Here is a 288358-nt window from a genome sequence, read left to right as displayed (position 1 = left end):
CTCAACCAGGACATTACTGACGTTTTAGGTAGGATCTTTTGTTGTTGTGGGGGTCTGCCCCATGCACTGTAGAATGGTTAGCAGCACCGGGGCTTCTACCCACCAGATGCACCTCCTCCCTCTTCGTGGCAATCAGAAAATGTCCAGACATTGTCACATGTCCTGTTGGTGGGGCAAACTCACCCCTGTTTGAGAACTATTGTGTTAACAAGGGGAAATAATAGGAGATGGAAGAAGGAGAGGAGGAGAAGCGGTCTGTGTCTGTCTACTTAAAGCTGCCCCAGCCCTTACCAGGTAATGGCTTTGCCAGTAGCTTTATTCTTCTGTTTGTAACTTTCGACTCATGTCCCTCTTGAAGGATGTTTCTCTCTGTGCTCTCATAACAAAAACAGCATTCCTTCTCCTTGCCACATCAGGCCTAGAGGTGGTAATGACTTCTTACTGTGGGGAGTCCTTGGGTGATTCACCAGCCCTGGATAGTTTTTTAAACCCTCACACTCTAATAAACTCTCTTCAGCCCATTTCCTCTTGAGTTCTTGACTAACAAAATATACCTTTTTGGAAGGTGATTTATGTGTCCAGTAAGCACAGTGTTTTTGCTTATCACTAATTTCAGATCTTTTGCATCTTCTCTCTGTCTCTGTCTGTTTCTTCCTTTATCTCTTGATGCACATTCAATATTCAAAATACAACATTACAACATTGACATCATTTGGGCTGTACAACGATCTGTATTAAGACTTCTTTTCAGAAAATACCCATCTTTTCATTGCTTGTATGTATGCTACAGTCCCTGTCCCTTGATTAGATACTCTCCCCACTCTTTATAAAGCTTATAGTTAATTCCACATTCACAGAAAGCTTTTCTATCCCCTCTTGTCTACACTGACCTCTTATTTACCCGACCCTCTGATTAGGGTACCACTATGGACTGAATGTTTGTGTCCAGACCAAAAATCATATATTGAAACCCTAATCCCTAATGCAATGAGATTTGGAGATGGGGCCTTTGAGTGGTGATTATGTCACGAGGATGGAGCCTCATGATGAAGTCAGTGCCCTTATAAGAAGAGACACAAAAGAGCTTGCTTCCTTTTTCTCTCTCAGCCTTATGAGTTCTATATATTGTGTATCAAACAAAATTTGTTTAATCCATGAACACAAATTTGTTGAATATATATTGGAGCCATGAATAGTATTCAATATATTTTTTAAAAATCATAAGTCATTTCTTTTGAAGAATGTACAACTTAGGGAAAAGTTTAAATACATTAAGTAATATAAATCATTGCATGTTACCTGATAGGTTTGATATGGTGGGTAAGGTGTGATAGTTAGTGTCTATACCAAGGTAGCAAACCGATCAGTTGGAACACAAGGTCAGTTGAGCTTTGGTGGAAAGAAGATAGAGGTAGACTGAAGATCAGAGCTTTAAATAGAAGAAATCTCTGATTGTAAAAAATATCTGTTCATATGGGCCTGACTTACACAATGGAAGTTAAGTAGAAATGTATTGCTCAGCTGGCTCAGAGTAGCTTAAGAGCAAATTTTGATTTCATGGTATATCTAGATAAGGCCACAAGGTTTATTCTAGGCCTTACCACTAGTAAAGATGGAGTTTCTAATATACTTCCAAGGATGATCTGGATTGGCCCACAAGCTTTGACAGGAGTGAATCCATAGATAGAATTACCTGAAGTTTAACCTGAAGACAAAAAGAAAAGATTAAATCAATTTCATTTATTCACATATTTGATTTATATGAATTAGTAATTTACTAGACATCATTCCATACTCTGAGGATTTGCTAGTAAATGACATAAACACCTTTTTCATGATCTCATAATGCTTACATACTAATGAACATGGACTGACCTAATTCTTACACTCATTTGCACAATGATTTTCCTGTAAGAAAGAAATAGTTAAAGACTTTAGCTAAAACTGTTGTACTGAAGTTCTTGATTTTGTCCTAATTTGCTCTTAAATAACCTGTGATTTCAGTTTACCTTTTATTATTCTTTGGAGTCTTTGGGACCACATAGGATTGATCATGGAAAACTTCAAAATAAGGAAAACTTGGTTTTGGCATTGTTTGTTACATTTTGGTGCTTTTTGGCATTTTCCAGTGGGAAGCCAGGAAAAAAAAATAGAATGTTGTAGTTTGGAAATTAGGGCCTACTGGGTTTGAATCTGGAGTGTGCCTCTTGCTACTTGACTGTCTAGAAACCTCAGTTTTCATGTCTGTAAACAGAGTTGGGAGCTGAGACTGTTACTGAGGAGAGATCAGCAAGAAAGTATCCCTGTTCTGCCTCTCCCAATTCTTTGTGGCTGCTGCACTCCCTCACATGCTCAAGAAGCTAAGAAAAATGGTAGAATTTGGGGTTCCAAGATAGATATGAATTTTTATTGATACATTTCTTTTGATAGCTAAACTTCTTTCTTTAACACTGTGTTAAGAGTTTGAAAAAAAAAACCCATTAAGGTGCATGTGGTTTTCTAGATTTTCTAGGAAATATTATATGCTTCTTCTCTTTTTCACCCACTATACAACTGAGCTCTGAGCACTACTTAGCAGATACCTCAGGAAAAGATTATATTAACAAAAAGCGAAAATATCCTTCTGAAGGTGAAGTTTTCCAGGCCAGCTCATTTATTTTGTGGCAAAGATTACCATCACACATCCAGTGCTTTATTTGCCTGGAGTCAATTCCTGTGGTTCCCATAGTTGGAAGGCAGTCAGAAGAAGTGGGAAAGACAGATGCTGGTCAAGCCTCACCATTAGTCAGCAGCAGCAGCTTCACATGTTTGAAATCATGTTGTGGTTTTGTTTTTGTTTTTTTTTTTTGTTTTGTTTTGTTTTCAGTTTGATTTTTATTGTCTGTTTGGCCTAACCACTTGCTACTCTTATTAATGAAGCTGAGTATCATAAAGACCAGTGTTCCTTAGTATCACATTGCTTTAATACCTCATTGTTATAACCAATGCCATCCAGAAATCTTTCCAGAGAAGGAACATGTTGTAATTTTGTACTTAGGAAAAACTTACACCTCAAGGATCCATTGCTGATTTCAAAGAATACCGCTCTTAGAATTTCACTTGCTTTAGAGGAAGGTAAAGCTTACCCTTCTGAAGAATTTAAAGGTAATTCTTAAGGTCCATGCCACTGAAAAATTGATAAATCCCATGTGAAAGTGATACCTAGAAAACCCCCTGCCCCTCAATTCTTTTTACCTAGAGGTTTCTCTTCTCAAAAGCACTAATTCAAATAACATATCTGTTCTTGAATTTGGAGTAATATAGTTAGTTAATATCCAGGTTTTCTTTCTATTACCTGTGTGGCCTTGAGCATGTCTCCATTCCTCTCTAAGCCTCATTTTCTGATTTGTAATTGGTGATTGCCAAGAACTGTGAAGGGGCTGATATTTTTCTCTAATTGCAGGCTAACATATTAGCATGCCTCATTTTCATGTATTCTGGCAGAAAACACAGACACAACTACTGGGCCAGAGAAAAGGGACAGTTTATTACAGCAAAAGAGTAGCCAGATCATCATTTTCCTGTGCTCTTTTCCTGAGGCTCAATTCCCACAGGGCAATGCAATGAGGGCTTTTGAGAATCCAGAGGTGGAAGGGACTTTTATATTGACATTTAAACATTTAATCATCCAGTATTGTCTTTAAAATTTTTTTTTTCAACGTTTTTTATTTATTTTTTGGGACAGAGAGAGACAGAGCATGAACGGGGGAGGGGCAGAGAGAGAGGGAGACACAGAATCAGAAACAGGCTCCAGGCTCTGAGCCATCAGCCCAGAGCCTGACGCGGGGCTCGAACTCACGGACCGCGAGATCACGACCTGGCTGAAGTCGGACGCTTAACCGACTGCGCCACCCAGGCACCCCCAGTGTTGTCTTTTAAAGAACAGTACTATATGCCTACTCTTAGGTTCTGTTTTTATCTCTGAATACAGAGAATGTCTAATTAAATCTTTCCATAAATATATATATATATGGAATAAATACCATATATATGGTATGTAAATATCCCGTATGTATATATGTATATATGTGTGTACATAAATATATGGTATTTATTCCATATATATATATATATATATATTCTCTCTTTCTCTACATATGTGTGTGTGTGTGTGTGTGTGTGTGTGTGTGTGTGTACACACACATATACACTCCATTCTTCAAGTGGAGTAAATTTCAGGGGGTCTAAATATTTTTTATAGACTCCAAACTGGTCAACATCCCTTCTCCAGAGGTATCAGTGTCTCTGAGCCCCAAGCTTTAGTTGTTGACTTCTTCCTTGCACACCTCAGCTTTATTTTTCCCCATTTTTCTAAATCAGTCACCATTTCCCATTCATTTTCTGGTTTCTAGAAGTTTGTTTATTGATGTAACATGTTTGTTGTTATGTCTACTCCCTTTTTCTTTGTCCGTGTATATTTATGCTTATTTTGTTTCATTAATCTCATTTAAATCAATTTTCAAGGGGAGTCTGGGTGGCTCAGTCAGTTAAGCGTTCGACTTCAGCTCAGGTCATGATCTCATGGTTCATGGATTCAAACCCTGCATCAGGCTCTGTCCTGACAGCTCAGAGCCTGAAGCCTGCTTCAGATTCTGTGTCTCTGTCTTTCTCTGCCCCTCCCCCACTCATGCTCTCTCTCTGTCTCTCTCTCAAAAATAAATAAACATTAAAAACATTTAAAAAATAGGTCAATTTTCAAGAGGAAGCACAGTTTAATATAAAACTCATACAGGCAGTTTTTTAGAAGTCTATGTTCTGAAATATCATAAGTGTTTTTATACCTTTTGAGTCCTAAGATTATTAGTTTACATATACAAACTTTAGGTAGTTGGTTCTATGGCATTTAATTATTTTTCCTTATATTTTTATTCCCCTAGAGGTAAAAAAATATATATATATTTATTTTGCTATAGAAATCTTGTGACACAAACACAATTTTTCTGAATCCTTAAAAGTATCACAATGATTTAATCTTCACAGCAAAATCAATGTCATGTGATTTTATGTAAAATTCTTGTCCTGACTCTTCCATTAATTGGCTGCATTGTCAGGCTTCATTTCCCTTATGTGTAAAGAAATCTTGGTGCTTTTGTAAAAATCCATGTGACTTTACATGCATTAAAATGATTTGAGAAGCATCTAGGTGGCTCATTCAGTTGACTGTCTGACTCTTGATTTTGGCTTAGATCATGATCCTAGGGTCATGGGACTGAGCCCTGCATCAGGAGCTCACTTAAGATTCTCTCTCTCTCTCTCTCTCTCTGCTCCTCTTCCTCACTCACACACTCTCTAAATAAATGAATAAATAAAATTAGTTGTATAAGTAAATTATTATATAAATATAAAATTATTTAAAGGAAAATATTCTCCATAATTGAAAAGTTTAAAAATGTTATTTTTTCTTAATCATCAATTTGGCTGATTTCTTTGTATATTCTCCAATTCCTTAATATTCTTCTTAAAGTACGAAGTTCCACTCAGATGTAGTATCTTAGAAACTTACCTATGCCAAAAGAAACTTACCTATGCCAAATACACTGCTCTCTGTTTTCATTCATTCCATTAACATGTTGCATTCCAGTATTTTGTCAGCTTTTGAAGTGTGTGTGCAATTCCGTTTTAACAAATGCCATTGCAATGTCCCATTCTCCAAAAGAGAATATATCTCAGTTCCAAAACTCATGAAAAGAGAGTATGACAGTTCAAATACCATATTACTGACTTGGATACAGCAATCTGTATTAAATGAAAACTTCTCTTCATACAATGTATTCAGAAATCCTTGTCTGCCTAGTGATATTTTAAATGTAGGTTGTGTCCTTTAACTATTAGGTATAGCAGTTAACTGAAGATAATAAATTGTTATATAATATTCTGTATTTTGAATTATTACTTTAGATTAAAATATATGCTTGAATGCACCTGTAAGACTATTGGCTGCGATTTTGCTAAGAGGGTAATTGAGAGGGTCAAAGAGCATTGGCAATTCAAAGGACATGAATCTGGAATTTAGAATGGATAGAACTGAATCACTGAGTAAATAAAAATCTAGATTCTAAAAGTGTTCTGAGATGTTTCACAATAGCTTTGTGTTACAAACGCACCACATCCCAAAAGGGGTGAGGATGGCCTCTCAATGTTGCTCTTCATGTCTGTGGCAGTTTTAAAACATGTTCACATAATCTTTGACACTTATTCCATCATGCTGTAGGACCTATGTCACTTCTCCTTGAATCTGGGCAAGCTAGTGACAGCTTCAACCAGTAGATTACGGTACAAATGATGGTATGTGACTCTAACACTAGCTCATAAAAGGCCATACAGTTTCATCTTGTCATCTGAAACACTCTCTGAGATCCTTGGGTCATAACGTAAGATGACCTGCTGGCTTGAGGTTGCCATGCCATGAGGAAGTCCATGTTCACAAAAAGCCACATAAAGACATTCTGGTTGACAGTTCCAGCTAAGCCCAACCTTGAGTCATCCCAGCATTGGCACAAGACAAATGAGTGAAAACACATCTAGATGATTCTAGTTCCCAGCTAGTTGAGTTATAACCAACTATTTCAATTTCCTCATCTGAGACCCTGGACGTTATGGAAGAGAGACAAGCCATTCAAGCTGTGTCCAATCTGAATTTCTGATTCACAAACCTGTAAGTATAATAAAATGATTATTGTTTTATGCCACTAAATTTTGGAATGATCTATTTTGCAGCAATAGATATCCAACTAAGCTTAAATTAGCAATGACCTTGAAAGAGTTTCATTCTTTGCTATATAAAATTCAAAAATAGCATTGAACAATTTTTGGATCAATCACTTTGCAAAAGCCAAGAGAAGTATAACAAAAATATCTTTTGAAATCAGAGGATTCATGCTAATACTGTAATATTTAGTAATAAATATATTGGACATGAATTTTTTTGCTTTATGAAAGCACACTTCACACTTTTAAAAAAAATTAGGCTTTTAGAAATATATACACTTTTCTGATGTCTGAAACAAATTATACTCATAGATAATAGAATGCAAATGTATCATAACTTGTAACATAGATAATCATGTATCACTTACAAAGTAGATTTCAAAAAGTACACAAAGTTAAGGTTAGAGATGGCAAGTTTGTGTTGAAAGATGTTCCCAAGAATGTATCTTAACTAGTGGCATTATTTGGTCTTTCATGTGCAATTTTTAATTTATAGAGTACTACTTGCCCAAAGTCTTTTCCCTTTTATTTTTTCCTCATATCTAATTCATAATTTTTTGTGAATACTCAAAAGGCACAATATTCTTTATACCCAGAATGCTTTGTTCAAATTATGCATATCTTTTTCTTTGACATGTTTTTAAAAAATGAATATCTTTGTCAAATTGATTTTTTAAAAACTAGATCCATTCTATATATTTTGCAGTGGCCAATGGCAATTAAAGATGTACAAAGTTTATTTATTTGAAAGAGAGAGAAAGACAGCACAAGTGAAGAAGGTCAGAGAGAGAGGGGGAGAGAAAGAATCCCAAGCAGGCTCTGTGCTATCACCACAGAGGCTGACATGGGACTTGATCTCAGGAACCATGAGATCATGACATGAGCTGAAATCAAGAGTCAGATGCTTAACCAACTGAGCCACCCAGGTGCCCCTATATTCTTTTTAGAAAGTTTTTATTTAAATTCCAGTTGACATACAGTGCAATATTAGTTTCAGGTGTACAATTTAGTGATTCAACACTTAAATAAGACAGCTGGTGCTCATCTAAGCAAGTGTACTCCTTAATCCCCATCACCTATTCTGAACCTGCAGTCTTAGACCTTATGCTCTAAAAATACTAATAACTATACCAATTTATACCGGGTAAACCTTTCCCAAAAAGCATGAGCGTATACTCAATTGTTCACCAACCTTAAAATTAGATAGATGTGATAGATAATTTGCTAAGATCAATATAGCATCTTTATCATTTTTCACAATAAAGAGCTTTAAAGTCTTTTTTCCTTGGCATTCTACTAGCTAAACACTACTGGGGAAGGAAATTGATCCCAGACTCATTGACTTCATGTTCTAAATCTCTGCTCTACGGTACCATGAAGTTAATCCAGTCATTAAATGACCTGTTCCCCAACTTAAGAGCCATAAAGTGGTAGCAGGGAGATCTTGATTCTGAGTCCTCTGGATTTAAACCCCCTCCTTTTAAAATATTTTTAAAACCACATCACAAAATCTCTTTTGTTTATCCTTCTACCTACCTCTTTCCATGTATTTTTTCACATGTCTCCAAAGTTAACAGATGAATTTGGTTTGGGATATGCTCCTTACTTGTCTTAAATTTCATACATAAAATCCTCATTCCCCATCAAGTACTGAAAGCAAGATATTTTGGGAAATACATATTCCCACAAAGATTCACCCTATAAGGGTTAATTATATGTGTGAATCTTCTGTCAACAGCTTTACTAATTATGAATACAAAATAAGTTAGAGTGTCAATTTTGCCTTCAAAACATCTCTTGAGTCCATATTGAGCCTAGACATTGTCACCACCACTCATATTCAAGCTCACATTATGTCTGACATGGATACTTCAATTGTTCCTTCAATGGTCTCCAAATATCCACTTTGGCACACCTCCAGTCTGTTCTTTACTGCACATTCAGGGCAAAATTTTTCAAATGCAAATATGATAATTTTTATATCCTGTATAATTTTTTTAATTTTAATGTTTATTTATTTTTAAAATGTTTTTAATGTTTATTTATTTTTGAGACAGAGAGAGACAGAGCATGAATGGGGGAGGGTCAGAGAGAGAGAGGGAGACATAGAATCTGAAACAGGCTCCAGGCTCTGAGCAGTCAGCACAGAGCCTGACGCGGGTCTCGAACTCACGGACCGCGAGATCATGACCTGAGCCGAAGTTGGACGCTTGACCGACTGAGCCACCCAGGGGCCCCTAATGTTTATTTATTTTTGAGAGAGAGAGAGAGAGAGAGATGAGGGCAGAGAGAAAGGGAGACACAGAATCCGAAGCAGGCTCCAGGCTCTGAGCTGTCAGCACAGAGCCCGATGCAGTGCTCAAACTCACAGACCACAGATCATGATGATCTGAGCTGAAGTCAGACACTCAACTGACTGAGCCACCCAGGTGCCCCTACCCTGTCTAAAATCTTTTATTGGTTTTCCATTGTTCTTAAAATAACTTGACCAAGAGGCTTTCATTTAGGTCAGCTCCAAGAAATCAACAAAGCCATGTTGCCCCCACATTCCTTCTTTTCCTTTTTCTTTTTTTTAAAATGTCTATTTATTTTTGAGAGAGAGAGAGAGAGAGAGAGAGAGAGAGAGAGAGAGCATGAACAGTGTAAGGACAGAGAGAGAGGGAAACACAGACTCCAAAGTAGGCTCCAGGCTCTGAATTGTCAGTACAGAGCCCAATGGGAGGCTCAAACACACGAACTGTGAGATCGAAGCCTGAGATGAAGTCGGAAGTTCAACTAACTGAGCCACCCAGGTACCCCTCTTTTTTTTAAGTTCATTTATTTATTTTGAGAGAGAGAAAGAGAGAGAGCATGAGTGGGAGAAGGGCAGAGAGACAGGGAGAGAGAAAGAATCCCATGCAGGCTCTGTACTGTCAGTGCAGGCTTGAACTCACAAACTGTGAGATCACGGACGTGAGCCGAGATCAAGAGTCAGACACTTAACCTGCTGAACCACCCAGGCGCCCCATCCTTCTTTTTATTTTCACTCAAGATATACCAATCTGCTTTTGGTCCTTTATACCCTCTTTACTCCCTCCATCCACTTAATTATCTTTCATGTTTATTTTGCCTAGGTAATTCCTACTCAGATAGATTTCATTTCAAATACCTACCTTGGCCCGTTTAAATGTCTCTTTTCAGCTGTTATCATAACAGCTGCATCCCTTGCGTATCACAATATATGAATAAGTTCACATTTATTGTGTGGTATTTTTAGTAGGATCTCTCTTCTCTGACAGACTGTAAGCTCCATGAGGGCATTGACAGTGTCTCTTCTGCACATTGTTGGACACCTAAAGCCTGGCTGAGTGTACATCTCAGAGTAGGAACTGTTTGCTGACATTCATATTCCTCATTGGGTACACAGATTCCAACCTCATGGAAGTGACATTTGTCAGTTAGCTATTGCTTAAATGTCCCCTCTAATTCTACATGTTACATGTTTTTGATTTTTGACATTTAGCAAATTATTTCTGAAATCTTTGGAGTTACAGAAAAAAAAAGCAAGGTAGAGAGTTGCTTCAAGAATTAGCTCCTTTCAGAGGCCTTAACTCCTACTCTCAGAGCTATTTATTGTACTGGACAGTAGTCTAAGAATACAATTCGAACATCTAATGTACTCAGAGCATGGAAAGCCTAAAGTTCATTCCAAGTTATGTCACACCAAGCCCAGACCAGTTATGTTGAGGTAATCCTTCACTTTGAGGAGAGTAGAAGTTGAAGTTGCCTATCCTAAGTATTAAATCTATTATCCATCCCCCTTCTGTGATCGCATGCTTGAATAAATAACAGGTACCAATAACATCAATAATTTTTAAAATAATAAGCTTAAGATGCTGGAAAAATGTTAATCAGGATTTGTGGAAATTAAATGAAGCAGATTTCTCCACTTGTGCAGGTCATAATTTTCAAGAAATAATGTACCCAATGTGCACTTATATGAGATATATGGTACTTCAGCACTTTCAGAACTTCTAGTAAATATGTATTTGCCTTATGTTTGCTTAATATGAAATGGTAACAGAATTCATTTTCCCATGCCCAGTCTTAAAAAGGCATTAATTCTCAAGGTCATGTATTTTCATTACCCTAAGAGTAAGTGCATTATTAAATTTTGCACTCTGGATACTTCAGTGGCCTCACCATAGCCCTGAGCCTGCCTGAAAGGCATTGTTCAGTGCTAGCTTGGGAAACTTATAAAAGCTATCTAAAGGAATGAGTACAAATAGAAATATTTCAATTTGATATAGATTTGAAATGATTCTTGAAAATAGGACTTTATTTTGTTTGATAATGAATATCAATATGAACAAGCCTCTTAAAGATAATATTAAAAAAAATAGAGCGATTTCCACATCCAACCAAAATAGTGTAACCAGGATCCTATTTACTCTCCTACCCGAAGTAATTAAAAACTGGAAAAATATATGAAGCAGAAGTTTATAAGACTTAGGACAACAGACAACAAAGGATAGCAATCCCCAAAAGATGGGAAACAAATGAGGAGTGGGTTATGATTGCCCTTATAATTGCTTGGAGAGTGTTTGTAAGCAGCGTAATAGAAGAGAAAAGCCAGAACAAAGAGGACCCACAATGTGGGTCAGAAAAAGCCAGGAGTCCAAAGAGAACACAACACTAGAGTTTACAGGACATTCAGAGAGAAAGTACTGGTTTCCACTAGCCAGAATGGAAAGCCTATAGGCTTAGGATATATCCATGGAGCATTGGATAGATTGCTCAAGAATGTCTTATCTCAGTAGTAATACAAAGACCAACCATACTGGATTGTGAACAGGAGGTTCTATTAAGTCGTTACAGTGAATATTTGAGAAATAATCCCTGGTGTCCCTGGTAGGAGGAGGGGAAAAGTAAGCATTGGTAAACACATCCACTGCTTTCTCCAAAACAAAGGCCTATTTTTAAAGGGAAAAGACTTCAGCAGAACACAATTGTAAAACTTTATATTAACTGAAAGAAGGGAACTCGTCCTCACTTCAGTTCCCTCCAATCTTCCAGTCTTTCCTAAATTAAGAAAATAGACAAACAGAGGATCTGAAGCAGGCTCTGTGCCAACAACAGAGAGCCACATGCGGGGCTCAAATTCACAACTGTGAGATCATGACCTGAGCTGAAGTCAGACATTTAACCAACTGAGCCACCCAGGTGTCGCAAATATGGTACATATTAATTCAACTATATACCAACACTTAATTGTGAATGCTTTAAACATACTAATTACATATTGTCAACATGGTTTAAAAAAAACTACAGCTATAGGTTTTCTACAAGAAATCACTTTAATATAAAGACTTTGATAGGTTAAAAGTAAAGGTATGGAGAGATACATACCATGCAAACTCGAATTAGCAACAGCTAGAGTAGCTATATTAATTTCAGAGAAATCAGACTTCAGAACAAGGAAAAACATCAGGGTTAAAGAGGGGCATTAAGTTAACTCTCCAAGAAATATAGTAATCCTAAATTTGTATATACCAAACAACAAAAAGTAAAAACATATGGAAAAAAACTGATATAGCTGAAACAATTGTTACAAATGGGGACTTCAATCCTCCTCTGTCAGTCAAGCAGGTAGAAAATCAGTAAGAATTACTTTCACAGCACTAATTAGATCAATATGATATAATTGATATGTATATACTCCATTCAACAACAGAACACATATTCTTCTCAAGTTTACATGGAATATTCATCAAGATAGACCAAGATTTATGTTAAAAGAACATGAATCACATAAAATATGTTCTCAGACTATACTGGAATTAAGTTAGGAAATCAGTAAATAAAGATACCTGAGAAGATCCTTCAATTTATATGGAAAGTAAACAACAATAATACAAGTATCAAAAAAGAAGTTCCAAGAGAAATTTTGAATTAAACGAAATTATATTGAATTAAATGAAAATAAAAATACAATTTGTCAAAGCTTGTGGAGTATAGCAGAATACCAGAGTCATTAGGGATGTGGTGCTTAGATGGAAATTAATAGCAGTAAATGTATATATGAAAAATAAATATAGCTAAAATTAATAATCTGAGATATTACCTTAGAAAAATAAAGAAGAGAAAATTAAATAAAAAGCTAGCAAGAGAAAAGAAATGAAAGAACAGAAATCAATGGAATTCAAAAAAAGAAAAATAGAGAAAACCAATAGAACTAAAAGCTTTTTTTTTTTAATTTTAGAGACACAGAGTATGCGAGTGTGAAAGAGGGGCAGAGGGAGAGAGAGAGAGAGAGAGATAACTTTAAACAGGCTTCATGTTCAGCACAGACTCCAGTGTGTGACCCTGGGATCATGACCTGAGCCAAAATCAAGATTTGGATGCTCAACCAATTGAGCCACCCAGACGCCCCTACAAGTTTTTTTTTCAAGATCAATAAAATTGATAAACTTCTACTGAGGCTAACCAAGAAAAATGAAAGAACACATAAAAAACTAATATCAAAAATTAAAAGGAGTCATATTTACTGATCTTCTGGCATTAAAAAATAATAGAATACTTTAAAAACTCTATGCCCAAGTATTTGATAACTTGGATGAAATAGAACAATTTTTTAAAGTCTAAATATTCACTCAAGTAGAAATAGGTAAGATGAATAGCTATATGTCCATGAAAGAAGTAATAATTGAGTAATAATTGAGTTAATAATTTAAAACCTAAGAAAGAAAGAAAGAAAGAAAGAAAGAAAGAAAGAAAGAAAGAAAGAAAAAGGAAGAAAGATAGATTAGGAGATTGGAGGAAGATGGCAGCGTAGGAGGACGCTGGGCTCACCGCGTCCTGCTTATCACTTAGATTCCACCTGCACCTGCCTAAATAACGCAGAAAACCACCAGAAGACTAGCGGAACAGATTCTCCGGAGCCAAGCATAGACGAGAAATCCACAGAGGAGGGTAGGAAGGGTGGAGAGGCGGTGCGTGCTACACTGACTGGCAGGAGGGAGCCAGAGCAGAGGGGCAGCACGCTGGCAAAGCAGAGCCCTCAAGTCTGGCTTGCAAAAGCAGAGGGGCCGGACGTAGTGTGTTCTGACAGCGAGCAGGACTTAACATCTGGAAGGTTATAAGCTAACAGCTCTGCACAGAGAATGGGAGGTCTGGGGGGCAACAGGAAAGAGACTTGTTGAGCCCCGGACGACAGAGCTCAGCTTGGTGGGGAACAAAGGCACTCACCAGTGCCATCTCCCTCACCCATCCCCCAGCCAAAATCCCAAAGGGAACTGGTTCCTGCCAGGGAACTTGCTTGCACCTGGCTAACACCCAACCCTGTGCTCTGTGGATCCATCCCTCCAGCGGGTCTGACTTGACTCCCTCCAGGTGCCACAGGGCCCCTCCCAAAGCAGATCTTCGAAGGAAAAGCGAGTTGAGCCTGCCCCTCCTGCCCCATGCACCTGGCCGATCCACCCCAGCTAATACTCCAGATCCCCAGCACCACAAGCCTGGCAGTGTGCAAGTAGCCCAGATGGGCCACACCACCCCACAGTGAATCACGCCTCTAGGAGAGGGGAAGAGAAGGCACACACCAGTCTAATTGTGGCCCCAGCGGTGGGCTGGGGGCAGACATCAGGTCTGACAGCGGCTCTGCCCACCAATGCAAGTTAGTCAAGGCAGCACAGGGGAAGGGCCCTGCAGTTCCGCACCACTCCGGGGACTATCCAAAATGACAAAACAGAAGAAATCCCCTCAAAAAAACCTCCAGGAAATAATGAGAGCTAATGAACTGATCAAAAACGATTTAAACAATATGACAGAAAGTGAATTTAAAATAATAGTCATAAAATTAATCGCTGGGCTTGAAAACAGTATAAAGGACGGCAGAGAATCTATTGCTACAGAGATCAAGGGACTAAGGAACAGCCAGGAGGAGCTAAAAAATGCTATAAATGAGCTGCAAAATAAAATGGAGACTACCACGGCGGGATTGAAGAGGCAGAGGAGAGAATAGGTGAACTAGAAGATAAAATTATGGAAAAAGAAGAAGCTGAGAAAAAGAGAGATAAAAAAAATCCAGGAGTATGAGGGGAAAATTAGAGAACTAAGTGATGAACTAAAGAAAAACAATCCATGCATAATTGGTATTCCAGAGGAGGAAGAGAGAGGGAAAAGTGCTGAAGTTGTACTTGAGGAAATAATAGCTGAGAACTTCCCTGATCTGGGGAAGGAAAAAGGCATTGAAATCCAAGAGGCACAGAGAACTCCCTTCAGACATAACTCGAATTGATCTTCTGCATGGCGTATCATAGTGACCCTGGCAAAATACATATAAAGACAAAATACAAATTACATATAAGACTCGTGACCGATCTCTCTACTGAAACTTGGTAGGCCAGAAAGGAATGGCAGGAAATCTTCCATGTGATGAATAGAAAAAATATGCATCCGAGAATCCTTTATCCAGCAAGTCTGTCATTTAGAATAGAAGGAGAGATAAAGGTCTTCGCAAACAAACAAAAACTGGTTTAGTCACCGCTAAACCAGCCCTACAAGAGATCCTAACGGGGATCCTGTGAGACAAACTACCAGAGAGATCACTACAAGCATGAAACCTACAGACATCACAATGACTCTAAACCCATATTTTTCTATAATAACGCTGAATGTAAATGGACTAAATGCACCAACCAAAAGACATAGGGTATCATAATGGATAAAAAAACAAGACCCATCTATTTTTAGTCTACAAGAGACTCATTTTAGACCTGAGGACACTTTCAGATTGAGAGTGAGAGGATGGAGAATTATTTATCATGCCACTGGAAGTCAAAAGAAAGCTGGAGTAGCCATACTTATATCAGACAAACTAGGCTTTAAATTAAAGGCTGTAACAAGAGATGAAGAAGCACATTATATAATAATTACAAGGTCTATCCATCAGGAAGAGCTAACAATTATAAATGTCTATGCGGCAAATACGGGAGCCCCCAAATATATAAAACAATTACTCACAAACATAAGCAACCTTATTGATAAGAATGTGGTAATTGCAGGGGACTTTAACAGTCCACTTAAACAATGGATAGATCATCTAGACACACGGTCAATAAAGAAACAAGGGCCCTGAATGAGACATTGGATGAGATGGACTTGACAGATATATTTAGAACTCTGCATCCCAAAGCAACAGAATATACTTTCTTCTTGAGTGCACATGGAACATTCTCCAAGATAGATCACATACTGGGTTACAAAACAGCCCTTCATAAGTATACAAGAATTGAAATCATACCATGCATACTTTCAGACCACAATGCGATGAAGCTTGAAATCAACCACAGGAAAACGTCTGGAAAACCTCCAAAAACATGGAGGTTAAGGAACACCCTACTAAAGAATGAGTGGGTCAACCATGCAATTAGAGAAGAAATTAAAAAATATATGGAAACAAACGAAAATGAAAATACAACAATCCAAACGTTATGGGATGCAGAAAAGGCAGTCCTGAGAGGAAAATACATTGCAATCCAGGCCTATCTCAAGAAACAAGAAAAACCCCAAATACAAAATCTAACAGCACACCTAAAGGAAATAGAAGCAGAGCAGCAAAGACACCCCAAACCCAGCAGAAGAAGAGAAATAATAAAGATCAGAACAGAAATAAACAACATAGAATCTAAAAAAACTGTAGAGCAGATCAATGAAACCAAGAGTTGCTTTTTTGAAAAAATAAACAAATTGATAAACCTCTAGCCAGGCTTCTCAAAAAGAAAAGGGAGATGACCCAAATAGATAAAATCATGAATGAAAATGGAATTATTACAACCAATCACTCAGAGATACAAACAATTATCAGGGAATACTATGAAAAATTATATGCCAACAAACTGGACAACCTGGAAGAAATGGACAAATTCCTAAACACCCACACACTTCCAGAACTCAATCAGGAGGAAATAGAAAGCTTGAACAGACCCATAACCAGCGAAGAAATTGAATCGGTTATCAAAAATCTCCCAACAAATAAGAGTCCAGGACCAGATGGCCTCCCAGGGGAGTTCTACTAGACATTTAAAGCAGAGATACCTATCCTTCTCAAGCAATTCCAAAAAATAGAAAGGGAAGGAAAACTTCCAGACTCATTCTGTGAAGCCAGTATTACTTTGATTCCTAAACCAGACAGAGAAATCCAGTAAAAAAAGAGAACTACAGGCCAATATCCCTGATGAATATGGATGCAAAAACTCTCAATAAGGTACTAGCAAATCGAATTCAACAGCATATAAAAAGAATTATTCACCATGATCAAGTGGGATTCATTCCTGGGATGCAGGGCTGGTTCAACATTCGCAAATCAATCAATGTGATACATCACATTAATAAAAGAAAAGATAAGAACCATATGATCCTGTCAATCGATGCAGAAAAGGCATTTGACAAAATTCAGCAACGTTTCTTAATAAAAACCCTCGAGAACATCGGGATAGAAGGAACATACTTAAAGATCATAAAAGCCATTTATGAAAAGCCCACAGCTAACATCATCCTCAATGGGGAAAAACTGAGAGCTTTTTCCCTGAGATCAGGAACACGACAGGGATGTCCACTCTCACCGCTGTTGTTTAACATAGTGTTGGAAGTTCTAGCATCAGCAATCAGACAACAAAAGGAAATCAAAGGCATCAAAATTGGCAAAGATGAAGTCAAGCTTTCACTTGTTGCAGATGACATGATATTATACATGGAAAATCCGATAGACTCCACCAAAAGTCTGCTAGAACTGATACAGGAATTCAGCAAAGTTGCAGGATACAAAATCAATGTACAGAAATCAGTTGCATTCTTATACACTAACAATGAAGCAACAGAAAGACAAATAAAGAAACTGATCCCATTCACAATTGCACCAAGAAGCATAAAATACCTAGGAATAAACCTAACCAAAGATGTAAAAGATCTGTATGCTGAAAACTATAGAAAGCTTATGAAGGAAATTGAAGAAGATATAAAGAAATGGAAAAACATTCCCTGCTCATGGATTGGAAGAATAAATATTGTCAAAATGTCAATACTTCCCAAAGCTATCTACACATTCAAAGCAATCCCAATCAAAATTGCACCAGCATTCTTCTCGAAACTAGAACAAGCAATCCTAAAATCATATGGAACCACAAAAGGCCCCGAATAGCCAAAGGAATTTTGAAGAAGAAGACCAAAGCAGGAGGCATCACAATCCCAGACTTTAGCCTCTACTACAAAGCTGTCATCATCAAGACAGCATGGTATTGGCACAAAAACAGACACATAGACCAATGGAATAGAATAGAAACCCCAGAACTAGACCCACAAAAGTATGGCCAGCTAATCTTTGACAAAGCAGGTAAGAACATCCAGTGGAAAAAAGACAGTCTCTTTAACAAATGGTGCTGGGAGAACTGGACAGTAACATGCAGAAGATTGAAACTAGACCGCTTTCTCACACCATTCACAAAAATAAACTCAAAATGGATAAGGACCTGAATATGAGACAGGAAACCATCAAAACCCTAGAGGAGAAAGCAGGAAAAGACCCCTCTCACTTCAGCCATAACAATTTCTTAATTGACACATCCCCAAAGGCAAGGGAGTTAAAAGCAAAAGTGAATTACTGGGACCTTATGAAAATAAAAAGCTTCTGCACAGTAAAGGAAACAACCAACAAAACTAAAAAGCAACCAACGGAATGGGAAAAGATATTTGCAAATGATATATCAGACAAAGGGCTAGTATCCAAAATCTATAAAGAGCTCACCAAACTCCACACCCGAAAAACAAATAACCCAGTGAAGAAATGGGAAGAAAACATGAACAGACACCTCTCTAAAGAAGACATCCGGATGGCCAACAGACACATGAAAAGATGTTCAACGTCGCTCCTCATCAGGGAAATACAAATCAAAACCACACTCAGGTATCACCTCAGGCCAGTCAGAGTGGCCAAAATGAACAAATCAGGAGACTATAGATGCTGGAGAGGATGTGGAGAAACAGGAACCCTCTTGCACTGTTGGTGGGAATGCAAATTGGTGCAGCCACCCTGGAAAACAGTGTGGAGGTTCCTCAAAAAATTAAAAATAGACCTACCCTATGACCCAGCAATAGCATTGCTAGGAATTTACCCAAGGGATACAGGAGTACTGATGCATAGGGGCACTTGTACCCCAGTGTTTATAGCAGCACTCTCAACAATAGCCAAATTATGGAAAAAGCCTAAATGTCCATCAACAGATGAATGGATAAAGAAATTGTGGTTTATATACACAATGGAGTACTATGTGGAAATGAGAAAGAATGAAATATGTCCCTTTGTAGCAACGTGGATGGAACTGGATAGTGTGATGCTAAGTGAAATAAGCCATACAGAGAAAGAGAGATAACCATATGCTTTCACTCTTATGTGGATCCTGAGAAACTTAACCGAAACCCATGGGGGAGGGGAAGGAAAAAAAAAAAGAGGTTAGAGTGGGAGAGAGCCAAAGCATAAGAGACTCTTAAAAACTGAGAAGAAACTGAGGGTTGATGGGGGGTGGGAGGGAGGGGAGGGTGGGTGATGGGTATTGAGGAGGGCTTCTTTTGGGATGAGCACTGGGTGTTATATGGAAACCAATTTGACGATAAATTTCATATATTAAAAAAAAAAAGGGGCGCCTGGGTGGCTCAGTTGGCTAAGCGTCCGACTTCGGCTCAGGTCACGATCTCACAGCACGTGAGTTCGAGCCCCGCATCAGGCTCTGGGCTGATGGCTCAGAGCCTGGAGCCTGCTTCTGATTCTGTGTCTCCCTCTCTCTCTGCCCTTCCCCCATTCATGCTCTGTCTCTCTGTGTCTCAAAAATAAATAAACGTTAAAAAAAAAAAAAAAAAAAAAAAAGGTCATGCACAGTCAGTTCAGAGCCCGTACCAGGGCTCAAACTCACGAATCACCTAGGTTCTCCCTTCCTTGTTTTAGATATACTTTCTCAATAAGGCTTTCCTTTATCATGCCATCTGAAATTTCACAAACATATCCCATTTCACAACCCCCTTTCCAGTTTTATTTTACCTTTGCAGCTCTTTCATCTTTTAACATACAGGACTACCCTGGAGATATTGTAAATTATTTCAGACCACTGCAATAAAGCAAATGTCACAATAAAGTCAATCAAAATAATTTTTCGGTGTCCTACTACATATAAAAATGATGTTTATACTACACTATAATCTGTTAAGTGTGCAATAGTATTATATAAAAAAAATTGTACATACCTTAATTTTATAGTGCTTTATTACTAAAAAATGCTTTAACCCTCATCTGCGCTTTCAGTGAGTTCTGATCTTTTTGTTGGTGGAGGGTCTTGCCTCGATGTTGATGGCTGCCGACTGATCAAGATGGTGGTTGCTGAAGGCTGGAGTGACTGTGGTAATTTATTAAATAAGACAATGAAGTTTTCCATATTGACTGACTCTTTTTCCACAGATTATTTCTCTGTAGCATGCAATGCTATTTGGTAGCATTTTATTCAGAGTACAACTTCTTCCAAAATTGGAGTCAATCCTTTCAACCCTTATCGCTGCTTTGTCAACTAAGTTATAAAATGTTTTAAATCCTTTGTTATCATTTAAACAGTCTTCACAGCATCTTCACCAGTAGATTCCATCTCAATAACATACTTTTTTTTGCTCATCCATGAGGAGCAACTCCTCAGCCATTTAAGTTTTATCATAAGATTGCAGCAATTCAAATATAATAATAATGAAAAAGTTTGAAATTTTTTGAGAATTACCAAAATGTGACACAGAGATACAGAGTGAGCAGATGCTGTTGGAAAAAAATGGTGCCGATAGACTTGCTCAATGAAGGACTGACACAAACCTTCAATTTGTAAAAAATGCAATATATCTGTGGAGTGCAATAAAGTGAGGTGTGGTGAAATGAGGTATGCCTTTATATACATATCTTATTTATTTTGTTAATTTTTAGTCTTCTGCCCTGTAAAGAAAAATCCAGATAGGAAGTGGCTTTTGTCTGTTTTGTTTTGATACTACATCACCAGTGCCTAAGTCTTAGTTCTTAGTAGATAATGAAATTTAGAGAACATTTGATAGAATACATAAGAGTGTTTTGTTAAATATAGACACCTTTGGCCATTTTTATCTTTTGAAGAATTATACCCAGAAATTCCAATTCAATGTAAGAAAAAAATAAAAAAGGGAACACATCGGGGAAATTCTAGAGCTTGGGCTATAGAGATAGATATTTAGCATGAAATAGGCCACTAAAAATTAAAGTTATAGACTTTAATTTCCTCAGGTAAAGGGCTTGGAAGTTCACCCTAACAAAGATGTAAAAAGATGAAAAATCAACAACTCTTCTTAGATCCATTAAATAAGTAAGGTCACAGAGCAAACTGCTGCCCCCCAAATTAGAGACGCAGACAAGCGGATACAGAGAATCACAACTTACTGTAGTAGAAACCCATGTGCAGAAACCCCTGTAGGAAGTAGTATCGGGATAGGAAAATCCAAACTGTAATTGATGAATTCCCAGAGGCTCAATGTGAAGAATTCTGAGGCAAAAACTTCAGGGGAAATCAGTCAAAAAACTCATACTTTTATAATTTTTAGCTCCAGTAGCTCTACCAGATCCTCACAGTGAATACTGGAGAAAAATCCACTTATGCTTCTGATGGGGAGAGAGGAAAAGGAACCATGCTAAAATACACAACAACATTCTGTTACTCTTAGTAAGGTCTGCTCCTATGAGAAAAAAGCAGTGAAACCAGAAGGTTGTTCTTTGGAAAGATCAACAAAATAGACAAACCTTAGCTAGAATGACAGAGGGGAAAAAAGACACAAATAACTAAAATTAGTAATGAAAGCAGGGGTGTTAGTACTGGTCTGGAACTCATGAACTGCAAGATCATGACCTGAGCTGAAGTCAAATGTTTAACCGACTGAGCCACCCAGGCGCCCCTCTTATTATTTTCAAAGTAGTAATGTTCCCAAAGTGATCTATAGATACGTGAAATTCTTATCAATGGCAATGGTCTCTTTTGCTGAAATGGAAAAGTTGATTCTCAGATTCATACAAAATTGCAAGGGGGCCCTAAATAACCAAAAATAATATTGAAAAAGCAAAGTTGGAAGACTCATACTTCTCAATTTCAAAACTTACTACAAAGCTACAGTAAACAAAGCAATGTACTGGCCAAAGCATAGACATATTGACCAGTGGAATAAAATTGAAATCCAGAAATAAACCCATATATCTATGGCAAATTGATTTTGACCAAGATGCCATGACCCTTCATGGGGAAAGAATAGTCTCTTCAACAAATGATGCTGAAACAACTGGATATTCACCAGCAAAAAATAAAGTTGGACTGTTACCCCATACCATATACAAACATTAATTCAAAATAGATTGACTAAATATGAGAGGTAAAATAAGGTTTTAGAGAAAAAACATAGGGATAAGTCTATATGATTTTGCAAATGGATTCTTAGATGTTACACCAAAGGCATCAACAAAGGAAAAAATAGGTAAATTAGATTTCATGAGAGGAAAAAAAACATCAGTGCTTCAAAAGACATTATAAAGAAAGTAAAAAACAACATACAGAATAAAATAATATCTGCAAATCATATGTTGACAAGAGTCTCATATAATATGTAAAGAACTTTTACAACAAAGACTTTTACAACTTAAACAACAAAGGCAGACACCCATTTAAAAATTGGCAAATGACTTAGGTAAGCATTCTTTCTAAGAATATGTACAAATTGCCAACAGGCACATGAAAAATGCTTAACATCATCAGTCATTAGGGAAATGCAAATCAAAACTACAATGAGATATCACTTCGTAATTACTAGAATGGATATAATACAAAATGAAAACTAGTGTTAGTAATAAGGTGGAATAATTAGAACCAACCCTCATACTTTGATAGTGGGAATGTTAACTTTTAGCTGCCATGGAAAATGGCTTTGTAATTCTCAGAAAGCAAAACACAGAATTCCCATAAAACCCCCACAATTCCATGCCTAAATAAATACCCAAAAGAATTGAAACAGGCAGTACAACAGATAGACATACACATATATTCATAGCAGCACTATTTACAATAGCCAAAAAGTGTAAATAACCCAAATGTCTATCAACAGATGAATGGATAAACAAATTGTGATGTATACATAAAATGTGATATATACATATATAGCCATAAAAAGGAATGAAATACTGCTACATACTGCAGTGTGAGTGAACCTTAAAAATTGTATGCTAAGTAAAAGAAACTAGACATAAAAGTTCTTATATAATTTATTTATATGAAATATCAAGAACAGTTAAATCCAGAGAGAGAAAGCATGTTTTTGTTTGCCATGAGCTGGCGAGATAGGAGGGTAGGGAATAACTGCTTAATGAGCATGGGATATCCTTTTGGGGTGAGGAAAATAGTTTGGAGCTGTATATAAGCAGTGGTTGCACAACATTATGGTCATGCTAAATGCCACTGAATTGTTCAGTTTTAAATAGTTAATTCTGTGTTATATAAAGTCCACCTCAATTTAAAATAACTTCAAACCACTTGATAAATTTTTTCCTTTCTTCTTGCTGTAGTAAGATGGCTCAAATTATACTAGCAAAACAATACGTCTCAAAAACTATAATGTATTTACTTAACAGAAAGTACTTTAGACGAAACAGAAAATAGTGCCAAAAATTTGGAGAAAGAGAAATTCAAACAAATTGCACAGCATCAGAGGGGTTCTGTTGAAGGAAAGTACAGATGTTTCAAACATTTCTCAAGTTATGATTATGGTAAAATCTGCCTCAATAATAAAACTAAAAAGGCTATTTTTTTGTGTGTGGTCAGTAAAAGTAAGATGTACTGGAGATGATTTTAAAAAATCCTTAATAAAAATAGTATTTCTTGGAAAAAGGATGTAAGTATAACATTTTAGTGTGCCTGCTTTGAAAGCAATAAAGAAAAAATAATTTTGAAGTTATGTTAAACAGTATTACTACATGAAATATTCATTTCCAAAATTACTCATAGACCACTGCAGTAAAGCACTTGTAGCAGAAAAGGCACAAAGATTTCATCAATGCAGATAATTTCAGTTAAAAAAGAAGACTTTGAAAATAATTGTGAAATATACCATCTCTTTCTCTCTTTTGCTTACAATGTATGCAAAACAAATACTTTGATTCATCTAAGCATGGAAGGATAAGAAAATAACCACTCACTTTATATTAAATAAATAGATAGATAGATAAATAGATAGATAGATAGATAGATAGATAGATAAAGTTTTATTGTAATAGTTCACATGTGATGGGGAATGATCATAAAAAATATCTGGTGGCAAAGTATTTAAGAGAGTTGTGAAAATTATTAAATTACACGTTTTCTGTTAACCCCCCTAAAATTTAGATTTACCAAATTTTTAAAGATTATAAAGTAGCTGCCAGTATTGCCCAACCCAATAGTCATTTTTTGCAGGCCTCACTTCAAGGTAAAGATGACATTTTAACAATAACTAAACAAGCAATGGCTTTTGAATAGAAAATTATGCTATGGAAAAAGTGTTTTGAAACATATATATGGAAATGTTTCTGTCATGCAATCTGTGCTGAAACCCACTGGTGTTACCTACAAAACTTTCATATCTGCATTCATAAAAAATGGAACATGTTTTTTTAGCTACCTAAAAATCTTTCAAAGAGGGGCACCTGGGTGGCGCAGTCGGTTAAGCATCCGACTTCAGCCAGGTCACGATCTCGCGGTCCGTGAGTTCGAGCCCAGCGTCGGGCTCTGAGCTGATGGCTCAGAGCCTGGAGCCTGTTTCCGATTCTGTGTCTCCCTCTCTCTCTGCCCCTCCCCCGTTCATGCTCTGTCTCTCTCTGTCCCAAAAATAAATAAACGTTGAAAAAAAAATTAAAATAAAAAAAAAATCTTTCAAAGATTTTCAGTGAATTTGAAGTCATTTTTTAAAATATATAGATGTGTACCACTTTTTGAATTTGCGAGAATATTGGTGAGTTCAAGAAAACATTCACCTAAGTCATAGGTAGAGTGGAAGAGTAAATATCATCATTACTTAGAGTAGACTCTTTCCAATTACAGCAATTAAAAGAAAGTATCAAGATCCATTAAATTAGAACAATATATTTTATATTTTATGCAGCAACTTGTAAAGTCAAGATTTAAAAATAATGAATTCATTTCTATCATATGCCTTTCACTGACAATATTATTAGTATCTTATACTTTAAAGAGACCAAATATTAATATAATGGTAATGAGGTGACATTAGCAAGATGGCAGAACAAGAAGCCTGAGCCCTCATTCCTCCACAGAAACACTGATATGACAATTATATTTAAATCAAACTAGCTTTATGTGAAATCCAGAATATGGTTAAGTTTCAGCACCTCCAGAACATAAGGCTATGAAAAGTCACACCAAAGTGTATATGAAGGGAAAATTGGTTTTGCCAAAATTATCTCTTCTCTCAAACCAGTTAGCGCTGTGCCAAGAAGATCTCCTTGGCCCATGGCCTCTCCCTCAAGGATAAAGTGAGAGCGAGATTTTTTCTGATTTTCTGGCCTCCTGGCTTTATGGTGTGTTCCTCTGAAGCACTGGTTTCTATTTCCCCTCATGCTGAGTATTGAAAGATCAGCAGAGCCTAGATGCCCGGGACAGCTTGGAATAAAGAGAAAGAGATGGATTATCCCACACAGCAACCACTGCTTGTAAGACTAGGTAAAGCTGCAGAGCAGAAACCTTCCCTCTCAAAGGAAGGAAGAAAGCAAAGTGATTCTGGTCCCAGCCTTTTAGTGTGCTCCATCAGGGGCTGGGTTTGGCCTCACCTCACAGCACGTGCTGAAGGACTGGCAGAATGTGAGCACCTGGGACAACTAGCAACAAAAGAAAAGAGCTGGTGTCCTCCTACTGCTGGCACTGCTCTATGAGTCTGGGAATAGGTGCTATTCCTTCAAATGAGCAGATGCCAATGCAACTCTATGAGGAACATGAAGAATCAGAAAAACATGCCACAAAGGGAAAAAATTAATCTTCTACAACTTCTCCAAAATAAATAAAGCTTTATGAATTACCTGATAAATAATTCAAGTTGATGGTCTAAAAGTAGTTGAGTGAATTATAAGAAAACACTGATAGGCCATTAAATAAAATCAGGAAATTGATAGGTGAACAAAATGAGAATATCAGCAAAGAGACATAAACTCTACTAAAAAAAATAGAAATATTGGAGTGAAAAAACATAATAATTGAACTAAAAAATTCACTAGAGGATTTCAACAGACTCATACAAGCTGAAGAAACAAAATCAACAAGTGGAAAGCAAGGAATCTAAAATTATCTAGTCAGAGGAACAAAAACAAAAAAGAATGAAAAGGAGTGAAGAAAACTTAGGAGGTTTACAGGATCAATAGGTAAAGTAATATATACATTATAGGATTCCCAAAGGGAAACAAGAGAAAAAGAAAAGGGAAAAAAAGTCTATTTAAATAAATAATATATGGAAACTCCCCAAATCTGAGAAGGCAAATAGACATCCAGATGTATGAAGCTCTGATAGACTGAACTTAAAAGGTCTACACCAAAACATATTAAATCAAATTTTCAAATCAAAGAAATAATTTTCAAAACAGCAAAAGGGATTCATTGTATACAAAGAAGTCCCCGTAAACCTATTGGTGGCTTTCTTGGGAGCTTTTTTACAGAGAGCAAGGATGGCTATGCTTATATCAAGCAAACTAGATTTTAAGTAAAAAACTATCACAAGAGATAAAGAAGACCATTACTTAGTGGTAAAAGAGTCAATTTATTAGAAAGATATCAAACTTATAAATATATATGCACTCAACTTCAGAACACCTAATATATGAAGCAAATAGTAACAGAACTGAAGGGAGAAATAAACAGGAATACAATAATAGTATTATTTTTATTATTTACAATAACATTATTATTTTTGTATTATATTGTATTATAATAAAATTATTTTTAAGAAATTATTAAGGATATGTCAATATCCCACACTCAACAATGGGTAGATTAACCAGACAGAAAAATTAATAAGGGACCATAGAGTTGAACAGCATTATAGACCAAATAAACATAACAGACATATTCAGATGCATTCAACAGCATCATAATACACATTCTCATTCAGTGCACATATAACATTATCAAGGGTAGATCACAGGTTAGTCCACAAAACAAGTTTTAAAACAAAACAAGTCTTAATAAGTTTAAGAAAATTGAAGTCATATCAAGTATCTTTTCTAACCATAATGACATAAAACTAGAAATTGGTAGCAGGAGAAAAATTGGGAAATTCACAAATATGTGGAAATTAAATAATACATTTCTGAAGAACCAACTGGTCAAAGAAAAAATTAAAAAGGAAATAAATATTGTGAGATAAATTAAAATGAAAAACAGCATAGTAAAACTTACATGATGCAGCGAAAGCAGTATTAAGAGAGAAGTTTGTAATGATAAATGCCTACATTAAGAAAGAAAAAAGATGTCACATAAACCATCTATATATCAAGGAACAAGGAAAAGAAGAACAAACTAAACCCAAAGCTAGTAGAAGGAAGGGAATAATAAAAGAGCAGAAATAAGTGAAAAACAGACTAGAAAGACAATAGAAAAAAAATCAATGAAACTAGGGAAAAAAGAAAGAAGACTAGAATAAAATTGTAAATGAAACAGGGCATTACAACTGATACTACAAAAATGCATGAGAGAATATTATGGACAATTATATGCCAACAAACTGGATAACTTAGAAGGAGTGGATAAATTCCTAGAAACATAAACCTACTATGAATGAACCATAAAGAAATACAAAGTATTTATGTGAACAGACTAGTAACAAGTAAAGAGATTAAATCAATAATCAAAACTCTCCCAACAAAGTAAAGCTCAGTGTCAGATAGCTACACTGGGGTTTTCTACCAAGTATGTGTATATATGTATACATATCTTTCTATATGTAGCCAATATTTCTATATATAGCCAATCTTTCTATAAAATTGAAGAGGGGGGAACACTTCCAAACTCATTCACAAAACTGGCATTATCCTGACACTAAATAGAATCAGACACTGATACTACAAGAAAAGAAAATTATAGGCCAATATCCTTGGCGAATATAGATGCAAAAATTCTCAGCAAAATTCTAGCCACCAAACTCAACAGCACAGTAAAAAGATCATATACCATGAACAGATAGAATTTATATCTGGGATGAAATGATGGTTCAGCATATGCAAATGAATAAATGTAATATACCACAGTAATAGAATGAAAGATATAAATCATATGATCATGTCAAAAGATATGAGAAAAGCATTTGACAAATTCAACATCCATCCATGATAAGAATTCTCAACATACCGAGGATAGAGGGAAAATACCTCCACATAGTAGAGACCATACATGACAAGTTCACAGTTGACACCATAGTCAATACTGAGAAGCTGATATATTTTCCTCTAAGATCAAGAACAAGACAATGATGCTCATTATTATTCTATTCATCACAGTACTAAGAGTCATGGTCAGGGAAATTTTGCAAGAGAAAAAAAAATGGGGGGTGGGCATCCAAATAGAAAGGAGGAAGTAAAAATGTCTGTTTGTAGACAACACGATTTCATAAATAGAGAACCCTAAAAACTCCATTAAAAGCTTGTCAGAACTAATGAACTAATTTAGTAATGTTGCCTGATAAAAAATCAACAAACAAAAATCAGCTGTATTTCTATATACTAACAATGAACTATCCAAAAAGAAATTAAGAAAACAATCCCTTTTATAATAGCATCAAAAGCAATTAAATACTTAGGAATAAACTTAACCCAAGTGATTAAATATTTTTAAGCTGAAAATTAAAATACATTGATGAAAGAAATTAACGAAAACACAAATAATGGAAAGACATCCATATTCATTTATTGTTAAAATGCCATACTACCTAAAGCAACCTATAGATTTAGTGTGATTCCCATTAAAATTCCAATGGCATGTTTACTGAAATAGAAAAAAAAAGTTAGATTTCATATGGAAATATATAAAATCCAAATAGCCAAAGTGATCTTGAAATGGAAGAACAAAGCTGGAAGTATTACACTTCCTGATTTTGAAATATATTACAAAGCTCAGTAATTAATGTGGTATGATACTAGCACAAAAATAGACATATAGACCAATGGAACAGAATAGAGAGTGCAGAAACAAACCTATGGATATATGGACAACTGTTTTTCCACAGAGTGCAAAGAATACACCGTGGGGAAATTGAGCATCTCTTCAACAAATGTTGTAGGAAAACTAAATAGACACATGCAAAAGGATGAAAATGGACCTCTATCTTTCACCATATATACACATCAACTCAAAATAGATTAAAGGTTTCAATATAAGACCTGAATTTATAAACACTTAGAAGAAAATAAAGAGTGGGGGAGCTTCATGACATTGATCTTGGCCATGATTTCATGGATATGACACCTAAAGCATAGACATCAAAAGCAAATTAGACATGTGAGACTACATTAAAGTAAAAAAAAAAATCTCTACAGCAAAGGAAATGAGAGTTGTGGCATTCCCTGACAGTTGGATTCTCTCTTTTTTGTAATGCAAGTGTCTGATTTAAACTTTGATTGCAGAGATATCACTTCAATAATGGTTGTCTTGAATAAACACTTTGCCAGCCACATGACTAGATAAAGAGCCAGGCTGCACCCCACCCTCATTTTAGGATGCGTATTTCTCTGAGTCATTTGACACATTCTTCCATTGTCTTCTATTGTCTTCCACAGAAGATCTAGTGTTTCTATGTCATTTTGTATGGATCATAGCTTTTGGTATGAATCTAGGCTCTATTCTAGCACCACTTCCTTGAATTCTTGCCAAGGTTAAATGTTGTAATACAGGAGACTGCTCCTAAATGGGTAAACTTTCACTTTCTCAACTTTATATTCTGCCTCTTTCATCAAGCAAACTCTAGTCTCGTGCATACTCTTCCAGGTTCTGATCTTACAAGTTCTTGCAGCCACTTCAAAGAGGGTATCATCTCTTTCCTCTGTTAGCAAGGCCAGCACTTTTTGACTGGGTTATAATGGAATATAAAAATTATGTTGTGGTGTCCAGGAAAGGAGGAGAGCAGTGTATGTGTTTTCCTGCCAGAAGAAAACCTCTGCTTCATCTTTAAGAAAAGAAGTACACTAGAGCAGAACATAATAGAGTAAGATAATATTACATGTCTAAAGGGTTCAGAGGAATCTTATTTGATTCAAGATTTTCTAGAACATTGAGTCAGATGTATCCATTCAATGTCTTAACCCTTTACATTTCTCCAATCAGGCATCTTGCTGGTCCAGACTTTCCCCGATTGAGTATTCAATCTCTTCTGGAACTCTGTTATAACTATATGCTGGGTCTGATGCTGGTTTTTGTTTTCTGCCAATCACTCACACACAAAAAATAAAGGTTACTTCATTAACTGCCAAGGTGGTATTCTGGCTTTTATGCATAGTCTTAGTTGGTGGTTAATCATCTCATATTTAGAACTTCTATCCAGTTTCATAGCTCTGACTTCTGAACTTCTGATATGCCTGAGATACTGCACCTGCCAGTGTATTTGCTTTCATCAAAATCCCATTCTAGTTTATCACAGATGAACATTTTAACAACTGCACATTTACATGATGCCAGGGGTTAATGATGTTTTATCTACTACCAGTAAAAGGTCCTCATTGCCAGATGACCAACTGATGATTCAACTCCAAAATACCATTATTGTTCTTGCTTCCTTAAATTACTTCTGACATCAACCCTCTTAGGTAAAGTTTCCAGGAAATAGATTTAAACAGAGATTTGCTTGTAGAATATTTATTGGAGACTGCCTTCAAGATAAACACCTGTGGAAGAGTGAAGGAAGTAAGAATGGGCTGACAGAGTTGTTCAACTGCAATTCAGGAAGCCCTGGAGCTCGGAGGGAGCTTGAGAATTGCTTGGGATTGAGAGTGTGGCATTTACACTTCTGCTGTATCATTGGATGTAGGTTGCCCATGAGAAGAAGGAAATATTTTCCTGGTGTTAGATCACAAGAGTGGCAACCCTCAGAAATTGGTAGAAATCTTTAAAAGAACATGTGACTTTCATAGGGTATGCCTTAAGGCTGAATTCTGTATCCTAGGGTCTTGGAAATTCCAAATTATATATAAGTTACATCTTCCTTCTGATGTTTTTGATTTTTCAGGTACACCTGAAAAGGAGATTTATCACTGTGATTATTATTATATCCCTATTATTATCATTCTTTCAGAAATTTCAAAAACTAAAATGTCAAAATCATGTCTCCTATGATGTTGACTCTGCATTCCTTATAACATGTTGTTGACATTTATTTATCCAACTCCCATCAAGACATTAGCCTATTATAGTTTCCCCAAATGTATATATCATGGTTCTTTTTTTAGAAAACCTTCAAATCATTATTGATAACTCAGATGCAAATTCAGATTTGGGATATGTAAAACTAGTTTTTTAATTTTTATTTGAGAGAGAGAGAATGAGCAACGAAGAGGGGCAGAGAGAGGATCTATTATTATTATTATTGTTATTATTATTATTTTGAGAGAAAGAGAGAGACAGTGAGCACATGTGGGGCAGGGACAGAGAGAGGAGAGAGAGAAAACTCCAAACAGGTTCTGTGCTGGCAGCACAGGGCTCAAACTCATGAAGTCAGATGTTTAAATGACTGAACCACCCAGGAGGCCCTATGCAAAAATATTTCATACTGATAAATGCTACAAGCTTTGAAATCTTTTCCCATGTTACTTTTTTCTACATATAAGAAAATGAAAGCTTCAGTGAGCTTCAAGGTGGTAGGCAGAGAAACTTGGTGTAAAGGTTCATAATGAAACCCGGACTTCTTATTTCCTGCCTACAAGTTCCAATAACCGAATTTCTTTAGTTTCCACTATGTCCTTTTAATTTTTTTTATGTTTATTTATTTTTGAGAGAGAGAGAGAAAGCGTGAGTGGGGGAGGAATAGAGAGAGAGGGAGACACAGAATCTGAAGCAGGCTCCAGGCTCTGAGCTGTCAGCACAGAGCCTGACGTGGGGCTTGAACCCACGAACTGTGAGATCATGACCTGAGCTGAAGTTGGACGCTTAAATGACTGAGCTACCCAAGTACCCCACCACTATGTCCTTTTAAGCATTAAATTCAATTTAAAAAATTACTCCAAGATAAACACCTTCAATCATTCTAACAATATTTTAAGTTAAGAGTTAATATTCTATAAGTCTACTCTTTAATGTTATTTTAAATAGAATGGGTTTAAATGTGTCAATGAATAAAATCATATGGCTCCCATTGAGTTTTGGCTTGTTAATAAGAATAAATTGTATATAAAGTGTGATTATTAGACATTTTTATTTCTTTTTGGCTACATTTTGTGTTCATGTCTATCCATCTTTAGTGGAGTTTCAGGCATTATCAACAGCTTATCAACATTCATTGAATGCTTATTATGTTTCTGACATTGTTGTATGTACTTGAGACTATCATAAGTCATTTTCTTAACACTTAAATAAGGTAGATACTATAGTATCCCCATTTTCCAGATGAAGAACAGGAAAGAGAGATTAAAGGACTTGCCTGAGGCCACACAGCTAGTTGAACTAGGAAGGTTGTTCCCTCATCTGTGCAAGAGCTGGCTGAATCTCATTTGAAGTTTCTGATCAAATGTCACTTCCTCAAAAGGACATTTCCTGGGCTGTTTAGGTGGCTCAGTTGGTTAAGCATCCAAGTCTTGATTTTGGCTCAGGTTATAATCTCATGGTTCTGTGGGTTCGAGCCCCTTGTCCAGCTCTGAGCTGGCAGTGCTGAGCCTGCTTGGGATTCTCTCTCTCTTTCCTTCCCTCTGTCCATTCTCCCATCCCTCTCTCTCTCAAAACAAATAAATAAGAACTTAAAAAAAAGGGACATTTTCTGGTCATTCCATCTATTATTTAGTCCCACAATCAACTTCATAGAAATTACCACGATCTATAATTATATTTTTCACTTATGTGTTTACTTGTCTATTTTCTTTTTTTTTTAATGTTTATTTATTTCTGAGACAGAGAGAGACAGAGCATGAGTGGGGGAGGGGCAGAGAGAGAGGGGGACACAGAATCTGAACCAGGCTCCAGGCTCTGAGCTTTCAGCACAGAGCCTGACTCGAGGCTCGAGCTCACAGACCGCGAGATCATGACCTGAGCCGAAGCCAGATGCTCAACCGGCTGAGCCACCCAGGTGCCCCTTTACTTGTCTATTTTCTAAAGCATTTTTTTTTCAACGTTTATTTATTTTTGGGACAGAGAGAGACAGAGCATGAATGGGGGAGGGGCAGAGAGAGAGGGAGACACAGAATCGGAAACAGGCTCCAGGCTCTGAGCCATCAGCCCAGAGCCCGACGCGGGGCTCGAACCCGCCGACCGCGAGATCGTGACCCGGCTGAAGCCGGACGCTCAACCGACTGCGCCACTCAGGCGCCCCTACTTGTCTATTTTCTATCTTGTCAAACAGATTCCCTGTTTGCCGCTGTGTCACAAATGCCTACAACATTATTGTAAGAGGTTCATTAAGTGTTTACAAATGAATGAATGAATACTCCATTATAATAACAGATTAAGTCTCCATCATACTTCTTTAATTAAAATAAATATATCTGATATTTTTACTCTTTCATTTTTCCAAATAAACTTCAATATCATTTTGTTCAAGTTTCATTGCAATTGTGGTAAATCTTTAATTCAGTATGAATAGTTTTCTTCTGCAAAATTCAGATTTTTTAAATATCTGAATGTAATATGTCTTTAGTGCAAGTTTTAGTTTTCCTTTCTGGTGTTTTGTTTTCTTCATGGAGCCTTTTCCCACTTATCAGTATGTCCACCCCTTAGTATTTATTATTGCCATGGCCTAACAGTAGAAATGGTGCCAGTGGTAGCCCTCTTGGTGGCCGGTTAAGAGAACAAGAAGCAGGAGCGGGACAGGAATGCATCCTCTTCATTGGAATTAATGCTGGAGCAGCAGTAGGAATTGTTGCCATGTGAATGGGATTTCTTGTCACTTCTATTTTTTAATTAGTATTGGTTAACAAAGTCATTAACCTTTTTCAGTTAAAAAAAAAAGTGCTTTATGAGTCCTAATGATTTCTCAGCTAATATCTTAGGTTTGCCGATGATGTAACATCGTTTCATCCTTTTCAAAGCTATAATCCGTTCTGTTTAAGGCTGGTTCTGGCTTGCTTGCCCTCAGATCCATTCTGTTGACTCTTCTTTGTTTCCAAGGACAAACAACCCCTGCAGAAGGCATTCCCCAGGTTGCTGTATCAGCTGGCTTCTGGTGTGTATGGGCAATGGAAGGTATTAGCCAAACTTGGAGGATACAATACAGGGAACAGCCGGGAATTTTTCCTTCCCTCTCTGCTTATATCCCTGACATTAGCAATTTCTCCTCTGTGGTTCTAGCTCCTTTAACTGGGTGATGAGTTCATGCCACTTTTCCTTTATGTTCTTCCACCTTAGGGACTGTCCCCTGATTGGCTGCCAATCTCAGGGACAACTATTTAGCTTCATAGATCTTCCATCCTTCTTGTAATCATTTCCTGAATTCAATTATCTCAGTTTTAAATGTTTAAAATGGTTCTGTCTTGTTGGTTGGATCCTGATAGAGGGTTTGGTATATTATTACCTTGGTTAGAAATGTTTAAACATTTAAAAAACTGTACTGATTTCAATGTCAATGTCTATATTGACAAATATAATCCTACCCATGCTAAGTTTACAGAAAATTTAAGGGAAATATGAAAATATTTAGAAATTCATTGGGTTTCCCAATCCTTTTTAGAAATAAGAAAGATATAAATTAAAACATTTCTTTTTTTTTAAAGTGTGAATCAAAATACTTCTTTAAAAGGCTTGAAGTGGTACCTGTCAAACATCACAAAATGTGTTAAATTTTACTTAAAACTAAATAATTTAAATCATGCCTTAAGTGGCTGAGAAATTATAAATAAATGATTTTAAAAAATAAAGTTGAGGATTTCTAATCAAATTTCATGCATATGTGACTAAAATCTTTCCATAAGTAGAGAGTATATGTAACTAAAATCTTTCCATATGTAGAGCAAAAGAGCTATTGATGAAATCCACAACTTATTCTTATTTGAAAGATAAAATCACCAGCAAGGTTAGGCATCTTTCATACAGGAACTTCACATAATCCAAACAATATAAAATTATTAAGTGCCATGTACCATAGAAGTGGTCATTAACTCTGTAGATATGGTAATAATTCTTCACAGTTGTAAAGCAGACCCTCTGCTAATGTGATTTTCAGATAACTATTTAAAAGTAGCTGTATTTGAGGCTTTATATAGTGTTTTATTAGTTATTTATTTTTACTCCTTAACCACTCACTTTTTCCCCAAAGTTTTATTCATTCATTCATTTCTTCTTCAAATAGAAAGTAGCAAGCACTTTTCCAGGAACTTGAGATACATCAGTGAACAAAATAAATAGAAGGTTCTAGTCCTCAGGAATTTCCATTCTAACTTTAAAACAGCAACAACAATAACAAAAACATAGTACAATATCTCTTAGTGTTTAACTCTTAACAATGTTGATAGCCTATACTGTATAATTTCTAATTTTTCACCCAGGTGAATATTCTGTAAACAGATAAGAGTAGTTAAGTGATAAGTATTTAGTCCATACTAAATAGGGAAAAAGAATGTTAACAGAAACCTACTAATCTAATCTACTCAGTAAAATTCAACCTTCTAAAGGATTAAGTGGTTTTTGGAGCATTTTATCGATGTTGGTGAGCAGTTATTATTCTCCATTTTCACAAACTATAAGACAAAACAAGAGATTTAAATTTAGAGGGAATCTGTGAAACAATAGAATACATTAAAATATATGAAATCTTTGCTGAGGATCATAAACATTGGTTTAACAAATGTATTTCTGAAATGATATGGCCATAGTATAGAAAGAATGCAAAATGATAGGTTCTCAATGGCTCTTTTAATGTACCTAAGTTAGGATTTCAGTTACTTTTAGTGTTTATTTTCTTTTAATTTGCCATTAAAAATTTAACTAAACCATTCAATTAATCATATTTGTAATCTACTAAGGAAAGTTTTGGGTGATAAGTTTACAGTTTTATTTATTTACTTTTTAAATAAAGTTGTCTCCTTTTGTAAGGAAGAAACAATAAAGATCACATTTAGTTTTGGAAGTCAAAGCCCTCTGGACCTAATTCAGGTAAAAGAAAGTCAGAGAGTTAATTTAATCTCTTTAATACATCCACAGAATTAGATAGTGGGTCTTCCTTGGTTAGCTGTTGGGTTCAGAATTGGGGCTAGAGTTGACATCTGAAAGAAGGAAGTATGGAAGCCTCAGTGACATAATAGCAGGGAGGGAGTGGTTCAGGAACTTTAAAAAGACTACAATATTTAACATTCAACTTTCATTTGAAAACTCAGTATTCCATAGAAAATTGCTGATTATAGTAGGTAATAGGAGTATCTAGTGTGCAAAAATAGCTGGATAGGAAGAAAAAGTCACAGGACCTAGAGGACTGATAAGAATACAAGAAGCTTTGGAAAAGCAGTTGACTGGCCAGACTAGATAAATGAAATGTCCCACCCACCCTCCACCCCTGTCCATACAAAGATACTGGAGAGTACCCCACCTCTCCACTGTATGTGCAAGCAAGATGGCAATCCTTGTTTTTGAATATTTAAATATAATGTCATTACTGAAACACTTGAGGACTTTGGATTACCTAAAGTCATCTTGATTATGCTAAGCTTCAAGTATAATAAAATAAGATCATAATGTATCTCCAAAGGTCTATCATCTAAACTAACAAAGTTCAAAATGATTCATGACAACTTTTATTAACTACTTGAGGGAGAGCATACTAGTTGCAAGTTAAATGAGGAGCTAACAATGGGAGTACACAAGAAAGGATTCTGACACTTCCGGAAAAACCAATAGTGCCAAACACCCTTTAAAATACTACCAGTAAAGTTGAGACACATAGACAATTATATGTTAAATAAATAAAAAATTTCAGCTGAAAACTTATTTTTTTAAATTAATACTTGGAAGTATTAAATCCCATCTAATCTTTCAGAGCAGAAGCGGAATGAAATTATGTTTACAGGATATTCAAAAAATTCATTCGAACTCAAGTCTTTCCCTGTGGTTTCAGGCTAAGAAACATATAGTTACTTGGATAATCCTAGAAAATTTGGGGAATCTTAATCTTTTTTTTTTCCAGAAAAGTACTACTACTCTTTCACATGAATATATTTTAAAACGTTTACAGTATTCTTATGGTGTAAGTTGAGGTTATCTTTTTCCTTTTGGTTAGAATACATCTCCAGGTTAATAACTGATGTTAGTGCTTCCTAATTACATTTAAGAAAAATCTGGACTTAGCCTGCATATAATAGCATTATGGATTCCTCCCATCCTTTTGCTAATATTTAATGGAAAAAACAAGTTGTAAACTGTGGTGGAGAGATATAGTGTGCTCATGCATGTACAAAACATTTATAGCTGGGGTTACCAATATCATAGTTACCTTGTAATGATATTAAAAAATAAAGGTGCCCTCTCTCTAATATTTGCCTTGGCAAGTTCATAGATATATCTTGGATTGAAATGATTGAGAAACAGTGATTTATATACATGGAGAAAATATTATTTAGCTAAAAGTAATTATATTCCCTTAAAGTTTTTGTTCTCATACAGTCAATAGGAAAATATAATTTAAATAAAATAAATATATTTATTTTCTTATAAATGTGTGTGTGTTTGTGTGTGTGTGTGTCTGAGATAATTTTATATTTACTTTGGTGGATAATATGAAAGGGCAGGATATTTCCCACAGGAAAAGGTACACTAATATGGTTTCAAAGAGATTTGGATACTAAAGCAAGTTCACCAACATATGTTGCTATATAAATGAATTCAGGCAACACCATTAACTAATCTATTCTCAGTTCCTCATTTAAAAAATAAGTTGATTGAATTTTTAAAATCTTCATATTTGTTTTATGTCTGATAGTCTTTGAAACAACATGTAATGAAGGGCATTTATAAACATTACTGCCTTCTTCAACACCAAAATGAATTTTGTTGATATGTTGATTTTTTTATTGAAATTTAATGTTCTGTGAAAATTTAAATTCTTTTGTTTCCAATAGCAACCAGCATAGTGATGGCCAAATGCTACATTCTCAGAAACGTGTATTTTTTAAAAACTATAGAAAAATTTTATATTCACTATTCATACATGCATTCAGCAAATTTTCATTGCAGACTTAGTATATGCATTGAATTACCTCCTGGAGATAAAAATTTCAGGAATACAAAGTGTTTTCCATTAATGAGTTCACAATTTCTTGATATCCTGCTTGGCAAGTTAGTTTTACTATTTTCAGAAAATCCTTGTCAAAACAAGTCACAGAAGAAAATATTATAAAATTATAAATTGCAACGGAAAAAGTATTTGATCTGAAAATTAAGTGTAGCCTTATGAATAAGACAAAATTAGCAATGTAAAAGTTGTTACCAAAAACTATAGAATCTAAGCAGGTAAAGCGATATGGAAAATTCCACCCTGAGAGAAGTGAGTCTAGAAATCCAGTTCCATTGCTTCAAAGATCAGTTATTATGGGACACCCTAAATATGGGGGGAAAAGTCTGATCATGAAACCAAACTGACTCCTTTCTTTGTGACTAATACTCTATTTCTGGAAATATGCATTTCAAAGCACCATGAAGAGCTGAAATTATGAAAGAGGAATTCAAAGGTTTGAACACTCAGCTGGTCTGAGGTGAGGAAAAGAATGTAGGGTTTGAAACACCCGAGTAAATTACTCTATGAGTGAACCTTAGGAAATCAAGGACCATTCCCTAGAACGACCCTTTCCAGGGTCAGGATTTACTGAATATTACTCTTCACGATTGTTAAACTTAAATTTCATACTCTTTTTTTAATCAAAATCTATCTCATTTATACTGAATCTTTTTTGGATGAAAATATTTCATTTGAAATGACTTCATTAATTTTCAAGAAATGAATTCATTACAATTTGCTCTTAACAAAACTCTTGACCCTTAATTTAGTATTAGCATAAGCATACTTACAGGAACATGATACACATTTTAAGAATAAAAGCAGCCATATGCAATGAAGAACATTTCAAACTATCATTGTCTTTTTGAACACCAAAATAAATTTTGTTGGTGTGGGGTTTTTTGTTGAAATTTAAAAATACATATTTAATCACTTGCTTTTCACCCAAGTATTAAAAATGTGATAAACATATGATCATAAAGAACCTTATTTTGAACATGTAGGCCTTGAGGAAGACAAATATTTTCAATTAGTATTCCAGGAGTCAAATCTCTTGTCTGATTTAAATCAGCGTCATTAAAGCTATCATCTCTGTCAGAAAAAAATTAGAGTTAGCACATCTGCAAGGCAATGTAGCTCGCCAAGTCCCACTGTCTGCAGGCAGGCTGCCCAAACAAACAAAAAGTAAATAAATAAAATAACGAATGTCACTTTTAGTCATTTGTGCTGAAGCACAGTGCTACTCTTTGCTTGAATGGTGCTAGTGGAGGGAGTTCAAAAACAGGAAATGAAAGGGGAAAAAGAGGCTCTTTCACGAATTACTGAATCTCTAGACACCAAACTGCTTTTACCTCTGAATTCTCTGCTTGTAAAAATGCTAATTTACTTTTGCTCTGGAAAAAATTAAAAAAAAATGATACAAATTAATAGCCCGATATGGCTTAAAATGTAAAAGTTATTTTCATCTTTTTGATCATCTTTCCTTGTCAAAGTTTGCCTGCCCAAAGGAGCTGAAGAAAGCAGGCTGAAAGATGCTATTTCTCAGAGATGAAAAATAGTCTAATTTCATGCACAGATGAAATGTGTCTACACTTATTTGTTTAAGGGCTCCAGTATGAAAAAAAATAGAAGAAAACTACTAAAATAGTAAAAAGAGACATTTTGGGTTTCTAATTTTCATAAAATTTCTTAAATTACTTAAAAAAAATTCAAGGTCCTTAAATGGAAGGAAAAATGCATTTTTAGTGCATGGGCTGTTTTTAATTTTTTCCACCCTACTTCAGTTGACTACAGCATGAAAAGAAACCAAAAAACTATTTCACACTAAATGTACTGTAGGAAGGGAGTGGTACTAGTGGTTAAAGAGTGGGACTTTGTAGCTCAATTTTTTGAGTTCTGTTTCTGGCTTAATCCCTGGCAAATTCTGTGGTTTTGTGATAGTTGCTTAAATGGTCATATATGGGTTTGCCTATCTGACAGCTGAGTGTTGGGAATAGTCTGCACTCCTAAGAAGCAAAGTGAAATAGAGACTTGCGTTCAATTCCCTACACAATTTGAACTCAGCTTGTATTGTCTATTATTTTATTATTATTTTTTAATGTTTATTTGTTTTTGAGAGAGAGAGAGAGAGCATGTGCACACAGGCACACACAAGCCAGGAAGGGTGGAGAGAGAGAGGAGGACAGAGGATCTGAAGTGGGCTCTATGCTGATAGCAGTGAGCCCCATGCAAGGTTTGAACTCATGAACAGTGAGATCATGACCTGAGCCTAAGTCCCACATCAACCAGCTGAGCCACCCAGGCATCCCTAAGCTTGTATTTTAAACTTGTCACCTGATCCCACCTCTTGTGATATAATCCTTAAAACGTTTTATTTCAGGTTTGTCCTCATAAATTCCCTGGTACCTGCCATGTCTAATGTCTACTAGATATTGAAGTTGTGCCCATCCCTCCATATCCAACCTGACTATAATTGTGTCCTAATTATTAAAGTTCATTTGGTTGTGTGAAAATAGGAATCTCCTCTGGTTAGGTTAGGCCACAAAGTAAATTTTTCTTCCCCTTATGAAGGGGTTAATATATCACAGCTTTATAATTGAAATAATTTGGGGCACCTGGGTGATTCAGTCAGTTAAGTGCCAGACTCTTGGTTTTGGCTCAGGTCATGATCTCACAGTTTTGTGATCTCACAGTTTTGTGATCCCCTACCTTGGTCTCTGTGCTGATAGGGCAGAGCCTGCTTGGGATTCTCCCTCTCTACCTCTCTCTCTGCCCCTCCCACACTCATGCTGTCTCTGTTGCTCTCAAAAATAAATACATAAACTTAAAAAAAATAAAAATAAAAAAATATACAATTGAAATAACTTAAGCTTGTCATTAGTGTGGGTCACCATTCAGAGCAGTAAATACAGATTTCAATTGGTTTGCTTGATATATATCCTACAGGATATTTTACCTAAGAACCAAAATATGGCTAGTTCACTTGCCTATCTGATACATGCAATGAACGACATTTGCTGTAGACTGAATGTTGTGTCCCCTCTCTAAATTCATAGATTAAAATCTCATCCCTGATGTGATGGGAGGTATTTGGAGGTAGGGCCTTTGTGAATGAGGTAATTAGGTCACAAGAGTGGAGCATTCATCAATGAGATTAGTGCTCTTAGAGGTTTCAGAGAGCTACCTTGCCTCTCTGTCATGTAAAGTTATAGTCAAAAAGACAGTCATGTATGAACAGGAAGTAGGTCCTCATTGCACACTAAATCTGATGGCACCTTGATTTTATACTTCCCAGGCACCAGAACAATGAGAAATAAATTTTGTTTATAAGTCACCCAATTTCTTAAAAAAAAAAATAATAAGGAGAAAGGAGTGTGTAAGAAAATGCATCATGGAGTAACACTTCTTAAGGCATTTTCTTTTTTTTCCATTTTTTTTTTTTAATTTGAGAGAGGGGAGAGAGAGAGAGAGAGAGAGAGAGAGAGAGAGAGAGAGCATGAGCAGGGGAGGAACAGAGACGGAAATAGAATACGTATGAAGCAGGTTCCAGGCTCTGAGCTGTAAGCACAGAGCCCCACATGGGGCTTGAACCCACGAGCCCCATGAGATCATGACCTGAGCCGAAGTCAGATGCTTAACCAGCTGAGTCACCCAGGCGCCCCTTCTTAAAACATTTTCTGAGACAACTCTCCCTTTTTTCAACACTTCTCACTTATAATGATTGCTAAATGTCTATTTTTTCCTGTTTCCATTATGTTTTCTCCTCATCTCTTTTCTTCTAGTACCCTGGAATCCTCCATCAAGATACTTAATTTTCTCAAATGCTGATTGCTTTTCTTGCAAAAATACTCAACCTTTTATCCCTGTCCTAGGCCCTGAAATTCTGAGGAATAAATTTCTCTGGAACTACAAGATTCAGGAAAATATCTTAGTAATAGATTTGGAATATAAATGGACTCAAAGATGTCCACAGGCTATGGGAATAATAGGCCAGATAGGCATTCTTTGTGAATAGTCCCCAGGAATATTGCTAAAGACAAGAGTGGTGAAGACTGAGCCAGGTTTTCAATAAACAGTAAGTAGTATCTTTCTTTGTCTATAGTCAGAGACTAAATAAGCCAGTGCATATTTGTTCAGAACACTATAATATCAATCACAAAATCTCTGGATAATGTTTATATTTCATTAAGTGATTTATTTGAGCTACCAAGGTGTGCGTGTGTGTGTGTGTGTATTTAAAACATTTCTGATCATTACATAATTTTTATGTAAATGATAATCTCAAATAGAGATCCATTTAAAACAGTACTAAAGAATGTAGATTTTGAAAAAAAAATCACTTTGTCTTAAGTAACAGTTTGTTCCCAAAGTAAGATGCCTGATTTCCTAATTAATTGACTCATTAACAGATTTTTCTTTCTTTACCCTAATGTAAAGTTCTAGGATTTAGGCCACTATTCCATTCAAATACTTGTGAAATCATTATCCATATTTTTGGGAATAACTTATGACACTATTTTTGCTGGTCTGTATTTGCATTACAATATAAGTATGTTTACATATGAGTTAAAAAATTTATTTGTCAGCAATGATTTAAAATTGCTTATATGAATTTGTTGACATTTTCCTTCTTTCATTCTTACCCATTTTTCAAAATTTAATTAAATGTCCTGCTTCAGAATTATTGGGTAGAAACAACAAGAGAATACAATGGTGACTACAGGAAGCAGTGCTGGTTGGTTGTTGACATCAAAGTTCATGGGAGCTTAGACACAAACCCTACAGGATCCTTATTATCATGAAATGGTAGAAATGAAGAGATCTAAGCTTGATGGGACCTATATCAGCAGAATGGATCTTGTGAAGTTTCAACATTAATTTAGTAAAATATTCCAGTAAACTGTGCCTCAAGGAATATGTCATACTTTGTTTTGATTGTCCACACCTCAAAAATCTTGTTTCATCAATGGCACTGGTGTTTGCCCTTCCTTCCAGTTTGGTTAGAGCTCCATGGTATTGCCAGTATGTTCCTGGGGGTCCAACCCAGCTTGGGTCTCAGGAATAATAGTGACTCATATCTAAAGTTCCAATGCTTTAAAATAATGGACAAAAATCACTTAAACAGGATCTTTTGTGTTTTAAACAGAATTAAAGCACATGATTAAGGTAAGCATCAATAAAAGCATACAGAGTTCAATGAGAAGAGGAAACCAAGATGTTCAAGATACAACGTAGAATGAATGTGTAGTCTAGAAGTTAGTGTGTAGTCTAGAAGGAAATATTTATCTAAGGCTTGAAATATCTTCTGCCTGAAATTTTTAAAATTTTGGGCTAGAAGTTCTTAACTAATACTTAAAACTTTCAAGATGTTCCATGCATATACAAAATATTGATGTAATTATGATATTTCTTCTTTTTAACATACTGAATGCTTTTATCTTTTCTCTTCTTGGAAAGTATAAAATGACAAGGTTAACGTCAGTAGTGTTTCCTGTCTACAGAAGCATATACAGTTACAGAATGATTTTAAAATCCCAAAAGAGAGTGAAACTTGAAAGTTGGCATTGGGATAAACAGAACTTATCTTCATTTATCTTTAAGAACAGGTGTTTTATTTCTTAGAAATGTAGTCAAAGATATGTCTTTAATTAGATTTATAGATTTTTTAAGGCTATAAATAAGGTCAGTAACATTAACTTTCATTGTTTTAAGATTTGTAGTACTGGGAATTTTATTCATTTTAATGGTTAATCTATAAGAAAAATAATGTGCCTGCTACCAAATACAAAAATATGTGTATTATAGAAATGCATTATTTATAAAGAAAGAAGTAATAATGAGAGCAGAAGTTTGAAATAAAATGTTTTCACACATTCTGTTTCTGTGTTCCTAGTTTGAACTTTGAGTATGCCTAGCCTCATCCTTAAAATGAAGTTATTAAAATTGCCACATTCCTACCTCATGAAGATTTTATGAAGACCAACAACAACAAAGTAAGAACTTTAAATAAAAAAGTTATTATAGTGACAAAGGTGTTTTGCTCTTAAAAGCATAACTTCATATAAAATACTGCTTTTTTTTGCAACCATTTAAATCCATGTGTGATTTTCCCGTCTTTACAGATTACACTGTGAAAACTTTTGAAATAGGATCTATTGTTTGTCCAGCATCTGAATGTGCAATAATTTGACCATACCAGTACTGGCAGAAAATGTAATATTGGGAGGGTTATTAAACACTAAGAATCTGCAAAACAAATTAAGTTGGAGTTATTCATCACAGATGTTTTAAAAATCAGATCTATTTTGATATTTAACCATATTCACCAGCCTTAAATTTTGTATTTGGCATTTGCTGTTGCATGAAGAGAATGTATAAGACTGTCATATAAAAATAAGAGAAATATTGTATATAATTCAGAAATCTGTTTTATGCGAGTCTTCATTTTCCAAAGCACATGCATTTGGTTCCAAAATGAAATTAATTGGTACAAATGGTGGAGGCACAAAACAGATTACATATGGCTGTCTGGAAACAATAATCATTTTAAGTCAAAAATACTGACAAATGCCAGTGGGTAGATCACTCTGTGAAGACAGGGTAGAGGTGGAAGAAAGTAGTCTACTTATTTTAGAAAGCGCAATGATATATTTGGTCATCTTTGTTCCTTTTATTATTTATACTATGAAATGATAAGTGTTAAAAAAAACTATTTGTATAAGTAAATTCTTAAGAGGAAATAAACTCTTTTTTAAGAGAAATGTTTATTTATTTTGAGAGACAGGGAGAGAGAGAGAGAATCCCAAGCAGGCTCCATGCTGTCAGTGAGAAGCCCAGGGTGTAGCTCGATCCCAGGAACAGAACAGTGAGATCATGACCTGAGCCGAAATCTAGAGATGAAGGCTCAACCTACTGAGCCACCTAGGTGCCCCAGGAAATAATCCCTTTAAAGAAGTTAAAACTCTTACCTTCAGCAACCTTATTTTATTAGGAACAGCTAGTGTGAATCAAGATGATTACTACTCAAATGATAGTTGGGATGCCATATACATTGAAACGTCATCGGCATATATTATTGTTGTGATACTTACTTTGGCCATGACGCATGGTTCATGAAAATGTTTAAACCCCATCTTCTCCTTCTACTGATGGAGATGTTGATGCTGTCCTGTACCACTTTGTAAAAAGTCATGTTATATTTTTGCTGACACACAGGAGCTTAGCAAATGCCAAATCTATTCTATAAAGAAGAAAAAAGATACAGAGAGTAAAAATATCTTGACAAAGGTCCAAAATATCCAAGTTTTTATCCTGAATCATTCATTTCTCATTCCTTTTCTATACTTTGGACAATTATGAAAAAGAACTATGATAACAAGTATAGCTAACCAAAAGATATTTTTAAGGGAGAAGCACATGAATGTATGAGTTCATATTCTTTGCTTGTGGGCTCATTACATTTTGTTTCTTTCGGTTATTTTATTTTATTTTATTTTATTTTTCAACGTTTATTTATTTTTGGGACAGAGAGAGACAGAGCATGAACGGGGGAGGGGCAGAGGGAGAGGGAGACACAGAATGGGAAACAGGCTCCAGGCTCTGAGCCATCAGCCCAGAGCCCGACGCGGGGCTCGGGCTCGAACTCCGGGACTGCGAGATCGTGACCTGGCTGAAGTCGGACGCTTAACCGACTGCGCCACCCAGGCGCCCCTAGGTTATTTTAAACAGGATGGGTCTGTCATTTCTGAGCTGGCTCCTTCACCACTCCAACAGACCAAACTTTTCATCTGAAGATTCTGTTTTATCATGGAAATTGGGCTAAATTTGGATTTCTCTGAAGTTCTGTAAGTTGTTTCACAGGAAAGGTGCCAAAAAACACCCAGTCATCACTATGGGGTACTTGTGAGCTAGGATGGACTATGGAAATGAACTTTCCTGTCCTCTCCCCACCCCCACTTTCTGCAGTACAATGGCTCATCTGTGAGGTAAGAGGGACTAACACCATTTTTAAACAGAGCCTAATTTTTAACCACTCATGTATTAGAAAAACTGTAAAATAAATGTCAAACTGCTTAGTCATTTCTTTCTTAAAATAATTGACCTAAGTTCAAAAAAGGGCAAGAAAGACAAACCATTAGGCACAGTAAGAGAGGGATTATATTCAACAGCAATTTTCTTTTAAACATTTTAAGTATTTCTGATGTGTGCAAGAGTTTCCCACCCCCGTAATAATTTCTCATTCAATAAGTAAAATTTGATGCAATAGTTTTAGTTATAGTAAAATGTTTGGAGAAAATGTATATACATATACTAGGCATATATATATGCATATTTTATATATAATATTTATTACATACATCCATATCTGTGTTGTATGTAACAAAAATAGAATAAAACATAAGTATGAGAAAAGAGGAATGAATGCCAAATGATTTAAAAGATGATGCACATTTTCTGAAATCTTGCTATTTCATCTATTTCTTCTTTCCCCTAATTGTACCTGTAATGATTTAGGTCTTATTATATAGAGTCCTCTCTACCTCCAATACTTTATTACTATTTGTATTACCGGCATCCAGGTCTGGACAAGGTTTCTTCAGTCCAATTTGGTTACTGAGGTCTCCATAATTAAAACATTGGCTCTCAATCTGTATTTCTGGATTCCTAGATATTTGTGAAGATATTAAGGGAGATCTATGAACTTGTCGCATTGTTTACTAAAGCTCTATGAACACTGAAGTTTGTTTAGAAATTTTAAATTCCCCTAATCTGACTTCTCAGTTATCAAATTATTATCCTAGTTTCTCTGAGAAGCCACCATGGCAAGTCAACCTAAAATACTGCTACAAAAGAAGTGACTAATTTTTTTAAAGTTTATTTATTTATTTTGAGAGAGAGAGTGAGAGAGTGTGTGCATATGCAAGTGGGGGAGGGACAGAGAGAGAGGGGGAGAGAGAATCCTGAGCAGGCTCCATGCTGTAAGCAGAGCCTGACAAGGGGCTTGATCTCAACGATTTCAACTTTGTGAGATCATGATGACCTGAGCTGAAACCGAGAGTCAGATGCTTAATGGACTGAGCCAACCAACTGCCCCAGGAAGTGACTTTTTTTTTCTCTAAACTGTTTCCATCTTGTTGTTGAAGGCTTACAATCAGAACAAATTCTACAAAGCTGAACAAACATCTCCAAACATTGTTTTCTAATGTGGCAAGATAAGAAATGTCATATAGCTAACTGTGCTCCAAATTAAAGACCTAGGTCAGGAAAACTGTTGTATTCTGTTACATTCTGAATCTACGGATAAACAGCAAGGACCAGCTGAAAGGTGACCTAGGAAATGATGCCCCAGGAAGTTATCTGTTGAGAAGTTGAAGGTGGTAAGATATGTGTCTCCCAGCTTCCTTCTGTTCCCTTTGTTGCTTAGTGTTGTTCTTCCTTTTGCTGAATTTATCGCCTGTAAATCTATGAGCTGGCTCTTGGGAGGCTCTAGGTCTGGCAGCTGTCTACAGACTAGAGGAGTTAGACATAATTACCTACTCGTTACCATGAATATACTGTATTTCCTTCCAGAGGCATTAATTCAGACCCAGGTTATGCCTAGCTGGGCCTTGGCCAGAGGAATTTAGACCACAGAGTACAGAAAGCATAAAGTAGTAATAACTCTATTTACCCAAGACACTTTGCCTGAAAGGACCCTTTCACCCCAGTGAGAAGGCCTGAGATGTGACCAGAAGGTGGGGCTTACTAGACTGACTGCATCATTTCTCACCTTCTAGAACAGTATCAGCCCATGGAATTCTCAGTAAATCAGGGGAGCTATTAAGAAACAATTTGGAATACCATTCATACATGTTGCTGCAAGCACTGTAACTATCTATCTCTGGATATTGAGTTTATTTAGGATTCTGGCAGCCTCACAAATACGTGTTTCTAAACTTTGTATTAATTTTTCTCTTTCACATCTAGGAGAAAGCCTATAAAATAAGTTCATAAATATACAAAGTATTGAACAGAAAAATCATGTTTCAGAAAGTTTGGAAACTGAAAATGCAAACACATTTTTAATTTTCAGAAAATGAAGGATAATTAAGGTGGTAAATTTACCTATATTTCCATCATAAGGTTCTTAATTAGTAATTGTACTTTCCACATTTAAACACAATATGATATTCAATCATTTTATGAAATTGTATTAATAACTTGAGGTTGGATTCTGAAAAGCTAGTTGGTGATATTTCTCTGCAGCTCATATAAGTCATCCCAAACATTCTGCCAACAGCATTACTAATATAAAGTGGGGTTTTTATTTTTACCTGTTACCTAAGAGGTTAACTTCTTGATGTGGGAATGAATCTTTGTCACAGAAGGTGACAGTCACATTGAAGGTACTTTTTAGTTGCCTCATTTTGTATGCCTCATGTATGTTGTTAATTCCATCTTGGGCCTCCACTAGTCTCTGAAGACCTTCCTTCCAACTTTTAAACCACATAAATGGATTGTCTGATTAATATGATGGATCAAGAGCTATATTTTGAAAACTAACAGAAAACTAGTCTCCTAGAGATGGGTGGACATATGCACCTCATAAACTTAACTGAGAATTTAAGCACTGAAATGTCTTAAATACTCAGCATAGGTCTTGGTCAAAGCTCCCAGTCTTGGTCAACAAACAGGAAAATGTATCCATTCACTCAGCCCATCTCTACTGAGGGCCTAATGTATGCTGGCTACCTTGTTGGGCTCTGTTCCAGACAATTTTTGAAAGGGACATCTCAGGAAATATTAAGGAACAAAAAGGAGCCAACAGGAGGGAATAATTTAAACTTGGAAAAAATGACCAGGGAATCTATATTCCAGATTTAAGTGGGTTACTTTGGGGAAGGGTGAGTGGAAGGAATTTAGAAACCTGCCTCTTATTATTTTCACTGTGGGGTGACCATGTTGTCAGCTTCTGAGGCCCTTTACAGGCGCTGTGGGCCTAAATGCTTGGAGATCTCTTGTTAGATGCTTTCCTGGTCTTTTCTCCTCTGCCTTGCCCCCTCATCCGGGATCATGTCAGAATCAGCTGGAAAATGAAATTACTCACCCCCTCAATGTCAGCTCCCATACATCTTTCTCCTCCTGTTTCAGGGTACAGTTCAGCTCTTTAAGAGACGAGACTGAATGAAGCTAGTGCAGAATTTAAACATTTTAAGAGAGAAACTTGTCAGTTTCAGATCTCCAAGGACAGCTTCCCTATAAGATCAAGTGTTTTGACCTTCCAGGTCCCTCCATCTCACCTTCATCCCTTCTAACTCTCAGTTTAAAGACACAAAAAATAAAATAAAATAAAAATAAAAATACTTTTCGGAGCGGGCAGAGCAATGTATCCTCCGGTTCCACGTCTGCTATAAGAAGCAGATTTTTGCACAAGGATAAGGTTACGGCTGCCAGCCCAGAACTCCAGCGGTGTGGCAAATCAGACGCTGGGCTCCTCCCCTCCCCCGCCGACGAACGAGAGGCTAACAGACGGGTGCAAGTAGACAAGTAGCTGTTTTTATTGAATACAGAAGCTCCTTGAAAACTCTGTGGGCTCCGGGGCTCTCCTGCAATTCCTTTCATTCCCAAAGTGCTGGAGCCAAGCACGCGTCCCGCGTAACTCCCTCCCATTTCTTCTCTGGGATTTGGGTAGGAGAGGAGGGAGGAGAGGCGACGGGAGATGGGGGGTGGTTGGTGGGCTGGGCTTGCCAGGAGTCCTGATTCTTGGGCTGGAGGAGAGGGGGGCGGGCTCGGGGCCGCCCGAGAGGCGTGTGATTGGGTCTGACCCTCAACCAGCTTGTCAGTTTCGCTCGGGGTAAGGGGGGCGCGGGAGGGGAGTGGGCGGAGGAGGGGGCTGCCCGGAGCCTCTCGTCCGGCCCACTGACGGCATGAAGCCTTTAGGGGCACGCAGTCCTCTCAGATTTTCGGTTGAAGCCCCTTATCTGCCTTCAGTCTGAAGGCAGGGCCCCGCGGAGGACGGATCGGAGGGTCCCGGCCGGCGGGGCCAACCGAGAGGGAGAGGAGGGGGCGAGACACAGGAAGGAGGCCAACCATCGAATTTTAAAGAAAAAGCCCTTTGACTTTTCCCCCCTCTCCCTCCTCAATGGCTGTGTAGCAAACATCCCCGACGATACCTGGGAAGGGACGAAGTTGGTCTGCAATCGCAATTTCGAGGGCTGAGTTCACGGTTGAGTGCGGGGCTCGGAGATGGAGCGGTGGTCCTCTAGGTGGAAAACGAAACGGTGGCTCTGGAATTTCACCATAACAACCCTCGCACTGACTTTCCTCTTCCAGGCTAGTGAGGTCAGAGGAGGTAAGAAAAAAAGTGGTTTTGGGGAGGTGGGAGATTGCCGTCGGTCTTTGTCATTCTGTGCCCCTCCCCCTCTTCACCCTTCCTCCCCCGCCATTCCTCCCCCCACCCTCCCCCCCCAAAAAACAATTCTCCTAAATAAAATCCAGATTGTAGCTGCCACCAGGTTGAAGTGAAGGCTGGAGAGAGAGATGGATGTAGGCGGGACAGTAATGGGAGAAGAGGTAGCAGGAAAAAAGATCTGTCAGCACAGAGCCTGCTGAAATGCCCTTCACCACTTTCCAGCGTCTTTGAAAAGAGGGAAAATATTACCTTGAACACAAGGGCAGTTGTGCAGAGCTTTTGTTTGAGGACTAGTCCCTAGATTGCCCTTGGAACACATCTTCTGGTTTCTTCAGATTCTAACTAATGGAAGTATCTCTTTAAGGGTGAGCTGGAATATAGAGAAAGGGTATAAAATGAACCTTGATAAAGTTCTTTGTGTGGAACAAAGTGAGAAACAGGCTCTTTTACTTTTAGGGATGTAAGAGAAAGCAGAGGTGATGAATCTAGAAGACTGAGAACACCGTGTGTGTGTGTGGGTGGGTGGGTGGGTGGGTGTGGGTGTGTGTGTGTGTGTGGGTGTGGGTGGCGTTTTGGAGAGATTTTAAGTGGGAAAAAATTGGCAGGTTGTAAAGAACGGGTTGAAGATGGGGGGAACACTTATCCCTGAATCTCAGTCCACTCCTCTCCACTTTGACCCCCACCTCGCACCCCCCCCCCACTTCTTCTTGCAGGTTGGACTCGCAGTTCTCTTGGAGAATGATGAAACTCGCCAAGCAAATGGGGTGGGAGAGGAGGAACAGGGATTGGGAGGGAAGAGGAGGGGGCCTGGGATGGGGTGGGAGGGGAGAGGTAAGGAAAAGTTCCTACGTGGCACCACCAAATATTCAATGACCAGACCTGCTCGGAAGACTGCAGCCCTGTCAGTACCCAAGGAGGGAGAGCGACTTCACTCCTCCCCTCCGCCTCCTCCCTCCCCTTCCCCCGCCCTTTCCCGCAAAGGCATCTGGCTGGAGCGGTCCGTTAGGTGCTGTAGACACGACTGGCGGGCAAACGCCTTTGGAGTTAACAGAGCCGAACAGCTTAGAGTAGAAAAGCAAGCTTTGTCAGGAGTGCACAGAGAAGTGGGGGGTAGGAAGAAGGGTGGCGAGGATTGGCCAAGGGAGAAAGAAGTTGTCAACCCCAAATGCGCAGGCTTTAGCAGAAACCTGAGTCTGGCCCTGGTAGATGCCAAGATCTGAGCTCTCGCTAATGGGAATTAGCGCTCCCGGAGGCCGAACTCTGGCACACCAGGTCTGTGTTCCTTCCCCAAGCTTAGTGGTGTTCACCTTCCTGAGTGGCAGGCTGTGGTTGATTATTCTTCTGCTTGACTTTAACTGGTAAATACAGCCAGAGCCTCCTTAGGACTGTGCTTAAATTTTGATACGAGTTATGCTAATCATTCTGATGCATTCATTTAAACATTTTTAAGGATAAATAGAGTCTTTGAGAGTGGAATCCATCAAAAGTTTGCTTTTTACCTTTGGTACCTGGTCACCAGCTGGGTTGGTCATTTCTGTTCGCTGTTCTGCCCTCTGCTGGTTTTATTTGGAATTTATTTGGAATTTAAGCATCTGCCTCAGCACATAGGCCTCTTAAAATCCTTCTGACTACAGTGATGCTGGAAAAGGACACTCGATTAAGAAAGAACAGATATACTCCTTCTTTTTCAACTTGTTACACACGCATATGGACAAATGTACCATAATGGCAGCTCTGAATTTAAAAATATAGAAACCAAGAGTTTCTTCAATGAAGACAGATGAAATATAAACTCAGGAGACACCATTGTAGGCATTCAAGGATTATTTCACTGAAGATATTTCTGTCTTATTTTCCACATTTGGCCTTCCTTAAAGCTCTAAGGATATTAGAAAGATCAAATTTCTACACTTGTGTTGCATAAATTGGCTCTTTTCAATCTAGCTTCAGATGTGAAACACTTTTAAATAAACATTTCAGTTCCATGTCAAGTAAATGGTGGAAAAAGAACCTTTACTATTATTATAAGACCAAGTAATGTGAGAAATAGCAAAGTTTAAGGATCATGTGTTGTTTTTATTTGTCATTTCTGATGAAATGTCTCAAAAGTTACAAGAGTGTATAGTCATACTGTAAGATTTGGTATTTGTGTCATCAAGTTGCTAGGTGCTTACTACCTAGTGGGAAGCTACATATTTACAAATGTACTCTTGAAGGCATTTTGCCACTTAATAAACTTCATAAAGGAAGTAATAGTATCCTAATGTTTAAAAAGGAAACATTGGTCTGAATCATCACACAAGGGAAATATAAACCCAGTGTCCAGTTCTTATACTAGCCATCAGATTTGCAATTGAAGTAACAATGAATATTATTTCATTCCAGTTTCTAAATAAAGGTATTATATGCTATAGTTTATTGATGTCACTAAGATGCAATGGTGCAATTTGGTTGCTAAATCAAAAGGTAATTTAAAACAGCCTATTTTCATCTAAAATTTGCATTTCTTGGATTTAAAACATTAAAGCCTTAAAAATTTCTGGGTTGCCAATAAATTAGACTCTAAAGAAAGTATAGTTAGGATCCTAAAGCATCTACCTTACAAAGAATAGTTTTTGGAGTGAATGGATTAAAAGAAAATTTATAATCTCATACAGAATCATATTATTTTACTTTGCAAATCCAAACTGTAATTTGGTCATCTTTCACATGCTTATTAAAGATTTTTAGTATTTATTATGATTTAATATAAGAGTGTTATTTTTATAATATATTCACTTGCATCAACTTCAATTTTATGTCTCATATATTTTCCTGTGGTTGACATAAATGTTTTATCTCAGAAATTTATGGATTTCTTTATCAATTAAGCCATTGTTTATCATAGATAAGACCTGAGATTTACCTGGAATTTATAGTGACTATGCTGTGAGTGTTAAGAGTGATGGTTTTAAGGGTTTAAAAAAGGGTTAAGCTATAATTGAATACTGAGAAAATAGTATGTAATTGAATCATTTTTCACTAATTAAAATGGTATTCAAACTTTGGTGGTTAAGCCAATACTGTGCCTTGAAAAAAGTTGATTAATTTTATAAAGGACTTTCAGAGCTAGTTAACAATTGGTAGTGAGCTTTCCTGGAGTGTTTTGAGTGCCCAGGATCAGCAGGTGAAATGGTGCTGGCTTCCAGGGTATGTGCTAATCCAACTTTGTAAAGAGATCAAGTTTGCCACTGTGGCTACTTAATCAGAAATCAGTTAAAAGATCAGATATACTTCTGACAACACATGCAGTGCCTGCTAGGATTATTTATATTGTCTTTCCTCTTGTTTTTTAAATAAAAATTGACAAAGTCTATAATAGAGAAACAATAAAGAAAATCAGGTGTCTTATGAGAAGCATCTTCCTGCTTGTTTTACACAGATTAAGGGGCACATATATATTCAATTAAACATGGACACCATCACAAAATTGTCTATTAGTTTTGAAATTAAGTTTGTTAATCTCTTCAGTGACAATTTACTTCATAATAAACACCTGAGTCTCTACTTTATAAAAATTACTCTGTAAGAGGTATTTTCATATTTGTTAACACAATTGTGAAGTGCAAATGAGAAATATATACACCTAGGTAGTATGATTGCTTACAATTTATTTAATTAAATTTTTGGGTTCTATGTTCACTTCAGGGTGAGTAACATAGAAGGAGCATATTATTCAAGTTAAGTTATCCCTAAAATATAGCAAGTCAAACAGGAATCTCTTTTCAGATTTTTGGGAAGGATTTCTGACCAAAAGAAACCCCCAAAAACAAACAAAAAACCTCCCTAAACTAAGTAGTCACCTTTCTTTTCTAGAAATTTTCTTTTTTTCTGAAAAAACTCTCTTCACTCTGCTTAATTTATTGAAGCATTGTGTATTTACTGATAATGAATGAACTCAAATCAAGCTTGGTTGAGAGTGTGTCATAAAAAGATGAATTTTTCAAGGGAAGAAAAGGTGTTTAGATAAGATTTTTTAAAAGAGAATGCTAGAGATAGACATTACTGTAGAGATTGTTTCTCTTTACTCCCTTCTTGCTTTACTAATGAGGAAACTAAATCATAGAAAAGTTATTAGCTGAATGCTCTTTCTCATAAAAAATTAAAAAAAACATTTTTATAATATTCAGTGTTTTTCTAAGTAAGTAGAGTGAAGGTCAGCAATAGTGACAAAAATATCTCAAAATAATAGTGATCTGAGACTTTATGGAATGACCAAATATTGCTTAAATGAACGTATTGGAGTTTAGATTTAGTGAGAAGATGGATTCAATTAAAGAAATTGAAGAAAATCAGCCAGGAAATTGAGTTATAGAATGCATTTAAAAATTTCTCAGTTTCTTAAGTTTGGAGGAAGGTAATTTTTGATAATTTGTATTGTTAATATACCTGATTATGTGATTCTGTAAGATTATTGGTATCAGAGTAGAAAGCATAATAGTTTGTAAAATATCTTTCGTGTACGTTCGTTGCTGGATTAAGAATGTGATATTTTTATCCACTCTAAAGTTGTTAATGGAGGGCCAGGCATTTCAAATAATATATTTCATAATATATTTCTATATTTATTGCAAATACTGTCAAATTTCTGTGTCTTTCAAGTTTCTTTTAGATTGGCTGTATTATATATTATGTATATATATATTATATATATTATGTATATTATGTATATATATTATATATATATATTATGTATATTATATATATATATAGGGTTTTATTACTAAATCAGATAATGAATTGATTATTACTTGCTATGACTTGCTTGTATAATAATCTTTTTCCGAACAAGTGGCAAACATTGGGGAAAAATAGGAGAGCACTTAGTAGTGCAAATTGTAATTAATTTTCCTTTTGGATTGTTAAACCATCTGAGACTATGTAAACAACTTATGCCTCATGAATAAATGGACAGTTAATCTACAGAGAAGTAGACACTCTTAAGAGATTGCCACAATATTTGTTGTGCTGGCAACAATAATGGTAGGGCTGGTATTTCCATCAAATGAAGAGTTTTCCTATCTTTAGGGAAAAAGCAGTACATGTCCCTAGCGTCCTGAAGAAGATACTGTGGAAGCTAAATATTTATATTCATGATCAACTCTAACAATTTGTATGAATATAGGGTTCTTATAAGTACTGAGCTCTCCCCATCACTTTATATCATTTTTAATGATTACACTTAGGTATTCAAAAGCCAGAATTCTATTGTATCCTAAACATACTTTTCTTTTCCTCCTACCTTTGGAGAAATAGTTAGGGGCAGTTGGTGTAATCATTAGGAATTCAAGGCAACTGCACAGTGGGGGCTGAGAGCTGATCTGCATTTCTGCTTTTTCTCCTCCACTTCCCTCATTTGATACTGGGGAAATGTGACCTGAGTTGGGAGTGGTGAGAGGAAACCAAACTTTGTTTTAGACCATTGAAGTTTTGTCCCTTAGCAAAGAAGAAAGAGAGGTATACACAGATGGTATAAAAAAGTTGCAGTGTTCCCTAAATTCTCTCACTTTAAATGTAGGTTTCAGTGTAGCTTTTGGTATACTATAATGACTTTCCAAAATTTGGACTTTGTTCTTCCAACGTCTCTTGCAGTTTAATTCAGAACATAAAGTTTTAGTTTTTTTTCATAAAGTTTAGTTTTAGCCTTCTTTGTTATAATGCGTCTGACATATGTATTTCTTTTTCTTGCAAAACCCTAATGTGATTTTATTTTTATAGGCTTTTCTCCCCTATTTTCCGTAGTCTCCAAACTCAACCTGAATAATACTAGCCGGTAAAGATGAAAGTTGATTTTAAAGTGATTTAGCGAGTAGTATCTATCGGTTGCAGTCTTTGGCCTACTACTGACTTGGCTAGTGGTTCTTTAGACATTGGCTGATCACCAGACCTACTGTTATCTGGTAAAATAAACTCTTTGCTTGCTGCGCATGGAATTAGAGACAGTGCTATTAATTTAGGAGAAAGAACTCAGAGAAAAGAAAGGTTATCATATTTCAGAGTAAGAGACCAGCTTAAATACGACTTGACAATTGAGAACTAAAACAAACCTGTGTAAAAGTGCTTTAGCACAATCAACTTTTACAATCCCTTCAAACCTTCTTTTTTTCCTTAAAAAGCATTTCTTTCTTATTTTAAACAAATTTAATTGCTCTTGAATGGCCCTGTACTGTACAGGCAAATGAAGGTCCCTATTCATAGAACTTGAGCGCATAGAGTGTCAGTGGAAGCTTCCTTCCTCTGTCTGACTGGTAAACTGGCATCCGGGCTTACAGGCGTGAACCTTCCACCGTGTGAGGTGGTTGGCTTTCCTTCCTCACTCAGCTGTTCACAAACAACTTCCCAAAGGATGACTGCCAGAAAGAGCAGTGGTTGCAATTCCTGACAAAGCTAATAAGAAACTCTAAGGCACTTTTGCACTTTGTGCTCTTGGCTCTGAAGAGAAAGAAGAGCCGTGTGTATTCAAGTGGTATTTTCTCTGACCTCTCTCTTTGAGTCTGACAGTGGCGCACAACCTATGAGCTGTCACTCTTCTTTTTGAATGCTGATGAGTCTTCAAAATATTTCACTGGTTTTGAAGATAAATGTGTTGTCCAAATGGTTTGGCATGATATAGAGCGCCCTTCACGATGGGACCCCTCTGTACATTCGGGCTCATGAACAGCCATTTCCCACCTGCCACAAACCTGCCCCCATTTACCCTGCACTTCAGCCATCTTAAATCTCTTGCCTTTATTCTCCTCTGGCTTAGAACGTGCTATTCTCCTTCCCTGAATATCTGTTCTTTTCTCCTCCACCTAGCAAATGTCTTCTACTTCAAGATTTAGATCAGATTTCATATCTCCACGTAACACTAAATGCATGCTTATTACATAGCAGGTCCTGTTGTCAGCACATTTCATATAGAATCTCATTTCTTTTTGATAATTGCCCTGGAAGTAAGCTAATATTAAAATATCCATCTTATCCATGAAGGAACTGAAAAACAGAGAAGTTAATTATCGTGCCCGATGTCACACAGCTCCTATGTGATAGACCCAGGATGTGAACCTAGACAGTCTTGCTCCAGAGCCCGTGCTTTTGATCATTTGTCCATGCTTACTTCATGGTGTGTTGTAATGTTTGCACACAGCATCCCTGACTTATGGTTATAGTGCCCAGGGGCCTAATATTAATGCACAAAATCATGCAACTGCACGACAGTATGCGTCATGGCAATTGTGTGCATAATTTGAATGCCACCAAGGAGGAATATAGAGAGGATTTGGCATAAAGTGATGTTATAATTCAGGTAGCTCTTCAGACTGCATTAAAGTTCAGTGGTGGAGGCCATACCACTCTTTCAAGAATAAACCTAAGCCCTAATGATGGTGGAGAACAAAAAGGGTTGTTGCTGGAAACCAGCAAATGTTACTTTGCTTCCTTTGACTTATTTAAGGAGAAGTTGACAGCTGTGTCTGTTAGCATTCAAGTTCAGATTGTGGTTGGCTTGGTTTCATTAAGTAATAAGGACACTTACAAATTGCTTCCTGTTCCAATCAGTATCCATCACAAGGAACAACAGGTCTTATTCCACATATATGGTAGTATACGTGGAGACATGTATATGGTAGTATGCTTATTACCTTCACTATAAAAGTGTCAGATCTGATTATCTAAAAGCTGTTTGGAGTGTAATCGACTGGAAGAATGTAACTAAAAGATACATAATCTGCAAAAGAAGGTCATTATTTTAAAAATTACTCATTTATATGTTAGCCTTCTGTAAGGAGTTGCTGAGGGGTAATGACTATGATTTAGTTTTATTTCTGTCCCCAGTGTCTGCCAAGATGCCAGAATGCACAGTATGTAATATTGTCACTATTTAGATTATTAATTATCCTTCTTACATTGCCCAGTGGACTGGAACAAGGTTAAATCTAGTTAAATTACAGTGGTGTGAAGTGACTTCCTCATGTCGTGTCAGCAGTAATTAGATCTTCTCTTTCTTTACTTCTCTGTAAGTCAAAGACTTGGGATGTCTCTCTAGCTTTCCTTATTTGAAGAACACTTTTGCACATTCTCTCCAAGGTTGCTTCTACATATTTGAAGTTACTGATTCACTAGAATACCTCTAAAATTGTAGTTTCCTTTCTGATAGAGAGAAACACCATATGAAGTGGTACTGTTGCTTTGACATCAATGTAAATCATCATTTCACTGTTTGCTGGTGAACAAAACAGTTTAATCCAAGGGTGGTATCAATCTGTTAAAGTAATAATTGGGAAAATTCCTGTCATATGTTTATTTTGAAACTTTTATCTCGGTTTTGTATGCTATTAGGAATTTCTGATTTTGCTTAGTAACTATTATAAAGAATAGCCTATCTATATTTATTGCTTCATGATTATTTTAGTTCACTCATTCTTCAGGTTAGAAAGTAATTTGCATATTATGCATGTATTATAATTATTATATTATGTGTATCATCTTTAAGCAAGGAGTATATAAAGTTTCAAGTGCCTAGTAAGATTAATAGTGGTTACATCTATTTGGATACAATAGATTTTGGATAATTTGGAAGAATATTATATATTTTTTGTATTCTGTTCTTATCCATTCCATAGTCCTAAAATCATTAGGATAGGTATGTTTGTCTATTTTATTTAGTGTGTCCCAAGCACACAGAACAGAGCCTGTCACAATTAGCATCTGATAAATCTTTGTTGAATGAAGTGAAAGTGTTGGTCAGGCTCTATTGAATTGCTCTTCAATAGCCTAACTAACAACCTGAGATAGATATATATATAAGGTTATATATATTAATTATTGCCAGTGTCTACAAAAGTATATTGAACAGATTAGTGCTGATATTGTTGTGGTTTCCTGAAAATGTCAGTCTCTGTTTTGCCTCCAAGCAAGCTATGATTTCCACCTTACATACTCTCCCAAACTGCTTACCATTGCTTTTTGCTTAGGATTTAGAAATTATCTCTTAAAGAAATAACTCTCCTCCACCATGCAGACTGAGGTAGTTGGCCTTGCAAAGCATCCTAAAGCATGCTACACCATTACAGTTACTCCAAAGTTGAATGATAATCACAGAATATTTTTGATGATAAAATGAAAACAGGGAATGAATCTTTTTCATCTATGTAAGAAACTCTGGCTTCTAGCATTAAACCTGGAGCATAATAGATGGCCAATAAATGTTTATCATATGAATTAATGGCCTCACAAGCAAGGGATTTTACTAAAGTCAAGAAGACAGGGCTTGATAATCACAATCACTTGTAGTCCCATCCCTGTGGATTTTGATTTATTTTGTATGGATTCCAAACATAGGTGTTTTATAAAGCTCCACAGATAATTTTGATGCACATCCAAGGGCTTATGGATCTTCTGTAACAAGAAATTAAATACACACAAAAATGGGAATGTGTCTGGCTTGTATAACAGGGTACTGGAAGTCAAGTAAAAGGTTATTTATCTGCTATGTACAGATCATTTGATAAATATTCAATTACCCAACAGTAATGACTCTGCAAAAACTGATTTGATAGATCAGCTGATTGTAATATAGAAAATGCTTTTTTCTAATCCTCCTCTCCATAGCATGTAATAAACTAAATACTAGCAAATATTGCTTTTCTCAACATTAAAGTCAAATGCTTGTATTGAAACTGTAATTTTAGTTTTATAATAAACATTTTAATCGGTTTGCCCACTGTAAATCAGAAATGCCAAACTTTTTAAGTATCACCCTCTCAGCTGGCATTTCTTCTTTCCTTTGCCATCCTCAGAGTTGTGATATTATTTCTGCTTTCAATTTTCATAGAAGCTTTTTATGATACAAGAAAGTTCAGGGTTAAGATGTTCAATAACCGTGAAAATTAAATGACTCACTTCTATGTGCAATCAGTGTTAAGTGCCCTGACTACAAGGATAGCATGCCAGTGTCTATTCTCATGGGGCGTGTGTGTTATCAGGAGAGTGCTGTGGTTAGGACAATGGACTAGGGCCACATAACAGAAGACCGTATGGATAGATTTTTCTGCATAGCACAGAATCATGTGACTAATTAAAAAAAATACAAGAAGGTGGCTAAGTTGGCAAAGCCAGTATATACTTTGATATTTATCAATATTAGCTGGTTCCACTTGGCTGCAACCATTGGGTCTTCTGACAACCTGAGAACTGGGGCCTTGATGCTATTTCTGGAATAGCCAGCTCACTGTAAAGTCACCTGAAGTTCTCCAAGATAATTAGTACAGTCACACTTGATACAGAGTTATGGTCATTATGAACTTGAAAGATATATGAATGAATTATCTTCCTATTTTATAAGGGGATACATTAAACAAAATGTGTGTACATATTTAGAAAATTTGTTAAAAGACAAAGATGAGCCTGACATTTTTAAACCTTAAATGTGATCATTCTTGTTAGTATCCAAATTATAGCATGTTTTAGGACATAAATTATAAGTAGTTTTTTGTTGTTGTTGGTGGTGTTGTCTTTGAGGATTCATATATTGGACCAAGATCTCTATTTAGATTAATTGAGAGGATAAGATATTTATTATAAGCATTTAAAACAATTTTTAATGTTTATTTATTTTTGAGAGACAGAAAGAGTTACAGCATGAGTGGGGGAGGAGCAGAGAGAGAGGGGGACACAGAATCTGAAGCAGGCTCCAGGCTCTGAACTGTCAGCACAGAGCCCGACATGGGGCTCGAACTCATGGACTGCAAGATCATGACCTGAGCTGAAGTTGGATGCTTAACCAACTGAGCCACCCAAGTGCCCCTATTATAAGCATTTTTTAAGTCATAATGATTTCTTTCACAGAAAGTTATATCAAATAGAGTTTTAAAATAAGTGTCATTAATTAATTACAGTTTAAATAAAGTTAATAGGCTGTCACCCCCAAAGTTTTATTTCTACCCCAGGTATTTTCCCTGAATTCTAGACTCATACCCAACTGCCTATTTAGCCATTTCCAGTGGAATGTATTAAGTCATCTCAAAATTAGCATGCCCCAAACTGAATTGCAGAACTCCTGAAACCCATTCCTCTCACCATCTTTCCCACGTCAGCTAATGGCAAAACAATCAGTCATGATGTTCAAACTAAAATGCTTGAGTAGCTTTGACTCTTGTTCTCTCCTACTCCAGTATCCAACCCATCAGCAACCCTGTCTGCTATGTTTTCCGAGTATATCCAGCATCTGACCCAGTATTTCATCTCTCAGTCCAAAACAGCAAAATTGACAAAATTTTACACCTCGAGAGTGGCAAGTTGCTTCCTGTCTGCTCTCTATACAGTCTGTTCCACTGTAGTGCCCTCTGTAGTCGGTTCTCAACACAACAGCCACAGTGGTCTGGAAAATGAACTCATTCAGGTTATTCCTCTCTTCCCCTTAACTTCCAGTAGGTTTCCATCTTAACTTGGAATAAAATCTAAACTCCATGAACATCCCAGGACCGATACAACCTGCCTCCAACCTGCTTCACCCTTACTTCTCTGACCGCTTTTATTTTCTTTGCTGAAGACATAATTGTCTCCTTGCATTTCCTCCAACTCCTCCCATTTGGGGCAACTCCTACATCAGGTTCTTTGTACTTGTTATTCCTTTTGCTTAGAATGCTCTTCTGTCAAAATATCAGGACAGAGGAGCCTCTTCGGCCTTGCTAGACTTTGCTCAGACATCATCTAATTTGAGGCCTTTCTACCTTTCTTACTTGATATTAACATCCATGCCTCCTCAACCTTCATTTACCGATTTATTTTTCTCCTATGAATCTATTTGTCATTTATAAAAAGTAATGACTTATTTAAATTAAAGGTAGAGATTTTATTTTAAGACCCTATACAAAATGTAGAATTAGTTATTTTTGGAGTACAAGGAGTACAAATGTTGTCTTAAACTATTTGGATAGCATCTAAGCCATTCTTATCCAAATAATTTCCATAGTTTTTAATTTTATTTTACATATTTTCAGACATAGTCAATGTGACACTTCAATTCCACTTGGTAGGGGCTCCTGGGTGGCTCAGTCAGTTGAGTGGCTGACTCTTGATTTCTGCTTAGGTCATGATCCCAGGATCATGGGATCAAGCATGTTGTTGGGTTCTGTGCTGAGGGTGGCGGCTGCTTAGGATTCTCTCTCTCTCTCTCTCTCTCTCTCTCTCTCTCTCTCTCTCTCCCTCTCCACTCCTCTCCCCTGCTCATGCACACACTATCTCTCTCAAATAAAAGAAAAAATTAAAATAAAAAAAATCTGCTTGGTAAATCATTTTACTTATTTGATGGACACCATGCACATTGATCCAGTTGTTTTAAGAGACTATAATTGCATCAAACGGTAATGGGAGTTTGTATTTTGTTTCCCTGGTTTAACAGAGCAATAATGTGGGACTTGTGGTTACTTAGAAAGTAGATGGGTGATATTTGCAGGTGAAGACCTAAAAGACACTACATATAAATATGTTAAATGTTGTTAAGGAAATGAACATACATTCTGTTATTCAAAGCAAATTTATTTGTTATTTCGAATCAGTGCTAAATCGAGGCTAGGATCCTGCGATTTATGCATTTCTTTCAGCCACCGAGTAGGTCAGAATTAGAATGAACAGTCCATAGTGGGATGTGAGTACAATGGATTGTGGTGGGAGTCACACTTTTTCCATTACTTCTTCTTCAGAATATTTCACTATGTATTTCTTTTACCCTGGCCTATCCAATTTTGAATTTCACTGTGTAACTGATTTTTTAAGCTGGTATTTTCGTAAGAATGTAAAGAAGTACATTTACATTTGATTGTTGGGTTTCTGTTTTCTGAAATGGTATTACCATTAGTCTTTTTAGGTGCCTGGTTTTGATGAAATTAACTTCAAAATTCCTAAAACTACAGGCTACTCTTTTATATGTGTCTTTGTTCATGTCATTATCAATTTAATGCTATTCTTTGTTTGAATAGCAATGATACAGTTTTTCCAAGAAGCCCAACAAAAACTTGAGCCTTGAGATACTTATATTAATTTTATTCATTTTTTTTTCTGTAGGGACATATACTCTCTCTAAATATAGGTTTAAAAGGACAAAACATTTAAGTTTATTATAGAATCTCTTGGGGATAAAAGGAACTCTAAACACTTCCCATACCCAGGCGTATTTAGGTGTAAGCTCTACAACCAAAATCTTAGAAGCTTGCAATTTATTAATGTATTCAGTTACTTATCCCATTTTATAGTACAAATATTATATTATAGAATACAGAAAAAAAATCTGATCATTTCAGGTACAAAGACATATGTTGGGACATAGGAAATTTATGTAATTTCTGTTGACATTATTTGTGCCACAGAGTCACTTAAAGATGAACTTCCAAACCTATGTTTTTTAATATGGGAAAATTTAGGTCAATATGTTTTATTTTCTAATACTTCATGTTTGTTTGCAATACAAGGTTGGTATGTAGCATATATGTGTTGATATAAATGTAGAAATAGTATCAGAAGACAGACATTAAAATATTAGTTTTTGAAACTTTTTTTAAACTTGTGTAATTATTTAATTTATTTTTTAATTTAAATTTTAGTTAACAAACCTTTTACTAAATAACTCACATCACAGTTGCTGTATTTAACTTACAGTTCTGCAATACAAAAAGAAATTATTGAAAGGGGAAAATGCCAATGATAGTGTATTAATGTCTGTTTATGCTATAGAGCAATAATGGAAATGTGAACATGAAAATACAGATTCAAACTCATTTGATTGCATAAGCTGTCAGGGAACTTCCTGGATGATATCTGATGGACCTTTAGAGATGGAAACCTGTTCAGTCTTCTATTCTTTTGTAAGGAGATTTCCCAAAGTGGTCAGGAGAAATGGATAGCAGGAATCAAGAGAATTCTAACTCTGGGGAAATATGGGTGGTGCTCACATGAACTATAAAAGATGTTGAAAAAAGTTGAATATTTAAGGACATAGTGCTTTTAGATATTATTTTTTATTTTTATTATTTATTTATTTTATATTTTTAAATAATTTTTAAAAATTTTTTACTAGTTTATTTATTTATTTATTTATTTTTAAATTTACATCCAAATTAGTTAGCATATGGTGCAACAATGATTTCAGGGTAGATTCCTTAGTGCCCCTCACCCATTTAGCTCATCCACCCTCCCACAGCTCCTCCAGCAACCCTCAGTTTGTTCTCCATATTTATGAGTTTCTTCTGTTTTGTCCCCCTCCCTGTTTTTATATTATTTTTGTTTCCCTTTCCTTATCTTCATCTGTTTTGTCTCTTAAACTCCTCATATGATTGAAGTCATATGATTTTTGTCTTTCTCTGACTAATTTCACTTAACATAATACCCTTCAGTTCAATCCACGTAGTTGCAAATGGCAAGATTTCATTCTTTCTGACTGCTGAGTAATACTCCATTGTATATATATATACCACATCTTCTTTATCCATTCATCCATTTGATGGACATTTGGACTCTTTCCACACTTTGGCTATTGTTGATAGTGCTGCTATAAACATGGGGGTGCATGTGTCCCTTCGAAACAGCATACATGTATCCCTTGGATAAATACCTACTAGTGCAATTGTTGGGTCGTAGGGTAGTTCTATTTTTAATTTTTTGAGGAAGCTTCATACTCTTTTCCAGAGTGGCTGCACCAGCTTGCATTCCCACCAGCAATGCAAAAGATATCCTCTTTCTCTGAATCCTTTCCAACATCTGTTTTTGCCTTAGCTGTTAATGTTAGTCATTCTGACAGGTGTAAGGTGGTATCTCATTGTGGTTTTGATTTGCATTTGCCTGATGATGAGTGATGTTGAGCATTATTTCATGTGTCAGTTGGCCATCTGGATGTCTTCTTTGGAGAAGTGTCTATTCATGTCTTTTGCCCATTTCTTCACTGGATTTTTTGTTTTTTGGATGTCGAGTTTGATAGGTTTTTTATAGATTTTGGATACTAAACCTTTATCTGATATGTCATTTGCAAATATCTTCTCCCATTCTGTGGGTTACCTTTTAGTTTTGCTGATTGTTTCTTTCGCTGTGCAGAAGCTTTTTATTTTGATGAGGTCCCAATAGTTCATTTTTGCTTTTGTTTCCCTTGTCCCCGGAGATATGTTGAGTAAGAAGTTTCTGTGGCCAAGATCAAACAAGTTTTTGCCTGCTTTCTCCTCAAGGATTTTGATGGCTTCCTGTCTTACATTTAGGTCTTTCATCCATTTTTAGTTTTTGTGCAAGGTTCAAGAAAGTGGTCCAGGTTCATTCTTCTGCATGTTGCTGTCCAGTTTTCCCAGCACCACTTGCTGAAGAGACTGTCTTTATTCCACTGGATATTCTTTCCTGCTTTGTCAGAGATTAGCTGCCCATACATTTGTGGGTCAATTTCTGGGTTCTCTACTCTGTTCCATTGATCTGAATGTTCATGTGCCAGTACCATACTGTTTTGATTACAGCTTTCTAGTACAGCTTGAAGTCTGGGATTGTGATGCCTTCTGCTTTGGTTTTCTTTTTCAAGATTGCTGTGGCTATTCGGGATCTTTTCTGGTTCCACACATTTTTAGGATTATTTGTTCTAGCTCAGTGAAGAATGCTGGTGTTATTTTGATAGAGATTGCATTGAATATGTAGATTGATTTGGGTAGTATCAACATTTTAACAGTATTGTTCTTCCTATCCAGGAGCATGGAATCTTTTTCCATTTTTTGGTGTCTTCAATTTCTTTCATAAGCTGTCTATAGTTTCAGCGTATAGATTTTCCACCTCTTTGGTTAGATTTATTCCTAGGTATTTTATGGTTATTTTGTGCAACTGTGAATGGGTTCAGTTACTTGCTTTCCCTTTCTGTCAATTCATTGTTGGTGTATAGGAATGCAACCGATTTCTGTGCATTGATTTTATATCCTGCAACATTGCTGAATTCATGATTTCAATTCTAGCAGTTTTTTGTGGAATCTTTTGGGTTTTCCATATAGAGTATCATGTCATCTGCGAAGAGTGAAAGTTTGACCTCCTCGTGGCCAATTTGGATGCCTTTTATTTCTTTGTGTTGTCTGATTGCAGAGGCTAAGACTTCCAATACTAAGTTGAATAACAGTGGGAGAGTGGGCATCCCTGCCTTGTTCCTGACCTTAGGGGGAAAGCTGTCAGTTTTTCCCCATTGAGGATGAGATTCATGTTGGGTCCTTCATATATGGCTCATGATCTTGAGGTATGCTCCTTCTATCCCTACTTTCTTGAGGGTTTTTATCAAGAAAGGATGTTGTATTTTGTCAAATGCTTTCTCTGCATCTATTGAGAGGATCCTATGGTTCTTGTCCTTTCTTTTATTGATGTGATGAATCATGTTAATTGTTTTGCAGATATTGAACCAGTCCTGCATCCCAGGTATAAATCCAACTTGGTCGTGGTGAATGATTTTTTTAAATGTATTGTTGGAGTTGGTTGGATAATATCTTGTTGAGGACTTTTGCATCCATGTTCATCAGGGAAATTGGTCTATAGTTCTCCTTTTCAGTGGGGTCTCTGTCTGGTTTTGGATCCAAGGTAATGCTGGCATCACAGAAAGAGTTTGGAAGTTTTCCTTCCATTTCTATTTTTTGGAACAGCTTCAAGAGAATAGGTGTTAACTCATCCTTAATTGTTTGGTAGAATTCCCCTGGAAAGCCATCTGGCCGTGGACTCTTGTGTTTTGGCAGATTTTTGATTACTAATTTGATTTCCTTACTGGTTATGGGTCTGTTCAAATTTTCCATTTCTTCTTGTTTCAGTTTTGGTAGTGTATATGTTTCTAGGAATTTGTCCATTTCTTCCAGATGGCCCATTTTATTGGCATATATATAATTGCTCATAATAGTCTCTTATTATTGTTTGTATTTCTGCTGTGTTCGTTATTATCTCTCCTCTCTCATTCTTGATTTTATTTATTTGGATCCTTTTCTTTTCCTTTTTGATCAAACTGGCTAGTGGTTTATCAATTTTGTTACTTCTTTCAAAGAACCAGCTTCTGGTTTCATTAACCTGTTCTACTGTTCTACTGTTTTGGTTTTTTTTTTTTGTTTGTTTGTTTGTTTGGTTTTGATAGCATTAATTTCTGCTCTAATCTTTATTATTTCCTGTCTTCTGCTGGTTTTGGATTTTATTTGCTGTTCTTTTTCCAGCTCCTTAAGGCATAAGGTTAGGTTGTGTATCCGAGATCTTTCTTCTTTCTTTAGGAAGGCCTGGATTGCTATATATTTTCCTCTTATGACCGCCTTTGCTGCATCCCAGAGGTTTTGGGTTGTGGTGTTATCATTTTCATTGACTTCCATATACCTTTTAAATTCCTCTTTAACTGCTTGGTTAACCCATTCATTCTTTACTAGGATGTTCTTCAGTCTCCAAGTATTTGTTACCTTTCCAAATTTTTTTCTTGTGGTTGATTTTGAGTTTCATAGCATTGTGGTCTGAAAATATGCATGGTATTATCTCGTTCTTCTTGTACTTGTTGAGGGCTGATTTGTGTCCCAGTATATGGTCTATTCTGGAGAACATTCCATGTGCACTGGAGAAGAATGTATATTCTGCTGCTTTAGGATGAAATGTTCTGAATATATCTGTTAAGTCCATCTGATCCAGTGTGTCATTCAAAGCCATTGTTTGCCTGTTGATTTTTTGATTAGGTGATCTGTCCCTTGCTGTGAGTGGGGTGTTGAAGTCTCCTGCTATTATGGTATTACTGTCTATGAGTTTCTTTGTTTGTGATTAATTGTTTTATATATTTGGGTGCCTCCACATTTGGCCCATAAATATTTACAATTGTTAGGTCTTCTTGGTGGACAGACCCCTTGATTATGATATAGTGCCCTTCTGCATCTCTTGATACAGTCTTTATTTTAAAGTCTACAGACTTTATTTTACAGTCTACAGTCTACAGACTTTATTTTAAAGTCTAGATTGTCTGATATAAGTACGGTTACTCCAGCTTTCTTTTGTTGACCATTAGCATGATAGATCGTTCTCCATCTATATATATGAATATTCAGAGAGTCTCCCTTAACATTTCTTGTAAGGCTGGTTTAGTGGTCACAAACTCCTTTAATTTTTGTGTGCCTGGGAAATTTTTTATCTCTCCTTCTATTTTGAATGACAACCTTGCTGGATAAAGAATTCTTGGCTGCATATTTTTATGATTTAGCGCATGGAATATATCCTGCCACTCCTCTGGCCTGCCAAGTTTCTGTGGATAAGTCTGCTGCAAACCTGATCTGTCTTATCTTGTATGTTAGGGACTTTTTTCCCTTGCTGCTTCCATGATTCTCACCTTGCCTGAGTATTTTGTGAATTGGACTATGCCTTGTTGATGGTCAGTTTTTGTTGAATCTAATGGGGGTCCTCTGTGCTTCCTGGACTTTGATGTCTGTGTCTTTCCCCAGGTTGGGAAACTTTTCTGTCATGATTTGCTCACATAACCCTTCTACCCTTGTTTCTCTCTCTTTGTCTTCTGGGACCCCTATGATTCTGATGTTGTTCCTTTTTAATGAGTCACTGATTTCTCTAATTCTTAATTTGTGCTCTTTTTTCTTCATCTCCCTCTTGTTTTCTGCTTCATTATTCTCTATAAGTTTGTCCTCTATATCACTGATTCTCTGTTCTGCCTCATCCATCCCTGCTGCCGCTGCATCCATCCGTGATTGCAGTTCAGTTATAGCATTTTTAATTTCATTCTGGCTATTTTTTACTGCTTTTAATCCTGCAGAAAGGGATTCTAATCTATTTTTGACTCCAGCTAGTATTCTTACTATCGTGATTCTAAATTCTGGTTCAGACATCTTGCTTGTATCTGTGGTGGTTAAATCCCTGGCTGTTGTTTCTTTGTGCTCTTTCTTTTGGGGTGAATTCCTTCATTTCATCATTTTGAAAGGAGAAAAGGAATTAATGAAGTAGAAAAAATTAAAATTAAGAAATTAAAATTAAAAAAATAATAAAATTAAAAAAATTAAATACACACACACACAAATCTAATAAATGATGCTAGATCCTAGGTGTGTTTTTGTCTGGGTGTTGACAGTTGTTTGACATATTAGAGAAAAAAAAGGGGGAAAAAAAAGGAAATTGGTTGAGAATTCGAAAAATGAATACACTGAAGGGGATTAAAATGAGATGATTGAAGTAAAAGAGAATTTGAAAAAATTTACACAAAAGTAAAGAATATAGTAGGAAAAATAAAGGAAAATATTTTAATATAAATTAAAAATAAAAATGAGTATTTTCTTGTTCTATTTTCAAGGAAAAGAATAGAAAAGAAAAAGAAAAAAGAGAAAAAATGGAAATCGTTTGAAAATTTGAAAGAGTGAATAAACTGTAGTAGACTACGATAAAGTGATAGAAGTAAAATAGAATTTGAAAAAGTTACATAAAAGCAAAAAAAATTAAGAAAAAATAAAGAAAAAGTTTTTAATAGAAATTGAATATAAAAATTAATTTTTTCTCTTTCTGTATTGAAGGAAAAAAGTAGTGTAAAAGTGAAAAAGAAAGAAAATTGAATAGATGTACCTGCTAACAGATTGAAATAGGACTGAAATTACTTCATTTTCCCCTAAAAGGCCAACTGTGTAGCTCTTTATAGTCCATAAACTAAGTAGGTGGTGAGACTTGTGTTCTTGAAGAGCAAGGTTGGCCCAGTTGGGTGGGGCTCATTGTAATGGCTCCATTCTCCACTAGATGGCGCTGCTAGCCTACTGCGGTGGATTGTTGTGGGGCTCATAGGTGTATATGCACATGCGCGGAAGTGGTGAAAATGGTGCCAGCCAGCTACCCAGTCTGTTCTCCTGGATCAGCAATCATGCACCAGTCCTCTGTCTTCAGCTTTCGTCCAGTCCCTGCTTCTTCACTGTCTGTGACAAAGCCCCAGGCAGTACCTCTCTCTCTAGTTTTGTCTCAGATGCGGCTGTTTTCCCTGGCCCCTTAATTCTGAAGGACTGCGGCTCTGACCCGTTCCGCCCCTCTGTGGGTCTCACCAAGCAATGGCTGAATGTCGGCTGCACCCAGGAACGCTTGTGGGACCCTGCTGCTGCCAGTGCCCCGAGACTGTGGCCAGGTGCCAGCCCTCCCCAGAAAAAGTTCACGAGATAGTGTAGCAGCAGCGTTTCAGGGACTATAGAAAATCACAACATACATCTGGCACCAGGCTTCACCCTTAAAGACCTTGTTTCCAGCACCAGCAAATGTGGCCATTTTCTGGGGTCTGCTGGAACCAGGTGGCTTCAACAGTCTCTACCAAAAGTCCTTCCAACAGTGGAACCTCTTTTCCCCATGTGGCCCAAGAACCTCCCGGACCCCAATCTGTTCCTGGGGATTCACCCTTCCCACCAGAGCACCACCAGGTATGGAGCTGTGGAGTTGCAGAGTTTCCACTCCCCTCGTTTACTGTCTTAATGGAATTTAAACCGTCTTCTTTCTCCTTTCTCCCTTTGTAGTTTAGTCCCTGCGGCTGTTTCCAATTTTCTACTTTCTCTCCAGCTCCTTTTGGGAAGGGGTGCTTTTCTCGTATTCTGTTCCTCCCCCCACCAGTCTCCGTCTTCTCTCCGCCTGCAAAAGTGGCTCCCTGCCCTCTGCCGGCTTCTTTTTCCCCAAGTTCACCTCTCCATGCCACGTACCTGCTGAATTCTGTGGTTCAGGTTGTGCAGATTGTTGTGTTAATCCTCCAATCATTTCTCTGTGTAGGATATTTTAGTGTTGGTCTGGCTGTATTTCATGGATGCGAGACACAAAAATCTTCCATGCTGTTCTGCCATCTTGGCTCTTCCTCAGATACTATTTTTATTTAGGACTTACTATGTGTTAGACCTTATCATCAGAGATTAAAATGCTTTATCCTATTTAATTCTCAAAATGAGGCTAAATTAGAGAAATTAAGTCTTAGAGGCATAAGTATGTTACCCAAAGTCACAGGGATAATAAATTCTTGGACCAGACATCGAACTAGATGTTGGAAAAACTTGGATTAGAAGTTGGGCAGTTCCAGCCTTAGAAGCTAAGTTATTAACTGTTGCCTATTCACCCGTCATATCCTACCTTTTAGACTCTTTATTAAGAGCTCTTGTGATTCTGATGTAGAGAAGTGTATTGGTGTTAAATTATAATACTAGTCACTTGACTCTGACTTTTCTTTTGTCAACCCTGCATTCCACCACCACATAAACAGTAGCACTTCTGGTGTTTTGATATTTATCTAAAGCAGCAAAGCATTCCATGACTGGATGGGAGATAGTTTATAACTCTTTCTGTGTTTTGTTTTATTTTTATTTATCCTATAATATGTCTGATATGTGGCCTGTGATGTGAGGTACAAGGTAAGGTAAGTGATTCCCTAGAAGTGGGAAAGCACCTACTTTACAAAGGCCACTTGAGAACTGTGTTCTTGCCACACTTGAATAAAATGGAAACAATCTGATTTGGAAAGCACTTCAAGGTGCTGTTTGTAAAGGCCATTTCCAACCCTCTTCATGTTCCTTCTCAGACTGGTGGGAAAGAAACTTTAGCTCTAAGGCAGGATGTAGCTGCTCAGTCATTCATTTATTCATTCATTCATTAAATGTACTTTTATTGATTACTTACTATGTGTCAGCTGCTATGTTATTTATGAATACTATAGTGAACATCTATAGTGCTGATGTTTGCTGTCAGAGGGTTTAGGGGAAGCAGACATCAAACAATAAATTATAAGTTTAGCAGAGAGAGAGAGGGAAATTAGGTGGTATGAGTTTGTAACAGGGAGTTTAGACATACCCTGTGCCTGAGTGAAAATGAGATAATTAAGCAAGCAAACAAAATAGAGTGTGGAGTTATCCAAGGGGAGTATAGGGTACTTGAGATCATGTGAGTGGGTCATATAACCAAGCCTGGGAGAGATAAGTAATGATTTCCTGAAGGAAGTAGTGATTAGGTGGAGATCAAAAGGTTGATTAGGTCTCAGTCCACCTGGCTTTAATCCTGGCTACCCATTAGATTAATCTGGGAAACTTTTAAAACATTAATGCCTGCCCTCCCTGCCTCCTGCTTCACCTAGTCATTCTAGTTATAAGTTCTTATGTAGTACCTAGGCATTCTTATGTTTTAAAAGTTCTCTAGGAAATTCTAATCACAGCTAGGGTTGAAAAACAATTATCCTTAGCCAATTTAGGAAGGATTGAAAAAATAAATCCCCAGAAAGGGAGCACAATATATTCTAGAAGCTAAGAGAAGTTTATTTCAGCTGGATCATAACATTTGGGGTAGGAGAAGTAGATAGGAGTTAGTGTGGATGTTTCCTTTGGAGATTGTAGCTCTTAATATCCATGGTGGATATCTGATTTTTCTCAAGAGGTCCTCAGCAGCCATGATACACCCAGGGAAAATTTGGACATTTAAATTTATTCAGTGCTGATGTCTTGTCAGGCAACTATGAGTAGTTTCATTTCCTTGTACTCTATGCTGTCTTGTATCTGTGTTGCATATCTGATATTTCTGTCACCCTCCTCTTGGCTTATAAACTTTTACCCATCCTTTAGGACTCAGCTTAAAAGGACCACATGGTAGAGGGGCACCTGGGTGGCGCAGTCGGTTAAGCGTCCGACTTCAGCCAGGTCACGATCTCGCGGTTTGTGAGTTCGAGCCCCGCGTCGGGCTCTGGGCTGATGGCTGGGAGCCTGGAGCCTATTTCCGATTCTGTGTCTCCCTCTCTCTCTGCCCCTCCCCCTTTCATGCTCTGTCTCTCTCTGTCCCAAAAATAAATAAACGTTGAAAAAAAAATTAAAAAAAAAAGGACCACATGGTAGATATTTCAGCTACTGTTAGCTATACAGTCTCTATCACAGCTATACAACTCTTGTAGGGCAAAAGCAGCTATGGACAGCATATAAGTGATTGGGTGTAGCTATAGTATTATAAAATTCTTATTTGTAGATGCTGCAATTTAAATTTCGTATAATTCCCCTGTGCCACAAAATTATGCTTCTTTTAATTTTTTTAGCCATGTAAAAAAAACATTCTTATGTCATGTACCTTTGCAAAAATAGTCAGAAAGGTCTTATCCCACAGGCATAATTTTTCCTGCTGCTGTGCTAAGACATTGTCACAAATGCCAGCTCACAAACTTAGGTAAATATTTTTATTATTTTCATTTTACGGATATAGAAACTGAGGACAAAGCAGTTAAATACTGAGTCCAAATCACACATATGCTAAGTGCCAGGGGTGGGATTCAGAGCAATCCCAGTTCTTCAACACTATGTATTGCTGTCATCTACTCCTTACTGGTCATGGGAGTGTGTGAAGTTTAGAGGAGGAATTAATTAGAGATGAAACAACCAAAGCATTGTGAGCCTTTACATCAGTAATCCATGTGGACACTGAAGGCAACAGAGGGAAAGGATTAAAGACTTGGGACAGACTAATCAATGAATGAGTCGGGATGTTAAAAGACATCGTAGGCCCTCAAATTTTTTGTTTCAAGACAAGAGAGCCCTGTGGACTTCAGAGAAAGTTGCTTCTATGTATTTTCACATTATCGTGTTTCATACTCAGCCAGTATTTTATAGAGCTCATGTACGTGTGTGTATGTGTGTGTATACATATCTGTTCTTTTCTAGTTTTAGTAAAAAAAAAAAAAAAATTAAGTATAGGCAAAAATTAAAACCAAGGGTGAAAAGTGCTGTAATAGAGGTAAGCATATATCTAAATGAGTTTTGGGAGATAGGAAATGCTTTCTGGAGCAGATTACACATCACTTATATCCTAGGTATTCCTCAGGTGAAGCTAAGTGTTTCAGACAGGGGAAATGGGGTTCAAGGGCCCAGAGGTAGGAGAAAGAAGATGAGGGGTTCTGGCCAGTCTGAGTTCAGTATAGCTACAGTGCTGAATGAGGAAGGAGTTAGGGGAAATGACAATGAAAAAAACCAAAAAAACAAATGATGGAGGTGCATACCACACTAGGGGTGGTACAGGCAGGACAAATGGATGTGTTCAGATCTTCAGGATTTTATATGCAAGTTCTGTGCATACCATCCAGAAGTTACTGGGTTCCCTGAAGGAATTTAAGCAGCAGAGTGACATAAAGCCTGGTGTTTTGGAAACTTACTCAAGTTGTGGTATGTAGAATGATTAGAAAAGACATGGAAACCAGTTAAATGGCTATTGTAGTAATGCACTGGGCTCTGATATCTTATTCTCCCATTTAATAGACTGCGACAGTATACAATAAAAGGCAGGAAAAACATTGTTTAACAAAATATTGTGCTGATTGGGTACATCTGAAATTCTAATCATGATCTATGGCATCAGCTATTGGCAACAAGAAAACAATTCCAATAAAAAGGGCATTTAAGAATTGCTTTGAAAATGGAAATTTTGCTTTTTTAGATATATCAAGTTAAGCTATAACAAATTACTGCTTTTAATCTTTAAACAATTGCAATTCAGTTAATAAAATATGAAGAAGCATTTCGCTGTGTGTGTATATGTATATGTGTATGTGTGTATGTATAAAACCATGGAATTCTTATTATGAGAATTTGTTAAATGCTATGATTATGAAATCAAATAGCAGGCAGATTTCAAAGTGGCTTAATTTATTATTTAGTTTGCTTGAAGGGAAAAACTTTAAAACTTGATTAACCAGGTTTTACATTTTTTGTAACTTGATATGCCTTTTTATCTTTATTTTATTTTTTAAAATGTTTAGTTATGGGAGGGGAGGAGCAGAGAGAGAGTGAGACAGAAGATCCTAAGTGGGCTCTGTACTGAACCTACTAACCTTGAGATCATGACCTGAGCCAAAGTGGGACGCTTGACCAATTGAGCTACCCAGGTGCCCCTTGATATGCCTTTTTAGAAAAACAAAAAAAAAAAAAACCTAGTTGAAATCTAGGTTTTTACTTGTCGCTATTTTTAATTGATTTTTGAAGAATGAATTATTTCATATAATGTGTCTCTATAAAGAATTTTGTGAGGCTTTAAAAATAGAGCTCTTATTTTGAATCCTGTAGAGGGAATGTGTTTTTATCACACTATTTCAAAGTAGGAAGAAGCACGTGTGACAAAATCTGTACTCTTGGAAAATATCATCCTGTGGAAAGATATTTTGGAGAGGTGGCATGTGCAGTTTATTTTAGTTATTATTTGCCCATAAGCAATTGGGACCATGACCATGGGACTGCATCATTTTCTTCATAGAATTACAGCCTTCATAGCTGTGTTCATGTCTGTCCTTGAGTCTTTACCCTATTCAGATGTACTTTTGCTAATGGCCTCAGAGCAAGAAGATAAGACACAATAAGCAGATAAGATGCTATGAATTTTATAAATAGTCTCTTTAAGAGGAATTTAGACCCTGAAACATAAATTGAGTTCAATTTAAAACAAATATAAACATCAGGAATCAATTAACTGTCTCAAGATAATTGTATATTTATATTTATGTTTTAACTTTCTTTTACAGAGTTTTTATTTATGGGGTAGAGCAATGAAGGTGGTGAAGTGGAAAGAGCCTAGATTTGATGTTTGCCCAGATCTCAGGAGTATCCTTAGTCTGCTTTCTGGCTCTCAATTCCTTCATCTGCACAGTAGGGATAAGAACATATGCTCTGAAAAGTCTGTAAAGAGCTTAGCTTAGTGACTGGCACATATTAGGCTTTCTAGACATGAAAGCTATTAAAAATTACTACTTTCTTGGGCGCCTGGGTGGCTCAATTGTTAAAGAGTCTCAACTCTTGGTTTCAGCTCAGATCATGATCCCAGGGTTGTGGGATCAAGCCCTGCATCGGGCTCTGTGCTGAGCATGTGACCTGTTTAAGATTCTCTCTTCCTGTCCCTCTGCCCCATCTCCCACTTGCATGCTCCCTCCCTCAAAAAATAGAAATTATTAAAAATTTAAAAATATTATAACTTTCTTTTTTACTTTATGATAAGAGAAAAGAAAGTTAAGAACGTCCAGTATCCCTATGGGCCTAAAATAATTGACCATCACAAGCAGGACTACAGCAAAAATGTTCTTGAATGCTGTTATTCTTTTAAGTATTCCAAGGCTAAACTAGAGAGTGTCATATTTGGTAGAGTCGATGATCCCTTTGAATTGTCTGATTTCCATAAAGAGAATGTTTTTCTCTTCTTTTTTAATAATTTGGAAGAATGTGCCCTATAGTGGATAGTATGTTGATTTTCACTCAGAGGCTTGATAAAATAGGTATACAGAGTATTGTTAAAGGAAATTACACTTGTTATACTCTAAAAGGAAAATTATATAAACCTTCATCCACATATATTTGTACATGTGGAAGTAAGTGCCCCTAAAATTTAATTAACTAAGGAAATGACCAAGTATACAGTGCTCACAAGCACTCATTCATTCATTCATGTATTCTGTAATGAACTGGTGGTTATTATAAAAAAAATAGTTAAAAATAATAATTTTATTTTTTAGAGTTTCCTAAAGTTTATTTATTTTGAGAGAGAGAGAGAGAGAGAGTATGCCCATGCACAAATAGGGGAGGGGCAGAGAGAGAGAGAGAGAGAGAGAGAGAGAGAGAGAGAGAGAGAAAGAATCCCAAGCTGGCTCTGTGCTGTCATTGCAGAGCCTGACATGGGACCCAAAACCACAAACTGTGAGATCATGACCTGATCCAAAATCAAGAGTTGGTTGCTTAACTGACTGAGCCACTCAGGCACTCTGAAATCATAATTTTCAAAGAACAACACCCCGTTACAGGTCACTCTTTATGGATCGTGATGAATTGTGATGATATTTTCTGATTCTAAAATCAGTCCCATTCCCATTCTCATTAAGTCCTTCCAGAAACAGTATATTTATAAATCCTAGCATATTTTGAAATTTGATAGAAATTCTGTTTTGTTTTGTTTTGTTTTTTTACCTGACATCAAAACTTTTCAAATCAATAATATTGGTTCACTTCTATTGGTAGAAGTGATCTCTTTTACTTCTGAACTAGAACCTATATACTTGCAGTAAGGACTTATGTCTCAGACATGCTCAGTAATACATTGGCCAACACATAGCCTTCTCTGAATATTTTTATTTTTGAATAAAGACAAAAAGTCAATAGAATATAGGCATGTTTTGTTACCTATTCTTTTTAACAACTTTTAACTTTGTGTGTACAATATGGCTTAGTAACTGCACATTTTGCAATCATTATGTATAATGTTCATTGTGAATTTGAACCATGAAAATCACCTTTATGTAGCTTATAAATAGTTGAATAGTAAATCTATTAGAAATTAATGGAATATGTCCAGATGCTGGCCTTCACTTTAACTCCAGATAGTGAAATTACTTAGAATGATTAAAGACTTTATAAATTGTAATGGAGATGCATCAGATTGTAAATTTACATATATTCTATTATATATTAAATACATAATATATACCAGGTAACAAATATTTTATATATTCAATTCCAAATCTGCTTATCCCCCCCAAAATATGAATATCTTCTGTTTGCTTTTCCACAAATATATTCTTGATTTGAGATATTTTGCATTGAGAATTTTTTAGTTTATATTTTACCTGCTGCCCCACTTCTCAGTCTCCTACCCAGATAACAGGGAGATGTGTTAAGTGACAGATTTGAGAGTAGAATAATAAACAGTTTTCTCTTTTAAAAATACTCATTTTTATGCTAGATTATTTGTTCAATTTTTTTTTTGCCTTTAATTTATTTTTCAGCTGCTCCAGTCGATGTACTAAAAGCTCTAGATTTTCACAATTCTCCAGAGGGAATATCAAAAACAACGGGCTTTTGCACAAACAGAAAGAATTCAAAAGGTTCGGATACTGCTTACAGAGTTTCAAAGCAAGCACAACTCAGTGCTCCAACAAAACAATTATTTTCAGGTATGTTCACTTTATTACTAGAACTGTCACTACTTTGCTAATTATTTTGTATCTTTTTATCATGCTGTATAATGCACAATTATTGGGGCAGATATAATTCTTTCCTATATAGGACACTGAATACGTTGTGGTCACTAAGGTGACTTAATGGAAATAACTGATGATTTAATAATTGCCAGTTTTAATTCAACACAATCACAGAAGATATGTTTATTTGAAAATTTAATAATTTATCATTTTATTTCCAGATGATAAAAATTGAAAACAACATTATATCTAGCTCATTTCTGCATAATCCTATAGAATTTATTCACTGGATAACATGGCAGTTTTACCCATAATGACTACCCATGTGGCTTGAATGGGCATGTGGATTTAGACATACTTAGTGAGTGTCTTTATGAAATTAATTTAAGTTTCTGTTGAAAGAAATACTTCTTTAGAATATATTATAAAACAGATAATTCAGTATTATTTTGGGATCCTGTTCTTCTCTTAAATAGAGTAAAAGCCCCATGTCACAGTTATAAGGAGATCTGGGTTTAGAGAGTTTGTAAACCTTTACCTGGAAAGTTTTTGTAATGGTATTGAAAAATACCTGGTGAATATTATTTCTTTCCATGAAAGTATTGATTAACCTGATAACACTAATTATCTGCAATCAAGATAATGTAGGGAAAGGGAGTTGAGTAATGAGCTGACAATTTCTGAGTGTCACATAGTCAAAACAGTAACTTGTTACAAGTCTGCTGTTGCACACATCAGTTATTTTTTTCTTACAACTGTACTGAATTGAGTGTTCCCATCCTTATTTGATGGAAGAGGAAATAGAGTTTCACTCAGGTTCTTGGACTTGTCCACATTACGAGGGCTCTTGATTTAATCCAGGTCTTGTCTGTTGCCAAAGCCAATATTCACTATACTATCAAGTGTTTCTTTTTAGTGCTTTGGAATCCTCTCAGAAATAATTTATTGTTTATTTTTTTTTAATGTTTATTTATGTTTGAGAGACAGAGAGACAAAGAAAGAGCACACGAGCATGGGAGGGGTGGAGAGAGGGAGACACAGAACCTGAAGCAGGCTTCAGGCTCCAAGCTGTCAGCACAGAGCCCGACATGGGGCTCGAACCCACGAACTGCGAGATCATGACCTGAGCTGAATTCAGATGCTCAACTGATTGAGCCACCCAGGCACCCCAAAACAATTTATCATTTAAATTCTTCATATAATCCTCTCCACTGTCCCTACCTGAAGGGATTTGAATTATCTCTTTTCACAAAAAACTATTTTCTAACAATAGAAAAATTAGAAATCAAGGGACTAACTACAAAACAAGGTAATATATTTTTCATGGATGGACATTTTAAAGTATTTTTGCAAACACATTTATTTTGATCAATTCATTGATCTTTCCCAAATATTTCTTGTTTTGCAATCCTTTGTGATGGACAAAAGCAACAATCCACAAATACAAAGAATGCCAATGCACAATTTTTCTGACTTTGGAATTAAAAATTAAAATAGTTATTAAATCCATAAAAGTATGTTAAAAATCAAATTTAAAAGCTGCAAATGTAAAAATAATGTTGCTTTTCTATTTATCTGCACTCCAATGCAGAAATAGGATAGGGATGGGAATTGTCAAGAGAAAAAAACAGGGAAGAATACATTAATGAAAAAGCTTTAGAAATACTCAAAAAGTTAATTTTTAATTTTTTATATTTTGGTTCATCACTTCAGGGTCAGTTTTTGTGCCTTCCAAATTGGTAGTTTGATTAATCCAATCATTTCTGTTATCCGTGGAAAAGAATATAATGTATGCCTCTGGGCTCTCCTTTCATGAGAGTTAACAATATTCCTTTATACTGAAGGGTTTTTTTTCCCCCTTCTCACAGTATTGTGACTTAGGCACATAATTCTCAAAACAGTTATTTCAGATAGGAAGAGACTCCTCTGATAGAGACCTCATCCGCCCGTCCCACACAAGTGAATTTAACTTAATCTTCCATTTGGGTAAAGCTTCCTGTCAAACAATGCGAAATGGCAATTAATAAAAATGATCAGTGACATTTTCATAGTTAAAAACATCCAAACAATGAATATTATTCTTTATCAAATGAGTAAAAAAGATCTTTGAAAAATTATTTGGAATACTCTTTCTTCCATTATGGGAAGACATAATAGCGACTTCTTTTCTAATGAAAAAAGTAAGTAGTAGTATTGGAAAGTTCAATATTGGGGTGGGGTTGAAGGGTTATCAGATGGTCACTGCAAAATTCTGTTTAATTAAGGTACATGCCCTCTAAAGTCCTTATTTGAGACCTTTAATTTAACTGTCTGAGAACACTGTACATGTGACCTGAATAGAAGCTATAATTTACAAGTTCTATCTGCCTTCTCTAGAACACCTGCTGTGGGACAGATGCTATACAAGAAACTTTGTGTATATTGATCTTTATCTTCATATCCATCTGGAGAGAAGACTATTTAAGCCCAAGTAATGGATTAGGTGTTAGAAATGTAAAGTATTTCAATATAATCACAGAACCAGTGAATGATGTGAAGCTGAGAGACAGTCTCTGTCTCTTTTAGATTAAGTGAGCTTTCTCACTATGCAAAAATGGCCTTCCCTCCTCATTTTCAAAATCCTGCTGACCACCAAGCTACATCAAAAGGTATTTTAGTTAAAGGGAGACATATGACACATGGAAATATATTAACCACAATTTGAGAAAATTAAAATCAAATAATGAAATTTTGTGACTTTTCTATATAAAATTTATTTATGCATGCACTGTCTATTGATATTAAAAGCCCATTTTAAGAATCAGTATTTTTTCTCATTGCCACATTTCACTCTTATGTGGACCCTGAGAAACTTAACAGGAACCCATGGGGGAGGGGAAGGAAAAAAAAAAAAAAGAGGTTAGAGTGGGAGAGAGCCAAAGCATAAGAGACTGTTAAAAACTGAGAACAAACTGAGGGTTGATGGGGGGTGGGAGGGAGGGGAGGGTGGGTGATGGGTATTGAGGAGGGCACCTTTTGGGATGAGCACTGGGTGTTGTATGGAAACCAATTTGTCAATAAAATTCATACAAAAAAAAAGAATCAGTATTGAATTTGATATATTCAGTGTGAATTATGATTATTATATATGTATGATTTTATGTTTACATGCATATCAAAAGTAGTAATAGTATTTTTTCTTTAACAGCAGTCATTCAACAGAGTGGATGCTTTTACTTTACATTTATACATTTCAAAACACAAATTATTTAAGTTGAAAATTTTCACATTTTATTTTATCATGTGTACTGATCACTGTTATTTGAGATAAAATTTCACATAGTAAGTGGTTGCATTCCTGTTGTTGAAGTAATATCATAATGAATTCTCTCTGATACATTTAGTCAGTTATGGACAGTTTTGCTTAGTGTTTTATAGGGAAGAAACTAAGGTGAGGTGCCTAGGTTAGGCTGAATATTTTGACATCAAGTCATGATTTTTTAGGTAGCTAAATTCTCTTTTTCAAATGTCATAGCATAAAGATTATAATTATAATCTTATTGCCTAATTTGAAATTGGGAAATACTTTGGGGTGCCTGGGTGGCTCAGTCGGATGAGCGTCCGACTTCCACTTAGGTCATGATCTTGTGGTTGTCAAGAGCCCAAGTTGGGCTCTGTGCTGACGGCTCAGAGCCTGGAGCCTGCTTCCTATTCTGTGTGTCTCTCTGCCCTTCCCCCACTCATGCTCTGTCTCTCTCTGTCTCAAAAATAAAATAAACATTAATTTTTTTTAATTGGGAAATACTTATATAATTGAAAGATTTTACTCATTAGTGGTTAGCACATGACAGTTTCAAAAGTCGTTCTGTACAAATTGGATCATTAATTATAATTTGTTATAACTTATTTAGTCTTATATGAATATATTCTTTCCTGGAATTCTTTTTTCCCTAAATGTCTCTATGTAGACATTAATTCATGATGGTTTTGCAAAAATGGAAAAAAAAATAATTGTTTTCCCCTAGCTCATAATATTTTAGCATCTTTTTTTTCAATGTAGGAGATATTTGAAAAATTGAGGTACATTTAGGGAAAGAATTCCTGTGATTCTCAACATTCTGAGCTACTTATTTGAAGAAAAAGTTGGCCATGGAGCTTCTTCAATAGCAGGCTGATTACCTACCTAGATTTTTATTTATAGTATAAGCAGGTAAAACGTGTTTTATTAATTAATGTTTTATTACTTTTCCATTTTATTTATATGATTATCTTTCTTCTGTTGATTTATATACAAATAAAATTGTATGTCTTTGTGACATCTAAATGAAACAAAACTATATCTATATTTAAATAATTTTTGATGTGATAGCAGAGCTTTTATGACCTACTTGTGATATGGCAAAGTTGTTTGGTAAATTATTTTTTAAAATAAAATTAATAATTTTAAATAAATAACTTTTTAGTTTGGAGATACCTATTTATCTATGTAGATATAGATACGTATGGATAAAGATATAGAAATACATACAGATATAAGTAGATATTATAGAACCAAATACCTAACATTAATTGACTGCTTTCTCTGTGACATACTCTTATTTAATTTCCACATTTTAAATAATTCCAGGGGTGCCTGGGTGGCGCAGTCGGTTAAGCGTCCGACTTCAGCCAGGTCACGATCTCGCGGTCCCGGAGTTCGAGCCCCGCATCAGGCTCTGGGCTGATGGCTCAGAACCTGGAGCCTGTTTCCGATTCTGTGTCTCCCTCTGTCTCTGCCCCTCCCCCGTTCATGCTCTGTCTCTCTCTGTCCCCAAAATAAATAAACGTTGAAAAAAAAAATTTAAATAATTCCAATTTCGTAAAATGTCTCCTACTACTTTAAGTGTCTACAAACACTGCATATGCAGATGTTTTATATGTTATTTAGCCTGTCCCAACCATTACAGGCTATTTTAATATTTCAGGATTATAAATAGTGTTTTGGTGAATTGATGTAAGATACCTTTACACACAAACATTTCTCCTATTCCAATAAAGTTTTAGAATTGCTGGTGTCCTATAATCTTTTGAATTTGAATCCGTGGCAGTCATATTCAGAGTATTTTTATTATTTTATACTACCGTGTAGAATAGAATTTAGAATGAATGGATTGAATATGGAAGCTCCTGGTGTTGTCCTAGATATCACTGATTACACACGCACATAAACACGAGTTTTGCACACGGAAAACTTTTTAACTGAAATAATCTCATCCTTTGAATTATAATGCCCGTTTTACTTCTATTCCAGGGTAGATAGAGGCTCAAATAAGATATATATGTAAAAGTATTTTTGAAGAGTAAAATGCAAAATTTAACATGCAATGTTTTTATAAAACATATACAAGCAGCCATTGCTTAACTATCTGAGAAATATTTGTGATAGTCATTTAACTGATGTGTTTACTTAATAAATACTTACTAAGCACCTAGGTAGATCTGGCCCCATGCTGGATATTTAGAGTATAGTGGTAAGAGGGAAAAGAAAAAAAAAAAAAAAAAAAAAGACAGTTTGCCCTCTTGAATTTAGAATCAAATTAACCAAGTATCTGATAGTTCAGATTTATAATGCTATAAGCTTTTTATTGGTGAAATTGCCTTTTGTGTGATAGGAAAAACTGATGAGAAACTCTTTAGCTTTTAATGGATGACAAAAAAATACCTTCATATATCGTGTCCTTGCGATGCCTCTTTAAAGAGAGGGTGTATGGCCACAGATTAGAGAATGCTGAAAATACAAATCTTAGATCAAAGTGGTATTTTTTTATTTTAAAAGTTCTTATTGTGCATTTAATATTGTACTGGCAAAATGATTGATATTGTTTCCTAACTTTGAGTTAGGATTCAACTTTGAGTTGAATTCTACATAGTCATTGTGCTTTAAATGAGCAGGTTTAAAATTTGAATATAGCTTGGACAATTATTTCAGAGAAAGCTTATTATCATCCCTTTCCCATTTGTTTTTTAATCTGTGTTGTTATTACTGTTTGAATTTACATGACTTGTTTTTTAAAATTTATTTATATTCAAGTTAGTTAGCACACAGTATACAGTCTTGGTCTCCAGAGTAGATCCCAGGATTCATCACTTCCATGTAACACCCGGTGCTCTTCCCAACAAGTGCCCTCCTCAATGCCCATCACCCATTTAACCTATCCTCCCCACCTCCCTCTAGCAGCCCTCAGTTTGTTCTTTGTGTTTGAGTCTCTTATGGTTTGCCTCACTCTCTGTTTTTATCTTGTTTCTCCTTCCCTTCCCCTATGTTCATCTGTTGTGTTTCTCAAATTCCACATATGAGTGAAATTATATGATATTTTTCTTTCTGTGTTAGACTTATTTCACTTAGCATAACACATTCTAGCTTGATCCATGTTGTTGCAAATGACAAGATTCATTCTTCTGTATCTCTAAGTAATATCTCGTTGTGTATGTGTGTATATATATATATATACATATATATATATATATAGAGAGAGAGAGAGAGAGGGCACCACTTCTTTATTCATTGACCAGTCTATGGACATTTGGGCTCTTTTAATAATTTGGCTATTGTTGATGGCACTGCTATAAACATTGGGATGCATGTGCCCTTTCTAATCAGCATGACTCATTAAGGCCACCGAAGAAGTTAAAAAATTAGGGTGATCCAGGAATAATTTGGGAATTTGACATTCCTGAGCCTTTGGCCTTCTCTTCTCAGGAGGAACTTTTCCAGAAGATTTTTCAATATTATTTACAATAAAACCCAAAAAAGGAATTCAGTCTTTCCTTTTATCTATATATAACGAGCATGGTATTCAGCAAGTCGGTGTTGAGGTTGGGAGATCACCTGTTTTCCTGTTTGAAGACCACACTGGAAAACCTGCCCCTGAAGACTATCCCCTCTTCAGAACCGTTAACATCGCTGACGGGAAGTAAGTAACATAATAATTCAATGTTTTCACCATGTTGAAAGCAATTATCTCATTTAACCATTCAACAAATATTCATAAAGTATGAAGCAGTTTTTTCTAGAGATTAGAGATACGGCAATGAACAAAACAATAAAATACCTAATTGCACATAGTTTCTTTTAGTCTGGGTAGACAACGAGGAAGATAGGAGATGGTGGTGGAGGGTGCAATTTTAAGGATTGAGATCAGGGAAAATCTCACTAAGAAGGTGACTGGTGAAGAATCTGGGGTGCATGCCTTGCTAATAGTATATACTATTATATACTAACTAATAGTATACTAACTAATTATACTAACTAATAGTATATACTATTCCAGGAGGAGGGGAAGCAAATACACAGCCTCTGATTCCAGGTGTGGCTGATTTGTCTAAGCAATGTCAAGGATACCCACGTGGCAGGAGCAGAGTGGGATGATGAGGATGAGCCATGGGAGGCCAAATGGTATAACGCTTTGTCGATGGGTCTAACACTTTGGGTTCTATCTTGAGTGACATGGGAAGTCACTGTAGACTTTTTGAGCAGAGGAATGACCTGACTTGACTTGCCTTTTATTCAAGCATGTTAATATTGACAATCATAAGAAGTTTTCATAATGCTTGATATGGGGTATGTACTGTTTGAAGCAATTTATATGCAGTCAACTCATTTAATTTTCACAACTCTTTGAAGAAAATAATGTTAATAAATCCATTTTACAGAATAGGGGACCGAGGCACAGAAAGTGTAAGTAACTTGCCTGAGATCATATATTTTCAAAGTGGCAGAGGTAGTTAGACTCGATAGTAACCATCATACTCTTCTGAAAATCATCCTGAATTCTGAATTCTGCATTGTGAACATTGCCTTTCACTTAGGGAACAGCTAAATACAAATAAATGTTTGCTAAATTTACTTGGCATTTTATTGCTGAATCTAGGCTTCTAAAGTTAGCCTGATCTGAAATATGACATTTAGTCATAAATGTAGGAAGGAAATGGCCATGCAGATGAAAAAAAATCCACGCTCAATGTATCTTTGTCAGGACCATGGAGAAAACTTCATCTTAGTGGCAGGAAAAACTAGGCTTTTATGAGCAATTTAAATACTATCCTTAATAATGAATATGAAAAGAAATGAATATGAAAAGTGATGCTATGACAATAAATCAGGGTAAGGAATTTAAGGGGATGCTGTTTTCAATAAAGCATCTCTTTGATATTGTTGCACTGAGCAAAGGCATGTTGAAAGTGAAGGAGTGAGCCATGTGGGGATAGGGAGGAAGAGCACTTCTGGCTGAGTGAAGAACATGTGCAAAGGACCGCAAAGAGGCAGCAATGTGGCTGGAGTGTAGGGAGCGAGAAAGCAAAAGTTGGGCGTGAGGTCGGCGGGCCAGAGGACACTCCTGTGAGACAGAGTAAGGACTTCAGCTTTACTGGGAATAATACCTTGTTTTTAGCAAGGAGACTTTATCTGACTTGTGTTTTAAAATGGTCACTACACAGTTGCATGAGAGTGGAAGCAGAGACCATTAAGGAGTCTAGATGAGAGAGCTTCCAGATTGGGTAGTTGAGACACACTGGATTCTGTATATACACTGAGTAAAAGATTTTCTGATGATGTGAATGTACTGTGTACAAAAAGAATAATTAAGAATGGTTTCATATTTTGATAATTATATATGATACCATGATTATGACATATCGTTATTATCAGAGCTGAAATTAATCAACAATAAGGTCAAGTTTAGAGTCCTAATCAACTTTTAACAATTGAATTCATTTTTATTTTCTGTTAATGAAAAGCACATACTTACAATAGTGGAGATGGTTTAAGTTAAGACACAGGCTTCTTGGCAGAAATATGTGTAAATTTTACTCTCACAGTATTAAGTGGCTCCAAAATAAATCTTTGCTTGATTCAAACTAAGCAGACGCCTATGCTAGTTGAATGTGCTATGGAAAGACCAAAGATTAAGCGTATATGGAAATATACTTGGTCCTCATCAGTAGCCATGCCAAGTCACATGAAATAGACATTTTAGGAAGGCTCCTGCAACTTTTTAGGTACTTTATTTTATGGATGTAGTCCTAGACACTTCTGCAATATTAATCTAGCGTTTTTCATTTGGAAAAAAATATATAAACCAGAGTGGTTTGCAAAATCCAAATGACGTTCACTCAGTGGTTTATGTTAGCACCAGATAGTGTTAATAAAACCCACCATTTTATAGTAAGATTAGGGTATATATGTTTCCACAGAGCTGCCCATGTCTACCCCCTAAGCCTGTCATCGCTGCCCTGAATTAGCTGGAGCAGTAGCTTCAGAGTGAATTGAGACTCTCATTCCACACATGCGTTGACTATGCTTTCTTTCAGTGTTCCCACTTCCTGCCAACCCTGGAAAGAAGGAGAGATATTGTGTCTCAGTTTTGGATCCTGCCCACAGTAGTGATCTATAACTGTCTTGAAATTAAAGTGGAAAAAGAAAACGAAAGCACTTGAAATAAATGTGAATAAAGACAGAGAAGCACATTGTGTTTTACAATTAGAACGTTCAGTTGTTCCAGATGGAGCAGTCATTCAATAAGTAGACGTACCCTTTTACAGTTCATCTCAGGGGATCTCTAGAGCAAAAAGAGAACAAAAAAATTAAGTGGAATTCCTTTTGGAAGAAAACATTTACGTACATAGAAACTATTACTTACCTCATGTCCCACCCCTGATCTCTATCACATATACTCATCAGGACATGGTGAGATTAAGCTTTTGTTGCAACAACACAAAGTGTAGCAAAGGATGGGCACTTCCTTATCAGCATAGACAGCCACCCCTGGTGTGCATTTTATACCACTTGTACCCTTTTTAGTATCTAGCACTATTCTGGGTAAACAGTAAGTCATCACCTGTTAACTGATTAATAAATGAGCCTACTTTTTGTACATTTTCAGCTCACTTTCACAATTTAAAATACATTGTATTTTAAAATGAGTAATGGTGTGGCAACAATATCTTTGAAGCTTACAAAGGAATTGGCTTTTTTAGGTGGCATCGGGTTGCAATTAGCGTGGAGAAGAAGACTGTGACAATGATTGTTGATTGTAAGAAGAAAACCACAAAACCACTTGATAGAAGTGAGAGAGCAATCGTTGACACCAACGGAATCACGGTTTTTGGAACCAGGATTTTGGATGAAGAAGTTTTTGAGGTAAAAATAAATCAAACCTTATTTGAAGCTGAATATTATTAAATCAGATGAATTGAGCTAATAACTGTAACAATCAATATATGCTATAAAGCAAAGTTGAAAACGAAAGGATGACCTACTTTCTTCCCCTGTGGGTATAGTGGTGATGTTTTCTATTGTTCCCTAAGAGAATGAGTACACAATGATGGCTGTAACGACTGGGAAACATTACAGAGATTGGTTGATTTGAACACAGGCATGCTTTTCTCCTGGGAAGGGCAAATGGCTTTACTTTTGGTACTTTGTATTATTTTCCTTGGAGAAAAGAACATTTTCTTTGCTTCCTTCTCTGGGAGATTAATTTAAGGAAATGTACAAGTCAGATATTTTGCTTTTCTCTGTTCTTCTAATGCTTCTAAGGTATAAAATAGAGATCATATTGCAAAAGTTGAACTTAGGTCTTTAAAACCACTTTTTAAATAATGTCAAGGTCATAGTAAAAAGTTTTCTTCCAATTATATTTCACCAATTATGGTAATTACATTCTTTCTTTTAATTCTTCAATCATTGGATCTGGTAATGCATGCTTTAATTTTCATTGAGTCAATTATTAACATAACAAACAGACTGAGTCCTGATCCCACAAAAGGATGCACTCCTGAGACATCATTCAGTACTCTGATCATTGTTTTTATCCAGTTTCTGGGTAATTTATTTTTCAAAGTGTAATAAAGTAAACTTCTGTGATATATAACAGATTAATAGACAAGGTTTACACAGAAGATTTTCTGTATTTGGATATACACACAGACAGTGTGTATGTTCATAGAAAGAACAACATACATTCCGAGTGTCAGTAGAATGTTGCATTCCTGTACTTCTATACATAACCTATGGCATAATTTTAAATATAATTAACATTTGTGACACTTTCAGGTTAATTGAGATTCTGTTTGTTTCTGATTTTTCTCTACTTGTAGGTACCTAAGCCTTTGACTCCAAACAAAATGTTTTAACACATTACATCATACTAAATTAAATGATAAACTCATTCAGGCAATATATAATAATATACTCTCAGATCTTCCAATATCATCTATTGATTGCATACAAATGATAATGAATATTTATTTATTAGATGAATATTATAAACAAATTAACTTAATTTCTAGTCTCGCAAAGTTCTATTTTGAAATTAAACTACCTATGAACATCAGTTTCACAGGCTAAATTTATTTTTGTAATACACACAACCTTATTTTCCAGGAACATAAATGAGTAATACGGACAAAGTATATCAGTGGATGGTTTCATTTCATATATTAGTTTAGTCTATTGTTATACATAGTTACAGAGTCTATGAAACTTAAAGCAATGGAAATTAAGAGTAAATTTTGTTCATCATAAGTGATAAGAATATACACAGAAATACAAAAGAGGGGTGCCTGGGTAGCTCAGTTGGTTAAGCGTTTGACTCTTGATTTCGGCTCAGGTCATGATCTCACATTTTGTGAATTCGAGCTCCACATTGGGCTCTGCGCTGACAGTGCAGAGCCTACTTGGGATTCTCTCTCTCTCCCTCTTCTCTGCCTCTCCCCTGCTCTCTCTCTCTCTCTCTCTCTCAAATAAAAAAGTAAATAAATTTGAAAAAGTTAAAAGAAAGAAATACAGAAGAGAAAAAATATAAATATGTTATATAAATAAGAATATAAATAAAACATGTATGTTAATACATATCAATTATTAATATTCTCAAAATTTACTGCCCTGAAAGATATTTGTTATATGTACATGTTGATTATGTCTCTTTTTCATACAGCTCTTCCCCTCTTACTCCTGAATCCCCACATACAGACTATACACCCCTTTCTTTGCCATACACTACATTCATACTCACTGGGGTCCAGTTTAGTTTTTGAATTAGGGTTTTAGGCTATCATAATATGTTATTTTTTTCAAAATAAATAATTGAACCTGATGTTGCATCTTTTAAAATATGTAATAATAGCCTCTGTGTTTCATAAGCTGATTACAGTATCAACTCCTAAAATACATGAAAATGATTTCCGTGAAGTATTTCCATATGTTTTCACTACTTCTAACCAAACTACCTCTGGTCAAGAGGGCCTCTAGTAAATTACCAAAGACAGATGTACTAGAAGCAAAGATTATTATATATTCTTTGATTAATTCTTAATTTTCTAATCCATAATCCACAATCTAAATCCTAGAGTAACTCCAGCTGTTTATTTGGAGAAACTGCTAAACTACTAAGAAGAATAATTTTTAAAACACTCATTATTGAATTCTTTAGGCGTGTGATAGTGAGTAGTGAAAATAAGTTTATTATGCAGCTTTGCATCTTGGAGTTTCGTGAAACACTGTGGAGCTTTAAAAAGAATATTTATTTAAAATATCAAATATAAGAAGATGTGGTATATATACATACAATGGAGTATTACTTGCAATCAAAAAGAATGAAGTCTTGCCATTTGCAACTACGTGGATGGAACTAGAGGGTATTATGCTAAGCGAAATTAGTCAGAGAAAGACAAATATCATATGACTTCACTCATATGTGGAATTTAAGATACAAAACAGATGAACATAAGGGAAGGGAAGCAAAAATAATATAAAAACAGGGAGGAAGACAAAACATAAGAGACTCTTAAATATGGAGAACAGAGGGTTACTGGAGGGGTTGTGGGAGGGGGGTTGGGCTAAATGGGTAAGGAGCATTAAGGAATCTACTCCTGAAATCATTGTTGCACTATATGCTAACTAACTTGGATATAAAATATAAAAAAAAATAAATTATAGAAAGTAAAATAAATTAAAATAAATAAAATATCTAGTATAAAAATATAAAAATAACTTTTATTTCATATGAAATACAATTAGTTTTGAAAAAGTAAATAAATGCAGATACTTCACTATAAGGTTTATCATTATCACTATATCCAAAGTCATTATACATAAAATTCAACTTTTGTTTCCTAAATTGTGTTATTGTGTGGGTATATAAATTTCAAAAGCAATTTAGTTTTCCCCACTTGAAAAAAGAATATGAAGAAAAGAAGTAATTCAAACACAGATTTTTAAATCAGAATAAAACTTTCTGACTCCTTTTATGAAATTAGTTCGTCTTATCTGAATATGATGTTAATATATCATTCTCTAAAAATTTACTCAAATACTTTTATTTTCATTTTGTTTTACATTATGGTATCTGTCTAGACTTTTGAATCTCTCCCACTGAATGTGTAGAAGTTAAACTAAAACAGTAAGAGATGGGAATGGTACCGTGTATGCATATTCTAGTGTTTGATAAACAGTTGTATTGGTGAGATGATATAAAAACATCCGTGAGTTATTATTCTGAAAACTGGAAATGTCATTTCTTTGGAAACAGTATCATTCCAATTTAGATGCAAATTTGTTTATTATATAATTTCATCTCTATCATCCCTACATTACCCTACATTTATGGAATGGTACTGGTATGGAAAAAATGCTAAACATGGCCTTACTTGAACTGCAATCCGAAGATACTTAAGAATTCAACATTAAACAGATAAAAGCAAACCCGATTTTTTTAAAGTATGACGAATTAGTTTATATGGAAATGCCAAAATGAATATATAGAGTCATCATTCAGATTATATAATTTCAGCATAGTGGAGTGAATATAAAAATTGACTATGGAATCAGAAAAATCTGATTTTGAATCTCACAATAGCTTAATTATATTTCTCTATGTAATTACTTTATGTAAATTTTAATTTCTTATTCTTCAAATGGGAATAGTAATGTAATCTGTCTATAAGTATATATTTTAAAAAATTAGCTCATGTATGTAAAGTACTTAAAATACTAGTATTAATTATGCATGTATATGGTTGTATATTATGTACATATGGGTAACTTAATTATGTATTACTATGTAGTTTTCTTAATAATAATGTATTAATTATATTTAAAATCATCTTACAACTATGACATGTCAAACATTCTTTTAAGTTTATTTATTTCTTTTGAGAGAAAGCAAGCTTGAGTGGGGAAGGGGTAGAGAGAGAGAGGAGGAGAGAGAGAATCTCAAGCAGGCTCTGCACCATCAAGAGTTCGATGTGGGGCTCAAACCCACGAACTGTGAGATGATGACCTGAGCCAGAATCAAGAGTTCAACGCTTAACTGACTGAGCCATTCAGCACCCCAACATGTCAAATATTCTTATACATTTTTGATAGGGGTGAGCAACAGTGATCCAAATATCAGTCAAAGGTTTTAAGTGGTCTTTTTGTCTTGTAAATGAAGTACTTGAATAGGTCCTGGATTACTGCTTGTTTACAAGCTGTCCTGCAGGGATTAGATAAATTTTCCCTTCTGAAACAGGTAGCATCTAGGTATAGACCTTAGCAAGCAAAACGTGGTCTGGGTAGATGAATACTTTCAAACAGACATAAAATATCCAGCCAACCCTAATCCACAGCCTTTTGGGGTTTTGTTTTGTTTTGTTTTGTTTGTTTTGTTTTTTCCTAGCTTGATAATACACTTCAAAGATGTGTGGAAAGCTGAATTAGAAAAATAACTACATTGCCTGTATTCACTATCAATAAAATTACTTTTGTAGTCTTTTTTTATTTTTAATTTTTTTAAATGTTTATTTTTGAGAGAGAGAGACAGAGTGCAAGGGGGGACGGAAGGGCCAGAGGCAGAGGGAGACGCAGAATCCAAAGCAGGCTCCAGGCGCTGAGCTGTCAGCACAGAGCCCAACACGTGGCTCCAAGTGATGAACTGTGAGATCGTGACCTGAGCCAAAGTTGGATGCTTAACTGACTGAGCCACCCAGGCGCCCCTACTTTTGTAGTCTTTTAAACAGGAATTTTCTTCACTAAATATCAAATTATAGCCATTATAACTCAAGTTTTCAAAGCATTGCTATTTCAATCTTTTTTTCTTTTTTAATGATCAAAGCAGGTTATTACAAGTCTTTTTTTTTAATAGTCTTCTATTTCTTTTGAAGCAATGAGAAGAATATAATGACAATTTAAGTGGAAAAACTTGTTGATGAAATTTTTCATTTTTTCAAACTTCTCAGAAAAGATTTTAGCATTCAGTTTTCTTAGGAGAAATCAATGAATAATAATTTATATAAGCTACACAATTTCAGTGGTTTTATGAGGCCAGAAAACCTACCTTAAAGTAATAATAGCCATCTCAAATATTCCAGTAAGAATTTGATTACTGCTTTATGATGCCTGAGTATCTTTTTACTACATATATTTTCCAATATATATGCTTTTTAAAAAGTTATGTCGGGGGGTGTCTGGGTGGCTCAGTCAGTTAAGTGTACTACTCTTGATTTCTGAGTTCAAGCCCAGCATCAGGCTTTGTGCTGACAGCGTGGGGCCTGCTTGGGATTCTCTGAATCCCTCTCTCTCTCTGACTCTCTCAAAAATAAGCAAACATTAAAAAAAAACCCAAAATTAAATTAAGTTTCATTAAAAAAATTACGTTGGTAGACATGGTTTTCCTATAGAGTGACATAACAGGATGAGGTAGCTTTCCTATTTGTCTACCTTTCCCAGTATATATACATTTAGCTCATTGCATCTGAGATTTTTAAACTCTATTTATTGAGATATAACTGAAATAGAATCAACCGCAAATATTAAAAGTGTACATTTGATCATGGTCTACATTTACACCTCCCATGAAACCATCATAATCAAGAAAATAAACATGGCCATCACACCCAAAAGTTTCCTCCTGCACTTTTATAATCTATCTCTTCTCCTCCCCTAACCCCAGGCAATCACTAATTTGCTTTTTTATCACTATAGCTTTTTTATTTTTCTGACATTTTCATAAACAGAATGATACTGAGTATACTGTCTTTAGCTTAGCTTTTATCACTCAGCATAATGTCTTGGAGGCTTATCCATGTATCATATATTTCATTTTTTTTTTTTGCCTTTTTAAAAATTGCTGAGCAGTATTACAGTGTATGAATAAACCACAGTTTGTTCATGCATTCATCCTGTTGGTGGGCATTTGGATCATTTCCCGATTTTGGCTTCTACATATAAAGCTGCCATGAACATTCATGTACAAATTTTGTGTGGGCATTTTTTTTTGTTTGTCTTTAAAAAAAATTTTGGGGGGGGGGCCCTGGGTGGTGCAGTCGTTAAGCGTCCGACTTCAGCCAGGTCACGATCTCGCGGTACGGGAGTTCGAGCCCCGCGCCGGGCTCTGGGCGGATGGCTCGGAGCCTGGAGCCTGTTTCCGATTCTGTGTCTCCCTCTGTCTCTGCCCCTCCCCCGTTCATGCTCTGTCTCTCTCTGTCCCAAAAAAATAAATAAACGTTGAAAAAAAATTAAAAAAAAATTTTTAATGTTTATTTCTGAGACAGAGAGAGAGAGAGAGACAGAGCATGAGTGGGGGAGGGGCAGAGAGAAAGGGAGACACAGAATCCAAAGCAGGCTCCAGGCTCTGAGCTGTCAGCACAGAGCCCGACTGGAGCCTCGAACTCACAGACCACAAGATCAGGACCTGAGCTGAAGTTGGTCGCTCAACCGACTGAGCCACCCAGGCGCCCCTGTTTGCCTAACTTGAATACCTAGAAATGGAATTCTGGGTTATTTGGTAGGTGCATATTTACTTTTCAAAAACCAAAGAAAGTGTTGAACTGCATTTCAAAGTGTCATTAATCATTTTACATTCCCTCCCACAGTGAATGAAAGTTCCAGTTGTTCTGTATCCTTGCCAACCTTTGATATGGTTATTCTTTTAGATTTTAGCCATTCCCAGTGGTTGTGTAGTAGTATTCATTGTGGTATTAATATATATTTCCCCTATAACTGATAATGTGAAGCATTTTTTAGGTTTTCATTGGCAATTTCTGCATCTTTGTGAAGTGTCTTTTGCCCAGTAAAAAGTGCTGCTATATTTTGATTATGGACTGTTATTTATTTTTTTATAAACCCTTAATAGTTTGTTTGATAGAGATTTGCAAATACTTTTCTAGCATATGTCTTACCTTTTTATTTCATTAATAGTGCGTTTTAATTTAAAGAGTGAATGCTTTTCATTTTTATAAAGTTTAATTTGTCAATTTTGTGGTTATGTTTTACATGTTTTGTGTTCTAAGAGACCTTTAAATTTTTTTTAATGTTTATTATTTGTGTGAGAGAGAGAGAGAGAGAGAGAGAGAGAGAGAACGAGCAGGGGAGGGGCAGAGAAAGAGGGAGACCCAGAATCTGAAGCAGGCTCCAGGCTCTGAATTGTCACCACAGAGCCCAACGCGGGGGCTTGAACTCACAGACCACAAGATCATGACCTGAGCTGAAGTCTGCTGCTTAACAGACTGAGCCACCCAGGTGCCCTATTCTAAGAGATCTTTATCTATAGCAAGATAATGAGAATTTTCTCCTGCTATCAAACATACTGTAGTGTTAGGTTTTACACAAAAGTCATGCCTCATTCTGAGTTAATATTTGTGTATGATGTGAGGTAAAGGCCAATGTTGATTGTAGACAAGGATATCCAGTTCATCCTTTATAAAAAATACTTTCCTTTGATTCATTGGATTGCCTTGGCTTTTATGTCAGAAATCATATGTAGTAATACATATGAGTAGATTTATTACTGAACTATTTATTATCCTATTCCATTGATTTGTCTATCTTTTCACTAACGCCAAACTATCTTAATTACTATAGTTTGATATAAAGTTTTGATATTAGGTGAGGTAACTGCTCTTACTTTTTATCCTTTGTGCGTGTTGCTTTAGTAGTTTTAGGTTATTTACATTCTATATAAATTTTGGAATAAGCTTATTGAATTCTAAAATAAAATTGGGTTTTTAGTTAAATAAAATTTGGTTTTAATTGGAATTTCATTTAAGCTATAGATCAAAATGAAGAGAATCAAACTAACAAACATTAAGTTTTCCATTTCCTGAATATGGTATAATTTTCCATTTATCTTGTTCTTCTTTAATTCCTCTCACAATGTTTTCTAGTTTTCAGTGTAGAGGTCTGTTTTCCCCTGAAAATAAACATGATATGATCTCATTCTATGTAGATTTGTTGACAATTATTTTATGACCCAGCATGTAGTCTATCTTGGCGAATAGAGCACATGCCCTTAAAAAGAAAGTGTGTCCTGAAACTTTTGGATTGAGTGTTTTATACTTGTAATAGATATTTTAAAGTCTATAAAGATTTTTCACATCTGGGTTATATGAGTTGGCATATATTATCTGAGTTGGAATAATGGAAATTATTCATTAATACACTTTGTTTTTTAGAGTTGTTATAGGTTCAGAGCAAAACTGACCAGAACTTAGAGGGTTTCCGTATATCCTTGTGCATGTGCATGAGTGTGCACACACATGCATACCCAGCCTCTTCTACTATTAACATCCCCACCAAACCAATACATTTGTTGCTATGTGTGAACCTGCACCGACATATCATTATCAACCAAAGTCAATAGTTTATATTAGGGATCACCCTTGGTGTTGTACATTCTATAGATCTTGGCTAATGTATCATGACATATATTCACCAATGCAGTATCTTATGAAATATTTTCATGCCTCCCAAATTTTCTGTGCTCTCCCTATTCATCCCTCCTTCTCTTCTAAATCCTGACAAACACTAATCTTTTTAAAGTTTCCATAGTTTTGCCTTTTCCAAAATGTCATAAAGATGGAATCATACAGTTGTAGTCTTTTCAGGTTGACTTCTTTCACTTAATAGTATGCATTTATGTTTCCTCCATATACTTCATGGCATGATAGCTCATTTCTTTTTAGTGCTCAGTAGTATTCTGTTGTCTGAATGTTACACAATTTATTTATCCATTCATCTACTGAAGCATATCTTGGTTGCTTTCAAGTTTTTGATAATTATGAATAAAGCTTCTATAAACATGTATATGCAGTTTTTTGTGCAGACATGGTTTTCAACTCCATTGGGTAAATGTCAAAAAGTATGATTGCTGATACAGTAAGAATATGTTTACTTTTGTAAACAACTGCCACACTGTCTTCCAGAAGAGCTATGCCATTTTGCATTCCCAGCAGCAGTGAATGAAAATTCCTGTTGTTCAACATTTGGATATTGGCCATTAAAATAGGCATGAAGAGGCTCCTGAGTGGCTTAGTTGGTTAAGCATCTGACTTCAGCTCAGGTCATAATATCGTGGTTCATGAGTTTGAGCCCTGCAGTGGGCTCTGTTAATAGCTCAGAGCCTGGAGCCTGCTTTAGTTTCTGTGTCTCTCTGTCTCTCTGCCCTTCCCCTGCTCATACTCTGTCTCTCTAAATTGAATAAACATTTAAAATTTTTTTTTAAAAATGCATGTGGTAGTATGTCATTGTTTTAGTCTACATTTCCCTGATGACATGTTGAACATCTTTTCATATGCTTACATGTTGAACATCTTTTCATATGCTTACATGTAATCTGTGTGTCTTGTTTGGTAAGTTGTCTGTTAAGGTCTTCTTCCCATTATTTATTTATTTATTTATTTTAGTTTTGTTTTGTTTTTTACAAATATAAAGGAAATTTATTTCTTTACAGAAAATGAGATTATTCATATTCATTGTTCTGCAACTTGCTTTTATCACTTAATAAAATATCATGGATAGTAGTGTAAACTTTTTTTTAATGTTTTATTTTTTATTTTTTAAAATTTACATCCAAATTAGTTAGCATATAGTGCAACAATGATTTCAGGAGTAGATTCCTTAGTGCTCCTTACACATTTAGCCCATTCCCCCCGCCCCGGCCCCTCCAGTAACCCTCAGTTTGTTCTCCATATTTATGAGTTTCTTCTGTTTTGTCCCTCTCCCTGTTTTTATATCATTTTTGTTTCCCTTCCCTTATGTTCATCTGTTGTGTCTCTTAAAGTCCTCATATGAGTGAAGTCATATGATTTTTGTCTTTCTGTGACTGACTAATTTCCCTTAGCATAATACCCTCCAGTTCCATCCACGTAGTTGCAAATGGCAAATTTCATTCTTTTTGATTGCCAAGTAATACTCCATTGTATATATATACCACAAGTTCTTTATACATTCATCCATCGATGGATATTTGGGCTCTTTCCATACTTTGGCTATTGTTGATATGCTGCTATAAAAATGAGGGTGCATGTGTCCCTTTGAAACAGCACACCTGTATCCCTTGGATAAATGCCTAGTAGTACCATTGCTGGGTTGTAGGGTAGTTCTATTTTTAGTTTTTTGAGGAACCTCCGTACTGTTTTCCAGAGTGGCTGCACCAGCTTGCATTCCCACCAACAATGCAAAAGAGATCCTCTTTCTCTGCATCCTTGCCAACATCTGTTGTTGCCTGAGTTGTTCATGTTAGTCATTCTGACAGGTGTAAGGTGGTATCTCATTGTGGTTTTGATTTGTATTTGCCTGATGATGAGTGATGTTGAGCATTATTTCATGTGTCAGATGGCAATCTTCTTTGGAGAAGTGTCTATTCATGTCTTTTGCCCATTTCTTCACTGGATTTTTTGTTTTTTGGATGTCGAGTTTGATAGGTTCTTTATAGATTTTGGATACTAACCCTTTATCTGATATGTCATTTGTAAATATCTTCTCCCATTTTGTTGGTGGCCTTTTAGTTTTGCTGATTGTTTCCTTTGCTGTGCAGAAGCTTTTTATTTTGTTGAGGTCCCAGTAGTTCATTTTTGCTTTTGTTTCCCTTGCCTACGGAAATGTGTTGAGTAAGAAGTTGCTACGGCCAAGGTCAAAGAAGTTTTTGCCTGCTTTCTCCTTGAGGATTTTGATGACTTCCTGTCTTACATTGAGGTCTTTCATCCATTTTGAGTTTATTTTTGTGTACAATGTAAGAAAGTGGTCCAGGTTCATTCTTCTGCATGTCGCTGTCCAGTTTTCCCAGCACCACTTGCTGAAGAGACTGTCTTTATTCCATTGGATATTCTTTCCTGCTTTGTCCAAGATTAGTTGGCCATATGTTTGTGGGTCCATTTCTGGGTTCTCTACTCTGTTCCATTGATCTGAGTGTTCTTGTGCCAGTACCATACTGTTTTGATTACAGCTTTCTAGTACAGCTTGAAGTCTGGGATTGTGATGCCTCCTGCTTTGGTTTTCTTTTTCAAGATTGCTTTGGCTATTTGGATATTTTCTGGTTCCACACAAATTTTAGGATTATTTGTTCTAGCTCAGTGAAGAATGCTGGTATTATTTTGATAGGGATTGCATTGAATATGTAGATTGCTTTGGGTAGTATCAACATTTTAACAATATTTGTTCTTCCTATCCAGGAGCATGGAATCTTTTCCCATTTTTTTGTGTCTTCTTCAATTTCTTTCATAAGCTGTCTATAGTTTCCAACATATAGATTTTCCACCTCTTTGGTTAGATTTATTCCTAGGTATTTTATGGTTATTTTGTGCAACTGTAAATGTGATCGATTCCTTGATTTCTCTTTCTGTTGCTTCATTGTTGGTGTATAGGAATGCAACCGATTTCTGTGCATTGATTTTATATCCTGCAACATTGCTGAATTCATGAATCAATTCTAGCCATTTTTTGTGGAATCTTTTGGGTTTTCCATATAGAGTATCATGTCATCTGAGAAGAGTGAAAATTTGACCTCCTCCTGGCCGATTTGGATGCCTTTTATTTCTTTGTGTTGTCTGATTGCAAAGGCTAAGACTTCCAATACTATGTTGAATAACAGCGGCCAGAGTGGACATTCCTGACTTGTTCCTGACCTTAGGGGGAAAGCTGTCAGTTTTTCCCCATTAAGGATGATATTAGTGTTGGGTCATTCATATATGACTTTCATGATCTCAAGGTATGTTCCTTCATTCCTCTTTTCTTGAGGGTTTTTATCAAGAAAGGATGCTGTATTTTGTCAAATGCTTTCTCTGCATCTATTGAGAGGATCCTATGGTTCTTGTCCTTTCTTTTATTGATGTGATGAATCACGCTAATTGTTTTGTGGATATTGAACCATCCCTGCATCCCAGGTATAAATCCCACTTGGTCGTGGAGAATAAGATTTTTTAATCTATTGTTGGAGCTGGTTGGCTAATATCTTGTTGAGGATTTTTGCTTCCATGTTCATCAGGGAAATTGGTCTATAGTTCTCCTTTTTAGTAGGGTCTCTGTCTAGTTTTGGAATCAAGGTAATGCTGGCTTCATAGAAAGAGTTTGGAAGTTTTCCTTCCATTTCTATTTTTTGGAACACCTTCAAGAGAATAGGTGTTAACTCTTCCTTAAATGTCTTTTGGAATTCCCCTGGAAAGCAATCTCGCCCTGGACTCTTGTTTTTTGGGAGTTTTTTGATTACTAATTCGATTTCCTTACTGGTTATTGGTCTGTTCAAATTTTGTGTTTCTTCCTGTTTTAGTTTTGGTAGTGTATATGTTTCTAGGAATTTGTCCATTTCTTCCAGATTGCACATTTTATTGGCATATAATTACTCATAATAGTCTTTATTATTGTTTGTATTTCTGCTGTGTTGGTTGTGATCTCTCTTCTTTCATTCTTGATTTTACTTATTTGGGTGCTTTCCTTTTTCTTTTTGATCAGACTGCTAATGGTTTATCAATTTTGTTAATTCTTTCAAAGAACCAGCTTCTGGCTTCATTGCTCTATTCTACTGTTTTTTTTTTTTCTTTTTTTTTTTTTTGGTTTTGATGGCATTAATTTCTGCTCTAATCTTTATTATGTCCTGTCTTCTGCTGGGTTTGGATTTTATTTGCTGTTCTTTTTCCAGCTCTTTAAGGCGTAAGGTTAGGTTGTGTATCTGAGCTCTATCTTCCTTTTTTAGGAAGGCCTGGATTGCTATATACTCTCCTCTTATGACTGCCTTTGCTGCATCCCTGAGGTTTTGGGTTGTGGTGTTATCATTTTCATTGACTTCCATGTACCTTTTAAATTCCTCTTTAACTGCTTAGTTAGTCCATTCATTCTTTAGTAGGATGTTCTTCAGTCTCCAATTATTTGTTACCTTTCCAAATTTTTTCTGTGGTTGATTTTAAGTTTCATAGTGTTGTGGTCTGAAAATATGCATGGTATGATCTCGATCTTTTTGTACTTACTGTGGGCTAATTTGTGTCCCAGTATGTGCTCTGTTGTGGAGAGTGTTCCATGTGCACTGGAGAAGAATGTATATTCTGCTGCTTTGGGATGAAATGTTCTGAATATATCTGTTAAGTCCATCTGGTCCAGTGTGTCATTCAAAGCCATTGTTTCTTTGATGATTTTTTGTTTAGGTGATCTGCCCATTTCTGTGAGTGGGGTATTGAAGTCTCCTACTATGATGATATTACTATTGATGGATTTCTTTTTGTTTGTGATTAACTGATTTATATATTTGGGTTTTGCCACATTTGGCGTGTAAATGTTTATAATTGTTAGGTCTTCTTGGTGGATAGACCCCTTGATTATGATATAATGCCCTTCTGCATCTCTCGATACAGTCTTTATTTTAAAGTCTAGATTGTCTGATATAAGTATGGATACTCTGGCTTTCTTTTCTTGACCATTAGCATGATGGATGGTTCTCCATCCCCTTATTTTCAATCTGCAGGTGTCTTTAGGTCTAAAGTGGATCTCTTGTAAACAGTATATAGATGGATTTTATTTTCTTATCCATTCTGTTACCCTATGTCTTTTGATTGGAGTATTGAGTCCATTGATGTTTAGAGTACTGAAAGATACGAATTTATTGCCATTATGATGCTTGTAGAGTTGGAGTTTCTGGTGGTGTTCTCTGGTCCTTTCTAGTCTTTGTTGCTTTTGGTATTTGTATATATATACACACATATATATATACATATATATACACACATATATACATACATATATATACATGTATATGTGTGTACATATATATACATATATACACATATATATACATATATACACACACACACATATATACACACATATATATACATGTATATATGTGTGTATATATATGTTTGTATATATGCATATATATATGTTTGTATATATGTATGTATGTGTGTGTATATATGTATATGTTTGTATATGTGTGTGTATATATATATATATATATGTATATGTATATCCCCCTTAAAATTTTTGCAGGTCTGGTTTAGTGGTCACAAAATCCTTTAATTTTTGCTTGTCTGGGAAACTTTTTATCTCTCCTTTATTTTGCATGACATCCTTGTTGGATAAACAATTCTTGGCGGCACATTTTTCTGATTCAGCACATCGAATACATCCTTCCACTCCTCTGGCCTGCCAAATTTCTGTGGCTAAGTCTGCTGCAAACCTGATCTGTCTTCTCTTGTAGGTTAGGGCCTTTTTTTCCCCTTGTTGCTTTCATGATTCTCTCCTTGCCTGAGTATTTTGTGAATTGGACTATGATATACCTTGTTGATGGTCGGTTTTTGTTCAATCTAATGGGGGTCCTCTGTGCTTCCTGGACTTTGATGTCTGTGTCTTTCCCCAGGTTAAGAATGTTTTCTGCTATGATTTGCTCACATAACCCTTCTACCCCTATTTCTCTCTCTTCCTCTCCTGGGACCCCTGTGATTCTGATGTTGTTCCTTTTTAATGAGTCACTGATTTCTCTCATTCTTAAATCGTGCTCTTTTGCCTTCATCTCCCTCTTGTTTTCTGCTTCATTATTCTCTAAAAGTTTGTCCTCTATATCACTGATTCTCTGTTCTGCCTCATCCATCCTTGCTGCCGCTGCATCCATCCATGATTGCAGCTCAGTTACAGCATTTTTAACTTCATTCTGGCTATTTTTTACTTCTTGTATCTCTGCAGAAAGGGATTCTAATCTATTTTTGACTCCAGCTAGTATTCTTATTATCATGATTCTAAATTCTGGTTCAGACATCTTGCTTGTATCTGTGGTGGTTAAATCCCTGGCTGCCGTTTCTTTGTGCTCTTTCTTTTGGGGTGAATTCCTTCGTTTTGTCATTTTGAAGGGAAAAAAGGAATAAATGAGGTAGAAAAATTAAAATTAAAAAAATTAAATTAAAAAAAACATTGAAATTGAAAAATTAAACACACACACACACACACACACACACCCCTAATAAATGATGCTTGACCTAGGTGTGTTTTGGTCTGGGTTTTAAAAATGGTTTGACAGAGGAAAAAAAGGGGGGAAAAAAAGGAAATCGTTTGAGAATTTGAAAAAATGAATACACTCAAGTATGTTAAAATGAAATGATGGGAGTAAAATAGGATGTGAAAGAATTTACACAAAACAAAGAATATAGTAGAAAAATTAAAGAAAAATATTTTTAGTAAAAATTAAAAATAAAAATGATTTTTTTCTCTTTATTGAAGAAAAAGAAAAGAAACTAAAAAGAAAAAAAAGAAAAAAAGAAATCTGTTGAAAATTGAAAGAGTGAATACACTGTAGTAGAACAAAATAAAATAATGGGAGTAAAATAGAATTTGAAAAAATTTACATCAAAGCAAAACATATAGTAAAATATTAAAGAAAAGTATTTTTAATAGAAATTGAAAGTAAAAATGAAGTTTTTTTCTTTCTGCATTAAAATAAAAGAAACGAGAAAGAGAAAAAAGAACAAAAAAGTTAATCATTTGAAAATTTAAAAAGGTAAATACACTGAAGTAGACTAAATAAAATGATGGAAGTAAGGTAGAATTTTTAAAAAATTTACACAAAAGTAACAATATAGTAAAAAAATCAAATAAAAATATATGTAATAAAAATTGAAAATAAAAATGAATTTTTTCTGTTTCTGTATTTAAGAAAAAGTAGTGCAAAAGAAAAAAGAAAGAAAGAAAATTGAATAGATGGACCTGCCTACCGATTGAAATAGGACTGAAATTACTTCGTTTTCCCCTAGAAATCAGGCTATATAGCACATTATAGTCTATAAACTAAGTAGGCGGTGAGGTTTGTGTTCTTGAAGAGCAAGGTTGGCCCAGTTAGACAGGGCTCAGTGTAATGGCTCCATTCTCCACTAGATGGCGCTGCCATCCTACTGGGGTGGATTGTTGCCATGCTAGTAGTGCGTATGCACATGCGTGGCAGCGATGAAAATGACATCACCCAGGTACCCAGTCACTAGTATCAAACTATGTTCTCCCCGATCAGCAATCGTGCACCCGTGTCTTCAGCTTTCGTCCACTCTCTGCTTCTTCACTGTCTGTGACAAAGCCCCAGGCAGTACCTCTCTCCCTAGTTTTGTCTCAGATGCGGCTGTTTTCCCCGGCCCCTTACTTCTGAAGGACTGCGTCTTTGACCCATTCCGCCCCTCTGTGGGAGGGTCTCACCAAGCAATGGCTGAATGTTGGCTGCACCCAGGAACGCTTGTTGGTCCCTGGTGCTGCCGGTGCCCGAGTCAGTGGCCAGGTGCCAGCCCGCCCCAGAAAAAGTTCGCGAGATAGTGTAGCAGCAGCGTTTCAGGGGCTATGGAAAATCACAACACACATCTGGCACCAGGCCTCACCCTTAAGGATCTTGTTCCAACACCAGAGAATGTGGCTGTTTTCTGGGATCTGCTGGGACCAGGTGGCTTCGACAGTCTCTACCAAATGTCCTTCCAGTAGTGGAACTGCTTTTTCCCCGTGTGGCCCGAGAACCTCCCGGACCCCACTGTGTTCCTGGGGATTGGCCATTCTCACCAGAGCACCTCCAGGTATCGAGCTGTGGAGTTGCAGAGTTTGCATTCCCCTTGTTTACAATCTTAATGGAATTTAAATCCTCTTCTTTCTCCTTTCTCCCTTTGTAGTTTAGTCCCTGCAGCTGTTTCCAATTTTCCACTTTCTCTCCAGCTGCTTTTGGGGAGGAGTGCTTTTCCCGTATTTCCCCGCCCCCCAGTGTCCGTGTTCTCTCCGCCTACAAAAGCAGCTCCATGCCTGCCTCCAGCTTCTCTCCCCAAGTTCACCTCTCCGTGCCACGTAACTGCTGAATTCTGTGGTTCAGGTTGTGCAGATTGTTGTGTTAATCCTCCAATCAGTGTTCTAGGTGTGTAGGATGGTTTAGTGTTGGTCTGGCTGTATTTCATGGATGCGAAACACAAAAAACTTCCATGCTGTTCTGCCATCTTGGTTCCTCCCTCTTCCCATTTTTAAAAATCAGGTTGCTCTTTTTCTTATTGTTAAGTTTTACATTTGCGTGTGTGTGTGTGTGTATGTGCATTTTGTATAATGGTACTTTATCAGATGTGTCTTTTGAAAATACTTTCTGTCATTCTGACTTCTCATTCTCTTGATATTGTCTTTCACAGAGGTGAAGTTTTTAATTTTAATGAAGTCCAGCTTATCAGTTATTTTTCATGAATCCTGCCTTTGATGTTATATCTAAAAAGGGTTCATTGTACCCAAATTCACAAAGAATTTTCTTCTGTATTATCTTCTAGGAGTTTCGGTTTTGCATTTTACATTTATATCATTGATCCATTCTGAGTTAATTTTTATGAAGGGTATGGGGTTTGTGTTTAGATTCACTTTTTACACGTGGGTTGTCTGGTTTTCCTAGAACCATTTGTTGAATAGACTAGCTTTGCCTCATTGTATTGCCTGACTTCTTTGTCAGAGATCAGTTAACTCTACTTATGAGGGTCTCTTTCTTTTCCCTTGACATATTTGGTTATTTTCAACAATACCACACTGTCATCCTAATTATTGTCACCTCATAATAAGTCTTGAAGTAAAGTAATATTAGTTCTCCAACTTTGGTCAATACTCATTCAATATTGAATTCTCTATTTTGGGTCTTTTGTCTCTTGTTATAAACTTTAGAATCAGTTTGACAATATACATGACATAGTCCTGGGATTTTGACTGAGAGTGTTCATTCTGTATATCAATTTGGGAGAACTAACATCTTGACAATTCTGATTTTCTTATCCATGAATATAGAATATCTCTCAGGTATTTAGTTTTTCTTTGATATCTTTCATCAGAGCTTTTCCATTTTTCTCATGTAGATTTTAGACATATTTTGTTAGGTTTAACCTAAATATTTCATTTTTAAGTGTTAATACAATGGTATTACATTTTTAATTTCAAATTCACTAGTTAATTGGTTGTATATAGGAAAGCAATTGACTTCTGTATATTAACCTTATATCCTGTAATCTTGCTCTAATTACTGAATAGTTCCAGGAGTTTGTGTGTTTATTTTGGATTTTCTATGTAGACAATCATGTCATCTGTGAACAAAGATAGTTTTATTGTATCTTTTTTTTTTCCTTTCTTTCCTTTCCTTTATTTGTATCTTTTATTTTCCTTTCTTGTTTTATTGTATTAGCTAGGACTTCCAGTACGGTATTGAAAAGCAGTGGTGAGAGGGGACATCCTTGCCTTGTTACTGATTTTAGTGGGAAAGCTTCAAGTCTTACCAGTAAGTATGATGTTAGTTTTAGGTTTTTCATGGATTTTAAAAAATCAAATTGAATTAGTTTCCCTCTATTTCCAGTTTTCTGGGAGTTTTTTGTCATGAATAGATGTTTGATTTTGCCAAATGCCTTTTCCTCATCTATTGCTATGATCATGTGGTTTTTCTTTTTTGGCCTATTAATGTGATTACAGTAACTTATTTTCAAATGGAGAACCAGCCTTATGTGCCTGGGATAAATTTCATTTGATCATGGTGTATAGTTCTTTTCATATATTGTTGGTTTATAAATTATCGATTTGCTGATATTTTGCTGAGGATTTTTGCATCCGTGTTTATGAGAGACTTTGGTCTGTAGTTTTCTTGTAATGTCTTTGTCTGACTTTGGTTTAGGAAATACTGTCCTCATACACTGAGATAGAAGTATTCCCTCTGTTTCTCTTTTCTGAAAGAGAATGTAGAAGATTGGTATAATTGCTTGCATAAATGCTTTGTAGAATTCACCAGTGAACCATTCTTGGTCGGATGCTTTCTGTTTTGGAAGGCTATTAATTATTGAATAAATTTCTTTAATAGATATAGGCCTATTCAGATGATCTATTTCTTGTTGTATGAGTTTTTGCAGATATGAGTTTTGCAGATTGTGTCTTTCAAGCAATTGGTTCATTCCATCTAGTTCACATTTGTGAGCATAAAGTTGTTCATAATATTCCTGTATTATCCTTTTATATCCATGGGATCTATAGTGATATACCCTCTTTCATTTATAATATTAATAATTGCATCTTTTCTCTTATTTTCTTAGCCTGCCTAGAGACACATTGCTCTTATGTGATGTGTACACACACACACACACACACACACACACACACACACTGCTATTTTCCTTTTTACTGAATTCTGCTCTAATTTTATTATTTCTTTTCTTCTGCCTACTTTGGATATAATTTGCTCTTCTTTTTCTAGTGTCCTAAGGTGGAAGTTTAGATGATTGTTTTTAGATTTCTCTTTTATTTTACTATATGTATTCAATACATATTTACTATATGTATTCAAAATAAATTTCTCTGAGAACTGCTTTCACTGCATCCCACACACTTTGATAAGTCGTGCTTTTATTTTCATTTAGTTCAAAGATATTTTTAAATTTCCTTTGAGATAATCAGCTTTGACTCTCGTGTTATTGAGAAATATGTTGCTTATTCTTCCAGACTTTTGGAACTTTCCAGATAACTTTCTGTTATTGATTTCTTAGTTTAATTTCATTGTGTTCCAAGAACAGATACTGTATGATTCTTTGTTTTAAATTTGTTATTGTTTTGTGATCCAAAATATAGCCTACATTGATGAATGTTCCATGTGAGCTTAAGAAGAATGTGTAATCTATTGTTTTTGGATGAAGTAGTGTATAGATGTCAATTACAGTTGATCCTCGAACAACATAGGTTTGAACTACATGGGTCCAATTATATGCAGATTTTTTTAAATGTATAAAGTATAGTACTGTAAATGGATTTTCTCTTATGATCTTCATGACATTTTTTCTTTAGCTTACTTTTTGTTAAGAATACAGTATATAATGCATGTAACTTACAAAATATGTGTTAATTGACTTTTCATGTTATCATTAAGGCTTCTGGCAACAGTGAGCTATTAATAGCCATGTTTTGGGGGTGTCAAGGGTTATACCTGGAGTTTTGACTGTGTGTGGGGTCAACATCTCTCACCCCCATGTTGTTCAAAGGTCAACTGTGTATCTAGTTGATTGATAGTGCTGTTCAGTTCAGCTATGTCTTTGCTAATTTTCTGTAGCTGGATATGTCCATTTATGGTATAAGTGTGTTAAAATTTCTAACTATAATATTGGATTAACCTATTTCTTGCAATTGTGTCAGGTATTGCCTCACATATTTTGATGTTCTGTTATTAAGTACATACACATTGAGGATTCTCATTTCTTTTTGCCAGTTGACTCCTTTATCATTCTGTAATGTCTCCTTTTATCCCTGATAACTTTCTTTACTCTGAAGTCTACTGTCTGAAATTAATAGACATATTCTTGTTTCCTTTTGACTAGTGATGGCATGGTATTATCTTTATCCATCCCTTTACTTTTGATCTATATGTGTCTTTATATTTAAAGTAGGTTTCTTGTAGACAGCATATAGTTGGGCCTTGTTTTTGATCCCCTCTGACAATCTCTGTTTTTTAATAGGTATATTTGGACTTTTGATATTTAAAATGATTATTGATATACTTGAATTTATATCCACCTTATTTGTTACTGTTTTCTGTTTGTTGACCTTATTTTTTGTTTAGCTTTTGTCTTCTACAATTTGTCTGCCTTTTTTTTTGGTTTAAATTGGATATTTTATATGATTACATTTCACTCCTTCTTTGCATATTAACTATACTTCTTTTTAAACTTATTTTAACTGTTGTCCTTATATTTGCAATATACATTTTCAGTTAATCCAAGTCCACTTTTAAATAAAACTATACTATTTCACAAGTAGTGCAAATAACTTATAATAACAGAATAGTCCTAATTCTTTTCTCCTATACCTTGTATCATTGTTTTCACTTGCTGCATTTTTTCATAATCGTGTATAATTATACATATATATTTGAATACATTTTTGCTGTTATTATTTTAAACTAACTGTTATCAGATAAATTAAGAATAAGAAAAATAAAACTTATTATTTAACTTTTACTTATTTATTCTTCAGTACTCTTCTTTCCATTACCTACATTCAAAACTCTGACCTATATATTTTTTTCTTCTCTCAAAAGAACTTTTAAAATTGCTTGAAATTTAAAAAAATTTAAATTTAAAAAGAACTATTTATTTATTTATTTATTTATTATTTTTTAATGTTTATTTATTTTTGAGACAGCGAGAGACAGAGCGCAAGTCAGGGAGGGGCAGAGAGAGAGGGAGACACAGAATCCGAAACAGGTTCCAGGCTCTGAGCTGTCAGCACAGAACCCGATGCAGGGCTCAAACCCACGAATCGTGAGATCATGACCTGAGTCAACGTCGGATGTTCAACCCACTGAGCCACCCAGGCGCCCCCAAAAAAAGAACTAATTTTTAAAATTGCCAACAGATTCCCTCAGTGTTTGCTTGTCTGAGAAAGTCTTTATTTCTCTTTCACTTTGAAGAATAATTTTGTAGGATATAGATTTCTAGGTTGATGGGTTTTTTATTAACACCAGAAATATTTTACTCTATTCTCTTCTTGCTGTGTGGTTTCTGAAAAGAAGTCAGATGCAGTTGTGATCTTTGCTCCTTTATAGTTCAGGTGTCTTCCTCTGATTCTTTCAAGATTTTTCCTTATCACTGATTTTCTGAAGTTGAATATGATATACTTAGGTGTAGTTTTCCTTTGGCATTTATGCTGCTTTAGGTTCTCTGAGCTCCCTGGATCTTTGGTTTGGTTTCTGACATTAATTTGAGCAAACTCTCAGTCATTATTACTTTTAATTCTTCTCTCTTACTCTCTCTCTAATTTATTCTGGTATTCTCATTACATGTATGTTATATCTTTTGTAGTGGTCCCACAATTCTTGGATATCATGCTCTTTTCCCCCTCAATTTCTTTTCTCTTTGCTTTTCATTTTTGGAAGTTTTCATTTTTGTGTCCTCAATCTCAGAGATTCTTTCCTCAGCCATGTGCAGTGTACTAATAAGCCCATCAAAGAATCTTCTTTATTTTCAATCTCTAGCATTTCTTTGTAATCCATACTTATAAATTCCATTTTTCTACATATGTTATCCATCTGTTCTTGCATATCATCTGTTTTTTTCATTAACATCTTTAAAATACTAGTAGTAGTTTTTTAAAAATTGCTAGTTGGATAATTCCAAAATCTTGCCATATTTGATCGTGTGTGGTTCTGATGTTTGTTCTATTTCTTCAACTTGCCATTTTAACCTTTTAGCATGATTTTTAACTTTAATGTCAAAAAAATGGACATTATGTGCTGGGTAAAAGAAATTTGGTAAAGAAGACTTCGGTGGTGCATTGGCAAGGTGTAGAGAGAGGGTAAACGTTCTGTAGTCCTGTGATTAGGTCTCAGTCTTCTAGTGAATCTGTATCCCAGATTGTGAAGTTTACCACTGCATTTCAGTTCTTTCCCCCCACACTAGGTGGGACAGGATGGCAACATGTAGCTGGAGATGTGTATTTCTCTTCTGCCACATGGAAGGGGGCTGGAGTTGGGTACATCCCTTTCTCCAATTCGGTTTGGCTCTAATAAAACACCAGCAGGTTAGAATCTGGGAAAATAGCTTCTCCTGAAGGTAGTCCTTGTTAAGAAGAAAAGAATGCCATGGTGTATTTAAAACCGGTTCATTTTTCCCTTATGAAAGCATTTTTTCTTCTGGAAGGAGGGAATTTTTCTCCAATATTCACTATGAGGACCTGGTAGAGCTCCTGGTGGTAAAACTCAAGAGAGGAGGCCTCCTTATGACTGAGTGTTAAAAAGTGTTTGAAAAATAAACTTTCTTCTCTTGATTATTTCTGAAATTAGGTGAAAATAGCAGATTGTGCTAACATAGCAGCTACATTGGCTTTGTAAAGGACTTCAGTGTATAGTGTACTATTTTAAAGACTTCCATAACTGAAAGAAAAAATGAAATGTATTCTGGAATGGGATTGTATTACTTACTCTGTCAAAATAGCATAGTGTTAGCAAAACAGAAAAACAACCAAGCTTTGACTTTACCACGGTTGTTTAGTTCTTGTTCTGTGAATCTTTAGTTAACATGTACATTTGGGAATGTGGCTGTGGGTCTTTTTTTTTTAATTTTGGAAAACATTGTCTGGAATCAGTTTTGTGATTAATGTTTTGTGTAATGTAGTAAGACATCAAAATTATTTTCTAAATTTTATGAACTATGTACAATATTAAGAGAAGTAACAAATGTGGATACCAAAGACGAGGTACAAATTTGATAGGGTGGTATTCAAGCACAATCCAAGTAAAACTTGATTGTAACAAACACAGGTTCAATACAGATTAGAGCAAAAAATCCCAAGGCCTACCAAACACCCATGTAAAATTAGGATTCAGCAATAACACTGCTTTAAAGACTCACTCATTCATGGGCATGTTGAATTTCTCTAATATATAGAAAAGCTAAATAGATTTTTCTATTGTTTTTTAATATATAGAAAAAATAAGTATGTTTGATTTCTAAAAGGGGATATTATGGCTCTCATGAAGAAATAGTCTAATATATATGCACAACAGTATCTTATACAAACACATTTTCATTACTTTAACAAATTTAGAAGTCAGATTTTGTTAATTTTTGTTAATTTTTGTTAATAATTAATAATTATTTACAAAGTTGTGATGAAAAATAATATATTCACCTTTTGATTTTTCTGTTTTGGGGAGCTATTTAAGTCTGACTACTGACCACATATACCAGTAGACCAAAGTATAACATTGGGTTCTTTTTTTGAGGGCAATCCTTAGCCAAGTCTGAAAGGAACATCTGTTTTTGGCTGTTTGACATGTAATTATATTCTTCATTGCTGCACTTTGAGTTGGTATGACAAGTGTGGTGGGGGCCAACACACAAAAATGTGCCACATTATTTATGAGCGAGCTTCAGTGATGCTGGTAGGACATTTCTGAAGTTCTCTCCAGACATCACTGTACTTCATTATATAACAACCATGTGGTATACTGTTGCCATTCAGAATGTGGTCAGATCTACACCATTGTAGTGTGGTATGCAGAAAACAGGCTACATTTGGGGACTTTATTGATAGTTTATATAATTTTATAGTTAACAAGATTCATGGTTGAAACTGTTTTAAGAAACTCATTGGAGCATTCATTTGACTTGGATTGAGATTTCAGAGCTCTATAGAAGATCTGTAGTACCAGTCACACAGGATATTGCCTGTCCTCTCAAAGGAACTTTGCCATTATGGTTAGGTTCTTTATGTTTAGTGCATCACTGGATTATCCACCGCCACAAGGGCACAATAAAATGTCACATTGTATTTTGTCCCTTTTATAAATTTTGTCTCTGATTACCCTGGTGAAAGGTGATACTCGTCTTCTTTGTAATTTTTTTCCTTTTAAGATTTATTGTTCATCTGCAACATTTTGTTAACTTCTCAAAGAATAAGCCATTTTGGATTGCATTCTTGTTGCCGTATCTCTGCTACATTGTTTTATAATTACCTACTAATGGTTAGCTTTCTCATTAGACTATAAATTCCTTGAAAGCAGGATTTATAGTCTATTAATTTAGATATTCCAGCAGCAGCACCAAACACAAAGCTTGACACAGAGTTTATAACCCCTGAAGGTTAGTAGATACATGAATGAGTGCTGTGCCTGGTAGTGGTTAAGACTTTATTAGAAGTGTCTGGGAGGAAAAAGGGCAGGGATAGCTATCAGATAGTGTGACTTGGCAGGTGTTTATTAAGTAGTTGACTATCTCCTGTTGAAGCAGAATAAACATCATATGCCAAATATTGTGCTTAAATAATTGATAGACGTAAATAAATAGTTGTAACAAGATATGATTGTGTCCATAATAAAGATAATGTTCAAGTGAGGGAATCACAACTATATCCAAAATGATGAAAAATAAAAAGATATTTAAAGATGAGGGCACAGGTACAAAAGATGAAAAGTCGAAATGAGAACAACAGATATAAGAAATGTCATTAGGTTTGGGGGCATTTGATTTATGACCTGGTTGAATATGTTAGTGCCTGTTTGTGGACTGCCTTTTATACCATGCATAGGGGGGTGGGCTATAAACCATAAGTCATGAGATGTCTCTTTACATTGTGGGGTGCAATTGACAGGACTTGGGGATTTATTGGTTATGTGGAGTAAAGGGACAGAGGAACTCATTACTATAAGATTTCCATAGCAAATAGTTGATGTTTCCTTCTTGCAAACATGAGCTGTTTGGAATTTTAGCTAAGTTTAAAAATCTTTAATTTTCTTTTTTATGGTTTATGCATTATGTGTTTTAAACAAAGCTTTATATTGGCTAAAAAGGCCATAGGATTATCCTGGACAAAATAATCTTATCTCACCAACTTCCTATATCTTTGGAACTTTAGAGTAAACACACAGTTAATGTGAAATTATTATTTGTTCAAAGGAATATAAGAATGTGATAGATTATTAAAATATGTTTTAAGTAAGTTCTTTTTAGAAATGAGATTTTTTTAAGGCATGACCTAGTTAATTTCTATTTACAGTATGACTTAGTCCTTAGAGGAGTGGCAAGTATACAGAAGTACCAACAAAGTATTATCTATTTTTCTAACTATTAGTGTTATCTGTTACTTGGATATTTGCAAGAGCCTTTAATTGATCTCCCTGCTCCTGTCCTGCCCATCCATTAGTCTGTTCTCTAAACCTCAAACAAAGAAGAGCAAACCTATTCCTGTCACATAGCACCTGGTTGAAATAAGGAATAAGTGAATGAGGAATGTCACCTTTTAAAAAGTAACCATCCAGTAGCTTCTCATATCATTTATAGGGCAAGTTAAAGTTCTTTCAGTATTCTTTAGGCTCATATGTGAACCAACCCAATCCCCTGCCCCTTTTCTCTGACCTTATCAAAGGCTCCTCTCCTCCTTGCTTTCTGTGCTTGACAAGGCATCCTTTCCTTGAACACACCAAGTCTTCTGCAGCCTTGAGGCCTGGGCATCCATTAATCTATTCTCCAGATATCTGCATTATGTCTTCAGTTCATCAGGTGTCTCTGTCTCAGTGTCTCTTTATCATTGAAACCTTTTATGATTACACATCTCCCTTATCCTGCTTTATATTCTTTATGGTACTTATCACTTTCTGATGTACTATATATTGTTTATTTTCTATTTTTCTCCTCTGGAATGTAAGCTCCAAAGGGTGTAGAGGCTCTGTGCTATATCCACAGGACCTAGAATAGTGCTTGAAACTTAATACATATATATATATATATTTTTTTAATTATAATGATTATTTATTTTAGAGAGAGACAGAGCATGAGCAGGGGAGGGGCAGAGAGAGATAAGGAGACACGGAATCTGAAGCAGGCTCCAGGCTCTGAGCTGTCAGCACAGACCCCAATGTGGGGCTCGAACATATGAACTGTGAGATCATGACCTGAGCCGAAGTCGGATGCTTAACCGACTAAACCACCCAGGCTCCCCAAAACTTACTATTTTTTAATGAATGAAATAAATCTACTTTCTAGCATCCATTAACTCAAGAGCTATAGATCATCTACAGCAAACAAAAAAAAAATAGGATGCAAGGTCTGTTACCATATTTGTAACCATTTCATAATTTTATTTTGAACTGAATAGAGCCACATTGGTAGTTATCTTTCAGTAAGAAACCTTGTTAGAAAGTATAAGATAAATATGCACCTTGTATGTTAATGTTTTCTACAATTTTAGTCATTTTCTGTGTTACTAGGTGAATAGCTAGTACATCAAAAAGCAGTACATTCGAGTAACATAAGAATACTACCCATTTTCTTAAAACTGATTTCTGAAGCTGATTTTGGGATACCAAGAAATGTAAAGTCTCGTGCGAGTAGCAGTTCTGTCTGTGATTATGTGGTTTCCCTCATTCTTCCCTTTGAATTATAGCTAAGATGCAATCTCTGATGCATTTTTCAATTACACTAAAATTCTAAACATTTTGGCAGCTTTCCTTTTCCACACAAAATAGTTTGGAAAGAATCGTTAACCGTATGGAATGTTCAAAAAAAACTACGATGGAGTTAATGTTTTGGCAGATTCAGAAGTCTGAGTAGACAAGAAGCATAGGTTTCAATTAAACTTCTGATAATGAATGTCAGTTCTTGAGAATTTTATGTTATGTTTAAGATTTAATGTCAGTTTTGTTCCTGGATATACAGTCAAAAGCCTCTACAAAGAAGGATCATACTTTACAATAAAGCTCTACTATCAAACGTGAACAGAAGTTTTAGTGTCCAGGGTGTATCTTATGAAAATGTTGTATAATTTTGTTAAGCTATTGCTTTTACAGTGACATATGCTGGAAACATGCTATTGTAAAAGCTATTGCTTTTACAGTGACACATGCTGCTTAGCTAAATGCATTCTTCTTTTTCTTCTATATGGTTTTTTTTTTTTTCCTGATGGGCTTTACTTACAGAATAATGACTTTAAGGCTCCTGAAACTCAACTTCTTTGGAATTTATTATTGGAACAATTACAAATGGATTCTCCAGCAACATTTCTTAGATTTTATAGTGTCTATAAAGTTGTCTAGAAGTTTGCCATTCAAAGCTGTGTTCTCCTTTATTATTTTTTTTATATATGAAATTTATTGTCAAATTGGTTTCCATACAACACCCAGTGCTCATCCCAAAAGGTGCCCTCCTCAATAAGCTGTGTTCTCCTTTAATTGTCCTCAAATAATATAATAATTAGACCTTGTTTGTGAAGATGTTACATTTTAAAAACTATTTAAGTACATATTAATTTTTAAAGAATCTCTAGGGAATAGAGGAAAGATAATAGTATTCTCGACTTACAGGTATTGAAATCAAGTCTTGTAATGATGAATAAATTAATATCCCAGAGATCCACTTATTGAACAAACATTTAATGTGTACCCACTATGTGCAGGCCTATTCCAACCAAGCATGGTAGAAGCCTTAGAGAACAAAATGGACAGGTTCTTGCTTTCATGAAGTTTATATTCCAGTGACTTTATTTAAACAGTATAGATTGGCTGATTAAGTGGAGGAGCCTAGACTATAAACTGTGCTTTTCGTCTAGATTGTTTGAATCCTTTAACTGAGTACATACATAAAAGGAAGATGCCAGTTACCATTTTAAGGCGTTTCTTTGGTCTTAAAGACCTTAAGGTCTTTATTTGACTTCTCACACTCCTTGTGAGCCCACACCATGTTCCAGAAGAAAACAGAATTTCTATTCAGGTGATTACAGAGGTGTGAACAAGGAGTCCAGGGAACCTGGGGATGAGCATTACTTCCTTAGGGCTAAAGAGGCAAGGAGCAGAAATAGTGGCCCAGAGCTCACTGAAAGCTGGAGCCATGCAGAAGTGCTTTCTGGCAATGGCAGTAGTGGTTAGGGGGCCAGACCACTGTGATAAACCCAGAGAGTGAGAGGAAAATGACTCCAACTCCTTCTCTTCTCACCTTGCAAATTCTTGATAGTAACTTTCATTGTCTGAACTGGATCCAGCGCGAGAGTCTAATGGTGTCGGGTACAAGGGTCAGGTTTTTTGGACACAGAGTAGGAGAGAGAAGTGTGATTAGGATTGGGGGGTGCCAGCAAAGAATACCAAGCATTTCTGTATTTTAAAGAGACACTGGATACTTTATCATTAATTGTGTCATTTATGCCAACCCTTTCTGGATCATTGCTCTAATTTTCCCAGATGGAAGTTGTTCCCACTCTCCCCACCCGCTAGCTGCCATTTTCTTTCTTCCTCATAATTGGAGTATAGTAGGTACTCAAGAAATAAGTTTCTTATATATTACGTTTTGTTCGTTATTAATCTCCTTTACCAGGCTATAAGCTATCCGAGAATGGGATCCGACTCTGATTTCCCACTTTATTCCTCTTCCTTCTACCAGAGAGTCAGCATGTTACTTTGCCTTAATAAATATTTATTGACTGAACACATAGATGGATGATTGGTAAACCACCAAGGAGAAAAGTTCTGAAAGTTATCTGGCTGTTAAATTCCCCTGTCAGTTACGATTAAGAGCTGTAGAAGAAAAGCGATTCTTATCTGGCTGATAATGTATCTGTGCCTATTAACACAAATTATCATATATGCTAATATATAAAAAAGAAAAATAATTTGTCTTGGGAAAATATGTAGCTTGTCCTAAAATTGTAAGGCATACAGTACCTCCTGAAATTAAGAATGTTGTATAGCAGGTTTGCTTTTGCATTCAAGAAAAATACAGTTCTTTCCAAATACTCCCATTTCAATAGGGAATTCTGTCTTTCAACTTTGAAAGCAGACCCCCTATTTTTCACTGTTCAATAGACATGTGTACAGATTGGCTATATTCTGTCATAAGCTAAGAGGTTTTCACATTGACATCGAAAAAATCTTTTTTTTTTTTCAAAACTAAAAAAAAGAGTAAAGGGTGTATTTATTGTTTTATATACTTAAATGCATAATTTTAAAATGCTCTTAGGCTTATATGTCTTATAAAATGGCCAATTTTGCTTTAGTAAAACTTCAGTTCATGCAAGGAAATGTATCATTCATTGTTACACAGCAGAGGAGTGAACCAGTGTAAACATAAGGAAGTATTTTTAAAGCTCTGTTATTTCTGGCACAGTGTCACTGTATATAGAACTAGAATAATGAATGTATAGAGATGCTACAACCAATGATTTCTTTTCATCTAGTGAGAGATATTTTCTTTACTCTTAAAAATAGGCAATAAAAAAGGTGATGTCGAATTGATATGTAAAAAAAATGATTTCCAAATAACTGGCATATTTGCTTAGAGGAGTAAACGAGTATGTTTAACTGTTAAACTCTTTGTGGAATGATGAAGATGATCTTTTTTTTCATATTCAAAAGGTGATAATTACTTTAAAAATAAGCCCCAAATTTACTGTCGAGTCAAAGGCTATGAAAGTAAATGTCAAATTCTGCTGTTAACTTTGTGAGACAGTCAGTGAAAAATCATACCTACATACAAAGGCCATATTTGACCTATGATTTTTTTCTTAAAATTACTTTTTAAATAAGTCTCAGTATGACTTCCATTTTGTTTTAAAATCCTCTTTTTAGACTTTTGAATATTATTTTCAATATTCTTTAAGAAAACAGATCTTTGTAAAAAGTATGAGATAAATTTGTTTTGGGAAAGTAATTAAATTGTGACATACATTTTAAATGTTCATTATTTAATGAAATTTGAAATGAAGAATCCTTTTGTGATTTAAGAATCATCTCAGTATTTTCAGACTTGTTATTTAAAATCTTTATATGTGTTTTCTAAAATCAAGAAAGCACTAACTGTGTTATTTTACTTCTGATTGCATTAGTTTAGACAGATAAAATGCAAAAATGCAAAAGATATGTAATTCTGAGGTAAATATTAGTGTATATATATATATATAAAATTCTGATGAGAATACATTTTTCTGTTCTTTTTTCCCATTGCTGACATGAAGTTGTCATATTTCATTAATATGGAGTTAATGATACAACTAGGAATTGTTTTTTAAAAATACATTTATTTATTTTTAAATTTACATCCAAGTTAGTATAGTGCAATAATGACTTCAGGAGTAGAATCCAGTGATTTATCCCAAGTGTCTTCCTTAATGCCCCTCGCCCATTTAGCCCATTCCCCCACCCACAAACTCTCCAGCAACCCTCAGTTTGTTCTCTATATTTAAATCACTCATATGTAGAATTTAAGATACAAAACAGATGAACATAAGGGAAGGGAAGCAAAAATAATATAAAAACAGGGAGGGAAACAAAATATAAGAGACCATTAAATATAGAGAACAAACTGAGGAATTGTTTTTTTATTAAAACATAATTGACATTTAATATTATACTAGTTTCAGGTATATAACATATTGATTCCATATTTATATACATTGTGAAATGATTGCTACAGTAAACCTAGTTACCATCTGCCACCATACATAGTCTTTTGCAATATTATTTACTATATTCTCTGTGCTGTACATTACATCTCCATGTCTAATTTATTTTATAACTGGAAGATTGTGCCTCTTAATCCCCTTCTCCTATATCGTCAATCACCTTTCACCCTCCACCCCTGGGCAACCATCAATTTGTTCTATCTGTGAATCTGCTTTTGTATTGTGTTCATTTGTTTTGCTTTTTGTATTCCACATGTAAGTAAATCATATGGTATTGTGTTTCTCTGCGTGACTTGTTTCACATAGTCCATTACCCTGTAGGTCTATCCATGTTGTTGCAAATGGCAAGATTTCATTCTTTTTTGTTGTGGCTCAGTAATATTCCATTACATGCACACACACACACACACACACTCACACCATTATCTTCTTTATATGTATTAGTGTTTCTGTTTTCATTGTATGAATACTCAAAAATTATATTACAAGATCGTATGATAGTTCTAGTTTTAATGTTTTAAGGAAACTCGTAGTGTTTTCCATGGTTGCTACACCAGTTTTCATTCCCACCAATAGTGCGTGAGGGTTCTCTTTTCACCGTAGCTTCACTAATGTTTGTTATTTCTTGCTTGGTTTTCTTTTTGGTGTGTGTGTGTGTGTGTGTGTGTGTGTGTGTGTGTGTGTGTGTTTGTGTTTAATGCCTTTTTAGCCATTCTGACTGTTAAGAGGTAATATCTCACTGTGGTTTTGATTTGCAGGTCCTTGATGATTAGTGATGATGAACATCTTTTCATGTATCTGTTGGCCATATGTATTTTTTTTTTGGAAAAATGTCAATACAGGTGCTCTGCCCATTTTTAATCAGATAGTGTGTTTTTTGATATTGAATTGTAGGAGTTCTTTATATATTTTGGATGTTAATCCCTATCAGCTACATCATTTTCAACTATTCAGTAGGTTGCATTTTTATTTTGTTGATGTTTTCCTTCACTGTGGAAAAGATTTGTAGTTTGATGTCCCATTTGTTTGTTTTTTCCTTTTGTTCTCCTTGCCTGATGATACAGACCTCCCAAAATATCGCTAAGACCAGCGTCAGAGAGTTTACTGCTTATGTTTTCTTCCAGTTTTTTGGTTTTAGATCTTACACTGAAGTCTTCAATCCATTTTTGAGTTCATTTTAGTTATTATGTAAGTAGATAGTCCAGTTTCAATCTTTTGTATGTAGCTGTCGAGTTTTCCCAGCACCATTTATGGAAGAGAGTGTTTTTTTTCCCCATTGTGTAATCTTGCCTTCTCCATGGTAGATTAATTAACCATATAAGCGTGGATTTATTTTAGGGCTCTCTCTTCCATTGATCTGTTCCATTTGGGCTCCTTTGTGGTTTCATATAAATTTTAAATTTATTTGTTGTAGTCCTTTAAAAAATGCCATTGGTATTCTGATAGGAATTGCATTAAATTTGTGGATTGATTTTTAAGTTTTTTACTTGCATAATTAAAATGAATTTTGAAATAGTCTTATAAATGGCTATTTAAACTCAGTATGAACTCTAACATAATTTAGTTTGATGATTTTTTTTAAACCTCTGGTAAGTTTATGTAAGAACTTGTTCCCTTCAAATTCTTTATTTATGCTTAGGAGTATACTTTTTTTAAAAAATAATTTCTCAGTTTATATTATCTCCAGTAGACTGAGGGATATTTACGTGTGGTGATACTATTAAGTTTGTGATCATCTATGAGTACACTGAGTTCTAGCTCTTTGCCAAATTAAATCAGCCAATATTACTGCAGCATCTACTTAATACCAGTTCCTGGATATAGCCAGGTATTACCCTAGTTATAAATAAACAAAACTACTTTGCTAAAAGCATTCTTTATTCTATTATAAAGACAACACTTACAAGGTATACATTTAAAAAACAAACTAATATTAACTCAGTCTGTATTAGTTTTCTAGGGCTGCCATAACAAAATACCAGAGACTGTCTGAAACAACAGAAATTTATTGTTTTCATGGTTCTGGATGCTACAAGTCTGAAATCAAAATGTCATTAGGGTTGATTTCTTCTGGGGCCTCTCTCCCTTGGCTTCTAGGTGGCCTTCTTCTCCCTGTGTCTTCATGTAGTCTGTTTTTATTGTGTCTGTGTCCTAAATCCCCTTATAAAGAGACCAGTCACATTACATTAGGAACCACCATAATGACTTCGTTCTACCTTAATGATCTCTTTATAGGTTCTGTCTCCAAATATGGTCATATTGTGAAGTTATTTAAGACTTAAAAAAATATGGAAAAATCTGGGTTGGTTGGGGGTGGGGGGACACAAATGAGCCCATATCACTAAGTCTAGGCAAGTTCATTTTATCCTTCATTAGCAATGAAAAAATGGATATCAATTGCTACAGAAAATCTCCCTGATTCTTATTGATTCCTATAGCTTAGTTTGGCTTCAGTGATATGACCATACAATAGGATACAATTCAAAAGTAAATGAAGGCCATTTTCTTAGACAAAAAATTGAACTTATTCCAGAAACAGTGATTATCATTCAATTTTGTAGACATAAGAGTTTCATCCAAAAATATTTCCTTTTGTTATGTTTTTTTTTTAACTGAGTAAATGCTTTTGCCATCCTGCTATTACTTCCTCCAGAAATTAAAGAATTGCCTTCCATTCCTCTTTAATGCACCTTTCTCCATCTTTCCTGCCATTCTCAACACACCCCATCATCAGCACCCAGTCTCCTAATCTTTTTTTCTAATATGTCAACTCTGTCTCCTTTGTCTGCTCCTGCTTCTGCTTAGTTTAGTTTCTCAAAACTTAACTACGCGTACTCCTAACAGATTCCCATGCTTCCAAAATGGCTGCTTCCAATTCATCCTTTCCTATGGCAGCATTGATCAATGTCCTCCATTGTTCAAAACAATGATACTCCATAACTACCAGAATTCAGTTCACACACAAGGCTTTTCTTAAATTGCTCCCCCTCTTTATCTCTTTCCACTCTCAATGCTCACTACTCATTATCATCAGCTAGGGCTATCCTTCCAACTGTGTGGCACTGAGGGTACTTCTCAGACTTCATCATGCAGTTTTATACCTTCAAAGTTTTGGTTAAGATGCTTTTTCTCTTTAGTGCTATTTCCCTCTGCATATTTTTTATCAAAGTAACTCCTATTTTCTTATAACTTATCATCAAGATTTTTCCAAGAAGCATTTCATAAAACATTCATTCCCATTGAAATACCTGCATGTTTTATCCTTGTGAGGATAAAAGAGACAGGAATGTGCTATGGGAAATTTGGAGGCTAGATGATTTTATAGAACACAATTGCAGCTGTGTGATTTATTTCAGCATTAGGGGAGATGAAAACTTTAATTCTAGAAACTTATGAAATTCAGTGACATACATCATCAATAGATAACTTGGAGTCTATTTTTCATGGTATTACAAAAGTAAATTGTTCTCTTAGAATACAAGTAATATCCAAGTTTTAATATTAAAAGTCTGAGTCTTCCAAGATTACGAGTGGAATTAAAAGCTTCATGCCTTTTTATACATACTAGTTTCTAGACTGACATTCAAGAGACTATTTATATATAAGCTGTATAAAAATGAACTCTTGGAACACCTGGGTGGCTCAGTGGGCTGAGCGTCCAACTTCGGCTCAGGTCAGATCTTGTAGTTCGTGAATTCTGGCCCCACGTCCGGGTCACTACTGTGTGCCTGTCAGCACAGAGCCTGCTTCAGATCCTCTGTCCCCCTCTCTCTGCCCTTCCCCTGCTTGCACTCTCCGCCGAATAATTTTTTTAAGTGAACTCTATTTGAGCCACTATAGTTGAAGATTGATCTAGCCTCTCCATTTGCTGTTTTGGTTATATCTGAATTTCCTCTGCCATTCTTGTGATTTTATTATGTCCCAGGCACATAATCCATTCACAGGTCACACTGAATTGAACGTGACAGCTGATAAGAGCTGGTTTTCCATTGCTCACACTCAGGAATCAGCTTCTGTGCCGTACAATTCAGTGGATACTTAGGCTGGGAACTGACTTCAACCAAGCACAGGTTGGTTTCACATAGGATGAAGAGCTGAATTTCAAAAATCAGACACTTAACATTGACACATTGACATTTGACCTTAAAAACATTAGACCAATTTCATATACCACACTTTTTTCAATAAATCTGATCTCTTGTAAATGGGAAAAAAAGCTAAATGTGTATTAGCTTGTGCACTTCATAGACACAATGTAATTATATTCATTGCATAGAAAATAGAAATTGCTAGGCTTTATAGAGCTACACATACACACGCAATGCCCACACATACATCATAAACAAAATGAAAAAAAAAAAAACAAATATAAATTACTAGAATATGTGCATTATATTTAAGTTTTGAAAAGAAGATATGCTATTACTTATTCATTGGTTTTGATAAAAATGTGGCAGGATCCTTTTGCAAGGCATGTGACATTTAGAGGAACCTCATTTTTATAGATAGGTGCCATTTGGTTTTCTTACATTTGCTTTGCTTTCTACCTTAGTCTCATCCTGTCTGTATGCAAATACTACTCTAGAGACTTGGTTGACACAGCTGTAGATAGTAAGGTAATTGCATCAACTCTAATTTTGGCTTTGTAGATCGTTAGAGGAGGAGGCTTTTTCATACTTTGTATGCTGCAGATGCCAATATTACTTGGTAACTTCACCCTTTCCCAGCTGTGGAAGTTTTTATGAGTATTGAATATAAATATTTACAGTTTATTCAACCTGTCAGGGTGCTTTTGTTTATCTACAGACTGTCTCACAACATGTCCTATGATTAACATAAAACACTGTAAAATGCCTTCTGGGGAAAATTATACTGTAGTTTTTAAGTGATTTTTTCAGTTTCTTTCCAGTACTATATTTTATGGCTAAATATTAAACACCTGAAATAAGAATTTATAGTGGAAATATTGGCAGGATTCCATTTAATGAAGTCAAGTAAGAACTTAGAAAACCAGTATTCTTCTCAAAAATTTACTATTTAAAAAATACCATATGCTTATAAGATAGGGAATTTTTTTTTTCTGTTTCAGCAACAGCTTCACTTAGTTCGTTATATTTCCTATAATTAAGTATGGAATTCTGGAGTTCTGGGAAGGACCTTAGATATGATCTCTACATGTATTCATTTTACAAATGATGAATGAGATTAAGTGACTTGCATAATTCCACCTAGTTAATGGCAAAGTTTGGAGAAAATTCAAGAATTAAGATTTCTAATTAGATGCCAGTACTCACGATGTACTCAATGATGCCTCATTATTATTTTTTTTGACAGTGGCATGACAAATTGTGCATTCAGAATTCTGTTTGTTATTTATTATTATCCATTTATATAATTATAGAATTATTTGTATATAATTCAGTAGTGGCTACTCAGTAGTATATTGATCAGGTAATGTTTGAGAATGGCTATCAATAAATTTTAAGAACTTATATTAATTTGCTGTGAGCATGTTTAAAATCAGAAGACATTAAGGAAATATTAGAGCCTTTCTAATCTATTTACAAAAAAGAATCTTGAAAAAATCTCAGAAACAGTCTAATTTGATTAATTAATTATATTGCCTCATGACATATGGAAGTAAATAATTTTGATGTTGGAAACACTAATAATAGTATTACTACTATAAACCGTATAATTTTCAGCTGGATATTTGCTGATTCTGCTTTGTTTTATGTTTTACTGGGAAATAAAGTAGATGTTTTCTTATTTGGGTATTACCTGACATATGAACATGCTATATGCACTTTTAAAACACTGTTTGAATGAATGATTTAATGAAAAAATTAAACAGCTGTTGTATAAAATTGCTATGAATTCTTTCTTAGTATTCATTGTTAGAGACTCTTTAAATTTAATGTTGATATTTTCAGACAATAAATAGCTCTAAATAGCTCCTGTTAACAAAATGAAGAAAAGCTGGAATAATTTGAAATTATTCAAAATGGAATCAGGAGTTCTCCTGTGAATCATTCTCATGTACTCAAACTTACAAGGCCTTGAATCACCAAGTCAGATAGGTATTAACACAGACATTCTTCTGGGCCTGAGTATAGTTCTGAATTAATATGGCCATGACCCATACATTTATAGAAAACAGTTTCATGTTGAATTAGACCTTGTGGAAACATTCAGATTGTTTCAGGAGCAGGATATTACAATTTTTCTCTTGTTTACATAATTTCCAGAGCCAGTTTGGGGAACCTCCTGAAATTAAACTCTTTAGATAACCCTATTACTAATTACTCGTAATGTTTGTTATTAAAATTATACAGAATTCAAAGCAAGTGAATTTTAATGTGTGCTTGGATACTCCAATTTTTTCTTAATAAAAATATACCAAATTTATGCTTTTTTATTTATAATATGAATTTTTCTGGTTTCTGCATTTCTTATTCACCTTTGTAGGTAGAAGTTCCTTTTAATATGGACTCCTTTGCCAGAACACAATAGTAGGATCTATGTTTTCATTTAAAAATTTTCATATATCGGCCCCTTGGGTGGCTTAGTTGGTTAAGCATCCAATTCTTGATTTCAACTCAGGTCATGATCTCACAGTTTCATGGGTTTGAGTCCTACATTGGGCTCTGTGCTGACCACGAGGAGCCTATTTGGGATTCTCTCTCTCTTCCTCATTCTGCCCCTCCCTCTGCTTATTCTCTCTCTGTCTCTAAATAAATAAATAAAATTATCATATAAGTTTGCCTAACAATAATAATTCAGTTCACTTTTTTCATTTTTATTTTATTTATTTACTTTTTTTAAATATGAAATTTATTGTCATATTGGTTTCCATACAACACCCAGTGCTCATCCCAACAGGTGCCCTCCTCAATGCCCATCACCCACCCTCCCCTCCCTCCCACCCCACCCCCCCCATCAACCCTCAGTTTATTCTGTTTTTAAGAGTCTCTTATGGTTTGGCTCTCTCCCTCTCTAACCTCTTTTTTTTTTATTCCTTCCCCTCCCTCATGGTCTTCTGTTAAGTTTCTCAGGATCCACATAAGAGTGAAAACATATGGTTATCTGTCTTTCTCTGTATGACTTATTTCACTTAGCATAACACTCTCCAGTTTCATCCACATTGCTACAAAAGGCCATATTTCATTCTTTCTCATTGCCACGTAGTATTCCATTGTGTATATAAACCACAATTTCTTTATCCATTCATCAGTTGATGGACATTTAGGCTCTTTCCATAATTTGGCTATTGTTGAAAGTGCTGCTGTAAACATCGGGGTACAAATGTCCCTATGCATCAGCACTCCTGTATCCCTTGGGTAAATTCCTAGCAGTGCTATTGCTGGGTCATAGGGTAGGTCTATTTTTAATTTTTTGAGGAACCTCCACACTGTTTTCCAGAGTGGCTGCACCAATTTGCATTCCCACCAACAGTGCAAGAGGGTTCCCATTTCTCCACATCCTCTCCAGCATCTATAGTCTCCTGATTTGTTCATTTTAGCTATTCTGACTGGTGTGAGGTGGTTTCTGAGTGTGGTTTTGATTTGTATTTCCCTGATAAGGAGTGACTTTGATCATCTTTTCATGTGCCTGTTGGCCATCTGTAATTCAGTTTACTTTGATTGAACTCTTTAGTTAATATTGAAAATATATTACCCTCAAGGCACTTGGGTGGCTCAATTGGTTAAGTATCCAATTTCAGCTAAGGCATGATATCTTGGTCCGTGAGTTCGAGCCCAGCATCAGGCTCTGTGTTGTCATGACAGCTCAAGAGCCTGGAGCCTGTCTCAGATTTTGTGTCTCCCTCTCTCTCTGCCCCTCCCCTGATCACACTCTGTCTCTCTCAAAAATTAAATAAACATTGGGGCACCTGGGTGGCTCAGTCGGTTGAGCATCCGGCTTCAGCTCAGGTCATGATCTCACAGTCTGCGAGTTCGAGCCCCGCGTCGGGCTTTGTGCTGATAGCTCAGAGCCTGGAGCCTGCCTCAGATTCTGTGTCCCCCTCTCTCTCTTCCCCTCCTCCACTCATGCTCTGTCTCTCTCTGTCAGAAATAAATAAACATTAAAAAGTTTTAAAAAAGAAAATATAATCATCCTCTTTATATATTTACAGTTGTTAAATTTTATTTACTTTTTTATCAGCTTAATATTTACATTTTATTTGTCTTATTTTATAAAGAATATACTGTGAATGTAGTAAAATTGTTTTACCGAATGGATGCATATAGTATAGATTCTATGAACCACAAAATAATAGAATAAAACCTTAATATTAACAGCTAATTTGTAAAACAGGTGTGAATTTTTCTCTCAAATCTGTGAGACTAGTTTTTATTAAATTTTTAATTTTAATCCCAGTATAGTAAACATGCAGTGTAATATAAGTTCCAGGCATACAATATAGTGATTCAACATACATACAACACCTGGTGCTCATCACAAGTGTCCTTCTTTAATCCCCATCACTTATTTCACCCATGTCCCTACCCATCTCCCTTTTGGTAACCATCAGTTTGTTCTCTAGAGTTAAGAGTCTGTCTCTCTCTCTCTCTTGCTTGCTCTCTATTTTTCCTTTGTTCATTTGTTCTATAAGGCTATTTCTAACATTGAAATGTAAGTGTTAGTACTTCATATAATTAAAAATAAACACACGGGGCGCCTGGGTGGCTCAGTCAGTTAAGCAGCCGACTTCAGCTCAGGTCATGATCTTGTGGTTCACAAGTCTGAGTCCTGCGTCGGACTCTGTGCTGACAGCTCAGGGCCTGGAGCCTGATTCAGATTCTGGGCCTTCCTCTCTCTCTGCCCCTCCCCTGCTCATGCTCTGTCTCTCTCTGTCTCAAAAATAAATAAACATTAAAAAATTTAAAAAAATTAAAAAATAAATAAAAATAAACACACAAAACAATAAAACAATAAAAATAAACTGCATGTTGTCTTGAATAAATCTTGCTCTAAATATATGTATATCTATATATACTGATTACATTCATGTTTGTTTCTTGACAGGGGGACATCCAGCAGCTGTTGATCATAGGTGACCCTAAAGCAGCATATGACTACTGTGAGCATTACAGTCCAGACTGTGACTCTTCAGTACCCCAGGCCGCTCAGGCTCAGGAACCTCAGGTTGATGAGGTGAGGACCATGAGATCAGGGCTCATTTTCTCCTTTCAGCGGTACAGACATAGTCTTGCAGTTTTGAGGCTTATCATTATTATTCAGTTTTAATTAAACCTATACTTTCTATTTAATAGTGTTTTAATAGTTCTAGGAAGAAGTGACTTAATGAAGATTTTTGGTATTTTTTTCCTCTTAAGTACTCTGTTTCTTAAACTTCTTAAAAATAGAGATTCCTTACTTATATGCTATATATATGAGCATATTTCATTTTGGGAGAGGTGAGAAAAAAGGTAGTTCTCTAAAAGCTATATTTCTGCCCTTGGCATTTAAATAATTAACACACAGCCTCAAGATAAGGGTGACAATTCTTCTGGTGTACTTGCCTTTGGCAATTCGCACAGATGAGAAGGTGACATTAGAGCTATCTTAAAGTTTCAGGCTCTGTTGAATACTTAAAGAGATTTTTTTTTTTTCCTATTTCTTAGAGGGCTAGGCTACATTGATATGTGCGTTTTCTTTTTCTTCTACAGAATTTGACATAAAGAACAATGAAATGAAAAGCAGTAGGATCTAATTGTAGCTAAAAATATTCATATACTTTCATTCATATTATGTCACTGTATTTGAAGTTCAGGTGTGAAACCTTTTTTTCCAGGCTATTTTTGCAAGAAAATTTACTGTAATGAAATTTGACCCTATTCTCTTCCAGGCCAAAAAAAAAAAATAGCCATAGCAATTTTATCAAAATTGAATACCCCCAAAAAACAAAAATATAGTACAACACATCCTTATCCAGATTTTTTGGTAAAATCCTTTGGTGTGGGTCTTCTGGAAATTAAAAAAAACAAGCAAGCTGGAAGGAAGTTACTCTTTAACTGACAGCAAAACAACTTAGATTCTTTTTTCTCAAGGTGGGGAGTGTTACATTTTAGAAGTGGGGGTTGGAAGTTTGAAAACATCAAGGCTGTCTTTATGTTTGAAAATAGCTCAAATGGCATTCTTCTTTCTAAATATACTAATTGGTGCCACCTTTTGAGTTTTACTCTTTTAAAAGAGGTTAGGATCTTATCTTTTAATTTATTGGTATGTTTGCATGTAAATTCAATTGGGATTTTACCACTTAAATGCTTGAAATATCTTTTTTGACATCACTTTTCTTTTTAAAGTATGACAGTAAATTCTGTTGCAATGATCTTTTCCATGACTTAACATGGATGTTTTTCTTAAAACAGGATAAAGGCTTAAGAAGCTGACAGAAAAGCAAATATGAGAGAGAAAAGAGAAATTACTTGGGTAGTTGTTTGCTTGTTTCACGGTTCACCAGTGGTTCATTCTTCTTATTCCTTCATGATTTATTTAAATAATTTTTTTTTGTGAATTCCAAAAGGATAGGTTAAATACCATCAGGTTTAGTACTTTTATATCTTAGAGATTATGTGTTAAATCAGTATTGAAATTTAAAACATTTATACATGTTGTACCTGTTCGATATTGATGAGATTTATTTTGCTCCTATTTTAAGAAAGATAAGTTTGTCCCTTTTAGCAACAGATATGGCTCTGATTTTTGGAAGAATGAAGGTATGCTTTCTTAATATATCACCTTGAGGTGTTTTATTACTATATGTTAATGCTATCATGCCAGTTAAACAGTTATTTTAAAGCAAAATAATTCTTATCCATTTTTTTCTTAAGTTCATTTAAAAGTAAATTTGCTCTTTTCTACTTTGAGTTATTGATAACATATATTTAACATTCGTTAAGAAGTTCAACTTGTTTTTACTAGAAGAGTGTGTGGGGAAAAACAATGTATTGCTGTAACAAAAAACTGCATGAAAATCTGGTTGGGTGATGCAAAAATAGATAGCATTTCTTACCGCTTTCTATATTGAATGTGTTACAGTAAAAATTTTTTTGAAGAATCAGCTGTCACATTTTTTTCCAATTCTAATTACATTGATACTTCAATAGTAAGATAACCATCCTATGTTATACACTTATTAAATAAACTGGTTAACCAAATTAGTAACCAGTTCTTATAATAATAATTTTGAACTATAGCCATTAATATGTCATTATGTTTCAAATATGCATTTTAATAATTGATCTACAGATGTTATTCCAGTACAGCATAGTAAGCAATGCTATTTACCAGTGAATAAAGAAAATAAAGTGCAATACAGAGCATCAACCATTAATGTTGCACTTTATATTGCTTAATTTTCCATTAACAAATTTGTAACAATGCATATTCATTAATCTATTTGGATTAATAGGTATGTCAGTTTCTTTTATAAATTAACTCATGTGCTTTTTCCAACTTGTAATTGTGGTTTACCTCATACACTCTAAAAAACATCTTCTAAATCATTCTTAGGATTCAATTGTGTATGTGTTTGGCACATCATCATCATAGAGTGAAATGCATAACAGAGATAGATTTAAATAGAGCCAAAATATCATCAAACTTTAATTCTATTTGAACTTACACAATACCATTTACATAGAAGAGTAACTGATATCAAAATTATAATGTTTGGGGATTTTCTCAAGTAAGAGTATCCTATTATCTTTACAAGAAATTAAATGTGAAATCTATATATGGTTATTTCTTAATTTATTATGCAAACTATAGTAACTTATACATAGTAGGCAATTGACATTCTTTTTTTAAAAGGATGAACAAGGAAAATAAAGCAAAGGAAAGACAGTATTTTATAGACAAATTTAAAAACCAGTGTACTTCCCCAAATATATTACCCTAATATTTTTTGCACTTAATATTTATCATATATTCTAGTTCTCATAGATATTTAGTGATGCCACTATTTTTCTACAAGTTAAATAAGAACAGATTATGACATTTCTAGAAGACTTCCTTCTCACTACAATTTATGCTAGGCTACTAACATATCCAAGCTGAAATCGAAATCATTCTATCAATGCATGTCTTTTTGCATGTATTCATCTAATTTATTACAACTAGTTCTCTCTGTTTTCAAGATTTTCAAAATTCCATGGTAAGGAAAGACGGCCATCTCCAAACATAGGTTATAAAGCTTCATGTATACTAGCAAAGTGCTAAATACACTCAATACCATGACTAAGGGGATGCTGTTTAGAAAAAGAAATAAGAACAGAAGGAGTGATTCTTTTTTTTTTTTAATTTTTTTTTCAACATTTATTTATTTTTGGGACAGAGAGAGACAGAGCATGAATGGGGGAGGGGCAGAGAGAGAGGGAGACACAGAATCGGAAACAGGCTCCAGGCTCTGAGCCATCAGCCCAGAGCCTGACGCGGGGCTCGAACTCACGGACCGCGAGATCATGACCTGGCTGAAGTCGGACGCTTAACCGACTGCGCCACCCAGGCGCCCCAGGAGTGATTCTTTACACTGACTCCTGAAAGACTCTAAGAAAAAGATATGCTTTAGTGCCTAAGGAGGTGAGAATATTATTTTCTCCATTATTCCAGAGTCACAACTAGTCTGGTTAATCTTCATTTGGAAAGAGTTTAAAAAGAGGAGAGGCTTATGGGGGTTAGAAGATGTTTCCTCCTACAAGAAAAAGAACGACATGAAGTTAATGTACATTAGTATATTTTTGAATACCATGCTTCATTTGAGATCCATTAAACCATGGACTTTAAAAATCAGCCCTTTATGTCTTTGTTTATTGTCATATGTTTTTAAAATTAATTATAGATGCACACAATTTTGAAAAGTCTGCTTAATTTTAAAACTCTACGGCATAAAATAGACTATCAAATCTTTTGTTTTTAGTGTTTTACTTCCAGCTGGCAGCTAGTAGTTGTATAAATTTCTTATTTCTTAGTTCAACATGAGTGATCATAACCACAGAAAAGTTATTCACTATACAATATTCAGTCACCATTTATGTCTTTTTAATATGTATCTAAATCCAGTATTTAATTATTTTATTTACTTAATGATGTTAATAATGTTTACATTAACTTTCCTAGAAGTAATTGGCCCTTATCTTTTTTTTTTTAATTTTTTTTCAACGTTTATTTATTTTTGGGACAGAGAGAGACAGAGCATGAACGGGGGAGGGGCAGAGAGAGAGGGAGACACAGAATCGGAAACAGTCTCCAGGCTCTGAGCCATCAGCCCAGAACCCGAAGCGGGGCTCGAACTCACGGACCGCGAGATCGTGACCTGGATGAAGTCGGACGCTTAACCGACTGCGCCACCCAGGCGCCCCATAATTGGCCTTTATCTTGATTGCAGAGGCAATTAAGAAACAAATGCTCAGTGTTATATATGTGCATTTTTCTATTTACCAAATTCTGTACAAATTCAGTTAGAATAAAGCTCTTGTTGAAGTTCTTCAAATGGATGTTCATTGATAATGAAGCTATCACTGAATAGATAAAAGTATGAATCTGTTTCAGTTCATCTTATCAAATTACAGTGTTTACAGTCATAGAGAACACTAAAGACATGTCTGTTCAAATTTCAATATGACCTTCAGCTGAACCATTTGAAAAGTTTACTCTAGTGAGGCTCATCTAGGGCCAGATGTATAATGATGCCAGGAGATCAGTTTTGGACATGTCTCATTATATGTCTGTGAAATTTGCACTCATTTGCATTGCTATAGTTAATAGAGCTAATTAGAAGGCACAGTGATCACAACTTTCTAAAAGACATATGGTTAACAGTTACTTTCCTGGCAGATTAAAAAGGATTTTCTGGCAATTTTGAAATGCCAAGATTCCAGTTGGGATATAATTGGAATTTTATCAAATATAATACTAAGGGAAACCCAAATAGGTTGCCTTTAGCTTGTATATATTAGGAACACAGCTTGTTGAGTTTACTGCTTAATGTTTTTGTATGTATTACTTAGTGTATTTACAGTTATTTTGCTTAAAGCCAATGATTAATATATGTTTCACAATAACTATATTCTTGTTTATAAATTAAAGTTTTGATAGAGACATTTGGCTGTGAAGGTGAACACATTATTTTCCTTATTCAGTATATATGACTGTCTTGTACATCCCTCTATTAAGAAACATACCTCTCTCCAACTAAATTGCTTCAATACAGAGGAATCTAGTATAAAATATCATTTTCCAATTTGAGTTTAGTTTAAGTAGTTTACAATGTCTGAGTGCTATGCTTTTTTGATAGAGGGAAAAAAAGCAGGATTTTTAAAAGGTGAATAATATGTTAGTTAGAAACAGATCTTACTTTGAATCTTTTAATGTGTTGCTAGTATTCTGTGCTCATTTTGATCTTAAGTCTATGGCAAATTAGAGATTTCTGAACAAATTTTAGATTTTATTTTTCATTATTCTAGTGTTCGGTTTAGACTTACCTTATGTTCCTTGCATTTCCTTTTCCTCCTCTCCACTCTCTGACTTCCAATTTAAATATCCTTTCATACTTGGAAAGACTATCCTCCATATTTAATATTTTAAGCATGTAGTTTAATGAAAAAAAGTACCCATTGGAAATACACTAAAAGTCTTTTAGAGGAGCCTTGTGTAACAATTTTTACAAATAAAAATTAACAAGAACATTTAACAACTGTGACCAAGTATATTACTGCTGTGTTCAAAATAAGTCATTGGCTACAAATTTTGAATATTAATTAAGTTTGGATTAATATTCACAGTTTTTAGTTTCCTCACAATCCTAACCACTGTTCCGCTTAGAAAATCAGCTTTGTTGCTCTTATGTTATTATACTCTGTACACTGACAGTATAATACTTCTTGTAATATAAAATAACATTTAAATACTTGCCTCTTAACCTTTACCCTGCGTAAAAGTTAAGATGATTACCACTTTGTTATTAGTATTACCTGCAACTAACAAAATCGCCTGATATTTTTTCCTTTGCGAGGTAGTATGCACCTGAGGATATTCTGGAATATGACTATGAGTATGGGGAAGCAGAGTATAAAGAGGCTGAATTTGTAACAGAGACACCCACTGTAGCTGAGGAGACAATAGCACAAACTGAGGTAAAAACAAAGTAGCACCTGTGTATATGGTGTCCTAGTGTTTGTCATTCCGTGGTTTCTTATGTCCGCTGTTCCTCAAACTCATTGTAAGCCTTTCATCCACCTGATTTCTGTGACCCAATAACTGTGATTCTTATTTGACAGTAGCTGCCCCGAAGGAATGATGCTCATTTTGCTTTGCTTGTCCTTCCTTTCATCCATGCCCTGCATTTCCCTTTTCACTGTATTTATGTTTTCCATTCCATCTTTCACCACGTTTTACAGAAAAAGAAATCCAATTTCAAAAAGAAGACGAAGACAGTGGCCACTAACTCAAAGGAAAAGTCCAAAAAGTTTACACCCCCTAAATCTGAAAAATTTGCATCCAAGAAGAAGAAAAGTTATCAAGCAACAGCAAAAGCCAAACTAGGGGTAAAGGTAGCAAAGAAAAAGCAATCAAGATCTCTCCTAGATAAGCTGGAAGATCTCTGATGATGAGTCATTGTCCTAACCCAACTAGATAAATCCTCATTTGGCTAATACGATAACCCAGTTAAATCATGTTTTTCCTAAATTGGGTATTACTTTACATTCTTAGAATTGTTTTTCTTTTGAATTTACCACTAGGCAAATATTGTTGATGATTTTCAAGAATACAACTATGGAACAGAGGAAAGTTACCAGACAGAAGCTCCTAGGCATGTATCTGGAACAAATGAGGTAAGCTCATTGACACTATTAAATCGCAGCCCAGATTTTTTAAGCGTGTAATATTTCTAAATATACTTCACTCTGGAAGAATATAACTTGCGAGAAGTTCCATCTTTTTATTCCTTTATTGAGGTAAGAGAAACAATAGCATTGGCTCACTGTTACTAAATTAGTCCATTCAGGTTTACATGACTCTTTGCTTCATGCAGACACAAATTGATTAAACTGGATTGGCTGCTGTCATTCTCTTCATTGCTCCTGGGATTGAGCAAGCTTCTCAACATGTTGTGATGAAGGGTATTCACAACATGATTTTTCTGTGAGGAGGAGACTCCTCTAAAGAGAAAATTGTATCATGAAATGATACAATTAGAATTTATTTCATCTGACCAATAATCATGCATTTTTATGACAGAGAACTTCTTTTTTTTAATAGTATTTATTTTTTTAAGTGTATTTATTTATTTTGAGAGAGAGAGAGAGAGAGAGCACAAACAGGGAATGAACGGACAGAGAGAGAGAGGGAGAGAGAGAGAATCCCAAGTAGGCTCTACACTGTCAGCACAGAGCAAGATGCAGGGCTCGATCTCACAAACCGTGAGATCATGACCCAAGCTGAAATCCAGAGTTGGATGCTTACCTGACTAAGCCACCCAGGTACCCCGGCAGCAAACTTCTTGAGAAAATTTAATCTTAGTGGATTTTAATAGCTATGTACATTTTCATACTTGTTAGGAGAATGATGTTAATTATTATTAAACACACTATTAAAATAATGTGTCTTAACGTTTTCATTCTTTTCTATGAAAATGTTTAAGCACATACAGGTGTAAAGGTAACAATCTTCATATTATGCATATATTATTTCATATTATCCATACATTCATAATATTCATATTATCCATAATATATTTATATTATTACTCATATTATTAAAAATATTCATAATGTATTCATATTGTGCGTACATTCATAATATTTCATATTATGATATATTTGTATCATGAAAAAATGAGTGTACAATTCAGTTTAAATTTGTGAAACACCTGTCATACTGGGTATGAAGAATACCTGAATAATTTAGCTGTGAGAAGATTTATATAACATTTGTGTCAGTGAAGCAAATAAACGCAGTAGTGTATGACATACAAACACATACTTCAGAAAAATAACATTTTAGGGGGAGAACAGATTTTAAATTTCATCTGGTCCAAATTTATCGTTTTTCAGAAATGGATATCTTGATTCAAGATGCCTATTTATCTAACCAAATTTAACTAGCTTTTTAGTTCAGAGCTATGAACATAGCAATATTCAGTTTTTGGATAACATGCATTGTCTATAGATAGTGTATCCTCTTTGGCTAAAAATACAAAAATATTATGGTTACTAAATATTTTATTTTGGTTAACAATTGCTAAATTAATCATTTAGCTGCATTTCTATTCATATGATTTTGTGTACTACTACTTATTTATTCAGTGCTATTTTGTCATCTAGATTCACTATGTCTTGGAAATCAAGTAACTTAAAAAATCCAAAAATTAGCAAGATAAATTATTTCATTTGAACCTCATCAAGATCATTATATGGCTAAAAATTGCATAATAAATATGATTAAGATTTATGCTATTAATAAAGAATTACTTATGTGAAAAAGATAATTATACTAGGTCTATTTTTCTGTCTCTGAGGGAGTTTTATTGATACAAAATTCCCTTGTAAGTGCATATTTATTCTCTACCCTTTATGAGATTGTGCAGTGATATATTCTATTTCATTTCTTGAATTTCAAGGCCTATAAGTTATATTTTATTTGCTTTAAAGAACTTTTTGGTGATATAATACTTCCTTATATACTATATGCTCTAAAAATTGCTATGACAAGTCTCAATATTGACATTAATATTTTATTTTTGTGATTGAGAGTCAAATTTACATGGTTTTTCTGGTAGTAGTTATATTTCCTAATGATGATCTGTGAGATTTGAAAATTAAGCGAAGTTTTAAGTGCATATTTCATTATTCAAATCTTAAACCATGAAGTAAATATAAAATTGACTAACAATTTTTTTTAATGGAGCTAGCAAATACACATGTTGAGTCCATGTGAATATTTGCAGTTTATTGGGAAAAGTACTTTGAAAGCAATATTTCCTTGTACATACCAACGTACAAAAATATTGCTTTCAATGATACTGAAAGGCTATCTTTTTCAACCTTCAGGCTTGCTTTAGTAGCTTTTAAATTGCTTCTCGTCACATTCCATCAAACTGTAATTGCAAATGCTTACCTTGCTTTACTAACAGTAAACTTCATGTTCTTCAACTCTTTGCAACTTAAATTAATAGCCAAATCCAGTTGAAGAAGTATTTACTGAAGAATATCTAACTGGAGAGGATTATGATTCCCAGAGGAAAAATTCCGAGGATACACTATATGAAAACAAAGGAATAGACGGCAGGGACTCTGACCTTCTGGTAGATGGAGATTTAGGCGAATATGATTTTTATGAATATAAAGAATATGAAGATAAACCAACAAGCCCCACTAATGAAGAATTTGGTCCAGGTGTTCCAGCAGAAACAGATATCACAGAAACAAGCGTAAGTCAGTATTACGCTCTGTGTCATTGTATGTCTTATTTTTGGAGTATTTTCACATTTATCTTGATGTCTTTTCAGGTTTAAAATACAAGTTGTGTTTTTATGTAAATTATGGATATTTATCACTACTAGGACACCTTGATAGATTCTTCCACATGGGAATCTACAGCAGTTGTATCTCTGCCTCCACTACCAGAGTCTTCATTTGAAAGTATAATCGTGAATAGAATTGTATCCGAATTGTATTATTATTGATAAGATTAAAATAGTCATTATTATTTGGGATAGTAAGTCTAATTTCTGAATTTTAGACTATTTTATTTTTTAATTTTTAAAAATATTTTCTGGTGATGTTCAGTAGAGGTACCATATTTATTATTATTATTTTTTTACCTTTGACCCCCTTCACCCATTTCTTCCACCCCTTACCTCCCACCTTTATTTTATTAAATTCAATTTGATGATACTTGCTGCTTAGTGCCTTGGAATGATAATTGAGGTCTACAGATGTCTTTAACTTTCTATAATATGTCTTTAAGAAACAATTGTTTAATCTCATTCAAGATTTGTATTAATGTTTATCATGCTTTCCTTCTTATATTTTCAGTATCTAAACTTTTAATAGGTTTCTATTTTTAAAACACGTTTTAATTGGTTGTTTTTAAATGCACTTAGATGATTAAATTTTCTTAAAAAAAAAAACCCAAAAAAACCTTAAGTGGTCTTATTTACTTAAAGACAGGCTGCTTGAATTTTTCACTCAACAGATAAATGGCCACGGTGCATATGGAGAAAAAGGACAGAAAGGAGAACCAGCAGTAGTTGAACCTGTAAGTACTGCTGTGAATACATTGTAAAGGTTGGTAACAATGATTTAATTTATATTATGAGCCATCATCACCTTAAATTATTATATGTTTATATAAATTAGTATATAAATTATTACATATATATGTTCATAATATATAGCATATATATTATTAAAAACTCTGATGTCCAAATATTTAAAATTTGCCACAGAGAAGTGTTAGTAAGGTCATTTCTGGCAAGTAACACTTGAATCAGCCAAAAAATATAGATACATGAATTTTGGAATTTGAAAGTAACTGAAATTGTCTAGTCTAATTCTCTCATTTTACTCAACAAAGGAACCTGAGACCTAGAGAGTTTAAATACCTTTGCTGAGGTTCAAATGTTGGTGGTTGAGATATAAATAGACAGTAGCTTTTCTAACTTCCTTCAATTTCTTTAACTTGGCATTATCAGAAATATATTATTTGACGTAGATACTTGTTTCATATCCAGATAACATCATGTAACAAATATGAAAATATTCTTTTTAAAATCCACTTCCCGTTCTTCCATTGAAGAAAAGGTGCAGTTCACTCCAAAAGTGATTTTAAAATTCATATTAATGTTCTCACTACTCAAGATATTGGTAAAAAGCAATCCTACTGGAAAGCAATTTTACTATTGTTGTCCCTAATCAGCAACTCAGGAAAACTGTTACATTAGAACTAAAGAAAATATGCTTAACTGTTTGCCTCAAGATCATGAAAATCCATTTCAGAAATTGCAAGGACATACACATTGAAAAACTTGGTAGAGGGAAAGTTATAGGTTAAAAAGGTATGGCTCTAAGGAGATTAGTGGCTATCTACTGTATTACTCCAAAATCTGATAAATCATGCCATATATTCATCAAAGAATTTTCAAATATTTTTCAGAATGAATTTGCCCTTATTACAAAAAATTACAATCATGTTTTTGAGTGATAAAATAATTTCTGGAAGTAGAATCATAAACATTGTGGAATGAGTTTTTTTATCCTGAGATAGTACTCTATTCTCTTATCTATTTAGGAGCTTATCTCATGTTTATGCCCGATTCTTTTGCTTGGACTTTTTTTTCCTTTTCCCTGAATGAAACTGCTTAGATGCCACCTAACTTCCATTCTTTCATTCAAACAGTAAATAGTTATTAAATCCCGGCTTTGTGTCAGGCATTATTCTGGGTGCCAGGGAGAACTTGGTCAAACGTTTTTGTTTTGTCCTTCTTGGGAGAACTTAGCATATTTTCCTTTTAGTATTACTTTTCTGAATATTTATTCCTTTTCTAATTAGTTCACAGATTCTCTGAGGACAAGGGCTATGTTTTCTATCATTTTAAATTCCCTCCCTTCCCCATAGAAAACTGTTTATAATTGATTTTATATGGTAGAAATAGAGAATTTACTTTTTAAAATGCAATGATGTACTTTGTTAGAGCTGCTTAGACGAGAGGTTACAGGTTACATTTCCCTAGAAATGAATCTCTGTCTTGTTTTATTATAGGGTATGCTTATTGAAGGACCACCAGGGCCTGCAGGACCTGCGGTATGTAAATGTGTTGAGATTATTTTCATCTTGATTTTTTAAATAATCAGACATAACATTTCTATTACATTATTGAATTGATATATTTTATACTAATTTGAGTATTGAATTATAGAGGCAAACATTTTTTCAGAGGGCCTGATGGCCTTAAATTGCTTTCTGATTTGGCTATCCAAATGTTATTATTTTGAGAGCAGTGGAATTAAATTTTGTTTAATTTCTTTTGGAGGGGGCTTCAATATCTCTGCATCCGCTAACCACATTTTCAACTTTCTATCTGAAAGTTATGATAGTGAAAAAAAAATTCTTGTTTCCATTAAAGAGGTAAAGATATATCTCAATAGATGGAGTTGAGAATTCTAAGTAGACAGTAGCAGCCTTATCTGTGCTTCCAAATGGAGTGATTATCAGCTTCCATTGTCACTTCCTAGGAAGGCTCATGTTGCTCAGTGTGTCTTTATTCTCAGATAGTTGTACTGATCTGACAGAAATCTCTATCTTTTGTGGAATTAAATTCTTGTCATCTGAAATGAATATGTTATACTGATGCCTTTAAATACTTTTTATCCAGAAAATGTAAAAATGCCTCCAGGCTAAATGATTTCTACATTTCAACTTTGTTATCACATTTTTGAGGTCTAATTGTCTGAATGTACCATTTGTTCATTAAGAACTGGGAACCAACTTCTACTTCAGTGACTTTGTATTGGTGTGTTCTCCTTTCCTGTATTTCCTTGTAATATTTACCTGTACCCTGAGAGCAGCTTCATAGAGGAAGAGTTAAGCTAGCTACAAAGTGGTTCCTATGTATTGTCTTTTTATAGGAAGATAAATAGGGAAATTGATTGGAAGACCAGTGTATATTTATGAAATATAAAATGAGCTTTTCTTGGATTTTGGTAGGATGAATTTGCCTGAATGATAATGAGATCAGAAATCTGACTCAGATCACGGTTTGTTTCTCTATAGGGTCTTATGGGTCCCCCAGGTCTACAAGGCCCCACTGGACCCCCTGGTGACCCTGGAGAGAGGGTAAGTGAAGGGACTCTTTATAACAAAAGAGTATAACATAAATGAAAATCATTAAAATGTATTCCACAAGTTAAACATGTTATCTTTCTCATGAGAGAAGAGGAAGTCTGTGAACTCAATGTGCAACATTTTGGTTAAATTTTCTAACTATAATTTTAGAAGTGAGGATAAAGAATGTGCACTTATCTATGTTATAATTAATAAGAAAACTTTTATTTTCAATAAATTGCAATGCTGAGATAAACCTGTTACATTAGATTCAGTTATTTAATCTGAATTGAAACCCGTTTTCCACAAACTGTGATGAGTATTTAGCTGGGTTCTGATAAACTGAGTTAATAAGCCTGAATTCTAATTTGAAGAGCATGTCCTGGATAACATGGTGGAATAGACCATTTGTGTTAAGTCTGTCCAAACTCTTCTTGTAAAGCCCCTTCCATTTTTTTCCTCCATCCTTGAATAGCCAATAACTTCGTGCATGATTAAAATCCTGTGAAAGTAGGGAAATGAAAAACAACCCTTTCTAGGTATACTTACTAAAAGGAGATTAACCAAGAAAGGAGGGACAAATGCAAATTAGTTAATGTAGACTAATGTTATTAAAGGTTATTCTGTTTCTAATAAATTTGTTTTAATTTATTTATTAATTTTGCTGATTTACTTTCCTAGGGCCCCCCAGGACGTCCTGGCTTACCAGGGGCTGATGGTCTACCTGGTCCTCCTGGGACCATGTTAATGTTACCGGTATGTTTTCTTTTTTTAATTCTGTAAAGATGATTTAATATTTCATAATCTTATTGCTGAAAAGCATTGTTGAACTGTATTACAGAGCAATTAACTAAAAACCATTGTATGTGGTAGAGATATTTGAAATCATGCAGCCTTTAGAAATTCTAGAAAATTTTATTAAAACAAAATTCTAGTAAACATCAATCTCTGTGTTAGAGCAAAGGTTTCATTATTTCATTAGGCTTTTTTTTTTTTTTTTTTTTTTGAGACAGAGAGGGCTCAAGTGAGTGAGGGGCAGAGAGAGAGGGAGAAAGAAAATCCCATGAGGGGCAGAGAAAGAGTGAGAGAGAGGTAGAGAGGAAGAGAAAGAGAAGTACGGGGCTTAAGCTCACCAGAAGTGGGGCTCCAGCTAAGTCAATGCGGGACTCGAACTCATGAACTGTGAGATCATGACCTGAGGCTGTCAGATGCTTAACCAACTGAGCCACCCAGGCGCCCTTCACTGTTTGATTAGACTTTGACAACAAAGCTTACAGGTTGCTCTTCGTATTTCCAGTCATGTGCTTTATCCTGAGTGGTATGATTAACATACATTTCATGTGATACTTAACATAATATTAAGATGCTGTTTATCACCATAGATACAATAGTTGATACTTTTAAAAGAAGATATATCTGTAGGGTAATTATTCTTTGCTCAAAAATTGTTTGACCATAAGATTGCTTTTTAAAATTGACCTTGTTCTCTGGGGAAAAAAGTGTGATTTATTTGTTTAAATGTAATAAAATTTCAAGTAATAATCATGTAGAGTAAGAAATTGACTCATGCTGCATTTGGAATTAAAATTAAGAAAGCTTTAGAATTTTAGAATTTTATGGAAGGATACAGGGAGGGTGAGTTTCTTATTATAATTATTTGAGAAACAGTAAACAAATGAGTATATCTCAAGGAAGATTTCCTCCGTGTTCATACAGATACTAGAAGTTTTGCTCAACAAAATAACAACTGATCTATAAACACCAATGAACTGAACACACTTGGACTTTTTACAAATGAGTGAATAGAAATGGGTAGCATTTGTGCAGGTAAAATATATGGTGACTTATTCCAGATTTTTCAAAGATTATGGAATATAAAATTGGAAGTCTTGGGGCACCTGGGTGGTTCAGTCAGTTAAGCATCGACTTTGGCTCAGGTCATGATCTCAGGGTTGGTGTGTTCGACCCCGCATCAGGCTCTGTGCTGACAACTCAGAGCCTGGAGCCTGCTTTAGATTCTGTGTCTCCCTCTTTCTCTGCCCCTCCCCTGCACACACTCTGTGTCTCTCTCTCTCTCAAAAATAAATAAACATTAAAATGAATGAATGAATGAGTGAATGAATGAAAATTGGAAGTTTCTTTTCTATAAATGGTAAAACATGGTCTAGGGAACTTGTGATATGGGCAGGAGAACCCCCCCAAAAATCTAGGTATTTTGATTCATAATAAAGTTATCTTGTACTTTTATAAAACCACACCATTTTCAGGAAGCAGTTTTTAATCTAGTAATTAAGGCACCTATTTGAAAATGGCTAATTTTGAGCTTCTTTATTTTCTTAGTTTCGTTATGGTGGCGATGGTTCCAAAGGACCAACCATCTCTGCTCAGGAAGCTCAGGCACAGGCGATTCTTCAGCAGGCTCGGGTAAGAAGGAATAAACATGTATTCCTATAAACTGATATATGTCAGATTGTGTGTGCATGCTTGTGTGTGTGTGTGTGTGTGTGTGTCTGCATCTGGAGGATGCTACTATTATAAACAAAACACTTCCGAAAAGTTCATTGAATTTTAGCTATAAAAATTGCTAAGATTATATCTATTTTTCCAGTGGGAATATTTTCTTTAATTGAATACTAAAATTAAATGATTGACCCTGGCAGTATTGCCATATATAATTCTGGCAATAACACACAAACAATAACACACATTTTTCTAAAATTTTTTCAGAGTACTGATGGATTTATACCTAGCACTTTTTCACATACAGTTTTTCTCTGCTAAGACAGAATTTGATGATTAAAAAAAAAGTAAGAGAAGAAGGTTTGAAATAATTTTTTCCTCCTAATCTTCTAAATTATTCAGGATATCCTGAACAAGCCAGCAAATTAAGTTTTTTAAGCATTATCATATAGGAAAGAATCCTTCAAATATGTATTTAAGTTCTAATTGTTATAATCTATAGTGTTTTTGCAAAATCCATTTAGTTTATAGATCCTTCATTAGTTGAAAGCTTCCACTATCTCTATCTTATACAGATTTTATACCTAAGGAAATCTTATTTTATACATGTCTTATACATAAGGAAATTTAAATAGTGGATGAGGAAAGAGTTGAAAGTCATATAATACTTTTATTTGTAGTAGGGGTTTTGGTTTTTTTAAGGAAAAAGGAAATAAATGGCTCACATTTGGTATGGATACAATTACCCACTTTCTAAGTGACATAAATCATTTCTGTAATAACTTTGTATAAATTTATGAATATATAAAATTTATCATTTGTGTATTTTATACACATATAGTTTTATTGTGTATGTGTATAAAATATCTGAAAACATAAGTGAAGGTTGCAATTCACTCTCATATTTATTTATATATTTACTAAGTCTATTAATCTGCAAAGATTCCATTATTTGATTACATCCTGTATAAAGACAGAAAACTTTAAGTGTTTTTGACCTTGGCGTAACACATCCCTAAAAATATTTAAAATAATTTGCTAATGATTCCTACAATTCATCTTATAATTTATATTACTTTCAACAAACTTAAGATAATTATTTGAGCTTAAATGTTTTATGAGGCCATTAAATTCCTCCTTTTATTAGTCCTTTTATCCTACTTGTAAATAGGTAGCAAGCATTATAATTCCAATTTTTCAGATATTTAATCTCAAGGATTAAGAAGTATATTGTCAAAAATCTCATGGTGAGTCAGTAGTGGAACCTTGGAGATCCTACTGTTTTTATCTTGTGCACTTTTCTAATATGATTTTACATATTGTTTCTATTACAGTATTATTTTTGATATCTGTTTTGATAATCTAAATATTCATCTTTTGGAATCACTAATATTCAAAGATAGCTCACCATACTAATTTAACATCTATTGAATATTTATCCTTTGTACTCCACTTGTTCCAGCTTTTCAAATATGCTAATTTCACATTTCTAATATTCAGTATCAAAAGTGCATGTGATCAATCTATCATGCCTATGATTATACAAAATGAATGTGTTTTTCTTGTAATGTTAAATTTGAGATTTGTTAAAAAGAAGTGTTATGAGCATATTTTCTGATCAATTTTGCTTGCTATCTGGCTTTAATCGTCAATAGTTTTTCCTAAATATTGCTAGAAACTTTTTATTTCAAGCACCTCAAATTGTTCATCTCTAAAAGGATTTTCGATGATAATTGTGCCAACATGTTTAAGAGAAGTCTATATGTTATTGTGAAGTATGCTTCAGAGTAGAAAAATTACAGGATATTAGGTTTCTTGTACTGAAATCTATTTTAACTTTTATCATTGAATAAATCATAATAGTATATGGTACAAGATTGTATACAAGCTATAACAGTTGAGAGCAAATCTGATAGATCATTTGTCATTCTAGAAGCTTGTAATTCTTCAGTTATCAGGCACTCTTTCTAGATTGTAGCTAATATACCTTTGTTTATTATCTGTTACTTACAGGTAGCTTGTGCAAATGAATATTGTGGTTTACTATTCTTGTCCAAAAAGGGCATCCCTGAGTTTGATATACTTTATTTTCTAGATTGCTCTGAGAGGTCCACCCGGCCCAATGGGTCTAACTGGAAGACCGGGTCCTGTGGTAGGTTACTCAATAAGATAATGTGTGTTTAAATTTACATAGTAGTATTTCCTTGTGCAACTTTGGCCAAGCATTGTTCATATTTCTAGCTGATAAAAATAGGATATGCATATCTACCTATGCTTGATTTTGTTCCTCTTTTTAAAGTCTATTTCAATTTAGTCCTCAGTAAGTTTTGATAAAAAAAGTTTCACTGAAGAATTTTCAAATCAAATACATACAGTGAAAAAAACAATTGAGTCACATGTCTATTAATTTTTGAAGTATAATTATAATTTATTTGCATAACATTCCAAGTTATTAAAATTCAGTTTTACATTAAATTATTGAGACTTAATTTTATGTTAAATAGAATTTTCATTAAAAAAGAAAAAAAGTATTTGAAGTCAGTTAAATTATTCCATAATTTGGGAAGCAAGCAGGATACTTGGCTTAAACTTCAGTTTGCCTTCCATATTCCACAAAGTACTTCAGATATTAGAGAAATTAATTTGTCTTCTGGAGACTCTTGGAAAATGACAGTGTTTTATTTTTCCATACAAGCTTGCTAACAAGCTAATATTTTCCAAGTGGTTTTTAATATAAAAAATCTCCAAATATTTTGAAACTTTTACCAAATGTTGAGCAGTGTAGCAATTCACAAAAAACACAAAGGTTCTTTTCAAGTCATGTTTTTCCTTAAGGGAAAAGAAGACTGCATGAGTCAAACCTTGCTTCTGATTGATCTTACAATTAATTAAATAAATAATTTCTCTCTTTAATATTTATTTTTCTATATAAAGAGCTATTCCTCCTGTTCTTTCATATGATTTTATATGCTTTCAGTATGTTTTATTGAAATAATGGTATTTATAGAAATTATTACTATGAACATTAAAATCTTAACATGTGATTTACTTAGTAGACACAGCAAAATAATTTTACTCAAGTTTACATCAAGTGAATAGTCTTCTAATTATTTAGTTTGTTTTACTGATCTTATTAAGGTGATAAATAGTTTTCTTCATGTATTTTATTCAAAGGTTTGTTAATGTAGTTTACATAAACTATGGTAATCTTAATTCAGTCTTAAAATTCGTACATCTTATACATTTTGAAGGGGCATACACTCAATCATATGGGCTCATGTAGAACATATGTTCTGGGAAAGTAATAAACATGGAAGACTCTATGTTACTTAACAAAGGAAGAAATGAAGTTAATACTTCATTGTTTGTTAGTGATAACTCAAATTTACGACTGAGGAAAGTCAGCAGTATGCAAATGTTTTATAAATCTGTGGCAGAAGAATTATCTATATATTTTATTAAAAAAAAGCTCCTGGGCCCTTAACTTGAGATTCTGATGATAAAGGTTCAGGGTTCAAAGTGGCAAACTATATTTTTAATGAGTGCACCAGGCTAATTCTTACAGTCAAGCATGTTTGGGAAATACTGCCATATGTTACATAATTTAAAAATATCAGTCAAGGATCTCTAAAACTGCATTTTCCAAAGGAATTTTCCTATGTATCATCCTGACAAGGATAAGCTCAGCAGATTTGTAGAGGGTCAGGGCAGTGATGAGCAGAAGCAGTGAAAGCATTTTCATTAGCGGTTCCTGTTTTCACCACCCGTTTGAGGGTCAGCCATTCCCAGTTTGTTGGCAGAAAGGAAACATTGGCAACCATGTACACATTCTTAGTGTCAAACATCGGATACAAGACTAATTAATTTTACTACCTAAGCCTTTGTTATGGAAAGTGTTAGCTTCCTTAAATATTAAAGGTAGGTATTGAGAGAAAAACATCATATTGTTTCTTTTCAGTTTTCTCCTCTATTATCCTTTCTCCAAAGCATCAAATTACTAGAGACTGTCAAATTCTAGAGTCTTAAAATATTTTATATAAAAGAAACAGAGTCGGGGCGCCTGGGTGGCTCAGTCAGCTAGTCATCTGACTTCGGCTCAGGTCATGATCTCACCACTTGCGAGTTCAAGCCCCACGTTGGGCCAGATCTGTGCTGTCAGCTCAGACCCTGGAGCCTGCTTCAGATTCTGTCTCTTTCTCTCTCTCTCTCTGCTCCTCCCCCACTCATCCTGTCTCTCTGTCTCTCAAAAATAAAATAAAACATTTAAAAAAATTTAAAAAAAAGAAACAGAGTCTACATCACTATATTAAGATACAAACATATGCATTCTTCCAATGAAAAATTCTTAATTCAATTGTTTTTTTCAATTGCTTTTCTAGACAAATGGAGGCTTATAAATATGCAAGAAACATAGAAAATATTGTGGTTATTTTCGAATTCTGTTACTGTCAATTATTGCATGATAATTTTTAGAGTGTTTAGACAAAGTAATTATAATTTGTTGAGTAGGTAGTCCTTATATAGAGAGAATATAATGCAATAAATTAACTATCCTATAATTGTGTTCAACTCATTGATTCATAATCTGATTTAATATAGAATCCCAGGTTTTCTGTTGAAAAAACTTAGTTGCAAGAATTCTTAATTAGGAGCTTGAAGGCTATTATTCTATAATTTTTAAGATTAGAATATTCCTGTTATTTGACTTTTTTGTATTTTTTAGGAGTCAGATTAATAGTTATTTTACTTTGGAGCCACCAGGAGGCTCTAGATAGCTAACATTTTCAGACTTAGCACAATTTTGATCTTTTTGTATGATGATTCAATGCACTATTATTTGAATATGTATTGATTTAAATAAATCAGAAACTTCTTAAACACCTAAAATATACTTCTTCAGTACAAAGTAACTATTATCACCATGTTTAATTTTAATGTCCTAAATCTTTTTAGGGGAATGGACAGTCTGGTATTTATTTTTAAAACCCACAACACTTTTATAAATTGATTTTATATTTTTTCCAGTTAATGTGCTAGGTTTTTGTTGTACTTTTTTGAGTTATGTATACATTTGTAAGAAGTTTTTGTCATAAGGACTTATTCTTCTGGGAAATAAACAAACCATTTTGGGAAAAAATGCTTTGACGTTATTTCAGGACAATTGTAATGATGGTGGTAGCATCTGTTCTTGACATTTTATTGCTATAGAATTCAGTGTCTGAGAAATTTCTGAGTATAAAAGCAATAGCATTTCACCAAGTCCTGGCTGTGTAAATAGATGCAGCATATACCTGATTCAGTAAAAATGTGTTGCCTCTGTACTGCATCACAGCTTAATAATAAATAATGCCTTGTGTATTATCATAAGTACTGTGATGGTGCACACATTAAAGAAAATTTCAATGTGATTTCTCATGAAATTGGCTTCTGTGTAATTATGTGTAAAATGGAGACTTAAAATACAGCTTTCACACTGAATACATTCAAAATCTGAGAAAAGATGTATTTCAATGAAACAGGACTTAAAATTTTATTGTATTAATTAATAAAATTATACTAATTTGATGAAATATATGTTGAACAGTGTTTAACCATTTCATGTGAAAATGGTAGGGTGAAATTGGTTAGGGAAATATTACTCAATTAAATTATTATATCCTTACTTTTTCTCTGCAGGGGGGGCCTGGTTCATCTGGTGCCAAAGGTGAGAGTGGTGATCCAGGTCCTCAGGTAAAAAAACTAATGTATTTCACTTATCTTATTTTTGACTTCATTTTATCCAGTAGGATAATTGAAGTATCTGCCATCTGTTTTATGAGTAAAGAAATTACATTACTTTTAAGTTCACATCACCTCCTTTAATTGAAAAATCCCTAGTGGCCAGTCGACTGCCAATAACTTGATTAATTTAAACAATATTAAAAGAAGATAATAAGCTGGGATGGGAAAGGCTTGATAGTAATAGGCCTTCAGAATCTTAAACTGGCTTGAGATTGTACAGAGCAGAGAACTACTGCAGTTGTACTACTTAGAGGCCCTGTCTCAAACCCACGATATTTTCTGTGGAAAGTGAACCTAGCATATAGTTTCAGAAACAATATTTAACATACTTAAAAGAAGCTAACTTCAAACCTTTTGTATAACTGAGGAAATTATGAGAATTGAAAACATCTGAGCTGAAATTTCAAAAACAGATCTTAGGTTATATTACATGGTACCAAGTTAAAAGTATTGTCTTTCCTTTAATGATAATAAGTAGAAACATTCAATATAAGCACATTAGGAAGTATACTCATTCTAGAAAACAGAAAAACAAAATGTGACATTTTAAAAATACATTTATTTTTATCTTTATTTTTTAAATGTTTATTTGTTTTTGGAGGAGAGAGAGAATGCGAGCGGGGGAGGGGCAGAGAGAGTGGGAGACACAGAATCCAAAGCAGACTCCAGGCTCTCAGCACAGAGCCCAGCAGGAGGCTTGAAATCAGGAGCTGTGAGATCATGACCTGAGTGGAAGTCAGACGCTTAACTGACTGAGCCACCCAGGTGCCCCCCAAATACATTTATTTTTAAATGAAAATACTTCTACTTTTTTTTTTTTTTTTTACATTTGTTTATTTATTTTGGAGAGACAGCGAGAGACACAGCATGAGCAGGGGAGGGGCAGAGGGAGAGGGAGACAGAATATGAAGCAGGCTTCAGGCTCTGAGCTGTTAGCACAGATCCCAACGCTAAGCTTGAACTCATGAACCATGAGATCATGACCTGAGCTGAAGTAGGACACTTAACTGATTGAGTCACCTAGGTGCCCTAAATGAAAATACTTCTTGATATACTCAATAAATAGAAATTCAGATTGCGCTGAAGGAACTCTCAAGTGGCCATCCACTAATTATTTTTCTTTTCCCTAAAATTACTTTTATTTTGGGGGACACCTGGGTGGCTCAGTCGGTTGAATGTCTGACTTCAGCTCAGGTCATGATCTCACTGTTCCAAGCCCCATGTCGGGCTCTGTGCTGACAGCTCAGAGCCTGCAGTCTGCTTTGGATTCTGTGTCTCCGTCTCTTTGCCCCTCCCCAGCTCGCACTCCGTCTCTGTCTCTCAAAAATAAATAAATGTAAAAAAATCTTTTTTTAATAAAATTAATTTTATTTTTAAAATATTAAAAGGTGAAAATGAATTTCAACACCAGTGTATATTCATTGTAACCACTACCATAATCATCAGGAGAGAGAATGGCTCAATAACCTAAATAATTTCTTGGAGCCAACACTTAATGATCACATCTCCCTCCTCCACCCTTAATACCTGACAGTCACTGATCTTTTCTTTATTACTACACTTTTATCTTTTCAAGAATACTGTACAAATGAAATCATGCATTATGTAACCTTTGAAGCCTGGCTTCTTTCATTTACCATGGTGCCTTTGAGATTCATCACAGTTGATAAGTGCATCAATAGTTCATTCTTTTTTGTTGCTGAGTAGTATTCCTTTATATGGTTACACCACAATTTGTTTTGGAATTAGAAAAAAAATCAAAGAAAATTGAGAAAGATATTTGGGTGATTCAGAACATGGCAGCCTTCTATTTCATGCTTGGTTAATATTGCCAGAGGGGTATAGAAAGCATTGGAACTTAACTGAGAATTGCATAAAAATACTGAAGTGTCACTATATGAAAATCTAGGGAGCTTAATCTTTTGCAAAATTTGTAAATTTTTCATCAAATTTACCCCTTTATAAAATAGTTGAATCTGAAAACATTTTGCAGTAGTTTTTGTGGCTTTTGTGGCTTTCCTTGACTCAAGTCCAGAGAGATACAATATCAAGTGAAGAAGGATCATTTTCATTAAAAACTAAGATTTGTCCTGTTAGTATTGCCCTTTGCTTTCCAGCTGAGATATAGGGTAGAGTCATTTCACAACAATAATTTTCTTAGAAAGGTATATTCTTTTAAACTCCAATTATCAGATAACCTTAATTTCATATTTCTATAACCAACATTTTACAAGGATGATAAAAAATATTTGTAACTTCAAATGTGTGTTACATTTGCTACCACACTCATCATATGCATATTGTTTAAATTAACTTTAAAAATGGGGCGCCTGGGTGGCGCGGTCGGTTGAGCGTCCGACTTCAGCCAGGTCACGATCTCGCGGTCCGTGAGTTCGAGCCCCGCGTCGGGCTCTGGGCTGATGGCTCAGAGCCTGGAGCCTGTTTCCGATTCTGTGTCTCCCTCTCTCTCTGCCCCTCCCCAGTTCATGCTCTGTCTCTCTCTGTCCCCAAAATAAATAAACGTTGAAAAAAAAAAATTTAAAAAGGATATAAAGGCCTATATAATGTTTACTCTGGAACTACATTTGATCTGTTATTAAATGTGTAATTTTATTTTAAAAAACATGTAGATCAATCCCCACAAAAGACATTGTTTGTTGACATAACATTGTATTCTACTGCTCCAAGAAAGAAACATACAGAGAATATTTAGCCTTTGATCTGAAATGACATGGTTCCAGACAATAATTTGCATTAGGGATCACCAAATCATCCTGCAGCATTTTGTAGGTGATTGAGAGAAACATGTATCAGTCACTATGCTAAGTTGTAGGAGTATAATGGAGAAAAGACAGATGTAATGTAAAACCACTACAGCAGTTAACAATTTAATGGGAGATTCAATTATGAAAAATGGCAGTTATAATCCATGTGATAAGTCAAATAAAAGAATAAATACATAGGAGAGGATCTCCAAAAAATAAAGGGAAAGATGAAAGAAAAGTGATTGGAAAGAAAAGAGAAAATAGATGGGTAGTTAAGAGTGTTTTCAAGGGAAATGTAAAAAAACTCAAGTTTTTGAGAATAAAATGAGTAGTTGAGGAATTTTTTAAATGTTAAAATATTACTTTTTATTACTTTTATTTAAATGTAATCAGCTGTCTCTAGAAACTTAACAAAATAATATGACTCTTTTTTGTGGCAAGAAGCCTTTTAGAAAAATTATTCTTTTGTCTTCTGCTTTATCTGAGCTTTTACTCAGCTTTTATAAGCTGAAATAATTTTCTTTATTTTAAAGTGATTAAGGTAAAGCTAAGAGAACATACATTTCTAAAACCATGTCTCTCAATGTGATTCAGTTTATTGATAAAAAATTCCATAAAATGAATAAATTATGATGTTTTGATATAGGGCCCTCGTGGTGTTCAAGGTCCACCTGGCCCAACGGGAAAACCTGGAAAAAGGGTATGACTGGTTTTTATTGTGTATTTTGAGGGCATCTGAAATCATCAGTTATCTTGTTTGTTGTTGTTGTTGTTGTTGTTGTTTCTTTGTGCCAGTAGGAATCCTTTTTGCTTAGTCATGTTCTTGGCATTATCAGGGTCGTCCAGGTGCTGATGGAGGAAGAGGCATGCCTGGAGAACCTGGGGCAAAGGTCAGGAGCTCACACATTTGTATATTCAGATCTTGTATGTCAGTTCACCTCTGAAAATTTTATATTTTAAAACGGAGTTTCTTGATATCAATGAATATTTCACAATTAAATTACAGTATAGAATTAGATTGGGAATATGATGATGATGATGATGATGATGATGTTTATTTTACAGGGTGATCGAGGATTTGATGGACTTCCGGGTCTGCCAGGTGACAAAGGTCACAGGGTAATATATACTATTCTGTTACTTTGCATACAGGGACAATATAGGAATGTTATGAACTATTTTAGAATCATTGGACTTTAAGAAATAAAAAATAATAATTTAAATATTTGTAAAGACAATAATTTAGTAAATTACTGCATCTTCTATATACTGGAAGAAAGATAAGTAGAATTACAATGTAGAATTACAGATGTAATACCAATATGAGTTCTTTAATTATTTTTAGACATTAATCATGTAAATATAAGTTCTGGCATAATCTTTATGTACATGTATGTGAAAGATATGTTTATAGAAAGACAAGAGTGGAGATTTAATTTTGCCTCTTATTTTTTGATAATCACCTTAATTTCCCTCTTATATTTTATGTGTGGACATATACTCAATAGAGTCCTCTTTAGGCAGTCTGTCATTAATATACTGGACACTGTATTTTATTATCCTAAGTTAAATGGTACCCATTGACAGAGACACCACAAGCTATTTCTTGTGATAATATGAGCTTGCAATCCAACACAAGACCTTATAATTTGCAAAAGCTAAATAAACCACCATGCTGAACAGGAATCTAGGGGATATTTTTAGTGGGAAATTAAACTAAGAGGCAGTCTCTCAAAGAACAGCTTTGGACCTTCACATTTTTCTTCTTCAGAAGTTAAGAATGAAGATAAGACAAACTTTATGTAAATTAAAGAACATAAAAAAAAAGAAAGAAACAGAAAAGAGAACATTATGGAAGCCTAGTAAGATATTTAGTGTATACCTACTATATGTCAAGAGAAATATACAATATTCTTTTTTAAAAAATCCAAAATTTCTTTAGTCTTGAGTTGTGCTGATTGTTATGAATTATTTTAGAAGCAGAAAAAAAATAAAGTCAACCAAGTATATCTCTGTTTAAAACAATCGTCAGCAAAATAACTTTCTAAATGATTTAGTTTGTAATAATTATGTTAGGTATTTTATTTAAACCTTTTTGCTTTTAGAATTGAAGGAACTTTTTTTCTAGCATAGTAATATATAAAATCAGTTAATGTAAAAATATGATTTATCTTTCCAGTGTCCTGAGAAGGACAAAGAAATCATAAGTTTTTCCACCAAATGGTCTGTTATATTCAGCAGGATAGCTATAGGGTAGACTTCTGAATATTCTGCTTTATTTCATTTTCTAATCGTATTTGTATTTGTTTAATAGGGTGAACGGGGTCCGCAAGGTCCTCCTGGTCCCCCTGGAGAAGATGGAATGAGGGTATATGAAACTTCATTTCTTTTAAGAAATATTTAAAATGAAAACATAAGAGAACAAAGTTTATCAATTCTTGTTGAATTGATATATTGTCTAATTGCATTACCTCCCATTCATTTTGTCAATGACAGGGAGAAGATGGAGAAATCGGACCGAGGGGTCTTCCAGGTGAAGCTGTAAGCAACTTTCTTTCTTTTAAATGATACCCTAGTTTGGAAAAATAGTGACTGGTGTCATACATGTATAGTCACTAATAAACTCAGGTGACTATAGAAGTCTTACCTAAGCTAACCAGGCAGTTGTTATGGGAAAACATTTTAAAAGAAAGGCACATAGAGTTCCAAGTTATAGAGAAAATCAGAGGTAACGTCTTTTCAGCCAAAGAACTTACCTAGTTTTTGTTGCTGTTTCTTTGTTTTATTTTATTTTTTATATCATCAGTAGCTCCAGAATCTATATGTTTAGGATAAATGGATCTCATAACCAGAAGAAACAAAAAATTTACAAGCTTAGTATATATCATATATAAGGATGACATGTGCTAAATTATATTATTTTTTCCACCAAATTATATAAATGAGGAAACTGATTGGGAAGGTTTACCCAAAACTAATCAAAACACCAGACTAGAACCCAGGCCTCTTAATTTCAGTCCAAGCTTGCCACATTATATGGCCTGTCAACGCAAAGGCATAATAGTTCAAGGGAATATGAGAGGTAATAAATTACTGTACTGATTTTTCTAAAGAAGGAAAAGAAGAGAAGATAGAGGAGGGGAAAAAAGAAAAGGAGATATTGATTAATTTTAAATAATAATAATTAAAAACAATCTTCTCTCAGGAGAATGGCTTCTATAATCTGTATATATAGTTTTCCAGCTGTCTGTTTCTTTCCCTTTGTGAATATTCTCTCAAGACGAAATATACCTAAATATGAAATGAGTGAAAATCAGGATTTTTCTATTTGTATAATTTATTTGATTGAAATATAATACTTAGTAAGATTCAGTATTGCCATTCCAATCGGAAAATGACACAAAAGTGGCATAAAATATGAAATTATTTCCTATTTAAAAATTTCCCAAGTGATTTATATGTAGATTTATAGAATCAAAGATACACAGTGTATGTGCTAAAACTCCCTGCTACCCATTCTGGCTTTTGGATCAGCATAAACATGAGATATTTGTGTTACATAAAAATGGTATTTTAAACACTACTTGCCATGTGTTAATAAAAGATGTATAGATATTTTTGCTCCAAACATCGCATTAAAATGTCTTTAGAGGAGGAAGTGTACTTTGAGCGCATTCCTTATGAGGACATGCTTTTTTTTTTTTTTTTTTTCGTTCTAGGGTCCTCGAGGTTTGCTGGGACCAAGGGGGACTCCAGGACCTACAGGGCAGCCTGTATGTATTGCTGGAAATATTCAGAATTTTCTAGGAAAAGCTTGTTGTCACTCTTTAAAGCCCAAGGCCATGACAGCTTTCAGTAGACAGCTAAGTGTTTACTGCCTTATTGTATTCTGAGACCTAATGATGCTGCCTATTGGTTACACTGATCATTCTCCACTCTACCCCTTTCTTTATTTTCTCCTCCTTTTTGTTTATCCACTTCACTGTTTCATGTTAAATTTCTAACACACAGTACAAAATGCTGCTAGGTTGTCTCCATGTGGACACAGAAAGGAGAATATAGACCTTACCTTTTATCTCATCTCCTCTAAATCCTAAAATGAGTTTTAGTCACCCTAGACTAGTGGGTGCCATGCTATTAGGTTAGTCTTTTGATTTTCTGTTGAGGGATTTAAACTTATAAACATCCATATGTATATTATATACATATACATATATATATATATTTTTTTTTTCCTTCATTGAAGGGTATTGCAGGTGTAGACGGCCCCCCAGGACCAAAAGGAAACATGGTATGTAGATAACATCTGTAAAATAACTCATTTCTGCCATCTAGGTTCTAACAAATCACTTTTGTTGCTAAGTCTAAAATAAAAATTTCTTACATTTTGCTAAGTCCATTAAGTTCTGCTAGCATTAATATTTCAAGTTTTTCAGATTCTCCATAGGGAAAACTGATTTAGGGACTGATTTTCAATTGAGAAGAAAAAAAAAAAACTATGCGAAATAGCCCTATTAAAGACTCTTTATATTTTCCTGTGGCAGGGTCCCCAAGGGGAGCCTGGACCTCCAGGTCAGCAAGGGAATCCAGGACCTCAGGTAAGTCTAAGCCACTGCAGCTCCTTTGAGATAATGGGGTAAGATCGTATCTTTTCGTGAGAAAACTAACAGCCTCAAAAATTCTGTGTAGGGCTGAAAATGTTTACAGCGTGAAAGTAGGAAGGCGATTCTTCCCCCCCCCCCCCCTTTTTTTAAATTAAGCAAATGTGCAGAGGCCCCTTTTTTCCAAGAATAAAATGAGTCATTCAGTGTTCATGGAATGCCAGGGCGAAAGCCACACCTGCAGAAGGGTCTGAATCGGATCACATTACAATCACGCTGCCAAAAGAGTAGCTTGTGTAAAATGCCTCATAGTGTTCCAAAACTTTCTGGGAAATGTGGGGAATGTATACAGATTCTCATAACTCATTGCATGTGAAATAGAAGGTTATTTTACTTTTTTAAAAAATTCGTTCTTATGATGTGATTCCTGACATGTGAAATAAATTCTTTTAAAATAGGGTCTTCCTGGTCCACAAGGTCCAATTGGTCCTCCTGGTGAAAAAGTAAGTTAACTCTGTTTGTTCTAGTAATCTGGCGACCAATTTCGGGTTGTCAACCTTAGCCAGATGCAATGCCTTGCCGTCTGGTTTTGATAAGATGTTGAGATGGCTCAGCACATAAGGAAATAATCCAGAGTAAAACCTTGAGGGTACAGTGTGAGGGGAAGCCATTCATGCATCTCTGAACTATAAATGATAAAATATCACATATTTCCATTTGGATAGCTTCCAAATGTGACATTCTCAGCTATATTAATTTTAGAAATGTACTGGAATGAATGAATGCTTTCTCTTCCTTTCGGTTCTCCTTTTCTTTCTCATTATTTAAAAAATGTCATTAGATTTGCTGTGACAAAGGGTTTTTTAGGAAGATCTGATTAAGGGAAAATTGTGAAGTTATGGTTCCCACCATTTTTTATGTATAAATGGCAAAGAATGTTCTTGTTAATAACTCAATGTCTGGATCAAAAAAATAATAAATCTTTAATTAAAAAGATGTTTTTCTCTGATTTCTTCTGCCAGATTCCTTAAGTAATATTCCTGTCCCCTATAGTTACAGTACAATGTTAACAGGTTCTTTTTAATGTCTTTTTCCCCTTACTTGTGTTGATTTATGTGAACATATAATTTAAAAAAAATAAACAGTTTTACTGGGGTGTAATTTCATACCATAAAATTTCACTCATTGTGAGTGTACTGGCCAATGATTTTCAGTAAATATATAGAGTTGTGCCACAATCACAATTTTAGACCATTTATACCACCCCAGAAAGAAACTTTATGTCAATATGCACTTGTGTTCTACCCACTTAGACAACCACTAGACTTAGACAACCACTAATCTGTTTTCTGTCTTTATAGATTTGTCTTTACTGGGCATTTAATGTGAATGAAATACAGGAGTGAATATAAAATATGAATTTAATCATATAAATGAATATAATATGTGACCTTTGAGTCTGATTTCTTTCATTTGACTTAAAGTTTTTGAGGCTTATTATGTTGCAACATACATCATTTTTTTTTTTGCTCCTTTTTATTGCCAAATGGTTTCCATTAATGGAATATACCCCATTTTGTTTACTTGTTCAGCAGTAATGGACTTACAAGTTGTTTAAGCTTCTTAGCTGCTATCAATAGTGCTGCTATGAATATTTGCATATAGGTCTTTGTGTGGACAAATTTTGATCTCTTTTGGGTAGATACATAGGTTACCATGGGTTATATGCTGCACGTAATGCTTAACATTTGAAGAAGCTTCCAAACTGTTGCACCATTATTTCCTTCCCATCAGCATTGTATGAAGATTCTAGTTTCCTTAGATCTTCATGAATGTTTGTTTTTCTTTTTGATTATGGTCATTCTTCTTGGAGCGAAATGGTATCTCATTGTGCTATTAATTTCCATTCCCCTAACCACTAGTGATGTTGAGCATCTATTCATGTGCTTACTGGCCATTTCTCTATTTCCTTTGGTAAAATATCTTTTCACATACTTTGGTAATATTCTAATTGAGTTATTTATCCCATTATTATGTTGCGAGAGTTAACATCAAATTTAAGTTGTCGTTCAAGTACTTTTTTTCTGTGCATATTTTCTTTTTGGTACAGTATTAGAGCTCTTTTGGAGACTGCCCTATGTATTTAAAATGTAAAGTACCAAAGATGATTTCACATATGTACTTTAAGACATTTCTTTTTAAAGTTTTTTTTTGTTTTGTCTTGTATTTTGTTTTTGTTTTTGTTTTTTTGAGACAGAGAGAGAGAGAGTGTGTGTGCATGCAAGTGGGGGAGGAGCAGAGAGAGAGAGGGAGAGTGATAATCCCAAGCAGGCTCCATGCTGTTAGCTCAGAGCCCTACATGGAGCTTGATCCCACAAACTGTGAGATCATGACCTGAGTTGAAATTGAGTCAGATGCCTAACCGACTGAGCCTCCCAGGTGTGCTCAAATCTTTACTTTAGATCAGAAATTTTAATTTGGGCCTATTTTACCATTCTTTAGATTAGCTCATCATGACCAGAATATATTCATAATAAATTGTACTTGAGGCATATGCCTATTAAGTTTTCTACCATGCATTGGATTACTAAGAGGAATTTGCTGTTAAGGTAAACTAGAATATCTGAATTCCCTTTGTCAAGCCAAAGGGAAAATACAAGATTTGGTTCATTGTACTTGTGGTAAGAAGAAAGCTGTCTTAAGCATTAGCGGCTTCCTTCTGTGGTCTGAACGTATCTAATTTGAGGGTTCAAAGATAGTCTCTTTTTATCAAAACAAGAAAGGAACTCAAGAACACAAGAGAAGCATGTTCTGTTTATATTGCATCTATGTTACATTTTATTTTGCATATATATTACTTTTATTTTTTTATGATACACTGTATTGTGTTCATTCTGGCTCAAGAGCCCTTTCTCCCAAAACTTGGTGAATAATATTTTCAGTTGGATCATGGTATAATCTAACAGATATAACTTAACTATTGTCATATATTTTAAATTCCCAGTAACTTTTATATTTTTCCCTAAGTTATTATAGCCTGTACTTTTATTATATTTGTGATAAAATATTTGATAAAATTTTTTAGTTAACTAAATTGGATAAAACAACAGTATCCTTTATCCTGACATTTTGATAACTTATATATGCTGAATATTTCCTGTGATTTAATTTATGACATCAGAATTTACATCACTCACATGTTAATTTCTTTACAGAAAACTAATAGTATTATATAATGTTATGAGTTAAGAATGAAATAACAAGACACAAAATAAAGATTAAAGTCAAGGACTTTGAAGACATGGATATGGATCTGGGTTCATTTATATTGAAACTGTCTCATATATTAACATTAGTTAATTTACCCATACCCATGATGATATTTCATGGAATTGAGACTTAAAATGGACGGTATATTAAAAAAAGACTATCTAATCTTTTGCTTAACATAACTCCTCATTCCATCTCTCTCTCTCTCTCTCTCTCTCTCTCTCTCTCTCTCAAAATAAATAAACATTTAAAAAGCAAATAAAAATAAATAAAAGAAATGGATTTATTTTAACTTAATATTTTTCTCCAAGTTGGGGCACCTGGGTGGCTCAGTCGGTTAAGCATCTGACTTCAGCTTAGGTCATGATCTCACAGTTCGTGGGTTTGAGCCCCGAGTCAGGCTGTGTGCTGACAGCTCAGAGCCTGGAGCCTGCTTCGGATTCCGTGTCTCCCTCTCTCTCTGCTCCTCCCCAACACATGCTCTGTCTCTACCTCTCAAAAATAAAGAAAACTAATAAAAAAATTTAAAAATATTTTTATCTAAGTTTTTATTTAAATTCCGGCTAGTTAACATATAGTACAATATTAGTCTCAGGTGTAGACTTTAGTGATTCATCACTTACATACAACATCCGGTGCTCATCATAGCAAGTGTCCTCCTTAATACCCATCACCTGTTTAACCCATCCCCCTGCCCACCTCCCCTCCAATAATTATCAGTTTGTTCTCTATAGTTAAGAGTCTGTTTATTGGTTTGCTTCTCTTTCTGTCACCTATGTTCATCTGTTTTGTTTTTTAAATTCCATGTGTGAGTGAAATCATATAGTATTTGTCTTTTTCTGACTGACTTATTTCACTTAGCATAATACTATCTGGTTCCATCCACATTGTTGCAAATGGCATGATTTCATTCTTTTTTATGTCTGTGTACCATTCCAGTGTTTGTGTGTGTGTGTGTGTGTGTGTGTGTGTGTGTGTGTGTGTGTTGCATCTTCTTTATCCATTCATCAGTTGATAGACACTTTGGCTGTTTCATAACTTGGCTGTTCTTGATAATGCTGCTATAAACATTAGGTTCTTACTAGATATGTTTCCTGAGTCAAGGAAAGCAAAAACAAAAATAAACTATTGGGACTTCATCAAAATGTAAAGCTTCTGCACAATGAAGGAAACAATCAACAAAACTAAAAGGCAGCCTACGGAATGAGAGAAGATATTTGCAAATGATATATCTTCTAAAGGGTTAGTGTCCAAAATATATAAATAACTTATCAAACTCAACACCTAAAAAACAAGTAATCTAGTTAAGAAATGGGCAGAAAACATGAATAGACATTTTTCAGATTTCCAGATGGCTGACAGACACATGAAAAGATGCTCAACATCACTCACTGTCAGGGGAATACAAATTAAAACTACAATAAGATATGACCTCACATCAGTCAGAATGGTTAACTCAGTTTAAAAAATCATTTTATAGCTCAAGAGTTTTCATATTTCTAGTCCATTAAATATAGCAGCAACAAAAAATCCATGTAGTCTTGTGTGTAGGTGATGGTTGTAGAAATATCGTGTCTGTTGATAAGAATAACTAATGGAGGGGCGCCTGGGTGGCGCAGTCGGTTAAGCGTCCGACTTCAGCCAGGTCATGATCTCGCGGTCCATGAGTTCGAGCCCCGCGTCAGGCTCTGGGCTGATGGCTCAGAGCCTGGAGCCTGTTTCTGATTCTGTGTCTCCCTCTCTCTCTGCCCCTCCCCCGTTCATGCTCTGTCTCTCTCTGTCCCAAAAATAAATAAACGTTGAAAAAAAATTAAAAAAAAAAGAATAACTAATGGAATAGTTCTGCATTTGTAGTCTACATCTTGTTTTCAAGAAATAAGACAATTGTCTTGAGAGAAAAAGATAATGTATGTCACAGACAAAATACTGCCATTAAAAATACGGTGTTTTACAATTATTATTACATAATGTTAGATTACTTGACTTAAAATGACTTTTCAGAGTGGTAAACGGGATTGAAACATTTAAATCTTTTAAATGAGAGGCAGTTAACCTCAGTTATAAAATAAAAATTGTTCAATTTAAAGGATATCTTCATTTTTTTGTTATTCTATTGTGATTTAAGTTATACCTCTTATAACATTGTACTGTAAATCTACATAAATGTAATGCTTTTCCTAAATACCCTTTGAGAATGAAAACAATGCTAAATTGTGTCCACTATCTAGGCTTGCTTATATATGTTTCCCCTTTCAATTGTTTCTAAATTCTGGCTAATAACTTGACCAGTAAGCAATACTTGTTTGAACTCTGGAGACTTGATATGTTAATTATTCTCAGCTGAATGCCCATGTTCCTATCAAGAAAGAGTTTACTTTTTGCAATAGTGATTCTTACTATGTTCCAACTGTAGTAGTGGCATGTTAAAAGAGATTTGAAACCCTCTGTGGTCAAATGGAAATTAAGAGTGATGTGTTGAATAGATACTTGGTTGTTATTTGTTAGTTGCATATTAGCTTATGAACTTTGACATCAAAATATTAGATTTGTTTTTATGTCCTATGAATAACTGTCGCAATATAATGTATTTCTAACATATTTTAATAATTAGTTATATTTTATAAGTATTACTATGTAATTATTTGAATCAATACATATCAGTATCTTTGATAGACATGTGCATTGTTTATTTTTCAATGATATAAATCAATATATTTCTGCTCTATATTGCTTTTCTTTTTATTCTCTAAGCTCTAGTTTATTGTGGTATGCAAAACCTAATTTGTTAATAAAAAAAGATACATTTGGGACTACTAAGCAGGCCAAAACTAGCATGTTTTTGATGTATGTCAAATTTGGTTTTCATTTATCTCTATATATCATTTTCCACATATGTTTAACAGTTATTTAAATGTTTGTTGCTTATAGATAAAAACCAGTGACTTGAGTTAAGAATTTTATTAATAGTATATTCCTGCATAAAAGTTATATTTTTCATTATTCTCATTTAAAAGAGAAATAAGATACGCTTTTTCTCTGTTTAATTAGGGACCACAAGGAAAACCAGGACTTGCAGGACTTCCTGGTGCTGATGGGCCTCCTGTAAGTAATAGTTACTTGTCATTAAAATTTCTACATATTTATGTTCAAAAATACGTTTCACATGTGTTTTAGAAGTGATTTTTTTTCTGAAGTTAGTAATAAAAACAAATTGAGCCAGTAATTAAACATTAATCCCTCTCAAATACCATTGCATCATGTTACTTCCATATTGCAAAATCTTTAATGATCATGCAATGATTCTTGGATAAACTCATTCTGGTGCTCTGGTGCCAGAATCTCAGATGCTCAGATTTTCCCACTTCCTCATGAGCCATTAGTTCCAGGCAAACAGATCCACGCACTATTCTCTCAGCGTTTCTCAAATCATCTTCACCTCTATACCTTTCGTAGCCCTTTTTTTTTTTTCATTGCACTTTTCCATTCTCTCTTCTTTTTCAAAGTACCTCTTTCTTGAGGGTCCAAGGGGTAATTTCTCACCATTTGTAAATTTCCTCAAACACTTTCCATGAAAATCCTCAGCCTCCAGGGATTCCTTCCTTCTAGAAATATAGCAGTGTTTATTGTACCTAAAATGTAATAATAAATAATGTAAATATATTATCTCTACAGTTGTTATATATAAAAATTGGTTATTTATGCTTTTTTTTCTCTTCAAACTACTTAGATTTTTGAGCTAAGATGCGAAATTTTTATTGGGTATAATTGTGATGGAGTAATACATTTTTGCTTATTGAATCTCGAGAGTTTTATTATTAACACTATTAGTATTTATGTTCTTGCTATATTATCAAATGTCCCGTTCATATGCCTTAGCTGCCTTTTGAAGGTGTGCATTTCATTATTTGATCAATCTGAGAAATATAAGTCAGATTAAAATGCCTCTATATAAGAACTGTTGATACCAGAGTTGAATTGTTAATGATGATCTGTTTTGTTTTATGTACTTTTTCCAAACTCTCAAATACATTATGTAGTTGGTGAAACTTACATCCATAAAATTTAAGCTTATGTTTCCTTCCAAATGCTACAGTTTATAATGTTGTTTAGGGCCATATGCACAGATGCAAAATGTTCATTATCTTTTGAAACCATAGGTTTGAAAAAAAAGGAACAATTTCATAGTATTATAAACTACCATTAAAATTGCATCTTACCAGTATATGTTTTTGCTAAATATAGGGTCATCCTGGAAAAGAAGGCCAGTCTGGAGAAAAAGGTGCTCTGGTATGTTACAGAGTATCTATGTAGATGTCCTGTCACCTTATGTCTAAGAGAAAATGCTTTACTTCAGTCATCTTTATGATATATATATGTATATATGTATAAATATATAAACATATAATATATATGTAAACATTACATATATATTCTTATCATTTAGGGATAGGAATATTACAAAGTAAGTACATGAAAATAGTTTGTTTCTACCTTTAAATATGTCTTTACTCTCTAAAGATTTCTTTTGCTATCATTTAAATACAGTAATGTTCTGGTAGTTATTTTTATTCAAGGTTTAAAAAAACAGATGTGCCTTAGATAACTTTTAATTTTGTAATAGTAATTTTATAAATTAGAGTATATTCTCTTTTAAATAAATATTCTCATGATCAGAGATAAATCTAGATTTTGCAAAGGTAGTATATGTGGAATGAATGGCCATAAATGATAATAATGAAACTGGGTAATAATTACTAAATATCATTAAACTATTTATGTCACTCCAATTTTACTTTATTACTCTCTGGTAACTTTTAAGCAAGAGAATATTTAATTGTAAGAGCAATAATTATCAAAATATCTAAATAAAATATTAAAATAAGAGCTTATTTATTGTTAGTACTACCTTGGATTACAAGAGAAGGGGGTAGGATCAGTGTGTTTAGAGTTGGTAGTTTTAGGTTTTTATTAAAATAGCATTAAAACACAGCATTACTATAGAAATTATATATTCTATTTAAAAATTGTTTCCTTTAGGTAAACTAATTAAATGAAGCCAGCTGTGGAAAATATATAAATTTTGATCATCTTCTTGATAATGTTTATCTTACTTTTTCATAAACATATAATACAATAAATTTGGAGTAGGTAGGGCTAATCACATGGTTTGTTCATCCTATCTGACTTCAGAAACAAATGATAAACCTCAAATAATCTTTACCAGTAGTAGAAAAATATCATATTCTTGTAGATTATTTGGTAAAATTACTGTGTGGATGAGTAGCACTTTCAACATAATGCATGTTTAAATAGCAATGGGTCTTTTTCAGGGTCCTCCTGGTCCACAGGGTCCTATTGGTTACCCTGGTCCCCGAGGAGTAAAGGTAAACGTTATTTTTTTTCACACCATTTATTTTCAGTGAAAAATATTACAATCAGTTAATCCTTCTAATTTATTCTATAGGGAGCAGATGGTGTCAGAGGCCTCAAGGGCTCTAAAGGTGAAAAGGTAAGACATACTTTATTTAGGTGATTTTAATTACTACATATCTATTAGATCAAAAATTTAAATTCATTCAACAGCTATTTCATTTCCCCATATATTAAGTGATTACTTGATAGCAGACATTTGTACTGTGTATCATGGAAACTTTTTTGAAAAAAGATTATACCCTGGGGTGAGGACTACATTATAGAACAGAAGCAAAGATATGTCATAAACAGAATTAATCCTGTATCCTTTTTTTTCTTACATGTGTTTACCTTTTATAAATCATAGAGTTGCCTATGAATAAATTAGCCACAGGGCTTGTACATATCCAGCTATATGCCTAACAGGAATGTTTATTCCCTTCTTTCTTTACTGAAATCCCCAAAGTTAAGCTGAAATGCATTGGAAATTATGAAAGTTAGAAGTACTCTAAATCAATTGGGGGAAGAAGAAATCTTAGATATTAATACTGTATGCAAAACAAAAATATTAATGAGAAGAAATAAAGATTAAAACTAGGCAGAGGTGAATGAAAGAATGGAATCTTTCATAGAGCATTTGTAGTTTAATTGTCCTTGGGAAAAGAATCTGAAAGTGAGGTGGTTTTTTTGTTTGTTTGTTTACATAAATGTTTAATGTAAGTGTAGAACCCCCAGATCCTTCACTGATTATGTTAAAATAAAATGGCAGGGGCACCTTAGTGGCTCAGGTGCCCAACTCTTGATTTCAGCTCAGGTCATGATCTGCGGTTTGTGGGTTCGAGCCCCATAACAGGCTCTGTGCTGATAGCTCCAGAGCCTGGCACCTGCTTTGGATGGATTCTGTGTCTCCCTCTCTCTCTGCTCCTCCCCTACTCTCTCCCCCTGTCTCTCTCTCTCTCAAAATAAACAAACATTAAAAAAATAAGTAAAGTGGCATTACTCACAGGCAGTATTATTAATTCTTAATACAATATTATATTTAAAAATAGTGTTTAGAATAAAATGTTTATAGCTTTGCTGAGAAACTATGGAATATAAATTTTGATTTTAATGATAATTTAATTCCCATAGTCATAATATTATTAAAAGCACCAAAAAAAAAAAAAAAAAAAAAGAAGAAGCACCTTGTGTGGATTTGATACCAATGAGGAATGGAAAACAAGGACTGAAGGGATGGGACTATTATATCCATTATAATTTTTTCTAAAAAATAAAAAGTAACATACTGAGGCATTGTTAAGTAATGCAACTATATTCAGTTCTACTGTATAAAAATTATTATGAATTTGAAACGAACTCAGTTACTTTGATAAGAATCCCAATTCATTCTGATCATCACAGATGAACTTCAGGGATAATGTCCTATTGAGTCGGTAGCTGAGCCCAATGATTGGTCAGATAGGGTTGAACTTGTAATTATTTGCAGATGGCCTATGCAAAAAAAAATACATATATACACACATATAAGCATTTTCTCTGTTTGCAATATTTCTTAAGACATTTAAGAGTTAATTCAAATTTTTGTCTGCGATAAGTGCCTTCCAAAGAGTTTAGGAAAGACAGTGTTTAAAGGAAAGGTTAATTGGGGTGGGAAAGTTGTAAACTTGCTGGAAAAGAGATAGTGGCAAAATGACAGAAGTAAGTAAGAATATAGATGATGAGATACCTGTGAAGAGAAACTCACACAGGAAAATAATGTATACTGCTTACCTGTAGAAAAACAATTGGAGATTATTGGTTGTTTTGAATGGTGTGTGATCTCAGAAGCAACAAGTAGATATAGAGAAAAAGAAGTAAAAAAAATTTAAATGTTTGTTGTTTAATGTTTTTTAATGTTTATTTTTGAGAGAAAGAGAGCCAGCTGGGGAGAGGCAGAGAGAGGGGGAGACGCAGAATCTGAAGCAGGCTCCAGGCTCTGAGCTGTCAGCACAGAGCCCACGACGGGCTATAAAAATTTTGAGTTCCAATTCTAGTTCTCATACTAAGTAGACTGGTAAACTGAGGCAGATTGTTTAATTTACTGAGTCTTATTTTAAGTGTGTAAAATAAAAACATTGTCCTAAAAAATTGCTAAGGTAATTTTCAGCAATACTTTTTTTTGTATCTTTTATTATATTTTTACCTGTTATTTTATCAAATCTAATACGTATTATCTAGATATCTAGATTAGAGAAATTCATATAAAAGTTAATGAAAACTTTGTTCTAATACAAATTCTCCCTATTTTCAAACTGTGAAGAGTCATTAAATATTAGTGAATTTTAATATCTATTATTTATTTTGTTTTTCTGAGAATGTTTATAATTAGCCATTTTTCTTGAAAGAGATAAGGAAGGATGTTGAAACTTTTTTTCTTTTTACACATAACAATGTTAATTGTTAACTAAAGGTGAAAAAGCAATTAGTACCCTAACTAGGATTAGAATTCTTCATTGTACAGACAGATGTGTTCCTTAGACCTTACGCAACATAACCCAATGACAAATGGCATAGGTGAATTCCTTGTTTACCCCTCTCCTTTTTTCTTTCTGAAGATTAATTCAGACCTGATAGTTTTAGGACTGAAAAGCTTAGTAACTTGATAGAGTCACTTGTTTTAAAAAATGCCACTTATTGTAAGGATACACCTAATAATTTAAGTCTTCTAATTTATTTCTTATTTGCTTTTCTAATTTATTTTCTAATTGTGAACATACTGAAAACAAAGATGTGCCAGAAATAGCTTATAGTCAACGATGTTCTCTCCTAAAACAAAAATATCTGCCTGGAAAAATTGTAAAATCTGTTATTGATTTTTTGACTTAGATTTCAGTGTTCTTTAAACTAAATTTGGCAACTGTGTAATTACCTTTCTCTCTAGAGAGAAGGTAATGAAGACAATAGTCAATAGGAAGTTAAATGGTCATTTTCAGCTTTTAAGCCTCTATTATTGCCCAGTTGCATTCAGTACAGAAAGAATCCTACTTACACGGCTACTTTATAGCCAGAATACTGAAAACATCATGCTTTTGTCTTAAAGGTAACTTCTAGACCTGTCATAATTTTTAGGTTTAAGCAAGATACCAGATTGGACCCCGTTTCCAGGTTTAGGTCTCATATCCATAATTACCTAATATGTTCTGGATCTTAACATACCTTGCTAAACACACACTGAGGCATGTTCACTTAGTAAGGGTCCATTTAGTAAATGTTTATTAAATGGCATGGTTATTGAGGACCAAAAATGTATGAGGCACTGGAAGCACAGAGGCTAATTAGGCATAAGTCTTATTTTCTACCAATTAATAAAAGAAAAAAACTATAATTTACTAAGTGCAGGGTGGCATGTACTGATAATAATAAATGTTTAGTGGGAGCACACAAGACCGGTTAATTTCAAGGTGGGAGAAAGACTGAGGTCATAGGAAACTTCATAGCAGAATTATGAACTGAGTCTTGGAAGAAGAGTAAAGGTAGACAGAGGTAGACAGAGAAGGTAAAGGGTTTGCAGGTGTGTGTATGACAATGGCAACCAATGCAAAAATTACAAATGGAAATATAGGTAATTAATTTTTTCTAGAACTCAATCTCAGTGCATTTGGGTAGGGGGTAGAAGGGAGATTCAAGATCAAAGATATGACTGCCAAAATGAACAAGCAAGGGCTAGATCATGCTTGTCAGAAGGGGAGGGGAGAGATGGCAGCTTATATTCATTATTAACAATTTGGAACCATTGAGTTGTTTTAAAGTAAAAAATTGTGTGATCAGTTTTGTTTTTTATAGAGGTCACTTGGCAGCAGAATGTGGAAGTATATGTGCCAATCTTCTTAGCTCTGTTCTCATACTCGGCCTGAAATATCCTTTCCTCAAACTTTTAAGTAATATCCTTTCTCTAACTCCTAATTAAGATACCAACTGCCCTGTCAAACCTTCTTCAAATAGTTTCTTGCCTCACTACCACCAACACCAGAACCATCATCATCTTCATGCTTTTATCATCTGAACATCCATCTCCATGTGTATCAAAGTTAATGCAAATGTTCTTAGTTTTTCTTGTTAAAAATCTCAAAATACTCCATACATGGACTCAGAACAGAGTAATGCTCAATTAATGCTATTGAAAATTTAATGGTTATTCTTTAGGAATTTAATTTTTTTCTTGAAATTAAGAGACATTAAGTTTGTTCATGAAGCTTACTTTTATTTATTCTTTATTTTTAATTTTTTTTTTGAGGGAGGGATGGGCAGAAAGAGAGAGAGAAAATCTTAAGCAGGCTCCACACCCAGTGTAGAGCCTGATGTGGGGCTCGATCTCACCATGAGATCAAGACCTGAGCCAAAAACAAGAGTGGGATGCTTAACTGACTGAGCCACCCAGGCAGCCCTATGAAGCTGACTGTTAAAAAATCTAAATTTCACTCAGAATAGTATGAAATATTTCTGCTTTCTTTACTAAAGGAAGCCCAGTTTTCAGTATTACTGAACTGATGTAATAATGAACATTCTCTATTGACATGTAAAGAATAATGTTGGCTTGCTTATTTTGCATCTGAAAAGAGATTGTAATATAGAATACAAGTTGAGCTACAAGGCATTTATCTAAAGCACATGATACAAAATGCATACTATAATATTCCTTGGTGTGAATTAGTATAAAATTAAGGGTAAAAACATTTTAATTGGTAATCAAAATCCTTGTATTCCAAAGTTTAAATGGTAATTATTTAAATATTTACTTTTTATGTGTTCAGATGGCATAAGATATATGTTACTATAAGGGAATGGTTATATCCCCCATAAGACAGAGATCTAATTGACATATTGGAGGAAAATTTCCTGGAGTAACTTGGAGCCAATAATAATAAAAAAAACGACAGGATACAGGCAATAAAGATTAGAATAGGGAGAAGGAGATTTCACAGCTAGGATTCACATTTCCCAGAACAATTTTCCCTAAATTATCAGTGTTCATATTTTATATAGCCATGTTTTAGATTCATTCAAGCAAATCATTAAACACCAGTTTTATTACTTTTATTTTTTAGGGTGAAGATGGTTTTCCAGGATTCAAAGGTGACATGGGTCTTAAAGGTGACAGAGTAAGTAAGAGGAAAATTCGTACTAAAATAAACACTTACATGTGTGTGTATATGTAGGCATGCGTGTGTATATCCTTATATTTAAATATAGAAAGCACAGAATAAATAAAAATGTTCGTACTGAGACTTTGCTCACTTTGATTTTTATATGAAGATTAGACATGTTAATTTTTGTGGAGACAATATAGTCTTTCAGATATTATACTAAATTCCCATGTTCTACATCCTGCGTGTGTGTGTGTGTGTGTGTGTGTGTGTGTGTGCATAAAGTTGAGTAGTATTATTTATAGGTATTTTCTAAGTTGATGATCAAATTGTTTAAAAGAAGTGGTTTGAAGGGCGTCTGGGTGGCTCAGCAATTTAAATTGTCTGACTCTTGATTTTGGCTCAGGCCACAATCTCTCATTTTGTGGGTTTGAGCCCTGAATTGGGGTCTGTGTTGACAGTGCAGGGCCTGCTTGGGCTTTTCTCTCTGCCTCTCTGTCTTAAAATAAATAAATAAGTAGTAAAAAAAATAAGAGGTTTTATAGGTTTCTTCTAAATTTTGTGGTGAACTATTGCTTGGAAACCATGTATTTGCAACTTTCTTGAACTTTCATTATTAGTGATCTTGAATTTTTGAGCATAAAAGTAGTACACTTTTTTTCTGGTAATGAATGTCTAGAAAACAGAAATACGAGTTTCCCAAAGTAAATTAAACTACATGCTTTATTGGGAAGATTTATTTTATCTAACACCATAATACCTAATATATCTAAGCAAAGAAGCATACTGCAGAATTTTTTTGTTTCCCTAAAATGTATGTAATGCTTGTTTCCAGAATGGGGACAATGATTTACACATTTCAGTCCCTAAAACTATAAATGTGAAAAACAAGTCTAAAATGGAGGCATTTTTCTTGTGTTCCAAAAGTGTTTTCCAAAATTGGTATTGTCAGAGAGGAAAATTACTTTTTCCTACTAACCTGCTAGGTTCTCAGGCTGGGGCCCTGTAAAATTAGATTGACAAAAGACAAATTAACAAAAGAAAAACAAACAGAAGTTTTCTTGCCTGTGCCTCAAGTTTACACATGGGAGCACTCCATGATAATTAACTCAAAGGGGTGGTTAGAATTTGGGCTTATATGGCATTTCAGCAAAGGAAGAATAAATTTTTAGAGATGACAAGGAAAAGGACTTTTAGTTTCTAGGGCTGCAAATTGTGGGAAGGTAGATATATTGGAAACTAAAGACAAAGGCTAGTTAATGAAGTTTGTTGAATAGATTCCTCTGGTGTCTGCTTTTGGCTCCAGACTGATAAGGGTCTAGTTGTCTCCAGTGATTAACATTTGTCTTTTCTTGTAGAAAGGGGAGGGAGGTCACTTTTGAAAATTTATATCCTGCTGTTAGCAGCTTCTCTTACATCTGCTTCTTCTCAGTTGCTTTCAGTTCAAAATAATCTTCACACCACAGTGGCATGTTTTGGGGTTGATTATTCTGCCACCCTATACCATCTAACTTTGAATCTTATTTTTTTTTTCTTCCTCTGTACAACACAGATGTGTTAAAATTACTTTAATATTAAACATGGTAGCAGCAGGCTGTTGTAGGTTTTCAAATGTCAGACTAGGATGGGAGGGCGATTTGGCTGCGACATCTGTCACCCCATTGATCGCCAGGGTTGATTCAGCTGATCTGGCTGGCTAGGCGGGGGTCCCCTTCCTTCCTCACCACTCCACGTGTGTCCCTCCGGAAGCGCGCTCAGTCGAAGAGGATGACTTTCCCCAATACAGGAGGACCCTTCTTCGATCAAGGGTATACGAGTAGCTGCGCTCCCCTGCTAGAACCTCCAAACAAGCTCTCAAATGTCAGACTATATTCAGTTGTCTATTTACCAATGGAAAGGTTGATGAAGTCAAACGTTTTCAGGCCTCTTTGTCATAAATAAAACATAAGGAAATAAATGAAGAGTTGAAGAATATGACTTTCTGATAGACTGTAATGTCTGTTATTCAATATCCAATGGTTTTTAAATTATAAGAATTTTGCTACTCTGTGTTTCAGGGAGAAGTTGGTCAAGTAGGTCCAAGAGGAGAAGATGGCCCTGAAGGACCCAAGGGTCGAGCAGGTCCAACTGGAGACCCCGGTCCTTCTGGGCAAGCAGGAGAGAAGGTCAGTGAACAACTTTAAATTCACAGATGATGTTTCATTGTCATTTAAAAATATTTTTAATCATCTGTGTCAGAAAACTAGAGGATTCTATTGCGTTTCAAGCATATCCGTATACTATTAGGAGTACAACCATGAGAGGGCTACATTGATCCTTTTTCACTCTCCCTTGTCACCTATCCCCTCTGCTCTCCTTGGCCTTGCAGAATTAGCAGTTCTTCAAGCTCTTGCACGTTCATTAGAGATTAAGAATTTGAGTGTGATTGGGGCGCCTGGGTGGCTCAGTTGGGTAAGCGTCTGACTCTTGATTTCGGCTCAGGTCATAATCTCGCAGTTTCTGAGTCTGAGCCCCACATTGCTTGGGATTCTCTCTCTCTCTCTCTCTCTGTCTCTTTCCCCCCATCCCCCACTTATGCTCTCTTTCTCTCTCTCTTGCTATCGTTCTCTCTCTCAAATAAAATAAAACTTAAAAAAAGTTTAAAAAAGAATGTGCATGTGATTAACAATGGATCAAAGAATCAATGAAAGATGGTATACTTATTGTTTTGGAAGAGGTAGAATTATCTTTGCTCCTCATACCAAAATGTACACTTTATATTTTTTTCACATGAACATGCATTTTCACAGGCAAGTGTTTTACAAAATGATGATGTCAAAGCCCAACTTGAAGAGATTAATTTTAGTCTAGTGTTAACCCAGGCATCACTATGTTTTAAAACGTCCCCATAATTGTAATATTCATTGATTTAAGAGCCACTGTGCTATATATACTATGTCAGAAAATATTTTCAACCATTACATTTACATTTTCATGTAATATTAGACATTAAAACTATGGCATCATAGAGTATTTAGTGATATGGTGAACACCTCATAATGTAACTATGAAGTTAAATTAAGAAAGAACTAGAAATTCCCATGACAAGTGTTATCCTATTTGTACACTAAAGAAAAATATAAATACGAATTATTTCTTGGTGGTATAACTCAGATGATTTCCTTCCTTTTAATATGTATACCTGCTTTCCAAATTTTCTATATTGAGCATGCCACTATTCTATAAAATATGAGAATTCCATGCTGTTTAAGAAAACTCTTAATTTCCCTCCTTGCCATCCTGGCTCAGAAGAACAATATATAAGGATTACACAGGCACTGTGACTGCATAGGTAAGAAGATGTTTCCTCATGTCATTATGAATCATCTGATGTAGTAGTTCTTCTAAAGTTTCACCCTCCCAGTTGCCATTTGTGAACTGATGAATAATGTCATCATGTTTAGGCAGGGAAGGAAAGGATGAGAGGAAACAAAGGCTTCCAAGGCCCTATCACCCTTCCACTTAGAGTACTCACTAGCCAATAGTTTCAGACTATTATGGGAACTTCCTCCCATCCTTCCTCCACTTTATTCTTGTAAATGACGCCAGAGTCTCTTTAGAGGCATCAGGACTTTACCCCACAATTCTTCTTTAACATTTCATTAGCATTTCCCCTTTATGGAAGTTGCCCATCACCATATTGAAAAGGCAAACAAAACTTCTGCCTGGATTTATTTTGAAATGACTCTAAAGTGAGTAAGAGTCTATATTCTAATACAGTAATTAACATGGAACACAAAGACTTCATGATCATAATTAGAGAATTTCATTAACCTTGAAATCAGTGGCATAAAACAGACATGATAACTTAATGCATCCAAAGGGACATCATTATAAGCATACTTCTTAGGGCTTGTTTGCATATTTTCCATCTGAAGACTGCTTACCTATGCAGTGTTGATCTTGAATCAGACAACTCTTTAGTTCAATCTATAATAACAAGGTCATAAACTATATTCCTATTTTCTTACCTTGTTTCATCCAGTAAAATATTTATTGTGGTTCATAAAGTTGCTGTTCCTCTCTTACTGTTACATGTAGTAATTTGGATTTGTTTTTGTTTTTATTCTTATTTTGTTTAAAAGTACATGGGAAACAATGATGCTATGTGCTTCCCAATGTTTTAAGACTTTGATAAATAATATTATATATATATGGAGTGTGCTTTTATAAAATCTTAAGGAAAATAGTCACAGTAAAATTCCACAAACATTTTATTCAGAAATTTAGTTTAATTTTCTCATTACCTGTATTTTTAAGTTAATGCTTTGTTCAGGGTGAAATTTTGCTAGTGTAGCATTTTAAACCTCTTGGTATTTGTTACACATCTTTGGACTTTGCTTCAATTTACTGTTTTAGCACTTTTTGAGAAGTAATCTCATTGCACTGGAGCAAAATTGTTGCACATTTAAGGTCCCACCTGCAGGAATTAACACTCCACAAAAATCATCATTACTTAGCTATAGTTCTCAACATTTGATGTGTCGATTAACCCAGATTTTCCAGATGTTTGAAAAGAAGAAGCAGCTTGGCCCCAAAATTAGGTCAGAATTTCTTGTATAGTTCTTTAAACTGCTCAGTGAGAAATACCTAAATAACTCAGGATTGCTTACTTTGTATTTACATGAGAAATGAAATCATTTTATAAAAAGGATTAACTCCAGCTGAAATGATAAAATCTAAATGCAGTTCTAACTACATCAACTAACTTTAAATAATTTTAATGTTGAAAAGCTTAGGCATTTTCTTTAGTCATGTTTAAGAGTTCAGAGAGAGTCCTAGAATTCTTTTTAGCTCAGGGTCCTGCCCCCAAAGAAGGCACTGTCACTTAGACAGGTGTTAAGTTAGAGAACGTTATAGCATTAGAAATATGTCCAAAACAATTTTTCCCTATGCAAATGAAGAAATGTAATGTAAGTAAAGTATGGTGAAAACTTGTAAATCTTCCCTTTGACTGTACAAATATGTGGTTCTAACTTCTAGAAAAATGGCTAAAATCATCATTTAAACTTAATTCAACTTAGAATCTTTATTATTATTTTTTTTAACTTTAGGGGAAACTTGGTGTTCCAGGATTACCAGGATATCCAGGAAGACAAGGTCCAAAGGTAAAACAATTAGCTTGATGTTTATAGTTTATCAACATTTTGTAGAAATTAATCATACATAATGGTTTGTAACACAGAGATGATAAATCCTTAAAATATAATTTCACAAGGGAAAGACATCAGGTTTGTGAGTGCCTGGTACACAAGGAGCTCCGGGAGCCTAGGTGATTATGGACTGGAGTATTTTAGCAGACAGTGTCGTAAAAGGAAGACATTGTCAGCTACTTCCTTGTAATTGGAATCAGGACTATTCCAGAGTGACATACTACTATATCTAGAAGTTATAAAGGGGATGATAAATGATGGATAACAGTTTTTGATTTCATTTCTAGTACCCTAAGGGTTTGAATTTCCACTTGCTGCCTTTAAAAAAAAATTACAATACATCTTTCATCATCTTTTTCTTCCCTCCTTTCCCCAGTATTTGTTTCCTAGGGCTACTGTAACAAATTTCTACAAACTTGGTGACTTAAAACAACAAAGATTTACTCTCTTATGGTTCTGGAGACCATAAGCCTAATAAAATCAAGGTGTCAGCAGGGCCCCAGTCCCTCCAAAAGCTCTAGGCGAGAGTCTCTCCTTGTCTCTTCCAGCTTCTAGTAAACCAGGGTAGTCCATGGTTTGTCTCTGCATAGCTCTGCCATCTCCACATGGCCTTTTTTTTCTCTCTGTCGTCTCTTCTGTCTCTTATAAAGACACTTGTCTTTGCATTTAGGGACCACATGATCTCATTTCAAGATCCTTAACTTAACCTACACTTACAAAGACCTCTTTTTCCAAATAAGGCAACATTCACATGTTCCAGAGATTTGAATATCAGATATATGGATTTGGGGCCACCATCTGATCCACTACAGAACTAAAATTTTATTTTTAACTATTTGAAAGATACATATTTTAAGCATAAAAATAGATGGTTTTAAAAATAGATGTTTACCCTGGTATACTAATTTTCCTCAAGCTAATCTTAAAACTTTGTCAAGGCTGCACTTCTTGCATTGACTAGTTAATTAAAGTGGTTAAATAAATTAATACATGCATTTTGGTTTCTACTATTAAAATACTTATATGCCCATGAGACAGACTATCTATCTATCCATCTACCTTTCAATGTGTCTCTGTTTGACCCATTCAGGCTTGACAGGAATCGTATATAAAGATAAATCCTGTTTATATAATACTCTCCAAACATATTTATTAATAAGTTCCCCAGATAATCATTGGGAAACCAGAATGTCCTTCCTCTTGACAAATGTGAACTGCATGTACTTATGTTCACTCATTGTCCTGTGATGACACTATATTAGGCTTGCTATGTGGTTTTGTCTTATAAATTTTCATTGAGTTTCTAGAAAATGTGGAATCCCTTGTATAGTAAGAGGTAAACATAATGCTTTGAGCTTTTCATGTGTGACTTAAAAATAACACATGCATCATTTAAAGGTTTCTAGCTACATTTAGAATGCTTATTAGTAAGTTTTCCCTTTTAGATATTGTCTCTAATACACTGCCCCGTCTCTTAGCTACCTTCCTTTCATATGTCAAGCATTTTCACAAGTATTATGAGTGAAAAAAAAACAACAACATTCACTGCATAACCCACGACTTTAAGCTATCATTAGATTGCTGGATAAGTTCTTGATATAATTAGGAAGTTGAATTGCAATTGTGCTGTTTTGATTTAAAAACAGAAAACTATCATATAACTTGAAGGCTTAGCACAATATTCTTTTATTTGACATTCTTATTTCCTTCTGTTTTTCCTATGACAATACTCTGTTCAATATTCTTTGAGTTATTTTTATTAACAAAATGCACCAGAGTGACTGGAGAGAAATGTTTCTTCCTAGAGAAATCAAACATTTTTCTTCTTTACTCCTTAACCAAAATGTCTGAAACCTTGGTTTTTATTTTTTCATATTACTGTTCTTCACAATAACTGTTTTTATGATCAAAAATGATTAACGTTTCTTAGTTCTAAAACAAAAAATAATGGTCTCATCAAAGATCAAAGATATCTTCACATTTTTTTCCTATGTGGAATCTAATGAATTTTGAATATATTTAAATCTATATTGCACTAAAAGTGAAATTCAACTGCTAATCTCTTAAGCAGTTTAAGGACTATAGTTAGACAATATAATTTATTTAATATCTTACTAGCAATGTAAATCACAATGGGTATTTGAAAGTTGCACCATCATTGGTACTATAAAAAGATCACTACTTCAAAAAGTAAATCTGTTTTAATGTAGGATTATTTATATTTAGAACAGCATTCAAATAATTTTGTAAGTTTCACAATTGGTGAGCCAATTTTACCATGAATCTTTGACTTTTCAGCCTTTCATTTGCTGTTTGTTTTTTCCATTTAAAAACCTATAATTCCTGAGGTGCCTGTGTGGCCCACTTGGTTAAGCATCCTACTTCAGCTCAGGTCATGATCTCACAGTTCATGAGTTCAAGCCCCTCACTGGGCTCTGTGCTGACAGCTCAGAGCCTGGAGCTTGCTTCAGATTCTGTCTCTCTCTCTCTCTCTCTCTCTCTCTCTCTCTCTCTGCCTCTCCCCTGCTTGCTCTCACTCTCTCTTTCTCTCTCTCTCTCAAAAATGAATAAACATTAGAAATAAAATAAAGTAAAAACCTATCATGGAAATTTTATATTTTGGTGATAACTCCTTATGTGAGAAAAGAAGAAGAATATGCCTTTATATTACAAACTATTTAGTTGATGGATTGGGCATGTTTGTTTTTTTCTCATAAATTGCCTAGAGCAGAAACTTACATAAGAAAATAAATTTTATAACAATAAAATTGATGCATAGAACAATTTGTTTGAATGGAGTCTCTACAAATGTGATTAGTTATCTATTCTATTCAAGACAGAAATGAATATTTGTTCATAGATAAAATCTGGTAGAGTAGGTTATTTCCATATTGGATTCTACTCACTTGTCAAATTCCTAGAGTAGTCCCATAGTAATCCTCTACCAGATCTAACTTCTCATTCTCCATAGAGAAAAAGGCTTTGAAAGCCCTTCAAAAAACATAATTTGCAGACATTATTTCCCCATTATGTGAATATTACATGTCCTAACAATTGTCCTCAGGTGAATCACATAGTAACCTCTATAGATATGAATTAGAATATATTGGGAAATGGGTCATAAAAAGAAGCTCAGCAGTGCATACAATGGATGATTGTTTTGGCCATCAGCTCCCATAAGGCTTCACATACAACTTTCTCCTGGAGGAAATATACATTGGTATCTATTATATACATCACCTGGAGGAATTGTTAAAGATGCAGATTCCTGGGTCCTTCTGCTAGAGAGAGAAATCTGCAGTGGGATTTGACAATCCACATTATTAGGAATTACTCTGAATTATCATGAAATGGAGGGGACACTTATCACTTAGATAAATATTATTTTAGGGGTAATTTAATCCAAATGAATGGAAAGAAAAGCAAGAAATATATTCAAGTCAAAGGAAGGTTTTGTTATATCTCCCTTAACACATGGGAAAGTATGTAAAATCTGAATGTCTACTACTCTGCTGGATATTTTATACAGTATTGCATTTAATTCATAAAGTGGTCTGAATAGGACAAGTGAGTATTTGGAAGCACACACTTTCCAACGTCTCATAGTTAGCACATTGAGGAGAAAAGATCTGAACTTTAATCTGTTCTGTTTCATGATATGATAAAGCAAACCAGTCACAGTCATGTTCAAAGGAATCTGTAAACAGATAAAAATCTGGAATATGCACAAGATGAAATGGGGGACTATATTATATTCCATCTGTAAAATGTGACTGTCTGTGGATGAAGTATGATGCTTTCACTGTGCCTATTACACCTTTAAACAACCAATACTTATTGTTATCTATTATTATCATTTGTATACCTTGCCTTCCTTTATTCTAATCGCCCACAAAGTAAAAGAACCTATAAGATGTGGGTGAGTGTCCTCATTTTGCAGAAAAACTATGCTTGGAGAGGATATGTAATGTACCCAACTTAGGTGAATGTATGATAAACATAAGTTATGAGTTTATGCCTTTGGAATTCCAAAAACAGGACTTTAATGCTGGACTGCCTGACTTAAACTCTCAGCTAGGTTTAACCACATTCAAACATCAAGCAGAAAGGTAGAAGAAGTTTTTAGCCTTTATGATTTGATTCAATTCTAAAGGTGTAAAAATATTAAATTAAAAGTTTCAAATATATAAATACAACAATGTTAATTTAGGAAAATTTTTATAAAATTCTTATTTTAATATTTATTCATGCTCATGAAAAATAAGATTTTTCTTCCAAGTTGAAGCAAGTGTGTAGAATTGTAAGTCAAAATTATTTTATATAGTGTTCTCTAATTGCTATTTTCTAATATGAGAAATGATACTTGGTTCATTATTTTAAAGTGAAAAACTAAAATGTGTTTTATCAATTCATGCTTTCACTGCTTCCAGGAATTCAGATGTTACTGTAAGTTCATTTTCCTAAAGGCCTGCAGCTTGTGTCTAAAAACGTTAGTTACCATACTCATTGTTTATTATTTTTATTTTTGTAGGGTTCCACTGGATTTCCTGGGTTTCCAGGTGCCAATGGAGAGAAAGGTGCACGGGTATGGTATAGAAGTCTATTGTCCTGGACTATCTCATACAAATGTTCTTGCATGAGTACCTGTCTTTCAGCACCTGACTCATGATTCGCTGTGATATGCTGCCTACTGAAACTGTTTGAACTGTCTTTGGCAGGGTGTAGCTGGCAAACCAGGACCTCGGGGTCAACGTGGCCCAACGGTGGGTGGCTTTATTTAAAATAATAATTTTCATTTTGGATTTAATATTTCAAGATAAGTTTCTTCAAAAATAAAAACAGATTCTGTGCTTTGGGGTGTGCCTGACACTCGATCGGTTTCATCTTTTGCTCTTGTATGCAGGGTCCTCGAGGTTCAAGAGGTGCGAGAGGTCCCACGGGGAAACCTGGTCCAAAGGTATTAGAAGTACTTGTTCTATCATGGATAGAACTGGAGGGTATTATGCTAAGTGAAGTAAGTCAGTCAGAGAAAGACAGTTATCATATGTTCTCACTCATGTGTGGATTTTGAGAAAGTTAGCAGAAGACCATGGGGGAAGGGAAGGGAAAAAAAATTAGTTACAAAGAGAGAGGGAGGCAAACCATAAGAAACTCTTAAATACAGAGAACAAACTGAGGAATGATGTGAGGGGCAGGGAAGAGGGGAAAATGGGTGATGGGCATTGAGGAGGCACTTGTTGGGATGAGCACTGGGTGTTGTAAGCGATGAATCATGGGAATCTACTCCCGAAGCCAAAAGCACACTGTGTACTCTACAGTGTGTTAGCTAACTTGACAATAAATTATATTAAAACAAAAAGAAGTATTCTATTTGCGTTTGCTGTAAGTTCCTCTTCCAGAGGACAAATGCTATCAGAAGGAATCAAAACTGATTTTTCTTTTTTTCTCTTTTCTTTTTTTATTTTTGATAGGGTACTTCAGGTGGTGATGGCCCTCCTGGCCCTCCTGGTGAAAGAGTACGTATGATACAGGATACAGTAACATAAAATAAATATTAATATTTTGCAAGTATTTAAATTTCTGGGGAAAAGTACATGTGTCTGCAAATACATGTACACAGAAATTTGCAAAATCTATTCAGAATTTAAAAGTTCTTATTTTTTAATTTACTTCTTAAAAAATCTTAATCACTTATGTGCTACCAATTTTGTTATAGAAATGAGAGAAATAATGTGCATAATTGCCCTATGATGTCTCTCAAACTCAAGCCAAATAAAAATTTTTTTGAATATCCATATGACACCTATGCCTTCTCCTTCAGTCCTCCTGTGTTCCCTGTTGATATTCATTTTGTCCATAGAGCTGGAAGCAACATTATGCTGGTAAAAGGCAAGCTCCCAGTAGCCATTAAGTCAGAATCGATATACATTCAAATCAAGATAAAACATCTATTCCAGTAAATAGAAAAGCTATTTAGTAAATTGATTTTCAATTGATATAAAATAAAGCTAAATATACATGAGTAAGCATGCCCTTTATTTGTTTTCTTTGGGTAAAATAAAGCATTTTTGTAGCCAGAGTTTTTGGAAAGTGATCTTCTTGAATTTTAAATATTCAATCTGTATTACTGTTAAAGAAATTAGACTCCTTTCTGAATATTCTATAACAATGTTTAGTATTATGCAGTTATAGTAATATATTTTTGTATATTATTATTTGAAATTTATAATAGATGTTTCACAAAGAGAAAACTGAAATACCCCATGATATGTAACTTAAAACTGAGAATAAGTAATTTTTTGGAATGAAGTTTCTATTTGTGACAGAAATGTCAGTAGATAAGACTTAAGAATAAACATTTAATTATAGTTGTTTCAAAGCTTTGGTTCATATTTAATTAAAGTAAAACTTTCTTGCTAAATATCTCTCACTTTTGATGAACTATTCCCAAATTAAGTCCATCCTGTACATTTTAAAATCATAAATAACATACACATTTTAAAAATTTGATGGTCAAAGTAATCTTAATAAGAAGATGCAATTTAATTAAAATGGCTAAATCATTAAATGGAATAGAACCACTTGACAAATTATAGCAAAACTAGGAGTTTTGTTTTTAAAGCATAAACTATTTTTCTTTCATATTTTGTTTCTGCATTCCAAAATGTCATGATCAACCATATATATTCACAATTTTGGAACATAACAGTGTGACCCAACAGCATGATTACTCGTAATTGTAAAAATACTTTGAGAGTAAGGGAAGTGTATTTTGAAGCTTAAAGTAGAGGTTATTATAAAAAAAAATTAAGTAAGCTGGAAACCATTTTTAAATAGCATTCATACATTTTAAATATACAGGACATACTTCCTATATTCTGCATAGTTGATGAAACCTTTTCTCCCTAACATATCCTCATTTTCTCCAAAGAATTTTATGTATCATAAACTATTTGGTTATGTCTTAGGCATAGTTGAAGAATGATAGAAATGATATTACCAAATATTTTCTTTAAAATAAATGACTTGGGAAGTTTAGGGGGAGAGTTTTATAGTACTATTGAACTAGAAATGGAAATACCTATTTTTGCCCATTTCAATGGACTTCTTTAACAATATATTTGCTTATAAATATATATATATATATAGTATTATATGTACATATTATGTACATGTTGTAGGATATTTTAAATATATACTATTATATATTTACTAATTAGGATACTCTGCAGCTTAAATATAATAATTCCTCATACTCATGATTTGCGGATCATGGATGCCTATTATTAAAGATTTAGTTAAGACAGCTTTTAGTTGTTCTAAGATTACCAGACTTAGCAAAAGCCAAAAACAACAACAATAAAAAATGAAATGAAATAAAATAAAAAGACAAGACACCCAATTAAATTTGAATTTTTACATGAACAACAGAATAGTTTGTGGTATAAGTATGTCCTTCGCAATATTGGGGAATATTATTATTCATTATTTATCTCAAATTCAAATTTCACTAGGCACTTGGTTTTTATCTGGCAACACTTACTGGGTTCCAACACTGTCTTTACACTGAGTATGTATTTTCCACATCACCTGGAAACTATTTTCATTAATATGGAAGGACTATGTCAACACTTTCTTGTGGAATTGTATACAGGTCCACTTTTTCTTCTATGTATTCTGTAGAGAAGTGATTTTTGAATTTTTTTTTTCCTTAAAGAAATTTAAATCCAAAAATCAAATTTTGGTTGAAAAGGAGCAGAAATTTAGAAGGCAAAGAAACTACATATTAAGGAATTAGAAAAATAGAGCTTGCTACATAGCCTAAAAAAATAATATTTAAAAAAATTTATATTTAAAATTGTTTTAAATGTTTAATTTTGAGAGACAGAGAGAGACAGAGCATAAGCAAGGAAGGAGCAATGAGAGAGAGAGAGAGAGAGAGAGACAGACAGACAGACAGACACAGAATCTGAAGCAGGCTTCAGGCTCTGACCTGTCAGCACAGAGCCCGATGTGGTGCTCACAAACTGTGAGATCATGATCTGACCCGAAGTCGGATGCTTAGCCGACTGAGCTACCCCAGAACCCCTTAATATTTTATATTTAAAATAAAACTTTGTTTATAATATTAAGTTATTATGATATATATTTAAGAATGATAGTTCAATACTTCAATGAGAGTACCAAAATTTGTAAGTCCCAAAGGTTGCCCAGTGTTTTTGGTAATTACACTGTGATATCTATTTATTTAATGACATATTGAAATTTGAAGTTTCTTTTTGATTTTAAGATAAGATGCTGGTAATAGCAATAATTTGTGCTGATTTCTGAACTAGCATTGGCTTAAAAATGATAACGAAATTTCTCTTGGAAAGGCTAAACTGATAAACTGAAAAGAGTAAAGACCAATTTTAGCAAACTTCATTTTTTATTTAAATATAAATAAGTCCTATTCTAGTTGAGTTATTTAAGAAATCCTATTTATATTATGTTCCATTATATATATATATATATATATGTATATATATATATATATATATATGTATTTCTTTTGGAAACGTAATTATTATGTTCTGGGAACATAAAGGATTATCTTCACCAATTATTTTGCTGTCACTATAATAGGGTCTATTTACTGCATTTTAAATTTATATAAATATAAGTATTGAATAATAATGTTGATTAAAGATTAAATTAAAACGATATTATAAATGTATTTTTAGATTGAATGTTAATGAGAAAAATAATACAATAAAGCGTTTTTTCTCTGATCTACAAAAGAATTTTATATATGAGTAAAATGAGATATTGGCATCTTCCAAAATACATTTTAAATATAGAAATTAGTTAAAGGTCTTTCTGAATTAGTCACTTATTTTTTCCTTTACTTTTGTATGACTGGAATCAGAAAATTTATAGAGTCAATTTTAAAAATAGTTTTTTGGGGGTGGCTAGGGAATTGAATTATTCTGTCCCAAGGATGTTTCCAACTAATGTTAAAAGTATGGAGCTTCTTGATACATCTATGTTCTGCTCACTTTATTATGAATTCTAAATATTTACAGTGCTCATGATTTAAGGCCATTGGTGTGTGGTTTTGAGTACTGAATAAGGTGAAAAATCATGCATTTAACTTTTAGATTAGCTTACATTATCTTGTTACATTACGGTAGTTCTGTCATGATGATGAAGAAGCTGTATGCTATATTGTGTTTCATCTGTAGAAATAAACGGTAAAGTATAAAGATGTATCTTTTAAGGCATATTCTTAAATTTCTCCACTGCTTTTTATTTTCAGGGCCCTCAAGGACCTCAGGGTCCAGTTGGATTCCCTGGACCTAAAGGTCCTCCTGTAAGTACCATAGTTTTTGTTTATTTCTTCATTTGACAATGTTTTCAAATTTTCAAGAGTCACAGTTTATATTTTAAGTAATTTTTAGATGCAAATATTGACAAAAGTTCTAATAAAAATAAATTGCAATTGGTGACGTCAAAGAATGTACATTTTTCAATTTATGACGTTTATTGAATGTTTCTGATATAACCCAAATAGATCTTCATAAAGATTCTTGAAAAGTACATCAAAGACATGAACAACCTGGATATTATTCTCTCAAATACTCCTCCACTGCAGTGCATATTACTGATGGCATTAAAAATCGTTACTGAATCTTAAATATTTGTTACATCAGAACTTCTCTTTTGTCTTCCATCATCCAATGTATCCTTCAAAATATCACTTCCTAAACATTCTCTGGCATTCTGACATTACTTACATTTCATTGTAATTTGTTTATTTGTATTTATTATTTTTGTCTATAATCCATGCTTTTAAAAAATAATGATAATCCTTTCTGAATTATATCCCTTTTATAAAATTTGCTCATTCAAATATCTTCACAAAGTTAATGGAAATCCTTTATTTCCACACTTAAATGTATATGGGAATATCAGACATGCTCATTGCTCAGTTGTTTTATTTTTCTTTTCTTAGTAACCTACTCAGTTTATTTATGAGAACTGGAATCAACTTAATCACTGGTTTAGTCCATTCTGGCTGCTATAACAAAAAACAAGCAAACAAGCAAACAAACAAAGCACACAATGTTGTTTACCCACAGAGACTAGATAGCTTATAAACAACAGAAGTTTATTTCGCACAGTTCTAGATGCCAGAAGTTCTAGCTCAGGGAGCCAGCATGGCCAGGTGGGGGCCCTCTTTCAGGTAACAGGGCAGAAGGGGCTAGGAAGCTCTTGGAGTCTCTTTCTTAAGTCACTGATCTCATTTATGAGGGTTCTACCTTTATGACTTAAACACCTACCCATGGCCCAACTTACTAACATTGCCTCTGAGGATTAGGATTTCAACATCATGAATTAGGCATTTCAATGTGAATTTCAATACGAATTTACAGGCCATAGCACCCACATGTCTAAGGAAGTTGTTCTCAAAGTGTGGTCCTTGGACCAGAACATCAGTACTACCTGGGGTTTGTTAGGCATACAGTCTTCTCCCTACATCACTCAGCTAACTCAGAACTCTAAGAGAGGGGCCCAGTCTGTTTAACAAATTCTCCAGATAGTTCTGATGCATGCTAAAGTTTGTGAGCCATTCTTCTAGTCTACATTTGACAATGCTGTCTAAACTTTAATGTGCATACAAATTATTTTGGTATCTTGGTAAAAATGTAGATTTGGGGGCATCTGGGTGGCTCAGTCGGTTAATCATCTGACTTCAGCTCAGGTCATGATGTCACAGCTCATGGATTCGAGCCTTGCATTGGACTCTGTGCTGATAGCTCAGAGCCTGGAGCCTGCTTCAGATTCTGTGTCTCCCTCTCTCTGTCTCTGCTCCTTCCCTGCTCATGCTCTTTCTCTCTCTCTCTCAAAAATAAATAAACATTAAAAAAAATGTAGATTTGATTCAGTAGGCCTGGAGTGAGTCATGAGTCTTGAAGTTACTAACAAAGGTCCAGGTGATGCCAATACTGTGCTCCTAGGCCATATTTTAAGTAACAAAGCTCAAAAATATTTTGGCTGAAAATATAACCAACATAGTTTGAATATGATTTACTCAGCAGGAAACAAAGTATAGCTAAATTTTCAGTTAATAATTTGAGAACCAAATGTTTTTTCATTATAATGATACAAATAACTAAATCATTACTAGTAGTTTTACTCACATCCTGGATATTTTCATTTAGAGGCTCACTGATATATATTTTTTGACTGAATGTTCTAAATTGATTTTGAACTGAGTCTTTTTGACAAAACCACAGCATGCATCCTGTATCAAGAAATGTGAGACTATTTATATATGCCAGTATTTCAAAAAATTGTATATTCCAGTTCTCTATTTTCTAATAATTATAGTTAACCAAATATAGTCCAATAGTAGTCTTGTATAAAGGAACAATTTGGAAAATTCTGAATTAAGATGTTAAAATTTTAAATAAATGTTGCATCTGGTTACATTATACTTTCAAGCATGTTGAAAATAATTTATAACTAAGTGCATATGGTCTTCAACTTCTTATTGAGTTTGAATAACCCTCTATTTCCACTGATAACTTTCACATTTGACTTTAGCTCACAGGTTTAAAAATGAATTATTTATCATTAAAAGCAACTTTTTTTATTTTATTTAAATCCAAGTTAGTTAACATATAGTGAATAATGGTTTCAGGGTTAGAATTTAGTGATTCATCACTTACATATAACATCCAGTGCTCATCCCAACAAGTGCCCTCCATAATGCCCATCATCCATTCAGTCTATCCGCCCATCCAACACCCCTCCAGCAACCCTCAGTTTGTTCTCTGACGAAATACTGGCTTAAAGTAAATATTAAATGTTGAAGAAATCTCTTATTTTTTGCAATACTTTTAGACACTGTTTGAAATATTATTCTAACGGTTTTGCTTTATTACTGTGACACATCAAGAAAGGATTGTTATCTGTATTATAGTATTATAAAAGGATTAATGTAAAGAGCTAGTATTAAATACAGGGTAAGATTGATACTACTTGTATATAATGTTGTTTACCCACTATCTCAGTTGCGTTCCAAATGTAATATTGTCATGCAACGTTTCACATGTAGAGAAGTGAAAATACAGTTCCAAGAAATGATTTCATACATAAGACGTTTTTCATAAGTATTTTGAAGCCATGTGCATGCATAGATCATTGTTTAGCAACATAAAATCCAGTGATATGTATAACTTCCACATTATCATACCGTTTATATTTGTACAGATTGCACAGATTGCTAAGAATTGTTTCCTTCATATAATGTAATTTTATTGTCAAAGAAAGCCATTTGACCCATTTTTCCTCAGACTTTTTCAGTTCATTCTCTCATGTATCTTTCAACAAGTTTTGAGCGATTAATCAAGCATGCATTTTGTCTCTAGGAGGCATTAAAAGTGTAATAAATGCCTACACTTGAGAAGCATGCCATCTAGTTGGAGAGACATGACACTATTCAGGAACATTGCTTTCACTGCTAAACAAAATGATTTTTATACACTGTTTCTCTGTCAAGTGAAACATTAGAGCATGAAATAAAAGTACCTATTATTTCTCTGGTATGCAGTTTTATAACATTTTTAGGACAGAAATGCCTTCATCTCTTGGATATGGAAGGAAGAAATTGAGTGGAGGGATAGAGCCAAGCTTCTTTTCCTGTCTATTAATTGGTTCATCTTCATTGTAATCAGAAAATGTGCATATGTTTTTATATATAAATTTACATAGATATACATTCACAAATGTTATTTATTGAGTGCTTAAAATGTTCATGTTTAGAGTCTGTTAACCTCATGCCAATGTCAGCATATAGTTACCCCATTTAAGAAAAATTTTGAGGTGATTAAGACTTATAACTATTATAAGATACAGTCTATTTATAGAAGACAAAAAATCAAAACTCCTTGCCAATGGGAGGTAAAAAAAATAGCCTTAACATTTATTTAGTGTCTTTTCACAGATTACCTTGCTGTATATGCACACCCTCATTTAGATAAATTTGTTGCCACTGCCCTTCAACAACATCAAAGGGGCAGTATTTTTTGACCAATAAAATTATGATTTTAAAATTAATGCCATGAGTAGTTAATCCACTTTCTTTTATTGGATAGAGTATTGAGCCATTATGATTATTTAGAATTAATCACTTAATATTTGGAATATATACTTAAAGAACACTGTTCCCTCAGGATATGTAGGAAAGCCATTAAAAATCGTGTTGCAGTCACCACTAGGTGATGTCATTTTGATCTAAGATCAAATTTAACAGTTTTAAAAGGTTATAATATTTTGCAATAAAAGTATAATCTATATGTCTCAAACTAGCAAATATAAGATAGTGAACATTTATACTTACAGATTTGTTAGAAAACATATAAATGGCTTATGCTGATGGCAAAACACATAATTTGAGAGGCATTTTAGTATGGGCAGGGGAAAAGCCTGCTACATATTTATTATCCTTTAGTGGTCACTCTCTGTGTCTTTATTTAAAACTTTTACTAGTTCCCCCAATTGGCAGCACATTTATTACTATATGTGTCAAAATAATAATAAAGTACAAAATGTGTCCTTATTTACTGTTTTGAAATACTGAACCTGCATGAAGTCTACTAGCAATTAACTACTTATTTCTGCGTTTCACCTTTAAACGGAAGGCAAAGCTAAATCTTAGATTACTGTACACATAGTGCCTAAGACATAGATCTGTAATATATGGCTTTGAAAGAAGAAATGTTTAAATGATGGCCAAAAATGTTTTCGGGCCTTGGTTAAAAGCATTCCAGTTTTGGTCTTTTCGGAGCATGGCACTGGAATCACTCAGGTGTTCCTGGGAGACATGAGCAAATCACTGAGCGAACAATAATCTTGTGAAATGTCATAATAACAGTCATTAACTAGAGCTGCTAATTCACATGGCAACCAGTGTGTCAATAAAGATGAGATCAGGGACAGAGCTGGTACCGTCAGGAAGCCTTCCTCCTGAGGTGTTACAGCCAATGTAGAAAAAAGTCTTACTCCTGGGGAACAAAGCCATCAGTGAAAAGAATCTCATTTTTTTAATATTAAATATAATTTATTGTCAAATTGGTTTCCATAAACACCCAGTGTTCATCCCAACAGGCGCCCTCCTCAATGCCCATCACTCACTTTCCCCTCTTCCCTAAGCACCCCCCCTCCATCAACCCTCAGTTTGTTCTCAGTATTTAAGAGTCTCTTATGGTTTGAAACAAACCTTTTTTCTAACCCAGCATTAAAAAGCATTGATAATTTGAAAGTAGAGTTTTGTAAATAATCTATTTTTAAGATAGATTTATTTAAATAATTAACATACAGTGAGAGGTATGTCTGTTACCATTTAAAAAGTTATTAAAACGGGGGCGCCTGGGTGGCTCAGTCGGTTAAGTGCCCGACCGGCTCAGGTCATGATCTTGCGGTCTGTGGGTTCAAGCCCCATGTCAGGGTCTGTGCTGACAGCTCAGAGCCTGGAGCCTGCTTTGGATTCTGTGTCTCCCTCTCTCTCTCTGCCCCTCTCCTGCCCATGCTATATCTCTCTGTGTCTCTTAAAAATAAATAAATGTCAAAAAATTTAGAAAGTTATTAAAATGATCATTTCTTTCATTTCTCCAGAGGGTGAGAATATTTCCGCCTATACCTATTAAATCTGTTTTGAAATCTGACCCCAGTACTTAATGGTTTCTGAGTAGGGTGAAGGATCCATAATGCAGACTAAAGAAGCAATCTATTTCTACTAAGTATCTAAAACACAGGAACCACACAGAGTTGTTTGTTTTAAGTACTTAGTTAATTGCTTCATTTATTTCTTTGGTCGTGACACAGACAGCATCCCTTAAAGAAAGTGATAACATGGTAGATTTGCTGTCCAGTGCTTAATAAAAATGATGTGTTCCGGAGGATATTTAAGAAAACCAACTGGGAAAATTTGGCCCCAATGACACCTAAAATTGAGCAAACCTTACCCTGTTTCCTTTACTTGAAGAAATTGAGAGACAGAGTGTAATTTGGAAGTTTGTGTTTCTTTTCATTCTTATCAGGTAGAAGCTCAGACCACCACTAGAGGACACTATCTTTCTATGCACAAATCTTGATGCACAGGAAATTGAATTACAAACAGAGCACCAAAAAGAGGGGAAAATGTTCATTTGTCAAGTACTGAAGAATTAACCTTTTTGTAAAAATTTTAAAAATCTATATGAATGTTTTTTTAAAAAACAGATGCTAATGAAATCATTTAAATGTAAAATGTTCATATTGGAATTACAGTTTTCTCTTGGTCACAGTTACAGATAGAATTACCCTCAAAGAGATATACACACATACTACTGTATGTAAAATCAACAGAACATCGAAATATATATAATGAAAATATGATGATAAAATTGTCCAACATATACATTTAAACTATAAAACAATTCAATAAATATTTGTGACATATGGTGTTTAACATTTCTGATTTCAGGGACCACCTGGGAAGGATGGCCTGCCAGGACACCCTGGACAACGTGGAGAGACTGTAAGTGACCCCATTCTTTTGATTGAAATTTTCCATCCCTGGCTCCTCATCATCTCACAGAAAGCTACTTTATTATTAATAGCTCCTTTACTAGGTTAAGGGCAATGGAGAAATTAATTTCATTGAAATTTTATTTTATATATATAGAGAGAGACCCAAATTTGTATCCAGCTACAAATGAATATACTTAAGGATGGAGGTGTTACTTGATTTGATTGTCCTTACTGTCAATAATAGCACTTTGGGGATGAGTTTAGGGAGAAGACCCCATTATCATTTGGACACCTCTGCAAGGTTGTTGACCTTGACCCTTTCACAGAAGTATTTGTTTATAGATATATTCCATCCAACCCTATCACCCTTCCACTCCCTAACAGAAATACATTATACTTAACCATGCAAATAATGCGTTCTTCTGTGTAGAACAAAGGGATGAAATATTTTCTGATGTTGAAACCATAAGGCTATAATTAGGTTGAAACTATCTCAAATGCATCCTCTCACCTCAAGTAGGAAAATGTAAATGAAAAAAAATGTATCTGAATTTTATTTTAAAATTATGAGGAATATAACATTAAATAAATGTCTGAACAACTTCTGTGAATAGCAATGATTTGGACAGGGGAAACTGACACTTTAAGCACAGTTTGAGGCTGCTGGTGGGTTTGTTTATTTATTCTGCCACTGTTACAAAATCATGTGTCTGGCTTTTGCACTGGGATGTTAGTCTAATCAGAAGTTATCATAGTTTAGCACATTTCCTTGGAATCAATGCTTGGATTGCACCATTGATTAATTTTATCCAGATTTCTTAAGGAAATCACAGCACAGACCAGCTTTGACGATGTGATTCAAAGTCATTTTAGGGCATGCAGCCAGCATGAAGACATATTTGGAGTTGTATCGAGTGCACACACAGCAACAAATCTGAAAACAGGATGATTTTCTGCGTAGGATAAACAATCTATCAGCAGCAACTCAATTCCAGTTTTGCTCACCAACCAATGATTCTTAGTGTAGCAACTTCTTAATTTTAGTCAGATTGTAAACTTCAAAGTCTTAGATTTCAAAAGCAGAATCAAATATGATTTAGTGAGACCAAAGAGTAAAATTGTTTGGGTTTCCTCTGGGGAATTACATCTGCATGAGGAGCATAAAATAAACCTTTTAATGAAGAATCCATACTCAGATTTGCAAATGTATTCTCCAATCTTGCAGTCAGTCATTTTTAGCTAAGTCATTGTGTAGCTATGTCATGGGAGTGACTCTAGAATGTTTTCAAAATGTCTTTCGGGGAAGGGATACCTAGAGAGCGGCTATTGTAAAATTCCTTTTGTCTTCAATTTAATCAAGACCTCTGTTTCTATCCAAAGGAACTATATTATATATATATCATTTAAATTTAAGCAAAGAGGACAAATAGCATATTAAGTAGTGATTCTAAGATGAATGTTCTCACCTAGTAGTTTCTTATAGACAAAGGTTAGAATTACTTCTAGAAAATTGTATTCCTGATTTCAAATCCACTTTTAAGAGCAATAGTGAATCAAACTATGGTCAGGAACCTTTTTTTCTCACCTTGTTATGTGCTGATGGGGATTCAAAGGATTGCATTGTACAAGAAAGAGTCAGAATCTAGAGAAACCATATTTTGCTGCATATGTGTCACCTTATTTTGAAGAAGAAATTCTTTTGTTATATTGAGATTTGTCTCGAGTAAGAAAAACTTGAAGTTTCATCTGACGTTTTATAATTCAAAGCTTTTTAAGGCCACTGGTAATAATAAGAAATAATTTCTATTATACTGAAACAACGCAAATTTTTCTCCAAAACACACTGCCAAATCCCACAGTGATCCTAAGATTAACTTAGTCTCTTACAGATTATCAGAATGCAAATGAACATTTTTCTTGGGTCTTACCGCAGATGCGATGTGGCAAATTGATCTCAGTTTTCAGGAACTTTGAAAAACATAATTTAACTTGTAATTCTAAAATTAAATGGCAAGTGTAGTCTTATTAGATGACAATATTGAACAAGCACACTCCATTGTGAACTATAAAATTTTCTTGTACATGGTTTATTTGTGTCACATTTATTAGATATTTGCAAACACTCTGAATGTTTTAAATGAGCAGACATCGACACTATGCTGTCCCCCATCTCCTCCCAAATCCGTCACCCACTCAGATGTGCTAACATCTCTCTCCCTTTCCACATTGTTTGCAGAATTTCCCCAATTAAACATTGATTTTTAATCAATTGATTTTCACCATTAATTATTTATTGCAATTGTTTTTTCATGTACTGTTCTTGTTCTCACAGTTACTAAAAAAAAAAAAAAACTTGCAAGACTAATTTTTTTTTTGAAGTTCACAATTGCATTTACATCTTCATGTCAAATTTACTGATCAGAAATTGGGAGAAGGGTAATCTATAATCTAGACAGAGGGAACAGGCTATGCAAATATGTGGTATAGGGCTATTTAGGGAAAGGTTAGAAAATCAGCACGGCTAAACTTTAAGACATATTTTCAAAGCAGAGAGGTAGCTAGAGTGACAGCCTAGATCCAGATTGTTTAGGAGTTGGTAATGGATGTTGCAGGATATGTACTTAATAATGAGTTGATTAGATTTGCTTTAGTGAGATGGTGACTCTAGCCAAAGTGGACGAGTGTGTGAACCTGACCTGAAAAGCTGAGTGGTCACGGACAGTGGTGACTACAGTTTGAATAAAAACAGGTCTCCTCCACAAGAGAGAAGAAGCCGCATTTGAGAGAGGTTCTAAGATGACACAGTAGGATGAATGACGGAGTCTGAGGACTGAAGGGAAGCCTGGGATATCTAGTCTCTCTGCTAGTAATAAGAGAACACAGGAGGAAAATCAAAGGAGAGTATTCATTTAGTGAGCTCCATGTTTAGAATATAAAGTTGAGGAGAGAGTGTGAGGTCCAATTAGAAATGCCCAGTAAGCACTTATGAGAGAGTTATAGGGTTTGACACAGATTAGAGATTGAGGAAGAGTTTGTTGCAGAGGAGTTCATCAACATATAAGTACAAATAGTAGTCCAGAGGGTTATTGAGATAATCTAGGAGTAGATAGAGTGTGGGAATAAACCCTGTGAACAAATTGGTAAGAGGAACAGCAAGCTGTTATCTGTCAATGGGAAAGAAACATGTATATATACATACACATCATACACACATGTATATAGGTATGCTGATATGTGTATATACATGTGTGTGTGTGTAAATTTCCAAACCAATAACTTGAAAAAAAGTTAAAATACTAAATAAAATCTACAATATATTCTCCTTATATTAATTTGTCTTGCTATTAAAAGTGGTATCTCAAGACAAACCCTGTTGGTCTTAGGAATTAATGGATGTAGGGGTGCCTGGGAGACTCAGTCCATTAAATGTCCAACTCTTGATTTCGGCTCAGGTCATGATCTCATGATCATCAGATTGAGCCCCACATAGGGCCCCACGGTGGAAGTGGAACCTGTTAAGATTCTTTCCCTCTCTCTCTGCCCTCTCCTGTTCGCTCTCTCTCTCTCTCAAAAACAAATAATAAATAAATAAATAAATAAATAAATAAAATTTTAAAGTTTTAAAAATTTAAAAAAAGAATTAATGACTTTAAAAAATAGAAGGGATCTATTTTTTTCCCTGTTATGTCAAGTAAAGTAATTCCAAATACAGCTTCTTTTCCTTTTCCCTACTTAAAAATTTTGTTATTATAATTTAATCAGTTGCCTGTTATATAAGCACAGGGCTACCAGTTTCTGCCCTTTGCTTTCTGGTCTTATTATTTTTAGTCTCATTTTACCATAAATACTTTTACAAACACTATTTGCTTTAATTCATTTCATCTGAAGGTTTTCTCCCTGTATTTTGAAGCTTCTTCTCCAACTGTTAAGTGTAAGTTAACTTACATGAGAGAGAAATTTGCTAATCATAAAACAGTCATACAGGATGAATAACCCATGAGTCTAGAGAAATATAGACACCAAAATATATGCTCAAAGGCTTTGTTTATTGGCTACATGCTGCTTACATCTACCAGATTTTCTCTTAATGGCTGCGTTATTTACAAGGTACAGTTGTAACTACATTTTGGGATATTTTAAGAAAGAAGACTGATAAAATGCTAAAATGATTACTAATCATGCAAAATATTTTTTTTTTATAAATGTACTCTACATATGCTCTGGTTTCTCTTCAGATGGCATAAATCTTTCACCTTTTAAATGTACTCTACATCCTGTTTTGTTTTATTTTTGTTTTTATTTTGTTTTGATTCTATTCTTGTTTTATTTTACGTTGGAATGCTGGAAAGAGAAATGCATTAATATGACAGACCTTAGATTTATCTCTGTACACAGAGCCAGTGGCCTGTTTCAAGAATGCCAGGGGACGCCTGGGTGGCTCAGTGAGTTAGGCATCCAACTCCGGATTTCTGCTCAGGTCATGATCTCACGGTTTGTGGGATCTAACCCTGAGTCAGGCTTTGAGCTGACAGTTTGGAGCCTGCTTGGGATTCTGTCTCTTCCACTCTCTTTGCCCCTCTCCCATTTGCTTCCTTTAACTAAACAAACAAACAAACAAACATTAAAGAATGTCTAAATCATCATTTATTTCATCCATAAGCATTGCTGTGTTAAAATTCTCACTCTGACTAGGTAGATTAGGGCTAAGAACACGTTTTTTCTTCATCTTCATCCCAATGTCTTATTTAATTTTTTAAGTTTATTGAAAGTAATCATTGGACTATAATGTGAAATAGTGAGGACGGTCAATTTTGAATTTCAAAGAAAACTAGAATATAATTTATATTTAAACATTTAATAATGAGTATTTTTAACCAAAAAGTGACTTTGTTTTAATGTGAGTTACCTTACAAATTTGAATCTATGCTTTCGTAACGTCTAGCTTTCTTTCCTCAGGGATTTCAAGGCAAGACTGGCCCTCCAGGACCAGGGGGTGTCGTTGGACCACAGGTATGTCCCTGTACTTTATTTCTCTAAGAAGATTTATTTTCCTATTTATATTTTCATCTTTTCTATGCTGTATAAAATCTGCCCATTTTATTATGATTCAAAATGTTGTACTTTATGTTTTATATACCAGATTTAAATGCATGCCACTGGCCTATCTCAAGTAAACTTTAGCAAACTTTGCTTAGCTGAAGTAATTATTTCAGTTAGAGACATAGAGAAAAGAGAATGAAGCAAATAATGAAAATTCAGTCAGAAAATTCACAATGAAGTTAACATAAAAGCCTGACTGACCATGGTACTACCTACTAACACTACCAAAATGCTTTATTAGAAAGGCCAACCATAATATTTTCCTAGAATTTCAAATTACAAAATGACTTCAGGTTTCTGAGTATAAATTAGATTTAGATGTATAATATATTACAAATATAATATAAATCTTTGAGCACAACTTTTTTCCCCTAAAACTGTAATATTTGTCATTATTACATGTTTCTTAATATTTTTGTCTTTGTAATGATTTCCATCAATGATAAAATATTAGTTTGTAATCTTTGAATATGTCTAAACAATGACAAAGACGAATAGCTTTTTCGACATAGGTGGCAGAAAGAGTCCCAATGATTGATGCAGTATACTGAATCATGGAATAATTTGTGGGAATAGAAAATATTTATTCTGACAAAGTGGTATTGAATGGACAAAACATATTAGTTTATTCAGCTGGAATTTTACCCCTGCTATAGCAAAAGAGCAAAAGCAGTTGAATAAGTGTTTTAATTATTTAATTACATTAAATGGCTTTTTCTCAGCCTATAATTCGTTCTTAGCACTTTATGCATCCACACACACACACTCACACACAAGCATGCACATCCAAATACATATGGAATTAAAGAAACAAAAAACTGCATCATCTTTCTAGGAACATGTGTGACAGAAGCAAAAATGAAGAATTCTTGGATTGGCTAATCATTTAATTCCAAAGATGAATCCCCAAAAAAGGGAAATGCTGTTTGTTCTTTTATAAAGAAAATGTAGTATGCATTATTTTTTTTTTGCATACTTTTTTGTGTGTGTGCGCTGACAAGCTCTTAACTGCTTACCAGGTTTAGTTAAAAAAATACTCCCTCAATAATTACCTTCAAAATATCTTATTTTTTCCACTGCAAGCAGCTTCATGGCAATTTTCTGTGAAAAACTATAACTGAAAGAATTATTCCTTTTACATTAAATAAATGAAGTTAAAATCCAACTAGAATGTAGACATCAAGGGGCTTCCTTGAATATTTCAGGACCTTATACCTTTTGGAAATTCATCTCTGCCTAAAGTAGACATCTGGCTTCTGAGATCTTTGTTGTTGTTGTTCCTCCCTACTTTAAGGCATAAAAGTATCAGGTGTTTTGTTGAGGATGCATTTTCATTGAGTTAGTTTTCTTCATTGGTTCTTTTAAGAGAGAAAATCCAATGTCCTATTTCAATAGCCTAATTTTTATATTAGGACAAAGGAACTGATTTACTAGGAACTACATTGATTGCAATATTTAATATTCACTCCATTTTTTGTAGTCATGTTGCTCATTTTTGTCTCAATAGTGATAGCCATCAAATTAGGATCAATTTTACATTGCTTACTATTGAAATTCCAGTGATCAGATATTCAAGAACGGTTCCTTTCCGGGCGAGTATTTGCACATTAACGATAAATTGAGTACTTTAAGTAATACATAATAAAAGAATTTAAACCTAGAAATTTACACTCAAAGTTGAGGCAGATATGCTCTGTATCCAAGACCAGAGGCAAAGAATCTGTTGCATTTTTAGAAAAATAACAGAGAATGATAATGCGTAAACAACTTCAACAACACATGCCGCTGTTTAACAACCTTGGCATCTGGAAACTTTCTCTTTATATGCCTTTAACTTAAAGCCTTCATTTTGCTTTATTCTAAGTGGAGATAGAGAGCAACTGGTCACCATTCTCTATTTACACTTGAAAGCTCATTAAACTTTAGCACCACCAAACAGCACCACTCAGGGGACACATAAATGACCTGATATTTTTCACTTTGGCATTCTGCAGCAATTTAAGGCAGCGGGCTATTTGTTACAGCTTTTGGCCGGGAGGAACTGCCAGCCCAAACTCACAGCCTTCAGGATCTCCCTGCTGCATTCCCTAGATTTTGTCAAATGAATATAGATTAACTGTAGGGAGGTCTCCAGTCATGGAAATTCCAAGGAGAACTGCTTTGGTTGTTTGGTTTCCAGGGGACCCAGGCTTCTTATCGAGCAGTGATTCATTGAGTAGCTACCCCTGTGGTACCAATGCCTCTTCTACTCCTAAACTCATTGATATCTTATATAAAAAAAGAGGGAATGGGATGAAACTGTAGTTAAAAACTGTGGTTTTAACTGGCATCATTCTGAAGCAATTCTGATATTAAACAAAGAAAATAGCTTTTTGAGTTTACCTATGTATGTCCCTTGTACACTCAGATCCTTACCAAGGACAACACTTACTCTTTTCAGACTCCTCCTGGATCCGTGCTGCTCTTATATGTTTTGTAGGACATTATGAAAATAAATGAGAATAATAAACTATTGTAAAAGGGAGTAATACTTATTTGGGGTTTATGTTATCCTTATGAAAAACAAAAGCACAATCTAATGAGGTTTTGCTTTCCAATTTAGGGACCAACGGGTGAGACTGGTCCAATAGGTGAACGAGGACATCCTGGCCCTCCCGGCCCTCCTGGTGAGCAAGGTCTTCCTGGTGCTGCAGGAAAAGAAGGTGCAAAGGTATGACATGCTTACGGAATTTTCTTGGCTAAAAACATCCATTTACTTTCCACTGTAGCTTTTCATCACTTGTCCATAGGGTCTCTAACTGTTAGCACAGTGTTTCAATGGATCAGAAAGATGTATCAGTAAAATATTTAGTTATTGTATTTCAAGGTGTGACTGAACAATAACATAAGACCACTTAGCATCATTTACATAAAGCCATCCATGTATGTACATTCTTTTTTTTTTAATGTTTATCTTTATTTTTGAGGCAGAGAGAGAGCATGAGCAGGGGAGGGGCAGAGAGAGAGGGAGACACAGAATCCGAAGCAGGCTCCAGGCTCTGAGCTGTCAGCACACAGCCTGATGCGGGTCTCAAACCCATGAACCATGAGATCATGACCTGAGCCAAAGTCAGACGCTCAACCGACTGAGCCACCCAGGCGCCCCTGTACATTCTTAAATATGATTAGTTCATTATAATGTATGTGGCATTCCACACAATATTCTCATTATTGAATAACGTTTAGGCCTTACTTCCAGGTTAGACATAATAACAATTTTGCTTATAGAAACCTGTAGAAATTATTCTCCGTGACTAATGTGTACTATATTCTTTAGGGTGACCCCGGTCCTCAAGGTATCTCAGGGAAAGACGGACCAGCAGGACTGCGTGGTTTCCCAGGTGAAAGAGGTCTTCCTGGAGCTCAGGTATAATCAGCATATAGATAAAGCATCTGAATGAGATTGCTTATTGAAACATTTTTCTCAGGACTTGACTAAGTAAAGATTCATGAGTAATGAAGGGGAAATATGTAACCATAAGCATTGATTATCATAATATATATAGCAATATATATTTGTGTCTAAAAACACTTCTTAACATCTTCATTTTAGAAATCCTACCTCCCCTATTTATATTCAATTCACATCGATTCATTTTCTTTGTTTTTATTCTCATTTCCCAGGGTGCACCTGGACTGAAAGGAGGGGAAGGTCCCCAGGGCCCACCAGGGCCAGTTGTAAGTATGATTATAATAAATAGCCATGCTACCCTTGGTTGCAAATTATGGCTCTTCTTTCATTACTCTCATGCTGTGATCCCACAGTGTGTGGGAGAGAAAATAAACACACGTCAATCAAATCAGTCAATGCCTGGTTTCTACTAATTGCATGTGCTAATGAGTGCAGACACAGAAGAGTTTAGACGATTGGAAATATTTACTCCACTGCTGCTGTCAGGAGGTAAAAGGAGCTAACTTGCTTCATAAATGCCCAAGGAAATAAATCATAATTTGTCTTATTGTGAGTACTTGATGAGACTTGAATTTTGTCAATGCTTTTAAAAAGCAGGTTAATGTAACCTTATGAAATAACCGGAAAATGAGAAAATATCAGATTGTTACTTCACCTTTTCTTTTTTGAGATATAGATCAATCCAATCCCTCTGAAAGCAATTGAATACAGTCTTCATTTTCTCCCATGAATTCACCTTTGTTCTTACCTTTTCTCAGAAAGGTTACCAGTAATAGCCAAATTGCCAATTTTAGTGGCCTCATCTCATTCTCTATTTTATTTCACCAGTCTGAAAAGCTGGAAGTGGCTTTAAATCCTCTCTCAACTTTCTAGTACAAAATGTTAAAGTCATATTAGTGCCCCCTCCAATGTTTTTTTAAGGTGTCCCTTTTCTTTCTTTCCACTGCTACCACCTTTGCCCAGACTCTTTCCTGTCTCTCCTTGCTTAATAGTGTCTTCATTCATGCCTTTGACTCCATCCCTTTAGCCTCTGCAGTTTTGCCCATTGGTTCTAGAATTACCAGTACACTGTGCCATTCCTCTGCTTTAATGCCTCTCATGGTCCCGTGCCACCTTCAGAAACAGACTCCTTAGCATGACCAAGTCATCCTCATGGCTTGGTGCCAGTCACTGTAGCTTATTTTATTTGCCTTATTGACTACATCTAATTCTACCCAATTTAATGCACTGAACTTCTTGCTTCTCAAACTACCATGATCTTTTACACTTTGCAGAGAGTATACTATTTACTTTTCCCCTTCTTACAGAAGACCCCATTTTCCCTTTTCTACTTGACAAAAATTCTACTTATCTACAAAGATCAAGCTTAAATGTTAAATCTCTATGTGGTCATCTCTCGACACTTTACTTCCATTTCATTTTTTGGTGAAATTTTTTCACCCTTAGTGCTCTTTGTTATGGTTTGTGTTTCACAAATTACTTTGGAATATAACCGGTTGTCTCTCTCATTAGAATGTGAGTTTCTGTATTTTAGTACATTCACAGCATGGTGTCTGACAGACAGTAATCATTCCATATCTACCTATTTGAGTTGTCAGAAAGCCTTATATTGGAGTAAAGTGTATATGGCATAACTAATACTGAGAACGTGGCATTTTTCCTTTGGCTGATTGATTAACATATTTAAGCTGAAGATCACATAAATGTCATATTACAGTGATTAAGGTAGGTGTGGACATATTGTAAAGATTTTTTCAAAAGAAAAATAAATATTTAAATAACTATATTTGACCTTCTATATGTGCAAAAATATGTAGAACACTTAAAATATCCTGATAAGTAAGTGCTGGTAGCACTAGCAGGAACAAAAGTTGAACACAACAGAAGTTTTTATTTGAGCATAGAATCTTCAAAATGTTCAGCACAATGCAATCCATTTAATCAGAATTTCATATTCTAAACTGATTTTATTTTAGAATATATATATACTTTTAAGATCAAGTTATTGTATCTGTGAAACCTGAATCACCATTACAAGAATTAAATTGTTTAGTTTTAGGGCCCAAATAATGCTATCTAGGTGTTTGGAAAAGTTAATATCCATGTATTTGTATTTGTATTTGCATAGTATACACAAGAGATATACTTTAATAGACTGTTAATCAACAAGTATTTGCATATATAATTATATATTAAATATGATATAAAATCTAATATTTATTTAGTCAGCTTTAACACCATTTATTTGGCAATACTACCTACTTCCTTATATACAATTAAGTTCGATAGAACATATCCCTTTAAGTGACCTTAAGGTAAACCCTTTCGAAAAGAAACACACCAGCCTCTAAACAGCACTGCAAGACAGTCAATGATTAGATGCCTAATGGCATACAAACAATAAACATTAATTCTGCAAAGTTGGGAGGCAGAGAAGAGAAAGCAGCAAAAAAGGTCATGCAGGAGGTGGCCCTTGAACTTGGCTTCACAGAGTGCAGAAGATTGAAAGATCATTTAAGAGTGAGAAAAAAAAAAGATAAGGCATTAGGGGATATCCGATCTTATTAAAGCAAGTGCTTTGAGAGGAAGGACTAAAATTTGATAAATTCTTGCTAGGATCCAGGCATTCTGCTACATATTTACATAATTTAAAGCTAGAGCAGATATATAATATGGCATATGATTATTGAAGTTCTAAAGTCGTAAGTTGAAGTAATTTGAAGTTTTGAAGGTTTTGGAGCAAGTGGAGTAAAAAAATACAGTCTTTTGGAGTAAAAAAATAAATTTTAGGGAAAATATCATTGTGTATAATATAGAACATAAATGGGAGAGACTCGAGCATGAAAGCTGTGATCAATGTCATAATATGAGTGAGCCAGTGACAAGGCCAGTGGGAAGTCGAAGGACAGTGCGGATGTCACAAACACTGGGATGGCAGGAGAGGATTTATTACTAAGATTGGATGTGGGCAGTGAGGAAAGATGAAAGCTGAGTGATACCTTAAGCTTGTGTCCTTGTGGGAATGACAGCTTAGTGTTGCCTTCCATTCCCAGAGCAATTTTACCTGGTCAGGATCAACAACAACAAAGACAACAACAACAAAGACTTTCACATGGAAACCCAAAACCTCTCAGCAGTCACAAGAGATTTTAAAAGGCTTTATATTTTGCTAATAGAAATGTTCCACAGATGCTCACTGTGAGTTCAGTTATTTTGAATTAACACCTTTTCCCATAATAAATTCACATATCTAATTCTGTATCCATCATCCAATGAAAATTCTTCATCAAGAGGAACCACTGAAGACATCATTCATATTTATTAGTTCCTTATGCTATTTCTATAATTGCTATAAAATGTACTAAAGAGGTTCATGATGATGACTTCTAGTTCGTAATAAGTTTTAACCAAGCCTTGTTTACTCTATCTAAAACAATTTTTTGCATGTGAAATTTGATTGGAAAAGTTTTTATTCCAAATGAAAAGACTAAAAGAAAAAAGGTTGGGTGCCTAGGTGGCTCAGTCGGTTGAGCATCTGACTGTTAATTTGGGCTCAGGTCATGATCTCACATTTCATAGGATTGAGTCCCTCATCGTGCTCTGTGCTGACAGCACAGAGCCTGCTTAGGATTCTCTCTCTCTCCCTCTCTCTCTGCCCCTCCCCATTCTCAAAAATAAATAAATAAACAAACATTTTTTTAAAAAGAAAGAAAACTGTTGACTTTCTAGATGTAAATCATATTTTAGCCAGAAAATTTATTCATGTTAATTCTTATTTTTTGTGGTTCAAGACTTTTTATGGTTTTAGGTTGCAATTGATAGTGAACACAAGGAATCAGGAGTGGTGACTGATTTATCAAGAAAGATCACAAGTTCTATTTTGCAATGTTGATCAACGGGTGACATCAACATATCAGAGGAAAATATCTGGTCATTTGGTGAGAGACAGCCAAATTCTAAGTCATAAGGGATGAAGGGGTAAAAATAACCTGTAGAATTTCTTGACTCTATAATAGATAGTTCTGAGTTTTTATCAATCTCATACTAACTTTGCCTTTGAGATTTTGACCATGTCATGGTAAATGCAGGACTGAAATTCATAAGAATGGAGAAGGATGGGATTTTGCAGTTATTCATATTAAAGAAAAAAAATATTAACGTGATGAATTCTCTGTGGGAAAGAAGGTGGATAAAGAATGTGAAGGGTAAAGGAAATAAAAAAAGGGCAGTGAAGCAATGTTAAAAGTGTTTATTCTTGGGACGCCTAGGTGGCTCAGTCGGTTGAGTGTCTGACTTCAGCTCAGGTCATGATCTCACGGTTTGTGAGTCTGAGCTGTCAGCACAGAGCCTGGAGCCTGTTTCATATTCTGTGTCTGCCTGTCTCTCTATCCCTCTCCCACTTGCACTCAGTCTGTCTCTCTTTCAAAAATAAATATTAAAACAAAAGTGTTTATTCTTTCAAACCTTAATGCTAGGAACTTTATAAATTTTATTTGATTTGATTCTTGCTACCTCAGTAGATATTATCATTACATTTTTAAAGGCAAAAAGTCAGAGGTTTAGAGAAGGTAAACAACCTATCCATGTTCATGGTCCTTTGGAGATAAAAAGCCAAAAAGCCTTTGGAGACATTACACAGACTCATTTCCAGATAAGTATGCCTCTCACTCTGCAAGCATTTGCTTAATTAAGTGTTCTCTTTCTCTCTCTCTCTCTCTCTCTACCTCTCTGTACCTTTCCACCTCTCTCCACTTCTCTCTGTCAGTTGCGTTTTCCCAAGTCTTCCTGACCCTTCTCCACTGCTGTGAATAATTTTGTTCAAAGGAAGAAAGTTACAGGAGTTAACATCAGAGCTAACTGGCTTTAGTATTCCTTTACGTGGTCTTTATAACTAATTTGAATGAATGTGAGATCAAACTGCTTAACCAGATGTACAGTTTGAATACTTAATGACTATAGATGTTTTCCGTATTCCATTGTATCTTTAGCTTATTAATCCTATAATGCAATTTTTAAGGAGCCTAGGTGTGCTGTGTATTTCTGGATTACTAGAGAGATAAATTCCCTCATTGCACAGGATATTGATGAACTAAAACTAAAAGCCTTAAGTAGGGGTTTTATTAATTAACAGTTCTTGCTCACAGTGAGATTTTTAAGCTTCGTACATGTCACAATTTTGTACCTTATGCACTATATTTTTTATGTATTCTAATCCATACAAAGCAAAATATAATATTTAATAGCCAGCCATCCAACCTTGTGTCCATATGTTTATTTATAAATATTTTTGACATTCAGTCTCTTTATTCATAATCCATTCAGTCAGAAATACAGTCTGGGTTATCTTTGTCACATTGCTATGATATGCTACGGAAGCGGGCTTACTGAACTCTGAAAGGTCTAGCTGTGATGTCATTGGCTTATGCTTGGAGGAACTACGATGTGTAGAGTTTTATCAACCAAAGGGATCTGTTTGAGGATATGAGAGATTGCTTGATGCAGGGCCCTCGTTATGAATATCCTTAGAAGAAATCTCTTGCTACTCCTAGCTTTAGAAATCTTTGTAATTTCTTTAGCAGTTAGCTAGCTTCCCCATCCCCTTTTAACTTATGAATTGTGAAACTGATTTCTCTTTTGGCTTTGACTTACAGAAATCATAGGGTCAAAATTTAGGAACTTTCCAAATTCAGTTCTATCAAAAAAGTACATGTGATATGCTTTAATATTATCTATACTATTTTATTATAATTAATTTTTTAAGTGTTGGACAGGACCCATTGAATTGATTTCATAACCCATCAGTAGATTATGGCCTGAAGTTGGGAAGGACATTTGTCTATAGTATGCATTTTTAGATTACTAATATTGTTGGTTCTATCTTTTGCCATAAAAGGCTACTGTCTTATCTATTTTTTTGCCTATTTCTTTTTCTTTGTCTTTTTATTTATATTTTCTTAAATTTTATGTCTTCTTTGTAAACTGCTATACATCTTTTCTTATGGAAAAACTATAATTAAATATCTGAATACATTAGCCAGTCTATTAAGCTAAAATTATATAGATTCATTAAATAGATATTTCCTGCAAATAGCTTATGGTATACTGAAGAAGACAGATATGAAGTAGATAAAACAACGTAATAAATAATAAGTAATTTCTTAAAATATAGAATAAAAAAGACAAGATGAGAACAATGATTTTTCCATGTTCTAATTGTAGCTATAAATAAAAATCAGTTTTATATATGGAAAGCAAATTTTCTAAAGGTTGTGCTACCAGAAGTCATAATATATTAAGAAACAGTTTTTAGTGTTCCCACTTAAGATAAACAAAATGATCCCAACAGGTGCTGTGACTTTGGGCTTTTAAAGTCTGGCAAAAACCAACCGCTCACTGTATGCATGATGTTGTACACAAGAGTTGATAATAGATGTCAGTCAAAGCACAAGCATGTTTTCTGATCTCAGGGGGTTTACTTACTAAGTGGATGTCTTGATGAACACACACAAAGCAGAAAGCAACCAAGGACTGAGTGGCAAGAGAGGAAGGCAGTGAAGAATTTTTCTCACATGTTGAACATAAACTTGAGTAAACATTTTATATTTGTGTAAATACACAATATATAAACATACTTATGCAAGTAAATTCTCAGATTGTACCTACCACTGATATTTTCACAAAAGAAAATCAAGGAAAGTGTATTCCCTAAACAAACTCTCTTGTGTATATGTTTTTTTCTGATATGGAACCACCTCCTTACCAATAGTTATTTCTCTAGAAATAAGAAGATTAAAACAGAATAGTGCATTTAATAAAAGGCTTACATTCTTACAACCACATTTTTCCCCCTGAGAATGGTTGCAGTTAATGTGGAGATAGTATATATGAGAAGGGGCCAGACGTATAGCTTATAAAGGTGAATGTCCAAGATTTCAAAATTGTGCCATCCATACTTTCCTATGATTTCTATTTCATGACTATCTGCTGATAATTTTGACTTTCCTTTTCCTCTTTGTGTGCTTTTATTTTTTCTTGTCATCTCTTTCTTAGGAGTTTGCATGCATTTCCTATCATAATTCTTATTTTTGTCTAATTTTTTTTCTACACCCAATTCCAGAGAATTTTCTTTTCACTGGCTTTTACCTAGTCCTCAATCAAAGGAATAGATAAATTCTTAAAAGGATTATACCTACTGATTAATTCATCATATACCATACTTTTTGAGATAGAGCGCATTTTCTCTATTGGAATCCAGGTTTATTATAATAGGTTTATTATATAGGTTTATTATAGTTTATAATAATAGGTTATTATGACATCCAATCAGGGATGACCAAAGGATAGAGATGGTAGGGATTAAAGGCCAAAGACTGAGATATTGCAAGATTTTGACTTAATCATTTAGTATTTATGCTTTATATTCTGGTAATGCTTGATATTTTATCTGAATTTTTGGCTTTATGATCTATGACATGTGTAATCTGGGGGGTTTGGGGGTTCCTCAAACTCATTTTGCCGTGAAGGTCAAGTTTGCCTTAAAAGAAAGGGCAGATTTTTTTCCTCCTTCTACCTGAATTATTGTAGTTTGTAAAAACTTGTGTTCATGCTTTAAATAAAAAAGGGTGGAAAAAATCTCTACCCTTATTTTAACAGTGTTACCTTAGATGTACCGTATAACCTGGATCTTAGTTTTCTCTTCTTATAAAACTCCTCTCTAGTGGGCTGCCTTTTAACTGGATCCTGATGAGATCATTTCTCTGTTTACCACATTTGTTTACTTTACAAACGTTCCTCAGAATATGAAACACCCAGTGAAAATAACAGGAAATGTTTATCTGGATGTTCTCCTGTGTCTGAACAGTTAGAGGAATAACCACTGTTCTCTTTGCTCCAAGAACATAAACTGATACTATTGCTTCTTGTTTTATTTTCATTGTAAAGTTTAGGGGAAAGGGCTGCAGAAGAGGATTGGCTAACATAAAGTTAAAGAAAGGTAACTAAATCGAGAAATGTAAAATTCTCCCTTTTAAAAGCAGCTAAATGTTCACCTTTCAACTGAAAACATGTGACCTGTAGTGATTAATATTTACTATTAAAATCACAATATTTTATGATATTATGGTTATTATAATTCATGCAAGTCAACATATTCTATTGCCTTTGCTTTTGCACAGCAAAGAAAACAATAAAACAAAAAGACAACTACTGAATGCCTTTGGAAAACTTTTAATTTGCCATGTTCCTATTGCTATGGAAATAATGAAGTGGGAAAATGATATTTCTATAGTTTTTAGCCCTTTTTTGGTGAGTTATTTCCATTTACCCCTTTTTTGTGAGTTATTTCCATTTAAGCAATTTTGATGTGTTAAATATTCACCATTGATGTAAAACATGAGTATACAAACAGTTTAAATTAGGATTAAAGATATTATTCTGTGGAAAAATCTCTACCATTCTTCTAATAATATAACCTTAAATATATAAAATTCTGGACCTTAGTTTTTTTTTCCCCTATTGAATTTTACCACTACGCTCTTTTGAGATTGCATATCTATTTTTGAAATATATAGATGTTCATGGACAGTTCTCTTAAGATCTGTTGCATTTATACCTTACGACAGACATTGCTCAAAGAAACTTAGAGGTATCACCACATGAAGCATCACAAAAACCTGAAGGCAAACTATTTCTGTCCCCATTTTATTGGTGAGAAATGTGAGCCATTGAGTGCTTGGTCAGTTTGCTCAAGATGGGAATGTTAGTGGCTCCATTGCTGGAAAGGAAAAAGATCACATATACAACTGACACGTTTATTTACTTAGGGTCTGCTATGTTCTAGTAACTGTTCAAAGTTCTGGAGGTCAGTGAAAAAAATAAGCAAAAATCCCACCTTTGTGGAGCTGATCACTTATCAATTTAATCTATGTTGAAACCCAAATGCATTTGTTTTAAATGGAAAATTTTATTTATCTGACAATTATAAAGCCCTCTGTTCCTTACCTAAGCTGGTTAAAGAGCTATGTAATAATTTCTATCACTATAAATGTCTACCCTTCATGGAAAAAAATGCATTTGCAACGTTTCTCAAGGGCTGATACCTACCCTAATACATTTTGTATTCCCAGTCAGTGTCAGAAGAAAGTAGATTCTAACTATGTGTTTGTGGAATGTGTAAATAGGTTCTCTTTTTAATATTGGTTTTACATTTTTTTTTGATGAGATTTCTCCAATGATTCAGTTGGGACTAAGCGATTCATAAGGCTTATTCTTTTAAAAGTTGGCCTGGGAATATTTTTAAAAGATTTGCAAGTTTGTAAGACCATTTGCTTAATAGGTAGGTATCATCAGAGATTTTCACTATTCATTTACAGATGTATAAAACAAAATCATTGCAGAGCATGCTGTTATTAGAAATATCTAGACTTATAGAATGTTTGAAATAACTAATGGAAAAAGAAATCACAGTTGTACTTTAGGGCACAAATATACATCCAGATAGTCTCTTCTTATTGTTTTCATCTACTGTTTCAAAGTTAATGATCTGTGACAAGATCATGAAGCAATATTTTAACTGCAGGAAAGTAATATGTTTTTATTGTTAATTTTAATGCAGGTTCTACAAGCAAGATGGCAATCTGAAATTTAATCTTATGAATGCTCCAAGGGAGTAATTAAAATAGTTAAGCTTCACCATAAAAATAGCATATAATATCTACAAACTGTACACATTGTCATTGATCCAAATCAGCATTCTTTCTTTTTTTTTTAATTTTTTTTTAACATTTATTTATTTTTGAGACAGAGAGAGACAGAGCATGAACGGGGGGAGGGCCAGAGAGAGAGGGAGACACAGAATCTGAAGCAGGCTCCAGGCTCTGAGCTGTCAGCACAGAGCCTGATGCGGGGCTCAAACTCATGGACCGTGAGATCGTGACCTGAGCGAAGTCGGACGCTCAACCGACTGAGCCACCCAGGCGCCCCTCAGCATTCTTTCTTGACTTGATGTACATGACATTTCATTTGATTAATGTTAAATATTAAACAGACTTTGGTAGAAAATTAGTAAGCATTCTTTTCTTAAGTAAGGCTAATCATTATTTTCATATAGCTTCTTGGCATAATGTATCCAGTTAAGGAAATACATATTTCTCTTAATTGTAATACCACATTTTCTAGATAAAATATATATTCAATTGATTCTCTCTTTCCTGCAAATTTGGGAAATTTCTATTGACTACACATAAAAACATTTAGATCCTAATTTTTTTAAAGTTAATTTATTTATTTTGAGAGAGACAGAGATACAGCGCAAGTAGGAGAGGGGCAGAGAGAGAGGGAAACAGAAGATCCAAAGCAGGCTCTGTGATGACAGGAGAGAGCCCAATGCAGGGCTGGAACTCATTAACTGTGAGATCATGACCTGAACTGAAGTCAGACGCTTAAGTGACTGAGCCACCCAGGTGTCCCTAGACCCTAAATTTTCAACATATCTATTGTGTTCATATATTTCATGGAAACACCAGTGCATATCTCTAATTCTATTATCATGTTCTTACATTTATTGCTGTTACTTATAATTATTTGATGCATACAGTAAATATTTTCTGCTTTGGAAGCATTGATGAAGAAATCATAGGGATATTTACAGAACAAAATTCAGTATTCCCAATGGTGCGTTTATTCCTTCAGAAAATAATGGTAGAAAGCCTAGCATACTACGGTAAGTTGTGCAAGAAACATTTAGAAGGATGTTTCATGCTTTAAATTCTCAGAATAGTACAACCTTTAGAAAAGACAGTTGTCATCCTGTGCCTAAAGAATGGCTAGAATTTTTAAACAGTGCAGGAAAAGACCAAAGACTTTCCAAGGTAGAAGGTAAGTGTGACCAACCATTCAGAGGTAACAGCAGGCATATTGTATTAGAGGGACAGTGAAATCTATGATATATTAGGAGAAAATAATTTACACATTACAATACTAAAATCTAAAGTAAAAAAATTCTGAGTATGTGTATATGAGTATTTGGGCAGGGGGAGATCAAGGATAAATACATTCTCAAAAAGATACATTAATCCAAATTGTTTATAGAGTTCTGTACATAAGAAGGAATAGTTAGCTTTTAAAAATCAAAGGTGGAACATAATGAAAAAGTCCCACACATGTGTTGAATAATTCTCCAAACTAAAAACAATTCTTTGGTTTTGAAAGTTAAATAAAAAACAAAAACAAAAAAAAAAAGCTTGTAAGTAACAGTGACAAGAAGCAAAGATTCTAATGATTAACAAAGTTTAAATGAACTATATGAATGACAGAGAATGACTATTAAGATGAATGACATAAGCATTGCCATATTCTTTGAAGTTTTCTCATTTTAGAGGATGTTCAATGAGCTCATTCTGGTAGAAGTGGTCTTAAATGGCTTTCTCCTATTTATTAAGATTTAGCACAGTATGTTTGAATTATAGTGGTACAAACAATCAAGGATTCTTTTTTTTCTTTCTTACACTATTTATGAAGTACTCAGTACTTAGGAAGATCTTTGTGTGGATTATGGCACATCAGGCCCTTACGGTATTTATCTGAAAAATAAGCAAACTATATTGGAATTAAATTATATTGCATATACAGAGTAAATAACACAATAATTGCTTAATAGTCCCGATAACTGGAAAATAATACATTTTTTAAATATAAGTTTCTGCTTCCTAGTGAATTTCTTATCATTCTAGTCTCATACTTGTCGACCTCAATACAGTCTAATATGATATCTTCTTTGGGTAGTCTTCCAACATTTGGGGGTTCAATGTCAAACAGAATTAAAGAGAAAGATTTCATGGCCTGACAAATCAAAATTGCATCTCTTTTTGTACAGTCAATTACAAATAAAATAGCACTTAAATTGGATGCTTAGTTTAGATTTTGATAACACTAATGAGTAGTAATCCTTTTCTGAGATTTTACAAGTAAAATGTTAAAGCAGAAATGTAATGCGGTCATGTGGTCTGCACCAGTGTTTCAGATAAGTAGAGACTTATCTTTAGGGAGCCACATTATATACTGTCTTCTGGTGATATTTTTCTATTACAAAAAAAAAAAGTGCTTTATCTTTCTCTCTTTGTAATTCAAAGAACACCTTTCTATTTCTCTCAGTTTCATGGTCCTTGTTCTTATTCCTCTTGTTCTTCTCCTCACTCTTCCTTTCCTCCACCTACTTCTCTCTCTGTCTCTCTGTTTCTCTCTCTTCTCTCCTCCTCCTCTCTGTCTCTGTTTCTCCTCCCTCCTTTCCCTACCTCTCTCTCCCTCCCTCCTCCTTGCCCTCAACCTTATCCTCCAGACTTTGCTTCTGACCTCCCTCTCTCTAATAAGTAGAGACAAATCTTTATATTCCTTTCACTTTTAGAGCAGTACCTCTTGAATGCAAAAATACTTAGAGGACTCTACTCTTATTTTTTTCTTCTGCACTGGCCTCTGAAATTATTCATCCAAAGTATGCCACCTGGTTAATACTTATGCCACTTGTGGTTGACTTTTTTTTTTCATAAAATATTTTAACAGGGGCGCCTGGGTGTCTTAGTCGATTGAGTGTCCAACTCTTGATATCCGCTCAGGTCATGATTCCAGGGTACTGGGATTGAGCCTCGTGCAGCATGGAGCCTGCTTAAGGTTCTTTCTCTCTTGCCCTCTGCCCTCTGCCCCGCTCACGCTTTCTCTCTCTCTCTCTCTAAAAAAAAAAAAATATATATATATATATACACACACACATACACACACATACATATATATATATATACACATATATATGTATATATATTCTTTAATATTATTGAATTTCAAAAACATTTTTACAGAGGCTAGATGTTTATTGTCTAAAAAACTGCAATTTTCCTTTGTAATTGTTTCTTCTTTAGTATTTGAAATATGTAATTGGTGAAAATTTAATTTTCAAACAACTCTTGATTAATTATTATGCAATATGAGGAACAATTTCTGGGTTTGTTTTTAAATATATACTTATTATAGCTCAAAAATGTCACTTTTTGTTTATATCAAGCTTAAATTTCATGATTTCTTTTACCATATTTTTGGAGTTTCTCCAAATTATTTGTCTCCTAAATTTAAGATACACTGTAATTAAAAAATCTACAACAGTGGTTCAAATAGTCCTATAACAAACAAGCAAAAAATTAAAGACAAAATCACTTTTTCTAGTGGCACTCTTAAGATTATTGCCAATAATCTCAAATCTATAGTCTCTTAATTCCTTTTAATTGCTTTAGCATTCAGATACCTGGCTACATAAAAACTATTCTCTGTACCTTGTGAATTTAGCTAGAAAAAATCATATCAGGAAGTTAAGTAGTAAATATTTTTGTAATCTTTTGTAATCACTGACTATTTAGATACAATTGAATAGGCACTAAATGTAAAGAAATTCCAATTAAATAACCCTTGGGAGTCACTGATATCACCAGTAGAGAGAAACAGTGGGTGGCTTTGTGGACAAAGCACAAGGAGTGCAAGGTCAGGATTTATTTTGTCCAGCTACATGATTTTTCTTTTTTTTTTAAGCTTATTTATTTTGAGACAGAGACAGCACGAGTGGGGGAGGGGCAGAGAGAAGGAGACAGAGAATCCCAAGCAGGGTCCATGCTGTCAGCCCACAGCCCAGTGTGGGCTCAAACCCACAAACCGTCAGATCACGGCCTGAGCAGAAATCCACAGTTGGATGCTTAACCAGCTGAGCCCTCCAGGCTCCCCTTGACTAGCTACATGATTATGAGAAGGATAAATGACCCCTGAGCCACAGGGGTCTCACCTTTAAAACTGACATGCTAAGGCTTCTGTCAACTCAGTGGGTTTTTTGTGAGAATAAAAATGACAAAATGAATGTGGAATGGCTTTGTAAATTGTAAAGCACTATGTCAATACAAACTGTTGTCATTATTATCACTGTTCTTGTGTTCATACGGAATTGATTCTCTACCTAATAAAATATAAATTAGAACAAAGTCAATAATTCATATTTGTATAATAAAAAGATTTCCAATTATATGGGAAGTATAATGTTAGAAAATAAATGTTAAGGTATTGTATTCTCCAGCTTTCATAAGTCATTTCTTCTATAATTTTTGAAATGATGTTATTATCTAAATATCTTAATTTTAAGGAAAACTGCTAGTAATCATATTTTCTAATATTTCACATTTAGTTCAATCACAAAAGAAAATGGCAAATTATAACTTAGCCATCCATCCAGGGATCTAATGCAAAGACAAAGTTCTTGTTATTTTTCATTAAATAAAGTTGGAAATAGTAAATAGGTTAACTTGAGCTTTACATGACTTAGTAAATATGTTTGCATTTCCTTTATTCTTTCTTTAAATAATGATTTCTTAAATGTCTTACATGTTATTTTTTTAAGTTTACATATTAGGTATTTTTTAAGCAAATTAGTTGAAAATATATGGCATCTTCTTTGAAACCCAATTGGACATACCTAATTATATGAATTATACTGTCAGTGTTCATAATAAAACCCAACGATCCCTGTCAGACTCTAAGATAAATTAAGGACCTATTTTCTGGGAAAAAGTCCAATCTCTGGGATAGTGATTATCAAACTTTATTATGTAAAAAATTATATTTGTAGCCTAATGCAGTGACAATTTCTGAACTCTTTTTTAGGACTTTGAAATTATGATTCAGCAAGTTTGAGGTGAAGCCCAGAAATTGCTTTGAGAAATACTAGTCTAGAAAATGTATTCTGCCAATCCGTAATAATACAGGAGTAAATCATATAAGTTATTTATTGGATTCGTGTTTCATAAAGCATTGTGAACCATTTTGAACACTTAAGTGAAAAAAAAGATACTTGTAAACATTAAAGCTTTAAAAATTAAAATTTTTATATCAATGTTTCCTAATTTCAATATCTGCGCTTAATATTGGGGCTAGAAATTAATCATTCAAATAGTACAACTATTCCTATTTGAGATCTTTGAATTGTCTAAAAGTGACTTTACATTATTTACTATACTATGAGACTCTACTATTAAATAAGTGATTCTTAAGCCAGTTTCCCATCACTAATAATAAAATACCTTTTTTTCCCCGTGTACTAGGGCTCACCAGGAGAACGCGGATCAGCGGGTACAGCTGGCCCAATTGGATTGCCAGGGCGTCCAGGACCCCAGGGTCCTCCTGGTCCAGCTGGAGAGAAAGGTGCTCCTGTAAGTAATTTCAAGGAGAAAATATATTATACTGCCATTCTGCACAAGTTATTACTTTTTATTCAAGGATATTAGTTCTTCATACTCCACTGCCTTCTCTCTGCATATGTGCCTGGCATATAAACACACCTCTTTTTATATTTATAATAGAGAAAATTTCAAATTCAATTAAATGAGATGACATTTTCCCACACTTTATGAAACTCTAAGACCTGTGAGGGAGTTGGATATTATGAATGTAAAAGGCTTCTGATTTTGCTCCTTTTAAAAAATAAAATTGGAGTTTTGATTAAAACTATACTTTGCTGCTTTATATTAGAAGTATGCACTTTTCACTCCTCTTGTATTACAAGTTCATATCCAATATCTCCAAAGTCTGTAAACGAAACCCATAGAAAGTGGCTGCTCTTCTCACGTAATTTGAATTTTGATCTACAGTGAATGAGATGGAAAACATTTAACCAATTATTTCTCTTATATTTATTGGATTTAAAATTTTTATTTTTAAGTGATTATGGGCTATAGTCTGTTCACTAGGCTTACGTTTCTTTGTCAAGATTTCTCTGTTTTTGTTTCTGCTTTTGATTTAATCATATAAATGTTCCTAAAAAATTCTCATCCTCCAAGATTAAAACAAACTCATTCATAAATGTGGATAAAATGGCTTTAAAAAAAAGGTCCTTGAGTGCTAGAAAATATATCCAGGGCACACCATCATGAGGGCCGAGAGATTAAAAAGTATCCTTTGTTGAATATTAGAAAAGACCACGAATACTGAAAGCTGAGTAGAAGGAAAATGAGAGAACAGGACTTGGTCTGTTGGGCATTCATGATAATTCTTATGGATAATTACAGTGGGGTTCAAATGAAGGCGGTTGATAAAGAAGTGGGATAGGTACACGTAGAGCAACCCAAGTAAGCCATATGGCTAAAAAATAGTGGGACAGTAGGTAGCAATACAAGCAGAATTGAATGCATTGCCTCTTGTTATTATGATGCACATGTATTTATCCACAACCAATAATAAGAAAAGAATCAGTGAAGAGTGAGGAAGTTAAGGGTGTCAGAGTAGACTAGAGCTGCCAACTTTGAGCCAATCAGAATTCGGCTGGGAATTCAGGTCTGTAATTTGTTTAGCTCATGATTTTGGCTAAGCTATTTAACCTCCCAAAACCCAGGAAAAGAAGATAAGTACAGTATTTCGTGAGGATTAGATGAAATGGTAGTTCTAAATTACTTTGTAGAATTGTGATAATAAGTCTTCAGTGAGCCATCATCATCATGTTTGTGGACCAGAGTTGTCACAAAAAAGGGTGGATTATAACCAGAAAATAAATTGACTTTTGAGTAAGGAGGGGTGGATTCTGTGAATAGGGTACAGGTACAGGCTAAATATAAGATCATGCCAAGTGAAAGGACATGGGGATGAGTATCTGCTTCTATCAAAATGTTAAGGTAAGATTCAGCTGTTAATATTAGCAAAGGGGTAGAAATGATGAAATAAAGACTGCTTAAGGAGAGATGGATGATGTTTCTGGTAGTCCCGTAGACTGTGGGCCAGGAGATGCATACATAATGGAGGAAGAGTTTGTCATCTTGCAGAGTTGTAAATGAAGAATCTAAATTTAGTGTGGTGTAGAGCAATTGAAAGATTTTCTCCTGACTCCACACAGACCAGAATCAGAAGAAATAAATGGCAGGTGATTCTTGGCTAGCAATCATGTGTACTATAATGAAGGCAGGTAAGAATTAATGTGTCTTATTTATGGATACTCTCGTATAAAAGAATTGATTTTTGGAGTCCAAGCTCTAAAAGAAATCCACATTTAAGGAGAAGTATCTGAATCAGCGATGTGGTTAAAATAGTGAAGTTCCCTGTGAATAACACAGCACATTTTTGGAGTATAAATAGGTTTGAGATATTGCAATATTTGATTTAAAGGAAATAAAAGGTCTCCACCAGGGGTATGTCTTGCATGATAATTGGGGAAAGTTTTGAGAAACCAGGTCATATGGAATCTAAGAAATTAATGAATCGGTTTACAAGTTAACTTTGTTTTATAGATAGTTTGTTATTTTTGTTGTCAGTAAGTAATCAACTCAACAAATATTCCTTAAGTGGCTACTCTGGGCCACAGGCCAGAGGGATGCAATGGAATGCAAAAACAGACATAGTTCTGCCCTCACACAATTTATTGCCTGATGGGGCAATTAGATAATAAGCGAAGGACCACTAAGTACATGTATAATTACAAGCTGTGGCTAGTGATATGAAGGAAAAGTCAGCTTGTAACGGAATGGAGCTGGAATCAGGGCATTTCCTTGGACGGGACACTGATGGTAGAATATAAAAGGTGAGGAGGAATTATCTAGGGGAAGGGTCCAACTAGGTAGATTCAGGCAAAGTGACAGGAGTAGCATGGAATCGGATTTGACTGAAAAAAGGTCTAGAGGGAGTTGGAATTCTAGAAAGTCAGTGCAAGGGGGAAGGCCAGATGCTGCTGGGCAGGTAGGAGGAGATAGATAATGATAGGCTGCACTAACAGCTTAGTCTATATCTTAGGAATGGTAAACAAGTAAACTGATTGAAGAATGTTGGTAAGATGATCTCATTGTCTTTCTGGTTACAGCATGGGGAATAGTTTGGAGGTGAGAATAGAGGTGAGAAAAGAAAAAGGTTATTTCAGTTGTTCAAAGGAAGGCTGATAGTATCTTGGGATAAGGTGTTTGTGGTGGAGATAAACTGAAGTAAATACATTCAAGAGATAAAACAGATAAAACTTAGTCATTGTAAAGGGACAGGAGGTGGTAAGGGAAGGAGGGTAGGGAACAGGGTAACACAAAGGCAGGAGCTTAAGAATTGTGGATTCCCAGCCTCTATAACAAGAGAGCAGAGAGAACCACTGGGAACAATCAGCCATATATACCTTCTGCAAAATTGATGAAATCTTGACCTTTAGGAGATAGTTTACTTTATACTTGGAAAGAAATTTTAATGGAAAATAGATGTCATCTTCATTACCAAGGCACTATTTTTTTCTTAAATTGTACAATAGAGGTATTTTAAAAATAGGAAAATATTGCCGTTGTCAAAAAATAAACAAAGCTAACAGCCTTATCATTTTGAATCTGTAAAGGCAGGAGTGAATTAAAATATAAAAATCTAGGAAAATCCATGATGCATTTGTTAAAAGGAGAAAAAGCTGATGCATAAAGCAAAAAGTTGGTTATATGGGAAAATGCATTTTATGATTTCTTAGGCCTGTTTCAGAGCCCAGCTATTTCAGTAGCACCACCAAAAAAAAGTAAAAGCTCAGTGAATTTTCATAAACATCAAGCATCTGATTTACCAAAATACAATGCTTGATTAGGAAATGTGAGTTTGAAGGAAAAATTCTAAGTCGAGTCTCAATTACTTTTGTGGGCCATAGCCTGAGATTTATAAATTGTTAGTGATGAAGTTTTGGGGTGATGGTGGGGTGCTCCAGAGCCAATGACCTAGATAACTCTTGAAGATGTCTTTGGTGCAAAAAGGTGATTTTATGAAAGCATGGGGACAGGACCCGTGGGCAGGAAGAGCTGCATGGTGTGGTGACGGGTAACTCATTATATACCTCAGGTTGAGAGGGGGTCAGGGATAGAGTAAGTCTCTAAGGAATTTTGAAAGCAAGGTTTTCAGGACCTTGAGGGGCAAACTGTTGCTAGGAAAATACAATTTATTGTCATTTAATAAAATCTCAGTCACGAGACCCTTTAGATGTATATCATGGGACCATAAGCTTGGAGTATGATTGCCAGCATATATATCTTGGTGCAGTTGAGATAAAGGAAGTTGACTATAGGATCCTGGAGGTTGGGACAATGTTAAGCTAAGGTTCTCTTTTGTCTCTAGCAGAGTGTGATCCTTGAGTTGAGCTCCTAGAGAGAGGTCACTTTGCCTATTTCAAGGGCTTGTCAATGGGCTGTGGGCAGTAAGGGAATTTAATTTTTCATTTGCCTTAGTTTCCCACATCACCATGGCAAGCACTTAAACCCCTTTCCTTTGTTCTTGGCTAGCCAGGAGTGTCTGAGGAATATCACACAGATCCCACCTGGGGTGTGGGGGGGGGGGCGGGGAAGCACCAACTTGTGCTTTACCCCTCAGCCTCCCTCATGCTCCCTCATCAGTTAGCGAGGATGGTGTTCTTAGTCAGGAAAGTATGTAGGTATCTTTTGTGTCATCATTTGTTAATTGAAAATATTTTCTACTTGCTAACATTAAATAATTTATCTGTCAAGTTTGGAACTCAGAGTATGACCTGCTGCAGCTGTACTTAAAAATCCTAATAAACAGCTAACTTAAAGGTTTCTTACAGCAGAGTAATGGTCTGCTGGATTTTCAATACAGGGAGAAAAAGGTCCCCAAGGCCCTGCAGGGAGAGATGGAGTCCAAGGCCCTGTGGGTCTCCCAGGGCCTGCTGGGCCTGCAGGCTCGCCTGGAGAAGATGGAGACAAGGTTGGTATTCTGCGTTCATATGAGTACATCCTATGAAAATGCAAGTTTTTTCTCAAGAATCCTAGATTTAATATTTCTGAAGATTAGATGCCAAATCTCAAGACAGTTTTTTCAAAGTTTCATGCATGTTCCATGTGCTCAAAGGTGGTTTTAATTTACAGTTTGAATACTATTATCTATCCAGGAAATAGTGTGTTGGATGTAAACAAAAAAAGAGAACACAAGAAAAATGGTAGAGAGAAAAAATAGCACATGGCAAAATTGCTTATTTATTTTCAAATATATGTGTTTCTGAACTAAATGTAAAACTAATTGAAGTCATTGCTTGTATAGGCTTTGCCCTTGTGTCTTGGATATTGCAAAAGAAGACTTAAAATAGGTTAAATTCTGGGGCGCCTGGGTGGCTCAGTCGGTTGAGCGTCCAACTTTGGCTCAGGTCATGATCTCGCAGTCTGTGAGTCCGAGCCCCGCATCAGGTTCTGCGCTGAGGACTCAGAGCCTGGAGCCTGCTTCGGATTCTGTGTCTCCCTCTCTCTCTGCCCCTCCCCCACTCACACTCTGTCTCTCTCTCTCTGAAAAATAAACAAACATTTAAGAAAATTAAAAAAACAAAAAACAATAGTTTACATTCCTATTTGATAATGCTGGACATCTCTTTTACCAAACGTAGAAATGAAGATTTTAAGCTTTTTATTTATTTTTTATTTTTTTTTAACATTTATTCATTTTTGAGAGACAGAGCAAGAGAGTGTGAGCAGGGGAGGGGCAGAGAGAGAGAGGGAGACACAGAATCCGAACCGGGATCCAGGCTCTGAGCTGTCAGCACAGGGCCCGACGTGGGGCTCGAACCCACGAACTGTGAGATCATGACCTGAGCCGAAGTCGGACGCTTAACCGACTGAGCCACCCAGGCGCCCCTTAAGCTTTTGATTCTGAATGCATAGCTGTATTGTTATGTGTATGTATCTAAGGTGTTTTCTAATATTGTGAAATGCCATAACACAATTTATGAGCCAGTAATCTGATAATGTGCAACATTTTTAGCATTTGGAAAACCAGGAGAAAGAAGTAATTAATTGAGAATTTTGATTAATATGTAATTATATTTTTGTTAATATACTTCCATTATCAGCTTGTTGTGATTTTTCAGATAAAATTGATTTTGTGAATTAAGAATCCAGTTGCAATATGCTTCAAAGTTCAGTTGACTTTGGGTTATCTATATCTTTACTATATCAATATCAATATCAATCTATATCAATATTAGAAACAGAGTAGCAGAGAAAACCCATATTTTCATTTTTTAAAGTTTATTTATTTATTTTGAGGAAGAGAGAGAGCACAAGTTGGGCAGAGGAAAAGAGAAGGACAGAATCCCAAGCAGGTTCCACGCCATCAGCGCAGAGCCTGATGTGGAGCTCGAACTCATGAACTGTGAGATCGTGATGAGAGCCCAGATCATGAGTCAGATGCTTAATCACCTGTGCCATGCAGGCGCCCCCAGATTTCACAAGTTAAACAGTGACATGAAACACTAGTATAGAATTACTTTAAAGTAAAATTTAATAATGGATGATAGTGATGACAATTGCAACGGCAGGCATGACATATTAGGGATAAACTTTAACTCAACTCTTTCCAATACAGGGTGAAATTGGTGAACCAGGACAGAAAGGCAGCAAGGGTGACAAAGGAGAAAACGTGAGTTTCCTAATTCTTATTGAGTGGAATTACTCATTTAACTTTTGTTTTGTTTTGTTTTGTTTTTTGGCTATTGACCAGGGATATTTTTCTGTAGTATTTACTACCTACTTGTAATGTCCATACTACATTATCTCTTTGACAACTATTCAGTTGAGATGTAGTCAGTTCTAATTAAACCTCTTTTTGAACTTATGTGTTAAGATACACAGTACTTCTAACCCTAAAAGTCTTACAATAAGACTAAGTCATCAGCAAGTTTACCTTCATTGCTTTTGCATCAAATATCCCTGTGATTTAATGAGAAATGGTCTCTTAGTGTGGTTATCAAAAGGATTTTGACCTGATGGAAGCCTAAAAATGCCTCAGGTACCCCAATGGTTTATGAACCATGCTTTTGGAACCTTTAAGTACTATTCCCAACACATAGCAGTTATTGTGACAAACAATATAGTCCAATGACTGTTTTTCTTTAGTGCCAGGATCTTTTGTAGTGTAGTAATGTATGTAGTTATGTATGTAAAATGTATGTAGTTATGTATGTAAAAAAAAGACAGTTAAGAAGCAATATTTATGCATGTAAGACTCATAAACCTATTGAAATCTATTGCTCAAATAAGGAGGCCTGGTATACTTAATATATACATACATACATACATACATACATACATACATACATACATGCATACACACATGCATGTGTTTTCATATGAAGGAAATTCTAAATTTTTGTGTATCACTATATTCTGTCTGTATGGAATCCTTACCCCAATATTCACTAGAAAATATTGTATAGATAGATCTTTTAAGTGCTCTTTCTGAATCATACATATCTCATTAAAGAAATCTGGCATTTTGAAATTTTTCAAATGTGAAACTTCATTGTGATTTGTGTTAGCATAAAAATCCATTTTTAAATATCCACTGCATTACAGATGAGAGTGCTTTCGATAACTACCAATTTAAAGCTGATTATAAATAGGCAAGTCTGAGTCTCAAGAAGTAAAATAAATAATGGTTGACTGCTCCAAATGCAAGAGACTTTTCCATAGAAGTAGAAAGATGCATAATAGACTTTGATCAATCAAATGTTCTGCACTATTATAGCTGAGGCTCTTCTGGCTTCGGTTTCAAAATTACTGATTTTTATCTCATGACAGGGTCCTCCTGGACCTCCAGGTCTTCAAGGTCCTGTTGGTGCCCCTGGAATTGCTGTAAGTATTTCTCTTTGTTCAGCGAATTTATATCCTCATGGTTCCCTGATTAAATTTATGAACTGTCACATAACCAGTTGATTTTGTGTGGTTATAACTATGTCTAATGTTGAGCCAAATATAAATTTTCTAATATAGCTAACCAGGCTGATCTTTATAAACAAGAAATGTTATGACTTCATTTCAAAAGAATAATGAGTTAAAAAGTACTTAATTTGTAGTAAATTGTGAACATTATTTTCCCCTTGATAGACAGCTTTTACTTCACTTGGTATAGATGAGAAAATCAAACTCAGTCATGCTCCAGAAACAAAGAATGTAAACCAAACAAACAGTGGTGCATTTGCAGCAGATAATGGAAATTTAATCTTTTTTACTTGGTTCCTTGTAAATAGACCAGCTTTGATTAAATTAGAAATAGCTATATTTTTGTGATGACTTGTATCAGAATTGTGATTTTTCCGGCTTGTGATCATTGTCATTGCTCTTCTCTAGGGGGGTGATGGTGAGCCAGGTCCCCGAGGTCAGCAGGGGATGTTTGGACAAAAGGGTGATGAGGGTGCAAGAGGTTTCCCAGGACCTCCTGGTCCCATAGGTCTTCAGGTAAGATGCTCTGGGCATTTTGTACGCTGTCCTGTCCACCTTCTTCTCATACCAGGTTTTCAGGTGGATGTAAAACAAAGTAGCTTTCCTTTTTTCTATCTAGAAGCCTGGATACAATGTTTAACCGTAATTACTGTTTTATTTAAATGTTAGCCCTACCCTAGGTATTACACCTCCATTCTTCATTCCCATTTTGCTTAAAAAATGAACTACAACCTTATTTAAGGCTGAGAGTTAAAAGCGAGAGGTTAGAAGGATTCTTTTGCAAGTCTCATAGCAGGACAATTAGTACTTCAGATGACTAGCAAAAATTAAAAGCATTTTGAGAAGAGCCATCTGCCCATCCTACTACCAACAGACACTGCCAAGAACAAATGTTAAACAATAATAGGTAAAATAAACAATTTGCAATAGATTGATCATTTAAAATAACTTATTTTAAATTATAATTTGTATTTCATGAAGCACATTCAGGACAAGAAATATGAAATTATAAATCATTGTAGGCTAAGAAATTTTCATTCAAATATGCCTTACAACTGGACTGTTAGGCAATACTTTGCATTGTAGACATCTTCTATGCTGAGTTGTTTTTCTACTCTTCCATGTGATGCTCACGGCTTCCTACAAACTTTGGAAACATCTGGCTTTCTTCTTTCACATACTTATTTTACACCTACCTAGTGATCATCTGAAAGATTATAAAATTGTGCTTTAAATGATAATTTGGGTAACACATGGATGTGAGTTATGCCACATTAACAATTTTAGAAATGATTAAATTAAACCACCTAGATCACTGTCCTTAACAATTTGTTAAGTTGTAGAAAAGTAAATAGAAGTTGAGTTTATATAAATTTATTTTTTTGCCTTTATTTTCATAAGTAAAGTCACAGACTGCTTGTTTTTAATATTAAGTAGCCTATTATATACATAATTATACAAATTATATTGTAAATAATATAATTAGTATATTATCATAGTTATTGTTATAGCACTCAGTGAATATGATATTGTAATTTTCTGCTTTTATTTTAATCCGAAATAATTCTTTTTAGATTTGGGAAATGCAAAAACTTCATTTCATATTTGTGTTTACCCCTTTATATTTATTAGGCAAAAATAAATGATCAATTATGAATACTAAAAATCAACATGTGTGAAAAACACACATATTTGAAAATAACAACAAGGCATTCAAAATTAGATTGCCAGTAAATATGTTACCTTTCATTTTCTGCTTTTTCATTTAACTGATTACTCTGATTCTATAAGGCTGTAATTTAGGAGTTTAGTTCTCCTGATTAAAGAAGATGCCTTGTAGCTTATATTTATAAAATATTAAATGAAAAATTACCTTCATCTCCACAAATGTAAGAAATGTGCTCTTTGATGAGGGTGACTCAAGAAATTAGTTCACTACAAAATTGATTATATTCTCCCACAGCTACCTCTTTAAATCAGGAATCTGAAAAGATGCTAATGTAATTAACATGTTCACAATTTCATCTGCACCCTTTAATTGAGTCTTCATGGCAGAATAGATATTAGCAATTATAATACATAAATAATAGTCATCTAATATTCTGATTAAGTGACTCCATTTTTCAGTTTGATGTTTACAATTTGTCTGCATATGAAGGAGATGTAAAGAAGGATAGTTCTTGACCTAAATTCTTTTTTTTTTTTTATCTTACCACTTAAGTGGCAAATGATTTTAAATTGACAGACCTTAAAACAGAATATCTCCATGCATAAATTATTCCTTAGGAGAAAGTTAGAGCATGTGAACACTGATTAACACTGTAGCGCCATTTAGCACATTTAGTTTCCTGCAACAAAAGAATTTGACTCATTATGTCTCTATTAATTTTAATGATAAGAACATTCTGTCTTAATCAACTTAAACTATAACCAGACTTCATCAGAAAGAAAGAAATATTTCAATGTTTTTCTATTGGGAGGTCCCTATCGAGCTAATATTAGGAATACTCATATGCCTAAAAATATGCTGGCAATACAGAACTGGGTCTGTTACAGAAATAAAAGAAAACTATGAACTCTACTATTTTTATACTCTTCAATTTGGGGATTCTAAATCAGATTCACTCTATACTAAAAGGAGGTGGTGGAAACATAGACAAAAGATAAGAATGTGAGTATTAATTTATATGATGTTTATACTTTAAGTTGCAATCCATGCTACTTAGCGAAATCAACTTGAAATATTAAATGTTAAAATCTACCTGCCTACTTAAGAATTTAGTTTTCTGTGCTCTATCAATGAATTATAATCTCCGAGGTTGTGCATCTTGGAATCTAAAATTTTAGCGATCTCTCCCAGGTAGTTTTTAGGCAGGCTAAACTCTAAAATACTGCCTAACTATGTCCTCCTAGGAACTTCTCCAGTGATTCTAGAAGCTACTTTCAAATGATATTAACCATTTGGGAATAACTGGCTATTTTCCTAGACATCCAAGTGACTTTTGAGAAAAAGGAGATTAAATCCTGGTATATATTGTTCATTATAAATCTGTAACTAAGATTTTGTCATAAAGATAAATACATGCCACATTAAAAAAGGTTTACAAATATACTCAGTAAAGCACTTGCTCTCCAAACTGAGAGTCATGTGGAATTAGTAGGTCACAAAAACCGTATAGTATGTTATTACCAGTATTAAAAAGATGAAATATAACAGGATAAGGTAAAACAGATTAAAAATATCAGAGATCACCATCATCTATGCATTAAGGGTATTACTTTTTGAAACTCATCTTTCAGCTATTTTGCACATGCACATTTAGGGGGTAATAAGTGAAATGTATTTATTACTGTGGGTCACGGTCAAATAATTTGCAGCCACTGCAGTGTAGTGCCAAGTTAATAAGTGACTAAAATACCAGCAGAGATTTAGAACTTTGTATTGTGCATTTTTATTTCTTACATAGATTATGTCTGAAATACTATTTTACAAGTATTAAAAATAAAGCATATATAGAGTGTGTAAGTTGTAAATAAATAATGGCAATAATACTAAAAACATTAAAAAATTAGAACAATCCATAATCCTACCATATTAAAAACTGTTGCCACTTTTACTATTTCTGTCCAATAATTATCATGCCTATTTTAAACACATATTTCACAGATAAATTTACACTATGTATATTTATTTATATTTGTGTTTTATTACTTATTATATATCATTCATATTTAGAGTATTAGTAACACATTAATAGCCTTATAATATCCCAATATCTTATATAACAAAACTTATTTAGCTATGTTTTCTATGATTAAACATTTAGAATAATTGAGAATCTTAATAGTCTTAGCTACTGTTACAATCAACACTTTATTACATGTAGCTTTTCCTGTTGATTTATTTTCTTAGAATTCATTCATTCATCATTCATTCAACATTTTCATGAACTCCTACTTTTGCCTGGTCCTCTGCTAATTGCTAGAGATAAAATATTGATAATTACTGCAAAGTAGCTTATAATTGTAAGTATATAAACAAGTGACATCATTGTGTTTTTAAGTATGCAATTCAAGTATGTGCAATATATGGTTGAGATATGAAACAGGAAATATGAACAGTTCTGCATGGAAGAACTGGTTAGGAAGACCAAGAGGAAATAAAATAATTTTCCCATAAAGACATAGGTGAAATTTGAGTGTAACCTGCCCTGTGAGTTTATTCAGTAACACAGAACCCTTCCTAAGGCAGTGACACTGCTATTGGATATCAAGGAAATGAATTTGAGAGAATAAAGGAAATGCAATACAGCAGGTTTTATGACCTGGTAGTTTTTTAGGACTAGAAGTGAAAGTAACAAGGTTAAAAATTCAGAAGATATTTATAATCCTGGAAATGTATTGGGAGTTTTATTTTCAAAAGAGTTTGTCACATTGGTACCCAACTATAAAACCTCACCTGGATAGGATGTTCTAAAATAATTTGGGACAAGATTTTTTCAGAAAATCTTTGCAATGGCAGCCTTGTATACATGTGTATATGTTCATAAAACATGGAGCAAATGATTAAGCATCCATAAATTCCCAGGTTAAATGATATATTCATTCTTGTAACTAAAATCAAACAGTATAATATTATAGAAAGCATGAATTTTATTTGTAAATGTACATATAAGATTTTATTATATGTAGTTAATACTTGCGTTTCAAGTATTTTGACACATGATAACTTCTAAATCTTAATTTCATGTTCTAATTTGACTTTATATCTAATTTTGGTTTTATATTAGAAATTGGCCAAAAGTTTCTTTTTAAATACATGAGTGACGTTTATTGTTTTTTTATTATATTTTCTTAGGGTCTGCCGGGCCCACCTGGTGAAAAAGGTGAAAATGGGGATGTTGGTCCCATGGTAAGTTTATATCTTATAGGATATTATGGATATTGTGAATTTTCACATTACTAATATCTTTAAGGGTTAGTAATCTGAACAAAATAGTCCTAAAACCCATGACTTTTCAGATTGATGCCTTCTCCTTTCCCTGCCCAATCTGTATCTGTGACCATTGAAGTTTCTTTCATCACATATCACTTTCTTTTCTCTTTCTCACTTTGGACTAATGTTTTATAAACATACAGCATTCAGTGGTTAATATATTGTTGCATATATATTTTTTCTAAGTGTATGGATTATTGAGGTGTATATAAACTGCCAAACTTCAGTTATTTATTAGTCTTTAGCTCCAGACTTTGAAGTGGACCAGGTAAAGAATAGATAATAGTCACCCTTCATTTGGATAAGTAGCAAATGTTAACATAGTATTAAATATGTGTACTTTTAATCAAATTCTTAATTTAATAAGGAATCCTATTTGAATTAGAATGCTATGACAAAATAATTTGCATTTATCGATTCTGGCTTTCTGCTCTAAGTATAAATCTAAGAGTTAACTGAAATTTTGAAATACATATATTTGTTTATTAAGCATTACCTTGGATAAGGAAACAATTAACCCAAGGTCATTGAAATCTATTATGAAATGTAATGAATGTATTTTTAATTGTTCCTTCCTTTCAATAAACATTGCCCCCAGTTCTTAGTTCCATCAGAATACGTATTTTGATATTTTTATACTTTCATTTTAGATGTTATTTTCTTCAAAAAAGAAATAATTCTTTTCATCACAATGAACTTAAAGACAGTGAACATAATAAACATTGCTGACTCACATAACTGACTAATACTCTTTAAGCAGCATCAGATACATAGAAAACTCCTTTCTAGGTATGACTGCTGTGGTTCCCTGAATCATTAATACATTTCTCTGTGACATATTAGTAAAAGCTAATAGTAAGAAAGTTTCCAACAATGACATTAAAATAAACTGTGACCTTTAGAAATAACACTAATGCCCTGGTATTCACTACAGACTAATTTAATCACAACCTTGAAGGTAAGGGGATCTGGCCATCAGTATTTTGTAAAAAGTAGTCCTGAGGTAATTTTAATGCACAGCCAGGGGAAAGAACATTTATCTTAGGAAGACAACTAAGTAGTTAATCTTATTTCACTTCTAACATATAGAACATGAGAGCTGACATAAAAAACACAAAATATACAAATAAAAAATACTTTTGTAGAATTAATAAATTTTAAATCTACTCAAGCACCATTTCTATTCCAAATTTATGCTCCTTTTTAAATCTAGCATTCTAGCATATTCTAGTATAACATATTTCTGTTCCATTATGAATTAATTGTACCAGATAGTAGCAATAGCCTAATTTTCAAATTTTTAACCATATCGCTTGCCTGCAGTCTGAATTTCCCCATAGCTATGTGTAGAGAATCATTTGCTAACATGATGTTGTATCCATCAAGAATGACTTATAACTCTGCTATAGTCCACTGATTATGATTTTGGAGCGTGAAACTTCTTGGTCACAAAATGAAAATATCAGAAATGCGTTTGGGTTTGACACTAATAAACCTTAATATTCATCTCTTACAGGGTCCACCTGGTCCTCCAGGCCCAAGAGGCCCTCAAGGTCCCAATGGAGCTGATGTAAGAACTGTGAAATATATGTTCACTATTTTGAACTTACATAATTGTCAGTATTATTTAATGGCGGATGGTATCTAAGACATAATGGAGATGATTGCACTATTGATAAATATTTAAGTGAACAAGAGCTCAAAAATAATCTACTCACTACATTTCATTTTACAGAAAAATAAACAGGCTTTGTAGGAAATTAGTCAAAACAAGTATAAAAGAATTTCCAAGTTCACATTCATTATAAAATATGTTAGAGAATTATGTGCATAATATGTGCACCTCTTACCATGTAAAATATTTTCTCTCAATTGTTTAAAGACAGTCTCCCCCCTGCTCTCTTGCTTGCTTCATAATTGAACCACTCTTCCAATATTACAGGATTTGAAATGCAATGCGATACTTATCTTATTGTTACCATTAAAAAATTTCTAGATTTTGAAAACTCTCTTCTGATTTCACCTTTTCACAATGAAAAAATCATTTATTCTTGTTTTTAGTTGCTCTTCTGTCATGCCTGGTTACAATTCGGGCAGGCCAGAACTGGATAAAATAGACAAAGAGCAGATGTACTAAAAGAGCTTTTGGGTTTTAATTCCCTTTAAGTAATATAAAGACTAAGAGATGATATAAAGGCTAAGAGATGGTTCAGATTGGTTTTTGCATGGATTGCATAATTCTTTTTTTTTTAAGTTTATTTATTTTGAGAGAGAGAGAGAGAGAACACGAGCAGAGGAGGGGCAGAGAGAGGGAGAAGAGGATCCCAAGCAGGCTCTATGCTTTCACACAGAGCCTGATGTGGGGCTCAATCTCACAAACCATGAAATCATGATCTGAGCTGAAATCAAGAGTCAGATGCTTAACTGAATGAGACACACAAGCACCCCTGGATTACATAATTTTGAACCAGAGTCATACTTAGATGCACTCCCCAAATCTACAAGCTATCCTCTAAATCTGACCTATTCAATGGGAAAAAGATTGAAATTATGATCTGAGTATCAGCCAGTATGACTAGAGTTGGAAACTCTTCTGTCATATATTCAAAATTCTGGTGAAATTAAAAACCCACATAATATAATTCAGTTATTTGCTATCTAGTAAATTTGGCAACTCAATAAAGAGCATCATTTTGTCCCATTGTTCAAATGTCTTAGAATAATCTTGCATATCCTTCTCCCTCTTTGAGAACTACTAGATATATATCTATGAATATGTTATTTTATTACAAGAATAAGGATAACTGTATTCCTTTTCCTCCACTGCAGGGACCACAAGGACCCCCAGGATCCATTGGTTCAGTTGGTGGTGTTGGAGAAAAGGTAAGAAATGTAGTGATAGACACTTTGAAACAGCAAGAATTAAGAACTTTGATGAAATTGGCTAATATTTTAAGCGCATCTAATAGTACTCTTTTTAAGTATTTTATACATAGTTATATGAATCACAGCCCATCCACTCTAGTAGTTAAATTATTCATATTATTAGTTAAATTCTTCATATAAATATTAGTTAAATATGATTTTGAGATATCATGATTTTTATTTCCAGATATTGTGTTGAGCAATATACATAGATTATTTCCTTTAATCTACACAATCACCTCTGATGATGGTATTATTATTATCCACATTTTTAAGCTGAGACAGTTGAAGTTTAGAGAATTTCAATAATTGCATCAAGGTTTTGTCCTTAGAAACTAAGCCAGGATTTACTCCTATGTATGTCTGACTAGACTAAATGTCTCTAAGTAGCACTTTCAAAAAGAAGAGATTGGTTGATGTGACTGACTTAAACGGGAAAAAAGAATCCTTTGAATCACAAAAGAATTAATCATTCATTTTGTAATGTTTGGAGTTATATTTTCATTACTAATAATATGACCTGCCTTTGGCACTTTTCAAAATACTTGACATGTGCCATAACATCTGGGCTCAGAATAACTTCGTTTTCTCCTGAAAATGATTTCACTTAAAACAACTTTCTTTTTATGAAAATGTCAAATGATTCTCTGATTTCTTATTTATGCACCCATGCTCATTTCTTAATACAATTTTTAAGAAAATTGACATTGGTATTTGCTTTATTTAAAAATATAAATTATTTGCCAGTTTTGAGGGATGAAAATTGCATTTCATACCATAAAATAGTATATGGTGAAAAAATGTATTTCCTGAATTTTATAGTCATTAAGTGATATCAGAAGTATAGACATATCCTAAAAATGATTCTGTTGTTTGGTCTTAAAGATTTTTGACTGAAATTACTTTATGTTAATTAAAAGATTTATCCCTCAGAAAAAATGCAATAAGATCAGAATGTGGTATTTTGATGTTTATATTTACTGAACACTCACATTCTACCATTTTGATTATAATTAATCCTATATTATCAACTATTCAAATACTTTCTTCATTACAAAATTAGAAGCATTTGAAAATTATCTAATTCTTACTGCATAAACAGTGTAGTTTTTTTACTGACCATTTATATTTTTAAATTTAATGTTTTGTGCTGAAAAAGTGTGAGTTGAGGTAAAATTTAAAGCACATTTTTCATTGAGTGCAGTTGTCATGGGAAGAATTAGCAGCAAAGGCAAGAGGCCTCTGAGGGTGAAACTGTCTGACACAGATGAAGACAGACTCACACCTTTCCCCTTTCTTCCCTTGGCTTTTATGTTTACTTATTTTTTGAGAGAGAGAGAGAGAGAGAGACAGAGCATGAGCAGGGGAGGGGCAGAGAGAGAGGGAGACACAGAATCTGAAGCAGAGTCCAGGCTCTGAGCTGTCAGCACAGAGCCCCATGCGGGGCTCAAACCCACGAACTGGGAGATCATGACGTGAGCTGAAGTCTGGCTCTCAACCGACTGAGCCACCCAGGCGCCCCTCTTCCCTTGGCTTTAATGTTGACTAGATAGTTGTAACAAGTATTTTCTCGTTTTAATTTTGTCCACATAGAAAATTCCGAAATAATTCTAAATAAATTAATTCTAAATTTAATAGCCTTTTCAGTTTATCTTACTGGTTTCCTCAAACTTGTGGGTACAGTAGGAACAGGTTTAAATACTTCAGTTACTTCTATGATTTTATCTCATGTTACTTTTGGTGACAAACATGGATGCCAAAAGTTTGGAGTTTGGCCAAGCTGTTTGTTTAAAAACTATCTGGTAACACTTGTCTATCTTGGAGTCTTAAGAGAATGATACAGTGAACCAAGATAGTGCTTTAACCTCTTATAATTAAAATGTACCTGATCTAACGTTGTTACACTAAAAAAGAGTTTTAATTTTTTTTCTATTAAAATTGTTTTTCTGTGGCATGATAGAAATAAAATTCTAATTATAATTTTTCTTCAGAATCTAGGGTAATATAGTTTGCTATAGATTACAGATTTCCGATATCAGCTTTGATTCTGGCTGTATGCCTCCCCATTTCTATTTTGGAAAATTTATTCCCAATCACTAATTCAATAAAAAAAGAGAGAAAAGAAAACTACTATCCTGAGTCATGCTCCAGTTTGCTTAAATATGTTTAATGTGTTTTCCATGTAATGTAATATTTGGTATAGATGGATTTGCACTTCAGTGATCTCCTCAAAACAAGGAAATATTACCTAACAAAGATATTACCTTAATATTTAATGTGTACTTTGTGACTAGATTATAATTTGTTGTTCCTTCTGAAGGGAATTTTAACCTGAATAAGTGTTTCAAAGGGGTAAAATGTTACATAAGTGATAATAAATTTATAATCTAGAACCTCCTTCATATGCATTGTTCTTCACAGGATATATATAATTGAATATCAATTATTATTTTTCAGAATAAATATGGTGTAGGTTTGTTGATGCCAGAAATGCAGATTCAATTTATATAATATGGTTTGTTGCAATATTTTATTTTGCTACCTGTAATTTTGTCCTATCCCCTTTCAAAAGATTTAATATGGTACATTTTAGATAATATTAATTTTATCTTAAGTACTGGCTATTTATATTATGCATACTGGCTCTAAAATACACAAAGGTGGTTTTCAAATGTATTTTGGGCAAATGAATATTGATGCATTATTCTCAAAGTGAAGAGACTTTGTAGTAAAAACTTGTCTTTAAATTTCGATCATTATTTTAAATCCATCTCTTTACCACCTAACATTTCCTTCAGTAAAATGGAAACAATCCTTACAGAATCTACTTTTGTTTGACTTTACACTGGACAAAGATTAAAGCGGAACAACAAAATATATGGAGTGTGACATGAAAAAGGTTCTTATTTCCCCTCTTGTTCCAACTTTTGTGATATCACCATGCATAAGAAGATGTTTTGTACCCTGTCAATAGATGACCTGCATTTTCCCCCAGCTTTACTGAGGTATAAATAACAAATAAGAATTGTACATATTCATAGTGTACAATTTGGTGTTTTGATATATGTGGACATTGTGAAATAATCCCCACACGCCAAGCTAATTAATATATTCATTACCTCACATAATTACCTTTTTTGAATGTGGCATGAGAACACTTAAGTGTATTCTCTTAACAAATGTCAAGCATACAATACAGTGTTGTTAATTATATTCACAATGCTGTGTATTAGATCTCCAGAACCCATTCATCTTGTGTATCTGAAAGTCTGTAACCTATGACCAACGTTTCCCCATCCACCCCACACCACAGCCTCTGGTGATGAGCATTCTACTCTCTGCTTGTATGAGTTTGGCTATTTTAAATTCCAGGTATAAGTGAGATCATGCAGTATATTGTGTATATTTAAAATTTAAAGCATTTAATATGGACATTTTATAGTTGATTTGAATGACAAACTGCTTAAGTTTTATTTCAGAGCTATGAATCATAGGTCGTAAAACTATTACTTATATATCATTCCATCCACCCAAGATAGATTATTTCACAATGTACACGTATATCAAAACACCAAATTGTACACTATGAATATATACAATTCTTATTTGTTATTTATATCTAAGTAAAGCTGGGGGAAAATACAGGTCATCTATTGACCAAATACAAACATCTTCTTATGCATGGTGATATCACCAAAGTTGGAACTAGAGGGGAAATAACTACATATTTTTAGTCACACTTTTTATATTTTGCTTATATTCGTTGCTTTTTAAATAATGTAAATGTAATATTTTTCTTGTAAGGTTTATCTAAAATAATAGGTATTTGCTACTCCTCTTGAGAGAGAAAATAATTTACACACACTGGTATTACTAATAAATTCCTAGAAAATACTTGATATTTCCATCATGATGCAAATAATTCAAGAAATTAAAATATGTGCATATTCTCAAAGAATAAGGAATTATGTACACCAAACAGTCTTTCCCCTGGAGTTATGTTTATATTTAATATAAGGCATTTCAAACCAAAATTAGGAGCAATGGGTTTATACCAGTATTACTGGAAAGAGCAGAGTTGAAAGTTAAAGGAAATTCAGACCTCACATTTTTTTTAATTTAAAACTATTTCCACTTCAAAATTTCTAGTTCCACTGATTTTGTGTAGGAATACAGCATTATTATAAAACATCATGTAAAAATAATGTAGAAACATTATTTCACTTGGAAGATTAATTGGATACAATAATTTTCTAGGTGTAGAAAATTAGTAATAGACTTTTATAACTAAAACATGCTAGTCTAGGAGGTTTATTTATTAGCCTGCTAAGCTAGGAAATAGCCATCCATACTTTTTTAAATGTTTGTTTACTTATTTTTGAGAAAAAGAGAGCAAGCAGGGGAGGAGCAGAGAGAGGGAGAGAGAGAATCCCAAGCAAGCTCTGTGTTGTCAGCACAGAGCCTGATGTGGTACTCAGTCCCATGACTGCGAGATCATAACCTGGGCCAAAATCAAGAGGCAGATGCTCAACGGACTGAGCCACCCAGGCACCTCTAGCCATCTATATTTATACAAGGAGATCATAAAAGTGAACAAATTTATAATATTTATAGCCTCAAGAGGAGTTTTAATTAGTATCTAAGTATCTTTGTGTATCTTATAAGTACAGTACTTTTCTATGACCTCAGATCTCTATTAAACATATTTTATAGAATATAGAATCAGTATACTACCAACTGATTTGCTTTTTTGTTATTGTAAAGATAAAGCAAATTAACATAGTAAAAATGAAAGTTATTTAATCAATAAACTAAATTATAATATGAATATTGATGCAGCACAAAAACACAATATAAAATTGGTTAGGAAACATGCAGATGTCTGTTTTGTGTGGTTTGGTGGTAACTTGGGTTAATGCTCTATTAACTACTTGCTGAGACACCCACTTCTGTCTCCTCACTTGAGAAATAAAAATACTGAGGTCAGTAATAAGAAAAGTTCCTTCTTAAAGTCTTCTACTGACTTTTAAACAATATACTGAATTAAGGTCTAGTCTAAAATGTCGTGGCCATCATTGAAAGCAGTTTTACAAGCATAAAAATATCATTTCTGTGTTTTGAAGCTCATTTCCTCTTTTCTTTATAGGGTGAGCCTGGAGAAGCAGGGAACCCAGGGCCCCCTGGGGAAGCAGGCACAGGCGTAAGTGCTGGCCTATTGTCAACATGGGATGGTAACAGTTTGGGAATTCCTTTTCGAGTATTTTATTTTATTTTATTTTTTAAATGCTTATTTATTTTTGAGGGAGAGAGAGAGTGGGGAGGGGCTGAGAGAGGGGGACAGAATTTCTGAAGCAGGCTCTCTGAGAGCCCAATGCAGATCTTGAACCCACAAACCGAAAGATCATGACCTGAGCCGAAGTCAGACACTTAACTGACTGAGTCACCCAGGCATCCCCCTTTTAGAGTATTTTAAACATGTGACTTAACTCCTACCTGTAACTCAGTTATTTACTTTTCTTTTCCAACCCATTACAAACAATCACAAATGCAGAGCCTATTTGTTTAATAATCTTGCATACCCGGTGCATATTTTGATTTACATAGAAATTGAAAGAAAATGACATTTGCATAAGTTAGAACATTAAAACTATAAGCTGTTTATACAATTTGGGGGAGGGGGCTGTCCACGAAGGACACAAACCCTGCTACATCAAACCCACATTTATGAATTGTAGTAGGATTGTATTAATTCTCATTTAGATTGGTTTAAACCTGGAGTGAATTTGACCCCTAGGAAACATTTTGGCAATGTCTGGAGACATTTTTGGTTCACACTAGGAGGAATGTCACACTTGATGTCACACACTGGCATCAAATTAGTAGAGACCAGGGATGCTGTTAAACATTTTGCAGTGCACAGGACAGCCCCCCAGCAGCAGAATTATCTGACCCAATAGGCTGAGACTAAGAAATCCTGATTTAAAGCTTCTAAGGTAATCATTCTTTTTCTTACTTTGTTGTAGGGCCCCAAAGGAGAAAGAGGAGAGAAAGGAGAAGCTGGTGCACCTGGTGCTGCTGGACCTCCTGGTGCTAAGGGACCACCAGGCGACGATGGCCCTAAGGGTAACCCGGTAAGTAAGCTTGGTCCCTTTCAGGTAGAGCCTATGTCAAAGCCACTTAGGAGTTTTTCATAGAAAGATTAGAAATCATGAAACTCTGGCCCATAGCTGGTGAAGCTGACTTTTCCTTATTTCATATATGCATAAGCATTCTCGATTAATTTCATTTTTTGAACATTTTCTAGTGGAAGAAGGGAAATCCTCTCATACGGTTTTACCATGACTTAGCTCTTAAACATCAGAATATTGTGACTTTATGAAAAATATTTTTATTTATCTTCTTTCTCTTAAAAACATCCCTCTAGGGTCCTGTTGGTTTTCCTGGAGATCCTGGTCCTCCTGGGGAACCTGGCCCTGCAGTAAGTATCATGGGAAAATAAAGGAATTATTTTGATGGGGAGGTTACCCGTGTCTTGGTTGTTAATAATTAAATTCTTGATTACTTAATTGGACCCCCCAAAAATAGAAAGGAAAAGAAAGTGTAAACTGCAGCTATAAAATCCATATAGTTGAAGACATTTAGACCTCTGTTGCATGATTATTTTCTTCATTTGGGTTAGTTTTCCAGACTTTGCTGCATCGTATGAACTGATTATCTGAGTAGCAACATTACTCTTATTTCAAAGTTGCAGCATCTTTGCTTTTATTTCTGTGTCTCCTCTGGTGCAAATACTGTCTCAGAAACTGCCGTATCTGTTCATGGTGAACAGATCCACTGGCCTTCTACACTAATTCCATCCTCTTCTTTTCTTGTATTAACAACACACTATTTTAAACTTGATGTGGTAGCAGTTTCACAAATCTTTGTCGAAAGAGTGAGGGAGGGGCGCCTGGGTGGCGCAGTCGGTTAAGCGTCCGACTTCAGCCAGGTCACGATCTCGCGGTCCAGGAGTTCGAGCCCCGCGTCGGGCTCTGGGCTGATGGCTCGGAGCCTGGAGCCTGTTTCCGATTCTGTGTCTCCCTCTCTCTCTGCCCCTCCCCCATTCATGCTCTGTCTCTCTCTGTCCCAAAAATAAATAAAAACGTTGAAAGAAAAAAAAATTAAAAAAAAAAAAGAAAAAAAAAAGAAAGAGTGAGGGATACCACAATCCTTAAAATACAATAGAAAGAATTTAGTAATACTTCTATTTGTCCCTTTAGTAATCATTTATCTCAGGGACTCAGATAGGATATCATACCCTTTTTTTCTAATAAAAGCAAATTCATAGTGAGAAATATCTGTGTTCACTTTCTATTGCCCATTATAGGGTCAAGATGGTGTTGGTGGTGACAAGGGTGAAGACGGAGATCCTGGTCAACCGGTAATTAAGCACACTGTTTTTATTTACTCTTTACACAGTCTCAAGACATTTTAAAGAAGTAATCAAACTTTCAAAAGCATAGCTAGGTGGGTACACATTTTTCTGAAAGAAATGTCAGTTATCATTGAATTTCAGTTCAAACTTACGTGGAGTTTCTTACTCGATGTGATTTAAGAAATATAAGCAACCTTCATAATAAAAAATGTAGTGGTGCCATACTAATGATTTTGTTGTATTATGTCAAATTCAGTATCTATCCATTTGTGTTAAATAAAAAGTTATTTTAAAAACACAAATAAGGCTTAAATGAAGACAGCCATGTTATCAGCCTATCATTAGCATGATTGCACTTCAATTTCTAACCTAAATGAACTCCGTATTGTATTGGACTATCACTATTATTTTGTTTTACTTTGAGAATGACTCAACAGGGGCTTTGGCCACATATGGGTATTTAGGGAAGAGGTAAAGGAAGGCACTAAATTAAATAGGAGCCAAAGACAAATCACACCCCTAACATAGTTTTGTCTCCAGAGCCATCCCCACTGGATATTTGTAGGCTTATTCTGTGTAGATAAGACTTGCAGATCATAGCCCAACATGCTGAGTACTCCTTGCCATAAGAATGCTGGTTTTGTACAAGAAGAAATTAAGAAGTAACAGTTTTATGGTTTCACAAATGCATGTGATATGAGAAGAGTTATTAATCATATGATTCAATTAATTAGTATGGCTACTGGCTGCTTGTCAGATATAAGTTAGCAGTTTTTAAAAAGAGCACAGTTTTAAGAAGAAAGAATTTGAGTCACTTTCTTCCAGCTATGAAAAAGTTTTCCATCTGAATTTACTAGCTCTAATTATAGATATCTAGAGGAAGTTTAGGAATCTGAAATACGGCTGAGATTATCCAGGAAAGATAGATGTGGGGAGATGAAGAAAGAAGTTTGGATTCAGTCCAGATTTAGAAAACAATGCTGTGGACCATAAAACAATGCCCAATTAAAAGCTATTTTTCACATTTTATAGGGTCCACCTGGCCCATCTGGTGAGGCTGGCCCACCAGGTCCTCCTGGAAAAAGAGTAAGTTTTTAAAATTTGTTATTTGAGGGGCACCTGGGTGGCTCAGTTGGTTAAGTATCCTACTCTTGATTTCGGATCAGGTCATGATCTCACATTTCATGAGATTGAGCCTGGCGTCTGACAGTGCAGAACCTGCTTGGTGTTGTCTTTCTCCCTCTCTCTTTCTGCCCTTGCCCACTCGCTCACACATGCACATGCATGTACTCTTTCTCTCTCTCACAATAGATAAATAAACATTTTTAAAAAATAAAATTCTTTATTTGAAACATCCACTCATCTACTATGTGTATAAACATAATATTCTTAAGCTGTAGACAGCATATTATAATGATGCTGAAAAAATATAAGTCTTAGAGAATAGGGTAATTTCTTACATTTGTCAAAATACTTATTTAAATGGAACACACTTTAGTGACAGATTTAATCAGTCACAATAGACAGTAGTTTCCCACTTCCCTGTGCTTAGGTCTCCCCTCTGTACAAATGCAGTCTGTTGTAAAAGACTGATGGAACCCTGAACTTCAACTACAGGGAGATGAGACGCCAAAGTCCATTGCTAGCTAAAAACATTGCAAAAATCTGAATGCAACTATCAATAGAAAGAGCCCAGGAATCAGCATGTAATGTTAGCTTGCTTGACACCATCAAACTTCTCTGATTTGGAACCATGGCAGGATTTTAACAAAACACTACAGCAAAATGTAAATAAATAGATCTTGTTCAAAATATTGGCTCCAAAAGCAAAAGAGACTCTTAAAAACTGAGAACAAATTGAGGGTTGATGGGTGGTGGGAGGGAGGGGAGGGTGGGTGATGGGTATTGAGGAGCGCACCTGTTGGGATGAGCACTGGGTGTTGTATGGAAACCAATTTGACAATAAATTTCATATATTGAAAAAAAAATATTGGCTCCAGTGGATGATAGGAGATTAACTTTTTCTTACTACTGTACTGTTTTCATAATGAAACCATTTCTGTTGACCTGCCTCTTACAATACTTACGTCATTATCCAGTGTTCTCCTATCCCTCCTTTAGTCTATTTTCTGACCTACCTGCAAACAAAATATGTGGTAAACATCAAAATGTATTTCTTAGGTTCATTCCCCTTTCAGTAATCCAAAGGCACAGAGCCATTGGAACTACTGTGGTTTTCTAATGGTAGTTTTGCTTTAGTGGGATTTTCACACTCCACATTCTCACAGAGTAGGAACAGAGTTTAATTTTCTCCTTCAGCAATATAAATTTGAGTCAATATTTATAAACATTTTCCTTTGCCAGAAATAAATTTATTTTATACTAAACATCTTCCTGAATACACTTGTTTCTTCATTGACCAAGTGCTTTTTAACCTTCCACCTTCCCTGTTCTTCTTATATTCTAACTATATTCTAAATAATATTCTTATTGCTTTTGTTTTGTTTTGTTGACAGCCCTGAAGCATGGTCTTGGTAGAAAAAAAAATGTCTCACACAGCAACCACTGGGCTGTTATTCTTAGAAAGTAATTACAAAGTGTAACATGATTTTTGAGATCTCCTTCCTATTTTTGCCTGCAGTCTGAATGCCATTAAAACTTTCTAGATGGATGAGTAAATGATACTAAACCTTCCTAATAGAATATTGACCAGAATGTTACGAGTGGCAGTGATACTGAGAAACAACATTCTAACAGTTATTGAACAAGTAGGAAAATTAAGTTGTCATTTGTAGTACATGTACATTCTGTCATGTATTTGTAATACTAGAGAATAAATGTACGTTTCCTTAAGGCACTAGAAGATTGTATGGTTTGTGTTGATAAAACATGGAATTTTGATACTCAAGTTATCATTATAGCTGTTTGAAACCAAGAGCTAGGTTCACGCTCTTTTATTGAAAAACCTCCTAGAGGTCACTAAAATAATTGAAACATGATAACTTGAAACTGCTCAAAATGCACCATTAAATGGAATTCTAAAGACTCCAGTATTAACAGAAATGCAGACAAAACTTTAACCTGTATATATATACCACATAATATATATATTCTTATTACATACATACATGTTGTTATATATGTGCATATATTCTCATTATATATTCTTTCCATCCTTATGCGTTTATGCATGAATGTGAATGGTCAAAAGATAAAGTGTTAAAAGGAAACATCCCTTCCACATTTAACCCACACTAAGATTCAGATCAGAGATTAGATTCCTAGGAAAGCCTTCCCTACTGTCAAACTACAACATTGTGCCTATTTTTATATACCTACCTCATCTCTGCACATTTTATAATGTACTATCTTTGTTAATTTTGGTGTCTATCTTCAGAAATGAAACTTCATAATGAAACTTCATGAACTCCTTAGGATTTCATGGTTTTTTGTTTCTTTTGTTTTTTGTCTTTTTTTTTTTTGGTGTTTTATCTTTTTGTATTCTCCGTGTACATTTCTGGAACACAAGGACAATTTAAATATTTTTTACATGAATGGAAGAAGAGATAAATTATAGAATAATATTGTAAAATGTGAATAGTGGGGAGAGGTTATGTTGTGTATTTTATAAGAAGTATATTTCTCATGGTGAAGAAAATCCTGTGTAACCATGGCTACTGGTGGAGAATTAACTGGGGCCTGTTTTACTGTATTATGTTTTAGGAAGCATTTTCTAATCAGAACACTCATGAAAGTACAGCAAGTAGTTCACTAGATTAAGTCCTTGCCCATCTGTTTATGCAGATATATGAGAAGTAAGACAAGAATTTGTCCATATGCACTATTAATTTTTTTCAAAGGAAACTTCATATTCCCCTAGAAAAAGTGTGTTTTCATCCCAGTTTTTCTTTAAAAAAAACAAAACAAAACAGAAAAAAACACTCTGTGCCATCTGGAAAAATTATAGAAGAAATAAATGAAAATGGGAAAAATGAGATAAAGAACAGAGAGAATCCACTTAATATGGATTTCCACCGTGACAGATATCAGACGTTCATTCAGAGAAGGAAGAAGTCCTTTTGGGATGGAGAAACTCTATTTGAATCAAAATTTTGTGGCTGTGTTGTAGTTTACTCATGTTTAAATTCTCTAGGCTCTTCAAACTCAGATTGTCTTTACTCCTTTGTGGTAAAAGCAGTATTTTTGTTACATTTTTAGACAGCTGATGACTAGCTTTTCTCCAAAGCTAGATATTTATAAGTCTTCTGTTCTTTATGTCCATGTGTGTCAGTGCAGTCCTTCGAAAAATTCCATACCCTTATGTCACGAGTTTAAGGGAAACTTCTATGAAGTTTCATAGAATAAGGAATAAGGAAAAGGACAGAATAAGGAAAAGCCCACTGTTCAGTTGAATCTCATAATTTCTATTTCCAAAATCACAGTCATTATGGTTGTTTTGGTTTGCATACGTTAATATCTTAAACATCACACCGAAATAACTTATGACATTTTAACATTAAATTATTTGAAGTTTATGCTTCTATACAGAAATCCTCTTGCATAAATAGCATGAAATTAAAAAGAAGCACTTAAGTTTTAAGCATATATTAATGTTAGCATAATGCTGCTGCCTCAAGAGACTGCTTCAAAATGTATACATTTCCTACCTTTTGGTTGAGGCACAATAGAGTTACCATGATGATATTGAGAAAATTATGCTATATTCGTCGGTTCTCTCAGAGATAAATGAGTTCACAGAATGCTCCGAGTTTGATGAAGTGCTTGATACTCCTTTTAAATGTGAATTTAAAAGACCGAATGAAAGACTAGCTTGTGCTCACCATTAGCATATTAATATGGCACCTGAAAGAGAGGAGTCTTCCTCCTGCAGCACCTTATTTTCACCAGTTAACACCATCTCCCCTACTCTCCCCAACCTCCAACCTCAATCTCAGTTGATGATTTTGAGTACAATTCATTACAAAATTGAAGTAACTGATGGAATACGAGAGAGAGAGAGTTTGGGGAAAAAGGAAATGCAGTTTCTTAGAGATCATGAAGTTTCTTTTTTAAACCTTCTGTGGTTATATTTGAACTTGAGCAGAAAATTTCAACATTAAATTGAATCTTAATGCTTGTTAAGTGATAAAAACTCAGTTAATGAGTGTAAATTAATGTTTTATAACAAAATTGTAAATCTTCTATGTCTTTGAATGAATTGAAAATGTATATTGGGGGGTCATTCTATAGGCCAAAAGCATTTGTATTGTGCTTCTATTAAGCTATCAAACCAAGTGCTCAGCTTCTGTTGATTTGAAATGTTACTAAAAATGACATGAGGATCCAATATAATAGAAACAAAATTTAGATGTGTCAATTATAATTGAAAAAATGATTTATTTGATACTTTCTTTGAATGTTATATCATGTAATATAAATGATTATAGATGATTTTTTTCTCATCATTTTGTTATAAGGTTTAGAAATGTCTTATATTTCACAGATGACTATATAAATGTAAGAAGGAAATATGAATATCAGGTATCAAAATCTGATTATATACTGCAGGATCATCTTATATATTATTTTTTAGCCAACTCAAAAATCTCCAATTAAAACAAGTTGTTGCAAACATAGAATTTATATTTTTCAGGTATTAAAAACAGCATGCATGGAAAAAATAATTTGTTGACATGGTGTCAACAAGTGTATTTGAGAGCTTATTTTGTTAGACCTGACTCTTAGGTTGCCAACATGGTGAAAAGTATAGGTAAAATACATTAATGGATAATAATAATTATACTATTTGCTAATGTTACCAATGATAGAACCAAAGCCAATGTTTGTTCAGTGTTTTCTATGTCCCAAACACTGTTATATGCCATTTACCTTTATCAATTCATTAAGTTGTTATGATGACTCTAGGAAATAGCTCCTATTCTTATCCACATTTTGCAGAGAAATAAACTGAGGCACTGACCTGGCGAATAACTTTCTAGAGATCACAAGGCTAATTGGTGCCTGGGATGAGGATTTGAAGTCAGGAAATCTGAGTCCAGGCTTTATGCCCTTAAGCCCCAGATTCCGTATCTGTGTTTGATACCACTACCCAAGAAAGCTTGAAAAATACTTTTACGTGTGTTATCTCATTTAAATTTAACAACAATTCTATTGCAAGAGAATTTTTATTGGTAATATTTTATGGATGAAGTTCAGGAATGCTAATAAATTGTTAAAAGTCACAAAGCTAATGAAAAAAGAACTAAAGAGAATTGGGTAGACAGATATATTACAAAGATACCTATATAGTCAAGGAGGAGTATTATGAATAGCTTCAAACAGATAAGTAACTAGCATCTCTCCATAGCAATCTGTGCAGCTATACAAAAGTCAGGCAAACACCAGAATATCCTCATAAGCTTTTGGATGACATATGGAGAGTGAAGATTTTTTTTTCTGCTCTTGCTCTAATATTAGGTTTTAAAAAGTGATAACTATTTTTATGCCACTTATTTATGTGAATTGCATAGTCCCAGAAAATGAAAATAAAATTTCTGCTGACAGTCAAGATTTTAAATGTGATGCTCTCAGTCGGACATGATCCTATAAGAATGTATACATAACATATGGATGTTCTATGATTAAGAAAGGAGCCTAAAAATAAAAAAAGGAGTCAATCTTAAAATACCTTTAAGGATGAAAGTGAAATCTGATACATGCATTCCTAATTATACAACATAATAAATGATACCTGAGTATTTAACACACTAAGGGTAACTAAGTCATCAGCTTTTCTTAAAGAAATTATCTTTACTGTTTCCTTACATTGATGTGTGATTATCTGTCAATGTGTGCTTCATTTATGTTTACTATTCTAACTGAAAGTTTTTATATAAAAGGGTTTTGATTTTTCTCATTGCATTTTAAACTAAATAGCTATACGCAGTCCCTATTAGAATCTGTTACAAATTAAACTGGAGTATTTGTGAATAAGTCCTCAGTTACATTATTCTTATATGCGATATATATTTTACATGTACTTTTATGTTTATAGGGCCCTCCTGGAGCAGCAGGTGCAGAGGGAAGACAAGGAGAAAAAGGCGCCAAGGTAAGATATACAAGTATTATGTTTGAAAGGCTTATACATTGAACAATACCCATTTCAGTACTTTTAATAGCATACAGGATGTCTTTTCTCATTATTAATGTGTTCAAACATTTTATTTCTAACAGGGAGAAGCAGGTGCTGAAGGCCCACCTGGAAAAACTGGCCCAGTTGGTCCTCAGGGACCTGCTGGAAAGCCTGGTCCAGAGGGTCTTCGGGGCATCCCTGGCCCTGTGGTAAGCACCTGTGCTAAAAGACGCCATTTTGAAAATAATGTTTCATTTCCAAAAAATTGTGAATGAAAATATTTATGACAGCATTATTTCATAAGTAATCGTGTGGATGTCTCATAGGAATTCAGTAAATGTCATGTAATCATTAAAGTCAGATATTCTTAAAATATTTAAAGATATCATTTATTTAGTAAGTTCATGGTGAATTCCAACATAGAAAGGCAGAAGAGAAAACCCAACCCTAAGAACTCAACAATATGAAGTTTTTATACATGTATCCATCTAGACATGCACACACAAAGTAAAAACACTCAAAATTGCTTATAACATTTGTAGATGTTCTCCATGGGATGGAATTCATAGATGATGTTTTCTTGCTTTCTTTTTGTGTTTCCAAAATTGAAATGAAGAAATATCTATGCTTTTGTTAATCAAAAAATCAATTGTGTTTATTTTCCATAGGGAGAGCAAGGTCTCCCTGGAGCTGCAGGTCAAGATGGGCCTCCTGGTCCTATGGTGAGTATGGTTTTTTCTGTTACTTCGAAAGGGAAAGCTCCAGAAGCAAAATTGTTTACAGGCTAGAATTTCCAAAATTGTGTCTTACAAAATAGTTTATATTTTGTACAATATTTCAGAAAGCATTTTACTTAGACCTAAAAAGAGGAAAGTAATCCTAAGGGATGGGTTATTTGGAAATTTTTCCCCTTGATCAGATCTTTCCTTTTTGTCCTTTGGAGAAAAAAAAAATATTTCCACTCTGAATAAAATGCCACTAATGGCCCAGCCAGTTCTTTTCCAAATGTGGACAGTTCCCCCAAATGCATGCAATTACACTTAGTTTCCTGGCACTTCATTTAAAAGAATGACATTGGCACAGGCACATAGTGATTCCTTCACCAAATAAATTGTTCTCTTCGTGAGTCACACAGGCTGAAAGATAAAACATTAACCTCCATTAGTGGAGAAAGGTATAATTATTACAACTGAAGCTGGGTTACAATCATCAACCCTGTGTTCAAACATGGCTTTATAAATCCAACAGAGCACTTTGTTGACCGGCATACTGTTCATAGTTGGGAGTTTATTATAGGTGCCAAGGCTATCCTCCCTACAAAATTTGGACAGAAGTGAGAATCCAAGTCTCGCCTTAAATCATTGTCTTCTGGGTGACAGATTCTGTTTTATGGTAGAGGTGTTTGAAATTCATTGTCCAAAAATAGTTATGCGTGAAGGGATTAATCAAAACAGCAAATAACACATACAGCATTATGTAGGTGTGATGCATGTTGGTTCAAATAGTCAAACACCTCCTTATGCCAATTTAAATTTTACAAAAATACCTCTTATCATGAATATATTAATTACCTGACAGATGCTCAGAGAGCCATCAAAACTGATATTCATAATCTTAATTATGAGGAGGAATGTGGGTCATTCCTTTTAGTAAAAATGCCACAATATATAACAAATACTTCATAACTGTTACAGAGGTTATTTTTTTAACTGTCATTGAAAGTTAAAGATCATTTATTTTAGTAAAGGGATAAACATTATCAAATTTTGAGTGACCTCAAGCCGGAGATTATCACATCTACAGGTGACCCCCTCAGCATAACAGGAGCCTGGCTGAAGCTGGGTGAGTTCCCGTCTACACCACTATTTAGGGAATTACTTAGATATGGTAAATTCCTAACTGCAGTCAGTGCCTGGAAAAAAAAAATGCACCTTAATGTAGACTTAAAATTTGCCAGAGATTTTTTTCTTGTTATTTCAGATTTTCCAGTAAGTATTCTGACCTTTATCCAGATGAAATAAAAAACATCATGCTGGAGATTTCCTTCAGATAATATTAAAATTAAAACCATCAGACATTCCACCTGATTCCAGCTTATAAAAGTTTATATTCCTGACTCTCCGATAGATGTGAGTTTACAGAGCAAGGGACTGAACAACTCAAACCCTTTTAAGCAGAGTGAAATGAAAGGCATCGGAATTTGGCAGTTTAGGTGACTTGCTTTTCTCTGGATGCTTGTTTTCTCAGAGAGTACTTATGTGAATATATTGCAGCTTTCTCATAGCATCAACCACTTTGACAATGACATCTAATTTTAATGAAAATGCTAGTCAGTCCTTGTGAAGTGAGGACTGTCAGAGAAACCATCTTCAAGATGCATTTTATGGCAATTTAATGAGCTTTTCAACTCAGCTATGAAAAACTTTAGTAGTCAATTTTTGATCATGGTTATTTGTTAAGGTCCTTGACCCTGAACCCAAACTCCCTGGTTTCACAAACAAATACTACCACTGACTTGCTTTAGGAAGGTTATTTTTTTTTTCAAAAAAATTTTGTAAAGTTTATTTATTTTTGAGAGAAAGAGACTGTGAGTGGGAGATGGGCAGAGAGAGAAGGAGACACAGAATCTGAAGCAGGCTCTAGGCTCTGAGCTGTCAGCACAGAGCCCAACACAGGGCTTGAACTCATGAGCAGTGAGATCATGACTTGAGCTGAAGTCAGATGCTTAACCTACTGAGCCACCCAGGTGCCCCAGGAAAGTTATTTATTTTTTTTAAGTATTAGGTTCCTCATCTGAAAAATTAGAGTATCAATAGCATCTATCTCATGGGATGTTATGAAGTTTAATTGAATTAAATGGGATTATTAATATATTTTTACCCCATGGGGGTCTTATGTTAATTAAATGAGTTATATGTAAAACACTTAGGCCATAATTGGCATTAGGAGCACCAAAGAATTATTAATTGAATGAAATAGTGTTTTGAAAAAGAAACAATTTCATATTCTTAGTGAAAAGTGACTAAATTTTTGGCACCTGATTGGCTCCGTCACTAGAGCATGCAACTGTTGATCTTGGGGTCCTGAGTTCGAGCCACACCCTGGGGGTAGAGATTACTTAAAAAAAAAACTAAATTTGACCTCATTCATGCATATATACCATCAATAAATTTTTTTGAAAGACACTGTTGAAGCAAATGAAAAGACCAACAAATAAATTATGCTGACTTACAGCAGTTAGAGTATAAAGTGGTAAGTACTATAATAGAATCAAGCAGAGAATGCTGCTAAATATATTCAGAGTAGAACTGTTAAAATGCCATCTCCTCTGGGGACCTTTCCCTCATAGGAAATATAGTAAGATTATTAAATAAGGACGAGAGGGGTTTAAATGTGTCTGGGAGGCTTAAAAATGTGGGAGGTAAAAACAAGAGACGTCTTAAAACCCATACAAATTGGCATTAGTCTCTGAAATTAATCCATGTGAAATTCATGTGAATATTTCCTCCATAATGTGTTTTCTCCTCATTATAATTATAAATATATTCACACCCACATCCACGTCTACACAAATTTCAGAAGTCTGTTATTGCATTTCTGCAGCTACCCTTTGGGTCTCTTTTCCTCTTCTAGAAGCTGCCTGAAACTTCCTGCTGTAGGGTCCACTAGTCAAACAAAACCACGACAATCCCCTTTCCCCAATTTTTAAATGCTACTTCGCTATTCTATTCAGTAAGTACAACTTGCTCTGCTTTTATCATTCAGGACAGGCAGCTACCCAGTTAGACAGTTGCACTCTATCTAACAGAGCAGTGTGGGTGCTGTTTTGTTTTCTCTGGCTTTTGTTTTATCAGAGTATTTATACACTTACTTATACACTTACTGTTACTTGCCAAGATATTTTATAGGTCTTTTATATACAATTTTATATCAACCTTTGGAGTGGAAATTCTTTGGGGCAGGAATGAAACATCTTCTAAAAGTTTTAAGATGATAATATGTTTGGTGTTTGCCCCCTCTGTGTAATTAGATATACTAGAGTTTAGATAAGGTACAGTATATATTTTTCACTTTCAAAGTTAGACATTTCTCAGGGTAAAAATTAAACTTCTATATATGCATGAATTTTATGTGCATATATAATTAGAATCACCATATGGAACTGAGAGGATAGACTAGTACATATGAGCGCTAACAGAAAGCTAAGGACAATGATGAGATTATATAAGAATTTTATTTGAGGGTTTTTTTAATTTGAATCAATGATTTTTTGAGTATGTAGTCAACAAAAACTAAATGGAACAAAACAGTGTTTTAAAGAGAACAGAAATTGTGGCTACGTTCTCTTCTCTGCATGTACAGTCAAAATTAACAGGATTTCATAATTTTAAACTAATTTTTATGTTTTGAAGGTCAGATTAGCATCTGTTTTAGTTTTGAGCTTTCACTTTATTTCATGTTCTTTTATTAGATGAACCTATTTGTTCCAAAATAGCTAAAAAAGAGATGAAAAATTACCACAGTATAATCATACGTTCCTTCTTTTCACATACTGATAAATATAAAATATCTGACAGCATTATTTCAAACCACAAATGCCTGAAAAAATGGTAGATGGCTTACTGAATTGCAGTTTGTTTGTTTTTTAATGCTACATCTAAACTATCTGTAAATAGGGTTGAGATGTGTAGTATTCCATAATGATTAAACAGGTTTAAACAGCAAAGCATTTGCTTTTTACCAAATTAAACATTCTTTCACAATATGACATTCTAAATAAAGTGCAAGATCTGCAGTTTCTTTCAACATCAATGCACTAGAGTTTTGAGATGCATATCAAAGCAAATATCCTGTAAAGCATATAATACTGCAGGGGAAAATGTTTGTATATTCTAGGCACTTAAGAATGTATCATCCCTGTTTTCCTTTTCACTTTATAACTTATGAATTATGTATTTCCCTAGGGTTTCTCAATTTACAATATCCTAAATAAGAAATAGAAAATATGTACTTGGAATAATCTTTTTATGTGAAGAATTGATATTTTTGATATGTCCCAAGTTTGGAGGGTTATTTATAACTGCTATCAATAGCATAACGTTACCAATTTCTATTTCCAACTGATGAAAATGTTAAGAAACTGATTTTTCTTGGTAAATGTGTCCTCAGATAAAGTTTGCAAGTTCATACGAAATTATTAGCTTCTAGGAATTAATACTCATTTCCTCTAACTCCTTTATGTACATTTATAGAAATGATTTAAAATGCATTATAGGGCCCCAGGGTGGCTCAGTCATTTGGGCATCTGACTCTTGATTTCGGCTCAGGTCATGATCCCAGTGTCATGATATCAATCCCCATGTCGGGCTCTGCACCGAGCATGGAACCTGCTTAGGATTCTCTCTCTCTCTCTCTCTCTCTCTCTCTCTCTCTCTCTCCCTCCATCCCTCCCTCCCTCCCTCCCTCCCTCCTTCTGCCTCATTCCATGCTTGCACTCTGTCTCTAAAATTTGAAAAGAAAGAAAGATGCATTGTAAACACTAATAATGTCTAGCATATTTCTCATTAAGCCTGAATAATTAGAATTCCAATACTCCTCCTCTTCCTCCTCCTCCTCCTCTTCTTTCTTTTTTGTAATTTTAGCTTATACTACTAGAATGTGGTGAGAGGGCTGATTGATAACTGTAATTTAAAAAAAACCAAATATCAGTAATTAATATGTATGTTATAATTCACTATTTATACAGTAATTTTGCAGGTCTGCTTTTTATTATGACACAGTTATGACTATTAGAGTACTTTCATAAATGAAGCTCAGAGATAATAAGTAATAGGTCCAAGATTACTCAACTAAAGGGTGGTTAGACTTGAGACTCTGAATGAAGCAGTGATTAGAATATTGATATCCATTGTAGAGAAAGGGGAAACCTCTTGCACTGCTGGTGGGAATTCAAACTGGTATAGCCACTCTCGAAAACAGTGTGGAGGCCCTCAGATAGTTGAAGATAGAACCACCCTATGATCCAGAAATTGCATTACTAGGTATTTATCCAAAGGATACAAAAATGCTAATTTGAAGGGGCACATGTGCCCCAATGTTTAGAGCAGCACTATTAACGATAGCCAAATTATGGAAAGAGCCTGAATGTCCATTCACTGATAAATGGACAAAGAAGAACTAGTATGTATGTATGTATGTATGTGTGTGTGCATGCACACACACATACATACATACAATGGGATATTACTCAGCCATCAAAAAGAATGAAATCTTGCCATTTGTAATGATGTGGATGGAACTAGAGTGTATTGTGCTAAGTGATATCAGTCAGAGAAAGACGAATGTCATGATTTCATTCATATGTGAAACTTAAGCAAAAGAGATGAACCTAGGGGAAGGGAAGGAAAAATAAGATAAAAACAGAGAGGAAAGCAACTGTAAGAGACTCTAAACTATAGAGATCAAACTGAGGGTTGCTAGAGGGGAGGAGGGTGGTGGGATGGGCTAAATGGGTAGGAAGCATTTTAAGGAAGTCACTTGTTAGGATTAGTACTGGGTGTTGCATTTAAGTGATGAATCACTAAATTTTACTCCTGAGACCAATACTACACTATATGTTAACTAACTTAAACAGAATCTTGGAAAGAAGAAAAATAAGAATATTGATATTCAGCATGCAACATCTGTCAGTTCTCCCACTTAAAGCAAAATTTCTGTAAAGTGTATCACATGCCTAAAACAGTTTGAATGTAAAATGAGAAGTGAAGAAAGAAAAAAATCTGGCCGCTGCAGAGTTTTATATTTTCAATCTAGAGAATGTTTTTACTTTAATTGACATACGTCAGTTTTAACCAGTATTCTTAAAGGGTTTCTGCTACTGGTACGAGTATATGGTTCTTTCATGCAGTTACATTTTTATCAGAACTATTTTTTTTCATACTTTTTATGCCACTTTTTTCTAACATATAGAGTCTTCGGCATTTATCCTGATGATAACATGGTCTCAAGAAATTTTGAGAGTTTCCATTACTCATTTATATTATTCCTTTTAAAATGTGCTATTGGGCAACATTATTTTCCCTGATGATTCATCATGCATTTCTGATAAGATCAGAAAATAGTAGATATGAAATATATTACCTTACTTTAAAAAATAGTAAACTAGTAGAACTAAATAGGTATTGCTTTTAACATAAATGAGATTTTTTTATGCTGTTCTGATTTGCATATTGATTTAACTCAATTTGGGACCTAATGCCACGGAGCCAAGTCTCTCAAACCTTAATGAGTATCAAACCTATGAAACAGACTGCTGGTCTCTTCACTCCAGCATTTCAGATTTAGCTGGTCTGGATGAGGCCTAAGAATTGGCTTTACTCATAAGTTCACAGATGATGCTAATGATGCTGGTCTGAGGTCACACTTTGATATCCATTATGATAGGTTTTCAAACCCAGCCTTAGAATATACTTGAATATAATTTCTTTGTGATCTACATTTATCTGTCAGAGATTTAACAAAGTGGCATGGTTATTTTTATACAAAATAGATTCTAAACTGAACTAATTTAAATTTATGTCTGAGGATTAATAATTTTCTCTTTGAAGAATATTATTAGACACATTCACATTTAAAATAGCACATATCTTATATGAAAATGATTTTTATCTATTAATGGAATGATGTAGAGAAATTTCCCACTTTTGTATCAATACTTACAGAATTTCAGATTTGTTCATGCATTAAAACAAATTAAATATATTTAAGTAGCCCCAAATACTATTGTTACATAGTACTAATTGATACCAAAGCTATTCTTACTTTCTCCTTGATGATCAGGATTTCAGTTTAAGATATAGATGTGAGAAACTAAGGAATGGAAAAGGCTCATCTACTTGATCTCGTGAGACAGGAATTATAATCCTCAATCTATAGATGAGAAAACTGAAGCTCTCTTTCGTTAGCTAATTTAAATTGCTAATAAGAGAGGCTGACTTCTATCCCAAGTCTATCCTATTCTGAGCCCATACTTTTTATATTACATCATACTACTTGGATCAGATCCATCGCTCTTAATACTTTAAATTCACAAAAGTTATAGACTGGCACATTTTTTTCACACCAAAGCAGTGTCTGTAGAGAAAGGAAAAAATCACTCATGGTAGGCTTGAAGAAGATACAATTGTGAACACTCCTGGTATAGCTTGTTACAAGTTAAAACAGTTTGCTAAGTACTATGTTAAATCATTATTAAAATTATAATTCTAAAATTCAGTCCAATATGAATAATTTTATTTATAGAGAAACTGTATGAATATTTTGCTTCCCCCCTCTCCCCCACCAATGCCTTTCTGTTGCAGGCAGTTGTGACCTACATTTTGTAACATTATCTTGGCTCTGATTTCATCAATCACATACTAACCATCTTTTAGTGTCAGTTACACTTCTTCTGACAGAATCTCTTGCCTGCATCATTTCATTTGTCATTAATTTCAGGACAAGGATATTTTGTGTTGTCCTCAATATAGAGTACCCTGACTTTTGTATTAAAAAGTTTGTGGGGCGCCTGGGTGGCTCTTAAGTGTCCAACTTCAGCTCAGGTCATGATCTCGTGGTTCCTGAGTTCGAGCCCCACATGGGGCTCTATGCTGAGAGCTCAGAGCCTGGAGCCTGCTTTGGATTCTGTTTCCCTCTCTCTCTCTCTGCCCCTTCCCTGCTCGCACTCTGTTTCTCTCTCAAAATTAAACAAACATTAAAAAATTTTTTTTTAAGTTTAAGTAATCAATATGAATATTTCCATGGGTAGGGTCAGGGTTAGTTGTTGAGGTCATGCCATAATTTCATAAAAATACAATTTAGCAAAATAGATAAGTACCTTATCCTTGGACCATAAAAATTTATTAGGATAGAGATAATTATATGAGAAAAATTATTTACCTTATTATTAAATTTACAAATCACTTTTTAAAAAATGTTTATTTATTTTTCAGAGACAGAAAGAGCAGGAGCAGGGAGGAGCAGAGAAAGAGGGAGACAAAATCTGAAGCAGGATCCAGGCTCTGAGCTCTCAGCACAGAGCCTGCTGCAGGGCTCAAACCCATGAACCATGAGATCATGACCTGAGCCGAAGTCGAATACTTAACCAACTGAGCCACTTAGGCATCCCAGAATCTTTTATTTAAATGATTTGTAGATTTAATTGGGGTGCCTGGGTGGCTCAGTCGGTTAAGCATCCGGCTTCAGCTCAGGTCATGATCTTCTGGTTCATGAGTCAAGCCCCGCCTTGGGCTGTGCCTACTTTGGATTCTGTGTCTCCCTCGCTCTCTGCCCCTCCCCTATTTGTGCGCGTGTGTGTGCTCTTTCTATCTCTCTCACAAAATAAATCAACATTAAAAATATTTTTGAAAAGATTTTTCAGGAATTATAGTTAAAAATACTATCTTAGGAGTTTGCTTAGGAAAAGTGGTTATCAAATGTCATTTGACTGTCAAAAATTTATTGAGTTTTTTTTTAAGTTTCTAGGAAATATTGTAATTTATTTGAGCTTAGCACCAAAATATTTTATTGAATCGACGTGTACTTTGGAAATCCCTTCTTCTAAAATTAGTGTGTTTAAAAATTTATTCTTTTTCTGTTGTAAGTCCATGTAAACCAAGTCTTATTTCTAACTGCATATTTATGTAACCAATGTTAAGTTAAATATCAAGCCATGGAATTTTAAACAAAATTATTTAGAATTCTGATAAATAAACCTTAAGCATTACTAATTATTTTTGAACTCTGTCATATTACCAAAACCAAACTTGCCCTATGCATAGTAATAGGATTCTCTAATTCATGCCTACTTTATGTATGTTTATTATTTCTCATTATTTAGGGACCTCCTGGCTTACCTGGTCTCAAAGGTGACCCCGGTTCCAAGGGTGAGAAGGTGAGAATAAAAGCATGTGTTATTACAATTTTGATATGCTAATAGCAGAGACAATAATTTTGCAGATTAGAATCATTCAAAAGGAAATTTCAAAGAATATCTTTGTCCTTTTAACCAAGGCAAAAGCTTCCAATCCTCTGCTTCCCAGATGAATTTAGAGAAGAGAAAAGATACAAAGTCATAGTTAAAAATGTATTCAAATCCATTGTTATATTTTCTCAATGTCCCCTTGTAGGAGCCATATGGAGAAAGCATATGGTTATACTAAAATAACTCTTCAGAAAATAAACAGATGGAATAACAAAATGCCCATTTTATGTTTTTAAACATGAAAATAACAAATTTAAACTAGAATACTTTTGAAATAGTAATTTGATCTTCCAGAAAGGACACGGAGTTGCACCAAATAATTATGGAAAATAAGCCTTTTTATAATGGCGTTAATGTTTTTTTGGGTCATTTTTAAATCTCCAAATGTCTCTTAAAGACCACAGAGTCTCTGAAGGATAGAAATCATATCATATAAAATATCATGCTTATTAAAATAATGAATTTTCAGTTTATTTGATCAATATGGTCATTATTGGTCTTTTAGGGAATTACTTTTCAGTAAATGAAACACTGAAGATGATTCTTTTAGAAAGCATTTTGTTCCCTAATACTTCTCTCTATAAACAAAAGATTCACTTAATGTAAGCGTAAACGATCCTGTTAGGTAAGAGGAAAGAGGTTCTTAATCCTATATATAATTCAGAAAGGGTTAAAGTTTTTATCTTTTTTTTTTTACTTTTATGTTCCATAAAATTAGTGTGCAATTACTTTATGACTATAATTTAATATATGGTTGTAATTTACATATGGTCAAATTTCTTTTCTCTGCCTTCTAAAGGGACATCCTGGTTTAATTGGCCTGATTGGTCCTCCAGGAGAACAAGGTGAAAAGGGTGACAGAGGACTCCCTGGAACTCAAGGATCTCCAGGAGCAAAGGGGGATGGAGTGAGTAAAGATATAAAGTATTCTCCTGCTCCTTTCCAAACACACATACGCACGCACACCTGTGCACATTCCATTAAACGTGACCAGCAGGGTGATTTAGAGCATCTTTAACCTCTTTAAGTCAATGGTATTTTCAAAAAGAAATTTATTTAACCTTAAAGTAATAATTTAAAAATATGTCAAGTTGGAAATCATAAAGATTACAGTTCAATAGTTAATTACACAGCAATTTATTGAATCACCAAAACATACAAATCATTATTCTGAAGGCTACATAAGTCTAAACATAGAGACATTGAAGCAAACGGGAAAAAAATACAGATTATCTTACAAAAGTTATTTCTTAGGTTCACAATGGAAAATTTCAGGTTATTCTTATATACTTTTGCATAATCTAAGTTTTCAGTGTATGTTGTCCTGCAATATAGAGAGTAGCATAGCTGAGGAAAACTCTAATTTGGATGCTTCTCTTTACAGGGGATTCCAGGTCCTGCTGGTCCCATAGGTCCCCCTGGTCCTCCAGGCTTACCGGTAAGTGCGAGACAAAAGAATTTTGTAAAGGAAACTTACACCAAAAGAGTCATGATTTCTCCAGATTTTTATCTGTACTTTTGCCTTTGCATTTTGTCTAGGGTCCTCAAGGTCCAAAGGGTACCAAAGGCTCTACCGTAAGTACTTCTCCCTTTGGACTTTGATTGTTCAGTGAAGCCTAGTCAAATGCCTTGTTCTCTGTTTATCTTGTTCCTTTTGTTCCTAACAGGGACCTGCTGGCCAGAAGGGCGACAGTGGTCTTCCAGGGCCTCCTGGGCCCCCGGTAAGTGCATGGGAACAAAAGTGATGTTTAGGTCTGTTCACATCCTAAGACTGCCAGTGATTTCTCCAAATTTGTAAGAAGGACAAAAAAAGACATTCTGTCAAAGTGGTGATTTTTCTAGGAAACAGCAACTCCATTAATTACATAATCAGATCCACATGCCAAGGCGTGTCTTTTAATTGATGCATTAACTGTATATTATGATAATCTTGTTTGTATTTATTTTTCACGAAAATTATATACTTTTTAATGTCATGTTTTTATGAAAGCAACTGACTGTAGGCCATAAAAATACATACATACATATACATACATACATATATGTGTGTGTGTGTGTATCTGACCACACTAGGAAAAGTTCAGATATTTTGCATTTTTTCCCTACTGTATATAATGATCATAAAAGCAATAATAATTTCTAACATTTATTAATGCTGACATTTTCCAGGCTCCATATAACTACTAAGTGATAGATCCATGTGAAAAAACATTAGTCTCCTCTCTTGAGTTTGTTTCCAAACTATATGTGTATTAGTTTACTAGGGCTGCCATGAGAGGCACCACAAATAGGGGGCTTAAATAATAGAAATGTATTCTCTAACAAATTCTAGAGGCCACAAATCCTAGATCAGAGTGTGGGCAGAATTAGGTCCTTCTGAGGGCTGTGGAGGAAGGTCTGTTCCATGGCCCTGTCCTTGGCTCATAGATAGCTGTCTTCTCCTATCTTTTCCCTTCAAATTCTATGTGTGTCTCTGCACCCAAATTTCCTCCTTTTACAGGGACACCAGTCATATTGGATGTTTTCCCATTGGTGGATACCACCCCCCCAGTGCCCTTACATTTACTTAACTGATTATATCCACAGTGACCCCATTTCAAAATAAGATCTTATTCTAAGTACTGAGGCTGATAGCTTCTACCTATGAATTTTGTGGGACACAATCATAACAACATGGATTTAACTATTTGGTATAGTTCTCCTTTTACACATATGCAAATTCAAATCTGTCTGCATTTATTTTTTTTAATTTATACAGTTTTAAGTTGTATTTGAAGCAAATTAATGTGTATATTTAGAAGTTTAATGTTTCATAATATAAATTATTATCAAGCACAATAGACAACTCATTAGGTAGGTTAAGAACCTTAAAATGGTATTTTAATCTTCAGAGACTAAAATCTAGTTGTGGAGACAGGACATGTAAATAAGGACTAATTAATAAATAAGAAAGTTACATACAATATATCCACACAAAACTGGGTTACACTACTTATATAGAGAAAGGTCCAGGGGCGCTTAGGCAGCTCAGTCACTTAAGCATCTGACTTAGGTCATGATTTAATGGTTCATGACTTCGAGCTCTGTGTCAGGATCTGCATAGTGCAGAGACTGCTTGAGATCCTGTCTCTCCCTCTCCTTCTGCTTCTCCCCTGTTTGTGCTGTCTCTGTCTCTCTAGGAAGGAAGGGAAGGAAAAAGAAAAGGAAAAGAAAAGAAAAGAAGTTCCAGAAATCATCTGATTTGTGTGTCTACCTCAGTATCTCCACTAGATTCTTCTTAAAAGAACTTAACACAGTTTCTATATAAATATTTATAACATGTATATGTATATGTAGTAACAATTAGAGAAAATATTGAAAGTAGGGAAAACATTGAAAAGCTAAACCAACTATAATTTCTCATAATAATGACCTCATCAGTAATAATTATGCAGAATATTTTACCTTAGGAAGCAGTTACATGCACATTATCTCTTTCACAGGGTCCACCTGGAGAAGTCATTCAGCCTTTACCAATCTTGTCACCCAAAAAAACAAGAAGACATGCCGAAAACATGCAAGCAGATGCAGGTGATAATATTCTTGACTACTCAGATGGAATGGAGGAAATATTTGGTTCCCTCAACTCCCTGAAACAAGACATCGAACATATGAAGTTTCCCATGGGTACGCAGACTAACCCAGCTCGAACGTGCAAAGACCTGCAACTCAGCCATCCTGACTTCCCAGATGGTATGTTAATAATACATGTCACAGCAAAGGGACTGAGCCTCTAAGTTATGAAGGTGCATGGTCAGCCCATTACTTCTAGTTAAATGTTTGATATAGACTCTAAATAAACTAAAGTAAATGATTATTAATTCCAGTCTTGTAAACAGAAAAAGTCCTTTATACTGTGTAATTCAAGAACTGCTTCAGAAAATCCTTACCTGCTTACATAAGGTTTCATTAAATTATGACAAGATCATTTTGGGACAATTATAGAACACAAATGCATTTTTTCCCTGTAATAACTATCATAGAATGGGTTTTATGTGTGCACACATTAGTATATATTTATATCCTGTAACCGAACTTATTTTACCTTGATATGAAGTTAACATGATTAATAGCATAACTGAATCATATTTTACCTATCAGTTTAATAATAATTTGGTGAACAGAATATTTAAGACTTAGCATAGTAGCTTGGGGCAAAAATTTATGTCATTGATCCACAAATAATCAGAACTGTGAGCAATTCATTTCTAATAATAATCAGGATAATTTATTATACCTATTGTTTAACATAAACCTTATCATACCCTTCCTGAGAAGGAAACAGTTTCAAGTATCATGAGTTAGTTAATAAACTCATACAATTACTAACCTAACAAGGGGCAGATATTTATGTGATCTTAAATCTCCCACTTTATATGGAAATATTTTGTCACTCTTTTTACTCTTGGGGCAATATTATTTTGCACTATCAATCATATAAGAATGTTATAACTGAGATATAAATAAGTCAGTACAGAGGGAAAAGTTTAATGTGATTCAGAAACAGCCACCACCATAAAGGAAAATGTCATAAAATCTTCCTATCTTAATCAAGCATAGCCTGTTAAAACTCAAACACAGGTAGCTATTAAGGACTCCATTCAAACTAATGTCCAAGGTTTTCAAATTTATAATATGTTTATTTGGAAAAGATATGTTTAGTTCAATAGTAATTCAGTAATTTTAAAGAGAATGACTCAGACTTCTGCTCTTGCTGAGACAATCATACATAATTGAAGTTCAAATGTAAAAGATTACAACACAAATAAAACAAATATGATTAATTAGAACCTGAGCAGTCAAGAAACATTTTTGTGAATTTGGGAATGGAAAGCTCATTGTGGACCACAGCTCCCCATGGTTTCCATATAATGACCAGCGTTATTAATTCCTTAATGGGTTAATTAATTGCCACTAAATATTAATTAACTGACTTAGCAGTGCCAGGCACTGTTCTTCAGGCAGAGATTTGTAGACACACAGAAGAAATAATGCCCTTGAGCTACTATTATCAAATGAAGGAGACAGGAAAGGTGTAAGTATTAACAATAGCATATTATGACAGATACTGTGGGAAAAAATGAGTATTTAGATAAGGTAAGGATGATCCATTTTGTGTAAAGGATGTTAATATTTGAGGAGGTGACATTTCAGCTGAAACCTTAAAGAGGTAGCCAGTCATGCAAAGAATCAAAAGGGTATTTCAGGCAGAGGATATGGGTCATTTGATAGGTTTAAAGAGGCCAAGATCTTGGTGCCTTCAAGGAACTGAAAGGTCTCTATGGCTAAAAAATAGTGAGGAAAGTGAAAAATGACTTGAAGTAATTTGGAAGGAAGCAAGGTGAAATCAAAGGAAGCTAGTTAAAGAGCTGTTGGTTTAATCTAGGAAAGAAATTTATGGTGACTTGATTTAGGGATTTGACAGTAAAAATAGGAGATGAATAAATTAGAGGTAAACTGGACATGGTTTCCAGAGTATACTGCATTTACTGAACAGATGTATCTTAGTAATTAAGCTATTATTATGTTATCTGAAGGAAATTTAATGACAATATTAACCGAATAAATCAAGAGAAAAAATGCTTACCACAGAATTCAAAATTATAGGGGCACCTGGGTGACTCAGTCAGTTAAGCGTCTGACTTCAGCTCAGGTCATGATCTCGCAGTTCATGAGTTTGAGCCCTATGTCAGGCTCTGTGCTGACAGCTCAGATTCTAGAACCTGCTTTGGATTCTGTGTTTATTATTTTTGAGATAGAAACAGAGAGAGTGCAAGCAGGGGAGAAGCATAAAGAGGCAGACAGAATCTGAAGCAGGCTCTGAGCTGTCAGCACAGAGCCCAATGAGGGGCTCAAATCCAAGAACCATGAGATCATGACCTAAGCCGAAGTCAGACGCTCAACTGACTGAACCACCTAGGCACCCCCCAAAATTTTTTTTAAAGTAATGCAAGAAATGATTCTTAAGGCTAAGTAGATTCCACCATCTCCATTGTTACAAATGAATAAACCAAGGGAAAATATAATGATTATTATACTCAGATTACTTAAGTAGTAAATAATACATATAGGATTTAGGGTTAAGTTTCTCTGATTCCAAATGCATGTAATTTATGATAGTGGATAATTAAATGTTAATATTTGAGGAGGTGACATTTAAGCTGAAACCTAAAAGTAACAGGCAGGCTAGAAATAACAGAGTGTTCCAGGCGAAGTACATGGGTAAAGCTTTGATGCAGACAAGACAAAGGGTCACTCTTTAACTATCTGAACTCCTATCCCAATTTGACCAAAAACATAAAAGGGATTCTTGTAGGAAAAGATCCATCAATATTAATTTTTCTTTATTCTTCTAATAAAATGTGTATACCATGCAATCAATTTTTTATTTAAATGTATTTTAACATGACATATTTTTTCCTACTTCTAGGTGAATACTGGATTGATCCCAACCAAGGTTGCTCAGGAGATTCCTTCAAAGTTTACTGTAATTTCACGTCTGGTGGCGAGACTTGCATTTATCCAGACAAAAAATCCGAGGGAGTAAGTACCAGTCTGTTTTGGTGGTGATTGTTGACAGTTCCTGCCATGTTTTTGCAATATTGAACTAAACAGGAAAATTATACTGTCATATTTTCATTTATCTGCTTTTCTTACAGGGTAATTAGAGCATTTCATTTGCATAAACATGAATAAGACACCAAAGTGATGCACAGAGTTAACAAATACTTCTCTCCTTTATTTTTTTACCCAGATGTATTCTTTATGCACCTGCTTGTGCTCTAAAATTCTATGGTTTTCCATGACACAGCACAGCTGATGCTTAAATTTTAGTGCATGTATAGTACTCTTCATTCCAATGACACGACAGAACTCACAGCTGTATATGATATTCAGAATACACAATTTATAATCGTTTACATAAGAATATTGTCTACATTTGCGTACTTTTTAAATGTTTTGTCTCTTCAAACAGATTTCTTGATTTTCACCTAGCAGTATCAATATATTTGAGCTAAAGGCAAATTACTAATATAGGGAAAGGTTTTTCACTAGCATAATTGTATTCTTCAAACAGTTTCTGGTGGTAAATGTTGCCTTTATTTGTATTCTTTTAATAAATCACATTCTTAGTAAATGGTATGGGCATACAGAGGCACAGAACCTCCTTAGGGCAAGACAAGTAGCTTTAAGTGTGGCTAATCTCTTTAGGAGGGAAGTTAAGTTCTCCAGTAAAGGTTGGGTAGTAGGAGCAGGAGACAAAGCAACTTCTGTTTCCCATCCAAACTTGGCAGCAAAGCATAATAAAAGTTCCTGTAGCTGCCAAAGAAATAAGGGAACGTGGAAATGCCTCTCTTTACACTGATAACTCAAATTCCCTGTAGTGAAGCCTTATATACTGTTACATTTTGCTGATCTTGCAAAGCAAAACAATAGGTTCTAAACATTCTTCCCAGCAGGAGATGATTACGCTTGCTTCCTGCAATGACTTTTCCATGCCACCCTTAGTTACTGGCTGAATACTTTCAGGATGCTTCCCTTGGCTATGAAATACTGATGGGATCTGTCTTGATGACTGATTTCGACTGGTATTGTGAGGGGTTCCTTTACAGGGGGTTGCTTCTGAGTTCCACCTTTGTCCCCTACAGCCCTTAGTATGCCATCAGCAGGTTGTTCTCCACCACCCCCCCCCCTTCTTCTTTTTGAGCAATTAAAGAAAACAGGAAGAAAATGACTCAATCTTTACTAAGTGGGAAGTCACAGGATATATCTCAAATTTTGCTGTTTATCTCATTTTCTATAATTCAGGATAGACCATTTTAAAACTTCTTTGGCATCTTAGTCTTACAGAAAATTACTGATGCATACATAAACAATACTGTTCATAATTTTTACCTACTTTCTAATTTTCCTGTTCCTTTGCAACAGGTAAGAATATCATCGTGGCCAAAGGAGAAACCAGGAAGCTGGTTTAGTGAATTTAAGAGAGGAAAACTGGTATGTTATTACCTCAACATGAAATGGTTTATCTTAAACTTCATAAATGAAGCTCAAATTATATATCTTAGACCCTGACTGTGAAAGTCTGAGTTATACTATTTAGTATAGTTTGCTATACTATAGCAAACTACAGTTTGCTCTATAGTCTCTGGTTTGCTCCTTCTATATCTCTTAGACCACAGTTGTATTTTAGAGAATTTTTCTAAATGTTTTCTATCAAAATACATGGAAGTATGCTAAATTCAATAAGTATGATCAGATAAAGTATGCATTTCATTAAGTACCTGATAGACATCATAAAAATGAATTATGTTAGAAATATCAGGTATAGAGAATGTAATACGTGTTTAGTGTCTCAGACTCTATATCTTTTTTTCTGTTTGAAACCTAATTTATTTTTTTATTCTCTATTTCAGTAAAAACTTTTGGAAGGTGAAATGTTTTTTGTTTTTTTTCTGATCGTTACATTTAGAAATAAAGTTCACTATTAATAATTTTTACAGGTATTTTAAGATTAGATGCCAAAACTAAATTTATATTATAAAAGCTGTTTACAAATACATGTGTATTCAAAATAGTAATAAATGTATTTAAGTGAAAGTTTTTCACTTATCCCGATAATTATTCAACTGTTTAATGTTCTTTAAGAAGCTATAAATTTTGGGGCACCTGGGTGGCGCAGTCGGTTAAGCGTCCGACTTCAGCCAGGTCACGATCTTGCGGTCCGTGAGTTCGAACCCCGCATCAGGCTCTGGGCTGATGGCTCGGAGCCTGGAGCCTGTTTCCGATTCTGTGTCTCCCTCTCTCTCTGCCCCTCCCCCGTTCATGCTCTGTGTCTCTCTGTCCCAAAAATAAATAAATGTTGAAAAAAAAAATTAAAAAGAAGCTATTATTTTCTATTGATGACTATTTTATGGTTATTCATCTTATGCAAAACCTACACGTTAATTGACAACTTCAGTGAAGTTTTCCACTTGACATAATTCTTCAGTTTGGTCTTCAAGTTACATATTAAATATCCATGTGACATTCTTACCTGTGTAGAATTTAAAAATACATAACACAGAACTGTGTGTGTGGTGTTATTTTTTGTTGTTTTGGTTTGTTTATTTCCCAAGGTTTTTTTTTTTTTTTCCTTCAACTGAACAAGTCTTCTCATTATCTGAGCTGTTAATCAGTAAGGATTAAGTAAATTCAACAAAAGAAGCAAGCCATAGATAATTAATTACCTTCACATTAATCCATAGCCTAGGTAAATTTCCTACTCAATTTTTTAAAAATATCTATGTTCAGCTGACGCCAGTCTTTCAATTTTACCCAATAAAACCATTTATGAATTTAATAAAGGATTTTAATAATTTGTAGTTAAAACTACTTTCCTGCCCTAAATGTAAAATAAGTATTTACTGACTCACCATATATTCTTTTGCGTTGTCTTGGGCATTATGCTTGGTGCTGGTGACACAGTGATGAATAAGTACATTGTCTAAGAACGAACAAACAGGCAGATCTGTGCTGGAAATAGAAGACCAAACATCTTAGAAAACTATGGCGTCAAAAAATGCAGAAACATGTTTAAAACTTTGGGTCTAGTGGCTATACTATGAAATTTTTAAAGGAGTAGGTGAAATAAAAACACAAAAATAGGTAACTTTCCATTGCACCGAGATTCCTCAGTTCTAATTGTTTCACTATTTTGCAATTATATAATTTAAAAATATACACAGGGGCGACTGGGTGTCAGTTAAGCCTCTGACTCTTGATCTCACCTCAGGTCATGATCTCACAGGTTCATTCTTGGAGCCCTGCTTCAGGTTCTGTACTGACAGTGCAGAGCCCGCTTAGGATTCTCTCTCTCCCTCTCTCTCTGGCCCTCTCCTGCTCATGCATGTGCGCTCTTCATCTTTCTCAAATAAATAAACTTTAAAAAAATAAAACAAATAAATAAAAAGATACACAAACATAATGAAAGATCTTTTGGAAACAAAAGCTTTTCTTTTGGAAATTTTTAATGTTAGGAAAATGAAGCATTGAAATAAAGTGAATATTTTTCAAAGATAAGTAGTGCTCATAGTAACTCAGGTGGGAGTACAATAGTGATTTCATAAAATCCTGTCCCTGGGTCTTGACCCTCCTTGCCCACTTTCATTCCCTAAGTGAAAATGGGACAGTTGATTCATCCACATGCTCCTGGGATCACAGTTCACTGTCGACAGTGATTTTATTCTTTTATAACATAAAAAAGTAAAAGAACCTATGTCTGTCTTTTTATTCTTTTATTCCCAGCTTTCCTATTTAGATGTTGAAGGAAATTCCATTAATATGGTGCAAATGACATTCCTGAAACTGCTGACTGCCTCTGCTCGGCAAAATTTCACCTACACCTGTCATCAGTCAGCAGCCTGGTATGATGTGTCATCAGGAAGTTATGACAAAGCACTACGGTTTTTGGGATCCAATGATGAGGAGATGTCCTATGACAACAACCCTTTCATCAAAGCACTATATGATGGCTGTGCGGTGAGTATAATCACTTGCCTTCTTTCACAGGGTGAGAGGCTGTGTGCAACCATCTCAGCTTGGCCCTAAGTCAGGAATCTCTCATGAAATGGATGTCTGTTGTTTTTAAGATCTGATGCTTAACACTGGCATATTGAAATGTGATATATTAGAAGCCACTAATATTCACATACATACACACAAACTCTGAAACTTACATATAGGCACATATTTAAAAGCCATAACAGAAGGTAATCTTAGGTCATATGCTATTTGTATGGAATTATTCCTGATATTTGAATACTATTATATCTAGTCATTCTTGAAATAAAAATAATAAAAAACTTTATTTCATTTGCTTCCTTCATCCATGATTCTAAAATGACAAAGGAATCAGTATTATACCATTTACACCATAGCTAATACTTACCCCTGTATTTTGTCCAGAAGGGCTTGTCTGTTGGGACTGTGTTATACCAGGTTAGGCAGTTACTATCATTTTTGTGATTTCTATCCTCTGGAACCATCCTTTTCACACAATGGGAGTTCCATTTAAGAAAATGATACAGAAAGCACACTAAAAAAACTTGGTTTAGCTGATGACTAAAGAGAGGTCACAATTATAAATAAATAGGTCCATGCCTTCAACAAAGTGAGTATGGTACCCACAGGTTAAAGAAAAGAAAGCATATTAAAAGTAGCAAGTGTTTGGATTTCCCAGTAGTAGTGTACTGATAATCATTCATAAAATTAATATATAGCAGCAGAAATGCTTTGACTTTTGACCTTATGTACTATAATTTCTATAATGTATTTAAATTTTTCTTTAGAAACCTTCACATATATTTATGGACACACACACATGTATATATATGCATATATTGTATGATTATAATGGTAAGAATATATTCTTATGTAGGAGTCTAACCCAATACTAACATCAGTTTTCAAATTAAACTGTATTTATCAATTCAGTAAGATTCTCTTCATCTATGCAGTGTATCCAAATATTATAGTTGAGTGGTAACAGCTAAATATTAAATGCAGCTGTCAACGTTCAAAATTTAAAACTACACATGACATCAGTGATAACAAGAGTTAATTACAACATAGATAATGGCAAATCTGCTTCTTACTCTCTTCTTTCTTACCCTCCTGCCTCCATTCAGAGGCTAAGGAAAAAAAAAGCATGTATGTTAAAAGCATGAAATGATTGTATAAATTTTTCTTTCTGCTTAATTTTACAGTCCAGAAAAGGCTATGAAAAAACTGTGATTGAAATCAATACACCGAAAATCGATCAAGTACCTATCGTTGATGTAATGATCAATGACTTTGGTGATCAGAATCAGAAATTTGGATTTGAAGTTGGTCCTGTTTGTTTTCTTGGCTAAGATTAGGACAAAGAACATCTGAAATCAACAGAAAAAATATCTTGGTGCCACCAAGCCATTTTATGCCACATGCAAGTTTTGAATAAGGATGGTATAGAAAACAACTTGCTGCGTATATACGTACCGATTAGAAATCCCGATGCCCTTGTGGGGGCAGAATCACACGACGAAAGCTTCGAAAATCATAAAATATAAGATAGTGTGGCTGAGATGGAAACAGGCCTTATTCTTGATTCCCAATTTTCATCTCTCCCTTTCCTATTTGGATTTCTTTGGTGCTGTAGGAAAAAAAAAAAACAGAACAATATATATTCATAAGATATGGTGCTCATTCCCATCCATCAAGGATGTGCTAAAAGTATGTTTAATAAATTGTAATTATTTTATGTACAGTTCTATACTGTTATCTATGTGTCCATTTCCAAAACTTGCACGTGTCTCTGAATTCCATCTGACTCTAATTTTATGACAATTGCAGAACTATCATGGCAATAAATATATGTATTATGAAAAAATAAAGTTGAAATTTCTGATGACTCTAAGTCCCTTTCGTTGATTAAAAATAAAATGCCTTTGTATATATTGATGTTGAAGAGTTCAATTATTTGATGTCGCCAACAAATTTCTCCTAGGGGTAAAAACCTAGAAGATTCTTGGAAGCACACTTGGATCAACTCTTCTCTACTGACAGTAACTTTTCTGAATTTCAGCCAAAAATACCATTGCATTTTAATGCTTTATTCAGTGCTACACCTCAACCTTTTTCTTTTCAGAGTCCAGAATTTCACAGGATACTTGTATATATGGAAAATAAGCAAGTTTATATTTTTGGACAGGAAAATATGTATAAGAAGCTATTTTAACAAAGCAATGCCTCCATTAAACAATCAGGTGTACAATTTTTTTACGACCTTATCTCATTGTTTCAGTGTGCTTCAATCATGCAGATTAATATGAAAAGATGGGAACTAAGCAATTATTTATGAATTTGTTCATTGTTATATTTCTAATCAGTCAACTTCTTGAATTTGATTCCAAGCTGCATATTATAGTCTTCAAATATTATTTTCCTGCACCTATCCAACAATTACTATTCCTTTTCTTTCAAAATAATATACATTATTTGACCTGCCTAATTCCTAAATAACATATGGGTGGACTGTTACTAACAGTGCTTGTTTTAAAAGTCATACTTATTAAAGCAATCAAAACCTTTTTTTTCCCCCCACTAAGGTATTTTCTTCCAGGTAGCTAGCTTGATATAGCAATAAAATTTAAAAATTACAAATTGAACTTTGTATCTATTTTAAGTAATATATGTAAGACTTGAAAATAAATGTTTTATTTCTTATATGAAGTGTTAAATTAATTGATACCAGATTTCACTGGAACATTTTCAACTGATAATTTATCACAAAAGAGCATACCTGTAATATTGAAATTAAAACGTGAACACTTGTCATTCAGAAATTCTTTTATTTTTGAAATCAAGTTTGTAAATGTCCTTTAAAGAAGGGAGATATGAATCGTATAAATAAACTCAAGTCTTGTCTACCTGGATTAGTCACTCTCTTTCTTAAATAGGTTCCAAATTACTCTCTCTTGCAGAAAAGGTTTTGATTCTGTTTCTTGACCATACAGATTAGAATAGTTTTACACTTCTGGAAACAAATATTAACCTTCAGAGATCAAATGTTTAAAATTCTCCACATGTCAAAAATAAAAACACCCCATAGGAATACTCTGTTTACAAAATTAAGGTAGGTTATACTTAAAATTTCAGAAAGATATTTTTCATAATTAAACATTTTGCAAAGTCTCAAACATATGTTCATAATGTCAGCACTACAAATATTTCCAGATCTTTTGTTTGAAATACAGCCTCTAAATTATACACAAAGTGTATAATATGTAATATGTAATGATGTTTATCAAGAGAAACTCCATACATCAGGCAATTTAATGAATATATGGCAATAGGAGAGAATATTTTGCATATTGACATGCATTGGGGAAGCTGCATTATTTGCCCATTTAAATGAAACAGGCTCAAATTTGGCACTCAGTAGAATTAATGAATAAATAACTGAATCCCCTATCCTTTTCTATGCCTTGACATCTGGATATGGCCTTCCACATAGCGTTGGAGTTTTTTCTCTCCTTTATAGTTGATTTAATCTGAACAAAAAGAAATTCAGTAGAAGGGAAAAAGCATATAATATGACATTCTACTCTTGGCCCAAGTATGGATAAACTATGGAGAATAATATTCGTCTTGGATGGAACCTGGCATGAGTGGATGCACATGAAATTTGGCATTACTCTTTAAATGTAAATACAAAATAACAAATACAAAAAAACATTACGGAAGTTACTATTTTGAATGAAAAAAGTATTGCAACAATTTATTAACTTAAAAAATGGACCCATACCAAAAGTATCACAAAATCTACATGGAAAAAAAATCAATGTTTTCATTAATTACTTTTGTAATACTTTTATTCTATGTCTTTATGTTTTGGTTTCAATCTCTGAATGCCTCTTCATATGAGAATTTTATAATTTAATTTCCGATAGAAAGAATGTTTCTCTAACTTAAAAAATGACTTTTATTATCAATAGCTTAGAGCTATTTCTTTCCATTTCACATCTTGTTACTGGTAAGTATTTAAAAATTTTTAGGTTATTTTTTTTATTAAAAAAAATTTTAATGTTTATTTTTGAGACAGAGAGAGAGTGAGGGAGGGGCAGAGAGAGTGAGTGAGAGACACAGAATCAGAAGCAGGCTCCAGGATCTCAGCTGTCAGCACAAAGCCCGATGCAGGGCTCAAACTCACAAACTGCAAGCTCATGACCCGAGCCAAAGTTAGATGCTCACCTGACTGAGCCACCTAGGGTGCCCCTAGGTTTTTTTTTTTTTTTTTAATTTAAGAAAATCTCTATACATTTATTTCATATGTGCACTACAAATCTGTAAGTATTTTCCACAAGCTAGCTTCTGATTCTGCACATTTTATACCTTGTTTTCTCTCCACTACCAATAGATTTCAGGCTCTGGGCACCATAAAATACATGCATGCCATGATACAAACTCTGTCCTCACACTTTTTGTTACAACACAGTAGGTGATAGGATTATTCCAGAAAGCCATTCCTACACCAGGATTACTAGCATTAACTATACATGAATATTAACCGAAAGCTGTATAATTATACCCCAACCATGTAAACCTATTCAATAAACTCTAAATAAATGAATCTCTAATTGAATTTCCTCCTTCCTGGCTTCTTCCTTACCACCCAACATAAGAAAAAATGCCAAAGAGAAATTGGAGTGGAAAGACAATATTCCTAAGAGATCATAGTTAAAGAATACTACTTGCGCAAATCATACCAATTATAAGACCATGAGAACATATTTCTAGCTGATCTCTCAAGGGCTTAGATGGGGTCCATGAAAGAGAAAGATCCAGAAGCACAGTCCTCTGTATGCTGAGCAACTATGAAATAAGTGAATTAATTAAGGGCCTAGCACACCATCAGCTAAATGGATTGTTGCTACTGCTCTAGATTTCCTACAGTTACTATCACCACCCTAGCATAAGTTCCTTTCTAAAACATAACCATTAGCATATGCACTTACACTGCAGAACTTTCATAAAGATTTAATTTAAAAAATGTAAAAAAAAAACATTATACAAATTGCATGATCACAGAGGCCCAGATTGCCAAGTAGGATGCCATGAAATCCAAGCTTTTTACAAATGAGTCACAAAGGAAACAAAACAGGAGAAGCAGCATAAGCCTTGTAAAGACCCAGGAACTGCACATTCATCAGACACAGCTTCTCAAATCCTCTTTTACCACTATATGTTTTGCTCTCCAGAAGGATGAGTTTAGTAGGCTTTAGAGTCTCTCAAATTTTACCCACTTCTAATCTCGTATTGGTATAATGGTCATATAACTAATAATTCTTTGTGTAGCTGCTGCCCAGAGATCCAGAGATGGCAGGGTTATTTACAATTGAAAACCTTGCAGAAGTATATCCTGCTAGAAGATTCCGGGTTCAGTAACTGGCACATAGCAACTCGTCCAGATTCCTCATTTATTTTCTCTCTAGTAAATCCATGGTCTATATTTATAAGGAGATTGGTCAGTATCAAAACAGAGGTAGAAAAGAGCTACAGAACCACTGTTAACTGTTTCTTTCTAAAAATATAAGTTGAGATAACTTCAGAAATGTTTTATGTTACAAAACCAGGACTTATTTTATAATTATCCGATGATGGCATTTCTACCTATAATACTATTTACAGGAAGTTACACAAATATACTGAATACATTCCCATTTTTAAATTACCTATATATGTCTACAAAGAAATAAAGAAGTAGGCTTTTTTCCATAATGGAAACATTTGGAAGATAAAAACCATATGTCCTAGTAGCAGATCTTATTCTAGTGACAACCAAGGGCACAAAGTAAGCTAAAGAGTCTACTACCTTAATTTGCCATCACTTAGGGTCTCTGGTATAAATAAAATGTTATTTTTTGGCTCACTGAGGGAAACACACAAAGAAATTTTCCCCTGAAGTGGCATACACTTCTATGTTCAACACTGGAATGGCCAGACTGAATTAAATAAAATGAACAAGTCCCCTAAGAAAGAGACAGATTTGCAGGTCCCCACATCAACATGGTAGAAAGGTCTGTGTAACCAATTCTTTGAAAATATGAGTTTTGGCATCTTATCTATTTCAGGAAAATGAAATTACTGAGTAACAGTTATCATAGCTAATATTCTGTAAGGTAAAATGTATTTTAAAAATCTTGGATAAAGAAATTGTGGTTTATCTACACAATGGAGTACTACTTGGCAATGAGAAAGAATGAAATATGGTCTTTTGTAGCAATGTGGATGGAACTGGAGAGTGTTATGCCAAGTGAAATAAGTCATACAGAGGAAGACAGATATGATACGTTTTTACTCTTATGTGGATCCTGAGAAACTTAGCAGAAGACCATGGGGGAGGGGAAGGAAAAAAAAAAGCTGGAGAGGGAGGGAGCCAAAGTATAAGAGACTCTTAAAAACTGAGAATAATCTGAGGGTTGATGGGGGGTGGGAGGGAAGGGAGGATGGGTGATGGGCACTGAGGAGGGCACCTGTTGGGATGAGTACTGGGTGATGTATGGAAACCAATTTGACAATTTCATGCTAATAAAAAAAATCTTGAATTGTATTTTTATGTGAATAAAATTTAGCTATATAGAAAGAAGTACACATGTTAGATAAATTATTACCTAGTTATTTCCACATAGCTATAGAGATTTTTCCATCACTACTGAGAAAAATGAGTGGAAAAAGAAAACCACTGATAACAACAACAAAAACCCTAAAGGTATTAAGTATTTAACTAAAAGTAGAAAATCAATATGACTAGGTAAGTTAATATTTTATTTTATATTTTTGGTGAAATAGTTGAAAGTCTCATCAGATTTTTTTTTCCCTCTGTGCAGGGGACTTCCCAACTTCCCAGACCCTGCCATCCATCACTCCTGGCCTTTCAACCCCCACTGCAGGAAGAGAGTGGGAGAGGGAAGGAGGAACATGACAAGGTAGGAGGGAGATAGCTAAGTATGGGTAAGGGGGTAAATTTTTTAAGTAGGTATTTTCTAAAGATACAGTCAAGTGGTTTTGAACCATGGAATACTGATACCAGAAATCTTGATAATCATCTAATTATTAATTGATCAATGAGCAAGTATATGATTTAGCACCATGATGAGGCTAGGTTTCTACCATCAACTTTACAAAATAATTATGTCATAATGGGTCTACACTGTATCCTCATTTACAGTTTAATAAAAGAAATAAAACACCACATCTAAAATAACAGTTTATTATCAAGGTTCTGACTCTACAGATGTGTGGAGAACTGAAGGAATAATAAATGTTAATTTGTAAGTGTGCTTCATGAGAAAGATGGTAGGTCTACAAAATGTTTGTGGAGTCCAGATGGGTGTGGGTGAGTGAGAGAAGGAAGACCACTTCATGGAGAGAATTCCAGAGGCACATGTGAGTGTGAAACATGAAGAGACAAGGAGTCTGATAAAATCCCAGTGGAATGGTTCAATGCCAAGTCCTATATTTAGGGTAGGGTTATAAAGACTTGAAATTCATACAAAAGAGTCTGGATATTATGCAGTAGATAATAAAGAATGAATGCTGGTTGTTGAGTAAGGTAAAGTCATAATAAAAGTCATATTTCAGATCATTCTATGCTGGATGGATCTAGAAGTTGAGTCAGACAATAGGAACAAGTGCCATAAGGCAGTTCCTGAAATTTAAGTGGGCAATAATACAGATTTAGATTACAGTAAAAATACCTGCATGACTTAAAAGGAAGGGACAAGTATAAAACAATTTGAAAGAAGAAATTACTATAGTTTACCATTTAAAGATATTTTAGAGCCATTCACCGGATACATCTAAACTATATTTGGCTAGCCTTTAAGAACATATATTATAAAATCAGAGAAAAGAAAAGTTATATTTATAAAATCTGAAGAGCTGATGGATCCCAGTGAAATAAATGATATCTGGCCCAACCCTATCAATTGGCTTTGTATCTCCTCTCGTATCTCATATACTATTGCAGAGTACATATGAAAATAACTTGTGATTGCTTCAACAATATGTGCTTACAACACTACAAGCAAGTACCCATCTCCTATATAAAGAACAGTTCATATACATTATCAACTACAGAACACATACATTTATAGAGATATCAACTGCTAAAACTTATTATATAGCTGTGTCTTCTGATGTTGAAATTTTCATAAGTAAAAATTGGGGCATAAGGAATAACCAAATACATGGGAAGTCTGGGAAATAATTATATATAATTTATATGAAAAAATACCATCTAGCTGTAAAAAGATTAGGACATTGTAGGCACTCAATATATATTTAAATATGTAAATACACGAAGGAAGAAATCATATCTATATGCTCTCTGTTGCCTGCATTTCGAGGTGGAACTTTTTCTCTTTTTTTTTTTTTTTTAATTTTTTTAACATTTATTATTGAAAGACAGAGAGAGCCAGCATGAGTGGGGGTGGGGGGGCAGAGAGAGAAAGAGACACAGAATCAGAAGAAGGCTCCAGGCTCTGAGCTGCCAGTACAGAGCCTGACGTGGGGCTCGAACTCACAGGCTGTGAGATCATGACCTGAGCCGAAGTTGGACGCTTAACCAACGGAGCCACCCAGGCGCCCCGAGGTGGAACTTTTTATAGGTGGATTATAAACACTGCTTCCACTTTCTTATCCACCATTTACTCTTCAGTCCAGCACAGCTGAACTCATCCTCTGCGTCATATTGAAACTTTTCATACCATAAAGAATGGACTATTCATCAAATCCAATGTGTATTTTCACAGAAATGACAGCTTTTTGTCAAAACTGGCTCCCTTTCCTGTGCTCCTAATCTCAGTTAATGACATCTCTGTTCACATAGTCACCTGGGCCAAAAACATTCAGAGTCATCATGAATTGTTTGCTGTTCTGCTGGTCAGTGATCTATTTCTGTTAATTCTCCTTCCTAAATATCATTCACACCTGTGGATCCCTTTCATCTTCGTTACCACTGCCTAAGTTTGGGTAGTGATTTTTTTCACCACAAAATTTAGTAGCTTGCTATATAATTTCCTATTTCCAGCCATCATTATCCCCAAAATCTAACTTCTGTACTGAGAAAAAAAAACTTCTTTATAAGAAGTACAAATGCAGACAGATTACTCTCATTTACAAAATTCCTCAGTGGCTTTCCATCAAATACAGCATTGTCTTTCTCTTTTGTTTTACTACACATGAAAAATACATTTACAACCTCTCTCTTCTCTCTCTCTCTCTTTCTTTTATCCACAAGCACCTCACATAAAACTGAAATAACATCTTGCATACTCATATTGATCCACCCTGATTTGTAATATTCCATTTTATGGTATTATATTTCATCTCAGAAAATATCAGTTGTATCCAATAAGCTGATAAATTATTTACTCTTGAAAATACTGGTCAAGACTATAAAGGTCAAACACCTTAAATTGTTGAGCAAGACCATCTGGGATGCTTCCCTATTGTTTTTACACTCATCTTTGGATAAGTTTACATTAAAGAGCCACATTCTGCAAGACCTGAGCACAGGGAGACCAAGACGGCTGAGCTCTGGCCACAGTCGTTCACTTTGTTCTCGCATGTCTAGGTACACTGTGACTTGATATTACCATAGAAGTTAAATGTCATGATCCTGTTACATGTATCAAGATTTTGCCTAAAGGCATGTTCACTGCAATACTGTATCCGGTACCATTGGAAAGATGGAAAAAATCTAAATGAATACAGTTAGGGAATTGATTTTTTAAAAAGGTAATAGTACATTTGTAGATTGAATGATAAGGTTATTTAATTCAGCGTTAGAAGATTTAATGACGTGAGATGTTCCTAATTTATTTCTAAATTAAAATTTGAAAAGTATAGAAAGCATCAAATGACATAGATGATCTTTCCTATGTTGGAGATAAATGTAGCTTCTGTTCTGTGTTTCTTCTTTTTAATCATCATATATTGGGGAAAATCTGCACAGATACTCTGGTTCTGTCTTCAACAAAAGGCATGGCAATTAGTAATTTCCACATAAAGTTGTCATTCGTAACAAAAAAGAAAGATGAATTATGAAATAAACACCATACGTTAAAAACGGAAGATCTTCAAGCTAATTCCAGTGACTTCATTCAACTAGGGCACATGGAGGCAGACTCAGTGCTGGATTCATATTGTACACTGGCATCTGTTACTAAGGATTTTAAGGCTTCTCAGCAAGAATCCTTCACAGTGATGCACATGTGTATGCGTCATTTGCATTATCATCTGAAGCACTAGGATTCCTGAGGTCTCCACGTTGTTGTCATTGAGCAACGCTTAGGTGGAAAAAAGGAAAGCTGATGTACAGATGTAGATTTTCAAAGAATCCCAGGAACTAAAGAACCAAAGGGAGACATTTCCACTTTATCTTTTCCTCTCCACTCACTAATTTTTACCTAAACTTAATGTCTTGTCTCTTAATGAATGCTTTGTCTGAGAGGAGTTCTTTATGAGCAAAATATAATTTTCTAAGGAAATTCAGGGAAGGAAAGGTTACATTGCCTACATTAATATAGACCTATAAAAAATAAAGTTAAATAATCATCTGATGAGAAGTTTTGAATAAACGAACATTGTCATTCGTCTATCCTTGATATATATTCATGACCATAAAAATATCAAATATTCAAAATTTTATCTTCACTTACTACTACCATGAACCATTAAAAACAAGTAATTCATGTCTTCATTGTTGTTATATATAGGGGTTTGCTTCCTATGCTTGTTTTAAAAGATTTCTTCCTCTTAGAATCTCACATCCTTTGAGACAAAGATGTAGATTAGAAGACAAGCATAAAGAAGCATTATGACTTTGGCAGCTGGGCAGCAAACTGTTTAATCTTGCTTTATCTTTGACATGCTCTGGAACTGGAGCATGTGGAAATCTTACTAAGGGAAAGACCTCAATTTTCTCATGCAGTCTCTTAGCTCTTACCATAACAAAAAGCCAAACTGCTCTCCCAAGATGCAGGATATCTTTGGTGTTTATATTTTAAACCAATCATTCCCAACAGACTTTCTTTTTGTGAAACGTTAAACAGTGGCCATATATTTTATAGAATGTGTCTTAATTTCCCATTCTTAGAACCCCAAAATGACTCGGTGTATTTTGACAAGCTGATGAAAGAAATAGCTTAAGGCAAGTTCTCCTTTGAGTCATAGAAAATCACTTTAGAACTATTTTTAAAGGGAATGGCAAAAGTTTATCTAAGTATTTGGCAGAAAGTCAAATAAAATTCCTTAATTCTTCCCTCTCATTTTTTTAATTCACAAAGTTTGCCATTTTTCTCCTCAAAATGTTTTTCATGACACCCTTACTATATTAGTATCCTAGTCTAGCTCCTTCTTAGATCAATTTCCAACTTTTACTCTTTATTCTAATTGCCTGCCTCTACTTTCTATATACTCACACAAATAAGCTAATCCATACTACAATTGCTGCCAGGTTCATCTTTCTTTAATTACTCAAATGTCTCAGTTTGAATTTCTACTACAATAATACTGTCTAACAATTGCATAACTTAATGGTTTAATTATTGTTTTTTTTAATGTTTATTTATTATTTTTGAGAGAGAGACAGAGCGTGAGTGGGGGCGGGGCAGAGAAAGAGGGAGACACAGAATCCAAAGCAGGCTCCAGGCTCTGAGCTGTCAGCACAGAGCCCTACTTGGGGCTCAAACCCATGAACCGTGAGATCATGACCTGAGCCGAAGTCAGACCTCCAACTGATTGAGCCACCCGGGCACCCTAATTATTAAGTATTTATTATTGCTTATGAGTCTATGGCTTAGATGGGACGATTTGCCAGCCTGCTAGATCTGGCTAGGCTGGCCTTGCTTGCTTGGGGTCATTCACATGTCTGCAGACAAGTGAATGGTCTTTTGAGGGCTCGTGATCACAAATGACCTTGTCTGTGGTGGGCTTCTCTCACATGGTGTCCTATCCTCTAGCAGGCTACACCAGGCTTCTTTAACTGGTGATCACAGAGAGAGACAGAGACAGAGGGACAGGAAGAAGTAAAGAGACAGAAAGTATACACAACCATTAATTTGAGGCCAGGGTCAAAACTGCTGCGGTGTTAGGCCCCCTGTTAAAGTAAGTCACAGACCAGCAGATTCATTGCAAAGAGAAAATAGTCTTCACCTCCTAATGGACAGACCTGAAAAGTCACATTACGAAGTACACAAGTATGGGAAAGAGTAAAAGATTATGAAGATTTCTGCATTCTACCACATCATTGTCAATCTCCTGCTCAAAACCTTTCAGTCACTACCTATTTCATGACCTGATCAATTGTAAACTCTGCTCCCAAGATTTCAAATACAAATACATTTAGCCCATCCTTCATTTTCCACCTTAACCTTCTTTTCTATTTTTCCTCAACATGTTGAGCCAGCTCATCCTCTCACTGTGACATGAATTATGAGCATTTTTACTCACTCATACCTCTATGCTCTCACCCCTACCTCCTACTTTATATGCTATTTTCCGTTTCTTACACTTAATCTAAGTTCTATTTTATTAAAGTCCAGCTTTTTCTTTTGACTAAGCCTTTATTTTTATCAGAGTCTCAGATGTTTTGTGATCACTCCAGTGCACATTGCTACTTTTATTTATTTTTATTTTTGCACTCCTACAGTATAGACATACCTTCCACACAATTTCAGCTCTGGTTACATAGTCTTTGTATCATATACTTCTCCTTAATGAGTGTTGGCTTGGTCTACCCCACAAAAGTATAAAATGCATATTCCCTAGAGTATAAGAATTAGTTCTAATTATATAATAGGTATATTCCAGATTGAATCATACCCACCAAAAATTCATATGTTGGACTTCTAACCCCCACTTCATAAGAATGTGATCTTATTTGGAGATAACGTCTTTATAGAGGTAGTTAAGTTGAATAAAGCTGTTAGGGGGAGCTTTAATCTAGTATCACTGATGTCCTTCTAAAAAGGAGAAACTTGAACACAGAGATAGACAAAAACAGAGGAAAGACAATATGAAGAGACACAGGAGAAGACAGCCATCTATTAATAAGCCAAGGCAGGAGGAGGCCTGAACAGACCCTTCCCCCATAGCTTCCAGAAGGAACCACCACCTGCATTTTGGACTTTTATCCCCCAGAGCTGTGAGACAATACATTTCTGTTATTTTTCCCCACTCACTTTGTGGCACAGCCTTAGTAAACTAAAATGAAGGATTAAATAAATATTTGGTTTTGTTTGATTTATCAAATAGATGAAAGACTCATAAGTAGAAACTATTAATTCTATGTTCTTGGACAAAAGAAATTTTGACAGAATTCCTAGGAACTTAAAATTTATGGATCACACATTCACAATATAGAAAACAAGGGATTTGGGGGTGCCTGGATGGCTGAGTTGGGTAAGCATCTGACTTCAACTCAGGTCATGATCTCACAGTTCGTGGGCTCAAGCCCCACCGCTGGCTCTGTGCTGACAGCTCAGAGCCTGGATCCTGCTTCGGATTCTATGTCTCCTTCTCTCTCTGCCCCTCCTCCCACTCACATTGTGTGTGTGTGTGTGTGTGTGTGTGTGTGTGTGTGTGTGTGTCTGAAAAATAAGTAAACATTAAAAAAAAAAAAAAAAGAAAACAAGGGATTTTGTCCTTAGAGTGTATCAACCAATATTAAACTACTGATCGTTTAACTAAATTCTCGACCTTATATTTTAGATATGAGAAGAAAAGCATGCAAATAGAGTAAAGATGACCAACAGGTACTGCATTTGGAAAGTCAAGTGGGCTGTTTTGCTCTGTGCGACTACAAAATAATGGTTGGCAAACAGAAGCTGAATGTTAATAAACTGTGTGAAATTAAAAATTGAGTATGAATAAGGTTATATGAACATGTAATAGATTCAGCTGAAACATACATTACTTATTTTTTCTCTTGGGGATACAGTGAATGAGACTGACTGATATAATCTCCTCGCCTTTGAGACCTTAAAGTTATGCCATATCTTAGCAACATGAAAAATTGATAATATTGATAATAAGTAAGTAATTTTGTGATAGGCAAAATGTAGGGACATGAGGTAATTTACGGCAGGGCTTCTCACTTTGATTAGAAACCTAGGAAAGTAAGTATCTGTGAGTAAATGAGACCCAAAGAGTGTATAAAAATTGTCCATCTCAGGGTCACCTGGGTGCCTCAGTCAGTTGAGCATCTGACTCTTGATTTTGGCTCAGGTCATGATCTCCTGGTTCATGAGTTCAAGCCCTGTGTTGGGCTCTGTGCTGACAGAGTGGAGCCTGCTTGGAATTCTCTCTCTCCCTCTCTGTCTCTGCCCCTCCCCTGTCCGTGTGTGTGTGCTTGCTCTCTCTCTCTCTCCAAATAAATAAATAGAGCGGCGCCTGGGTGGCTTAGTTGGTTGCGTGTCTGACTTCAGCTCAGGTCATGATCTTGTGGTTTGTGAGTTCAAGCCCTGCGTTGGGCTGTGTGCTGACAGCTTGGAGTCTGGAGCCTGGAGCCTGTTTTGGATTCTGTGTCTCCCTCTCTCTCTGTTCCTCCCCCACTCACACTCTGTCTCTCTCTTTCTCAAAAATAAAGATTAAAAAAATTAAAAAATAAATAGAATGTTCTAAAAAATTGTCTATTTCAATAACAGTAAAAGAGAGAAAGTATGTTAACTAAAGGAAACACAATGATTATATCATGAATCTGGACAAAGAAAATCTTGGAAGACAAAGAAAACTGAGCATGACTCTTTTTCTTCTGGAGTATGGTTAAACTGATTTTTTTCTTCCTTCTTTTACCACACTATCAAGTTCTTTCACATTGTTCTGAAACTCTGTGAAACAGGCTGCAGCTCCCACAGGCTGCTGCCCAACCTGGACACTAGAAACAAGGAATAAAACAGTAAGACATGCCTCAGAGACTTGCTTAAACCTCTGCAGTGAAGAGAAACACAGGTCTGACCACCAAAATTGAAAATCCAACCCAGTACTTCAGAGAGAAAACGATACCAGAAATAGAAGCAAGCAATCATCAAGAGAACGATTTAAAGCACCTGCTGATGATTTAGTCTCAGAGCCTAACTCAGGCAGAAGAAAATTCAATATTGTTCAATGAAGTAAATAAAGTATTGAGGAAAATAAAATCCTGGTGCCTAAGATAACAATAGTATTGATGTCTGCAGATTCTGCGTGACAGACGCACTTGGCTGCTGCTGCAGAGCTATATGCCAGCTTGGGGCATCATAAACTATTCAATATAGACAGACTCATCCTCAGGACAGAGTGATTTGGGCAGTTATCTGGTGTCCTGTTCTTTGGAGGAGCGCTGCTCTACTGCCAGCAGTCAGCTGGGCAGTGATTCTTTGAGCCAGGGGGGGCTACTTGCCAGACAGAGCTGAAAAAGGACATAAGCCATGATTCCACCAAAAGCATGACTTAAATTGGCCCGATCTCCAAAGCCATCTAAGGGATATTAATATGAGCCACCAGGAGAAACTATTTGCATACTAACCCCTTGGGCCCCTGGGAGAAATTGTTAAAGAGATTATGGTAGAAGTCCTCAATTGGGGGCCAGAGAGCCAAAATCTGGCCCTGAGACCTATGGTGTTTGGCCTGAATGATGTTGACCCACAAACATCTTTTTAAAAATATTTTTAATTAGTTGCTAACCTTTAAAAACTTTAGTTTCTGTATTCTTTTGAAAATTTAGAGGATCTGACAAAATATAAGTGCCAACTGCAGCTTTTCAATGGTGGCACACATTCTTTAATTTGCTAGCACTCCACATTGTTTTGCTTTTATCTCATTTGCTTCATGTGGGCTGGCCCTTCTACGCGTTTAAGTCCTAAACCTAGTACTGATACTTTGCATAAGAAGAGGCAAAGGAGGATGGAGATTAGGAAATATTGACCAGAAAGGTAATTCATTGTCCAGACAAAAAGTAAAGGCCTAAAATACTTACAGTAATTAATTCAGGAGAAATGGGAAAGATTACTCAGATATCAAGGAAAGGGAATCAGATTCATGAGAGGTAAGACAATAAAACAAGGAGATAAAACAGGCTATATTGTAGGATGGTTTATACTCTTTCAGCAAGAATAGTGAAAGCATCCAGAGAACTAGAAAGAGCCTGGCAAGCAAAAGTCTCTGTATTATTTAGCTGTAGCTGCCACAGCAAAAAACCATAGACTGTGGGACATAAACAACTGAAATTTACCACCTCACAGTTCTCGAGGCATGAAGTCTAAGATCAAGATGCCACCATGGTTGGTTTCTGGTGAGGGCCCTCTTTCTTGTTTTCTGCCTTCTCACTGTGCCCTTACATGGTGAAGCTTCCTGACGTCTCTTCTTATAAGGACAGTAGTCCCATCATGAAGACCTCATTTTCATGACTTCACTCCTTAGTTGCCTGTCAACGGTTCTATCTCCAAATGCACATTGGGGGTTGAGATTTCAACATATGAATTTAGAAAGGGGACATTCAGTTGATAATAATCTCAATGAAAGCTACCCTTAGAAAGCTACTGTCTCCCACTTGACCCCACATAATGGCATTATAATGAAAACTGTATTCGTCAGGGCTCTCCAGGGAAATAGAACCAATAGGAAGATACTCAGAAGAACTAATGGCATCAGTTCTAGTCCAAGTCCAAAGGTTTGAGAAACAGGACTTTAGATGGCATTAAGTCCTACTCCAAGGCCAAGACATCAGTGTTTCAGCTCATGCAGTCTGTCAAAGAGAAAGAATTCTCTCTTCCCTGCCTTCTTGTTCTATTCATACTCTCAACAGTTTGAAAGAGGTCAATCCATATTGGGGAAGGCAATCTGCTTTACTCAGTCTACTGCCTATTCAAATACTAATCTCTTATAGAAATATCTTTACACATACACCCAGAAATAATGCTTAACCAGATATCTGGGCACCTATGATCTAGTCAAATTGACATATAAAATTAAGCATCACAAAAACATATTTTGCAAATGAAGTAATCTGTAATTTAAGATCGGAATATCCCTGGTTTATTTTCCTCTGCCTTAAATACCCAAAGAAGACTTTAGGAAGAGTTTCTGTCAGAGACAAAGAACAATATCATGAGAGAGAAATTAGGACTTTCACACATAAAGGGTAACTTGAGTGTTTGTCTGTCAGAGGGCTTTGTGATACTGCTGAATGGCAGCTACCCTTTCAGACTCAGATAAACTCAGTATAAATAAAAAAGTCACTGCTTTTTATAAAGAAACTTCAGAAATCTAAAACTCTGGACTAGAAGAAAACAAACCCTCTCAGGGGTTCCTATGTAAGTATTTGGAACAATCTAGATGTAACAGCCTGGACTACTCTCCCTGCCCTTAACCTCATGTTGGAGGGCTGGACTTCTAAGAAGGAAGGAGCACAGACAACTGAATGCTATATGAGCTGACCTCTCCAACAATCTGAGAAATTAATCTCCATTGACTGGTGGGGAGTATTACGCACCTGGGCTGGAACTATGCTCTGCAAGACCAACTGTGCTAAACGTCTGAATGGAGTGCTGGATTCAGTCCACTATATTTTTTATTTTGTTTTACTTGTTTTTTTTTGTTTTGTTTTTGTTTTACTATGTCTCCCCTAAAAATTTCTTGAGGAAATTTAGGAAGGAGGTTAAATGGCAGAGTTTTCTAAAACTGCTCTGGAGTTCAAAATTTCGAATGACTTGTGTGTTACTGGGAAGATAGAGAAGAGCTACTTTCTCCTATTACTTCCACTAAGCACAACTGAAAAAACCCTATACATTTTACCTAAAACAAATATAAGGAGATTTAAAAAGAAGAAAGCAGGGGCGCCTGGGTGGCGCAGTCGGTTAAGCGTCCGACTTCAGCCAGGTCACGATCTCGCAGTCGGCGAGTTCGAGCCCCGCGTCGGGCTCTGGGCTGATGGCTCAGAGCCTGGAGCCTGTTTCCGATTCTGTGTCTCCCTCTCTCTCTGCCCCTCCCCCGTTCATGCTCTGTCTCTCTCTGTCTCAAAAATAAATAAATGTTAAAAAAAAAAAAATTAAAAAAAAATTAAATGGCACCCTTTAAAAAAAAAAAAAAAAAAAAAGAAGAAAGCAGATCACCAAGGGGGCAACCTTGTTACAGGGATTGGGGCAGAAAATCAAGATCCCCTCCTGCTCAGTCTCCACTGATATCACAAAGCGGTGATCTCATTACTGCTGGGCAATGGTGAAAATGTTCACTCTCCTCTAGGCCTTGGACACCACCCCAGTGGAGGGAGATGGGAGCCTCTTTACTGCCAGTTGGAAGTAGAAATTCAGGCTTCCCATGGGCTTCCCTTGACAACACAGGTGGGGTGGGGGTGCAGGAAACAATTTATTTCCAGCCAGTGAAGATTAAAATGTCCAGTTCCCCAGCTGGTCTTCTCTGACACTCTTTCCATAGGGATAATGGGGAGCCTGTTACAAACTCATAAGCGTAGAAGTTTACCCTTGTTCCTTACTCGGGCTTTCATTATGTCAATGAATATAGGGCACAAGGATTTGGTTGCATTGTAGCAATGTTTTCTACCTTGCTATACTTCTCTTTTCATATTACTTTGGATAGACAAAGCGAGCTTTTTTTGAGGGGGGAGGCGGTATGTCTACAACTGTTGCATAAAATCCATGTTTACTTAGAACTTCAGGATATTCCCTTATTTGTAAATACGGTCTTTGTAGCGGCAACCAAGGTAAGATAAATTCATCCTAGATTAAGGTGGATCCTGATACAGTAAGACTGTTACCTTATAAGAAGAGAAGCAAAGACAGACACAAGGAGGCACATATTGAAAAGGAAGAAATAAAATTGTCCTTAACAGATAAAATGATTGTCCACATAGAAATTCCAAAAGAATCTACAAAAATAAAAATCCTATAATAAATTCAATCAGTAAAGTTGAAGTATATTAGGTTAACATGCATAAATCAACTGTATTCCTATATACTAGCAATGAACACATAGATACTGGAATTAAAAATACAATACCATTTAACATTCTTAAAAAATGAAATGCATAGGTGTGTAAATCTATCAGTATATGCAGGATTTGTAAGCTGAAAGGTACATAACACTGATAAAAGACATCAAAGAAAAATTAAAAAAAAGAAGGGATATACTGTGTTCATGGATTGAAGCATCAACATAGCAAAGTTGCCAAACATTCAATTGATTACATAGGCTTAATTTAAATCTTATTATAATTCAAGCTAGACATTTTTCAGATATGTACAAGATTATTCTAAATGTATATTGAAAATCAAGGCAACTAATGTAGCTAAAACAATTTGAAAAAACAAGAAGAAAGTGGGACAATTGATCGACCTGGTTGTAAGACTTATTATATAGCTACAACAATTAACACTCTATGATATTGGTAGAATACATAAACCAGCAGAAAAAAAGAGAGAACCAGAAAGAGACTCAGATATGTCCGAGTAATTTTTGACAAAAGTGCAAAAGTAATTCAGTGGAGGAAAGACAGCCTTTCCAACATATGATGATAAAGTCACAAATTGGGGTACCAGGACAAAGGAGCCCTTCTGTAAGATTTTGTTTACAGGCCTAAAGCTGGATGCCTGGGATGAAAATTTTTAGATAGCATTGTACCAGGATTATGGTCACAATTTTGGGATAATTAGACTAGACCATGGAGAACCACTTTAGCCATTCATCCCTGAGAAATTTTTGTCCAGGCCATTCAGGCAATGGGAATAAAAGAAAAGCAGCAAGCATAGTTCAAGTGAAATGTTTGCCAAGCCGATGAGGATCTTACAAGGGTAGGAAGAAGGGTGCGTGTGCTCATTTTGCTCTGTCATTAATAGATAAAATGACTGAATCTTATGGGGGTTATGGAGATTGGGGACAGACCCCATTCTTGATTACTACAACCAATTTCACAACTTTGGCATTAGAAAAGATGATAGTTAAATACATTAGCAAAGAATGTACAAACCTTACACTAAAATCTCTGGTGCCTCATCTGAGTCCTGTTTCCAATCCTCAATTGAGAAACTAATGTGGCTAGAGAGATTAAGGGGATACGAGGGAAATTAGGAAGACAAAATGGCACCTCTGTGGGTAGCTCTACCTTCTAAGATAGAAGAAATCACTGAAAAGAATTAGATCTCTAGGGCAACTAAATCAAGGGAATTAGATAAATGACAAATATTTCCAATGTAAGAGGGCATCCCATTGCAAAAGTTCTGTCTTCATTGTGTTTCCATACATACAAAATTAGCCAATGGAGGGACTGACCCTACATTAAAATTTGAAAGTGAAAACTAAAATAACTTTGCTAAATACATTTCCTTACAGATAAAGGACTTCACCCTTTGGTTTTATTGTTTGTGAAAATACACTGTGATCAAATGGGGTAAATTCTTATTAAGAAATTTCAGAGTTTATGTAAGTTGGAATATGATCTTTCTACTACTGCAATTATAAGTAAATATTAAAAATTCAACCAAAACAGGGTGTGCCTTTGACCTATCCAGAAGAAATTGATGGAACATTAGACAGGTGTGGTAGCAGGAATTCTGTGGTAGCTTCATGAGCTCCACCTTCTGGTGTTAAACCCTGTATAATCTCATCCCCTTGAGCGGGTCAGACTTCTGTTTTGCTTGTAGAAAGTAGAATATGGAAGAAGTGATGGGATTTCACACTGCCTGCTTAGGTTACTTTGTATTGTGACAGGTGTTAAGATGTGTTTCCCGAGATTACATTACGTTAATGTGAAATCCATTTTAGTAGATTAGTAAACAGGAAATTCTCCCTCTGGGCTTGAGGAAGGAAACAACCATGTTGTGAAACAACCACGTTGTGAACCTCTTCATACCTGTGAAGAGGGCCACGTGGTCGGGAGCTTCAACTGCCTCTAGATCTGAGAATGGGTTTCCATTCGCAGACAGTAAGAAGCCTGGTCCCTCAGTCATACAGCCAAAAGAAATGAATTCTTCTAACAGTTAGATGAATTTGGAAGTGGAACCTTCCCCAATCAGATGAAAATGAAGTCTATTTGCCCCCTTGATGTGAGACCCTGAACAGAGGATCCAGTTAAGTTGTGCCTAGGCTTTTGAACAACTGAAATAGTGAGAAAATAAATGTGTATTATTTTACGCTGTTATGTTTGTGATAGGTCATTATGCAGCAATATTTCTAGAATGAGTCATAATTGCTGAGAATTCTGAATGGTATCAGTTTTGATAAAACTGAAGTATTATTATAAAATGAATTGTTTTCATTATTGTTTTCTTTCTCTGGAATAAATTGATGAGTGAGACATGTTTTTTCTAGACCGGGTAGACTCTAAAGTATAGAGTGGAAGAGGACAGTATATTCACATGTCAATACAATCTGAAAAATTATTGAGTAGTTCTTCCCTGAAACTGAAGTTCTCAGTTTATTAGAATTTTTATCGTGTGACCCAGCTTCTGAGACTTCTGAGCTGTTAATAGGTCCTAATGGAATTCCTTCTACTTTTTCTAGCAAAAGATATTTTTCAGATTTACAAATGAAATTGGCTGTATTTGAGGGAGCCAATATGGCAGAACAGCATGGAAGTTTTGTGTGTGTCTCACATCCATGAAATATAGCCAGACCAACATTTAAACCATCCTACACACCTAGAACTGATTGGAGGATTAACACAACAATCTGCACAACCTGAACCACAGAATTCAGCAGGTACATGGCATGGAGAGGTGAACTTGGGGAGAGAGAGAAGCCGGCAGAGGGCAGGAAGCCTCTTTTGCAGGCAGAGAGAGGAAGGAGAATGGGGCAGGGGGGATGGTGGTGTGCAGAATACAGAAAAAGCACCCCTCCTCAGGAGCAGCTGTAGAGAAAGTGGAAAATTGAAAATAGCTGCAGGGACTAAACTACAAAGGTAGAAAGGAGAAAGGAGAAAGAGGAGGGTTTAAATTTCATTAAAACTGTAAACGGGAGCTCAAAGGCTGCAACTCCACAGCTCCATACCTGGTGGTGCTCTGGTGGGAAGGGCGAACCCCCAGGAACAGAGTGGGGTCCGGAGGTTCTCAGGCCACACGGGGAAGAGCAGTTCCACTGCTGGAAGGACATTTGGTAGAGACTGTTGAAGCCACCTGGTCCCAGCAGACTCCAGAAAATGGCCACATTCGCTGGTGCAGGAACAAGGTCGTTAAGGGTGAAGCCTGGTGCCTGATGCCTGTTGTGATTTTCCATAGTCCCTGAAACGCTGCTGCTACACTATCTCGTGAACTTTTTCTGGGGCGGGCTGGCACCTGGC

The 288358-nt window shown here is 34.8% G+C and overlaps 1 protein-coding gene, 1 long non-coding RNA gene and 1 pseudogene across 12 annotated transcripts; 2 read left to right on the top strand and 1 right to left on the bottom strand.

Moving 5' to 3' along the window:
• The first annotated feature begins 49965 nt into the window (after window positions 1-49965).
• Window positions 49966-268952, top strand: COL11A1 (collagen type XI alpha 1 chain). 11 transcript variants are annotated; one of them, XM_043575696.1, is made up of 69 exons: window positions 49966-50065; window positions 50366-50563; window positions 78375-78542; window positions 85288-85501; window positions 88563-88725; window positions 128737-128865; window positions 134730-134846; window positions 135111-135263; window positions 135453-135545; window positions 137888-138142; window positions 138910-138972; window positions 140476-140517; window positions 141487-141549; window positions 142219-142293; window positions 143878-143961; window positions 146093-146149; window positions 149674-149727; window positions 153190-153243; window positions 153380-153433; window positions 153609-153662; window positions 154858-154911; window positions 155040-155084; window positions 156263-156316; window positions 156790-156834; window positions 157088-157141; window positions 157603-157647; window positions 163463-163516; window positions 164657-164701; window positions 165745-165798; window positions 165879-165923; window positions 170911-170964; window positions 173007-173114; window positions 176043-176096; window positions 180673-180726; window positions 180860-180904; window positions 181045-181098; window positions 181613-181657; window positions 185440-185493; window positions 191653-191706; window positions 196656-196709; window positions 199402-199509; window positions 200116-200205; window positions 200463-200516; window positions 215373-215480; window positions 219868-219975; window positions 221623-221676; window positions 222837-222890; window positions 223386-223493; window positions 227836-227889; window positions 229490-229543; window positions 230803-230856; window positions 236045-236098; window positions 236922-237029; window positions 237323-237376; window positions 238265-238318; window positions 239345-239398; window positions 245367-245420; window positions 245546-245653; window positions 246113-246166; window positions 255322-255375; window positions 256265-256372; window positions 256850-256903; window positions 257005-257040; window positions 257133-257186; window positions 258948-259197; window positions 261935-262047; window positions 263434-263502; window positions 265792-266025; window positions 267252-268952. In XM_043575696.1, the coding sequence occupies exons 2-69, from the start codon at window positions 50458-50460 to the stop codon at window positions 267396-267398; spliced, it is 5574 nt and encodes a 1857-aa protein (XP_043431631.1). In that variant the 5' UTR covers window positions 49966-50065; window positions 50366-50457; the 3' UTR covers window positions 267399-268952. The 11 variants fall into 11 exon arrangements, with proteins under 11 accessions (XP_043431631.1, XP_043431636.1, XP_043431635.1 ...); XM_043575701.1 differs by lacking the exon at window positions 135111-135263 and having other exon boundaries at window positions 49967-50065; XM_043575698.1 differs by lacking the exon at window positions 49966-50065 and having other exon boundaries at window positions 50098-50563; window positions 135111-135257.
• Window positions 56994-58395, top strand: LOC122482031 (annotated as a pseudogene).
• On the bottom strand, window positions 264615-267232 carry LOC122480853. Its single transcript, XR_006296679.1, has 2 exons — window positions 266435-267232; window positions 264615-265020 (listed from the first exon to the last, which is right to left on the bottom strand). It is a non-coding gene; the product is annotated as an uncharacterized LOC122480853 (long non-coding RNA).
• Window positions 268953-288358: the final 19406 nt, after the last annotated feature.

Source organism: Prionailurus bengalensis, chromosome C1 (genome assembly GCF_016509475.1).
Source record: "Prionailurus bengalensis isolate Pbe53 chromosome C1, Fcat_Pben_1.1_paternal_pri, whole genome shotgun sequence".
NCBI lineage: Eukaryota > Metazoa > Chordata > Mammalia > Carnivora > Felidae > Prionailurus > Prionailurus bengalensis.
This window is presented reverse-complemented; position numbering and strand designations above follow the sequence as displayed.

Bases quoted from the DNA above. Each gene is read 5' to 3' on its own strand.
- COL11A1 (XM_043575696.1), top strand. From the start codon at position 50,458: ATGGAGCGGTGGTCCTCTAGGTGGAAAACGAAACGGTGGCTCTGGAAT. The intron at 154,912-155,039 runs GTATATGAAACT...TGTCAATGACAG, and splicing joins CTGGAGAAGATGGAATGAGG to GGAGAAGATGGAGAAATCGG. The intron at 191,707-196,655 runs GTAAGTGACCCC...TTCTTTCCTCAG, and splicing joins CTGGACAACGTGGAGAGACT to GGATTTCAAGGCAAGACTGG.